Source organism: Hemicordylus capensis, chromosome 10, assembly GCF_027244095.1.
Source record: "Hemicordylus capensis ecotype Gifberg chromosome 10, rHemCap1.1.pri, whole genome shotgun sequence".
In the NCBI taxonomy this organism is placed as follows: Eukaryota; Metazoa; Chordata; class Lepidosauria; order Squamata; family Cordylidae; genus Hemicordylus; species Hemicordylus capensis.
This window is the reverse complement of record NC_069666.1, coordinates 3,395,866-3,682,910: the sequence shown is the minus strand read 5'-3', so window position 1 is coordinate 3,682,910 and position 287,045 is coordinate 3,395,866. Positions and strand designations below refer to the sequence as shown.

The 287,045-nt window shown below is 48.1% G+C and overlaps 2 protein-coding genes and 3 long non-coding RNA genes across 23 annotated transcripts; 2 read left to right on the top strand and 3 right to left on the bottom strand.

Annotated features, from left to right (window-relative positions):
- Window positions 1-132,545: 132,545 nt before the first annotated feature.
- LOC128334740 (uncharacterized) lies at window positions 132,546-136,644 on the bottom strand. Its single transcript, XR_008311384.1, has 3 exons — window positions 136,524-136,644; window positions 134,990-135,066; window positions 132,546-132,969 (listed from the first exon to the last, which is right to left on the bottom strand). It is a non-coding gene; the product is annotated as an uncharacterized LOC128334740 (long non-coding RNA).
- A 4,024-nt stretch (window positions 136,645-140,668) lies between these two features.
- On the top strand, window positions 140,669-173,226 carry RGMA (repulsive guidance molecule BMP co-receptor a). Of its 4 annotated transcripts, none has more exons than XM_053273198.1 (4): window positions 140,919-141,080; window positions 149,173-149,288; window positions 167,786-168,297; window positions 168,943-173,226. In XM_053273198.1, the coding sequence occupies exons 1-4, from the start codon at window positions 141,067-141,069 to the stop codon at window positions 169,654-169,656; spliced, it is 1,356 nt and encodes a 451-aa protein (XP_053129173.1). In that variant the 5' UTR covers window positions 140,919-141,066; the 3' UTR covers window positions 169,657-173,226. The 4 variants fall into 4 exon arrangements, with proteins under 4 accessions (XP_053129175.1, XP_053129173.1, XP_053129172.1 ...); XM_053273197.1 differs by lacking the exon at window positions 140,919-141,080 and adding an exon at window positions 148,906-149,071; XM_053273199.1 differs by lacking the exon at window positions 140,919-141,080 and adding an exon at window positions 148,934-149,067.
- Window positions 173,227-174,508: 1,282 nt separating this feature from the next.
- On the bottom strand, window positions 174,509-243,927 carry CHD2 (chromodomain helicase DNA binding protein 2). Of its 6 annotated transcripts, XM_053273193.1 has the most exons (39): window positions 243,296-243,927; window positions 242,805-242,942; window positions 226,806-227,013; window positions 224,730-224,816; window positions 218,861-218,922; window positions 217,381-217,500; window positions 216,103-216,252; window positions 215,440-215,573; window positions 214,312-214,537; window positions 213,592-213,692; window positions 212,837-212,881; window positions 211,656-211,834; window positions 210,639-210,763; window positions 209,470-209,686; window positions 208,278-208,367; window positions 206,748-206,938; window positions 205,425-205,613; window positions 204,339-204,501; window positions 202,999-203,151; window positions 201,533-201,604; window positions 200,193-200,342; window positions 198,903-199,051; window positions 197,798-197,894; window positions 196,592-196,684; window positions 195,700-195,873; window positions 194,546-194,721; window positions 193,612-193,653; window positions 191,535-191,674; window positions 189,914-190,052; window positions 188,068-188,218; window positions 186,730-186,852; window positions 185,655-185,783; window positions 184,826-184,966; window positions 184,028-184,162; window positions 183,227-183,405; window positions 182,481-182,580; window positions 179,707-179,917; window positions 178,441-178,690; window positions 174,509-177,475 (listed from the first exon to the last, which is right to left on the bottom strand). In XM_053273193.1, the coding sequence occupies exons 2-39, from the start codon at window positions 242,864-242,866 to the stop codon at window positions 177,142-177,144; spliced, it is 5,487 nt and encodes a 1,828-aa protein (XP_053129168.1). In that variant the 5' UTR covers window positions 242,867-242,942; window positions 243,296-243,927; the 3' UTR covers window positions 174,509-177,141. The 6 variants fall into 6 exon arrangements, with proteins under 6 accessions (XP_053129168.1, XP_053129167.1, XP_053129166.1 ...); XM_053273192.1 differs by having other exon boundaries at window positions 242,805-243,927; XM_053273191.1 differs by lacking the exons at window positions 242,805-242,942; window positions 243,296-243,927 and adding an exon at window positions 228,934-229,079.
- On the top strand, window positions 222,910-225,223 carry LOC128335209 (uncharacterized). Its single transcript, XR_008311539.1, has 2 exons — window positions 222,910-223,739; window positions 224,259-225,223. It is a non-coding gene; the product is annotated as an uncharacterized LOC128335209 (long non-coding RNA).
- A 1,946-nt stretch (window positions 243,928-245,873) lies between the features above and the next one.
- On the bottom strand, window positions 245,874-262,009 carry LOC128335006 (uncharacterized). 11 transcript variants are annotated; one of them, XR_008311478.1, is made up of 5 exons: window positions 261,879-262,009; window positions 258,272-258,340; window positions 257,535-257,610; window positions 252,711-252,756; window positions 245,874-246,250 (listed from the first exon to the last, which is right to left on the bottom strand). It is a non-coding gene; the product is annotated as an uncharacterized LOC128335006 (long non-coding RNA). The 11 variants fall into 11 exon arrangements; XR_008311479.1 differs by lacking the exon at window positions 261,879-262,009 and adding an exon at window positions 261,668-261,728; XR_008311472.1 differs by lacking the exon at window positions 261,879-262,009 and adding an exon at window positions 261,208-261,601.
- Window positions 262,010-287,045: the final 25,036 nt, after the last annotated feature.

Sequence of the window (287,045 nt, the reverse complement as noted above, 5' to 3'; positions counted from 1 at the left end):
ATCCCCAGACACAATAAACTGTGGCTAGGAATGATGGGAGTTGTAGTCCAGCAACATCTGGAGGGCCACCAGGTGAGAAGCTCAGGACTAGAGTCTCTGCCACACCTTTTCTTGAATGTGTGGAGAGGAGTGGGGGACCGCTCTGTCTGGCCCCATCCCTGATATCCACGTGCCCCATGCCTTTCCATGCCTTTCCCCAGCCTCCACACATTCAGCCTCCTCAGCACCAGGAGTCCAAGGCAAGTCCATCATTTTTAAAAATTATGTGATATTCACTGGCTGGAAGTTTGAGGACACCGTGAAGGTGGGACACTCTGGCTATCTCAGTCCTGACTCACAAACATGTGTTGATTCTGTTGGAGATGCAGCTCCAGCAGCACCGACTTTTTACACCTTCTGTCCTATTGACCATTGGGAATAGGAGTGTGCACAGAACTACTCCAGGCATTTGAGTTCGAGTTCAAACTGAACTCGAACCGAACTTCGGACCAAACTCGAACCGAACTGCCCGGTCCACGAGCCAACAGGTAGATAATTTAAAAATTTAAAAAAGAGAGTGGAGAGCTGGTCTTGTGGTAGCAAGCATGACTTCTCCCCCTAGCTAAGCAGGGTCCACCTTAGTTGCATTTGAATGGGAGACTTGATGTGTGAGCACTGGAAGAGATTCCCCTTGGGATGGAGCCGCTCTGGGAAGAGCAGAAGGTCCCAAGTTCCCTCCCTGGCAGCATCTCCAAGATCGGGCTGAGAGAGACTCCTGCCCGCAACCTTGGAGAAGCCGCTGCCAGTCTGTGTAGACTATACTGAGCTAGATGGACTAATGGACTGACTCAGTATATGGCAGCTTCCTATGCTCCTATGAATTGCTAAGCAGGGTCTCTTTTGGTTTGCATGTGGATGGGAGATGACCTGTGAGTGCTGTAAGATATTCCCCTTAGGGGATGGGCATGCAGCTCAGTGGTAGGGCATTTGCTTACAGGCAGAAGGTCCCAGGTTCAAATCAAGGAAGCATCTCCAGGTAGGGCTGGAAGAGACTCCTGCCTGGAACCTTGAAGAGTCAGTGTGGACAATACTGAGTTAGATGGACCAAGGGTCTGACTCAGGAGATAGCAGTTTCCTATTGTACTTGGGAATGAGGCCATGACTCAGAAGCAGAACATCTTCTTTGCTTGCAGAGGGTCCCAGCTTCACTGCCTGGCAGCATCTCCAGGTAGGGCTGGGCAAGACGCTGCCTGAAACCTGGGAGAGCTGCTGCTAGTCAGTGTGGGCAACAGTAAGCCAGAGGGATCGATAGTCAGGCTCGGTATACGGCAGTCCCCTCTCTCCCTGTGTTCCTGTGACCACCCTTTCTGTCTTATCCCTGAATTCCACCACTGAGGTGGGAGAGGGATGCCTCCAGGCATGTGTGCTGGGAGGGGGGGGGTTGCCAGATGTGGGCGGAATGGCTTTTGCAGTTGGAAGCGAGTGGCAGGTCGCCAAACGGAAACACCTGCAGATGCCTGGAGGTCCCCAGTGCCCCTGCCGGCTTGACCGGTGCTCCTGGGAGACGGGCTGCTGCGGAGTGGGCGTGCGGGACCGAGGCCGGAATCGGGTCAGGCTGGCTTTCTTAGCAGGGCTTCCTTTCCAGACGGGGACCACGCATTCAAAGCTGCCGAGTCCTGTCTGGAGTCACACCACGATTCCCGGCGGAGTGAAACGGGAGAGTGGAGAACTCAAAGGGAAAGCCTCCGGAGCTTTGCAATACCCCCCTTTCTCCCATCCTGGGGCTTAAAGCGCTTGGTTGAACTCACATGCATCACACGCCTCCTTCTAGACAGACGTGCGATCCAGGTAGGGGTGGTGATGGAGCTCAGGGGGGGGAAGCATCAGTTACGCATTCAGAAGGTTCCAGCGGCAATCCCTGGCGGCAGCATCACCAGACAGGGCTGGCAGAGACTCCTGCCTGAAACCTTGGAGAGCTGCTGCCAGTCAGTGCAGACAATACTGAGCAAGGTGGACCAAAGGACTGACTCTGTATACAGCCGCTTCTTATGTAATTATAATATTTAGGGGATGGGCCCGTGGCTCAGTGGGAAAGCACCTGCTTTGCATGCAGGAGGCCCCAGGTTCAGTCTCTGGCAGCATCTCCAGTTTGGGATGAGAGAGACTCCTGCCTGAAACTCTGGAGAGCTGCTGCCAGTCAGTGTAGACAATGCTGAGCTAGGGGGCCCAAGGGTCTGACTCAGCAGAAGGCAGCTTCCTATGGACCTAAGTAGAAAGTGCCTCACTTTTGGAAAAGTCCCATGGGTTGCATTTTCCCCCCTTCCCCCAAAGCTTTTGATTTGATATTTTCCAGCATAACCCAAAACATATAGAAACAAAGCAGACCACACTTTACGTTGGCAGCTTGCGCATGGCTGCTTCTCTGGCTTGGCCTGGATCGTGCCTGATTGCTTCTGAATCCCTTTCACGTTCATACTAAATAAGCAAGTAATCTGCTATGAAGTCAAGGCAGGGGTGATTTACGGGGCTGTTTCATGGTTCCTCTCATCCATTCCAGGCAGAAGCTGTCACTTCCAGGCCATAAGGAATGCATTACTGCGAGACATAAAATTGTCAGAAAGTCACTGGAAATCGGTTCAGCAGCTGCGAGTGTGAGAAGAGAAGGAGGGGACTGCTGGATGTGAGCAAGAGCCTCCCTAGCCCAGTGTCCTGTTGCCGACGGTGGACAGTCAGATGTGAAACAGGAGAAAACATTATAGCCTGTGCAATATCTGCATCTTGGTTATCATAATTGGCTGGGTCAGAATTGAAGCCTCACAGTAGTGGTGTACATAGAGACACAGGGAGCTGCCACATACCGAGTCAGACCAGGAGGCAAATCTCACGATCAGCCAGAAGGGGGTTTGTGGGGAGCGCGGGCTTAGCCCACTCTCCCCACAGATGATCACCATTTCAGCCGTGGGTGGCCAGATCAGCTGCCCACATGGCTGCCAGCTCCGTCACGGTGCCGGCAGGAGCTGCGGGGATCGGGGGGCCGTGCAGCCCCCAGAAGTTCCAGGATGCCCTGCGCAAGTGTGCGGGGCATGCTGGAGAGACCCCTGAGCCCAGGAGGCTGCTTGCAGTCTCCCAGCCGGGGGTCTCCTCGTGTGTTGCTGAGATGCGAAGCCGCGCCGCGGCAATACATGATCAAAAAATGGGGTTAGTGGAGCACTCGCTCTGCTAACCCCATTTAAGGGGATGGGCATTTAAGCGGGTTACCCACTTTGGGGTGGTTCCCATGATCTGTGGAAAGTGGGCTAAGGGAGCTTAGCATGCTTTCCACGGATCGCGAGAATACCCTCCATAGGTCCATCCTGCTCAGTATTGTCTTCACAGACTGGCAGCGGCTTCCTCAAGATTGCAGGCAGGAATCTCTCTCAGCCCTATCCTGGAGATGCTGCCAGGGAGGGAACTTGGGACCTTCTGCTCTTCCCAGAGCGGCTCCATCCCCTACTAAGGGAAATATCTTGCAGTGCTCACACTTCTAGTTTCCCTTTCATATGCAACCAGGGCAGACCCTGCTTAGCAAAGGGGACAAGTCATGCTTGCTACCACAAGACCAGCTCTCGAATCGATGCGTAGGAACAGCGGCCACTGCCAGCTGTTCTGAGGAATCAACTTGAATCAATTTGAGTGATTCTGGTGATTTGGCCATAGGGGACAATGGGGAACTTGAATCACCCCATTGTTCCCCATGGGTGGGTCCTAGGGACACCAAAGTGGGCTGGGTGGTAGGGCCATGATGGGTGCTTCCTACTACCCAACTCACAAAAGAAATGGGCAACCGGGCAATTTTTAAAACTGTTTTAACTTTCCCCCTGAATCCCCATAGGACCTAGAACTATCCTAGATTCACATCCCTCGCACCCTTGCAGCCTCTCTCACAGATATCGCCTTCACATGTGCTGTATAAATTTTCCATCGGCTCATGCTGGAGATCTAATGCTAGCAGAAATAAACTCTAGCGCAAAAGAAAGTCATACAGATGCCATCTGTGCCCTGCTCCATTTCTAGATGGGAGACATATTTGCATCTGGTCCCATTCTGGGGAGGGAGGAGGGATCAGCCGCGTTCCATTCGTTCTTTCCATATCTTCATGGTCAGATCTGAAACATCCCTTTTCCCACTCAGCACTGGCATTCGGAGGACGTGTGAAGCCACAAATGACTGAGCTTGCGATACAAACTGTCAACGGAAATGTGCCGGCATTACTTATGTGGATGGCTTGATCAGAGAATCAACAGAACCACATTCTGTTCCCAAAAAATGGTCTATGAGAGGAGAGCTGATCTTGTGGCAGCAAGCATGAATTGTACCCTTTGCTAAGCAGGGTCCACCCTGGTTTGCATTTGAATGAGAGACTACATGCGTGAGCACTGTAATATATTTTCGTTAGGGGGTGGCATGCAAGTTGCGTATTGCATGCAAGTTGCGTATTGCCATTTTATGATGTCTCTTCTTTTCTTTTTCTGTTCTGGTCGTTGATCAAAATAAAAGCAGACTACAGGGGGTGGCATCATCGCCCAGTGGAAGAGCATCTGCAAGCTTGTAGAAGGTTCCAAGTTCCCTCCCTGGCAGCATCTCCAAGGTCAGGCTGAGAGACTCCTGCCTGCAACCTTGGAGAAGCCACTTCCAGTTTGTGTTGACAATACTGAGCTAGGGGGACCAATGGTTTGACTCTGTATATGGCAGCTTCCTATCTCCCTGTGCTCCTATGTAAAGCCAAGAACAGGGAGCCAGCAAAAAGAGAAGCACCTTTTGCATCTGCACAGAATCTGATGAGCCTTGGCATTTGCACAGATGTAGAGGTGGCTCTTCCATAAGGCCAGGTGAGGCAGTGGCCTCAGGTGGCAAGTTATTGGGGCAGCAGCAGCAAGGTGCTCAGGAGGGCAGAGGAAGTCCTCACCTGACTTCCTCTGCTGTCCCTCACAATCCAAGTAGCTCTTCACCACCACTATCATTACCTCCTCCTCCTCCACCACCACCACCACCTCCTCCTCCTCCTCATTGCTGTTGCTTCCTCCATTGTTTGCTCTCTCTCTTTCTCTTCACGTGCCTTCTCTGATGGGGAGGTTGGTGGTTTGCTGCTGGCCTGATAGTGAGAAGGGGAAGAAAGCAGAAGAGGGTATTAGAATACTGGAGATATTCTGTTGAGGAAGGCGGTGTCCTTGCTGCAAGGTAGCAGGGCACACACACCACATCAAGTTGCGTCTACACAACAAAGATGCAAGGGGCTTTCCTACATTACAGAGGAAACGCCAAGAAAGGCTGCAAGAATCATTTGCGGTGTTTTTCCTCTTCCTTCGTCATCATCTGCAAAACCCATCAAAACATCTCATCTTCTCCTAAACACATTTAAATCCTCATTGATTGCCAAGAGCCAATGAAGTACACATCTGCATTGATTGGAGAGCTTGCGAGGTGTCCATTAATATATTTCTGAAACCTACCAACATTGCTTTCTAAATGCAATAGTAATTTGGAAGCCTTCATATAAAACAGCCTCCCTGCTGTTATTCCAATGTCACTTGAAGCTGAGGAACCATCAATACTAAATTTCAACAATCAGACTGTAAATTAAATTCACAAAGCAAAAAGGAAGACATCTCAGGCCAACGAGCATGAGAATAGCTTTAATCAAGATCATTTTTAAAGAACAGAGAGAATATCATTTTTATTAACCAGATCTTGAGGGATAGAGCCCTTTCGAGGCCCCTACTCATATGTGTAGAAATGCCTGAGACCATGTTGGAGAATGCTGAAGAATTCCTAGCTGTTCCTCTGCTCCCATGCCCTTCACAAATGGTTATTCAGTGTCCCGGCAGTTACCCTCTGGCAAGAATACAGTGAGAACATGTACACATTAGATCTGTAGAATTCCGTACATGAATCAGATGGGGGAGTCAGTACCATCTTGGGGGGACGGATGCTCATTGTGGTTACTGACATGGTCTGTGCCCCTAGAGATGGAAAACAGGCAGGATGCCTCTGAGTACCAGTTGCAGGGGAGTAACAGCAGGAGAGAGGGCATGCCCTCAACTCCTGCCTGTGGGCTTCCAGCGGCATCTGGTGGGCCACTGTGTGAAGCAAGAAGCTGGACTAGATGGGCTTCCTTGGGCCTGATCCAGCAGGGCTGTTCTTAAGTTCTTATGTTCTTAGAGGCGATTGCATTGCAAGACATTCAACTTTCAGTGTGTCCTCATACTTTTATTGAGCGGGCCTACTGTGGTCAAATTTGCAACGGTGTTTTAAACTACTGTCCCATTTCATCGATATTGTCAGAGGAATGGAAATGAAAGTGGGCAGAAATGTTCTCCAAAGATTCCTCTGTGGAGAGAGTACAGCAATTTGTTCATTGTTACCTTACCTTGACCCTAACCTGACCCGACCCTTTCCTCTGTCCAAAAATGACTGCTGTTTTACTGTAATTGTTTGGGGGTTGGGATAACAAAGGGGTGAGAACACAGAGAAAGCTGTAAGTCTTGTGGTAGTTGGTCTTGTGGTAGCCCTTTGCTAATCCCCCTTTGCTAAGCAGGGTCCACTCTGGTTGCATATGAATGGGAGCCTACATGTGTGGGCACTGTAAGATATTCCCCTCAGGGGATGGAGCTGCTTTGGGAAGAGCATCTGAGGTTCCAGGTTCCCTCCCTGGCAGCATCTCCAAGATAGAGCCGAGAGAGACTCCTGCCCGCAACCTTGGAGAAGCCGCTGCCAGTCTGGGTAGACAATACTGAGCTAGATGGACCCATGGTCTGACTCAGTATATGGCAGCTTCCTATGTTCCTAAGTGCAACAATGCTATCTAGAGAGTAGACACGCCGAAAAGCACTCTGAGCATGATACCATCTCCTGAGATGGTATTGATGCAGCAAATTTGTGGGTTTGGCTCATGGAGTAATTTGAGTTGCTATATGAGGGAAGGGGGTAGTAAGCCTCGGATCTCCTTTGGCCTGAACCAGGGGAAATGGACATGCGCACACCCTGTTTTGCTTTGTGGCTGCTGAATCTCTCTCTGAACTTCTCCCATCTTGGCCTCTCCCTTTGGACACAGCTTTTCCACCATGCTCCCTTCCTGGTAACTACATGTGAGGTGCCAGTAGATGTGTGCAGCTTAAGGAGAGACTGGCTGAGCTGCGCCCTGCTGCACCACAGCGCCACCCTGATAGTGGCAGGTTAGGAAACTGCAGCCAGAGGTCACTCAGGTGACCTGGGGAGCCAATCAGATCTCTGCTGGCCCTATATACAAGTTTTCCTGGGTTTGACTCCCTCATCTGAGCTGCCTGTGAGTAAAACAGACCTTGGCCTGTCCACAATGCACCATTTTGAAAACTGACCACCAGCCTATCCTCAACCAAATCAGATGCATCTGGCCCTGAGATTCCTGCTTGCTCTGGAACCTGCTCTAGAACATGACCTCAGCCTGTTTCACCACGCCATTCTCCTTCCATCCCACTGCGCCCTGACGCTATAGGATCAGTCCAAATCAGCATATAGTACAATCCTATGCAGGTTTACACAGTTGTGTCACTAAGGTCAATGGGACTTCCTCCCTAGTACATGGGCTTTGGCTTGTTCTCAGTCCAGGATAAATGGTAACATGACAAGCGTCAAATGGATTTTTATTATCCCAAAATGCAATATTATAGAACTCTTTCCTCCTGGGTTTCCCGCCCCCAAAGTTGTCTTTGGATCATGCAAATGGAAGAGAGGAGTGTGAAAGACAAATCCGACAACCAGCTTGGCCACTAGTTACTCTCACGCCCCCACAAAGAGACACAAATAGAAGCAAAATTTATGAGGATGTAAAACTCTTTGCCCTCCAAATGTCAGCAGAGAGGCTGTTCTTGCTTCTGCTGGAGCAGAGTCAGCAGCATGAAATTTGTGGCAACTTTGAAGACTTAAATCTGGACAGAAGTTGGGAAGTGTCTGTGTGGTGGAATGATAAGGCATGGACTCTTATCAGCAAAAGCTAGCCCAGGTGAAATTTTATTGGCCCCTTGTGACACCCAATACCTGTTGAACTGGTACTTGCAATACCACCTTCTGGCCATCTGCAGTGGTGGAGCTGTAGTGCAGCAGAGAGCAAATGAACAGCTCCCTCTTCTGGTGTGGGGCCCAGTCCGAGCTTTGAGGCACATGCCGTCTGAAGCCAATTGCAGATGTTATCACCTGCTCATGTTCAAGGAGTGCTTAGTGGGGTGGCATCTTAGCATCATGCTGGTAGGCTCTGTTCTTCATGAATAGTTGAACAGAGTCCCCTCGTATAGAGCTGAGATTGGGCCATGGCTTAATGGTAGAGCATCTGCTTTGCATGCAGAAGAACATCCCAAGTTGAATTCTTGGCAGCATTTCCAGGTAGGACTGGGAAAGACTCCTGCCTGAAAACATGGAGAGCAGCTGCCAGTCAGTGTAGACAGTACTGAGCTAGATGGACCAATGATCTGACCCAGTATATGACAGCTTCCTGCTGTATGTACCTATGCCCACATAACTGGGAATGCCGCAAAGAAAGATCACATTCATGAAGGCACAGACAAGGCTCTCCATATGCCCCACTGTATGCCTGGAGGCCCTCTTTAGACTTCCAGTGAGCCCATGAAGACTGGGACTTCCACACGTGTTCATTGGATGCAGGATTGTAACATCTGCTGCAAAGGACTGACTTTCAAAAGTAAAGTACGAATTGGATGCAGCCCAAAATTTCCCATGACATTGCAATGTATTGAATGGTCGTACAAACATATTCCAACTGGAAATTGCTTCGATAATACAGCATTAGCCTACTTTTTCTGGAAATTTTTTTATTAAATTCCATTATCTCTAATTACAGGCATAAAATCCAAGTAGTAAGTGAGTTATGCATCCAGCTAAGGAGATGAGGTGCCTAATTACACACACATGTGCAGCCGAGATACCAGAGAATCCTGAGCGGCCGCAAAGATGATGATTGTCAACCTTTGTACTGTAATTATGTCTAAAATGGAAACCTGAGTCGTTTTCCAAATGAGCAAACAAGTAAGCCAACCTTGATTGGCTCTGTCAAAGCAGTGAATGAAACAGATTTACAGGATGGGTTAATTAACAGTTTTATGAACACTATTAGACCCCTCTCCCAAAACCCACAATGTCAGCAAATACGAAAGCTAATTGGCCATGCACTGTCATGATTTAGTGTGATCGGATAATCCAGGAAAGCCTATTAGGGATCCTGTAACATCATTTCAAGTTTTCACCTACTGGAAGTTTAAATTCTGTTCTTTCAAGAGGAACCACCGAGTTTCATCTACAGTAAAATGTAAGACAACTGCAGAGCATTCTGCTCAGGGGAAAAAAAAACCTGATGAAAATTGACAGAAGCCAACTATTGTCATGAGGGCCCCACAAGTGAGGGATGTGGCTGAGAATCTGGTAGAGGAGTCAGATTGGAATGCACAGCCAACCCAGGAACCTACTGACCCCATGCCATTAGGAACCCTTGTGCCAGGTGAACTGGGATGGCCCAGTCATTACCTCTACCCAAATGTAAGAACATAGGCCTGCTGCCATTCTTTGATTTGGAGGGATCTTCTGAGAATCCCCCAGCCATGATGGAGGGCTCCACCACAGTGCTGTTAGAAGAAAGCCTGCAAAATTGGACAAGGTCCCTTTAAAGACTCCTCTTGGAAGGGGCGGAGCCAAAGCTCCTTGACTAACTAACAGGCTGTGAAACCCGGCAGTTCATTGAGAAACACTGCTGGAGCAACTCCCCCTTTTGTTGTTATACCCAGCTCTGAATTCTCCTAATCAGCACTGACCGTGGTCCTGATCTCTTCTTGGGAGCTGTCCAAGGTTTAGGGGCATTCCTGGTCCCTACCACAGAGAGACTGTTGGAGTGTCTGGAGTTCTGCAATGGTAAGGGTTATAAACTGTTTTCTTTACAGGCTTGGGAGATTCTAGGCCGGAGTACCAGCCTGTATGAGCATGGTCAACTGACTCCCAAGGCCAATCTTGTTCATCAAAGTCTATGAAGTCTCTGAGCTAGCTCTTTATTGTGTCATGACACTGCCTCCATTCCTACTCCCTTTCCCTGACTGATGCCTTACATCCTGACTTCTTCCTAGTTTTGACTGTGCTTGTGCTTCAGGCCCACCTAACCCTTGCTTGCTGCTAAGAAATTCAGTCTCTGCCTGTTTTGAATCATACATTTTCTTAGGAATATAGAACATAGGAAGCTGCCATACCGAGTCAGATCATTGGTCCATCTAGCTTAGTATTATCTATACTGACTGGCAGCAACTTCTCCAAGGTTGCAGGCAGGAGTCTTTCCCAGTCCTACCTGGAGATGCTGCCAGTGATTGAACCTGGGACCTTCTGCATGCAAAGCAGATGGTCTTCTATTGAGCAATGGATGCCAGCCATCTCCTCGCCCCCGCACCATCCCAAGGATATGAAAACTCACTTCCCAGCACCTGATTCTTGCCAAGGCCTGACATCAATGGTATTTCAATAAGACAAGCAATATTTCTCAGGAGAACTGCAAATATCCCTTGCTGAACACCTTAAGAGGAATTGGGGTGGGGTGTGTGCAGCTTGCTTTTTGGGCTACTCAGCCCAGGAGCATCAACAGAAGATAAAATAATTTTGAACAAACTAGGAAAATTCTTCAGGAAAGTTTTTGCATCTCACCTCTAAGATTTAGTGTTCACTGGAAAGGCCACTGGGAGCGTAGCACTCAGCACTCCTCTGCAACGTACAGCTGCCTGTGACTTCGATTTGCAATTTCTGCATAACTGTTCCCTTTTAACAAGCTTTCAGTTCAGAGAGACCATTCATGTGAAAGGCCTTTGAGGTATACCCTTGAGCAAGACATCTGATGAGCACTGACCATCCATGAAAGTCAAGTGGATCTCCTTCACTGCAAATGCATAGCAAACATACCTTCGTCATGTGGTTCCTTGGAAGCCTATCAGGAGTTTTTCAGTGAGTTCATGAATTTCCCACACTAACTGAGCAAAGGGGCACCTTTTCAAAATGATGATTCTCTTTATTGAGCAGAGGGAGAGCAACTGGCCCTATCCATCCCCAGCACAGCATGGCTGTTGCTGGGGTCTATCATGTTTCTTTTTTAGATTATGAACCCTTTGGGTAGAGGGAGCCTTATCTATCACCTTTCTTTCTTTCTTTCTTTCTTTCTTTCTTTCTTTCTTTCTTTCTTTCTTTCTTTCTTTCTTTCTCTATCTATCTATCTATCTATCTATCTATCTATCTATCTATCTATCCTGCTTTGGGAACTCTTGTTGGAAAGTGGTCTATAAATATTTGTTGTTTTCGTATTCATGGACAAGCTTCTCTGAAATAGTTTGCCAGGTGCCGCTACTAATTTCCCCCTGTAAAGTGCAGCTCCAGGAAAATGTTGGGTATGTCCGATGGTGCCCTCTCACTTGATGCAGGCCTGACCTTGTATGCATAGAATGTACGCCTTAGAATATATTCCCCCAATCCCCTGCAACATGGGTTCCATGCTGGTATGGAGGGATTCCTCAAGGAAGAAACTTTGTGGAAACTGTTTACATCTCAGTTGACTGGGCAAAGGAAAGGATGCTGGATAGTGCTGGCCAATGCCTTTGAGGCGAAGAAGTCATCTCCTTTCCCCTCGAAATGAATGCATCTGGTTCTGCGTAGCTTCTCAGTTTGCAGTATACTGAGCTCCCGCCTGGAACAGATTCAACCTTGTTTTATGGAAGCTGCAGTTAGCAGCTTCCCGCAATTAGTGGCGTCCCACAAATAGCAACTCACGGCTGCACCACAGTGTCATTTGTGGGCTCATTTCAGGTAATGGGATTTCACTGTCTGGCAGGTATTCTTGCCCCAAGAATCATGGTTGAGCATTTTGGGTGACTCCCCACTCTATACACAGACACACAGAGAGAGAAACAGACACACACACATGCTCACACAAATGCACATGCACACATGCACGCACACACGCACACACATACAGAGAGTGCACAGATGCAATGCAGACCCAAGCACTGGGACTGTTTATCCTGTACTGATGTCTCAGCTTAGCTTCATGATGGGATGAAGCTAGACAAGGTGGATTTTTTATCCATGTTAAAAATATATATCAGACTTGAAGCACTTGGATAGGAGAGAAGACCAGAGACAAAGGTACCAAATGCAATCCATGCTTCTCTGTAGCCCTGTTGACATAGTGAGGCTGTTCTCACACGCAGACTAGCCCAGGATAGGGATGTCCAGCCTGGGTTAGGCTGCACGTTAGAACCTCTGGGATTGGGCCAGATCCCAATGAGCCAGTGCCGCCTAGCCCAACTGTTCCCTGAGGTAAGGGAGCAAGCACTTCCTTAACCCAGGCTACCAGATTGTGTGCCTGCTGGGGCTACAGATGCTATCAAGAGGACAGCTGGTCTGGTGGTAGCAAGCATGACTTGTCCCCTTAGCTAAGCAGGATCTACCCTGTTTGCATTTGAATGGGAGACTAGAAGTGTGAGCACTGGAAGAGATTCCCCCTCAGGGGGATGGAGCCGCTTTGGGAAAAGCAAAAGATTCCAAGTTCCCTCCCTGGCAGCATCTCCAAGATAGGGCTGAGAGAGACTCCTGCCTGCAACCTTGGAGAAGCCGCTGCCAGTCTGTGTAGACAACACTGAGCTAGATGGACCGATGGTCTGACTCAGTATATGGCAGCTTCCTATGTTCCTATGTTCACATGTTATGTTCAACACATGTCCAGTGGTCCTGGATCTTCATGACCAACAGTTTTTGACCTTTTCAGGGAAAGGGGTTGCCTATTGATTCCGTTCAGCTGGTCCCGTTAAGCAACTGCAAATTCAGACACAGTCGAGTGATCAGACACGTACGTGTCGTCCTGACACTCCAGATGTGGGCCAGCTGTCAAACGGCTTTTGATCTGGAAACTGACAGCAGGCACGGCACGCACAGCTCCTCCTGAAGCGGCCGCCTCTTTGGGTTCTCAGAGGCTGCTCCTCCCCGTCTCCGGGCTCCTTTCAGCCACAATTCATCTCCAAGCGCAACTGGCAGCCCTTAGACTCAGAAGCCAAGCTGTATTTCACACCCAGTCTCAGAGATGTATGAAATTTTAAATGCTCCATAAAGCTGGCCCTGAAGTGAGAGAGGGCCAAGGTGGATGGGACATCATTAACCACCTCGTTAGATCGTGTGTTGGCTTTCATTTATGCAAACAGGAGGCCTGATCCAAACTTGCACTGTGGTGGGAGCGACTGAACCCTTTCCCCCACGGTGGTCCCTTTGACCCCTTGCAGTGCTGCGGTCTTGATCTGTGCCCCACTGCAGTCCCTTTGACTCCTTTTCCCCACTGAAATCCCTTTGACCCTTTTGTCCACTGTGGTCCAGAAGACTGCAGTCCCATTCATTCATTCATTCATTGTTTTTACATTGATATCCCGCTTTTCCACCAAGAAGCCCAAAGCAATGCACATGGGTATGTTTATCTTCACAACCACCCTGTGAGGTAGCTTAGGCTGAGAGAGAAGTGACTGCCCAAGGGTCACCCAGTGAGTTTCATGGCTGAACCGCAATTCGAACTCGGTTCTCCCCAGTCCTAGACCAGCGCTCTAACCATTACACCACGCTGGCTCTCCTGATCACCACCCCTGATCTTTGCCCTGCTATGGTCCCTTTGCCCCGTGGTGGTCCCAATCCACCCCTTCAAAACTCTACCATATCACTCTGCAGCCTTTGTTCATCTGGCCTAAATTCTGTTTGAAGCATCAGAGATCTTTGCTGTCTCCAAGTTAACTATTAACAACAAGCCGGGTGTCGCACTCCGCAGCGGAAAATGAATGCATGTTGTAACATGGTTAAAAAGGGATAGAAGAAGAAATAAATTGATTTAAAAGGTTAACACTCTGGCAGAATCTCAGTCCGCAGCGCAAAATGTCTTACATTCTTGTGACAACCTGGGAGATTTGGGGCGTTGTGCTGCTGAGGGGGGAGCATGTTTCTCTGCACGTGTCATAATGAAACTTTCTCGACACTTTAATAGGCAACCTCCTGGTGCCTGCCTGATGCTCTTTGCATACCAAGTGAGGTATTCTTCACTCTAATTGCCTGTACTTTCTGTCTTTTAAAATGGTTGAACACTCATTTCTCCCTTCGCACAAGCCCAAAATAATTCACTGGAACAAAATCCAGTATTCTTCTCAAGCTTGATGGCACACATAATCAGACAGATTTATCCTTTGTTGCAAAGTCTTCTGGGTAAAAGCAAAGGTGGGTTTTGAAAGGGGTGGGTGGGTCAGGGGCAACAGCAAGACTAAATCTGCTCCCTCCTCAACGTGCCATCAGGATAGTTGGTCAGAGGAAGAAACAGCAAGTGCATCCAGACAAGAAATCTTAGGAGGAGTCAGACTGCACTTTGTGGATTCCACAAAGACCCCGGCACTGAGTGTCTGACATTGGGAAGACGCTGAAGTTGTACACCAGGCAAGATGGTCTGGAAGGAAAAGGACTTGGCTAGGGAGTTGAAAGATGGGGGAACTGGGACCACAACCCCACTTTTGTTAATTAAATTCCAGCAAAACCCCACCCCCAAAGCATAAAGGAGGAGAGCTAGACTTGTGGTAACAAGCATGACTTGCCCACTTTGCTAAGCGGGGTCCACCCTGGTTTGCTTTTGAATGGGAGACTGCATGTGTGAGAACTATGAGATATTACCTAAGGGACAGGGCTTTCTGGGAAGACCATATGCATGCTCTTCCCCAGAAGGCTCCAAGCTTCTTCCCTGGCACCTCCACATAGGGCTGAGAGAGATTCCTGCCTGCAACCTTGGAGAAGCCGCTGCCAGTCTGTGAAGACAATACTGAGCGAGATGGACCAATGGTCTGACTCGGTATATGGCAGCTTCCTATGTTGCTAATTACATTTTTTTTAAAGTCTCTAATATTATAATACAGCACCTATGAGGGTGGAAGCAGCTGAGAACTGGGTGAGGTTGGGAGCTCTCTCACCTGCTCAGTGCTCCAATGCTGCCTTCCTTTCTGGAAAAGGAGGGTGGTGGTTGCTGGAATTCAGGGCTGCAAGCCACTCATTGGGGGCTCGTGCCCCATGGGCCATGCCCTAATAAGAACACAAGAACAGCCCAGCTGGATCAGGCACAAGGAGGCCCATCTAGTCCAGCAGCCTGTTTCACACAGTGGCCCACCAGATGCCTCCCACAAGCAAGAGGTATGTGCATGCCTTCTCTTCTGCTGTTGCTCCCCTGCAAGTGGGATTGAGAGGCATCTTGCCTCTGAGGCTGGAGGTGGCCCATAGCCATCAGACCAGTAGCCCTTGATAGACCTGTCCTCCACGAATCTGTCTAAGCCCCTTTTAAAGCCATCACCACATCCTGTGGCAGAGAATTCCACCGATTAATCATGGGCTGTGTGAAAAAAGTACTTCCTCTTGTTGGTCCTAAATTTCCCGGCCTTCAGTTTCATGGCATGACCCCTGGTTCTAGTGTTGAGAGAGAAGGAGAAAACATTCTCTGTCCACCCTCTCCACTCCTTACATAATTTTATACACCTCAGCCATGTCTCCCCTTAGTCACCTCTTTTCCAGGGTAAAGTGCCCCAAATACTGTAGCCTAGCCTCATAAGGAAGCTGCTCCAGGCCCCTGATCATCTTGGTTGCCCTCTTATGCACCTTTCCCAGTTCCACAATATCCTTCTTAAGATATGGCAACCAAAGCTGTACAGGATACTCCAGATGTGGCTGCACCATAGATTTGTATAAGGGAATTATAATATTAGCATTTTTATTTTCAGTCCCCTTCCTAATGATTCCTAGCATGGAATTAGCCTTTTTCACAGCTGCTGCGCATTGAGGCAACACTTTCAATGATGCCCCAGGACGTTCTTCACATGGGGCTTTTCAAGCATCGCCTCCAGAATGGAGCAATGTGTTTACATATTGGCCAGATTTTCCCAGAAGTCCCTGCGAGTTATCGGGGAGCACTTCACACACAATTTGGGTTTTTCACCGTGTGTTAGAGTCTAGCCCGATTTATATCTGGGATTTAAAAAAATCCACTATTTGCATAGGTTTTGTGGGGGACAACTTCAAGTTCGCAGTAAAGGCTCCCTGTAAACCCTGCGGTAAAGCCTGGTGTGTGTAAATGTCCTAGGAAAGCTTTTATGCTCCTTGTTTGCACCACATAATTGTCACCACCAAAGTAAGCCTCAGTGGGATTCTCCCACCTGCAAAATGGGCATTACAACGACAGAATTGTTGCAAAGGTTAGCAGGTGCTTGTGATGCATTCCGCAAAGACTGGTGTGCTACCTAAATTAACAAAGACGGAGAGAGATGTGCAGCTGTCACTTAGTTAGTGCAGTCTCCTCTACCTTGAATGAAATTTACCAGAGGAAATGCTTGTACAGAAATCCTATCTGGGAGGGAAAAGACAAAGTGCATTATGGGATTTTCTTCCTCGGAAGAACATCTGGCAATGAATGGTATTCTTAAAAAAAAAAAAAGCAAAAGAGAAAGATCATCTGTGCACCATTTTCTTCTCCTCTGCAGGAAATAGAAAGTCCATAATTGGCTGAGAATACCTTTCCCTTGCTGCCCCGTCCCATCCCCCCGCCACACACAGAGCAAAAGGAAACACTCCAGGGAAAGCATATAGATTAGGCATGGAAAAGGTCAAGGGATTCCCAAGGCATCTTCCATAAAGCTGAAATGTAATAATGCAGACAGGAGTTCCCAGCATGCCTTCCTTGCCTAATGAAGGATGTGTTTGGGGCCTTTCTGCTCCCTCCCGGTCAGGACGGTCTGCCGAGAGGAACATGAATCTTTTATATGCTGCTTCTCAAGGCCACAGAACTTCAGAACCTTGACCGCAGCAGCTCTGTGTGTCTCTCTGCAGAAGTGCTACAACTGTGTGGCCTCAAATGGGATCAAGGCTGGAGTCACCACAAGGAAGGAACTCCTGCCTGTGGGCTTCCAGCGGCATCTGGTGGGCCACAGTGCGAAACAGGATGCTGGACTAGATGGGCCTTCTTGGGCCTGATCCAGCAGGGCTGTTCTGATGTTCGGAAGGAAGGAAGGAAGGAAGGACTAACAAACTTACTTAATTGGAAAGGAGAGATGGGGAGAGAGATTGGCCTCCATGACAGTCTCCCCTAAGCCTACAAGGTCTTTTTCAGACTGACTGGAATAACAGAAGATATTGGAACACACCTAGGAAGCTGAAGGAGGAATGAATGGGCCGCTTCCACAATGAAGATTAACAAGCCCTGGATTCTCCCAAGGAACAATATTGGGAGTGGTGCTATTTATTCATACATGATGCAGTGTTGGGGGTGAGCAGTGAAGTGGCCAGGTTTGCAGATGACGCCAAATTATTCAGGATGGCGAAAACCCAAGTGGGCTGGAAAGATCTCCAAAACGATCCCGGCAAACTGGATGAGTGGGCAGCAAAATGGCAAAGGAGGTTCAGTGTTGTAAGTGTGAAATGATGCACTTTGGGGCAAATATAGATATATATATTGCAATTTCACATAGGCATGGATGGATGGGGTCTGAACTGGTTGGAATGTGTGACTTAGCGCGATCCTCAGGGGCATATTCAGTGGGCTTCAGAGGGAAGAGGAGAGCATCAAAAACCACCCTTCCACCTTGCATGATGACCCAGCATCACACATCGGCACAGCATTGCTTCATCAGCACAGTACTCAGGCTGCATGTCAGCCACTGGGCTGGTTCTCACAGTCATTTGAATCTCGGTTTAATGTGAGCTACCAACATTGACATGATTGTGTGAACCCATGCCAAAGTGCTTTATATAGCCTGAGATTCCCGCCATGGCCTGGGTTCACACAATCACATAATCACAATCACACAATCACAAATGGGTTCACACAATCGCACAAATGTTGGTAACCCACATTAAACGTAGATCCAAACAACTGTGTGGACCAGATCACCGTGCACTATGCTGGTTGGCCCACCTCAAAAAGGTAGAGATCTGGGGAAGGGCAATCAAAATGGTAAAGGAGTTGAGGTTTTTAGTTTCATAAAATGAGCCTACAGGGAAGGCTCATGAGGGTGGGAAGGGATCAGGGTGTGATGGGATTCAGCTTAACTCTGATCAGCTCAGAATAAGCCTCATTAGACGAAAGGTGTTCTTCCATCCCTTCAACTGTGTTGATTAATCACTTGACGTGACAGCCTAGTTTTTAGGCCAAGAGGAGAGGGTTCTCCCCAGCAGGCTGTGTCATGTCACTCTGGACTCTCTCTCTCTCTCTTTCTCTCTAGGCTGCCTTCTGTCAAAGGAAGCACATGCGTTTGCCTGCAGCAGTGGGATGATCAGAAAGGAATTAATTAGTGGCCGGGTGATTTTTCAAGCTTCTCTCCTCTGTTGAAGAGAAGCTTCAACCGAGCACAATATGCATTTCCCCCAAGTGAACAGAGCAACGCCCTATTTGGGGAAGAGTGCATCCCCTTCCCCGCCCAGGCTGTGCATCTCCGTGCATGGAAGTAAGGCCAAAGGCATCACATTTTCCTTTATGTTGTGCTTCTGCCTCCACGCCAGTGGAAAGTTAAATGCAGGAAGGGGATACTCGGCAAGGCGTGAGCCCTAGCTGCTGGGCCCCAGAGGTGTGGGTAGATGCTGTTGCCTCTTTCCAAGTCAGGACCTGGGCTTCCACACACCAACCTGGAGGGCTTTTGGAGTCCCCCAAAGTCCTCATGCCCGGATCTCCACACCCTTCAGCCCACGCAAGGCTTTCCTAGCTCCACACCTGCTGTTTTTCTTCGTGGCGTCATGGGAAGGGGGGGGGCATCCGTCACTCCAGCTGGTGAGTGAGAGTGCAATTTCTCTCTCTTTCTCTCCAGACGAAGGGAATCTGGAATCTAACCTGGCCAGACTTTCTGGAGTGTGCAGCGGGCTTCCAAGGTTCAACGTATGACGGCGGGTCTGGCAAGGTTTCGTGCTGACAAGACATATTTTTAAGTTCCGTCCCTGCACGGACTAAGAGGGTGGCAGGATGGGGGAGGAGGAGGAGGAGAGTAACTTCTAAGGGCTCTGCTTTTTTGAGAACACTGTTCTTTCTTTCTTTTTTTAAAAAAAGAAAGAAATTATGGTTCCCACAACCATTTTGAGGTGGGTAAAAGACAGCTCATCCTGGAGAGAATATATCTATGTGATCACTAAGAGTCGACACTGACTTGATTGACATCAATCAATCAGGAGGCCCCTGTATGCAACATGTGGGCATCACCTCAGCTTGGCTCTGAAAACTCACGAGAAAGCCTGCAGAGGGCTCCATTGCTGACCTCAGCAGCTGCAAACCCCTCCACTCCACAGAAAGTCCTCCAAGGGTCTGTATGCCTTCAGAGAAGCAATCCCTCAATCATTTTTCACACAGTCCATGATTAATCTATGGGATTCTCTGACATGGGATGCTGTGATGGCCACAAGGGATGTGTGGTCAACCATGATGACCACCAGCAACGGACCTGCTCTCCCTACTTTTAAAGGTGCCCGGGCTGAGATTCAAAGCAGTACACGGATCTCGATTTGTGCACATTCCTAATAGCCACCAGTTTGGATGGCTTTAAAAGGGGCTTAGACAAATTCATGGGGGCCAGGTCTATCAAAGGCTACTAGTCTTGATGGCTATGGGCTACCTCCAGGCTCAGAGGTGGGATGCCTCTGAATACCAGGCAAGCCTTCACCTCTTGCCTGTGGGCTTCCCAGAGGCATCTGGTGGGCCACTATGGGAAACAGGATGCTGGACTAGATGGGCCTTGGACCTGATCCAGCAGAGCTGTTCTTATGCTCCTATGTATCCTATTCATCTGTCCTTCTGGCTTTTGAGATCTCCAGCTGTTGCCCACATGGAAGCATACGGTCATGTTCATTAGAAGTTTGGGTTTTTTAAAAAATGAAATATGAGAAAGAAGCTAAATTCTGTGCCCAATACTGCATGAAGTGCTTTATCTGCCCCCCTGAAGAATTGCAGTCTACACACAGCCCGCAAATATGAGTGCCCTACTGACCTCCACAGAGCCAACCCCTTGACATTACAGTCCACTCTGGGCATAGCAATATCCTTTGCGCTGCCTTTAAGAGCCTGCACTGAGTTGTTTAGTATCCCTCTAAGCCCTTTTCCCTATGCTAAACATACCTTTGGTATTGCAGTCCTGAATTAAAGTGCAAATATTGACTCTCCGGTGTGACCGCCTCTAATCCTTCTCGCCTGCTCCGAAAAGCTGCAGGTACCCAAAGACATCATAATGCACCAGAGTGATATGGGTTTTTTTTTCCACCCAGCTCTGGATGGGATGCTCTCCATTTGTATTCTGAACGGCTGTTCCTGCGAGTCGGCAGAGATACCGCAGAGAGCGAGCTATTATGCCTCTTCAATCAAACTGATTGCGGAAAGAGGCAGGGAGCCTATTCTAAGTTGTGCTTTTGCATGGCCAGAATTCGAAATGATGATGCTGAGAGGTCTCTTAAAATAGCCTCCGTTTGAGAGTCCTCGTAATTGGTAGCAACGAAGGCAGACTTCATTACACCCCCTCGGAGGCAAGAGAGTCCTTCAATGGGGGTTCATCTACAGACCCTTCCATCTTCAGGATGAGCATTGCCCATGTAGGCCAGAAGCTGGGAGACCAAAATAAGTATGAGGTGGGAGGAATCAGTGACTGGAAGCTTTGGGTGTGGAGAAAAGAATATGGATCAGGGCTAACTCGATTTTTTTTTTAATGGACCTGTTGTTATTGGTTCTACTGTGTTTTCTCAAAGAGCACCTGCATGCTTGCATGCAGAAGGTTCCAAGTTCCCTCCCTAGCAGTATCTCCAAGAGAGGGCTGAGAGAGACTCCTGCCTGCGACCTTGGAGAAGCCGCTGCCAGTCTGTGTAGGACAGGGATTTTCATCCCCAGATACTTCTCCCATAATCCCCAACCAAGGGCCACTGGGGCTGGGGATTATGGGAGTTGGTCCAATAACATCTGGGGACCCAACACTGAGAATCCATAGTTTAGACAATACTGAGCTAGATAGATCAATGGTCTGACTCAGTAGAAGGCAGCTTCCTATGTTCCTATGAATAGAAGGTGACTCTGAATTTAAGATGATGCCTTAAATGATAGAGCTTAAATACAGGTTATACCTGTGTTTACCCCAAAGAAAGAGGACACTGAATTCAAGACAACTCCCCTATATTTAACGGGGGACGGGGGGGTGAGGTGCAACCTCATTTTGGATTATGGTACTTAATTACTTATTCGATTTTATTTTATTTTTCATTTATATTCCATTTTTTCCTCCAAGGAACCCAGAAACATGTACATTGTTTTGTTATCCTCACAACAACCTTGTGAGGTAGGCTAGGCTAAGAGATGTGCCTGGCCCAGAACCACCCAGTAAGTTTCATGGCTAAATGAGGATTTGAACTCAGGTCTCCCTGATCCTAGCCCAGCACTCCTAGCCACGTGCTTGGTCCAGTTCCGAGTCTGACCAAACCAGGTCCAGTCCAGTTTGACCATCAAACTAGGCCAATGTGGGTCTGGCTATATACTTAGCTATAAGTGCTTCCTACTAAGTCAGGAGTTCTTAAATATGGGCTCCTAGATGTCACTGGACTACAAATCCCATCAGCCCTTAGTCACTGGCCCTGATAGCTGGGGATGAAGGGAATTGTAGTCCAACAACATCTGGGGGCCCACATTTGAAAACCCCTGTGCTAAGCTCTTCCACCTCCCAGCCTCTGCTTCCTCCTGCCATCTGCTCCCCTCTGCTCCAGCGGAACATTCTCTTTTTCTGGACTGCCCTACGAACTTCCACTTCTCTCCACAGCCTGTCACAATGCATCGCCGCGGCCACATCTCCCAGCTCTTGCTTGGCACAGAAGTCGTGCGTGCACACAGGCGGAGCAAATTGAATCGATCGCCAAGGCAGTCAGCTGGTCTGCCGTTCGCGGCTGGAATTTAATTTTGCAAATTGATTTGCACAGCTGGAGATGCGGCCGTGTGGAGGTGGAAAAGATGGCCATGGTTCCACACCGGGTTTGGCGGAGACCCATCCTTATCAGCGAAAGAGAAGATGAATTTGCAGGGGCTGTGTTTGGCTGGCACCACATTCATGGGATGATTGGCCTCCGGTTATGTTTTAAGGGCCTGGAATCGACCCACTTTAAGGCACTGTGTTTTTTAACCGGCTCTCACGGCTGAGGAACACTGCCTTTCCAAAACGAAAGGAGAAAGTGCACGCTATTCTGGCACCCAGTCTGATCTGGATGTTCCTCTGGACTGGAAAGATGCAAGCTCAGATCAGTGACTCATCCAGAGAGACAACAAACAGGCTTCTCTGAGTGCGGGCCATTCTGCTGTGTCTCCTTATTGGGAGTGACACAACCATTCAATCACACATGGGAGACAGAGGAAGGAGGTTACTTGCCCATCCAATGGAGACTGTTTGGAAGGACCATTCCAGCATATCATGGAGAGATGCAGCAGGCAGCCTCCCCCGTGGATGGGTGTTTCAGGCTTACAGAATCTTATCAGAATCTTCTTTCCTGCTTACGAGTCTTCCCTGGCATGACTGATTTCAAGGTTGGTTGAATATGCAGCAGAAGGCTGAGCCGAAAGTTCTCTAAGAGGCACTTTTAAAAAGTGGTGGTTTTCTTTATTTAGCAGGGGGAGAGCAACTGGCCCTATCTGTCCCCAGCACAGCATCCCTCCAGTGGCTGTTGCTGGCACCTGCCTCATACCTTATGTTTCTTTTTCAGATTGTGAGCCCTTTGGAGACAGGGAACCATTTTCTATCTCTGTATGTATTTATATCTATCTATGTTAAAGGTGTGCATCGAGTTGGTTGGGCTGGTTCGGTTTGAATCCAAACAGGATTTGAACTGACCTAGCCCAGTCCAGTTCTAGGTCTGGCCAAACTGGATATATGCATAAAAGAAATCTTGCAAATTTGCATGATGTATGTGGGTTGTAGAATACACCTAGGTGAGGGTGAGGGTGCAGAATTTGGATAGTCTGATGCTTTCAAGTATGGAGAATTCCAAAGCCTGATGACCGGCTAACAGTGCCACAATTTCTAGGTAATTCCTGGCAATCTCCACTAAATTAAATGTCAGGGGAGATGCTGGGTTTTGCCTTTTCTGAGCATCTTTCATCTGAACAAAGTTTTAAAAAGGAAAATCCCATGTGGAAGCTGCTAAACCTTAAATAATTCATCTTGTCAGTGTTGATTTCTAGATGCGTAGCACCATTAGCTGTTCCGTTCGTCTTCTTCAGTTAGCCCGTGGAGCTCTGGGAAGTGATTGAAATGCAATAATCCATCTCATTGCATCTTATTCCAGTTCCTGCACTTCTGCCAATTCCTCCCTTACACCTCAGATGAGACCCCATATTCAGGGCTCTGCATGTGGCACTTTATGTGGGAGCATTCAGTTCTCTATTTAGAAGTGCCACGTGTAAAAGGAGATACAGAATTCAGTTCCTGGCGCTTTCATCTTTAAAAGCTGGTCCACATTCTCTATGTGTGTGTGAAAAAGTAAGTCTCCAGTCCTTGTAAAATCAAAGAGAGGAGGGGAAATGTCCAGGCAGTGTTCTGGCCAATCATTTCCTGATAAGATAGGATTGCTCCTGCCACCCTCCTCTAGTCCTAGCCAATGAGAGGAGTCACAGAGACAATTGACATGTAATGGAATGCAACATGATTCTTCTTTGGCATCCTTCTGAGGGATGTTCTGGGAGGGGAGAGGAAGGCAAATGGAAGAGGTTAGTACAGCTGTGAAAAGGCAAAATAAGGCAAATCAGTGTGCTATCCCATTCCAAACCAAATCCGATGAAGTCCAACAGGCAATGCAGTCAGGACCCTGGAGAGCTCCTAGGAAGAGCAACTAACACGAGGCAGAGCTGGAACGAAGCTTTAGATACTTCCGGGCCCAAACTCTAGATCTTGCAGTAATAAGCATGAATTGTCCCCTTGGCTAAGTAGGATCCATCCTAGTTGACATTTGGATGGGTGACCACATGGGCGAAAGCCTGGAACATAATGGGAATGGAGGACAGATTAGCACTACTGTTGAAGCATCATTTCAACAAAACGACTCTCCCCGCCCAGGGCATAGGGAGAGGAGCTGAGATCCTTATCTACAGCCTGCCATCAAATTGGAAATATATCATTTTGTAATTAATTTTAAGGGCCAGAAAGAAAATACAAAGTATTGATTCCACTTAACTCTGGGGTGTCATTAATTGTTCTCTTTCCTTAAGATTGCTTCAGATAACAGCCAGCGGCAGAGAGAAAAAGCTGTCCTGCGCAGCCTTGGAAAAGAGCTAAGCCCACAATAAATGGCAGAAGATGTTATTAGGCTGATTGTTTTGCTACAAGTACTGGATACAAGCCCTAGGCTCACACTTGACTCCACAAATGTATCCATCGTGAGGAGGGGTGCCATCTTGTGCTAGCTAGCCCTGTCTCTGGACCTCTGAGTGCCAGGTTGCCCCCCTTCTCAATTCTGTGGGGACCAGAACGATACCCTACCCAGAGGATTTGAAGAATCCCAAACAGGACTGCTCATCCTCACGACCCGAAACAGGACAGGAGGAATGCCCAGCCAAGGGAGGGAGGCCAGGCACGGTCCCGGTCCGTGGTTGGGTGTCTGCAAAGATCAAAGTAGGAGGAGGAAGAGTAAGCATGGGGGAGCTGGGAGTTGGGTAGGATGGGTGGGGCGAATGCACATGATCTCCCCAGCATTTTACTGAGGGTGAATGCAAGCCTTGGAGTGTGCACGCAGGGCTGGCCCAAGGATTGGGGCACACCAGGCAAAGCCTGGGTTTGGAACACAGGGAGCTGTCTTCTACTGAGTCAGACCCTTGGTCCAACTAGCTCAGTACTGTCTACACAGACTGGCAGCGACTTCTCTAAGGTTGCAGGCCGGAGTCTCTCTCAGCCCTATCTTGGAGATGCTTCCAGGGAGGGAACTTGGGACCTTCTGCATGCAAGCAGGCAGGTGCTCTTCCCAGAGCGGCTCCAGCCCCTAAGGGGAAGATCTTAGAGTGCTTACATGTAGTCTCCCATTCAAATGCAAACCAGAGCAGACCCTGCTTAGCAAAAGGGACACTTCACGCTTCCTACCACAACACCCTCTCTCTTCCATATGATATTTAGACAAAACACTTCCCTTTCCTTCCCCATTGCCCTTTTGGCCTCTACAAACTTCTCTAGTACTGTACACAATGGCTAGCACACTTCAAACTTGGCTATCTTGTCCCTTTACATCTGCCCTGTCTCTTGAATCCCATCTCTGTCTTCTGAAGATTTATAGAACCATGACACATAATCCCAGGCCAGAGTTTCTAGGCAAGTTACATCACCCCAGGAGGCAGCGACGGGACCTATTCAAATGAAATATAAATTTGACTGATTGAGCTAAAAGGGGAGAGAAAGTCATTGATGTGTGAAGTCTGTCTTTTAAATGAACCACTAAACTGGCTATGCTGTTGCTTGTAAAGAAACATGGTTTGTTTAATCAAACTCCAAGCGAAATTCCATCACTGAATGGGCAACTGAAGAGAAAGACAAGCAATAAAATTGGAGCGCCTACTTCTTGTCGCCAAAATGTCTCAGGAATTCCATTGCTCCAAAACACCCAGTATCACAGGCCCTGGATCAGAGATGACCAGTTGCTTGAACCATATCTGTCCACCAAAGCAGATGGTTTCCCTTCTATACTATTTTAATTGTTGTATGTTAGGGGACTGTCCTTAGATTGAAAGATAGTCCACTCTTCCAAGCTATAAAAAAGAAAGACCTCTCTCTCTCTCTCTCTCTTTCTCATACGTCATTTCCTGTCCATGCATGATATAAGTGTATATTCCATAACAGTCAAGCCCTGATTGCTAGTGGGCACCAAGTTTGGACGCAATTGACTAGTACCTGAAATGTCGCCAACACAATTCTGTCCCTTCTCTCCCAAGCCAAAAGGATGAGAAGTAAACTCCCAAACTTTATTAAGAATTGGTGGGTCACCTCAATGTTAGCTCTGGCAAACTATTTTTATAATCTGACATGTCCAACCCCTCGGAGAACCTTCACCTTAGCTCATTATAATGTTTTTTACATCAGCTTGGTTGGAGGGGAAATATAAAAAGATACCCTATCATCTGCACAAGTGTTCTAGAGGATCAGATGAAGCTGAAAATTTGGCTCATGTTCTACTTCATTGTAAACTTTATAGCACTCCACGTAGCAAATTGATTTTACCCCTTTTAGAGAACTTACAGGGAAGACCAACGGAGTTTTATGTAACCCATCTTCTTGCAGATAAGACTATATTTTTTACCTCTTGTGTTGCTAAATTTTGTGCCATTGCACACAAGATTCATCAAGTGATGGTGAATCCCTCTATCAGCTAAGGATGTGTTCCTGATTTGGATGAACTACTTCTAGCTAAATGTAACTGTGATATCTGACAGACTGTACCAACTGCGTTGAATGTTAATGTTGTACTATAATGCTGAAATCTGATCAAGTACCATAATAAAGATATTCATTCCTTCATTCATTCTCAATAGCTGCCAATCAGTTTTGTAACTTTTTTCATTGAAAAAGATGGAATACTAAAATGGTTTTGTCATTTTATAACACACCAAAAATCACCTTTAAACACATGTAGATTCATTTTTCTTTTGGGGTGGGGGTGGGGGGAGAAATCAAGGCTTGTCAGTATCAAGGAAAAGGGTGGATTTGTTCTCTTCCTCCTTTTACATGGACAAGATTTGTTATTTTTTACATTCTCGCACTCTCCTATAATGTTCCTATCCATTTTTAATAAGGAGAAAGGCGGAGGTATAAATATGCCACTTAAAAAAATAATAATATGGATGAGCTGTTTGAAGCAGGATGGGAAGGAAATGCTTGACATTGAGACCAGCATTCAATGCCGATTTCTCTGCCTGTAACGCAAATTGGAAGCCAGCCTCAGGGAAAATAACAGTTCTTTCAATACTACAGGGTTGCTCACCTTGTTTGTAGGCCGTGTGTATTATATTAATGATGATAACAAAACTTACCAAACGTGGGCCTTGATATGAGCTTGGGGGGCTTGTAATCCTTACCTCAAAGACGAGATGAGCATTACGATGGCACTGAATTCTTCTCCACCTTAAACTCTGAGCTGGTGAAGAACCCTCTGCTTACACATGCCTTATTTATTGATTATATTATGTTGCCGTTCTTTGTTAATCACCTTGGGACCAGTTCCATTGTTTTTCCTTAAATCAAAAAGCCCAATGCAAATCTGAATAGAGAGCAAAATAAAATAATAACCATTATTAAGATATGTCTGGAAATGTCTGCTGCATGTGAAGGCCACAGTGGGGGACCCAGGGGGAGAACCTGTGCCCCCCCCCTTTCCCCCAACCCTGGATTTTTCTGAGGGAAGGGGGGGGAGATTTTCCCACTGGGTCACCCCCCCGCCCCAGGTTTTCACATCTCTACGGTTGAAGCCACCTAACAGCACAGTGGGGAAATGCTTGACTAACAAGCAGAAGGCTGCCAGTTTGAATCCCAGCTGCTACTATATCAGGCAGGAGCAATATAGGAAGATGCTGAAAGGCATCATCTCATACTGTGTGGGAGGAGGCAATGGTAATCCCCTCCTGTATTCTACCAAAGAAAACCACAGGGTTCTGTGGGCGCCAGGAGTCGACACCGACCCAACGGCACACTTTACTTTACTGTTGCAGGCAACATTTTGCAAGCATGCACAAAGCAGTTTCCATATATATACCTGCAAGGAATGTACAGTGCAGATCACCCTTGGTTTATTGCCTTTGTGAGCAGAGATCTTTGTGAGGGTGCTGGGAAGAGGAATAGAAGTGGGGTTGGCTGTTTGACTCACCTAAGAACAGGTACCTCTACGCAACTGAAGAGTACCCAAACCGGCTGGCAACTCAGCGCGCATATGCTGCTCTTTGATTGCTTGGATGTACATCTTCAGATCTCAGTACAGTTCAGACAAGCGGAGAGACTCGCCTTTGGGGAGACTGGCAAATGCGTTGGTTTGTTTTTGAAAACCGACTTCCTTTTGCTCGTGATTCTGCCTCCCACCACATAGAGCCTCTCTCTACCCTGAAGCTGTCTGGAAATATTTGTCGCAAAAGATAAACAGGGTATGTATTTATTTATTTTTCAAAAAGAAAAGCAATCTAAAGGTCCCAATGTCCAGCCTCATTCATCAAAAAGGCAGTCCACGCTCACCCTGACAACAATTGTGTTAATCCAATTGCCTTGGCTCTAGCCCAGAGGTGACCTAATGGCCTGAAACAAGGGCTTGTTTCAAGAGGCAACTTAACACATGAAGGAAGGGTGGAGACATGACTGGATATTTGGAAGTTCTCTGCTCTGGAAAATTGGAATACAACAGCCAGTCTTTAAGGATACACGTTCACAATTGCATCAGGTCTTTTAATAACTTGGTGTGCCAAAGATCCCAGTCCTGTGCATCTGCTTTGCATGCAGAAGGTCCCAGGTTCAATCTCTGGCAGCCTCTCCAGGGAGGGCTGGGAAAGGACCCTGTGTGAAACACTGAAGCGCTGCTGCTGCCAATCAGTGTACACCAGGGGTAAGAGGCTGAAGTGTGACGTCAAGTCAATTTCGACTCCTGGCACCCACAGAGCCCTGTGGTCTTTCTTTGGTAGAATACAGGAGGGGTTGACCATGGCCTCCTCCCGCGCAGTATGAGATGATGATGCCTTTCAGCGTCTTCCTGTATCACTGCTGCCCAATATAGTAGCAGCCGGGATTTGAACTGGCAACCTTCTGCTTAATCAGGTGTGCACAAGTCAAATACTTTGCTGGGCCAGAACCAACCATGTCTTGGTATGTAGGGGCCAAGCTAAATTTCCAGCACATTAATGATTACATTAAAATTAATTATGGGGAAAAAAATAATGAAAGCAATTATTAGTTCCCCACAGCATGAGAAGGTAAGAGGAGGCTCCTAGCAACCTTTCCCCTTCCCTATCCCCCATGCACTTTCAATGCTTGCAAAGGAGAAGAGCTGGTCTTGTGGTAGCAAGCATGACTTGTCCCCATAGCTAAGCAGGGTCTGCCTTGGTTGCATCTGAATGGGAGACTTGATGTGTGAGCACTGGAAGATATTTCCCGCAGGGGATGGAGCCGCTCTGGGAAGAGCAGAAGGTTTCAAGTTCCCTCCCTGGCAGCATCTCCAACGAGATAGGGCTGGGAGAGAGACTCCTGCCTGCAACCTTGGAGAAGCCGCTGCCAGCCTGTGAAGACAATACTGAGCTAGATAGACCAATGGTCTGACTCAGTATATGGCAGTTTCCTATGTTCAAAGGTCAATTTTGAAAGGGGGCTGAACCCCCCCCCAGGTGGCATTTTGCACCGCACCTCAGGCACCACAATACTTTGGGTCACCTCTGGGGCCAGAAGAAAAGTCGCTGCAGGCCGGATCTGGTCCCTGGACCTTATGTTGAGCAGGCCTGGTAGACAATACTGAGCAAGATAGACGGAGGGCCAGGCTCAGGGGGCTGGTTCACGTGATTGAACACCGGACAGGAGAAGCGTCCTATCCAGCTTGTGCGCAGAGTTTTAGTCATGTGCTAGCAAAGGAGGGGGAAGTGATCATGTGTGAGGTACAAGCCGGATAGGAGGGAGCTGTCCTACCCAGTCCCGAGGTGGGCTTAAGGACAGGCGCGGGGCCCTTCTGAGGGTCCCAGGCCCTTGGTAACTGCCTAATGATGTCAACATCAGATTCCAGCCTCCTCTCCTCACAGAGCTGGTCTTGTGGTAGCTTGTCCCCTTACGCTAAGCAGGGTCCACCCTGGTTGCATCTGAATGGGAGACTAGAAGTGTGAGCACTGCAAGATGTTCCCCTTAGGAGTGCTCTCGGAAGAGCATCTTTGCACGCAGAAGGTCCCAAGTTCCTCCCTGGCAGCATCCCCAAGATCGGGCTGGAAGAGACTCCTGCCTGCAACCTTGGAGAAGCCGCTGCCAGTCTGTGAAGACAATACTGAGCAAGATGGACCTATGGTCTGACTCAGTATATGGCAGCTCCCTATGTCCCTACATTGCAGGAGGGACATAAATATAGTAATCATAAAAACAGACCTTATTTGGGCTTTGCTTCTCTCCAAAAGGGCCAGAGCTCCCCAGGAAGATGGGAAATGGGTGATGTCAACTGTCCTTGTGAGGATACAGTTCTCCAGAGTGGCAGGCCTCAGAACATACAGGTAGCCAATCCAGCCTGTGAAATCTCTCCCCGACGCTTAATGCCCATGCAACAATTTGGATGAAATACAACGTGGTAGTGCAGCCGTCCCATTATGATTGCCCAGAGGGGGAAAAAACATCTCCTTTATAATAATCTTATTACTGACTGGTGGCTACGGAGAAGATATGAGTTCACATCTGTCCTCCTTTGGTGGAGAGCAATTTATTTTTATGGCTAGTGAAAGGAAATACACTTCTTTGCAAAAGCTCCTTGGTGGATTGGGGGGGGGGTGTCCATTCAGCTCGTTGCACATTTATAGATAAGTAAAAGGTCAATTGAATGTTATGTCTTTCACTGCAGTTCGCAGTTCACCGCCTCTTAACGGAGGGAAATAACAAAAACGGTCTCACGCTTGCCTTTTGGAATCTGGTTAAAGGACAGGCATGTGCTTCAGAACTGAAGGGAGCAGTCACGGATCAATCAGCCGTCACCGGGGGTGTTTATCATGCTTATGAGCTTTAATGGGGCACACAAAGGGTTTGGTGCAATAGAAGATGCAAAAGAGCCTGTAGCTTCAACAGCATCACTGGTTGCATTTGGTATGCATTATGGAATTTATCTATTCATCACAGGTTCTTGGAGTAGCTAACAGACCACAGAATAAGTTCAGAACATTAAAGCAGGGTTTCCCAACCTAGGGTGCTCCAGATGTCGCTGAACTGCAACTCCCATTATCCCCAGCCACACCTGGCCATGGGTTGGGAACCTGCTGCTCCCGCAGGGGAGCAACAGCAGGAGAGAGGGCATGCCGTCACCACTTCTCTGTGGGCTCCCCAGAGGCGGCATCTCGTGGGCCACTGTGGGGAACAGGAGGGTGGACGAGAGAGGCTTCCTTGGGCCTGATCCAGCAGGGCTGTCCTGATGTTCTTATGTAAACATCAAAATCACTTAAAACCAACATTAAAAATTAAAAGCCTGGGTGAATAAATGTGTCTTCAGTGCCTTCAAATGGTATTTATGTATGAATACGTTGCATGCTATCAGAAGCAGATCAAGTCAGCAATGCCAGGCCAAGAAAGGCTGTCCGCATAGCTGATCTGCATGACAAATCTCAGCCTGGGGATCCCAACCTAGGAAAGTTCTTATACGGGGCCAGCAGGGTCCCCATTGGCTCCCCAGGTCACATGACTCCTTTTAAAGGTGCCTCTTTTTTTTTTTTTTTTTTTTTGGAATGGTGAGAGGACCATTTTGAATGGGATTCCCAAACCTGGGTTCTCAGATGCTATCAACAACTCCCATCACCCCCTGGCTGCCTTGGGCCATTGTGGTGGAGAAGATGGGAGTTGTAGTCTACACCTCTGCTAATTGTAGTCTACAGCTACTTCCTACTCTGGGAAGAGGCAGAGAACCGACCTGCTTGCATGCAGAAGGTCCCAAGTTCCCTCCCTGGCAGCATCTCCAAGATAGGGCTGAGAGAGAGACTCCTGCCTGCAACCTGGGAGAAGCCGCTGCCAGTCAGTGTAGACAAGACTGAGCTAGATGGACCAAGGGCCTGACTCAGTATATGGCAGGTGCCTATGCTCCTACGTCTTGTCTGAAATCAGCAAAGGACAGGCTGTTGCAGAGTGTATGGCTAGCTACAGCATACAACAGAGATGAGTACCACCTTCAGCAATGCATAGGTTGGGAGAGAGCCTAGGCAGCGATCTTTGGTATGATAACCCGGATGTTCTCATTTGGATAGGGGAACCCTTATTTCCATTTGCAAGACGCTGGAGGGTATGCAACGGTTCTGGAAGATGTTGAAAACACAAGCTGTCGACGCAGCTGTGCTGCTCATTAAGATACGCCACCCAACCATCCGTCACCTTTCCAAAGAGCCGCGTTTCATTGGAATGGGGGTCACCAGTGCGCTGGCATGTTCTTCGCCCTGCATATCTTGCGAGGCTCCACATTTGAACCCAAGGAGGCCCTTTGATACATTATGGATGAGGTCGATCTGGCAGTACAAGGTGTAAATTAGCGCGAGCTGATCAAAGGGTGTTCCAAGCATCTCTTCCTGGAGACGCGGCTTTAATTGAACTGCTGCCGTTGCAAAGGATTACCGGCCCGGTAGCTATCCCTCTCCGTCTTGAAATGCAAACCCTTCATCATCTCCACATCCTCTGCACGTTTGAATTGGGAGAGTTTTGGACGGCTGGAGCCCTGGGAAGCCAGCGGGGAAGAAGTTGCTTCTTGATGCTCGGAGATTGTGTTATCTGCTGATGCCAGCAAACTTTTGCAGCGCTCTCCCAGGAATAGCCAGGGTGTCGGCCTGACATTCATAGCTGGGAAAGAAGAGATGGGGACCCCTTTGGAGTTCTATTAAGAGGACACTTTGCCTTGATTAGAAGCAGCCAAGAAGTCCTTTGGTGCTGCTGGGGCTGGTTTGACAGTGATTGATGGGGCAGTCATCTCTCTAAAGGAACAGGTGCGGAGGAAATACTCCTGGTCCAAGCATTATTTTTAGCCTACATTTTTTAAGGAAAGTAAGCTTATGAGATCACCCAGCAGTGTCCATCTCTGTGTGTGTGTCTCATTGTGTGTGTGTGTGTGTGTGTGTGTGTGTGTGTCCCTGTCTGTCGGTCCATGTGTGGGGGGGGAGGTCCATGTGTCCCCATGTGTCCCTTTGTGTGTCCTCGTGTGTGTCCCTGCTACCCCTGCTAACTGGGCAAAGAGGCAACTTTTTAATGTGGTGATTCTCTTTATTTAGCAGGGGGAGAGCAACTGGCCCTATCCACCCCCAGCACAGGACCTCCAGTGACGGTTGCTGCTGGGGTCTATCTTATGCTACTTTTTAGATTGTGAGCCCTTTGGGGACAGGGAGCCATCTTATTTATTTATTATTTATCTAGGTAAACTGCTTTGGAAACCTTTGTTGAAAAGCGGTATGTTGTTGTTGTTGTTGTTTGTTGTTGTTGTTGTTGTTGTTGTTTTCCCCTATCAACTTTGCAATGCCTGGACCAATTTGGACCAAATTTGGTACAGTTTGAAGGACACATAGGGACACCTCAATGGCATATTATTTTGTGATGTAGTCAGGCCTGGTTGGTCACAGAAGGAAGCTCCTTGCAGCACCGTCAGAAGCTGCCTCTCAGGTTTAATTTCACACAACGCATAATTGACACCTGGGATTCTCTGCCACAAGATGCCTCTGAATCCCAGTTGCAGGAGGACAACTGCAGGAGGGAGGGCATGTGCTCACCTCTTGTCTAGGGGCTCCCCAGAAGCATCTGGTGGGCCACGGTGGGAAACCGGATGCTGGACGAGATGGGCCTTGGGCCCGATCCAGCAGGGCTGTCCTCATGTTCTTGGGGTTTGGTTGGCCCTGAGGATCGCAGCGATCCTGCACTTCTGAGCACTCCTTGCCCCTCTCCCACTGTATCCCCAAACCAGCTAGTGGGCTAGTTGTTCACTGGTCATCTGTGTGGGCTAGCCATTCAACGCGGCAGACGAGCAGACAGTGGGGCTCAAGTCAAAGCTGATCCACCAAAGATCCTAGGGCTGAGCCTGCATCTACAAAACCCCACGTATCAGCCCGTCTTGGCTGGATCTATGCGCTTCCATTCCGCCAATGCACAAGATGTCCCTGGCACCTGCTCTGATCCCATTGCATCTGTCTCTCCTCATTACCCAGCAGTGAAACGTTCAATAACACAATTATGGCCAGCTTAATTTCATGAGAATTATTCTGCAGAGGTAGGAAGTCATAAGGGATGCCATGCAAGGGTTGCGGAAACATAATCTATCAACAATATTAACTTACTCTGCGTTTTTTTAAAAAAGGGACGATCAAGACCAAGAGCCACAGAAATTAAAGGGTAGGAAGGACTCTGGAATTTCAAGCACAGTGTGATTTAAAAGTCATTCTCAGTGGCTGATGCCCTGATCCTTTATCACATTCATTGGGAGAATAAATCGAGAATTGGTAAATCTGGAAACAGAAAGCAAACATCGATTGCCTCCTTTATGAAGAATTCCATTGGAGAGGAGAGCTGGTCTGGTGGTAGCAAGCATGACTTGTCCCCTTAGCTAAGCAGAGTCTGCCCTGGTTGCATATGAATGGGAGACGAGAAGTGTGAGCACTGGAAGAGATTCCCCCACTCAGGGGATGGAGCCGCTGCTCTGGGAAGAGCATCGAGGTCCCAAGTTCCCTCCCTGGCTTCTCCAAGATCAGGCCGAGAGAGATTCCTGCCTGCAACCTTGGAGGAGCCGCTGCCAGTCTGTGAAGACAATACTGAGCTAGATGGACCAATGGTCTGACTCAGTATATGGCAGCTTCCTATGTTCCATCACTCTGGGCCAAACCAGATGCTACAGAGCAGCCTGGCGTGCTTAGGAACAAAGGAGAGTGGAGTTTCTCAGCCTTGGCTCCCCAGATGTTGTTGGACTACAATTCCCATCATCCCCAGCCACAATGGCCTTTGGAAAGGATTAGGCCACCAGGAGCTGGCACTAATGAGGACCTTCCTCCCTCATCCAACAACATCTGGGGTACCAAGGTCCTAATGAAGGCCAGCCCCAGGTCAGCTCCCTCAGAAACTGCCTTCTAGTGCTGTCCCTCCCAGGTGGATGAGCCCCCTAAGCTTTATGGGGGATTACTTTGCTGGCAGAAGTGACTGCAGGTGATCCTCTCACCCTTTCTCTCATTTTTGCCATCACCTGAAGCATCAATGGCTCTTAATGCTCAGAAGTAGGTGACCTCCATTTCCCCCCATAAAGCTCCAAATAAAGCATAGTTCTGGGATACTGCGAGGGGAGATTGAGAGTCCATTGGGATCAACCATTTCTCCCCCCACTGTATGCTCATTCACATGACCCTCATTTGGGAAGGAGGAGTGTAGAGGGGTGCGCGGATCAGATCCTGCATGCAGTTCTATTTGAGCTTGAATCACAGAATCCGATTCACGCACACCTCTACCTTGAGACAGCCAGCCAAGCTGGCTCTTTTCAATGAATCGATTCAATGATTCATCAAACTGATTCATTGAAAACATCCTGCTTGGTTGGCCATCTTAGCGAATCACCCGCAATTTGACCCAAATCGATCTGGGTAATTTGAGTGCCATTTTGAGGCCCATTTTCCCAGGGAGAGCTAGAAAAATAGGCCTCAAAATGGCACCTTTTCCGAGGGAGAGCTGGTCTACCAATTGTAGTTGGCAGGTAGACCAGTCCTCCGCTCCAGACTTCTGCATCTGGTCTTCCGGGTCTCTTACAGTCCGTGAGGGCTTCTTCTCCTTGGGCCCATGTTCTCATTCTGTACCTCTTTGTTCTCTGGAAACAGTTAAGCAAAATGCCTCACTGATCCACCAAGGCCCAGCGATTTCCTTTCCAAAATCTAAAGATACTCCACTGAACCTGATGAATAGCACCTGCCATTGTTATAACGGAAACATGAGTGAAAGCTTTTTGGTATAATCACAGAAAATTGGGATAATGATGGCAGAAGATTCCTAAAACATAAAAGAGCCATTAATATTCATAAGACTTGGCATTTGCAAAGAAATTATTCACTAAGATAATAGAATACAATCAAAGCTAACCCCAGGGCATTATGCTTCTTCTTAAACACAAGGATGAGTTTATTGCTTTTTAAACCTTTATCAAGTGCTCATCTGCCTTTTGCATGTAGGATGTCATCTCCATGAAATGCAAGGTGCTCTGTCCTCCAAATGACCCACCTAGAAATCATGATGCACCGAGAGCTAGATCTGAAAAGCACAAGGAGATGATAGTCAAAGGCATCGAAAGAGGTTCTTATGATTATTCTCCTTCATATTTTTTTTAAAGGCATTTCAGTCTCTTCCCAATGACACCAGAGCTCTTTCTGAAATGGCAAGAAATAGAGATTGTTGTTTCACATCTTTCCTCTGCCATGAACTTTCTGTGTGCTCTTAGTCAAGTTACTCAGCTAAGAAAAAGCACTCTCTCTGCCCAAGACCTTAAGTAGCCGGGAACATAGGAAGCTGTCTTATACTGAGTCAGACCACTGGTCATCTAGCTCAGGGTTGTCTACACTGACTGGCAGTGTCTCTCCAAGGTTTCAGGCAGGAAACTTTCCCATTCCTACCTGGAGATGCCGGGGAGTAAACTTGGGACTTTCTGCACGCAAGCATGCAGATGCTCTGTGGCTCCATTCCCTGAGGAAAATATCTTGCAGCAGTCACCTGTAGTCACCCATACAAATGCAAACCAAGGCCCTGCTTAGAAAAGGGGGAACCCCATGCTCACTAATACAAGTCAAAAAAAGTACTGACGCTTTTGAACTTTGGTGCTGGAGAAGACCTTTGAGATGCCATGGGCAGCCAGGAAAACAAACCAATGGATCCTAGAACCAATAAATCCAGAATTTTCACTCGAGGCACAAATGAGGAGACTAAATCTATCCTACTTCGGACACATTATGCGAAAACCCAGATCCCTTGAGTAGTCCATAATGACGGGGAAAGTTGAAGGAAAGAGAAGAGGATGACCAGCAGCAAGGCTGATGGATTCAATCACAACAGCAATAAACGCACCACTGAGAGACCTTAAAGGCCAAGTTGAAGACAGGTCATGCTGGAGAGAATCTATCTATGTGGCCGCTAAGAGTTGACACCAATTTGACAGCACTTAACCAATCAATCAATCAATCAATGCAAGACCAGTTCTCCTCCACAGACCAGGTCTCCTCTATTGTCTGCTACTTGTCAGAGCAGACAACACTGAGCTACATGGACCAATAGTCTGACTCAGTATTCAGCAGCTTCGTATGTTTCAGTCCCCACCGTTGCATTTCTGCAGTCAAAAAGCCCTGTTAGCAAAAGCTCAGCAGACCCTTGCAAGGAGGGTGCAAGGAGAAGAAACCTCACTGACCCAGCAACTCCATTTCCAAAAGCCACTTCCCCCCTTGCTAAAATGCAAAGCAGAGGTGTCCAAAGGAGCAGATTTCTTCCGTGGACAATGTCTTGACACATGGTGTTTCCAGGGAGAGTGAAACCCAAGCATGCGCTGCTCCCCCAAGGAGGTAGCAGATATCATGGAAAGGCATACAGCTGGGGGGCTGGGAAATGGGGATAAAATGTCAGCAGACACTGAATTCCAACACCCCACCCCTAGTGGTTTTATATACAGACAAGGACAGCCAGGGAGGCTGGTAGGGGGAGAGGGGTGGGAGAATCTCACTAGAATGGATGTGTCAGCGTCGTTTTCAACAGAACGGGGGGTGGGGGGTGGGAGCGGAGACAGTTTCTTTAGATGGGAAGTTGTGTTGTCTTGGAAGAGGTGAGGGAAGTTGAATGTTACTTTCCTCCTGCTTACTCTGGGAACTGGGGAAATCGGCTGTTTGAGAACTCGGGAATCATGTCGATTCCAGCCATCTGGATGGAATGCACCCCCTTTCTAACTGCAAGGGCTAGTAAAGTATTGCCTGACCCCAAGCAGCCCTGTATTAGGACATGAGGTCTAAGATTCTTTGCCATGGGATGCAAATCTTTGCCATGGGATGTGCTGATGGCCACCAGCTTGGATGGCTTTAAGAGGGGCTTAGACAGATTCATGGTGGACAGGGCTATCAATGGCTACTAGTCTGGTGGCTGTGGGCCACCTCCAGCCTCAGAAGCAGGATGCCTCTCAATACCATTTGCAGGGGAGCAACGGCAGGAGAGAGGGCATGCACAGACCTCTTGCCTGTGGGCTTCTCGGAGGCATCTGGTGGGCCACTGTGTGAAACAGGATGCTGGACTAGATGGGCCTTCTTGGGCCTGATCCAGCAGGGCTGTTCTTATGCTCTTATGTTCTTAGCTGCCATGGCTCCCCTTTCTGAATTTCATAGAGTCCACGAAATCCTCTTCTCCAAGACAAGAAAACTCTTTTCATTCTGTAAACATCTCCGGGCATTGTAGGAGACGCCTGTACCTGGCCTGCCAAGGTCTCCATTTTGAGTTGCACTGTGATTTGTTTTCCCCCCTTGTTGTGCTTGGAACGTAGGAAGATGCCTTGTACAGAGTCAAGCCATTGGTCCATCTAGCCCAGTCTTGTCTGCACTGACTGGCAGCATCTCTCCAAGGTTCCAGGCAGGAGGGTCTCCCAGCCTTACCTGGAGATGCTGCCAGGGATCGAACCTGGGACTTTCCACATGCAAAGCATCTGCTCTTCCACTAAACTATGGCTTATGGCCCAAACCCTTTAACACAGAAAGCTGCCTTATACTGAGTCAGACCATTGGTCCATCTAGCTCAGTATTGTCTACCCTGACTGGCAGCAGCTTCTCCAGGGTTTCAGGCAGGGGTCTTTCCCAGCTCTATCTGGAGATGCTGCCAGGGACTGAAGCTGGGACCCTCTGCACGCAAGGCACAAGTTCTGCCTCCTGATTTCTACTTTCCTTCATTCTATTGCCCCACCTGGCTTTGTAAAGATAACCACTTCTTTCATTGTTTGTGTTGCATAGAGATTGAAAACCTTTGAAATTTTTTTCAGAACAATCCTGCACACATGGCAACATCCACAGGTCTGTTGTCATGGCAAACCTGTTTCGCTTCCATTTCAGAGTTAAGCAACCTGAACTAGAAGGGTGATTGGCTCAAAAACAAAACCCAGATCCAATGCAAAATACCCAAAGAATCCAGTAGCAGAAGCTTCACACCCCATGGAATTCAACTCCATGTTGATTAGCAACCAAGTTCTCCCTGTGCCCTGATGCAAAAGCCCTAGATGTTCTTGGAAGTGACTCCCTTGGTTCTTGTGTGTGCATTCCAAGAAGCCAGAGCCATCTATCAGGAAATGTGGCTCTCAGAGCTTCTGCTTGAAGTCTGTCCACATTTTTGATCCCGGGCCTTGTGAGCCAAAAGCATCTTAAGTGTTGAGTAGCACAGATGAGGCATGTGGCTGCCACATGCTAAATCAGCCCACTTGCCAAGTCAAGGAGCTGACGCGAACGTTTTGCTTTAGAGGTCTTGCCTTCAGAAGGCCTGGTTTTGCAAAGGAGGGTGGGTAGAGGTTTTGCCTTGTCTTCCCTGTGAACCTGGAGCCGTTGGATGTTCCAGATCAGCCGTTTAGGAAGTCAGTTTCATTGTGGGGAGAAAGAACTGGAAATGTGGAGCACCTGGGGGTCATCCCATTACTTCCAATGAGACTTAGTGAGAGCCGGTCTTGTGGTAGCAAGCATGACCTGTCCCCTTAGCTAAGCAGGGTCTGCCCTGGTTGCACCTGAAAGGGAGACTAGAAGTGTAAGCACTGTAAGATATTCCCCTTAGGGGATGGAGACACTCTGGGAAGAGCAGAAGGTCCCAAGTTCCCTCCCTGGCAGCATCTCCAAGAGAGGGCTGAGAGAGATTCCTGCCTGCAACCTTGGAGAAGCCTTTGCCAGTCTGTGAAGACAAAACTGAGCTAGATAGACCAATGGTCTGACTCAGTATATGGCAGCTTCCTATGTTCCTATGTTCCTAGTGACCTCATTCACACAGTCATTCAAATCTACGTTTAATGTGGGTTGCCGACATTAGCAAGTTTGTGTGAATCCACACCAAGGTGGGACATTCAGATTCATCATGGGCCATAGCCTTTGGTCTGGTTACATGGTTACAATGGTCCTTGAAAGATACTCAGATACACCTTTGGATGATGCACCAGGGGAAGGAATTGAGCGACATTCACCGGACATTCATCAAGAAAACCTCTGACAAACTCTGAGGCGATACCAGCTGGGTAGGAGAGTTTTTCCTCCTACCAAAGCTGGGGACAGAATCTGGGTAGGCTGTGCTTGTGTGACCCAGCTTGGGCTTGACAGACAAGGAAGATCTCTACCTCCAACCTTACTTTTAACTAACACACGATCTGATTTTGGGAATGTGGGCGGCAGCTGCTGAAGATGGACAAGAGACGCTTCCTACCCCAATAAGAATTCTGGGAACAGCCATAATGGAAGGTGGCCTGGATTGTTTTCTAAATGCCCAACAAAATTGGGGTGGAGAAGACTGCATCCTAAAACATCACCATCCTCCACTGCAAGTGGAAACGTGATAGATTTGCCAAGAAGCAATAGATTTCTGTGCTGGAGGACGCGGGCTGTTTGAGACACCATTAGCAAGACTAATTTACTCACCAGAGTGCCCTTTCAGGAAGCAGTAGGACTAAATAAACCCCGTCTATCACTCCAAAGCAGGAATAATTCTCAGTGTTTTAGTTTCCGTTAAGATATATTTCCTCCCCTGGCAAATTTGTCACGACCGAGTCAAGTTGGAAATTGTGTTCCAGAAGCCCTCTGCATTTGGCTTTTATCTCGCCCCAAAGCTTGGAATGCGTTGCTGACTTGAGACGTTTTGATTGTTCTCAGAAGATAGTTAGGATTAGATGCTGGACATCACACTCAATGGGAAAGAACAAGCTGTATTTCTACATTGAGCTCCAATCCCTATGACTCTTAACCAAGAACACACTACATGCACATAGCAGTGATGTCCCCCTTGCATTCAGTTGAGAGATTTAGTCAAAATGGAGAAAAAATCAGCATTTTCTGTGCTTGCTTCTCCTGTGAGACAAGCATTATTGACCACTCAGAGCTCATGTCTGGGAACAAATAAAAGAACATAGGAAGCTGCCTTCTACTGAGTCTGACCCTTGGGCCATCTAGCTCAGGATTGTCTGAACAGACTGGCAGTGGCTTCTCCAAAGTTGTAGACAGGAGTCTCTCTCGGCCCTGTCTTGGAGATGCTACCAGGGAGGGAACTTGGAACCTTCTGCATGCAAGCAGGCAGATGCTCTTCCCAGAACAGCGCTAAGGGAAGTATGCTCGCATGTAGTCCCCCATTCAAATACAAACCAGGTCAGACCCTGCTTAGCAGAGGGGACCATTCATGCTCGCTACCACAAGGCCAGCTTTTCTGCCCTGTCTTAACCTGTGCTTCAAATCAAGATTGCAACGAGATAAGTGAAAGGCCTGCCTTGCCATCCCTTTCATTCTACGCCTTCTCTAGATTCCCAGCAAATTGATTTTATTTCTGAATTTGTCAGGAGGAACAAGAAATGTTATCGGTGAGGTTTGATACCGCGGAAACGCTCATGCTGCTGTGATGGCTGCACTTTCAAGAACTCTGCAGGGAAATATCTCAAAGATAAATAACCTCCACTAAAGGTAGGGAGTGTGAAATACCCTAAGCGGACCGTGGAAAGCAAATGGATTTGGCCAACGCATCACATTTTCCACAGTCCCAAAGTTGTACATGCTGACAAGATTGTTACAAAGCAGTCTTGTCAGTTCTTTTTACACACCATCTTCAGATACACACACACACACACACACTTACACTTCACTCTTCTTCCAAAAGCCCTGAATCAGGAGTTCTCAAACATGGATCCGAGATGTTGTCGGAATACAACTCCCATAAATGGAGAAAAGCATGGTACCTTGCTCTCCAGGTCTCCAGCGATGACCCCCAAACATCCCAAATTGGCCAAATGTTGGGAGAATTTTCACACACACACACAAAAATTAGGAGTCACAAAATGGCCCCATGCTATAAAACTATGGCCAGAAGCGACACCAGAAGGCATTTTTGGGTCCTCTCCAGCCACTGAGGAACCCATCATCCCTGCCTACTGGCCACTGTGGTGGGGGGTGATATGGGAGTTGTAGTCCAACAGCATCTGGAGATTGAAGTTGTGTAGCCCTCTTCTAGGGTCATTCCCGACATCGTGGTGTAGTGGCTAGAGTGCTGGACTAGGACCATGAAGACCCAAGTTCAAATCCCCATTCAGCCATGATACTAGCTGGGTGACTCTGGGCCAGTCACTTCTCTTTCAGCCTAGCCTACTTCCCAGGGCTGTTGTGAAAGAGAAACTTAAGTATGTAGTATACCGCTCTGGGCTCCTTGGAGGAAGGGCGGGATATAAAATGTAATCATAATTATTATTTAAAAAAACATGAATTCATACAAAGCAAAACCCTACAGCACCCCAATTTTGCTTCTAATTTCTGCTCCCCACACTAAGGCAAACCACCCCGGAGAGCCATCTGTTATACATGCCTGTCTACTCCTCTCCCTTGGATGCACATTCATGAGTTCTAACTCATTGCCCAGGTTGTGGCAGATACACTGATTCAATAATGCAGCCTCGACAACGCTGACTTAATAAAACTCCCCGGTTACTCTTGCGCTGGGATTGATTTTCCTGACTTAAGGGGCCACTTTCGTTTGCAAATCAAAATGGCCTTGTGCCGACGCTGCCTGACAAATTCTGCCCCGGCCCAGGTTTCTTTCAGAAATGGAGATTGATGGGGAGAGGTTGGTGTTGGGTCAGCATCTAATGGCTCACTCCTGGTGGCCTGAATTATTCATAGGAGCCCAAAACGGCTCCTGTTTTGTGATGAGCATGAGCAAGAGAAGGAGAGCCAGAGTTGCGATGCAGAGTTGTTTTCCTGAAGGGAAAACATGGGAGGAGAGAGATCTGGTCTTGTGGTAGCAAGCATGATTTGTCCCCTTAGCTAAGCAGGGTCCATCCTGGATGCATATGAATGGGAGACTAGATGTGTGAACACAGTAAGATATTACCCTCAGGGGATGGAGCTGCATCAAGGTTCCAAGTTCCCTCCCTGGCAGCATCTCCAAGATAGGGCTGAAAGAAATTCTTGCCTGCAACCTCGGAGAAGCCTCTGCCTGTCTGTGTCGACAACACTGAGCTAGATGGACCTATGGTCTGACTCAGTATATGAGTATTGTTTTTGTTTACCTGTAACTAAAAGCTGAAAAAGCCTCAGATGGAAGCAGTCTGTGGTATTTTAAATATTCTTTTCCTCCTTTGTACTCTTTGCAATTTTAAAAAGCCTCTCTGAGTGGATTTTTGACTCAGGAAAGTGGGGCTGGAAGGGGGTTTTCTCTGGTGCAAGACACCTCAGATGTCCAGCAATCTATCAGTTTTCTCACCATGTGTAGGTTTGCACAGGGAGGATTTTTCTATACTTTTTCAGTAGAAAAAAGGAGAGTTTCCCTGGGATTCCACCCAAGCCCAGGGGGTGGGCGTCAAACTCTGTTGATAAATGGGTGGTAGTGGCAGCCTAGATCCTACCAAGATTACAAGAAAGTTTGGGAAGAAGCCTTGCGGGGGGAGTGATTCAGCATTTTTCTTCCCCTCACGTGGGCTTGTAATCCACTACACTCTGTTCCTCAAAGGCCTTGCTCGATTTTTCAGGCAGCAGCTCCAGCAATACTTTTATTCATTCCCAGAGATGAAGAGATGCTGCTGTTGATTCGGAAAACCAGCCAGAGACCCTTTCTTTTTGGAAATAAATGCTGAGTAGATGGGCTAACCCTGGGAATGGCAAGTGGCGTGAACTAGCACCCTAAGTTTCGAACCCAAAATCTCACATCTTGCCAACTTCGCAAACCATCATCAAGTCTATTTCCACCCCACTTTGACAAATCATCCCACTGAGAGCCGGTATGCTTGCCGACACGAGTTTCCCTATCGGTGCTTCCTTATCCCACGCACGAATGGTGTTGCCTACCAGAGGCTGCTTCTGTGATCTCCCTTAACAAGACATTTGAAGGTGATATCAGAGAGCTGCTGCTGGTTTTACAAAGAATACAGTAAGCCCTCGATAGCAGATGCTAATGGGTTTTATGATGGGGAATGTTGTGTCGAGATAAAAACTGGCAGCCCGCTAGAATGAGCAGGGGGGGCGCTGAATTAATTTCACACATGTATAGCTGCTGACGTGTGCAGAGAGAGATTAGGCAGTCTCCTTGTCAAGAAACTTATGCAAACTTTTGCCAAATAGAATAAGAACATCAGAAAAGGCTGCTGGATCAGATGAAAGGTCTGTTTCTTCCGTAGTTCGGGGGTTCTTCTGGTTCATCCAGTGTGGGGGTTCCTAACAGCATGGTGCCACCAGATGCCTAAGTCAGTGGTGCCTCTCAATCTGTCCTTCACCTGGACTTTCTGCCCCATCCCACACACACACATCCCATATGGTGGGCTCCAGGGCTTGGGGTCAGCATGCACAAGGGATGGGCCATGGTTCAGTGGAAGAGCATTTGCTTTGCATGAAGAAGATCCTGGGTTCAATCCCCGGCAGCATCTCCATTGGCATTTAGATACATAGGAAGCTGCTTTATACTGAGTCAGACCATTGGTCCATCTAGCTCAGTATGGTCAACACTGACTGGCAGCACCTTCTCCAAGGTTGCAGACAGGAGTCTTTCCCAGCCTTATCTTGGAGTGAGCACTGTAAGATATTCCCCTTAAGTAGGGCTGCTCAACTTCAGCCCACCTGCAGATGTTGGCCTACAACTCCCATAATCCCTGGCTATTGGCCACTGTGGCTGGGGATTATGGGAGTTGTAGTCCAAAAGCAGCTGGGGGGCCTAGAGCAGGCCTGGATGGGGCCACTCTGGGAAGAGCCCCTGCCTGCTTGCATGCAGAAGGTTCCAAGTTCCCTCCCTGGCAGCATCTCCAAGATAGGGCTGAGAGAGACTCCTGCCTGCAACCTGGGAGAAGCCACCTGACTCAGTATAAGACACCTCCCCATGTTCCCAGCATCATAATGCACTCTGTCCAGCTGCATCCAAGATGCCTCTCTCCGCTGCTCAGATTTTGCTCCTCTAATAACTACCTCTGACACAAAACTCTAGCTTAGCAGGAACTGTATTTCCAGATTGCAGTCCGGGCCCCACTGACCAGATTCCTTTGCACGATAAGGGTGTGCTCGGTCGCCGTGAAGGAGGCAAGATTCGGAGCTCTGAACTGCTCAGTGTATTAAGGATGTCACACTGGGCGAGAAAGATGACAAACTAGACAGGGAAAATGACTCTGCTAGATTAATCTCACCCATACATGCCGCCGTGCGCGACAAATCTCAAATCACAGCAGTTTGAAAAGGGCCATTGTTTCTCGCCAAGATCAAATGCTCCCTGGGCACGCTCAGAAAGGGGGAGGGAAACAGAAGCCCTCACCAATGCTGCAGGCTCAATTGCTGCGATAAGACAGGAGGGCAGGGCGGTCTCACTCTGTCCCGGAACATACATGAGGGAAGGGAGGTCGTGTGGGCCCCCCTATCACATATGGTTTGCCTAGGATGAACGAGGTGGTGTGGGTGGTAATGGTTTCACCACTGTTGTTCTTATTTTGGCCCTGCGAACTGAGCAAAGAGGCACATTTTAAGAGTTGGTTCTCTTATATATTTAGCAAGGGGAGAGCAACTGGCCCTATCTGTCCCCCACAGCATCCTTCCTGGTGGCTATTGCTGGTGTCTACTTTATGGCTGCGGTGATACATATAATGGGTTCCATCCCCCCCTGCCCTCTCTCCCGTCCACGTTTGGACGTACTGAAGTCAGTGAGATTGTAGAGAGGCAGGGGAGCTGGTTGTGTGGGCATCCTTCGCCACAGAATGGCAGGCCACACAGCCAATCAGGCTCGAGTGAAGGCAGAGGCCAATTGCCCAGAGTGATTGGCAGAGGCCAATGTGCACAGAGAGCCCCTAAATTCAGCTTCGAGAGAGGCAGTGCAGCTCATGAGACTAGCTGTTGGAGGCTGAGGTGCAGGGACTAAAGAAGACTATGCATTTTGTAGCGCAGGCCCTCTGGGGACAGGGGACAGAGTTGCATCTTACATTCTTACACCATTGTGCCATACTTGGCCATTACGGCTGAATCCCCATTCAGCTGTAACACTCCTTCGATGACCTTGGACCGGTCCCCTCCCTCTCTCCTAACAGGCTTATTGCAAGGGTTAAAAGTGGAATGACTCCTCTATGCACCACCCTAAACTCCTTGGAGTAAAGGTGGGATACAAGTGCGATCAATAATTATTTGCTGCTGTTGTCATTGAAGCGAGGACGTTGGGAAGAAAACGTCCACCTTATTTATATAGATATATGCCAGCTGCCAACATGGTGTCATGCTCAAAACAGAACAAGGGCTGTAATAAGGAAAAGGCACTGCTCTGTTGAGCTGCTAAAGGCACCTAGAATTTATTTCAGGCCTGACCAATCCAGAGGCATCATACGGCCTGCCAGCCACAGATGCCATCGATGCAAAATCTCATCCGCTTTTGTTAATATTACAATGTAGGGTCAGCAATAATACGACTACTGAAAAGTAGGTCTGAGACTTTTCTTTTCTTTTCTTTCTTTTTTGAGAGAGAGAGTGCACCATCCAAGCTAGTTACTCATGACTAAGCATCACTGAAATCCATGAGACAAGTTAGTCATGTCTTTCTCATTGATTTCACTGGTTACTAGTCTGGATGGCGATAGGCTATAGAGGCTTCCATGCAGAAGGTCCAAGATCCCCCTACCTGACATCTCCAAGCTAGGGTTGAGAGACACTCCTGCCTGCAACCTTGGAAAAGCCACGGCACAATTGCCTATTGGGTAGACAATAGAGGTGTGCACCAATCAGATTCTGAGATTCGATTCGAGCTCGAATCGAATCGCAGGATCATCGAAGGGATTCGTCCCAAACAGCTGGCTTGGGCTGCGTTGACCCTCCTGGGTGCTGGCCATGACCCTGTGTGTGACATCACGTGCGGTGGGCGTGAGTGGCACACACGAGAGGCCACTGGGGAGAGGGGCAGACATGAGCCCATTCTCCCCTAGCTGCCCCCCTGACTGAGAGCCTTCCATGAGATGGGCAAGCTCACCCAAACACATTCCCCACCACCTCCTGGTCTTTCCCTCAACTGCCGCTGCTCTGTTACTCAATCCCGTTTCGGACCCCGATGCCACGGCCCCCAATCTGCACCCATCTCAGGTTCCTGTCTACTAGACGGCTACAAATACTTCTGCCCTTTAACACTCGCCGAGGTTATTAATTAGCTGTCATTCCGCGAGCAGCCCTCCGCAGTTAAGCAACCGGCCGCACGTCCCATCCCACATATGGTTTAACCATTGCAGAGCCTCAAAGGAGCCTCCGCTTGCCTCAAGCATCCCTTTGAAGTCACATATTTTATATTAATTATAGTCTCACGCTCTCTGCACTTGCACGACGACCCCCAGCCTAATTAGAAATGAAAAAAAAAAGCTCGTTATAAACCCTTCCAACCTACAGTATACCTTTAATTGTAGCTTAAGTGCTGTAGGACTATAACTGAGTAAATCCATATGATATGAAGATATTGTTTGCAAGCCACAGACAGGGCCTATGAAAATGGGTCCCTAGTGTGCCCTAATCTACTTTTTAGTGATGGAGACTTATAATGCTCAGAATTCTGGGGGAGCGTATGCAAATGACCAATATAAAATGCCATTTAAGAGGCCGCAAGAATGAGCTAATGAGGGTGATATAGGAACTCGGTGGAAATGTTTTGCTTTTTTTATTAGCTAATTAGAACAAAACCTCATTATTCCAATGAGGGAGGGAGACCACACTGCCCCTTTGGATAATTTGTGCATAATTTAAGTCAAGCAACTTCCAAAAAGGAGAGGTCGAAATTAGCAGAAAGCGTGGAACGCTGGTAAACTAGGGGTTCTCAACCTGCTTGGGTCCCCAGATGTTGGGCGGCTGCAAGGTTAGAAGCAAATTACAAGTCACTCTTTTAACCATATTTTTGACCAAGCCCTGAAAGTGTCCTTGAAAAGATTTTTCAGAAACATGCCAGGCCTGTAAAGCATCTGAGGGTTCCTTCTCATTTTGGTGCATCCAAAATGGTGGTGCATCCACCTTTCTTTTTTCCTCTCGACCAACAGATCATTGCCCTAAGTGTTGCTCATTCAGCTAAAGTGGCATGTCCTTAGCTCTGTGGTAGAACCCCTGTTTTGCATGCAGAAGGTCCCAGGTTCAATCCCTGGCAGCATCTCCAGGCAGGCCTGGGAAAAACGCCCTGCCTGAAACCTTGGAGAGCTGCTGCCAGTCAGTGATGACAATACTGAGCTAGATGGGCCAAAGAGAGGAGAGCTGGTCTTGTGGTAGCAAGCATGACTTGTCGTCTTAGCTAAGCAGGGTCCACCCTGGCTGCATATAAATGGGAGCCTTGATGTGTGAGCACTGTAAGATATTCCCCTCGGGGATGGAGCCGCTCTGGGAAGAGCAGAAGGTTCTAAGTTCCCTCCCTGGCAGCATCTCCAAGATAGGACTGAGAGAGATTCCTGCCTGCAACCTTGGAGAAGCCGCTGCCAGTCTGTGAAGACAATCCTGAGCTAGATGGACCAAGGGTCTGACTCGGTAGAAGGCAGCTTCCTCTGTTCCTAATCTTACAAGATATGGACACTCCATATACCAGCAGGAAACTATGTCTGCAGAAACGTCTGCATGCCCAACAATTTAGCTTCAGCTTCTCATTTTTCCTTATGACCCTCCTTGTGGAGAAGAATTCCTTTCTCCCATGTTTGGGGCCTGAAGGAGACAACCCACCATATTCCTGTTTAGCCTTACCCTTTCGCCAACAACAGAGCCAGATTGAAAAGTGATCGACTCTGCCATGTGTTCCAAAATAAAGACAGTTTGGATATTAATTTGACTAGTTGATTGACCTTATCAGCCTGGTAACTGAGCGGGCCCCAGCCAGTGAGAAACGCGAAATTGTTTCTGTCCTCCTAAAAATAACAAAAGGGCTGATTCAAAGGAGAATTAAATTGATTTGTGAGGAGTGTTTATGCTTTTTCTTGTCACACGGCAGACAACCAATTCATGGCATTAAAGATTAATTAACATGGAAAGCAGCTCCGCTCCTACTGAGGAGATGATTTAAGGTTACGCTGCTTAGTGCTTTCTGTTCTGTTCTTGGGCAGCGAGTTGAGGGAAGGCATAAAGCGATGAGAAGTGGTTTTGCTAAAATGTGTGTTTGAGCCCAACATGGGGAGGAGAGCTGGTCTTGTGACTGATTGACTGATTAAGTACCACCAAGTCGGTGTCAATCCTTAGCAACCACATCGATAGGTTCTCTCCAGGATGATCTGTCTCCAACTTGGCCTTGAAGGTCTCTCAGTGGTGCATTCATTGCTGTCGTCATCGAGTCCATCCACCTTGCTGCTGGCCGTCCTCTTCTCCTCTTTCCTTCAAATTTCCCCAGCATTACGGACTTCTCAAGGGAGCTGGATCTTCGCATAAGGTGTCCAAAGTATGATAGTTGGTCTTGTAATAGCAAGCATGAATTGTCCACTTTGCTAAGCAAGGTCTACTCTGGTTTGCATTTGAATGGGTGACTACATGTGAGCACTGTAAGAACTTCCCCTTAGGGGATGGAGCTGCTCTGGGAAGAGCATCTAGGTTCCAAGTTCCTCCCTGGCAGCATCTCCAAGATAGGGCTGAGAGAGATTCCTGCCTGCAACCTGGGAGCAGGTTGCTGTTAGAACCAGAGAAGAGGACAGTTCATGCAATAGGCAGTTGGGTAGGAGAAGCCTCATACCCTAATTCAGGCATACTCCCAAATGTTAGATGAAAACAAGGTCAAAGATGGGGATCCTGATCTTCAGTTGAGACCCAGCTGGGTAGGATGAGCAGGCCCTACCCAGATTCTGCCCCTAATTTCAGGAGGCAGGAAAAACATCCTACCTATCTGGGGCTTGACTGCTGATATGGTCTCCCATTCAAATGCAAACCAGGGCAGACCCTGCTTAGCAAAGAGGACCATTCATGCTTGCTACTACAAGACCAGCTCTCCTCCCCTGGTACTGGTGGCCAAATTTTGGTACTGGTGGCCAAAATTGGTGGCCCTGGCTTGTGGGCAAATTGAGTGAAGAGCGCCATCCAATGTGTATTAAAGCATGACACTTTTAAAGGCACAGAAGCAGGCCGGGCTGGTACCCAGAGAGTTGGCAACCCTTCGCAGCCAAGAAGCCAGCCTGTGCACATCCAAAGAGTTTGCCATCTTCTCCTGAATGTGCCGCTCCGGCCCTTTTAGTATCTCGAATGCATAATGACATCAAGCGCCCACAAATTAGACAGCAAACTGACGGCCGCAATGCAATTGAATGGGCTAAAAATATATCCACCCAATCCCCAATTTGCATCCCATTATTTGTCATCGTTGAGGTTTTGGCAGAACAATGCAAGCAGCTCGGGGATTTGAGCTCGGCTTACATTTTGCTGGGGTGGTGTGATATTCTATCTGCGCTGTACGCAAACCCAGGTTGCCTCAGATCAAATCCCACTTTCATTCTGTCGCTGAGAACCCCCATTGTTCTCGTCCGCTCTTTCCTTGTGGGGATGTAATCAAGCCCAGAGCCCTTCAAGTTTGCCTCACGGACCCGTCGCTGCTTTGTAGACATCTCAAATTGAGCCTTTGTTGCCCGGCGCTGGCGGTTAATAGGGAGATAATGAAAATGCGGAAATTAAATAAGCTCCACGCCACAGCTGGAAGAATAGGCTTTCTGCGTGGCGAGATGGCTGGCCTGCAAATATGTCAGAGGAGTTAGTCTTGTGAGCGTGGGAAGGATGACAGGAGGAAGGCTGGTCTTGTGGCAGCGCGCATGAGTTGCCAACTTTGCTATGCAGAGTCTGCCTTGGTTTGCATGTGGATGGCAGACTGGGGGTGTGCACAAACCAAAAACCGCGGTTTGACTCAAATTTGAATCGGAGTCGAGCCGAATCGGATTCGAGCATGCTGCTGAACCGGTTCGGTTGAACCGACCAGCCGGCCCGGTCCAGTTGACCAAACCTGTTTGGCAGTTCAGTGGCTAGTATTTGTAAAGGGGAATCTGGTGAGGTTTTCCCTTTTCAAGTAGAGGGGTGGGGTTCTTGGCTCCTGGAAAAAGCAAGGGGCGGTGAGATAGGTAGTGAAAGGGTCTTTTTACCTGCCAAGCATGCTGCTGGCGCTGCCGTTCTCTCCCCAGTGCAGCCCATAGCAAAAGCACATGTGATCCTCCCTCCTTTACCAAGCCACCCGCACAGGCGGCAGCAGTTACGGCCTCCATGCATGCGCGAAGGCCATTTGCAAGCAGTCCGCGCATGCATGGACACCATGTGCAGGGCCACTCTGCATGATGGGAAACAGAAGCATAGGAGCTGCCTTATACCGAGCCGGTCCTAGCTCAGTCTTGTCTACACAGTACACTGACTGGCAGCGGCTTCGCCAAGGTTTCAGGCAGGAGTCTTTCCCAGCCCTACCTGGAGATGCTGCCAGGGATGGAACCTAGGACACCTTCTGCAGGCAAGCAGATGCTCTACCACTGAGCTATGCCCCCATCCCCACCTACGGGGAATATCTTACAGCTGACAGTGCTCGCATGTAGTGCTCTCCCCTCTGAATGCAAACCAAGGTGAACCCTGCTTAGTGAAGGGGGACAATTCATGCTCGCTTCCACAAGACCCATGGGAATTGTAGTCCAGCAGTATTTAGGACCCGAGCTTGAGGACTCTTGCTTTAACTGGTTGATTGAACCTTTGTGGTATTTTTGGCAAGGATATGGAAATGGCAGCTGTGCTTAAGGGAAGATGTTTCTCAACAATATATTGGGTCAACTTTGAGGGTTCTTTCTTGATGTGAGAAAGGGTCTTTTGTCGACAGCTTCCAGAACAACAGCCACTGTATTTCAAACTAGAATTCCCATTCTCAAGCTAGTCAAGCCCCTCTGACCTGAGCAGATAACTTCACAAACGGATGCCTAAGAAAGCACAGATAAACACAGATGGCATACCTCATTTAAAAAAAATTAGTATGTCATATGTAAGCCCGTGCCTTTGATTTGCAGGTTAATAAAAGCTCCGCCAGTAGCCGCAGAGAGGGTAATTAATTGCCAGCCTATAAAATTAGCATTGTGTGTGGTGCAGAAGATAAGGTATCCCTTTATGGAAAATACTCGAGGCCACTCAGCTCAAAGCAAAGGGAGCGTGTTCTTGCAACAGGAAACCGTGTTCTGAGCCTGCCCTGAGATGCTATCTTCTTAAATAATTGCTTTCTACACCCTCCCTGGCTGCATTAAAAGATACTGTAAGGGTGATGCAGTGGAGAAGTACAAAGTTACCAGGGAAGAACGTGCATCGTGAAACCTGTTGCTAACAGAGACATTTCCCTCTCTCCACATGAAGTATACCCTCCAAGATTTCACTGATGGAAAGAGGGACATGCTTGTGAATGGGCAGGGGGTGTGGCCAAGCAATGTGGGAGGCGTGGTGAATAATGTGGAGGGGTGTGGCCAAACAAACTGAGAGGTGTGGCGTATTATTATTTTTTCTTGTTTACACAGTCAGGCAGCTGTTATTGACTGGTTTATTTTATCCAGACATCGAGGCCTTCCCAAGGACCTGGGATGGCTGAGTTTTATTATCAATATTGTTCTTGTTGTTATTATAGATATCGTCACGGAATATAGGCTGTTCCCAGTAAAGTTGTTGTTGTTGTTAATTTATTTATTCGATTTCTATCCCGCCCTTCCAAAAATGGCTCAGGGAGGTTTACACAGAGAAGTAATAAATAAATGAGATGGCTCCCTGTCCCCAAAAGGGCTCACAATCTAAAAAGAAACACAAGACAGACACCAGCAACAGTCACTGGAGGGGTGCTGTGCTGGGGGTGGAGAGGGCCAGTTACTCTCCCCCTGGTCAATAAAGAGAATCATCATGTTAAAAGGTGCCTCTTTGCCAAGTTAGCCGGGGTATGAACACAAGCATGCCACAAATGGAAGGCGGGTCATAAAAGTGCGTACAGAACACATGATCCCAAATGACCAAAGCAGAAGAGCCAAGCTCAGATCCTCCAACATCATGCAGAGAAAACTAGTGTCACAGCCAATTCTAGTTGCCCCAAGCCGTTTGGCACCGGAGGGGCAGGGTAGATATTTTAAATAAGTAAGTAGCCCCTCCTCATCCCAAGGATGACAGGCCAAGCCCTCCACCCACTGTTCGTAATACCTGCGGTAGAGGAAGAGAGAGCATTGTGGGAGTTTCCACCACAAGGCTGAAATGAACATCCTCACTGGGCTCACCTCTTGCAGGATATCGCACTTGGCGGTGTGGGGGTGAGTCCTAAAGGCTCTCCACCACCCCCATCCTTCAGGGAGTCTCAGCTTCTTCTTGGTTCCAAAACTGTCAACCAGTTCATCTCCCTGACTGGAGATACTTGATACTTCCCCCCTCTTCAGGTGCTTTTCCTGAAGTGTTGCTTTGAAAGGTTGCCTGTTTTCCTACCTCGTGGCAAACCCCTCCACCGTCTGCTGGGCCAATTCTGTCAAGGACATTTTAACCAATCTCTTAGAATAAGTGCTAGGAGCTACCGAGACAGTTGCAATTTATTTCTAATACCTGCCTGTCTTCATTTACCCTCAATTCCTTGTTCCTGTTGCTTAGTATCTCTGTATTCACCAATTTGTTTTTGTGTGAAATAAAATCACACTTCCCAATGACCTAAAGTGCTGTCAAGTCGATTTCGACTTGTGGCAACCACAGAGCCCTGTGGCTTTCTTTGGTAGAATACAGGAGGGGTTTCCAGCCTGTTTCCTTGCATAAAGCAGAATTTTTGCATAAAGCAGAATAGGACTTATCTGGAACCATCACTGTGATCCTTAAATGTTTTCATGGCAGAACACACACACACACAGAGAGTGAGAGTCCCGTATCGAACACTTGTTAAGGGAGACAAGAAAAAATGTGCCCATTACATTGTGTGTTCTGGATCCATTAGGATTTTCGATAGAGGATCCTTGAAACCAGGGAATGCTGTTTACTTTGGCCCATCTTAGCATGGCATCCCTAATGAATACAGATAGCTACCTCCAGCCTCAAGCAGCAAAGCGCGTTGCTCTCCGAGAAAGATGAATGGCCAGCACTGAAGACGTGAAACATTTAATTTGTCACAACGAAGCCGGCGATATTAGTCAGGGAGCTTCTTGATCATGCCTGGTTGTCATGAGAAATGGAGTTCTTGCAACATCTGGAAACTCCCATTGGGTAGTGCAATTAGGACTGAAATGCTGGAGCAAGGGGCTGTGGTCCAATATTCCACCCTGACAATCGGATGTTTGGTTTTGCCACTGAGCATTCCGTTCCAGAGACCAAAAGGATGCTGTATATCAGGGCTCCTTAACATCAGGTCTCCAGCTGTGTTTAGACTACAACTCCCATAATTCCCAGCCACAGTGGCCAATAGCCAGGGCTGATGGGAGTTGCATGCCAACCAGTTTGGAACAATTTGGGGGATCTTGTAAGAGGAGGAGAGCTGGTCTTGTGGTAGCATGCATGAGTCCACCCTAAGCAGGGTCTGCCCTGGTTTGCATTTGAATGGGAGACTACATGTGTGAGCACGGTAAGATCATCCCCTCAGGGGATGGAACCACTCTGGGAAGAGCATCTGAGGTTCCAAGTTCCCTCCCTGGCAGCATCTCCAAGACCAGGCTGAGAGAGACTCCTGCCTGCAACCCTGGAGAAGCTGCTTCCAGTCTGTGTAGACAATACTGGACTAGATGGACCAATGGTCTGACTCGGTATATGGTGGCAGCCTATGTTCCTATCTCCAGGAGAGCCAAAATTGTATTTGGCAGAGATGTTCCCTGTAACAGGGATTCCCAGGCACCATTGACTACAATGCCCATCATCCCCAGCTGCCATGGCCAAAGGACTGGTCTTGGCCTAATGAGTGTGAATTGTCCCCTTTGCTAAGCAGGTTCTGCTTGGTTTGCATTTGGATGGGAGACTACCTGTGTGCACTGTAAGACATTCTCCTTATGGGATGGAGCCACTGCTCAGAGAAAGAACATCCCAGGTTCAACCCCTGTCAGCAACTCCAGATAGGGCTGGAAGAGACTCATGCTTGAAACCTTGGAGAGCTGCTGCCAGTCAGTGTAGGCAAAGCTGAGCTAGATGGACCAAGGGTCTGACTCAGTAGAAGGCAGTGTCCTATGTTTCTAGGACCATTGCTGTGACCCAGCAAACCAATTCTCATGTGCCTTTTTCTCTCATTTAGGAAGGTTTCCTTTCCACCAGCTTGCCAAATCCAGAGGCTGTTCTCGAAAGGCACCCCCAGAAGCAGGCGCCTTTATGCTGACAGAAGGAAAGATGCCACGTTGGCGAGGTGCTGTGCCTTAGATGCGTCGGCCATAAAACCCTACCATTCTCACATTAAGAGCCTTAAAAACTCCCATCAGTATAAATATTAGAGCGGGGCCGGAATGCCTTCCTTGTTTGAAAGAAACCATTTGGTTGCAATCCACTTAACCATTTTTATTATGCAGTGTCTCCAAAAGAGATGCATTAAAGGAACAGAAAGCTGAATTTATGTTTCTAGCCTTCCCAGGCAGAAAATACCGCGATGATTGGTCTCAAAAACATACAGTGCAGAAGCAACAAAGAAAGGCAGGAAAGTCGCATTAAAGAAGATTTTATGGCCCTGTTCCTATTAGAATGCAAGCTCTTTCATGGAGGATGTCTGTTTCTGCAGTGCAGAGTAAAATTCTTCAAGCAAGGAGGGGGTCAGCGTACCACTCCCAGGAGCTTGCTTCAGACGCAGCTGGACTCTTTGAAACCTGCAGTGAAAAAAGTATGACTTTCCACTGAAAGAACATTAGGCTGTTAGCAGAGCTTCACAACAGAATGATAACCTTGTTCCCAACCTGCTGTTCTTTTGCTTTCATCCCTTCACTGTGTGGCACCCTCTTACATTGAAATGTGCAGGTCTGTTGCTTGGTTTTTAGAAACTATAGCCTCCCCAACAAACACCCATTTTCTCATAGGAATACAGGAAGCTGCCTTCTACCGAGTCAGACCCTTGGTCCATCTAGCTCAGTATTATCTGCTCTGACTGGCAGTAGCTTCTCCAAGGTTTCAGGCAGGACTCTCTCTCTGCCATACCTGGAGATGCTGCCAGGGACTGAAGCTGGGACTTTCTGCAGGCATGCAGAGGCACTTTCACGGAACTACTACAGCCTGGGGAATATCTTACACATAGTCACCCTTCCAAATGCAAACCAGCATGGACACTGCTTAGCAAATGGGACAATTCATGCTTGGAGTCGACCAGCTCTCCTTTCCAGCTCTCTGACTAAAGCAACTCCTGGATATTCCCCCCCAGACCATATTTCCCCCACCACCACCACCACCACCAATATTTGTCATAATATCAGGATTGCTTTCAAGCCTTTACCACGAGTTGACTGAGAGGCTTTACTGCGAGTTCGAAGTTGCCCCAAAAACCAGATGCAAAAAGCGGCTTTTAAAACTCTTGATATAAATAGAGCTGCACTTAAATGTGCAATAAAAAAACCCAAATTGTGTGTAAATTTCCCTCCATTAGCTTGTAGGAACTTTGGGGTAAATTTAACCAATATGTGAACTCACCTCCTCCATTCCAGAGGAGATGTGAATTAAAAGCCTGGTGTGGAAAAATTCCGGATCAGTCCTGGAAGTTTAGCAGCCCTACTCCACTTTCTTTTCCCTTTCAGAAGTTAGGTCAGCCACCAGAAGAGGCAGCAGGTCCTTATCCGTGGAGGCACCGCAGTTCCATTCCTTCTTTTAGGAGGCTCCACCAACAAGAAGACATTCTTCCATACAACCACAATTGGGAGCAGCACGGGAGGGAAATGTTTAACGGTTACTATTGCCGTTGTCTATCTTATGTTTCTTTTTAGATTGTCAGCCCTTTGGGGACAAGGAGCCATCTTATTTATTATTTCTCTATGTAAACTGCTTTGGAAACTTTCGTTGAAAAGCAGTGTATAAATATTTGTTGTTGTTGTGATGGTATTCTTGTGTGTTTGTTTTAATGCATCTGCAACCTGCTGTAGCTCTGTGCAGAATCACAAAAGGGGGAGCCAGCCATGAAACAAATGAACCCATTAAAAAAAAAAGAACCATGACTTTATATTTCTCCTGGAGGGAACAGAGATTTCTCCAGGAGAGCCATTGATCTGCTTTGCCACTTTTATTCCATTTCCAGAGAGTGCAAACTTCCAGCAGAAAACATGGTGAGCCAATAAACACTGAATGCCCTCATGGGATGGGCAGAGGAAGAGGGGGGTGTGGTGATTTCTCCACTGGCCACACCTGGTGAGCATCCCTCATCTCAGCAGGGGGCTGTTTCCTTTACATAGGAACCTGGACCGCCAGCCTCACTGGGGTGGGAGCAGCGGGGAGGCCATTGTCTGAAGGACTTCCAGAGACAATAGGAACATAGGAAGCTGCCATATACTGAGTCAGGCCATTGGTCTACCTACCTCAGTGTTGTCTTCACAGACTGGCAATGGCTTCTCCAAGGTTGTCGGCAGGAATCTCTCTCGGCCCTCTCTTGGAGATGCTGCCAGGGAGGGACCTTGGAAGCTAGATGCATGCTCTTCCCAGAGCGGCTCCATCCCCTGAGGGGAATCTCTTCCAGTGCTCACCCTTCTAGTCTCCCATTCATATGCAACCAGGGCAGACCCTACTTAGCTAAGGGGACAGGTCATGCTTCCCACTGTGGGAAACAGGATGCTGGACGAGATGGGCCTGATCCAGCAGGGCTAAGCTTACATTTTTATGATCCCAGGAGGTGGTATTCAGTCTCTTCTGGCATTCTGGATGCAACGAGGAGACAGACTCTCGGAGTCGCACCTGTGCAAGATGTCTCGTCTGTGCCTTCGATTGGCCGGATGCTCCGCAGCAGGTAAGCTGTGAACACAACGAAATGCCTTTGCCTCGCTTTTGGTTCTCAGCCAAGCATTCAGGAAACCATCGTAAAGCTGACAGTCGGCCTGCCGCACCAGAACTTGAGTCTCCTGTCCAAGTTCTCAGGCCTCCTCCGTGCAGCAGGAGAGCGTCCAGGGAGCCAGGTGTGAGGCTGCAGCGCTGAATTCCGATACCTGGGGGAGGAAGTCAGTCCCAGCTGCGCTCGGTCCGTTAGAGTGTCATGGCTGGGCTCATGTTCTTCAGTGAGGGCAACGCAACTCAGGGAGGAAGGAGGGGACTGTCCTCCGGGACCCACAAGCAGGAAGAAAGGGTGTTGCAGGCATGAGAAACAGGCCCCCGAGGCACTTCCGTGCCACACAGACAATCTTCTCTAAAACCCCAAGCAGCTGGTAACCAGCTGGAACGAAAAAAGGCCGGCAGGCACTCTCTCCTGCCCTATACAGCCCAGCCAGAGTTTAAGACAATTACACACTTATTTTATGTTGGAACCGCCAGTCGAGTGGGAGAGACGAATGGACTTCTTTCTCACCCAGCTCCGTAACAGATTACCCAGAGCTTCGGCTCATCTGTCTTTGCACCATTTTACTCTCATTATCGGCTGGAAATGGGGAGTCATTTTTTACCGCCGGGGCTGACAGTTAGCAAGTTGGAAACGAGAGCCTGAGTGTCGGTGCATTCCACCAAATGGGGCATTCGTTATCCGCGGGGCTGCTCTGGCCTTGGCTGCTGGCTATTGATCATCCAGGGAAGCATTATCCAATATCCCATGATGCCCCTGGACTTCTGGTCTGGTGGTGGCGGTGGCAAGCACGAATTCTCCCCTTTGCTAAGCATGGTCTGCCTTGGTTTGCATTTTGATAGGAGACGCCATGTGAGTGCAGCCCATCTTGCAAGAGATGGGGAGTAGAGCTGGTCTTGGGATAGCAAGCATGAATTGCCCACTTTGCTAAGCAGGGTCCACCCTGGTTTGCATTTGGGTGAGTGACTACCTGTGAGCATTGTCTGCTCTAAGACATTCCCCTAAGGGGATGGGGCCATAGCTCTGTGGTAGAGCATCTGCTTTGCATGCAGAAGGTCCCTGGTTCAATCCCTGGCAGCATCTCCAGGTGGAGCAGAGAAAGACTCCTTCCTGAAACCTTGGAGAGCTGCTGCCAGACAGTGTAGACAATACTGAGCCAGCTGGACCAAGGGTCTGACTCAGTATAAGGCAGCATTTTATGTCCCTGCCTTCCTAAAACCAGGACAATAAAACACCATTTCTTCCTCCAGTTTCTTACTGGTGTATGGACTGGTTGGGAAATGCAGGGCACGCCTCCTTGTCTCCCTTGGGGAGGAGAGCTTTTCTTAGAGTAGTGAGCATGAGTTCTCCCTTTTGCTAAGCAGGAGCCATCTGAATGTGAGCACTGCCTGCCTGCTGTAAGATATTCCCTTAGGGCTGTAGCTCAGTGGTGGAGCGTCTGCTGGCCTGCAGAAGGTCCCAGTTTCATTTCCTGGCAGCATCTCCAGGCAGGGGTGGGAGAGACTCCTGCCTGGGACCTCGGAGAACCGCTGCCCGCACTCGTTCGTCTGGGGATGATGGGAGTTCAGCCACATCTGGAGGACCACCGTTTGAGAAAGCCTGGTGTAGATGATCCTGAGCTAGATGGACCAGTGGTCTTACTCCGTCTAAGGCAGCTTCCTATGTTCCAGGGATGGGTAACAAAAATAAATAAGTAAATTCTTTAAAAAGGAAAATTGTGCTCGCTAAATCGGGCCGCTTGAAGCATCTGCTCTTCCAGGCCTTCTCGGTGAGCCTTAACTAGCCCTTCTTAAAACCAAGTGATGGGGATTTCTGCAGAAAGCCGCTGCAGGCTCCGAAAGCATGAAAGCAGACATAACGAGGCGATATTCTCTCTTCTTCCTCTCCCAGCAGATCAGGTGTCAGTCTGAGCATTCCTGGTGTGACAGCCCCATAAAGCGAAGTCACACAGGCCTGCTAATTAGTGAAACTGAGAACAGGGATGGCGGGCGGATTGCCAGCCCACCTTACGAATCCCTCTGCGCTTTGTAGGGGGAAGCTGTCAAAGGGTCCTCCTGTCAGAGCCAAAGAGCCAACCTGGATTCTTTTTTTCTATCTGTGCCTCAACATCCTGTAATCATTACCTGCTGTTCCCGTTGTGGACCCTCACCATCTTTTAACTCTCAAAAGGAGCCATCCTTGGCCCCTGGAATTCACACACACACACACACACACACACACACACACACACACACACACACACCTAAATTTGGGTTGATTATTGCTCCGTTGCTCCCAACACTGTCCCATAATTGATATGAAAGTTCCGGATTGTCGCTCCTGAGCTAAAAAGGCTGAGCCCAGCTTTCTGCCCTTGGCTGGTCGACGAGAACCTGCCACCTTAACTGGGCTAGCCAAGAGATGCTGCAGTAATCATATCTGAGTCCTGGTAATGATGCCAGCCTGGGCCCTCTTGAGACATATGCAGTTGGTTTAGCTGGAAATCCCAGGGCAATTAAGATTTCTGACTCCAGCCAGAAAGAGCATTTGGTTCATGGGGAGTCTACGCCGAACGAGGCTCCTAATAAGGGAGCGACTTTCTGGTTCATTTGTTGAACTTCTTCTCCCGCTCCTGCCATCTCTCACAGTGCAGCCATGGGCAGCCATTTACCAGTGGAGAACGCATTCGTTGTAGGCTGCGCGCCTGAACTCGTCCAGTCCTGTCAGCTCTTGTACCACATGGTCGACACCTGAAGAATTGTCAGGAGAAGCCGTAATACTGTTTTTACCTGAATCCTAGGCTAGGTTTTTTTCAACTATTTTGATATTAGAAATCAGGGGGTCATCTTAAATTCAGAGCTATCTTCTTTTCAAATAAATGCTGGTATAACCTGTAAAAGTAAAGTGTGCCATCAAGTTGGTGTCGATTCCTGGCTCCCACGGAGCCCTGTGGTTTTTCTTGGGTAGAATACAGGAGGGGTTGACCATGGCCATCTCCCACACAGTATGAGATAATGATGCCTTTCGGTATCTTCCGATATCGCTGCTGCCCGATATAGGTGCTTCCCATAGTCTGGGAAACATAGTCTGGGAAACATACCAGCGGGGATTCAAACTGGCAACTTCATGCTTGTTAGGCAAGTCATCTGTATTTAACTCTTCTTTATTATTATTATTAATAATAATAATAATAATAATAATAATAATAATAATAACCACCTCGGCCTGCTTCAGCTTTGGCTGATACGCCAGCTGCGTCCGTTTCTTGAGATAAATGACCTCAGAAGAGTAGTACATCTGCTGGTCACCTCCAGGCTTGACTACTGCAATGCTCTCTATGTGGGGCTGCCTTTGTACATAGTCCAGAAACTGCAGTTAGTCCAGAATGCAGCAGCCAGGTTGGTCTCTGGGTCATCTGGGAGAGACCATATTACTCCTATCTTAAAAGATCCACACTGGCTGCCAGTAAGTTTCCGGGCAAAGTACAAGGTTTTGGTTATAAGCTATAAAGCCCTAAACAGCTTGGGCCCTGGGTATTTAAGAGAATGTCTTCTTTGCTATGAACTACACCGCCCATTGAGATCATCTGGAGAGGTTCGTCTGCAATTGCCACTGGCTGTTCTGGTGGCTACTCAGGGACGGGCCTTCTCCATTGCTGCCCCGAGGCTTTGGAACACACTTCCTGCTGAAATAAGAGCCTCCCCATCTCTGGCAACTTTTAAAAAGGCAGTCAAGACGCATTTGTTCACCCAAGCTTTTAATTAGACATTGTTTTAATTGTGTTTTAATTATGGTTTAATAGTTTTAACATTTTAAATTTTAATTGTTGAAATGTGTTAATCCTTTTATTGGTTGTGTTTATTGTCTTGTAAACCTGCCCAGAGAACTTGCGTTTTGGGCAGTATAAAAATGTGTTAAATAAATAAATAAATAAATACATAAATAAATGTGAAGCTCGTCCTCCAAGGCTCCTGTCTCCGTTTCTGACCTGAACCCACCTCCAGATTCAGCCCCGGACTTCTTTCAGCCCAGCTCCCCCAAATAATCCAAAAGCAGTGAAGCAAGATACCAATCCGAGAGAGAACAGGCAGGCAGATTTGGGACTCCAGAGCAAACACATGGTGGGAGAGAACAACTTTCAAACGATGTCAGCAAATCAGTGAACTGATGATGCCAACCAGGGGCGTAGCTAGGGGAGACCGGGGGGGGGGTCCCTCGGAGTGAGGGAGATCATGAAGAAAATAGGGAGGGGTGGAACTGGGGGGGGTGTCCCTCAGGAGCTGGGGGGGCAGGTTCTTTGAACCCGTCTGCTCAATGATAGCTGCACCCCTGATGCCAACTGAATTTCCCAGGGCGCGGCATTCCATCCAAACCCTGGTTGCTACAAGAGAGAAGGCCTCATCCTGCAGCCCCACCCACCAAGCTTCCACCATTGTTGGGGGCACAAAGCAGCCCCCCCCCAAGGATCTGAGTGGGTTCCAGCTGTTCTTCAGCGATCCCAATTTACACACTTACACAAGCATACCCATTGCAAATCAGGTAAACTGCTAACATTTCCTCGCCATGGGGAATGCAGCTGTGCTGTGAATGGCAGAGGGGAAGAGGAGAAAGAGGAGAGGGAGCGGCATTTTTAAGAGGTGTGAGGTGATTTTTATTGTATTATTTATCCACCTTATCCCCCCCACCCCCTTTTCATAACTTCCCAAGCAACAGCTTGACACGAAGGGAAGATCAACCCTAGCAATGGGAAGGAAATAATCTAACTGAGAACACATGTACACAAACCATTTCCTTGCAGGGAATTCCCTCAGCTCCCCTTGCTAATATTGGAGCGATGCTCTTTTCTTCCAGTTTGGCTCCTTCCAGCTGGGATGGACTAATCATCCAGTTAACTGGATGCAGATGGGGCTTAGGGGGGCATTGGGTGGGGGGCATCACTTTAACATACGTTGACTGCCGTCCTACTTAACTACAAAACAAGGTTGCAGCACCCACCAGGAAAAGAGGGAAGGGGGGAATTGGAGGGTAATATCCTGGCTTGCTAGAAACCTGAGATAACAAACTAATAGCAATATTACTGTTATTGATGGAGCAGTCCTCCAATCGACTCTGGAACTCATCACTCAAGATTTGTTCTAGATAAATATGTAGGGCTATAAATAAACCTTGGCTGTTGCTGATCACCAACATTCCAGGCCATTGACTGAACTGCCGGGGAGTGTCAAGGAATGATCATGAACACTCTAACTTCTGAAGGGGGAGGTATTTCTCTTAGAATGTTAAAAATCAGTGCAGGCTGCGGGTCAGATTAGACATGATATCAGAGCCAGCGTGGTGTAGTGGTTAGAGAGTCAGCCTAGACTAAGTAGGTTCGCACAACCTACTGGGGAGCAGGTGGGAGGGCAGGGGAAAGGCTTTGCAAACCTTGCCATCCCTTTTAAAGCCATCCAGGCTGGTAGCTATCACCGCATCCAGTGGCAGAGAATTCCACAGATCAGTGATGCTGAGTAATGAATAGTGGTACTGAATGATGCTTTTGATACTGAATCAAGAGTACACAGTGCTGTCAGATGCCACCACTAGGATCAAAAGAGCCACATAGCAGGCTTTAGTCATCATGTGAGGTGATAGACTCGCAAGGGATGTCTGTCTGTCCTTCCATGACGTGGAGAAAAATCTGGGGAAATTAGAAGGGGAAGGAAAGGCTAATGAGAAATAATTGACTCCCCGCGCCATTTAGTTAGAATCTAATCATCCCCATGCTCCATGAACCTAGGAAGTATGATAAGGTGGGTGTGATTGGTGATCAGTATCCTGGCAGCTGCAGCTTAGTCTGTCGGGAGAGCTAGATGCATTGTCAGGGGGCGAATCGCAGCTTGCTGACTGCACCGGTTTCTTTTCGCTGTCTCCCTCCGAGTCTATCAGGCTGGCAAATGGGCAGCTGAGAGGGTGATGAGCCTTCCGGCTAATGGATCCCGAGAAGCTGGAGTAGTTGGCCAAACTCGTTGTGACGGCATCCTGAGCCTGCTGCACAAAGGGAGAGATTAATGGAGGAGGAGGAGAGCTGGCCTTGTGATAGCAAGCATGCATTGCCCCCTTTGCTAAGCAGGGTCTGCCCTGGTTTTCATTTGAATGGGCGACTACATGTGAGCACTGTGAAATATTCCCCTTAGGGGAAGGGGTGCTCTGGGAAGAGCCTCTGCATGCAGAAGGTTCCAAGTTCCCTCCCTGGCCTCTCCAGATAGGGCTGAGAGAGACTCCTTCCTGCAACCTTGGAGAAGCCACTGCCAGTCTGTGTAGACCAGGGATTCTCAACGTTTGGTCCCCAGATGTCATTGGACTTCAACTCCAATAATTCCTCACCAAAGGCCACTGGGGCTTGGGATTAGGGGTCCCAAGGACTGAACCTGGAATCTTCTGCATCAAGCAGATGCTTTACCATTGAGCTATGACCCCCATCCCCTAAGGATAATATCTTACGGCAGACAGGGATCACAAATAGTCACCCATCCAAATGCAAACCAGGGCAGCAGCATTTTTAAAAGGCATTCAGCCCCAGGCATCTGCTGGAGCAACATACATCTGTGCTGTTGTGTTCAGCTCTCTTGCTTTCCTGGCTGGAGCTCTCCAAGGTTCTGAACAGTGTTCCCTGTAACAGGGGATCCCAGACGTTGTTGACTTCAACTCCCAGCATCCCCAGCTGCAATGGCCTTTGGCTGGGGTTGCTGAGAGTTGTAGTCAACAACTTCTGGGATCTCCTGTTACAGACCACACTGGTCCTGACCCCGTTTCCCTTGCAGTTATCTGAGGTCTGTTCCCCTCCTAGATCCCTATCTTGCTGGAGGCCAGCTCACTCTGGAAGAGGCTAGCAGTGTGGAAATATTTAGAGGCACAGTGTTCTCCGTAGATCTTCAAAGGGATGAGGAAAATGTTCTTCTCTGTTTCTTTTCTTCTTCTTCTTTCCTTTTTACAGACTTGAATTCTGCAAACTTCGGCTGAGGAAAATTGAAGGGATGGCAGATAGTTCTTCATTTACTCAAGCCCCACTGCAAAACTTGCATGAGCATGAAGCAAGACCGACACAAAGGCCGACACTGAAAGAAGTGCCACACACTCGAGTGTGCAGTGCGCAGCTTGGAAAGGCACAATGCCCGCCTCTTTCTGACCTTGCACCTGCTGAATAGACAGGCGCGAGCCAGGAATCCAAGCGCTGACTTGGGTATGAAAAAGGGCCTAACTTTCCTTGGCTCCTCTTGAGCTGGCAAACAGTTCCCACACATTATTGTATTTAATGAAGGCCACCTGAACCCATAAGGGCAGCAGCAGAGCCCCAAACACTCCACTCCGTTGATGCCGGGCTAACAACAACAACTGGGGAGAAAAAGAAAAAGAAAACAAGACTCGGAGTGCTTCGCACTTCCAGATGAACTTGGCTCTCGGCAGGGCTGAGGAAATGAAAGGAGGGAGGGAGGGGAGAGGGAGAGATGGGGAGAGGGAAAGAGAGGGAAATGGAGGGAGGGGGAGGGAGGGGGATAGGGAGGGGAGAAAGGGGAGGGAGGGAGGGAGGGAGGGGAGAGAGAGGGAGGAGGGGAGGGAGGGAGGGGGAGAGGGAGGGGTGGGGGAGAGGGAAGGAGAGAAAGAGAGAGAGAAGGAGGGGGAGAGAGAGGGAGGCTGGGAGGGGGTGAGATTTCTTTTTCTTTTCTTTCCAGGTGGAACACTCCTGGCACAACTGGTCGTAGCTCTTGCGGTACATGGAATTTTAAATTAAATGTCAAATATAATTTGGCACAAAAGGTGTGGGGCTGCCCTGAGAGAAAATGGGATGTGAATGGTTTCCTGTCACTATCTAGTGCTGCACAACTCTCCGTGCCCAACGCCAGCAAGGCGGCCGCTCCATTAAGGAGTTATTGCCACCCAAGGGAGCCCTCCTTCTCGGGAGTTTTGTCCCTGGCATGCTGCCGTCTTTCCTCCTGGGGTTGGGTGAGGGGGGGGGAAGGAAAGGGTTCTAGGCATAGGTCACGATCCCTGCTGGGGCCAACAGAAGGAGAGGTGAGGTGATACGCTCTGGTGGGTCTGATGGATCTAGAGGGCTTTCATAAGGATGTGCCCCATCTCCTCCTTCAAAGGCAGAGGTCTCAAACAATGGTCCCCCTGCAGATGCTGGCCTACAGGGCTAGTTTTGAGGTAGCGAGTGCATTGTCTCCTTTGCTAAGCAGGGTCTGCCTTGGTTTTCATTTGGATGGGAGGCAACCCGTGAGCCCTGTTAAGATGGCAGGGGCCCGGAGTTCCTGCTTGCTACTGACCAACTGGAAACGAAGAGCTTCTTGGGTCTTCAGTCCTCTCCCTCAAACTTTCCCTGACTCCTGAGTTGCCTCCTGTGCCATTAGGTGGCTTAGCCTCGTGGTATCAGTGGGAATTTCAAGGTCCACAGCATTTGGGGGAAACCCGCGTCTTCAAACCCCTGCATACACGAGGAAAAGGTTGCGATATGAATCCCCACACTGGCTCCAGGGAGGCTTTAAGTGGAGACGCTTAATCCCTTTTCATAAGCTGACCTTTGGGGGGTTGTTCTTTGCTGTTTTAAGGAGCCTGCCTGTGAGGCCTGATGGGCTTATTTGTATACGGCTCTTGGGCTGAAATTTGACAGTAATTAAGTTGTTAGCGAACAAACGCTTGCCTTCAGGTCAGCCTGTCTTCTGGAATGAATGCAACATTTTTCTGCATCCTTCCTGGTCCTCTCCTCCCCCTCCCCACAGCACTTCTAATTTTAATAAGCTGATGACTTGACCAGTCTTTTGGAAACGGAACAAAGGAAGCTGCCATATACTGAGTCAGACCCTTGGTCCATCTCGCTCAGTATTGTCTACCCAGATTGGCAGCAGCTTCTCCAAGCTTGCAGGCAGGAATCGCTCTCAGCACTTTCTGGGAGAGGCTGCCAGGGAGGGAACTTGGAACCTTCTGCATGCAGATGTTCTTCCCAGAGCGGCCCCGTCCCCTAAGGAGCATATCTCATTCAAATGCAAACCAAGGCATACTCTGCTTAGCAAAGGGGACAATTCATGCTTGCTACCAAGAATGTGGGCTTCTCTGTGTGCCTGTGTGTGTGTGAAGGGAAGGATTGTGGGTGTGTGACTCCTGAAGCCGCTTTAGCAGATACTTGGAAGTATCTGGCCAAAGACCAACTCTACCCCAAGTATCTAAAGAAGCCAGAGTTAGTGGGGTCATGGCTGCTTTGCCAGAAAGGTGGGCTGTTAGGCAGGAAAGACTTTCTTCTCCTGAACTGAAAATGGTGACTGCAATGGTGTGAGACGTCATGAAGAATTCCTCCACTAGCAAGTAGGCTCCGTGTCCTGTGTGAATCCACCCTCTGGCACATTTTCAGGTGTTGCAAATGTGGAGACCAGTTCTGGAGACTGTCAGACAACTGGCCTCAACTGTCACTTAATGGAGCAGAATGGAGGGAAGGAAAAATGCCAACGAAATAAGGAATTCTTCCCCGACGGAATAGGCCGTGCAGTTCCCTGGCATTGTCAATGAAATCTCTCCAAGCCATGCTTTCTCCACTGATCACGTTTTGTCGAACCTTATCAAGTAATTCTCTCTGCCTCTCTCTCTCTCTCTCTCTCTTTCTCCCCCTTTCTTGTGTTCATCCCATTAAGTGGCATTTCAAAACCGAGCTCATAGATGCCTATCAAAATGTTCTCTCTTTCCCCCTTTCCGTCCCTCCTGACACCACCTTGGGAAAGGAACTTTGATACCAGAGACTGAGAGAAAGTCGATCAGCCGAGGGCGAGGAAATTATCTCTGTCATTGATTGTCACTTCAGGCTTCAGGTTCAACACACATCAAAGGGACGAGGTTAGGCAAAGGAGAAGATGGGGGGAAATTAACCATTGATGCACAGAAAGATAGTTTCTTAGAATCTGGAGAGAGAGAGAGAGAGAGAGAGAGAGAGAGAGAGAGAGAGAGAGAGAGAGAGAGAGATCTTTTATTGTAGCCCTCTCCATCCATTCGGCTTGAGGCAGGTGCCTTTTCAGGACTGTATTTGCTTCGTCAAAAATTCGTTCTAAAATTTAGAAGCCAAATTAGCTCAAATTCTACCCTCAGGGTTGGTTCACACGAGTACAGCAATATCAGCTAAGCTTATCGCATGGCATGTGTTGTGTGAACTCAGGATTTTTTGGCTGATCCCAGATCTCTGCTGCGACTGATTGACATTTAACTAGGATCGTTAATCTTAGATCTGAGCTCTCAGCTTGCAGGTTGGGGTTACGTGGGCCAGCTCTGGGATTGACAAAAATGCCTGGGTTCCCACAACGTATTCCTTGGGAGCAAGTGGAGCTCACAGATCTCAGATTCACTGCTCAACTAAAACTGTTCGACCACTGAGCTATGATCCACATCCACAAAGTCCCCATCCCCAAGGGGACATCTCACAGCAGACAGCACTCACATGTAGTCACCCACCCAAATGCAAACTAGGACAGATGCTGCTTAGCAAAGGGGACCATTTATACTTGCTGCCACAAGACCAGCTCTCCTCCCCATTGCGGCTCTGATTCAGGCAGCAAAATGCCGTGGGCCGGGATGTGTACTCCAGGTCCCTGGTCCCATCTAAGTGCCTTTGCGTCGTTTAGTGCATCGCCATATCGATTCCAGGTACTGTTACAGGCAAAGAGCTCGAAGGCCTGGCTTGTGATTTTCTGGCATGTCAGACATGCAGTGCTGTCTCTCCCGTGGAGACATCTGGAGGAGAGGAACCTCTAAAAGCAAGCGTGTGGCAATCTGACCAAAGGTTGTTTCCAGGCATCCCCCAATCAATTAAGGGCCCAGTCAACATTTTCAACATTTAAAGAAAAGTGTAAATAAGTTACGGCGTCAGGCAGGCACAGTCACGATGGCGAGGGTGGGGAGGAAAAAGAGATGGAACTATCAGATTTTCATTGATTGCCATGTTAGCGGTGAAAGGCGTTCAGACCATTCGGACCTGGGCTGCTTAGAAGCATTTTAACACGTGCTGGTGGTGTCTACACCTCCCGTTTCGAGCAAGTGGTGTTAGAAGAATCGAAGAAAAAGAGGCAGGGTTGGTCGCTCTCTTGAGAGCGAAAGATGCTAAGAAATGACAACATGATGTGAGTGTTGGAGATCCAGCTGCAGATGGCCTCGACCTTTTGCACCAGTAACCCTAATGACCACTAGGGGCATTGGGAGTAGAGATAGACAGGAAGGCTATTCTCACGACCGCTCAAAAGCGGGTGGAGCCCAGCCTGCTTTCGAGCGGTTGTAAGAATCACCAGCGGCTAGGCTGCCTAAGTACCCCTCCCCTAAAACAAGGTTAGCTGAGTGAGCCCTCTGCTCACCCCATTTCCATGACTGTGAGTTGCTGTGGTGTGGCACCGCAACATGGCGACTCATGAAGAGACACACACACACACCCAATTGGGAGGCTAAAACAAGCCTCCCCGGCATCAGGGGTCTCCCCAGAATGACCCACATACTTGTGCATGGCATCCTGGGACTTCCGAGGGCCTGGTGACCCCCAATCCCCTCCACCCCTACCGGCTCCGTGATGGTGCCGGTAACTGTGTAGGCAGCCGGCTCTACACATCGATCGTGTGTCGAGCCTCAGGGTCACCTTCTCTTTTCCTAGTTAGCTCTGCCTCTATGACCCCCGATTGACCTGTATCAGGCAGCAGCGACAGAGGGAGATGCTGAAATGCATCATCTCATACTGTGCGGGAGGAGGCCATGGTAAACCGCTCCTGTATTCTACCAAAGAAAACCACAGGGCTCTGTGGTCACCAGGAGTCGACACCAACTCAATGGCACACTTTACCTTTAATGTGTCCTTTTTACGTTCCATGAGATTACACTGAGTAATTTCTTCATCATGTCAGCCACAACTTGTGGTGTGGCTAAAGATATTCCTTCCTCCAAGTCCTGGCACACAATCCATCAGGAAGGAGCAGTGGTTAAATACAGAGACAGAGCTCCTTCCATTCAGTGTAGTAGCCAGAAAGAATGACTTTCCTTCTTTGGGCGGATAGTATGAGCGAGGCGTTGCTATTCCTTCACGCCACCACTAGGGGCTGAATGGTAATTCTTGGAGTTCAGCCTTGTGGTGAGCAAGGCGTGCTTTCCCTTCTATAAACCAAGAGAATATTCCATCAGCTGGTCATAAAATGCCCACAGAACAATACACTTTGGGGATTTGTGAGCATATGTTCCCCCACCCTTTCTGTGCTGATCAGACACATTATATCAGTGGACACGGAATGATTCAACTGGGATTAAGATTGCAGGAATCGCCTTGGTGAATCAAACTGAAGGGCTAGCTAATCTAATGTCTTGTTTCCAAGGCATGAGCGATCAGCCACCAACAGATACTGGCTTTTCCCGGAAGCTGATGTTTTGAGATAGACTGCCCCTGCATCTGGAGGTGCCACTGCTGCAACAGCAAATAGCTGTTGACAGAACTATTCATTTGCCTTATGCCACTGCAGAACTGTTCATACGGGGAGCCACACAAGTGCACGCCAATTGAAAACTTGGCCCCTGTCGTTCTCACAGACCTCAACGGGTTTCCGAGGGGCAGAGAGTCAGACCTGGTGTTCAAAGTACTTCCTTTGTGGGGTTTTCCCAGCATATATTAATGTGCCTGCTTCGTGGTTTTTGTTTTTTTTTTACAACCCTGTGGTCATTAATTTTATAAAGGTCAGGTTTTACATGTTTATTTCACTTGGTGTATTGCCTGATCCAAGAAAAAAAAAAGCAGATATATTAATAGTTCAGAAATGAATTTGACATTCAGTTCATTCGAGGGAACTGTAGCAAAGCTTGCTGCGTTCCCCTTGAAAACGATGCTTGGAAGGGGCTGGAGTGAGCGTCCCAGCATGAAACATCTGGTTGGCGGACACAACGGAACTTCACACCTGGGAACATGTTGAATGTTGATTTTGTAACTATTTGTCCATTCTCCGCTTGCAAAGAATATATATGTTTTAGGCTGTTAAAATGTGCTTCTGGCACTCGGCTGTGATAACGCAAGACTGTTTGTCTTGGAGAGGCCCTCTTCCAAAATGTATTGGCAACTCGGCCTGGATGCTCTTTGGGGAGAAGGGGGCTGCGATTTCCCACAAATCATAGCAGCTTTTCAGCCACAAAGTGAGCCAGGCTTCCTCTCAGTGTTGCCACCTGCATGGCAGGCATCAGGCCGAAGACTTCTCAGCCATCCATCTTGCCCCTCTCCATGTATCTCGGTATTCAAAAAGAATCAGCAGTGTTCTTGCCAAGGAGAAGCCCGGGAGAATTTTCTCAGAGTGTTTGCAACATCCCAGTGTCCACTCTTGAGAACTCTTAGCAAAAGCGCAACTTTCAAAGGGGTGATTCTGGCCACTGGCCCTATCCAAGCTAACACAACATCTCTGAATGGCTGTTGCTGTTGGTGTCTACCTTGTACTTCTTTTTAGACTGTGAGCCCTTTGGGAAGAGGGGAACATCTTCTTCTTACTGTACTTATCTGAATAGAAGATGACTTTGAATTCCATCATCATCATCATTATCATCATCATCATCATCATCATCATCATCTTTCCATTCCTCCTCCTCCTCCTCCTCCTCCTCCTTCTTCTTCTTTTTCTTCTTCTTCTTCTTCTTCTTCTTGATTTTATTTCAGTATTTGACCAGCATAAAGTTAATTGGTTGGTTGGTTGGTTGGTTGGTTGGTTGGTTGGTTGGTTGGTTGATTAAGTGCCATCAAGTCAGTGTCAACTCTTAGTGACCACATCGATAGGTTCTCTCCAGGATGATCTGTCTTCAACTTGGCCTTGAAGGTCTCTCAGTGGTGCATTCATTGCTGTCATCATCGAGTCCATTCACCTTGCTGCTGGTCGTCCTCTTCTTCTCTTTCCTTCAACTTTTCCCGGCATTATAGACTTCTCAAGGGAGCTGGGTCTTCGCATAATGTGTTCAAAGTATGATAGTTTGAGCCTGGTCATAAATTACAACATATTTAAACACAGATTCTGAATTTAAGGTGACCCTCTTAAAAAAAAATAGAGGATAAATACAAGAAATGCCTGTATTTACTCGAAAGGAAGAGGACTTTGGATTTAAGATGATCCTCCAATTTCTAATATCAAAGAGTGTGGCGGGGGATTAGTCTTGGATTCAGGTACATATATTATCCTCTTCCTCTGTAAACTGCTTTTAGAACCCTTTCATTGAAAAGCAGTATATAAGTAGTAGTATTTATTTGCCATCTGTAAACATATCTCCAATGTTGTGCTCTTTCTCCACTAAGCTCAGGGTTGTGTGAAGCTTATCTCCTTGCGAGGCTGTGAATAAATAAAATAACCTCTGTGTGTGTGTGTGTGTGTGTGTGTGTAGTGTGATCTACAGCAGGGATTCTCAATGTCAGGTCCCCAGACGTTATTGGACTTCAGCTCCCATAATCACCAGCCCCAGTGGCCCTTGGTTGTGGATTATGGGAATTGAAATCCAATAACATCTGGGGACCCAACGTTGAGTATCCCTGATCTACAGTATTTACTGGAGAAAATCTCAGCTCAGCTGCATCATCTGGCTGCCAGAATGTGTCCGTTTCCTTGCCCAACTTTCCAGCTGGGTTGTCTTGTTAAGATGCAAAGAGGTCAACAGACTTGACCAGGGCCACACAGGAAGTGAGAGACTCCGCTAGAGAAAACCATCGCAAGCCCATCTTTTCTTCTAATTTTGGTTTAATAGCAAAAGATAACTGGGGAAAGGACACAGAGTGACTGGTATGGACTCAAAGGCAACTGTTCTGTTGTCAGTCAAAAAACCCTGGGGAGTCCAGTCTGATGAAAAACTAAACTTTCTCCCTTGGGGAAATCTCTGCCTAGAGGCCTTTACGCACACCCCATGGAAATCCAGTGCATTTCAGATGGCTCTGGGGAGAGTTCCAGGGTTTGTACAAAACTTATTGGGAGCTCTTGGTTGGAGCATCTGGACCTTGCTGTTCTGCCATTTGGGCCTAAAACACATGGGGAGGGACGCAGCTCACTGGAACAGTAGCTGCTTTGTATGCAGAAGGTCCTAGGTTCCGTCCTTGGTAGCATCTCCAGGGAAAGATTTAGGGGAGGAGAGCTGGTTTTGTGATGGCATGCACGAATTGTCACCCTTGCTAAGCAAGGTCCACCTTGGTTTGCATTTGGATGGGAGGCCACATGTGAGCACTGTAAGATATTCTCCTTAGGGGACTGAGCCATGGCTAGGAGCTCCTTGCATGCAAAAGGCCCCAGGTTCAATTCTTGGCAGCATCTCCAGGTAGGGCTGGGAGAGACTCCTGCCTGAAATCTTGGAGAGCTGCTGCCAGTCGGTGTAGACAATCCTGAACTATATGGACCAATGGTCTGACTCAGTATAAGGCAGCTTCCTGTGTTCCTAAGATTCCTTCTCAAGACCCCAAAGAGTTGTTACCACGCAGGGCAGACGATATACCAAGCTCAATAGACTACCAGTCTAACTTAGTACAAGGCTGCTTCTGTGTTTTTGGGATAACCCATAGCTCAGTAGTAGAGCCCCTGCTTGCTTGCCTATGGTCCCAAGTTCAATCCCTGGTAGCTACTCGTAGCATCTCCAAGTAAGGCTTGGGAAAGGACCATCATTCTGAAACCCTGCAGAACTGGATGGACCAATGGTCTGGCTCAACATAACCCTTGTGAAACCAGTGAGTGATTGGAGGAGGATGAGTCATCCCAGGTCATGCCTACTTTCGCCACATGTCCTTGGCCTCATAGACCTTCTTCCAGTGGTAGTTTGTGCCCTGCTTGCCTTAGACTAAGCCTCGGGCAGACATGAGGAGTGAAGTGTCCCTGCTTCTGATCCAAACCTATATCAACCCTAGATCTCCAGGGGAGGAACAATCTGAGGTGCCCAAAAACTGGCAGTCAACCACACTGGTGGGTTTTGCATTAAGGAACTCTCTCAGCATAGCTGGCCAGACACTGTAGAGCCTTGTTTCATCACTAGGTATGTGGTTTGTTTGGTCAAAGGTCCTCTTTACCTGACCGGGTTTTTTCCCTGCAGATTCAGGCATTAAGCTCGCGATGTATGATTTCCACTTGTGATTTTATATTTTCCAGCTCCCAGCTGGGGTGAACCCAGCCAACAGCTCAAATGTAAACTCACAGGGATGCCTTACGTCTGTTATTTTCCAGTGAAGTGTGGAATAGAATAAACTGTTCTGGTGGAGCCCAATGGAAGAAGAGAAAGCTTTCATATCACAGGGCTTCAACGAGCCCACCAGACCAAGCAAGGAATGATTAACAAAGTCCAGAACCCAGGAGGCGAGGTGGAGCAGGGGGATGCCACCCGGCCTTCAGATCTTCCCTTTGAAACATTCTGACCACGGGCAGACTGTTTATTTCCACGGCCATCGCGGGCTCCACAGACTTGAGCAAACATCTTCTCTTCAGACATTGGCATTCCGGCTTGGGAGGGGAGCCTCCTTCCGGCCTGATTCAGAAATGGCTTGGACAAACCAAACTATTTGCCCAGACAAGTGTGGTCCTTCTGATGTCAGAAATGGTATTTTGGACATTGCATATGCTACCACCAGTACTCAAACCACTGCCTGCCAGTGGGGGGACACACACAAATGGGGGGGGGTTGGATACAGAAGGGGCAAAGTTCATTGGGAGGTGAGTTTTCATCTAACATGGAGGACGTGACAAGATTTGGGGCTCTGAGCTTTTCACCGGGGGTATGTGCCCTGTGGGACACTCCCTAATGACCGGAAATGACAGGTGGTCCAGAATGTGGCAGCCAGGTTGGTCTCTGGGTCATCCAGGAGATACCATGTTACTCCTGTGTTGAAGGAACTACACTGGCTGCCAATAAGTTTCTGGGCGAAATACAAGGTGCTGGTTATTACCTATAAAGCCCTAAACAGCTTAGGCCCTGGGAATTTAAGAGACCGTCTTCTTCTCCATGAGCCCCACTGCCTGTTAAGATCATCTGGAGAGGTTCGTCTGCAGTTGCCGCCAACTCATTTGGCGACTACTCGGGAACGGGCCTTCTCCGTTGCTGACCCTGGACTTTGGAATGCGCTTCCTGTTGAAATAAGAGCCTCCCCATCTCTGGCAACTTTAAAAAAGGCTCTGAAGACACATTTATTCACCCAGGCTTTTAATTAGATTTATAGTTTTAAATGTTTAATGTTGGTTTTTAAATGATTTTAATGTTAATGATCCTAATGTTTAAATGATTTTGTTTAATTCAGTTTTGATTTTAATTGTTAATTAATTTTAATTGTTTTTGTTTTGATGTAAACCGCCCTGAGCCATTTTTGGAAGGGCGGTATATAAATCAAATAAATCAATAATAAATAATCATCATCATCATAACGATGCCCCGAGCTCCTGGCATTGTACATCAGATTTGAAATTTTGCTTGTTTTGCAGATTCCTGAATCCACCCATCTGCCGACACCCTCCTCCTCCTCCACTTTCTGCCAACAGAATCATCTGGCCTGCTCCCTCCTGAAAAAGAACAATTGCTAATCATCTGTGTATCAGCTGGCTGGAAACGAAGGCAAGGGAAAGGAAAAAGAAAACCCAGGCGCAGATGGGCTTTGTTGGAAAATGGCAAAAGCTTTGAGAAGTTGGAAGGTGCGACGTGGTACGTTGGATACACATTGAAGGCATCTGTTGCTTTGGCTGTGTTTGCAAAGCCCGGGAGTGCGGAGGGCAGGCCCAGCCTGAAGGAGAGCCAAGTACCAAAGGAAATATTGCGGAGGGAGTGGATGGTGCTGTGGGCCCAGGCCTGATTCAGTGTATTCTTGCACCCAGATCGGAGGGCCAAACAGAGGGATGTCCCCACCCAGAGGTGCACCCAGGTAATTTTGAAGCCTGGACCTAAAGGCCTTTGGAGGGCCCCCTACCACCACCACCACCACTGCAAGTTAAGCATCATTTCCCAACAAGCAGGTTCTTGAGGGCACAAACCACACCACCCAGGACAAACTAAAGAGGATTGGGGTGGGCCCATGGGGTGCAGAGGCCCTGGACATTGGCCCTGAAGTCCAGGGGTAACAGCACCTCTGTTCCCACCCATGTGGCAGAGAAAAAAGGCTTTCACTTCATCTGGGGATGGTTTGGAGGAGGTGGTTGTTTGGAGGTTTGGAGGACGGAAGAGTTCCTACCTCATTCCTGGCAGACAAACAGAGCCTCTGTTTGGCTCTGCTTACACCCCAGGCACACAAACATGGCAGCCATGGGCTCCATTCTTGCCTCAGGGAGCTGAGTCCTCCAAGGATCGAGGGAGGTATCCCACAATGCATTGTGCTCCCACTGGAGAGACAGCTCTCCTCTGACTGGCCCCTCTAGCGGCAGAACTCTCTGACAAACATGGCCATCAGCTGCCGTGGACTGTTTAAAATTGAGATTTCAACACACAATTGGTAGTTTGAGGTAGGACAGCTGCAATTTTCATCCTACATCAGTAAAAATCCAGGTAAACAAGTTGGATAGGTGGGTGTCCCATGGGTTCTCATGAGCAGAAAAGGCTGGGTTTAGTGCCCCCTATCGTCTGGTTTCTGGTCATGTGAAAGATCTTAAAATAACTGAACTGTAGGTAATGAAATCAAAATATCTTGAAATGGGAAAGTATGGCATATGTTGCAATTGTAAAGGAACAGCTGCAGGTTGGGCTGGTTTGGACCATGTCTGAACCTTTGTCCCCACAGCTCTTCCTAACCTGGAATTAACCAAAGAGGGGGAAATTTGCATGCACCATTTGGGCCCATACGTTTTCTCCTCTGCATCTAACAGCCACTTCGGAGGGCGGGGGTGGTTGTATTGGGACTGAGGCACGGAAGGACAGGGTGGGACTGCTTCCACCCCCCAGCTGCAGGCTTGATCCAAAGCAGTGATCCCAAAGCTTGATCCCGCCCTGCTGCTCCGTGGTTCTTTTTCCAACAAGAAAATGACATCAGGAGTTTCCGCCGCAGAGCTCCAACATAACACATCATTTGCCCTCTTGCCTTTTGCTGTTTCAAGATATTTTGGGTTTACGGCCCATGGCTGAGTTGGGACATTCTCTGTGCCATGTGGGGCTGTGGGGAGCTTCTCGGCTTGCCTGGAGTTCAGAGGAGACGGTGGGTGGAGAATCCAAGAGAAAGAGTTGTGGTCTGCAAGGACAAGGCAGTGGAGTGGACCCAGGAATATTCATGCTTGAATGAAATGGGTATTGTGTACACAGAGGTCAGTACATTTCCCTGCTCTTGCTGCTGGCTGTTTGTGAGCCCCGCCCCTATTCCAGGACTGGAATACAGGCTACCAAACCCCCATTCAAAAGTTGGCCTGGATCAAGGAATGGATCAAAAACACCACAGTGGGGATCTGACCCTTTGAGATTCTAAACTGTTTGCAAGGCAGAAGAAACTTTGGGGTTAGTAGTACCATGAGAGGAGAGCTGGTCTTATGGTAGCAAGCATGACTTGTCCCCTTAGCTAATCAGGGTCCACCCTGGTTGCATATGAATGGGAGACTTGATGTCTGAGCAGCACTGTAAGATCTTCCCCTTAGGGGATGGAGCCACTCTGGGAAGAGCATCTAGTTCCCAAGTTCCCTCCCTGGCAGCGTCTCCAAGGTAGTGCTGAGGGAGATCCCTGCCTGCAAGCTTGGAGAAGCCGCTGCCAGCCTGTGACGGCAAAACTGAGCTAGATAGACCAATGGTCTGACTCAGTATATGGCAGCTTCCTATGTTCCTATGTTCTATCCTGCCTTCTTTGCGGGGTGGGGAGGAACATAAGAACATACCTGAATAGAAGATGGCCTTGAATTGAAGATGTTGCCCTTTAAAAATATGATTTAAATATAAGTTATATTATTTACCCAAAAGGAAGAGGACAGTGAATTTAAGATGACCTCCTACTTTCTAACATCAAAGAACTTACGGTGGGTGGGGGGCGGACCTAGTCTTGAATTCAGGTAAATATAGTAAGAAGAACCCTGCTGGATCAGGCCGAGAGTCATCCAGACCAGCAGGTGCACTCCAGAAGCCAGAAAGGGGGAGAAAGGGGGCACCCATCTCCTCGGTGCTCCTAGGATCTGGAGTCCAATCTGATCGTGGGATGCTTCAAATGAAGCATCCTGTTTGGAAGTCTGTTTGTTTGGAAGTCGATGCCTTTGCCTGCCTGGCATGATAGTCCCTCTGGAGGAAACTGGCCGCTGAGCCTCCCCCAGCAGCACCCTCCTCTCTGGATCAGCCCTTCTGAGCGATGGAGAGGAATCCCTTCCCGCCGCCCTGCTCAGATTTCCAGACAAGCAACTCCCTTCCACATGGTGCAGTCAGCAGAGCCATAACCAGAGGTGGGGGAACAGCTGAATGTCCAAATTAGGCAACTTCTTATTCCAGCCACAGCGCACAGCCTTCTCGTCCAATTTTCTTAATGTGAAAATTGAGGTTACTTCCTTGCATTTGGCAGAGCGGAGCACAGCCTCGGTCTCCAAACGTGTCCCTTCGGAGATTGAAACGATTGGTCTGCAGCTGCCAAGAAACCGGCCTTCCAATAGCAGCCGTGACTTTCAAAAACCCCTTTCAGGCTTTGAATCACAGCCTCCATTTTGCAGTGGGGAGGAGGAGAGCTGGTCTTGCAGTAGCGAGCATGAATTGCCCCCTTCGCTAAGCAGGGTGTGCCTCGGTTTGCATTGCGATGGGTGACGACATGCGACCACTGTTAAGAGATTCCCCTGAGGGTATGGGGCCATAGCTCCGTAGAAGAGCATCAGAAGGTCCCAGATTTAGTCCTCCGCCTCCAGGTAGGACTGGGAGAGATCCCTGCCTGAAACATTGGAGAGCTGCTGCCAGTCAGTGTTGACAATACTGAGCTAGATGGACCAAGGGTCTGACTCGCTATAAGACAGTTTTTCCTATGTTCCTATATTCCTATGAGACAACAAAATTGGCCATTGTCTTCTTGACTTCAGGATGCAGGGATTTTTAAATATATATTTATTATTCTGCTTGGATTTTCCACTGACTTCTTAATGCAGGTGTTCTCGAACCAGCTGTTTTGCACGACAACTCCCAGAGCCCTTTGGCCATTACAGCTGGGAATGGTGGGAACTGGAGTCCAACAGCAGCTGGGGGCCCAAGTTTGAGAACTCCGGTCTTAAAGCAATCTTTCAGGAAGAAGAGCTGGTCTTGCAACAGTGAGCATGCACGGTCCCTTTTGCTAAGCAGGGCCTGCCCTGGTTTGAATTTGAATGGGTGACGATGTGTGAGCGTTGCCTGCTGCCAGATATTCCCCTTAGGGTAACTAAGTCACTCACAGATATCATAGGGATTTTCCCCTGCGGCTCCCTAGATAAGCAGAAGATGAAAAGGAAATAAGATTCCAAAGTTTAAAAAGGAAATAAGAGCCCAAAATAGTCGTTTGAGGACCAAGAATGTTCATTCAAGAGCCTTGAAATGTTGGAGACAATAAAGCATCAGTTGAAGGTGGGTGGAGGGAAGAAAACAGAATTGGGGATTCGGTCTCTGTTGAGTCTCTAACAGCTTATGGTCTGCTGAAGGGAGGGATTAGGGGCAGGGGAGATGCACTATTTAGATATGCACCCCCAACCCTAATCCCCCCAGAAGCTACAATGGGGGTTACCAACTCTGGCTGAAACTATTCCTTTATCCCCCTCCAATATTTTTCACAATAACAAGCCACTAACTTCTCCAAACTTGCATTCAGTAGGTGAACCCCAAAGAGCTATCCTCCCTATTCAGCTTTCAAGAGCTCGAACCACTTCACAACTAAAAAAAAGACTCCAGGAAAGATTGATTCGGACCCGGAGGAGGACCTCTTCTTCCTCTGATTCTAATTAATCGCCTCTCTAAGGACTCTTAAAAGCCGTGAAGGGGTCTGCTTCCCAGCTCACCGTGCAACATTGTGGGGAGAATTTCCCATTCACGCAAACCTCTTCTGCAATTCCTCATCATGCCGCCTCAATTTGTAATATATCTATTAATATGCAAAATATGCAAAGCTCTACAAACCTATTTGATTAATTAAATAACTTCCAGCCATCTAAATGGGTTCTTTTCACAGTCCCTCAAACTTTTCCAAACAGCTTCAAATATGCTAGCAGATAGTTAGCTTCCCTCAATAAACTGAATAGAATATGCTAATTTTAAAAGGCCAATTATCAGCCAACATTCACTGATCCACTAATGGATCCAAGGTAGACTTTTTGATTTTCATTCTTGTGCTAATTCCTTTCTTGCTGCTATTAATACATTGAAAATAAACTAAGCTTGCCGGCCTAATCTCACTTACTAGAGAATAAGTCCCATGGAGCTCAGAGAAAATTACTTTTGAGTAAACATTATTTATTTTACATTTTTATCCTGCTCTTCCCCGAAGGAGCCCAGAGCAATGTAAATGGTTATGTTTATCCTCACAACAACCCTGTAAGGTAGGTTAGGCTGAGTGATAAGTGACTGGTCCAGAGTCACCCAGTGAGTTTCATGGCTGGATGGAGATTTGAACTCGGGTCTCCCAGGTCCTATTTTTGGATTCCATTGTACTCATCTCAATGTCTATTTCCATTTCTTTTGCACATTCTTCCTATAACCAGCGGAGCTACAGAGGGAAATAGGAAGTTGCTTTCTACCGAGTGAGCTCAGTATTGTCTACACAGACTGGCAGCAGCTTCTCCAAGGTTGCGGGTTGGAGTGTCTCCCACCCCCACCTGGAGATTCCAGGGAGGGAACCTGGGACTTTCTGCATGTGAACATGCAGGTCCTTTTCCTCCCTGAGTGGCTCCATCCCCTAACGGAATACCTTTCATTGCTCACACATGTATTCTCCCATTCAAATGCAAACCAGGGTGCATCCTGCTTAGGACCATTCATGCTTGCTACCACAAGATCAGCTCTCCTTATTCCTCTCATTTGCTGCAAAATTATAACTGTTGTCTACATCTAGAATATTTTCAGAACTCTGCCATGTGGATATATCTACAGGTTTTTAAGCCACCAGCAGACTTGGCTGTTGCTAGGCAGAGGCCACAGCAAGAAGATGTCTCCAGATAATTTGTTTTATTGCAGTATCGCTCGAAGGGTGAAAGGAATAATTAAAATGAAGTTTCGTGTCAATCTTAATAAGTTGCCATGGCCTCTGCCATTGCTGCTCTCTTAACTACGGCCCTTCAAGATCTATCCAGCGCTAATGTTTTGCCAGGAGCTGTACAAAAAATTAATTTAGAAGTTATGTAATCCCTATGTAGAGGACTTGAAAGCCCACTTGGCAAGAGGGAGAGAAGCAACCGGGGGTCGGCCAGCCCATCCTGAGGATCGGAAGGGGAGCATCTGATGGCAACAGAGAGAAAAGAGGCTTGCATGGCTTAAGAACATAAGAATGAGCTTCTTGGATTGGGTCCATCTAGGGCAGGCCTGCTCAGCTTAGGCCCCCCAGATGTTCTGGGGGACCACAGCTCCCATAATCCCCAGCCACAGTGGCCAATAGCCAGGGATTATGGGAATTGTAGGCCAACATCTGCAGGAGGGCCAGAGTGGAGCAGCCCTTATCTAGGGGGCCGGGTTCATCTAAATGTTCTCTTTCCAGCAGTGGGTCAACTAGAGGCTTATGGAAGCCCCCAAGCACATCACAAAAATGATGGCAGCCCCCCACCATCCCACCATCTGGCATACGGAGCAATACTGGAGCAATACACCTTCTCCACCTGGAGTTTCTATTTGACTGATAGGTTATCGATAGGTTCTATATATGCATTTGTTTAATCCAGAATTGTTGGTTGTGAGTCTGCATATGTTGTTGGACTACAACTCCCATCAGCCACAATGGCCAAAGGGATGGTCGGATTTGTAGTCCAACAAATCTGGGGACCCAGGGTCAAGAATGCTCAGTGTAACCCTTTTCAAATGCCAGCTAAGCTACTGGCTATCGCTACATCATGAAACTGTGAGTTCCATACGTTTTAACAACACATGGTATGAAGTCAACCCTTTTGTCAGCTCTAAATCAGCTTCATTGGGCAAACCCAAATTCTGGTAAGATGAGGGGGGCGGAATCCCTTTCCCAGCAAGTTACTTAGGTTCAGAATATGATGGACCCCTAGGAGAAGAGAGATCCCCAATGGTAGCTCAGAATGAGAGAGGACAAGAGACATGGGAGCTTTATATTTATTTATTGCAAATGTTTATACCTTGCCCATTTTCACATGAACTCATGACAGCTTATAATAATCAACTAAAATTGCCATGAAAAATAACAAAACAGCAAGTTTGCAGCAAAAAACCAACCAAAAAATAAGCCATCAAAGCCAATTACTAAAAAACAGGTGCATGGAATTGTCTCCCTGCAGTCACCTGATTCCCAAGACCAGAAGGGTTCTGGGCTGTGATGCTGGTGGGAGTTTTGCACACACACACACACACACACACACACACTAGTTGTGGGAAAATATGTGCCTATTACAAAATCTCAATATGTTTCAAGCTAGGCGCTCTTCATCAGGGGGAAACAATCAAGAAATTCCCTCTTTATTAATCCGGGTTCCATTCTCACCTGAAATCACCAGTAAGGAAACTGTGAATAAAGAAGCCCTATAGTATCCAGGGGTTAGGTTCCTTAAGCTAAAGAAAAGACCCCAAAAGCTGAAATAAGAGGAATAAAGCACAATACCTTGATCTCCAGCTCTCCAGCAAGGCCCACCCCAAATCCACCGAATTTTTGCGAATTTTCATGAAAATTCGTGGAAAACTCTTTTTTTTCTTCTTCAAAAAAAGAGACATAGAATGGCTTCACACTGCAAAACAGAAGCCAGAAATGACACCAGAAGTCATTTCTGGCCACTCAGGAACTGCAGATAGGTGAAGTTCACTTATTTTTCTACCTGCCTGTAAAGAAACCAGGTCTCTAAGTCCGAACTGTAGATACGCAAAACTGCGATCTGCAAGTCTGCGGATAACGAGGGCCTCCTGTGTGGTGTTCCAAAATATACGTCTTGTTTTAGCAACCATCTTGGACTGCCAGACCTTCCTACCAGTGACCAGCATCCCTAATGGTGCAGGAAGCAAGGAATGAGGGCCCGCAATCACTGTGTTGGCCCACTTCCAGACAAGGGGACAAGCAGAATTTATCACCACATTTGCAGGCTGCAATCATGTGGCCATTCTCAAAAAGGTGTTCTTAAGTACCAGTCCCTTTCCATTCTGTGCAATGGCCCAGAGCTGTCTAATCAGGAATTGATAGCTTCTGCAAGTGCTTATGGCGTAGATTTAGAAGGCCGGAGAGCTACAGCAGAGAAGTAATTGCATTAACAGAGCAGAGTGATAAATATCGCTTTCCACAGCTTCATGATGAGTCACCCAGGGCTTCTAATTCCTGAGGCTTGCGGGGTGGTGCCTCCCCTTCTGAATGTGGCAGGTATTTATGGCCATCCCATTGGTCCAGGTTAATCTTCCTTGAGGAGTCTTCTCCGTCCCCTTGTAATTCAAGCCATGCAAAATAAAGGCGGGGGGGGGTTGGCAAAAGGTCTCCCAGAAACAAATAAATTGAAAATGCTCAAAGGCATCAACAGGTATGTCTTTTCCAAAGAGGACTGCACTAAATCAAAGGTTTTCACATTCTGGGGATCTCTCAAGGCCAAACTCGGCGTGATGTGGGGTTCCATTTCTGGAACACCACAACATCATTTTTTTCTTCTTCAAAAAGAAATGGCAGGATATGGCAATCTGAATCAGGACCATGGCATGGGGAGGGCACGAACCCTTCCTCCCACAACACAGGGGATGGAGTGGGAGCTCAGTGGGAGAGCATCTGCTTTGCATGTTGAAGGTCCCAGGTTCAATGCCTGGCAGCATCTCCAGAAGGGCCTGGGAAAGATTCCTACCAGAAGCCTTGGAGAGCTGCTGCCAGTCAGTGTAGACCATACTGAGCTAGATACACCAGTGGTCTGACTCAGTATATGGCAGCTTCCCATGTTCCTAAGCACCACGACTGGGTTCTAAATCACACACTCAGCCTGAAACTGCTCTTAGGTACAGGTATATCTTCAGATATTCCCTTTGCCACCACAAGGCGCAGGACTCACAAACGGTTAATTGTGTGCGGCCGGGCTTGGCTTTCCTGCCCGGTCCCTGCAGATCACGCTGGAAGGAAGGCATGAAATTGATAGAGCTAGCATTACGGCGAGCAAACCTCGGAAGAAAGCGAAGATGGGCGGAGAGAGAGATTTGACCCCCCAAGGAAACAGGTGTCAAGGGCAGCTGATGGTTTATCTTTCACCGAGGGAGAGGCACATCATGAATTCTAAATGAAGAGGAAGCCAGGAGGAGGCTGTGCCAAAGAGGCCTCTCCTTTGCTGTCGGAGGCAGGCTGTTTCCCCAGCGCCAGGAAGCACCGTGAGCTCATTCCCATGCAAGCAGAATCACATGCTCCTCACCTGGCTGCGGACAGATTCTGCTGGAGTGGGAGATCCCTGTAAGAAAAGGATCTCCCCGCCACACCCATCCCATTGACTCTCATAGTAACGGGCACTTGGTCGTCAGGAACTGGTATCAGCGTATCAGTAACAATTCTTACTACTTAGCAGGCTTTGTTCGCACGATCCCCGTCTGGATCAGAGGAGCATCCAGCCAGAGGGCTGGGGGCGGAGCCTTCTATGCACCTGATTGATGGCCATGTGTTTGCAAAGATCAAAGGGGGAAGCAAGGGGACAGGGGTCGTGTGGGAACCGGGAGCTGGGTCGGTCGGGTGGTTCTTCGACGTCCACCCTCAGGACAATGCTGGGGAGAGAAGTGTGAGTTGGCCACGCCCATCCTCAGCAGCTCCCGCCTCCCACACGATCGTTCACACCTGCTGCTACCTTGGTCTTGGGAGTTCTCTCGTGACCGCCGATCAGGAAGGTCTGCTACTCTGGATGGACATTCCACCTACCCTGAAGGGGATCGTGTGAATGAAACTAGGGAGAGTTTATGGGAGGAGAGCTGGCCTTGTGGCGGCGAGCATGAATTGTCCCCTTTGCTAAGCAGGGACTGCTCTGGTTTGCATTTGAATGGGAGACTACATGTGTGGGCACTGCAAGATAGTCCCCTCAGGGGATAGGGCCGCTATGGGAAGAGCAGCTGCCTGTTCCAAGTTCCCTCCCTGGCAGCATCTCCAGATAGGGCTGAAAGAGATTCCTGCCTGTAGCCTTGGAGAAGCTGCTGCCAGTCTGTGTAGGCAATGCTGAGCTAGATGGACCAAGGGTCTGACTCAGTATGTGGCAGCTTCCTATATTCTTACCGAGTTCATTTCCTGCTCAAGAGTCAAAAAGACTGGTCATCTCTTGTACCCCTTACTCTGCACTAATATGCTGGTTTTAGTTTTAGTGTTGCGTCACAGTGCTTGACATAAAATTAAAGACAGATCCTTCCCTGCCCTAACACTTTGGCCATTGTGGCTGGGGATGATAGGAGTTGTAGACCAACAACTTAAGAGTGGCTTCTCTGTTTGCAGTCTAAAGTATCTCTCTCAGCCCTATCTTGGAGATGCCAGGGAGGGAACTTGGAACCTCAGATGCACTTCCCAGAGCAGCCCCATCCCCTAAGGGGAATCTCTTTCCATGCTCACACATGTCCTCTCCCATTCAAATACAAACCAGGGCAGACCCTGCTTAGCAAAGGGGACAATCCATGCCTGGTACCACAAGACCAGCTCTCCCCTGGAGACCCAAGGTTGGGAACCCTGGTCTTAGATAATTTACTTATTTCATTTTTATTTTACACATTTAAATAAAATAGAATAACAATGGAACATCTTTTGCCAGTTCTGCCTTATGTTCTGCTTTACGGCATATACCCCAAAGAGGTCTCTGCCTTCAAGGAGCTTACATACAGTGCTAATGAGGGATGAATTGTGAGCAAATGCAGTTATATGTACGTCGACTTCACTGGGGTCAGGATTAGGGCTGTTGCAGCTGGGGGTGATGGGAGTTGTAGTCCAACAATATCTGGGGACCCAAAGCTGGGAAGTCCAGAATTAAAATAAATTAATGCTGCACTCCTATATAGGCATACTTTGGAATAAACACCGTTGAATGCAGTGAGGCTTACTTCTGAATCAACATGCATAGGATTGGGCTGTAAAGCTTTAAAAAAAAAAACCTTAATGGACTGACAGCTGGAATGCCATGTGTGCTCAAAAGGGGAATGATAACCCAGATCAAACACAATCCCACCACGCAGAGCCTCTGAAATCACCTGATGGCTTTAGGATCTGCAGAGAAGTTACCCGGCACGCAATCGCCTCCCCTCTATCCACTCAAGAAATATTATGCAGCTCGCATAGCCAAGGCTAGCATTCCGATTAGCAACAGATGAACAGTGCAGTGGCCAAATCTGCTGTTTGCGGCCCGCACGTTTGCCCCATAAGTGCCTCTTCCCCTTAATTCCTGGCTGACGCGAGCTAATTGGCAATAAATTAGCAGCAAGCCACGAGACCGATATTGACAAAAGTGAAATGGTGGATGCTGAGGCCAGCAGGAGGCTTCAGTCAGCTTTAAACGGCTGGACTAGAAGGGAGAGGGCTTCTGCACACCAGAGGGTTATAGCCCAGGCAGAGAGGGACGAATTGGGGGCGTGCTGGCTAGCCATGTCCCTGTGCTGATTGCCCTACAGCAGGGGTGGGCAAACTTGGCCCTCCAGCTCTTGCTGAACGACAACTCCCTTGCCACTGTTGGAATCAGTACACTGGGTTATTAATCCCTGCTAACTGAGCAGAGAGGCCTCTTTTTAAAGTGGTAGGTCTCTTCTATGTAGTGGGGCGGGGTGGGGGTCAGGGAGCATCCCTCTCACTACTGACTGTTGCTGGTATCTACCTTGTGTTTCTTTTAGACTGTGAGCCCTTTAGGGAGAGGGGAGCATCTTATTTGTGATTTGTTTTTCTACATAAACCGCTTTGAGAACTTTTGCTGGTAAGTGGTACCGTATTTTTCTGAATCCGAATTAGGTTTTTTCCAAGTTCTTTGATGTTAGAAAGGGAGGGGGGTTGTCTTCAATTCAGAGTGTTGTTTCTTTTAACTTCTGTTTTTAACAGGTTTGCCTGTTCAGGTAAATATGGCATACAAATATTTGTAGCGGTCCTAACAGTCGCTATTGGGAATCACTTTGGTCTGATCCAGCAGGATTTTACGTTCTTGTGTGATTGTGTTTCGTTCGGTGGGTGGTGGGGGGGCAGCTTCTAGCCCCTCCAAGGCTGATCGGAGCTAGACTCATAAAAACGAAAAAGCCCTTTATCAGACATCAGACATCAAAATGCTGTCAGCGGGTGGCACGTATTTGGCCATTTCCTCTAGCTCGGCTTTTAACCGTTTCACAGGCTTGCTGTTGGTCCGTGTGCTGGAAGTTGGAGACAGCCATGATTTCCTCTGGTTTGGACTGTTGAAAAGCTCTCCAGCTAATCATTTAGGCTAGGTGGCCAAGAGGGAATTCAAAGGCTCTGGGGCCCCTTTGGGAGTCCTACAAAGAGAAAGGGCTCCTAGTGTGTGTGTGTGTGTGTGTGTGTGTGCACCAGACACTAAATTAATTGCCAGATAAATTTCCAGGCTCTCATATGAGCCCTTAGAAGCTGTTTTTAGTATCAAAGCTCAGACACAGACCATGTGGCATGGAATATTAATGCCTGTGCACCGGCATCTCTGCTTAACAAACAGGGAGCTGAAGCCAGGGACGAGATAAAAGTCCTCACAATGTATCTTCTTTATTGCCGATTGTTCAGCATCTCTTGCAAAAATGTACTCAAAATTGCCCTCACTTTCCCTTATTTTTAACTGCCCTCACTCACCCTCATTTGCCATCACTTGCCCTCGGAGATGTTGTCATGTAATCAAACCTGATGACTTACATGACTTCTTTGTAAATGACGTGCAGTGACATTGTTACCTCAAATAATAGCTATAATGAATGGGATGGTGTTACAATTCCATATCTGATGTAAGGTAGTTATTGGGCATCCATTTTTTAAAGAAATCTAATTGCAAAAAAAAAAAAATTTGCAAAAGATTCCACTGTAGGAGGAAAGCCTGCAGCATCACACACTCTTCACAGATATGGATCTCTTTCATCCTGGACTGTTCATCATGCTGCAGCAGAAGCAATGACAACCTACCCGAGGAAATGCATAGCTAGAAGACTGTATTGGCAGGAGAGAGAAATCTATCTAGCTAAAGAAATAACGGGGCTGGAAAATGGGAAATATTTCTTTTAATGGGGCCCAGTGACTGAAGAAACACAGAGATCAAATTACTTTCCTAACCTTGGGGACTTCTCCTCCAGAGAGCAGATTGGTTGGAAGTCTATCGGCAGAACAGTAATGGAACGAGAAGAGCCCTCGACATTTTCTTTAAGGGTTTTTATCTCATGATTACTCCGCAAGTTTTCTGCAGGGTTGTACACTCACAACCCATTCATGCTGCCCGTTTTTCCAGTTGAAGTCAAACACATGCCAGTTTCACCCTGTGTGTCTGTGTGCCCGACATACTATGTTCCTATGTGCATCGGACCCACACTGAGAACCAAAATCCACAAATTCCTCAGTGCCAAAATCCTTTCGTAACCCACTTATTGATTGTTTTTAATGTTGTTTTAGAATATTGTTTTAAAATGTTTAAATTGTCATATTTTAAATTTCTTGTATTTAAAATATAAACGGTATAAAAATACGTAAAATAAAATAAATATTCTACAGTCGTCATTCCCAAAATGCAACACAGAGTCAGTGCATTTGCTAGCCTTACCTTGCCTATCCCTCCCCGCCATGTGTGGTCTCCTCATTATTAAATGTTGAACTGTAAGCTCTTTGGACCTGAGACCTTTTTTAAAAACCTGTTTTGTAAAAAGCCAGGTGCAAGGAGTAATAAAGAAAACACAAAAGCCCTCCTGGAACATATTAGACATCGGTATACCCAACACCCTGTTTCAAACTGTAGACAGCCAGATCTCTCTATAAGTTTCCCAAAGACAACAAGCTGCCCTCTGTGGTCTGCTGTCCTGGTCTACCTATATATGGAAGACTGCCTCTGAGCATGGAGGCTCCATAGCCATCTTAACTAGTCACATTATGCCAGTCATCTTAACATAGTCACCTTGTTAGGTAGGCCTAACATAAGAAGGTGTCATGACCCCAAAGCCTGTAGCCCCTTCAGTAGGTGATAGGGTGGAGAGTCGAGCCAAGGATTCAGATTGGCAGGCACCACAGACCCAGGCCCCTGCTGGCCCCCTGCCATTGGGTATCCCCACACTGGATTAATTTTTAAAAAACAAAAACAAAAAAAACACCCTCAACCAGTACTACACCCATACCCAAGGACAGTCCTGCAAGTGTCCTCCAATTTGGAGAAATCTTCTGAGGACCTCCTGGCCTCGTGGAGGGAGGAGAGCTGGTCTTGTAGTAAGCATGAATTGTCCGCTTTGCAAGTCAGCCCTGGCTTGCATTTGAATGGGAGACTCATGTGAGCACTTGGAGGTATTCCCCGGAGGGGATGGGGCTGCTCTGGGAGGAGCACCTGCCTGCTTGCATATAGAAGTTCCAAGTTCCCAAGTTCCCTCCCTGGCAGAATCTCCAGATAGGGCTGTGAGAGACATTCCTGCCTGCAACCTTGGAGAAGCTGCTGCCAGTCTGGGTTGGCAATCCTGGGCTCTATGGACCAAGGGTCTGACTCAGTATAAGGCATTCCTATGTTCCTATGGCTATTATGTCAGCCCACCCACCCCCATCCCTGCCCAGTATCGTCACAACTGGTAAGTGCAAAATCAGGATGGAAGGGTGTTCCTGGAAGGGGCGGGACAAACCTCTGCTTCAGCCATTAACTGAGAGACACTGCTGGAGCAACGTCCCCTTTTGTTGCAATACCCAGCTCTGAATTCTCCTGATCGGCGCTGGCCATGGTCCTGATCTGTTGCCCTGGGAGCTGTCCAAGGTCTGGGTTATACTTTTCCAAGCTGCAGAAGAGATTGTGGCAGTGAGTGGAGCCAGGCAAAAAAATGGGACAAAACTATTTATGTCACACACACACATACACACACACACACACACACACAACCAGATCTATGTTCGTTTTACTGCACCTAGCATTCTTAGGAACATAGGGAGCTACCATATACTGAGCCAGACCATTGGTCCATCTAGTTCAGTATTGCCTACACAGACTGGCAGCGGCTTCTCCAAGGTTTCAGGCACGATCCCTATCTGGAGATGCCAGGGAGGCAACTTGGAACCTTCTTCATATAAGCATGTAGTTGCTCTTCCCAGAGCGGCTCCATCCCCCAAGGGGAGTATTTTGCAGTGCTCATACATGTGGTCTCCCATTCATATGCAACCTGGGTGGACCCTGCTTAGCAAAGGGACAAGTCAGTGTGGTGTAGTGGTTAGAGTGTTGGACTAGGACCGTGGAGACCTGAGTTCAAATCCCCACTCAGCCATGAAAGTCACTGGGTGACTCTGGGACAGTCATGCATATCTCAGCCTAACCTACCTCACAGGGTTGTTGTGAGGATAAACACAACCATGTGCTGCTCTGGGCTCCTTGGAGGAAGAGCAGGAAATAAATGTAACAATTAATTAATTAAGTCATGCTTGCTTCCAGAGGACCAACTCTTCCTGACTTGAGTTGCATTATCTGCCTTTGGCCCCTCAGATCCCCGCCCACATGGCCCTCACTGCTTGTCTGAGCCCTGCAGAGGCCTAACAATACCTGACCACAATATTTTACAAAGCGACCCCTTTAAAAAAAAAAAAAAATCCCAGTAGCTGTGTCTGAAAATGATCTCTGCCTACTGATCATTTTTTTGCACCGCTTTTGTTTCCTTCTGCCACTAGAGGGCACCACCTTGGGGCTTCCCATTCCCAACGGTTCTAGACGCCTGGCCACCTGCTTCCTCCGCATCCTCCCTTGTGCAAGTTCCCTCACGCTACTCGTGACAGGCAAATCAGCTTGACTTATCTGCAACATCAAGACGTCTCAGGGAGTGTGCCGGGACCTTTCCTTTGGCCGCTCTGCAGCCCTAGGAGAGGAGCAGCGATCATCCCGCTGCCTTTGGGGCTCTCTGCAAAGAGCTGGGCCAGGAAACAGCTTGGAAGCGCCCAGTGGTCGATGCCGCAGTCCCCGTTGGCTCTTGATCATTCACGGTCCAGGTGGTCCCTCCATTTCGGAGCCCAGGCCTAGCCTAAGTCCCATTCCAGCACTGCCTCGGCCCGCCGTCCCATATCTTTACCCCACTAGGCATCTGCGGAGCTCATGAAGTTGAACGCAGAGCTCCCTGACAGGCCAGACTGTGGATTATGGACATTGTGAAAGTAAAGCCTTCCGCAAAGTGTGATGTTGAGGGCCGGGGGGTCGGGGGGCGGGTTGGTCAGCCATTCTTCAGCTTTGACTGTCCTGGCCAGGCTTTCCTGAGGGTCAGACAGCATGTTACTTTGGCTTCTGTAAAGGATAATTCAGTATTAAATAGCAGCTGCATCATAGGAATGTAGGCGGCTGCCTCCTGCCCACTGGCCCGTCTAGTTCAGCACTGTCAACTCTGACTGGCAGCAGCTCTCCACGGTTGCACGCAGGAGTCTTTCTCAGACCTACCTGGAGATGCTTCCAGGGATGGAATCTAGGACCTTCTGCATTCCAAGCAGTCTGCATTCATATCCTCGCAGATGAAGCTGCCTTACACTGAGTCAGACCCTTGGGCCATCTAGTTCAGCATTGTCTTCACAGACTGGCAGCAGCTTCTCCAAGGTTGCAGGCAGGAGTCTCTCTCAGTCCTGTCTTGGAGATGCAGCCAGGAATTGAACTTGGGACCTTTTGTATGAAGGTCCACTGAGCTAAGTTCCCATTCCCCAATGGGTTTCATCACACACACACACCCCACAAGGCCTGCTCAGCTTTGCCCCCCAGCTGGTTTCATACTTCAACTCCCATCATCCCCAGCCACAGTGGCCCATAGCAAGGTGTTATGGGAGTTGTAGGCCAACATCTGCAGGAGGGCCAAAGTTGAGCAGCCCCGCTCTATACGCCTGGAGGCTATGAAGCATGTTCACTTCCAAGCGAGTAAGTTAGCAACTCTGACAAAAGCCTCCAAATCTGGTGCCTGAATCAGCCTGCTTCACCTTGCATTATAGCAGGGAAACCATTGCAGAAAAGCTCAGGAAGAGAAAAAGTGCAATTGGGTTAAAATATTATTTTTCTTGGGTCAGAAGATATCTACAACACAAATGCTTTAATGCCTCGCTTGGGTTGTTTGGGGACTGTGGATTTGTGCTCAGCCTTGGCTGGAATGAACCCCTGGCAAGGAAGCGACACCATCAAAACAAAGTGAGAAGTTATTCTGCACATCAGTACATCTTGGAGCAATTTTTGGGTGGGTGGTTTGCTTTGGGTGGGGTTGTTTTGTTGTTTTGGGGGGTGTTGGGTTTTTTGGGGTGTTGTTTTTTTGTTTTTTGCATTCCAGCATTTGCCGTTGTAAAAGTGCCCAACCCACGGCTGACCCTAACACCTTCCCCCTGACACTGCTGTCTGCGCGCCTGGAAGCGTGTGGTGCAGAGAGTGCTGGAACACGACAACTGCCAGGAGCCCTTACACAATCGCCCTTGTGATAAATCAGAGGCAGAACCTGCTGCTTCTCTGCCAGGCAGCCTTTTCTTTTGGACACAGGGCTGAGCGTTGTTTTAAAGCCTCTCCCAAATGCACTTTTAAAATTAATCAGTTAATCCAAAATCAATACCGCTCCCTGCTTCTAAACACTCAAGGCAGGATTGCAAGGCCAGTTTGACCAGCCAATGCACACACCTAAGACCAGGACTCAATTTGTGAAGCTGGAGTACTTCTTGGGTTCAAGCTTGCCTGGATGGGACCCTTCAGTACCTACGGATGGAAGCATCCCTGGACCTGAGATTCAAAATAAAAAAGCCTGGTGGTGCTGCCATGAAGTAGAGAGTGATGATGTCAGTCTGGTCTTGTGGCAAAGTAAAGTGAAGTGTGCCATCAAGTGGATTTTGACTCCTGACACCCACAGAGCCCTGTGGTTTTCTTTGGGAGAATCCAGGAGGGGTTGACCATGGCCTCCTCCCGCGCAGTGTGAGATGATGCCTTTCAGCATCTTCCTAGATTGCTTCTGCCCGATATCGTGTCAGTGAGGATTTGAACCAGCAACCTTCTGCTTGTTAGTCAAGTATTTCCCCACTGGGTCACAATAGCATGAATTGTCCCCTTCACTAACAGGTCAGCCCTGATTTGCATTTGGATGACCAGGGGTCATCTCATGAAATTGATTGCCAGGATATCTCGGACCAACAAACGGAAAGTACTTTTTCACACAACACATAATCAACTTGTGGAATTCTCTGCCGCAAGATGTGGTGACAGCCAACAACCTGGATGGCTTTAAGAAGGGTTTGGATAACTTCTTGGAGGAGAGGTCTATCAACGGTAACAGTTGCAGGGGAGTAACAGCAGCAGGAGAGAGGGCATCCTCTCAACTACTGCCTGTGGCTTCCAGTAGCATCTGGTGGGCCACTGTGTGAAACAGGATGCTGGACTAGATGGGCCTTGGGCCTGATCCAGCAGGGCTGTTCTTATGTTCTTATGAAGGGAGACTACATGTGAGTAGTGTAAGATATGGGGCTTCTCTGGGAAGAGCACCTGCCTGCTTGCATGCAGAAGGTTCCACATTCCCTCCCTGGTATCTCCAAGACAGAGCTGAGGTAGATCCCTATGGTTTCAGACAGGGGTCTTTCTCTGCCCCACCTCCAGAGATACCAGAGATTGAACCTGGGGCCTTCGGTATGCAACACAGATGTTCTGTTAGTGAGTTATGGCCCTTCCCCAACTCTAGGGTGACTGGTGTGTCCAAATCTCATGTTTTGACCTGAGATTCATGCTTCAGGGAGCTTCTTTCTTCATCCCTCTGGGCAAGCGGCCAACCCTCCGGGTGTATGCCGCCTCTGCTCCTTCTCCTCTTCCCTCCTCCCCTTGAAACTGAGCGCATGCACATCGGGGCATGCAACGTTCTGCCTGGAAGGGAAGGAGGAGAATGATATTTCGTTCTGGTCCATCAATAGTTGGCAAGCAAACAACATCACCAGGCCCCACCTTTTAAAATCCTCCGAGCCCTACCTGGCGATGCCAAGACCCCTGCCTGCTGCCTTGCAGAAGCTGCTGCCAGTCTGTGCGGACAATACTGTGCAAGGGGGACCAGAGGTCTGACTCAATAGGTGGCAGGTTCCTCTGTCCCTACTGAAACCTTCATATCACCTTATCCTCATATCACCTGGCATTTCGCACTCAGAACAGGGTCTCTGCAGGCAATAAGCTAAAGAAGTGGAGTTCCTGGAGTGATTTCCCTCCTCTCCCCACAGAGATGTGTGCATGATCAGCGTACTATGTCCCAACTTCCATCCCTGACATCTCCAGGTAGGGCTGGGAAAGACGTCTGCCTGGAACCCTGGAGAAGCCATGATCACCACCACCACGATGAATATGTATATGCCACTCTTCAACCAAAGCTCTCAAAGTGGTTTGCATAACCAAATAAATACAAAAATAAGATGGTCCCCTGTCCCCAACGGGCTCACAATAGGAACAAAGGAAGCTGCCACATACTGAGTCAGACCACCGGCTCATCCAACCCAGCACCATCCACACAGACCGGCAGCAGCCTCTCCAATGCCACAGGCGGGAGTCTCTCCCAACCCCACCTTGGAGATACTGGTGGAGGGGACCCTGAACCCCCACACCCAAGCACCCAGATGCTCTCCTAAAGCAGCTCCATTCCGGGGGGGGGGCGGGGACATCCCTCAAAGGTAGCTTCCCAAGTTCCTATTCAGAGAACATCAACGAAGGGCAAAGGGTTCATCCAGAGCCATTTGTGGGCTTCTCAGGGGGCAATCTTGGCCAAAGCTGGGGGCAGAACTGAGGTGCTTTGCAGGAAACGTATCCATCATCCTGGGATTCATGGAAAGAAAATCTAACATCTCACTCAGCAAAGAGTAAACTCTCCTGTGATTTAGCAGGTGGTGTTTACATCTGCGAGGGGCTGTAAATTACACCAATTAGGATCTCTTGGTGTTTTGTTTTGTTTTGTTTTGCTTTGTTTTGTTTTGCTTTGCTTTGTTTTGTTTTGTTTTAAAATCCACTCCGTCTTATCAAACATCATCCCTTCCTAGGCTTTCTTGGAACAGGAGGGCATCCACCAGAGCATTCTTAGAGCATGTTTTAGCTCAAATCTCTCTCTCTCTCTCTTTCTCTCTCACACACACACACACACACACACAACCGCTTGGCAATAAATGGGCAGGAACCAGCCGCATGTGAAGGGAGTAGGAGAAAAGGCAGCCGAGTAAATTAGCAGCCCATCAAAACTGTCCAACCAGAAACGGAGCCATTACTTACTGTCAAAGATTAAAGTGTCAGAGCATCACTTTTGCTGGGAGCTGGGAAAGGGGGCAATTTATGGGACGGTGGGTCACCCATGCCATTATCTCGTGTGGGTAATGAGCAGGCGGGTGGAGGGGACACGTTGGGTGTGCACTGAGGGTTCTGGGAGATTTTAAAAAAGGTTCGCATTTATGCTCAGAGCCACACACCCAAAAGCTACCTGTCACTCTGTATTTATTAATTCAGTTCTGCTGGTCCATGACCAAAATCTATCTATCTATCTATCTATCTATCTATCTATCTATCTATCTATCTATCTATCACTGAAGCAGCCTGCCTCACAGGAGTGTGAAATGGCATCATGATCCAATGCATGTCTGCTTAGGAAGGAAGTCCCGCTGAGTTCAATGGGATTTGTCCGGACTACGTACAAAGGCAGCCCCACACAGAGCGCATTGCAGTAATCCAGCCTAGAGGTGTCCAGCAGATGGACCACCATTTTGAGGTCATTCATCTCAAGAAACGGACGCAGCTGGCATCTCAGCCAAAGCTGATAAAAGGCACCTCTGGCTGCTGCCTCAACCTGGGACACCAGGGACGTGCACCATGGACTTGACTGCAACACGTGTGGGGCCATGCATGTGCGCGAATGGTGCGCCCTCCGTCTAACACCACAGACTGAAGCTTCAGGTCTCTTCTTCGCATCACCACAAACACAATCAGTCAGTACACTTGTCTGTAGAGAGTGGCCCAGATTGGGGGCGAGAGGCAGCAAGGCAGGACAGCCTGGGGGGTGTGGGGCGAGTGGGACGTCCAGATCAGAGTCCCGGGGAAAGCGCTTCAGGACAGCCCAGACTGCCTCCGGTTGCAACACTTGAGGAATGTGGCCTCATCATCCCGAAGGTAAATACGATGCATGAGAGCAACCCTCGATTTTGCAAGGAAATTTAATGAGAGGATGTGAGACGGGAGAAGGCAGGGACTGGGAGAGAGCGTTCCTGACAGATGGGGCGGCCACCGGCTCTGTGGTGCGTGCAGCCAGCTGCCCTGGGTAGCCGTGGGGCCGGGGGCCAGGAGGAGGCACATGAGTAGGCGAAAGAGCAGGTGGGTCTGCGGTCTTGGCAGCCAGCCCCCTGTTTCCGCAGCGAAGGCTGGAAAGCCGGACGGTAACAATATCAGGCTGTGAAAAAAGTCCACATTCTTTCCCCACCGTCAGCTTGACAGAAGGGTGTTTCCTACCCGGTGGAGGAGGCCAAGGCGATGTAAATTCCACCCCGTTCAGGGGGAGGACAGGCAGGCCCACTGCTGAGCACATGTGGAAACTTTATGATTGCTCCCAGGTGGGGGCTTAGCCGTCCGGCCCCTTCCTCTTGCTGGCTGCTGCCTGGCGTTCCAGCTTTCTGGAAAGGCCTGCTCTTTCGGACGCCTCGCGCCAACCTTCACGCTGAGCCTCGGTGGCTGCTTTATTTGTTTCCGACTCCTCGGGGATGGGGGGGGGCTTCATGGGAAAAGCACCGTTTACAGAACTGCTCCTCTGTCGACAGTGTGCAAAGATCTGTCTGAGGGGAGGGAAGGAAGGAAATGGAGGGGCTCTCGTTCTCGTTCCAGAATAAAAAGGGATGAGACCAATCCTTGGAGGACAGGTCTAGCACTTGCGATTCATCACAATGGGCTGTGTGGAGCTTCCAACTACAGGGGTAGTCTACCTCCCAGTACTGGCTGCTGGGAAGCATCAGTGGCAGATTGCCCTCATGTCCTGCTTGTGGGCCCAGGCTCATCCAATTGGACACTGTAGGAAACAGAATTCTGGACTTGATGAACTTTCAGACTGGTCCAGCAGTTGGGCCTCCATGTCTAGGGGCAGTCTACCACTGAATTCCAGTTGCTGGGATTGGAAGCAATGATGGGAGAGAGCTACGGCCTGCTTGTGGGCTTCCCAGAGGCCTCTGGTTGGCTTTTGTGGGGAAACAGGACGCGGGATGCTGATGGGTCTTTCATCTCTCCCAACAAACAAACTGTTCTTAAAATACAGCACTATTGCTGTCTTATAAATAATTAGGGCAATGAGAATGAGGGCTGAAATGTGAAGGCTGTGAAGACCTGTCTAGAATAACAGACAGAAGGGGATATAAATGTTTCAGCGAAATAGTAACATAGAGAAATGATGGACCCGCTCCCAGCCAGAAATCTCCCAAAGGCTGGCAAGAACGAGAAGCTGCCATTCAAAGATCCCCATCCTGCCCAAAAGGCCAGCTCCAACAGCTGACCTACGACATGCGTTCAGTAAGCTACACATTGGAAGAGGCCCCTTGTTTTCAGAATGGCTGTGAACGCCGGAGCCTTATCAAAGAAGGCAGCCTCAGCGTAGATCCTGCCGTCTGCGGGAGCTAATGAGCCTGCAACTCTCGCTCTTCAGTGCACGGCCCATTCTCATCGCTCTAAATATTTATAACACGCCTCTGTGTGCTGTGCCTTAAGAACAGAGGGAGAACTTGTAGGATCTGACCAAGGATACATCCAGTGTGGTGTATAAATATTCATCATATTGGTAGTAATGCTTCCATCAGCAGAGAAAAGAGAGATTTTTAGACAGCAGGGGCAATGGTGTGTCAACAGAATGCTGCTCCTGCATCTGTATCCCGATTGTGGGCGCACAGATATATATTATGCAGGTAGCTTTCCAGGTGTACCATCTGGACACACAAGCATTTCCAAACAGCCCCTAAGAGAGGCACAAGTACATTCAGTACCATTCTTGAAAGGAGACACAGACCCAGGCAAGAGATGCTGGTGTGAAATCCAAGTACCATCTTAGGGTACACTTGTATAAGACAGACAATAGCTCTGTTCACATAATGAGGCCATTCACACAATCAAAAACCGGGTTTGGGTGCTGTGCATGCTCCCGGTTTTCGGTGGCGTGGATGCAAGGTAAGAGGAAAACCTGGGTGGAAGTGATTTTGTGGAAGCCAAGGTAGGAGGAAAAGCTACCCAGGTTTTCCTCCCACCTTGCTTCCACACAACTGAAAATTGGGAGCACACACAGCTCCCAAACCCGGGTAGAACACAGTTTTTGATTGTGCAGATGACTTCACAATGTCATATTATGAGCCATGAAGCCATGCACAACACACTTAAGAGGGAAAGCTTTCTCCCTCTCTCACAACATTAGAACCAGGGGTCATTCCATGAAACTGAAGGTCAGGAAATTTAGGACCGACAAGAGGAAGTCCTTTTTCACACAGTGCATCATTAATCTATGGGATTCTTTGCCATGGGATGTGGTGATGGCTACTAGCTGGGATGGCTTTAAAAGGGGCTGAGACAAATCCGTGGAGGGCAGGTCTATCAAAAGGCTACTAGTCTGGTGGCTATAGGCCACCTCCAGTCCATGAGGCAAGATGCCTCTCAATATCAGTTGCAGGGAAGCAACAGCAGGAGAGGGGGCATGCCCTCAACTCCTGCCTTTTGGCTTCCAGCGGCATCTGGTGGGCCACTGTGTGGACTAGATAAGCCTTGGGCCTGATCCGGCAGAATTCTTTTTATGTTCTTGTGTAGGTTTTGCAACTGGTATTGAGAGGCACCGTGCCTCTGAGGCTGGAGGTGGCCTATAGCCACCAGACTAGGAGACCCCCAAGGCTCTTGACGAAATGGAATCACGGACATTGATGGTTGAAGAGGCTGTTCTTGCCTACCTGCGTCCCACACCGCCTTTTGGCAGGGCTGCCATATTCAAGCTCCCCAAATCTGGGTGGCCTAATTTGCATATTATGCAAATTATGTGGCAACGAATTTGCATATTTATTTATTTATTTATTTGACCGGTTTCTATACTTCCCCCTGCTTCTCTGCACTCCCATGTGATTGGATCCAGAGTAAAATCTGGGCAATCTGGGCAACGCATTGGAAATCTGTGTATGTCCAGTTGGAATTAAGCAGCCAGGTGGAAGAGCCAAAATCCAGGAGCTCCCCTAAATTCCGGGGGACATGGCAACCCTGCCCCTCTACTAAATTAAAAATTGCTCCCTTGGAAAACAGGATAACATGCCAGGTTGCTGCTTTATAGATTAATTGTATAATGCTAGTTATTTTTATTTATTTATTTTACTATTTATTATTCAGTGAAGGATCAGGAGCCTGGGGCCAGCATAAGAGGAGAAAGGGATTTAGCGAAACCCACTGTAAATGAATTCCACTTATCCCCCTGATCGCTCTGCCCTAATCAGAAAGAGAAAGGAAATCAGAAAGCCAGCGGAGGTGCAGCCTGCCTCGCTCTGGCCTGAGAATTCCCTGCTGTCTTCCAGTGGTGAAAACAAACAGTTATCGCCTGCAGAAGGAATAGCAATTGCTTTCCTGCACATTTGCTGGAGGTGGAGCAGGAGGGTGCTTTGATTGCTTGCTTGCGGGGGGGGTGTTCTTGCCCTCCCACCCGTAAATCTCACTGCCCCTTTCTCTAAGGGAGCGGCCGTAGCAAAGCTGACCCTTGCTGACCCCTAAGAGGAGAGGAGGGCCAGCAGAAAGGGCAGTGGGGCTCACACAGCAGCAAGGCACAAAAGGCGAGAGGTGGGCCGCGCTCTGCATTTTCTGGAAGCCTTGTTAAAAGGAGCAGGTGTTGGCCCTGAATTAATTTGTCCAGGCGCAGACCTGTGCAAATTCCCCGGCCTTCTCAGTGCGAAAGGAAACTTTTGTCTCTCTGGCCGCAGAGCTGGCCTCTTGTCACCATCTTTCTTTCTTTCTTTCTTTCTTTCTTTCTTTCTTTCTTTCTTTCTTTCTTTCTTTCTTTCTTTCTTCTCTCTTCACAGCTCTTCCCCTTCTCCTCATGGCCCACCTAACATCCTCTGACGAGCGGGACTCGGGGGCCATGAGCAGAAGGGGCCAACTCCTTGTCTTCAGCTCTCTTTCGCCAAAGCTGGACCTCGCCACCGCACGCGAGGGTGCCTCCCTCTCCACAAAAATCGACATCGCCGTGCCGTGGGCATGATGCACTTGTAAACCGTGCACTGAAATGGGGACAGGGTGCAACTGGCGAAAACACAGCCGGGCTCATTTGTCCAAATAATAAGGAAGTTGCTAGCCCTTAGGAGACTAGAAAGGGGGAGGGAGGGGGTTCTACCCCGCTGGGTTTGTGCCATTCACTGACGGAGAGGCTGTTCTCACAAGCAGCCAAGACCGGCAGCAAACCCGGCTAAGAAGCCCGGCTCTTAAACAAGGTTAAGGGACCTGTTAACCTGACTGTGTGTTAGTGCTGGCTGCCGGCACGGGAACACTGATGGGTGCCTGCCCATCACTGTGGAGATCCCCACAATGTGTTATGCACTCGTGCGGTGCATTATGGGTAGGGTTGCCACGTGCCCCAGAATTTAGGGGAGCCCCCCAGATTTTGGCTCCTCCACCCGGCTGCTAAGTTCCACCCGGATTTACACGGATTTCCAATGTGCTGCCCGGATTGCCCGGATTTTACTCTGGATCCGATCACATGGGAGGGCAGAGAAGGAGGGGGAAGTAGACACATCTGTCAAATAAATAAATAAATAAATAAATAAATAATGCAAATTAGCTGCTGCATAATTTGCATAATATGCAAGTTAGGCCACCCGGATTGGGGGATTTTGACCATTTGGAACCCTAATTAATAATCCGGGGCCCAGGATGATGCATCCCGACTCCCACACCTCCATGCTGCCCATGGCAGCCGCAGACCATCTGGGCACCCAGACCCCCCCTCCCAGGTCGTCTGCGGGGAAGGCAAGCTTCTGCTGCCTTCCCTGGAGCCCGCCCTCAAGCCCCCGAACGTGAGAAAGGGCTCCAGAAGTGGCATCGGTCCATGTGGTCATCATAACCTGATTTCCTCCACCTCGTGGCATCTGCAGGGATGTTCGGTGTGGAAGATTTCAAGTGATCAGGGACAAAACCACTTTTCCTCTGGCCACTTTTAAAAAGTCTCTAAAGACACATTTATTCACCCACGCTTTTAACCCGACTTGTGGTTTTAAATTGCTTTAAGGTTTTGATTCCTGTTTTGATTTGTTTTATGACGATGTAAGCCGACCTGAGATGATGATGATGATGATGATGATGATGATGATGATGACGACATTTATATCCCGCTCTTCCTCCAAGGAGCCCGGAGTGGTGTACTACATACTTGAGTTTCTCTTTCACAACGACCCTGTGAAGTAGGCTAGGCTGAGAGAGAAGTGACTGGCCCAGAGATGAAAATCTGGGATGATGCACAAATAAGATAGATAGATAGATAGATAGATAGATAGATAGATAGATAGATAGATAATGGGGGTCCGGGCTAGGAGGAGAGAAAGCTGTCTTATAATGAGTCAGAGACCTGGTCTGCAGCTTCCGATGTTCCTGAGCACTTGGTAACTGGTATGCAGGGGTGTTGCTACAACTGAATTGGCGGGGCAGGGAGGGGACGACACAAATGCCCCTCGGTCCTTGAGAAGGGGGTCCTCCAGTTCCACGGGAGCCAGCTTTTTACTCTTCACAGTTGAAGTTGCGTGAATATATGAGGTGATTGTAGTAGCTATATATGTTAAGAAAATGTTTTGGAGCCAGGGGGATGCGTCTGAGCAAGTCTGTATTTGTGAAAGGGTCTGCATGCATGGGGCGTTTGTGTGATATTCTTTGCCGAGGAGCAAGAAGGAGGGCGTGCCGAGAATGTTTTTTTCTTCGCCGTGTCCTTACAGTTCTTTGGCCTCAAAGACATGGATGGCGGAGGAGAAAGTAGGGGCCTAGAGCCCCTTCTTTGCTTCTTGTCCCAAGGCCCACTCCATAGGAACATAGGAAGCTGCTTTATACTGAGTCAGACCATTGGTCCATCTAGCTCAGTATTGTCTACACTGACTGGCAGCAGCTTCTCCAAGGTTGCAGGCAGGAGTCTCTCTCAGCCCTGTCTTGGAGATGCTACCAGGGAGGGAACCTGGAACCTTCTGCTCTTCCCAGAGCGGCTTCATCCCCTGAGGGGAAGATCTTGCAGTGCTCACACACCAAGTCTCCCATTCAAATGCAAACCAGGGCAGACCCTGTTTAGCAAAGGGGACAATTCATGCTTGCTACCACCAGCTCCCCTCCCTATGGACTCCAGCCTTGCTATGCCCCTGCTGGTATAGGAAATAAGAAGCAGATCGTTTGAAATTGCCCGCTGAAAAGAAGCGTAGTTGTTTGCTTGTAAAATGTGGCTCCCCAGAGATCCAAGAGGCACATCTGAGCTGATCAGCTACGCAGCACTCGCTTTGAATACTGGGGTACAGGGAGGCCTCCATGGACCATGGTGGTGGCGGGGCGGGAGAAATCTGCACCTGCCACCACTCGGTTATTTATGTGCCTTAAAAGTGTCACCTTCAACTAGGCCACGGGCAAACATCAATTAGAATTTTTATGTGATGAGCAACAAGCCAAGACGGGTGACAAGCCTGGAGGCCATTTCTCTCGATATTTTCTTATTTATTTACAAAGCATATGTAGGCCTCCTGACAGGTACCAGTGGGGCTTTCTGGGAAATGGAATATATTATTTCAACTTCACAGGCTCTGTCAGCCATTCTGCAAATGCTTTGACCTTAGTATGCATCTTACCTGAAATGTTTGGGGAACCGAGGGCCCTGGGGCATCTTGCCTCATCTGGGAGGGGGTTCCTAAACAATCCAAGCCCCCTCCTCGGGAAATCTGTTCCCCACAAAAGAGCCACATCCACAGCCCAAAGAACATAGGAACATAGGCAGCAGCCATATACTGAGTCAGACCCTTGGTCTATCTAGCTCAGTATTGTCTACCCAGACTGGCAGCGGCTTCTCCAAGGTGGCCAGCAGGAATCTCTCTCAGCCCTATCTTGGAGATGCTGCCAGGGAGGGAACTTGGGACCTGATCCTCTTCCCAGAATGGCCCCATCCCCTAAGGGGAACTGAGAGCCAAACGACATGCTACTTTGGAATGGCGCAACTGGAACTCTCAAATTCATTTCCTTATTTATTTGTTGCATGTATATTCCGCTGTTCCTCCAAGTAGCCCAGAGTGGAATACATGGTTGTATTTATCCCCACAATAAGCCTGTGGGGTAGATTAGGCTGAGAGAGCAGTGCCTGGCCCAGAGTCACCCAGTGAGTTTCATGGCTGAAGGGAGATTTGAACTCAGGTCTCCCTGGACCTAGTCCAGCACTCTAACCACTACACCATGGGTGGTCACAATATATGGCTATGATAGCCCTCTACACATATCTGAAGGACTAGAGGGAGGAGTGGACTTGTTTTCTGTTGCTCCTGAGGACTAGAACCAAGGGGTTGACATTACGAGGACGCAGATTCAGGCTAGGTTAGGAGGAGTCTCCTAACCGTAATTGCTGTTTGACCATCACTGTTCTCTCTGTGTGTTAGCTGGGGGTAGTTGCCAATTCCTGGAGTCTCCAGACCAATCCTGGAAGGTTACCAGCTCTGTCTAAATCTATTCATGGAGTTTTCTTCCTCAACATGTTTCCCAAGATCAAGCCATCAAAATCTGCAGGGTTGCTCTCAATTGTTACCTGGAGGTGGAGACCATCAGGCCATTTCTGGAAGGCTGGCAACCTTCAGGAGAACAGAGCAGAAGTCTGGAAGTGAGGAATGGTCACCTGGAGCATCCCAAGCTTGCATGCCCGGAAGTTGTCGGCTACAGCTCCCATTGTTGTTGTAGTCCCATTGTTGGACTACAACTCCCAATCAGGTTGTGGTTGATGGACCGCGACTTCCAGTCAGGCTGTGGCTGGTGGACTACGATTCCCAATCAGGCTGTGGCTGATGGACTACGACTCCCAGTCAAGATGTGGCTGATGGACTATGACTCCCAATCCGGCTGTGGCTGATGGACTAGGACTCCCGATCAAGTGACTGATGGACTACAACTCCCAATCACAATGGCCTTTGGGATGGCCATTGTGGTCCAGCAATGTCTAGGGACCCAAGGTTGAGAACCCTTGACCTGGAGCATTCATTAAGAGGTCCTCCCTTCCCAGTACCTTCCACTACTACTGTTGTTTGCCATTTAAAAGAAATGGTAAGACATTTCAAAACCAGCAAGAATTCACAGTCCTCGCAGTTGTCTTTCCACCCATCTCTCTGGAATCTCTCGGCAGCTATCGTCCCGTCTCCCTCCCCTGCTGCCACAACAGCCCCTTGAGCCAGTCAGCAGGATATGAAGTGCTAGAAATAAATAACTAGCATCGATCTGCAGTGAGGTCAAAAAGGGCTACTCTTTTTTTCACTGTGCAGGGAACATTTCTGGGGTGACCTGCAGTGCAGGGCGGGACACTTACTGCTGTTCGAAAAACAAAACTTGACAGTCCTCTTGGAACTGGACATTTCTTTGGACCCTGGCCATTAGATACAGAAAGAAGAACTGTATGCCATTGTGAACTGGGTGGATATTTCCCCCTTTTCTCTCCCCGGTTCAGTATGGTTTGCATTGCCTTCTGCTGGCAAATGCCACAAATGGCTTCAGTTCAATTAATCAAGAAAAACAGGCCCAAATGATGGACAGCTTGTGCAGGTGGGATCCTGACAGTCACATTAATGCCGCCCCTTAGTTTGGATCAAGGCTGCAGTGTGGGCAGAGGGACTGAGTAAGAGGAGAGCTGGTCTTGTGGGAGCAAGCATGAATGGTCCACTTTGCTAAGCAGGGTCTGCCCTGGTTTGCATTTGAACAGGAGACTACATGTGTGGGCACTGTAAGAGATGCCCCTTAGTGGATGGAGCCACTCTGGGAAGAGCATGTAGGTTCCAAGTTCCTTCCCTGGCAGCATCTCCAAGATAGGGCAGAGAGAGACTCCTGCCTGCAATCTTTGATAAGCTGCTGCCAATCTGTGTAGACAATATTGGGCTAGATGGAACAAGGGTCTGACTCCGTAGAAAGCAGCTTCCTATATTCCTTTGTTCCCATGGACAGCCCAATTTTATTTCTCCCCGTGCCAATTCCCTGACTCACAGCCCAGCTGCAGCTTATGGTAGCCACAAAGTGGGGAACAGATAGGTATCCACACATTTCCCTCTCTGTGGCTTAAGAATAATTCTAAGGGCACAATCTGAATTGGGGTGGAGTTCAGGGAGAAAGAGTTAGATCCCCCTACCCCTGCAGTATATCCCCAGCCTGGCCTACTTCAGCCTAACTAAATTGTAAAAATTAAAAGAAAATAAATTCCCCTTAGTCTTCTCCGGATGAAATATTAGGACCTGGTTTCCAGACCCCTCAATATCTTGATTGCTGTCCTCTGAATTTGCTTTTGGGAGTACAATGAGAGGTAATCTTAGATTTTCCTCTGTGCAATGTGTCAAACAGTACAGTAAGCATTCCCTCTCCTCACAAAACCAATAACTCAACAAGTTTGGGTCAAACCCCATCTCTTCAAACATCAAAACCCTGAAAATCAAACCCAAGAGACATTTTCCATTGATTTATGTGAAATTTCCCACAATGCCATTTGCATGGGCAATTGCAGATGGATGGGAGAGGGGGTATGTGTGTGTGATTTTTACAGCTGTAACATAAGCACCGGTGACTGGCATTTCCCAGAGTTATCTGCTTAAACTGAATCCAGCTGTTATGAAATAATAGATTCTTTACACCCGCCAACAAAATTCAGAAGATTTCATTAAGAATGTATTAGATCAAGTCCCTCAGCTATCAGGGCCTTCGTGATAATTAAATACCCACAAATGCACCGCGGTGAATTTGCTCCCGGTAATTTGCACGGCAGGAAAAATATAATTATTCTGACAAATAATTAGCTCTGGTGCCATGTGCTCCTTTTCAGACCGGGCGAGCAAATTCCTTCCTGGGATTCCGCATCACACATTAAGCACTTAATTAATTGAGACACCCTGCCTATTAATAATACAACATGCTGGATTCAGGCGGATGTGGCCTGTGAGAATTGCGGGGGGGGGTGCTTCATTTGCATGCATTCGTAAGACCCCCTTCGTGTTGCATATTAGTGTTGAATATCGTGTCCCAATGAGTGTTAAATATCATGTCACAATGAGTTGATACAAGCATTTTGGTGGAGATGTGGTAGTCCTCCAATTTTACTCATTCTACAATGGTTTTTAGGATTGACCATCAACAGGATCCAGCAGTCAAGAAATACGCTGCATACAAGCACTTGGTAGGGTTGCAATGAAGGCCTTGGAAAGAAGGATACTGAGATGCCGTGACGTGTCTGCACCTACAAAGATTAGAATCGTTTGGACAATGGTTTTCCCCATTGACACTCTGTGGATGCGAAAGCTGGACTTTGAAGAAGCAAGATAGAAAAAGCATTGACGCTTGTGAACTTTGGTGCTGGAGAAGACTTTTGAGGAGACCATGGACAGCCAGGAAAACAAACCAATGGATCATAGAACAAATCCATCCAGAATTTTCACTCCAGGCACAAATGACCAGGTTCAAACTATCATACTTTGGACACATGATGTGAAGACCCAGCTCCCATGAGAAGTCCATAATGCTGGGGAAAGTTGAAGGTAAAAAAAGAAGAGGACGACCAGCAGCAAGGTGGATGGACTCGATGATGACAGCAATGAATGCACCACTGAGAGGCCTTAAGGCCAAGTTGAAGACAGAGCATCCTGGAGAGAATCTATGTGGTTGCTAAGAGTCGACACCAACTTGACGGCACTTAATCAGTCAATCAATAATGGTTTACGTGTTGCATTGATTTGGCTATTGCTTCTGGTTTGTCGTGGATGGTTTTTGGTGTTCTAGGGGAAAATATTATTAGCCAACACCAGGCTCCACATTACAAGAAAAGTAGCCAGCTTGTTCATTTCTGCCATCAAAGTACGTGGCAAGCTGATATAATCTGTCTAATGGTTCTGAATTATTCAGAGTCAATGGGGCCTTTCTCACGATCAAGTGTGAGGGAGGCCAGGCAGGCGAGGAGGGAGCTTTGGGAAGCTTAGATTACTTCCCACGCAGACGGATCATCCTGTTGGTGCAACAGCAGGAGAGAGGGCCTGCCCTCCCCTCTTGCCTGTGGGCTCCCCAGAGGCATCTGGTGGGCCACTGTGTGAAACAGGATGCTGGACTAGATGGGCTTTCTTGGGCCTGACCCAGCAGGGCTGCTCCTATGTCTTTGGCAGGGATGCTTGTTTTGAAAATGGGAGGGAGAGCTTAGTGAGTTAAAACATGGCAACTGTTACCAGGTACTTTAGATTGTCAGGAGGCGTTCTGTAGAGTCCGTTGGAACTGTCAAGGAGGACAAAGAGACTGAAGGATAGTAAACTGTAACTGATCGGGCTTTGAACTGTGCATGTCTTGGAAAGGACTGTCTTTGGTTTGGTTTGCTTTTGTTTTTCTTTGCGAAAGAATAAGTCCTCTTTATTTAAAAAAATATTTGGACTTTCTCTACTGGAGCAACACCCCGTGCCTACAGCATTTCCCTGCTATCAAGGGCAGTAGATATTATAGGAGAGGACTATTGAAGATAAGTGATGGCAACAGATACAGGAACCTTCACGGGGGTATGGTCAGAAAAGAGCGACACAAAAATGTCATCTGTACAATTAGAGGGCTAGAAACATTCCAGATATCATTTGGGTTGTTATTGTTTGCTTATTGAAACCACTTTTTAGACATTTGGCGGCAGGAGAGAGAGCGAGAGAGAGAGAGAGAGAAGCTAGAGGGAAAGGAGAGAGGGAGGAACCTTTATAAATGTGAATGCTGCTTTTTCACGCACACAAATTTAGCATCTTTCATTCCACCCTAGTCAATAAAAGTGTGGGAGAATCCCCCAGCTAGAAGGGGGCCTGGAAGCAAACACAACCAAACCCCTTTGACATCAGGGCCTTCCTGAGTCTTTTCTTCTCCGGCACACATTTGTCTTTGAAAAAACCAGGGTGTGAAAGAGTGTGTGACAGCACCGATCCTTCAGACAGGCTTGGAGAGCAGCTCAGAAGCAGCCGAGTCTGCCAAGTTGCTCAGAATGAATGCAAAAAGACAGGAGGACAGTGAAGAATGCCCACTTGTACTCAGCGTCCAATATCTTATGGGAAGGCATCCATTTCTCAGCATCTTTGCTCCAGAGTTTGGGACAAGAATACTGATGAATCTGTGGGAAAAGCAAACGCCACACCCCAGGGTGCTGGGCAAAGACCTCAGGAGGCTGAGAATGCAGCAGCATGGCAACCAGCCTTTCTTTTTGCCCCAGCAGCCTTTGGCAGAGATGTCTGCAGGCAGGTCCGGCCTGCCCACTAGGCAGACGTAGGTGGTTGTCTGGGGCGCCAGTTCTTGGGGGGGGGGGGCGCATAAACAGTGCCAGAAAAGAACACTGCCAATGAGCCTTTCTCGCCTTCTTGCATTGCACCCCTGAACTACTGCACGGTGGTGTAAATCCTGCACCCTGCTCCCCAAAGGGACACACATTCTGCACCCCAAAATACAGTCTTCTTTGCTCATTACAACTCAGCCCATAAAAAAAAACCCAGCCAGTCTCATAGGCTGCACTTGAATGTGAATTGCCGGTCTCAGCATTCATTTCCAAAAAGAAATGGTCTCAGGCTGGATTTCCAGATTAACAGAAGCATCTTTTCATCCCCACAACAGAGTTGTGCCCCCATAACAGACTGGGAACTCTCTGCCACTGGATCCTCAAAGCAGCACGGGCTGGAATTCAGCCTCATGAATGAACAGCCTGAGTGGCTCATGTTAAAGCCGGGGCTTTGCACTTATTGTTGTTTATTGGCGGGGGGGGATTCAAATTCTGTTGCAAAAAGGGTTCTCATCCTGTAGACTGGGCCATCCCATTTTTGGCGCCTTTTTTGGCAAAAATCAAATTTCACCAAGGAACTAGGAAAGCCTAGGGATGGCCCAGTCTACGGGATGAGAACCCTTTTTTGCAACTGGCTATCATGTTTGGTTTATCTAGGGACAGAAAATGGGTATGAAGATTATCAGGGGAATAAAGCATTTTTCTTAAAAAGACAAAGAGTGTTCGTTCTGTGGGGATCTGTGGAACCTTTAATGCAGGGGTTCTCAAACGTGGGTCCTCAGATGTTGGACTAGAACTCCCATCATCCTCAGTCTCTGCAGCAGGGGGTGATGGGAGCTGTAGTCCGACAACCTCTCTGGGGACCCACATTTGAGAAATCCTGCTGCAACTCTTAAAATGGGTGAGTGGCGTTTTCTCTGCTCAGAAATTGTCCATGTCTGTAGCTGGAAGGCAAAAGGTGCTTTGAGTTGGAAGGAGATGCCATTTTAAGACGTCTGTTCTCCACGGTATATCCTATATGAAAAGAACATTCAGAAAAGAGACAAAAATACCTCCTAACTAGCATCACTTGTGAAATGCCTGGAGAGGACCTGTGGAATGTCACAGCTGAAAACTGTATTTCCCATGCAAATGTGACATTTCGTGATGCCCAGTAGAAATAAGCTTCACCAGGGTGAAACATTCCACAAGAAACACACATTCTCCCTCCACCCCCCAAGTAAATGTCTGCCGCTTCACAGAACATGGGTGGGGGGGAGAGATTTTCTGGGAGATCATTGTTGGACATGCAAGGAAAACATGGCCGGATCTTCCCGTTTGAGCGATGGTATTGCAAGAGAAAAGGTGGAAGCAAGCCAAGCAATGGTCGAATACAGACATCTGCTGATATCGTACCAAGGATATCTTAGAGAAGGGGAAAGGGGTAAGAAAGAGGGGTTGGAGCACCTTCCCTAAGAGAAAAAGCTAAACCATTTGAAGCTGCTGAGTTTAGAAACACTATGAAAGCAAAGGACACGTTAGAGGTTGATAAAATGAAGCATGGCAGGTAGAGAGGGCAGTTTTACTCTCTCTCTCTCTCATTATACCAGGAGGGCTCACACAGGGAAATTGATGGGCAAGACCTTCAAGGCAGAGGACGTGCCTCTTCACACAATGAGCAATTTATTTCGGGGATTTATCGCCACAGGATGTGGGGACTGCCACTCATTTAGACGGCTTGCTTAAAATGGCCAGGCAAATTCTCGGAGGGGAGGCCTACCCATGACTACTAGTTCGATGAGAGCAAACTGGAACCTCCATATTCAAAGGCAGTCTATCTGAGGATGCCTCCAGCAGGAAAGAGGGCATGCCCTCAGCTCTTGCCTATGGGCTCCCCAGAGGGATCTGGTGGGCCAGTGTGTGAAACAGGATGCTGGGCTAGATGGGTCTCCTTTGGCTTGATCCAGCAGGGCTGTTCTTATGTTCTTATGGCTGTCTCCCATCCAAATGCAAACTGGACAGGCCCTGTTTAGCAAAGGGGACAATTCATGCCTGCTACACCAAGACCAGCTCTCCTCCCAAACCCCAAGTTACCAGATGCAGCGCCATGGGTCCATCTAGCTCAGTACTGTCTACACTGACTGGCAGCAACTCTCCAAGATTCCAGATAAGAGTCTCTCCCAGCCCTACCTGGAGATGCTGCCAGGGAGGGAACCTGGGACCTTCTGCCTGCCAAGGAGATGCTCTGCCACTGAGCCAGTGTTCCCTCCAACAGGGATTCCCAGATGTTGTTGACTATAACTCCCAGGATCCCCAAGCAAAGGCCATTGCAGCTGGGGATTCTGGGAGTTGTAGTCCACCCTATCTGGGAATCCCTGTTAGAGGGAACACTGCCCTGAGCTATTTCCCATTCTATAGACAGCACCCAAAGTTGGGGGAATTCTTTGTGCAACAGGAGCAGGACCCAAAGGGGGTCGACAAATACATCTCTGTGCACAGAGGCACTCTTCCCCCGGGACTTCCAGGCAGAAGAAGTCCGGGACCTCCACACCCCCTGGGTTTCCCCCCCCACTCCCAAATCCTGTTTGGTCTGTCCCCGGTGGTGGGGTCGCCCCCAGGCCACACTGCTGGCCCATACCGTGCCGGGCAGACGGGCGTGACTGTGACCTGCACTGGACAGCCGAGTGGGACCTCTGCTTAAGAGACAGAGCAGAGAGTTGGGTTAGGGTCAAAGCCAAAGGCTTTTAGGTCCATGCTCCAAAATTACCTAGGTGCACCTTTGTCTGTGCACCAAGGTTTCCTTTGGTGGGACCATAACAGAGCCCTTCCAGCCACAAGCCCATCACTCACCCAGCCAGGTGCAAAGCAACTCACTCCTTACTGCTTGGGCCCTGGCCGACAGAAAATCTGCTCCCGGTGTGGGACAGCAGAGCGCTCCAAGAGAGGAAGAGCGGCCTCTATTGATGATGCCTCTGGGTTAGGAGGGCATTTGCTTCCCACCAGGGAGTCCCTTTCCCGCCCCAGACAACTGCTGCATCTGACATTTCCATGGGAAGGGAAAGCCAAGGGGGAGGGGAGGCTGGGAGGGGGGGCGAGCAAGGAGCTGGGACTGCGACATAAAGAGAGAGACATGAGTGAGAAAAGGCGGAATTGACGCCCGCCGGGGCACCAAAGTCCCCATCACTCGTGTTCTTTGGCATTCCCCCTCAACGTGCCATCCAAGAGAGGCAGCACAATTGGGACATTCATGAAAGACGAATCGGGGCTTGGAGGGGACCATAAGCAGCATCTATGGAGGGGTCTCCTTCTTTGCCAAGCTCTGAAGGGGAGGGGCCCTCACCCTGAATGTAAGGAGCGGTAAAAGGCAATGGAAGCAGAGGCCACATACCGAATGCTCGGATCTGTGTTTGTACTGGCTCTCTCCAAGAAGCTGCCCTTGCCTCAATCCAGCTTCCTGAAGTGGTGTGGGAAAGTCAAGGTGTGAATGAATGAATGAATGAATGAATGCTTCATTATGGCCACTGACTCAACGTCACCGCAACAAACCAAACAATAAAGATAGTGCAAGTAGTGCAAAACACCGATACAACTCAGATCAGATCAGGCCTGAACTTACTTGCGGCCGCACAAAATTCGGCCACACACGGTGTTGTAGATACACAGCGATCAGCTGATTAAAAAGTTGTATAGCCATCCTCCGTTCTAACAGGAATGTTTGATAAAAGGGGGGAGAGAAGAGAAATACGGCTATCTCTGTAAAAATTAGCAGTATGGAAAAATATGTCACAGTTTCGTTGCCCTGCCCACAAGGAGAGATTTGACTGTTAATAGGGATTTTATGGTACCTAATAGCGCAGCAGGGAAATGCGATGACTAGCAAGCATGAGGTTGCCGGTTCGAATCCCCGCTGGTATGTTTCCCAGACTCTGGGAAATGCCTATATCAGACAGCAGCGATATAGGAAGAGGCTGGATCTCATGGCAATGGTCAACCTGCCCTGAGCCATTTTTGGAAGGGTGGTATAGAAATCAAATGAATGCATGAATGAATGAATGCATGAATGAATGAACCCCTCCTGTATTCTACCAAGGACAACCACAGGGCTCTGTGGTCGCCAGGAGTCGACAATGACTCAACGGCACACTTTACCTTACCCTCCAGAACAGCAGATGGGAGCACGTTAAATTGTGCAAGGGAGAAGGCCCTTCTCTGGGACAACAAGGTAGTTAAATTCATTAAATAGTGGGCTGGTTTAGGGTAATTCGTGAAACTACCAAGAAAGTTTCTTGCAGAGATTCGTGCCGGGTTGCTCTGCTTTTCAATGTCTGCTGCTATACATTGTTTTATAAGCCCTTTAGCAGCATCAAGGCCCAGAGGCATTAAAAATGGAGGGGGGAGTTCAAGGTAGCTTCTACAAGGTCTGTCTCTCCTTGTTAGCCCCTGCTAACTGGGCAAAGAGGCACCTTTTTAACGCGGTGATTCTCTTTATTTAGCAAGAGGAGAGCAACTGGCCCTATCCACCCCCAGCACAGGACCTCCAGTGACTGTTGCTGGTATCTGTCTTATGTTTCTTTTTAGAATGTGAGCCCTTTGGGGACAGGGAGCCATCTTTATTGATTAATTAATTTAATTAATTAATTATCTGTGTAAACCGCTTTGGAAACTTTTGAGGAAAAGTGGTATATAAATATTTGTTGTTGTTGTTGTTGTTGAGAAAAAATGGTTTTGGTTGTTTTGTTTTGTTTTTTGCATTGAGGAGACCTGGGTTCAAACCTGCTACAGATTTGCTGTTGGGAGAGACACTGATTTTAAGTTTTAATTCACACCTCAACTGCCTGGGGAGGGGGGGCGGGCGACATGATACCATTTTGACTACTTGACTCTGGCAGGGGATGAGAAAACAGCTTGAGTTTTGCCGACAGCTCAGTTTGGAGGCATTTTCTGGATGGAACTGATGCTATTTCAAGAATCATACAGACAGTTTAGGCCTGCCTGTGCCCCATAAGAACATAGGGAGCTGCCATATACTTACTGAGTCAGACCCTTGGTCCATCTAGCTCAGTATTGTCTACACAGACTGGCAGCAGCTCTCCAAGGTTTCGGGCAGGAGTCTCTCCCAGCCCTACCTGGAGATGCTGCCAAGGACTGAACCTGGGTGCTTCTGCATGCAAGCAGGCAGGTGCTTTTCCACTGAGCGACAGCCCCAACCCTTCAGGGGAATATGTCACAGCAGACAGCATTCCCATTTAGCCGCCCAACCAAATGCAAGCAAAGGTGAACCCTGCTTAGCATCGGGGACAATTCATGCCCGCTACCGCAAGACTGCTCAGCGTGTGTGTGTATTATGTAAACCAACCATTGATGACCACGAAGACTGTACGCTTCCAGGATTCCTTTTCCATAGTGACACTGGCCCATACGCTCTGCAATGTCCTGTCTCTCAGGGACGTGGGGACCGGAAAAACAATAGAACAGGCTTTGGGAAATGGGTGCTGCTTTCTGGCTTTCTCCTCGTTTGCGGAGAGGATTAAGGCTGTTGCCACAGCACTCGACATCCACTCTGCAAGTATCTCGTGCTGTTTGCCTGGCTTGATGGAATCACAAGCAAGTAAACAGAGGGGTGGGCGGGAGGAGGGGTGATTCCCAGGGGTTCAGTGCAGGAGGACACGGGAAAGGGGGAACAAAGAGCCGAGGATTAGGACAGGCAAAAGAAGCTGCCAACATTTGCATTTTGCTTGGCCCGGGATGGACTCGCACCCTTGGCAGCGCCGCAGAAATGTGTGTTGTCCTGGAACGGCTCAAAAAGCCGACCTGTGTTAAAGCACTGAGATTCAGCAGCTCAGAAGCAGGTGGCGAACCAGGGCAATTTCCAGGTTATGTGCTACTACCCAGACTCTGGGAAACACCTCTATCGGGCAGCAGCGATCTAGGAAGATGCTGAAAGGCATCATCTCATACTCCACGGGAGGAGGCAATGGTCAACCCCTCCTGTATTCTACCAAAGACAACCACAGGGCTCTGTGGGCACCGGGAGTCGACACCGACTCAATGGCACACTGTACTTACAGGGGTAAAATGCAGGCTCTGATTCCAAGCAACCCCTGTCTTCCCTGGGCATTAAGCTGGGATTTCTTGTTTCATGCATCATTTGGCAGGATAGTATTGAGAACGATGCCCAGAATCTCAAATTCCTGCAATGGGAAAACACAGCTACTTTTTTGCGACGCACATGCAACGTCGTAGCACTATGACGCAAAGATAAAATCCGAAAGATGCAGCATCGGAAATGTGAACGGCACCTTGGTGGAAGCGCAAGGAATGCGGTGTCACAACACAGGAAGTAAGGAAGCACACTTAGCAGATCCGTAGGGACACTGTTGTAGGGTTTTGATCTGGAAAGTGCCCAGCCTTTTCTGCCCCTTCTAAATCATGCATGTGCATGGGGGGGGGCAGGAGCATGACCGTTGATCCCATCTCCTGGCCTCCAAGCCTTCAGCAGGATGGGTGGAAGGGGCCCCCATGTGACTCGGAACCCTGAGAATCAGAGGCTGCTGACTGTGTGAAAAGCCCTCTGTAACCCCTGGCCCCTTTCAGCCCCTTGACCCAATAGGCAGAGGTTGGGGCGTCCCACTGAGTGTGCTTGAAGGTACGGAAAGTCCCATTCATACATCAGGCTCATTCTCATAACCACATGGGGATGGGCTGGAGAGAAGGCACACTCCTACCTTCTGCCTCCCAGATGACCAGAGCCTCCTTGGAGCTCTGCAACTCACACACCCACACAAAGGCAGCAGAATTGTCCCCCTTGCTTTGCATTTGGGTGGGTGGCTGCCTGTGAGCACTGCAAGGTATTCCCTTGACGGTAGCTTAGTGGCAGAGCATTGGCATGTTGCAAACAGGAGGTCCCAGGTTCCCTCCCTGGAAGCATCTCCCAGTAGGGCTGGGAGAGACTCCAGCCTGTAACCTCGCAGAAGCCGCTGCCAGTCTGGGTAGGCAATACTGAGCCAGATGGATCAACAGTTGGACCCAGTAGAAGGCAGCTTCCTGTGTCCTGATGAGTGTGCCTGGTCACCCTTAGCTCCACCAAAGCTTCCCGAGGTGTCTGTGGAAGGGAACCAGCCCTGTCAATGCTGAGTAAACACAGGTGTGTGAACACACCTTTTGCAGCGGAGGCAGCTGAACTTGTTCCGTGTGGTTCTTTGTTTGCTTCCTTGGGTGGCGCAGGGCAGCAATTACGGGCTTCCGTGTCCTTCCTTTATTGCCTGTGAGGAGGTCGTCCCCCTCCATTCCTCCTCCGGCTTTCTCCTATGGAAACCTCCCTGTTGCCAAAGAGCTCAGGGTGCCGCTGCTCACCAGACTTCAGTGCCAAATCAAACACTCGGGGTGGGGCCAAATTCTTTCAGCTGCTGTACCAGCCTGTCAACGTGGCTTTTCATGGCTTTGCTCTCTCTCTCTCTCACCTGGGCTGGAAGACACAGAATGAGTCACCCAGCCTGGAGGCTAACAAGAAGGTTGGGGGTGGAGAGAGACTCTCCTTCCAAGAAAGGCTGCTCAGTTCACCTGACAGGGCCCGAAGCTTCAGTAATAAATGGCTTTTACGAGCAGGAAAAGGTGGAAAGTCTCATGCTCTTCACGGTCATGATAATCTCCCCAGTTCCTGCTTGGGCGGCACCCAGACAATCTCACCTGGCAGCATCTCCAAGATAAGGCTGGGCGAGACAAAAGCAAGGATTAGAACATAGGAAGCTGACATCTACCGAGTCAGACCTTTGGTCTATCTAGCTCAGTGTTGTCTACACCAGGGATTCTCAGTGTTGGGTCCCCAGATGTTATTGGACTTCAACTCCCATAATCCCCAACCAAAGGCCACCAGGGCTGGGGGATTATGGGAGCTGAAGTCCAATAACACCTGGGGACCCAAGATCGAGAATCCCTGGTCTACACAGACTGGCAGTGGCTTCTCCAAGGTTGCAGGCAGGAGTCGCTCTCAGCCCTATCTTGGAGATGCTGCCAGGGAGGGAACTGGGAAACTTCTGCATGCAAGCAGGCAGGTGCTCTTCCCAGAACCACCCCATCCCCTAAGGGGAATATCTGACAGTGCTCACACATATAGTCTCCCATTCAAATGCAAACCAGGGTGGACCCTGCTTAACATGGGGAACCAAAGACCAACTTTCCTCCCACATTATTATGAGTAAAGCTAGTATTGCAAATTGGTAGCATCCTCTGGAGTCCAGCTACTGCCTGATCCATCTGGAGGACCTCGAGAGAGAGAGAGAGAGAGAGAGAGAGAGAGAGAGAGAGAGAGAGAGAGAGAGAGAGAGAGAGTGTGTGTGTGTGTGTGTGTGTGTGTGTGTGTGTGTGTGTGTGTGTGTGTGTGATGGAGGCGGAGTTCAGGGTCCTTCCCACCTTTCAGCGGAGCGGCCAGAATGGACTGCATAGCAGGAGAACGGCAGCACTCCATTTGCTAATCTCCCAGAGTTTGCACTATAAATTTTCCTCGAGCCTCTTAATAAACTATAACGGCAATATTCTGAGAATAATGGTCCATTATGTAAAGTCTTGGGATGACAGGGCAATCAGCAGGAGGATGAATTATGGATCGGGGAGCAACAAGCGAGATTACAAGGTGGAGAGGCCGCATCACAACGAGGCTGAGCTGAGGAAACCCAGCCAGCCACCAGAAGCCCAGCTGCAGGAGCAGTTGGGGAAACAGCATTTTTTTAAGTGATGTGCTTAAAAATGGTTCTACTACCCCTGGATATGTTCCCCTCCCTCCCAGTTCTCAGGCCAGACTGGCTTCATCTTACCCTTCCCCCTGTGCTGCAGACCCAAACCAAATCACCACCCCCAGCCCCAAAAGCTGCTTGTAGCCACAGAGGAATAAATAGGCAGGCACAATATGTGGGAGGGGGAGCAGTTTAAGCTGGGGAATGTCATGACCTTGGATCAAGCAGTCCCCCAACTGGAGGAGAGGGCATATAGTTCAGGGGATGAGACAGAATGTCAAGCCCCTACCACCCAGACCCCAAGTGACTTTACACCACCAGAAGCTCCTATTCCAGGGAGACGGGAGAAGCAGAGCCAACATCCCCAGCACCACTTGAAGATACAGACCTGCCTCCATTCTCTGACTGGGAGGAGTCACTCGAGGGCATACCTGTCCAAGCTGAGATCCCCCAGGACTGCCAGAACCAGCACTTCAAAAGATGATTCAAGGCCCCTTTAAACAACAGAGCTTTCCAAGGGAAAGAGGGAGGCCTGTTAACTCTCTCTGGGCAGCAGATATATGAACCAGCAGTCAGCAGTTCCAAGCATCTGCTGGAGCAACCTTCACCTTATCTTAAGCTTGCCTGCTTGGAGCTGTCCAGGGTCCTGACCCCTTTCCCTGCTGTGTTTCCCCTGGAGCTGTCCAAGGTCTGCGTTCCTCCAGATCAGTGGAAGCCCCAGCTCGGCCATTCTCCACCATCTGGAACAGGATAGGGAATTGGCTTGAGAACAGAGAGTTAAACGCCTCCCCCATGGCCTTGGTCTCAGTAACTCCCATTTCTCATGGCTTGTTTTTGAAAAAGACCTTGGGAGCTCCAGTTGTGGAACACACCACGTCTAGTGAACCCTTGCTAAATGAGCAAAGAGGCCTCTTTTTAAAGTGACGAGTCTCTTATCTTTAACTGGGGGAGAGTAACTGGCCCAGTTCACCCCCAGCACAGCAGCCCACCAGCGGCTGCTGCTGGTTTCTACCTGGTGTTTCATTGGTACTGTGTGCCCTTTGCGGACAGGGAAACATCTTATTTATTAGGCTCCTTCTCACAATCCTTAAGAGGGTAGGAGAAACATCCTACCCACGTTCAGGAGCTGTGGGTGCTCCTGTTTTGTGATCGTGTGTGAGGGGGAAAGCAAGGTAGGGGGCAGGGGAAGTGATAGGCTGCAAAGCTCCCACTGGGGCAGAGGGCTTTCCCTCCTGCGTCATTCAAGAGCTGGGTACTGCTGCTGGGTGTGACAGAGCTCTCCTACCCAGCAGGAGTGTCACATACAATGACTTCCTTTCCCTCCTACCTTGCTTTCCCCCTCACACACTATCACAAAAGAGGAGCATGCACAGCTCCCTCACAGGGACATAGGGACATAGAAAGCTGCCATATACTGAGTCAGACCATTGGTCTATCTAGTTCAGTATTGTCTTCACAGACTGGCAGCAGCTTCTCCAAGGTTGCAGACAGGAGTCTCTCTCTCTCTCAGCCCGATCTTGGAGATGCTGCTAGGGAGGGAACTTGGAACCTAGATGCTCTTCCCAGAGCAGCTCCATCCCCTGAGGGGGAATATCTTACAGTGCTCGACACTTCCCATTCATATGCAACCAGGGTGGACCCTGCTTAGCTAAGGGGTCAAGTCATGCTTGCTACCACGAGACCAGCTCTCCTCTCCTCCTCCTACCCCTGCTAACTGAGCAAAGAGCACCTTTTTAAAGTGGCAATTCTCTTCTATTTAGCACAGCATTCCTCCAGTGGCTGTTGCTGGTGTCTATCTTGTGTTTCTTTTTTAGATTGTGAGCTTCTTTGCGGCAGGGAACCCTCCTTAGTTATTACTGTTTTCCTATGTGAACCGCGTTGAGAACTTTTGTCGAAAAGTGATATAGAAATATTTGTTGTAGTAGTCGCTCCCAAACTTGAGTAGGGTGCATCTCCTACTCCAGGGGTTCCCAACCCGTGGTCTCCCGGATGTTGCTGATTAAACTGTAGCTGAGGATGATGGGAATCGTAGTTCAGCAATATCTGGAGTACCACAGGTTGGGAACCCTTGTCCGACTCTATTGAGGGCCATGAGAATGAGCCTCTTATTTATTTCTTTTTCTGTGTAAACTGCTTTGAAAGCTTTTGTCGATAAGTGGAGCATAAATGTTTGTAGAAGCAGTAGTTTAGTCCTAAGACCAAGAAGCTAGGAGAGGAGAGCTGGTCTTGTGGTAGCAAGCAAGACTTGTTCCCTTAGCTAAGCAGGATCTCCCCTGGTTGCATTTCAATGGGAGACTTGATCTGTGAGCACTGGTAGAGATTCCCCTCAGGGGATGGAGCTGCTCTGGGAAGAGCAGAAGGTTTCAAGTTCCCTCCCTGGCAGCATCTCCAAGATAGGGCTGAGAGAGATTCCTGCCTGCAACCTCGGAGAAGCCGCTGCCAGTCTGTGAAGACAATAATGAGCTGGATGTACCAAGGGTCTGACTCAGTATATGGCAGCTGCCTATGTTCCTATGTAAGCTCTTGGCGTAACTGAGGAGTTCCTGACACCTTGTTTCTCTCCACAGAACAATGTACAGATCGACACTTTGTGCACTGTAGCAAAAAAGGGGGGAAAAGGTGTTTGCATAATCTTATCAGCCTCAGTTCATCAGTATTCTCAGAGATTCCCAAGCGGGTGGAGATACCAGAGGGCGCAAGGTCATCATTAGCAAAGCAAGCTCTTGCCACTTATCACAAACAGGCAAATCAAGGCTTCCATGAGTCTTACCAGCCCATAATTTATTCCACAACCTGGTGCAGTTTCATTTAATCAAGAGTTATCATCTCTGCCCTTTTGGCTGACAGTAATTTTTGCAGCCGAAGTTTTAATGAAATTTAAAAAAAAGGCTGTGAGTCATCCTAATGGAGGATTCGGGCGGATCTGGAAATATATAGTCCTCCGTCTGATTGCATTACTTGTTTGTGGATTGATTGGGAGCATTATTTTATTTCCAAAATAAAATAAGCAGCATTATTTTATTTTGGAAATAAAATAATTCTCCCAGAATTCAGATCATGTGATGACAATGGCATTGGAGCAGGTGCTGCTGACGATTTGCTGAATGTCTTTTAAGAATCCGAAATGCAGCCGAGGAAATTAAGCAAGGACGTTTTTCATGCTTACATTGCATGCGAATAAAATATGGCACATAGGAAGCTGCCATATACTGAGTCAGACCATTAGTCTAGCTAGCTCAGTATTGTCTTCACAGACTGGCAGCGGCTTCTCCAGGGTTGCAGGAAGGAATCTCTCTCAGCCCTTTCTTGGAGATGCTGCCAGGGAGAGAACTTGGAACCTTCTGTTCTTCCTAGAGCGGCTCCATCCCTTAAGGGGAATCTCTTCCAGTGCTCACACTTCTAGTCTCCCATTCATGTACAACCAGAGTGGACCCTGCTTAGCTAAGGGGACAAGTCATGCTTGCTACCACAAGGACAGCTCTCCTCTCCTAACAACATTAGGAGACATCTGGTAAAAACAACATTATTATATCAAAATATTTCTACTTCACTTTCTGGTAACATGCTCACACTAGCTTATACCATAAAAGATTAGAATACCATCTAGATAAGAATGAGTAAAATCTGCAATGAACTCCTGATGACCAGGAGGGCTAGTCTTGGAGTAGTGAGTATGAATGAATTGTCCCCTTTGCTAAGCAGGGTCCACCCTGGTTTGCATTTGGATGGGAGACCACACTTGAATGCCGTCAAATATTTCAAAGAATTATGCAGCTGGAACCCAGGACAAAACTGGCAGCAATGCAGGTGGTGCTTCTTCACGGCCTGGTCCTTGCCCAGGAGGCACAGTCGTGATGAAATTGCAAGAGAGAGAAAGGTTCTCACTCTCGGGAAACGTCCTGTCCTGTCAGCAGACCTCCTTCCTGTTGGAGCGATTTGGCTGGCTGTTCCCAGGAAGCAGCTGATACTTCACCCCCCTGATGCCTTCGGAGATATGCATAGTATAGTAACCCAGCTGGTTGTGTAAAATCTATTGCGTGATGCTGTCTGTTCTGGGTGATGCTCCCTTCTGCTCATTCATTCCCCAGGTCATATCTTGTCGGCCCTGATTAAGTCTCCACGAGGCTAAGAATAGAACTTGGTGCCGTCCCAAGTCTATTCCAGAATGTGTCATCAGTGAGCCCCAAACTCATTCACCTGATGGAGAGAGGCGTCAGGTTAGATTATCTTTCCCTGCCCCGGGAAAGGCAATTAACTGCAATTTGGGCTCGTTTGCCTCGGATGACTATGCCAAAGTCACTCAGATCCCAGAGTAGGAAAGGAAATTAGCCTATTTGCAACATCAGAGAGTGACTCACGGAGCCAGAATGTGGGGTTCAGGTTTGCTGCTGACCTTAGGCTGGCCGGATCCAGGAAGGAGCAGCAGGGGAGGCAGAAGGAATTGCCACCAGCACTCAGGAGGAGCAGATGGAGAACCGCCCAAGGGTTAGGAGCAAGCATGGATTGTCCCCTTTGCTAAGCAGGGTCCTCCCTGGTTTGCATTTGAATGGGAGAGCACATGTGAGCACTGTAAGATATTCCTCCCCTAGGAGATGGGGCCACCTTGGGAAGAGCACCTGCCTGCTTGCATGCAGAAGGTTCCAAAGTCCCTCCCTGGCATCCTCTCCAAGATAGGGCTGAGAGGGACTCCTTCCTGCATCCTTGGAGCAGCCACTGCCAGTCTGGGTAGACAATGCTGAGCTAGATGGACCAAGGGTCTGATTCGGTATAAGGTAGCTTCCTATGTTCCATAAGGGCAACTAGTTTCAGGCTGTTAAAGGGCTTTAATGGTCAATAGCAGCACAGAATCAATCTATTTCAGTCCAGTAAGTAATTAATGTGATTACTTAATCGGTGTGATGTGTTCTATCCCCAGGCACTAACCAACATTCAGGAGGCTACATTTTGGGCCAATTGCCATTTCTGAACTGTTTTTAAAGCTGTGCAATAGTCAATAGTCAACTGCTATTGCACTGTGCAATAGCAGTGCAACAGGTCTGGTGTGAGTTGATAACTGTGGCACAGAGAAACTGAGGCCAGGTCTGCTTTCTCCTGGTAAGGCGGCGGCTGTTGCAGCACGCAAAGCTGGCAAAAGTCACCGGCATCACCTGGATAGGAAGGCCCTTTTTAATAAATAGAATCGGGAATGAATAAGAAATGTGCCTCTTACCGCTAGAGAAGGGCTACAATTTAAATGAAAATCAAATGATATTTCAATTGAAAGCTGGATCAGTACAACATGCAATACGTAGCCATTAGAAAATATAGGGAAGGGAAAGAGAAAAAGAAGCAATTTTCAAGAAAAAAAAAATCCCTTTTTAGATGTCTGGAATAATAGGTACGGCTTGAATGTATCTTCCAATTTATCGCTCTATTGAACATTCTGTAATAACTTAATGGCAGATACCAGCTTATTGTACTTTGGGGGCTTGAAAAATGAAGAAGAAGAAATCTTAATGGGAGAAGCAGCAAGAATCATACTAACAGCAGTGACTACGAATCGTAGTAATAACAGCTTTAGTGGTACGAGCAGCAATAGCAGAAATAGTAGTGGCAGCATTGAGAGTCTTAGTAGCAACATTGATAGTAACAATAGCAGCAATAGGAGTAATAGTAGTAGCAGCATTGATAGTCATAGTAGCAGCAAGTAACAATAGCAGCAATAGCAGAAATAGTAGTAACAGCATTGGTACTAATAGCAGCATCGATAGTAGCAATAGCAGCAATACTAGAAATAGTAGTAGCAGCACTGATAGTGATAGTAGCAGCATTGAGAATAACAATAGGAGTAACAGTAGTATCAGCATTGATAGTGATAGTAGCAGCATTGATAGCAGCAATAGCAACAATGGTAGAAATAGTAGTAGCAGTAATGATAGTAACAATAGCAACAGGAGTAATAGTAGTAGCAGCAGCAGTAATAGTAGTAGCAACAGTAGTGATAGTAATACAGTAGTAGTAGCAACAGTAGTGATAGTAATAGTAATAGCAGAAATGGTAGTAACAGAAGTAGTAATTGTAGTGGTAGTAGCTGCAGTGATGGTGGTAGCAACAGAAATAATAGTAGCAATAGCAGCAATAGTAAAAGAAGTAGCAGCATTGGTAGTAGCAGAGTATCAGCAGCAAGATTTAATTTCTGTTCTGCTTTCCTACAAAGGCAGGCGGCTTATAACAAAAAGCAAAATGCAAAAGACTAGAGGTGGTGGTTAGATTTGGACTTGGATTCAAATCCTGGCTCGGCCTGAAACTGACTGAGCCAGTCACACTCTCTTAGCCGAACCTACCTGGCAGGGTTGCTGTGTGAGGCTAAAGGGGTTGAAGGTGGGTGATGTTTGCACTCCAAGCTGATGTTTACCTCTCCAAGCTGATAGCCCGGCTTGTTTTACAACTATGGTTTGAATTAACCACAGTTTCCGGGGGTGGGGGGAACAGGAAACGATGGTTTGTTCCAAACAGCAAACAGAAGCTGCCGGTTGTATGCAGAGGAGGAAAGGAGAAGGGAGGGTCCTGGCCAAAGTCTTTTGCCTGTTTCTATTCAGAATATCTGAACCAGGCCTAAAGGGCATCATCTCAAGCACAAAAATACAATACGGCCCAATCCCAAACGTATTTTCTTGGGAATCAAGTCTTTCAGAGTACAGTGGGTCTTACTTCCTGGACAATACATTGACGGATGGTGGCCTTTCCAACTCTCCCTGGTGCAAATGGAGAGGGCCATTCTGGAACAGAATCCAGCAACCGAAAAGGCATCTATTGTGAATCAAGGATTTTTCCAGGAAGGGAAAAGGGTCTCAATCCAACCAAAAGGCACTGTTAATTAGTTCTTTCCTCCTCCTCCTCCTCCTCCTCCTCCTCCTCCTCCTCCTCCTATCTATCTATCTGCAGGGATATTGGAAGCTGACAGGCAGAGAAAGCAGAATACAGACTCTCCCCAGCCAGGGAGGGGCCCCCATTCCCCATGAAGCAAACACGATCACCTCTGGCCAACCTCTCGGCGCAGATGGCTGGGCCCGTGTCCACCTTTCCCCCTCCCAACCCCTCTGCCCATCCATTCACGAAACAGCCTTGTTTTCAAAAGAAAAGAAGCCATGTCATTCCTCGGGAGCCTTCCCTCCAGTTCTTAAGGGGAGGCTTTCCCCCCTTCTTTCCTTCCTTCCTTCCATCCACCCTCCTGCTTCCTAAAAACAAGCTCTTCTCTTCCAACTGCTTCCAGTAACTCAGCAATAAGGTGCTACAATTGCAGAGGAGTTTGCCGTAAAACCCGAGGATTCCAAAGCAGCCCGTGTACTACACTCTTGCTGGGAAACGGGGCAGATGTGGCTGTGACAACGGGACAACCAGTGTGCTTGCTGCTGCACCCCCACAATACCTTGTCAACTTTTGTAAATACACACCACAGAGGCATGGTTGGGGCCTCAGTGGCAGAGCATCTGCTTTGCAGGCAGAAGGTCCCTGGTTCAGTTGCTGGCAGCATCTTCAGGTCGGGCTGGGAAAGACTCTTGCCTGAAACCTTGGAGAGCTGCTGCCAGTCAGTGTATAGACAATACTGCACCAGATGGACAAATGGTCTGACTTCGTATAAGGCAGCTTCTGATGCTGCATGCTCTCCTACAAACAAAATAAAAAATGGGAAACCCCTGAACGTCTACCACTCATAGGAAGCTGCCCCATACTGAGTCAGACCCTTGGTCCGTCTAGGTCAGTATTGTCTACTCTGACTGGTAGCATCTCTCCAGGGTTTTTCAGATGGGTATGTCCTAGCCCTGCCTTGAGACACTTCCAAGGACTGAAAAGCAGGGGCACTATCACTGAACTACAGACATATTCCTTCATAGAGATGGAGGTTATGAAACTATTAGATATGAGCTTTGCATTTATTCATCTTTACCCCCACTTTTGGAAAGTATGAAAGATGGGAAGTCTGAGACAAGTGGCCTGAGGCAGTAACACCCAGAAGGGTTTGGTGGTGGCTGTTTTTTTTCATCCCCTGCAATGTTGTGGGAGCGGGAGCAGTCTATCTGAGCCACGCGGAGCTAAAATGTCAGCAACATTGCAGGCGACCACTCCTTAAGAGGTTACCTCCAGTGCCAGTTTCCAGATAGCAAGAGTGTGGTTGAATTCGGAAGCTGCCGGGCTGTAGGAATTCCTGGTTTCCACACTGGGCTCCTGCAAACAGGGAGGAGAGCTGGTCTTGTGGTAGTACGCATGACTTGTCCCCTTAGCTAAGCAGGGTCTACCCTGGTTGCATTTGAATGGGAGACCACATGTGTGGGCACTGGAAGATATTCCCCCTCTGGGGATGGAGCTGTTCTGGGAAGAGCAGAAGGTTCCAAGTTTCCCTCCCTGGCAGCATCTCCAAGATAGGGCTGAGAGAAATTCCTGCCTGCAACCTTGGAGAAGCCGCTGCCAGTCTGTGAAGACAATACTGAGCTAAATAGACCAATGGTGTGACTCAGTATATGGCAGCTTCCTATCTTCCTCTGTTCCTAAGCATTCCAATCATCACCCCTGCCTTTTGGACACCTCCCAAGTTATTCAGGAGCCTGAACTTGTATTCCCGCAACTTGTATTAAGCCAAGGCGGGGATTTAACTAGAGACATTCCCTGTCCTGCCTGAGGAGAGAGGCAAACATGCTGACAGCAGAACAGAAAACAAGAAGTCCTGCAAGGAAATCCAAGTGAGGGGTGTTGGGATAATTCCAAAGCGGACGATTCCTCCTTCTCCATCTCCACCCCAAATCATTTCAAGATGTCGGCTGGATCCATATCCTTTCTGTGTGGATCCTCAGCAGGTGCAGGAATTGTCTGTGTCAGAGGCTCCTCGATGTTCTCGGACTACAACCCCCATCACCCCCCCAGCCACAACGCCTGGGGGGTGATGGGAGTTGTAGTCCGAGAACCTCTGGAGATCCAAGTTTGAGAAACCCCTGGCCTGTGTGTTCACACTGCAAATAATCTTCCACAGATGTCCACAGCAGTCAATTCCCATCACCAAGGGACGGACAGTCAGCACATTTCTGAGAGCGCTCGAACATGTATTCCAAAGAGCATTCAGAGGGCTAGGGAAGGGAAAATTAATCTTTTGCTTCCAAGCTTTTTCTTCTCCACTCACCCACCCACCCCCAGCCCCGTATGCCTTTTGCTATGCTTTCTCAATCCGTTTCAAGAAATGTTTGTGATGTGGGCACAGGTGCTCATCTCAAACAATGCAAGAAGGTTTGATCTAATTTTAGCCCCTTTTTCCGGTACATATTTCCATATCCAGCGAGATACTGAGAGAAGGATGATAGGAATGTGGCCAATCAGGTGGCGGCAGAAGGAACTGCTCCCCTCCCTACCCCCCACCCCCACCCGGCCCCTCTGCTGTTTTATTTAAAACACACACACATACACTGCCAGAGAATACTTTCTTTCGATGTTGTGCAATAAATGCTAGAAAACTTTTTCCATTCTGGCGCCAAGGCATTTTCCATGGAGAAAAGTCATGCTATGGTGCATAATCCCCAGACACAATGGTGGCTGAGGATTGTGGGATTTGTAGTCCAACAACATCTAGGGGCCCAAGTTTGAGAACCCCGCTGCTGTAGCGAACAATTTGAGGGCTGCCTCTCAAGGAAATTGACTGGTTGACTGGAAATTGACTGGAAATTGACCAAGGAAATTGACTGGTTGAAAGGCGGGAGGTGATTAGTCAATGAAAAAGTGAATGAGGCCATATGAAGCGTCCTTGGATCGGGGCCACCCCCATTGGCCCCTCTGGGAGCTGTTCGTGGAAGGTGTTTGGGATTGAATCTGGAACCTTCTGCATACCAAGCACGTAAAAAGGGCCACTTTGTATTTTAGCCCATTGGAATTCTCATCATTCAGTTTTCTGGTTTCAGCCCGTCGGCCTATTAAACAACCAGTTAAATTTAAACAAATGTCCATATGGGCAATATCTCAACACAGGCACCCTTCTAAGGCCCTGAAAGAAATGTGAGATCACTGACAACTGGATAAAAACAAGAACTGGTGGTTAGAAGGAAAGGCCACTGTTCACTTTCCCCCCTCTTTCATGCCATTCCAGGAGATCAAGCTGGTCTCGCAGTAGCAAACATGGGTTGCCCCCTTTGCTAATCAGGGTCCTCCCTGGTTTGCATTTGGATGGGTGACTACATGCAAGCACAGTCTGCTGTAAGATATTCCCCTTAGGGGATGGGGCTGTAGCAGAATGATAGAGCATCTGCTTCCTTGCATGGTCCACACCCTGGTCTGGCAACATCTCCAAGTAGGCCTGGGAGCGACTCCTTCCTGAAACCTTGGGGAGCTGCTGCCAGTCAGTGTGGACAATACTGAGCTAGATGGACCAAGGGTCTGACTCAATATAAGGCAGCTTCTTATCAGCATTAAAATAGCTTTTTAAAAAATAAGCATGGTATTCGCCTGGCTGAACACTCTTCCTGTCCTTGGTGGTGAGAACCAGCCCTTCTCCCCATCAGTCTTTCTTGTTGCCATCATCAGCACGATAAAACATGCCCACGAGCTGTCTTCCGATTCCAAGGCAGTCAGCGTCCCTGCTATCCTTGGAATGACAAGGTCAAGACCCAGCTCCTCCCTTAAATCATGAATATTCATCACTGTGCTCTGCCACCTCTCTGGGAGGCTGATAATTAGGCAATAATGATCTTGGGTCTCCAGGGCCTTCCCAGCCTCAAATTAGCTGCCATGATCTGGCTCTTCCGCCATTTGTATTCCAAGCCATCCCTGGCCTCCCCAGAAAGCTAGACCCAGACAGGAGGCAACACGGAGGGGGACCTTTAGAAAGCAAAGGAGTAGCTCTGAAAGCCAGGGAATCCAAAGAGGAGGAGGAGGAGGAGGACCAGGATGAGGAGAGAACTGGGAAAGAGCTTCCAATCTGCTGGTCAGGACAGGAGCTCGTTTTTGCCAGAGGGTGGTGGTGGTGGCAGTCCAAGGCTTCATAAGGCAAGGGTTCTCAAACTTGGGTCCCCAGATATTGTTGGACTACAACTCCCAGCATGCAACTGGGGATGACGGGAGTTGTAGTCCGACAACATCTGGGGGCCTAGGTTTGAGAACCGCTGTCATAAGGCCTTGCTGCCAGATCTCACTGCCACGGATGCTGTCCGTCCACGGACCTCTCTGACTTCTGCAGTTGGCAGCTGGGGGGTGTGGGGCTTTGGCCAGTGGGCTGCCAGTTGCTGACTTCAGGGATGTGCCTCCTCCGTCACATGATGGAGCCCCTGCACGACTCAAACCAAATCACAAGTAGAGACGAACTGGATCCATGAGCTGGTCATGTGGGACCGCCATTTAAATTCCGCGTCCAGCTGATCACGGAAAAGCAACCACTTAGTGATGCTCACGACTCCATCATCACAGCCCTGGTACGTAAGAGTAGAAACAAAGTCCTGGTGGGTTGAGGCTGAGGCCCAGCATCCCGCCCTGTGTAGTGGCCAAGAAGGTGCACCCAGGAAGCCCACAGGCAGGGGGATAACTACCCCCTCCAGTTTGCTAGCACCTGGTGTTCAGGGCATGCCTCCTCTCATCCTATGGAAATACACAGCGATCAAGTCTTGTAGCCATTGATAGCCATAGGTCTAATTCCTTATTAAAACCATCTACATTGGTTACCATCACCACGTCCAGTGGCAGTGAATTCCACAGTAAATACACATTCTGTAAAGAAGGAATATAGAAAACTGCCTTATCCTGAGTCAGACCACTGTTCCATCTAGCTCAGCATTGTCAACCCAAATTGGCAGCAACTTCTCCAAGGTTGCAGGCAGGAATCTCTCTCAGCCCTATCCTGGAGATGCTGCCAGGGAGGGAACTTGGAACCTTCTGCAGACAAGCAGGCAGGTGCTCTTCCCAGAGCAGCCCCATCCCTCAAGGGAGAATATCTTACATTGCTCAGACATGTAGTCTCCCATTCAAATGCAAACCAGGGCAGACCCTGCTTGGCAAGGGGGGAATTCATGCTTGCTACCATAAGACCAGCTCGTCTCCTTTGTTCTGTCCTGAATCACACAACATTCAGCTTAATAGACGACCCGTTGGTTCTGATCCTGACCACACTCACATGCTGGATCCATGCAGAAGCTATGGAGACACTAAATCACATTCTGTGATTAACTCCTGGTAGCATACCTAGGAATTCTACCGTCTTTACCTGAATAGAAGGCAACTATGAATTTAAGACAATACCATAAAGCTAGAGGTTAAATATGCGTTATACCTGTATTTACCCAAAAGAAAGTAGACTCTGAATTCAAGACGATGCCCCTATATCTAACAGGAAAGAACTGGAAGCCAGGCGGTGGCCGGGGTGGGGGTGGGACTTGTCTTGGATTTGGGTAAATACAAATCATTCATTCCATTAGTTGCTGCTGCTTTGTGCTTTTCACTTTGGGGGATTTCCTTTCTTTTGGGGACACTTCCTTGGGTTGGTCTTCTCCGATGGCAGGAGTCCTCCAATGCTTCTAGTAGATACCTGGGTTCAAAACGATAAAACACTTCTTTAAAAATCTGCCGTCCAGGCCAGCCAATTGGGGCCACCCCGTAACTGGATCAAATCTTATTTTTAAGCAGTCGCTGCTCTAACGGTTCAGTTTAGCAAATGCTGCGCTCGAAACCAAACCTGAAAGCTCAAAGGGAGGGTCTTATCCTGTGCATCTCCAGCAGCGTCGCTTGCTCTTTAAAGGGAAGCGTGTCATTATTCCCAAACGACTTATGGGGCTTTATCCCTCATTCCCTCACAGACAAGAGCTTCTGGATGCCACAACCTCCAGGGTCCCCATTCCTCCCCAGAGCGCCAAAGTCACTCAGAACGTCATCTCTGCCAAAGCCTTGCGGGATCTGTGGAGCTTTGGGCAAGGCAAGCCCCCTTTCTGCACTTAATACTGCTACACCCACAGCCTCAGAGCCTCTCGGAAAGACCTTTTTGAGGAGGCGAGATTGGCTTGTGGGTGAAATTGACGGAGAGAAGAAAAGAAGAAGCCAAAGAAGGAAGGGGGGGGACGGGGCCGCTGGCATGAAATTCCAAGTCTTAATTGAGCTTCGGGGCTCCTTGACGATTGTCCTGGTCCCTTGTTTCGGATTTTGCTCACAGTATGTTGGCTGCAGATTACGCAGCGGCTGTGATTCCAAGCACCCCCCCCCCACACACACACACACACACTCCCTGGGCATTAGGCTGGGATTTCTCATTTCATGCATCATTTACAGCCTTCAGCCACTGGCTCGGAAAAGTTGGTGGGAGCTCTTAACAAAGCACACGGCGGGGGCTGCCTGACACACACAAAAAGAAGGGAAGTGGATGGCGGCGAGGCCTCCTCTGCACCCCTTCCAAGCGACTAGTCCTGCTGTTGGGTGTGCAGGTGATGGCAAGGTGGGGCATTTGTAAGGGGCCCCAGGGTTGCTAATGGGCCCGTGGGAACATTGGGAGCTGCCCCATCCTGAGTCAGACTCTTGGTCCATCTAGCTCAGTATTGTCTACACTGACTGGCAGAGGCTCGCCAGGGTTTTAGACAGGGGTCTTTCCCAGCCCGACCTGGAGATGCTGCCAGGGATTGAACTCGGGGCCCGCTACATGCAAAACAGATGCTCTTCCAATGAGCGATGGCTCCCTTCCAATATAGGAAGCTGCTGCCTACTGAGTCAGGCCCTCAGTCCTTCTAGCTCAGCATTGTCCTCACTGGCTGGCAGCAGCTCTCCAAGGTTTCAGGCAGGAGTCCCTCCTAGCACTACCCTGGAGAGATTGAACTGGGGATCTTCTACATGCAGATGCTCCACCACTGAGCTATGGCCCCATCACCTAAGGAGAATATCTCAAGAGTCCTCACGAGTAGTCACCCATCCAAAAGCAAACCAAGGTGAACCCTGCTTAGCAAAGGGGACAATTCACGATCACGGCTACAAGACCAGCTCTCCCCCCAGGTGTCTCCACACCAGGGACGAGCTGCTCAGACGGAAGAGCAAGTTCTGAAACGAGAGCTTTATAGGGGCTGGTGGGCAGGGATTGGGTCCTCGAGGTCAGCTGTCTGAGTGCTCAGACCGGCTGGAATTGCAGCCTAGAGGAAGCAGGCACTCTCAATGCACAGTCTGCCCAGCTTGGAGAAGGAACAGAGCCCCAGTGGCACAGAGGAAAGGAAGCAGAGCACAGCTGCTGCAACTCCCACTCTGAGACACAACATGCACACTAAGTGTGTACTGCCTAAAGCCCTACATGGCTTGGGGCCCAGGTATCCGTCAGACCGCATCCGCCCATAGGAACCTGCCAGGGCCCTCTGCTCATCATCTCAGGCCCTGCTCAGAGCCCCACCGCTAATGGAGATCTGGTGGGCGGGGACTAGAGACAGGGCCTTTTTGGTAGTGGCCCCTCGACTTTGGAATGCCCCCGGGAGAGTTCCACCATGTTCCCTCCCTTGTGGGTTTTTCAGGAACTGCAGAAGACCCATCTTTTTAGAGTAGCATTTTAATATTTTATTTGCACCTCTGGTGGGTTTTAACATTTTAACTGTTTAGCCTGTGGTTTTTAAATATGGTTTTAACTGGGGCTTGTCTTTAGTTAATTTTTAATTACACCTCTTCTAAAAAAAAACCTTTGAGGGTGGCCTGATGAATTGTATCTTTGTCTCTTCATAGGACTCTGATATTTCGTTCAGTGTGGCTAAATTCTGCATAGTTGCTAGCAGAATATGGCAACAGATAACCGTTGATAAAAGTTGATTTGTGCTTGATAGTGCAGGAATAAGGTTTACATATCACTTAGATTAGAGATCAATTATACAATTAAGTTGCTCTTTGTCGGCTTGGTCTTATTAACTTTGTTGGTCAGTGACCGAAATGAAATACGTTTGTTTGTTCATTCAGTTGCTTTTTATGAATTTTATATTGTTCTGTTGTGTCTGTTTTACTGACTGTGTTCACTGCCCTGGGCAGTAGTTTCCTGGAGGGGTGGGGTATAAATATTGCAAATAAATAAATAATAGACTACACCGAACAGCAATGGAACATGACCCCGAGTAAGATCTCAACTGGTTCAAGCCAGGCTATCTCTGTGCCCTGTTTTACGACCTGAGGGCCTTCTCTCTTCTTCTCCCTTTCCTTCTGCAACATAGATGAGCCAGTTTGAAATTTAGCATCTTCTCGTCATTTTATCTCCCTCCTTGTGGTCTTTTTTTTTCCCCTGGGGTGCATGATTGAGTGTGTAGCCCATGGAAATGATGACCCAACAATGGTTCAACATTTCTGGAAGTTTCATTAATTTCTAGCGTGGGGGGGGGTTTCTCCCCATAGTTTCAGAGGACTTAAAGATCGATGTCTTTAATTACACCAGAGCAAAGGAAAAGAAGACTCACAGGAGGAAATGAGTTGTCTTAAATCTCACACACGCACACACCAGAAAGGGTTTCGGATAGATAATGCCCATGTTGATGTACAACTCGTCGCTTTGTATAGCTACGAAGGCAATTGTGGTGTTTCTTCTGCATTCAAACATATCCAAAGGCCGGTTTGTATTCCACAGAAAGCCCAGCAGCACGATGCAGCTGCAAAAAAGGCGAATGCAGCCTTCAGTTGCATTCCCAGAAGCAGAGTGTCCAGCTCACAAGATGGAATCAATCCACTCTACTCTGCGCTGGTCAGACCTCACTTGGGATGCCATGTCCAGTTCTGGGCCTTGCATTTTAAGAAGGATGCTGATGAACTGGGATGGGTTCCGAAGAGGGCAGCCAAGATGGTGAGGGGTCTGGAAACCAGGTCTCACGAGGAAAGGGCTGGGCATGTTTAACCTGGCGAAGAAAAGACGAAGGGCAGATATGATGGGAGTCTTCCAGGACTGTCACCTAAAAGAGTGAATGGACTTGTTTTCGTGCCTCCTAAAAGCAAGACTATAACTTGCCAAGCATTATTGATCGATTGATTTGATTTGATTTGATTTCTATACCACCCTTCCAAAAATGGCTCAGGGCAGTTTACATTAAAACTACGCTAAAATCAATTAACTGTTAAAATCGAAAACTGTAAAAAAAAACCCAAAACCAACATAAAACCATTGTTAAAACAATTAAAACAGCGGTTAAAACCCTGAGAAACCAAGCCAAACCTTTACGGTTTAAAAACCGTTCAAACACCCTAGAAGGCCAGGCCAACCCGATAGGTCTTAAGGTCTTAAGAATGGGTTGAAAGCACAAGAAGTGGATTTGGGCTAGATATTAAGACGGATTTGATTTATTTTTTTTACCCTACTCTTCCTCCAAGGAGCCCAGAGAAGTTTACTACATACTTAGGTTTCTCCTCACAACAACCCTGTGAAGTAGGCTAGGCTGAGAGATAAGTGACTGGCCCTAGTCCTCCTCACTCCTTCCTGGGCAAGGTTCGCACAAGGAGACCAGCACTTGTCAACTCAGAGGGTGAGAAGTGGAAGCAACCGATAGCTCAAGCCGTTGAAGTCAGGGGGGGTTGTGGAAATATATCATTGGACATATGGATGAGCCTTATAAAGAGCGAAATCAATTTAAGTTACAAAGAGAAACAGACTTCTTCTAAGAACCACCCCATAGCTCATCCTGTTCCCATTTCCTAAGGACCTTTGGGGTCAGAAGAATGTCGTCTTGGTGCATAGCAAGCGAGAGTTCTATCATGGCGACACAATTTCCATTAATTGGAGGAAAGTGTCGAGGGCTGGGGGTTAATGAGGGCCTTTTAAATGCTCCCTTGTCCTTCCTTGTCCATAAGTCACCAGATTCCGATCTCTCTGGGGAGAAACTGCACAGGGCGCCTGTCTCCCTCTGACTGAGTCAATGAACAAATGCGTCATTTCACAACTGAATTTATCTCTTTAGATTAAAACAATCTCCCGCCGAGTCATACAAAGATTGTGGCACGAGCCCTTGAGGCTGGAGAGAGACAACTGGGCTAATTTTTTCCAGAACTGACAGCAGCACTCTTGCCCATGATGTCAGCACTCGTCCCACTCTGGCTAAACAGGTCTGGCAGGGTTTCCTGGTGCTTCAGAAACCTGTTTGACCTGTTCAGCCAAATCGACAACGGCGGGGGGGAATCAAGGTGTGTCTCCACCACAGGAAATGATCTCTCTATCATGCCTCTCGGGGGCAGGTGGGGGGGGGGACAATGGTATTTCTCCAACCTGAGAAACGTTGTCTTCCCTCTTTTACTGGGTGTAGGAGCTAATCGTGCCAAGGAGAACCTGGCCCACAATGGGACAATCTAACGAAGTAGAATCTAAAGAAACAGGCTCCTTCCCATAACCATCAAGTTTGGGAGTTATGCATGTTCCCATTTTGTGATCGTATGTAACAGAAGGTCGGAGGCAGGGAACTAGATCGTGTGCTATGCCCCAAGCACACCCGCCCCAGACTCCGTCGCTAGCATTGGGGAAAGGTAGGACGAAGAATTGTCCTACCCAGCTGGGGCTTGTAGAATCCAAGGGAACGAGTTGTGGTCTGCAAGGACAAGGCAGTGGAGTGGAATCAGGAATATTAACAGCTTGATGAATTAGATATTGCGGGCAGAGAGGCAAGTGCAGGCTGCTTTTCTGTGCTCTTGCTGCTGGCTGTTTTGGTTAGCCCCGCCCCTACTCCAGGACTGGAATTCAAGGAACTAAAGCCCCATTCAAAAGTTGGCCTGGATCAAGGAATGGACTGACCCAAGAACACCACAGGGCTTAGCTCACGATCAGGTTGCCCGCCTCTGACCTTGTTTAACACATAGAAAATCAGAAAACGGGAGGGCATGCCATGATGATGATGATGATGATGATGATGATGATGATGATGATTGATGATTAACCTCATGGCTTTTTCTGGTAATGTATACTGGAGGAGGCCCTCTTTGTCCACGGCTTCAACAATTGCAGCTTCACGTATCTGTGGTATTAAAAAATAGACAGAATTCACCTATCTGTGGTTCCTGAGTGGCCGTAAATGAACTGGCTGCCATTTTACAGGGCACAGATATTTTGCGGCTCTTAAAAAACAAATTGGCAAATATTCGTCAAAAATTCAGCCAATTTGGGGGCTGGGGACATTGCTGGAGACCTGGAGAGCAAGATATTGTGCTTTTCTCCTCTTATTTCTGCCCCCCACAATAATTCTGGGCCCCTCCTCTTTTTTTGGTGTGAGGAACCTAACCCCTGGTTCCCCATAGGAGTAAGGTTTCTTTATTCGCGGATTCCGTATCCGTGCCTATAGGTGAGATTGAACCCCCGATGAATAAAGAGGGCTCCTGTCATTCACAAGTTATGCGTCATGAGGCCCCCATGCTAGCTGTCTCCGCCCTGAAGCCTCACAAGCACCCGGGTGAACTGACAGATCTGTGCCTCGTTGGGGATGTGGCTTTCTTCAGCCCACCCCCCCGCCCCCTGCCCTCCAACTGGAGAAATTATGTCGCGGATTCCAATAACGATGCTAATAACGCGGCTTTGTGAAGGGCAAATGACTCCTTTTGTCAGGCAGTGACAACTGGTGGCTGGTTCAGAAGCCTCTGAAAAGGTGCCGTGCCGGTGGCTGAGTTCGGATAATACGCTACCGATGGGTGTTCTTCCTCTCCCATATGCTTCAGTGGCTCCTAATTTGTGTTTTAATGGTGAGAAAATGTAGCAGCAAAACAGCCAGAAACAGCACCAGTGGGGCTGGAGTGTCCTTCCTGGAGGATGGCAGAGGCCTTGCTGCCTGCTACCTTAGCTCAACATGAATTCTGTACAATTAGGAAGCTGCCGTCTACCGAGTCACACCCTTGGTCCATCTAGCTCAGGGTTGTCCACACTGACCAGCAGCAGGTTTCAGGCAGGAGTCTTTCCCAGCCCCACCTGGAGATGCTGCCAGGGAGTGAACCTGGGACCTTCTGCATGCACAGCAGACGCTCTAATACTGCTGCATTGTCAATGTCGTAGTTACAAGCTTGCCAAGATGGACCTAAATGTTTGCATCTAAACATTTGGACAATACAACTGGATTTCCAAGAAAAGTGCCCAAGTTTGGTTAGCCTGGATTTCTCTGTGGGGGCTGACAGCAGCAGTGGCTCTTGCATTTCATGTTGGCTGGGCCATCTTTGTGGAGACCCAAACGTGGGGTATTTTTTTTTAACCCTTTACTGAATCGAGACCTTTAATTGCATTTAGATGAGAATTGATTGATTGATTGATTGATTGTTAAATTTATATACTGCCTTTCATTAAAACAATCCCAAGGCGGTTTACAGCAAAATTTAAAAACAAGATTGTAAAAAAGACACAATTAAAATATTACACTAAAAATATAAAACACATCTGATTAAAAATTTAAAACAAACGCATAAAGGCGATACAGGGTACAAAGAGCAGCACCTTGAATTGGACCCGGAAACAAACTGGTAGCCAGTGCAGCTCTTTCAAAATGGGTGTGATGTGCTTCCACCGGGAAGAACTGCTTCTTTTGACACTCCAGGGGATTTCACCATCTCCCGGCCATTCCACTCCTGGTGAATCGTATAAGCTCAGAGCTGGAGAGAGATGAGATAGAGACGCTGCGGAGATTACGTTTGACCTTCCTCAGGTCTGTCCAGACTGCTGAAGGTCACTGGGTTTATGATGGCAACAGAAAGGAACAGGAGGAACCGATGTGTTCCACAGGTTGTTGTGTGGTGGGGGGGGAGACCATTCTGGAGGACCCCAAGCAAGGTCTAGGAACTGAGGGCAAAGACAGACGGGCATTTTAAAGGGCGGTGAAAGGCAGTCCAGCACACTAAACACACATTTGCAGCCTGGAGCTTGGTTTCAGAGCAAAGACTAGCCCGATTTGGAAAACGAATACAAAATATGGCAAATATTTATATACCTCTTGGTGTGGACTCAAGGTGGATGGACTCAATGGTAAGAGCAATGAATGCACCACGGAGAGACCTTCAAGGCCAAGTGGAAGACGGATCATCCTGGAGAGAATCCCTCTATGTGGCCACTAAGAGTCGACACCAACTTGATGGCACTTAATCCATCAATCAATTAATAAAGCATATAAGGCATGGATTCGGGTTTGGGCTTTGATTCTTCTGCAGATTGCTAGGGCAGAAGGCATTTCCAGCTGTTCCTCGGCACAGTTAATCAGCGGCAAATTAGGAATGGGACTTCTTAAGAACTGACTTCTTTGCCTTTTTCTGGCCAAGGATATTTCACTGCCCAGAGTGGCCACAGCTGCGCTCTGAAATGATCTGTGAAGTTGGAGAGCCTGGTGGGACATTCTCAGTGGAGAAAGAGCTGGTCTTGTGGTAGTGAGCATGATCTGTCCCTTTTGCTAAGCAGGGTCTGCCCTGGTTAGCAGTTGAGTGGGAGACCAGAACATAGGAACATAGGAAGCTGCCATATACTGAGTCCGACCATGGGTCCATCTAGCTCAGTATTGTCTACACAGACTGGCAGTGGCTTCTCCAAGGTTGCAGGCAGGAGTCTTTCCCAGCCCTACCTGGAGATGCTGCCGGGGGATGACCCACAGAAGAGCCCCACAGCACCAGTGTGATGGTTAAAGGGCACCATTTAGGAGGGTACCATTAAAGAGGGTACCATTAAGAGGGTACCACTGCAGCATTAATTTCTCAATTACTTTAGCAACACTGAACAGCTTCTTGTGCCTCCAAGGGGATGGGTGCCATGTCCAATCTGCGTTAACTTGATTTAATTTAATACCTACAACGTTTGCTCACTTGAGTTATGGCAGGATTGACAGAATCCACTCAGAGGATATTACGACCTGTCTTTCTTATTGTTTTCCGCTTCCAACGCTGAACGCATTTCTCTCTTTTGACTTAATTACCTCTTGTCTGGGAAGACGTGCCAGCCCTGATCTTGTGGCAGCAAGCATGAATCGCCCCCTTTGCTAAGCAGGGTCTGCCCTGGTCTGCATTTGGATGGGAGATTACGTGTGTGAGCACTGGAAGATATTCCCCACAGGGGAGGGGGCCACTCTGGGAATCCCTTTGGCAGAGGCGTAACTATAATGGGGCAAGGGGAGACTGTTGTCTCAGGGCCCCCTGCCTCAAGGGGGGGCAGAGACATGTCTCCCCCACCCAAGCCTCCTTGAATAATTTTTTAGAGGAAGGCAGTGACGTTGGGGAGGCATTTTAAAATTTTGTCTCTGGGCCCACTCCAACCGTGTTATGCCCCTGCGCTTTGGGGGTCATTCATGGAATGAAAAACTGTGTCCTACCAGAGCTCTGTGTGCTCTCAATTTCCAGTTGTGTGGAAGCAAGGTAGGAGGAAAACCTGGGAAGAAGTGATTGTGCAGAAGGTAGGAGGAAAAGCTACCCAAAAGCTACCCAAGCACAAACAGCCCCCAAACCGGGGCAGAACAGAGTTTTTGATTGTGTGAATGACCTCTCTGCATGCTTGCATGCAGAAGGTTCCAAGTTCCCTCCCTGGCAGCATTTCCAAAATAGGGCTGAGAGAGACTCCAGCCTGCAACCTTGGAGAAGCCGCTGCTGCCAGTCTGGGTAGACAATACTGAGCTGAATAGATCAAGGGCCTGACTAGGGAGAAGGCAGTTTCCTGTCAGGCCGTTGGCCCATCTAGCTCAGTATTTGTCTACAAAGGCTGGCAGCAGCTTCCCCAAGGTTGCAGGCAGGAATCTCTTCAAGCCCTATCTGGAAATGCTGCCAGGGAGGGAGCTCGGAACCTTCTGCAGGTAAGCAGGCAGGTGCTCTACCTAAGGGGAATAAGGGGAATACCTTACACTGTTTACATGTAGTCTCCCTTTCAAATGCAAGCCAGGGCAGACCCTGCTTAGCAAAGGGGACGATTCATGCTTCCTACCACTTGACCTGCTCTCCTTCCTTCTTTCCCTCTTTTTAAAGATTTGATTGCCTTGGAAAAGTTGGTGAAAAGTCGGTTCCAAGACACCTACCTTGAAAAAGTAGATGTTCTCTCTCTTCACCACCGCCAACACACACACACACACACACACACACACACACACACGAATTTCTCATATTGCTGGCTAATTCCAAAGGAAAAGGGGGAAGGCAGAAAACCAACTTGCCTAAGCATGTCAGAGTGAATCTATGTACTTTTTGATCCAGTGCATTGTTTGTGGTGTGTGCATATCTAATCACAACAAGGGCGTACTGAGATTGTTCACGTACACAGTGCATAGGCTTGCACAATATATATTGAGTGCCCATAGATAAAGGATAAGGCCTTTGTGTGCGTTTGCATAGACACACACAGAGAAAAAGAATATCAATGTGGATTTAAATAAACTGCAACATCTAGGCAGAAAAGAAAACTTTTTTCCAGTTCATTCCTCTCCCTCTGTTCCCATACAGTCTGTTATTTCTGCCCTTTTCTACAATGCAGATGAAAATCTCTTCCAGGGCCAGATGAATCTCCCCTGCCTCCCGCAGTCTAGCAAAAGAAAAATCTGCCTAGGCCATCATTAATATGGAAAGAAAGAAAGAAAGAAAGAAAGAAAGAAAGAAAGAAAGAAAGAAAGAAAGAAAGATTAGGCCCATTCACATGTTATGTCCAATACTTGTACAATGAGTGTACCGTGTTTGATCTGCACACAGCTACAGTCAATCACATGTTATGTTGAACGCAGGTACAGAAATACACTACCTATCAGCACCCTGCATTTGAAGGGCCTGTAATATGTACCCAGGTTCACTTTTTAAATGAACACAGGTATTTAAATGAACACAGGTACAGTCATTCACACAGACACATGCACGAGTGTACAAACATCTGGATACTCATACAGCATAATATCTGAATCTGGCTATTGTACAGCTGGAAAAGGTGTAAAGAAGGGCCACTGAAATGACTGGGGGCTGGAACACTTTCCCTAGGACACTAAACCTGGGCAGATCTGCTTAAGTGGTTATGCTTTTTTAACTCTTTATTTGTTTGAGTTGATTGATTGATTGATTGCTATACGAGAAAGAGGTGCTCTTACCCCTGGACTTCAGGGCCAAAGCCCAGGGCCTCCACAGCCCCTGGGGCTGCCCCCCATCCTCTTTAGTCTGTCCCGGGTGGTGTGGTCACCCGGGGGAGCATGGTGATGCTTAATTTGCCGGGGAGGCGGGGAGGAGCACCTTCCAAGGGCTTTTAGGTCCAGGCTCCAAAATTACCTAGGTGCACCTCTGGCTCTGGGCCCCTTGGAGGAAAAGTGGGAGATAGATAGATAGATAGATAGATAGATAGATAGATAGATAGATAGACAGAGTCCAGTTTGTGAGCTCATCTGTCCAGCCACTGCACAGGGAAAGCCCAGCAGGGCTGTTCTGATGGCCCTAAGTTTCTAGTCCACACGAAGATCCCTTTTAGACGGACGGCGTGGGTGGGCGTGGCTTTCAAAGGACCGTTGTGAGCCGCCTCGAGCTTGCTGGCATGCAACCACCTCTTAAGGGGAAACCACCATCCATTCAGCTCCCTCATCCCTGTCATCCTCGCCGGCGCCCTCCCTCCCCGCCCCAGCCTGGGCTGCTAGCTAGCCTCCTCACACGAGCGCCCCGCAGAAGCCGGAGCCGCTGCCCTCCTCCTCCTCCTCCTCCGCCCAGTCTCCAGTCTCTGCTGCCTTCCAGAGCCATCGCGGCGGCTGCTGCTGCTGCGTCGGGGATTCGCCTTGCCAGCCCTTTCCCCACCTGCCTGCCTCCTCTGGCGGAGATGCCGCTGCGGAAGCCGATGCCGGCGGCCCGTTCTCACTGAAGGAGGCGAGCCGGGAGCAGAGAGAGCCGGCGCCCGATTTGGGGAGGGAGGCGACTGCAAGCTGGGGACTCTGCAGGGAGGAGGGGGCGCCCGGTGGCGGCCAAGCCTGCTCGCCCCCCCTCCGCCCCAGCCACGCGGAGTCCGCGGCCGCCGCAGCCCACCCGCCGCTCCTGCCCACCACCAGGTGCAAACGCCCATGCAGCCGCGCAGGTGAGTCTGGGGAGGGGGGCCTGGGAGGACGGTCCGGCTTGCTGAGGAGTGATGGAGGGGGTGGGGCGGGGGGTTTAAAAAAAAAGGAGGGCAACTCAATTCCTCTCTGCGCCTTTGAGCATCGCGTCTCCTCCCACACCCAATTGCTTCCTCTTTGCATGCTGGATATCTGGCAGCAGAGTCCCATTCTGGACCGGTCCCCTTTTTTGACATTTGATCTCCTCGATGCTGGCGGCGGTCCTCCTTCTCCTCAGCATCCTAATCCCGCTCACACCGAGAACCTGTTGAGGAATTCCGGCGGGCGCTCTCTCTCTCTCTGCGTTTCACTGACATCCAGTTTAATTCAGTCTAAGTTTAACCCGGCCGAAATCCCGTTTTAATTCTCTCTCTCTCTCTCTCTCTCTGCATTGCATTCCACAGAAATCCAATTTAACTTTTCCTTTTTCGTCCCTGTTTTTTTGCTCCATTGGAAAGGTGCACATCCCTTTCCTGGAGCGTAAAGAGCCTGACTTTGCCCCCTCCTCAAAGCACGAGCCTGTGCATGCATGTTTACTTGGGAGTAAGCCCCATTGTGCTCTGTGGGCTTACTCCCAAGGGGGGTTTTGCAGATTCTGCACCCGAGGAGAGCGCCTGCTTGCTTCTCTGTGAGGCAGAAAGCCTGTCTGCGCACCGCTTCCTTGGGAGTAAATTCCATGGAATTCAGACTGGGCTGTAGTTCCAGGGAGAGACGCTGAGACCCGGCTGTGAGTCTGTGGTGCTCTTAAACACATTTGAGTCGGGAATAATCCCTGCTGAACTCAGTGGGGTTTCCTACTCCTGAGAAAATCAGGCTGTTCGGATTTGCAGTTCTATGCATGCTCACTTTCTCAGGAAGTCCAAGCGTTATGTGTGGGATTGCAACCTTTAGCATACTTATGTTGCTTTTAAAAAAATGTCTTCCCCCCCCCCCTTCTCTTTTCCTCCACCCTTTCCAAATTTTGCTTTCTGGAGCATGCATGCAAAAATTAAGGCGTACAATATTCTCACATGGGGAATTTTCTCCTTGCAGACCTATCTTCTTTGGTCTGCTGTCTGATCCCTCCAGTGAGTTTCTGAATGGGTAGTGTTCCCCCTCGCATAAATCTGGGAACCTTTGGTTAGGGTACAAGTCTACAGTTCCCAGACACTGTTGGACTACAAGTCCCATCATCTCAGCTACAACAGCCTCCAAGGCCAGGGTGGTTGAACTACAACCCCCATCACCCCTAGCCATAATGGACTTTTTAATTATTATTTATTTGATTTCTTGTGCTGGGGATGATGGAAGTTGTAGTCCAACAGCATCTGGTGACCCAAGGCTGTGAACCCCTGCCCTAAAACATATTTTCAAACTTCTCTAACAAGTATCACGTGTTTTTAGAGGGGGCGAGGTGAGTAGATTTTCTTAGTAATGTCTCTCTTATACACATTCTACTTCCCATTAGTGGCTCTTTTCATGGCCATGATAACAGCATGGAGCAACATTTCTCATTTCTTTCCTCTCAATTCTTGATACACCTCCATGGTCAAAGTGAGCATAGATACTGGAGTGCCAGCATAATTTATTTTTATTTATTTATTTAACGTATTTGTATACCACCCTAAACCAAAGTGTCAGGGTGGTTCACAACAGAACACTAAACAAAACATTAAAATCAATTAAATGCTAAAAACAAAAACCAGTTTAAAACAAATCAATAAACCATTTAAAAGTTAAAAAGCCTGGGTAGAAAGATGAGTCTTAAGGTTTAGGAACATAGGAAGCTGCCTTCTACTGAGTCTGACCCTTGGTCCATCTAGCTCAGTATTGTCTACCCAGACTGGCAGCAGCTTCTCCAAGGTTCCAGGCAAGAAGTGAAGTTTCCCCTTTGTAGAGAATCACATAATGACCTTTGTAGCAGCCGCATCACATTTTCAGAAAGAAAAGCTACTGAGCACTCTCTCTCTCCACATTTTGCCAGGTGTTTAAGAGCACTACTGCAATACATTATAAACAGTTCAGGTTTTTATTTATTTATTGCTGTGTTCTTAAAATACTCCTAGGACAGGTGTGAGCAGACCTTATTTCCTATTTTTTTTTAAAAAATCCAAGAGGAGTAGGGATTAAGGCCTATGTGGGAGCCCAGCAATATTTCCTGTGAGTAAGTCCCATTTGCAGTTCCTGGTTGGAGAGAAAGGCCTTCTGCACATGTTCAGAGACACCTTTGCTTATTATATTATCTGAGCCTGGGTTTGTTTTTTTTAAGGAAGGGGTGTGGTCAACTGGGAAAGGTGGTCCTGAGTGGGTGTGGCTAGTCAGAAGGGTCAGAGCTGGGAAGCGAGTGGCACTATAAGACCACTGTAAAATGACTATTCTTTTGGTTTATATCACTGGTGCGGATAAGCACCCCAGAGTATGTGAAGATTCGCAATCCAGAAAGCTAAAAGTGTTTTTTTTTTAAAGGCACATGTGTTTGATGCATTTGAGGAGTTAACACAAAGTTAAAATAGTGCAATAGGCAGCTAACCAATCGCTCAGAGCCTGGAAGAATGGAAACCAGATGACAAATTTCCAGACCTTTTTTCGTCAATAAAGGCATGCTAGTTACCCATTCATGGCAGGCAGTCCAGATGTCATTCCTTGCATTGGGTTGCCAGCTGACCAGCAAAAACCAGATTCTCTGCCTTTGACATCCGCTTAATTTTCAGAAATGGGAAGCTAATGCTTATCTCCAGGCTGTGAAGAGCTTCATCACCTGTTATCTGCAGATCCAGTAGGTGTTCAGGATCCAGGGAGGAGAGAAAAAGCCATTTTTTTAAACCCCGAAAAAACAAAAGACTCAACTTCCTACACCAGGGCGGGTTCTCAATGTTGGGTCCCAGATGGTGCTGAACTACAACTCCCATTATCCCCAGCCAAGATGGTTCAGCGCCATCTGGAAACCCGAGTTTGAGAATCCTAAAACCAAATTTCCATCTGCTCTCGCATTCTGTTCCAACAGCAACTGGCTGGATGCTTCATAGAAAGCTCACACACAGGGCCTGGCCTTCCTTTTGTTATTTGCCCTCTGTATCTTGTTCTTCAAGATACACTGCTCTAATACATGGGAGTTCCACTTGGCTGCCATCACTGTTGACAGAATCATCCTGTCTTATCAAACATTTGGGAATTCAGTAAGAATTTCTAGGGGCTGTAAACGTAAACACACACACACACTTTTATTTATAGGTTATAGTATTTTTTAAAAAAAATCATATAGTTTTTGTTTGCAAGGTGCTGCTGTTTGCTGTTCTCCAACAGAAGCAGATGAAAGTTTGGTGTTGTTTGGATGTGATTCTTGATTGCTGCCTGTTGAAGTAATTGCATTGCAATTGCTCCGAGGTGGAATCAATTTCCCCAAATTGAGATTTTAATGGGAAGCTTGTGAAGGCTGTTATGTCATGTGGTTTAAGGAGGCTTAAGACTGCATTTATTCTGTATGCTGGTCTTTCTCTCCCCCCCCCACCCTTCTGCCATGCAACCAGGAAACACTGCCATCTACTGGGAATCCGTGAACCCTGAGATGTGTTTAATCTTAGAAAAACAGCCAAAAGAAAATATGCCACTATTTATTTTTTTAAAATTCTCCTAGGCAGTAACAGGGCATCATTTGCACAGAAGCCATGGAAACTAACCAAATAAACGGAATTCGGCTCTTTTAAAAATAAATAAATCAGAAAACAGATTCACCAGTGTTTTTAAAATGTAGACTGTAGCTAATACCTGTCCTTTGCAACTATTCATTTGTTTTTTACACTTATATCCCACTGTTCTTCCAAAGGGCCCAGGTAAATATACATGGTTATATTTATCCCTACGACAACCCTGTGAGGTAGGTTAGGCTGAGAGAGAAGTGGCTGGCCCAGAGGCACTCAGTGGGTTTCATGGCTGGATGGGGATTCAAACTCTGGTCTCCTTCGTCCTAGTCCACCACTCTAACCACTACACTATACTGTCGGTTTTGCAAATGTGACCAACATTTTTACAAGCCCTTGTTCCTATGCACATAAGAACAGCTTGTTTTGCGGAAATTAGCAGGTGATAATGTTTGGTGGGTCCATGCCATGGAAAGGTTCATCTGTCGATTCCTGCAAATCAAAGCTGCTATGGGAAACACAGGGAGCAGCCCAGTCTGTTCTGAGTTTCTGATCAGATGGCCACTGTAATCTTGGCTGACCTTTCATGCTCCTAGTCCTCAATGCCTTCTCACCTGAATCCTAAACGCACAGGCCTAGCATTTTCCTCACTTTGCATAACTAGGTGTGTGTGTGTGTGTCCATTTTGCAAAAAGATAGCATTTTGGCTCCCATGAAGGTGAGAATTTTTATGGAAGACCTGTTTCCTTGTCGAGGAGAGAAATTTGTGAGTGATCTTTTGCAGCTTTCTGGGTGAAAAATCACCGCCTAGAGGCTTTGGATGGGACGGTATATAATTGTGATACATAAATAAAATAAATTTTAAACAGCAGATGAACCCAAAGAATCTTTCAATTTGCCCGCACAGACAAATGAAGAACACCAAAAACATCTGCACGCAAATAATCTATCTATTTGCAGGGTTTCCTCAGATATGATTAATGCTCCAAGAAAGGTTATGCCAGGAGTTCTCAGCCTTGGGTCTCCAGGTCGGAGACAGGCGGATTATAGCTCAGACGTAGAGCATCTGCTGTGCATGCAGAAGGTCCCAGGTTCAACCCCTGGCAGCACCTCCAGGTAGGGCTGAGAAAGACCCCTGCCTGCAACCTCGGAGAGCCGCTGCCAGTCAGTGTAGGCAATGCTGAGCTGGATGGACCAAGGGTCTGACTCGGTATACGGCAGCTTCCTATGTCTCTGTGTGGTTTCATCATCCCCACAGCCACGTAGCCAAAGACCATGGGGGAGTTCTAGTCCAGAAGCGTCCGGGTCCCTCGAGTTTGAGAACCGCTCTATTATGCTGATGCCCTCTAACATGGGAGTGAGGAGCATTCTTGGAAGCCTAGAAACGCCCCAGACTCCACAAGCTCCGATACGCTTCTTCCCAGTCTTAACATTCCTTGCTCTTTGGATGGCTCCAGCCGCCTACGATGCCCCCCTGTTGTTTATCGGAGGGTAACTCAGATGGGGAAATTTGAGGGATTCTTGTTTGGGGCTGGCTGTGAGGAGAAGATTGGGGCTTAGGGACGGACACGGGCTCCCTGCCGGGAACCAAAATATACCAAGGGGGCATCCAAAGGATGGTTTAGAAGATGGCCATGAAGGGTGACGCTTCCACCGCGTTTTGTGGTGCATCTCCTGCAGCCGAGGGGGGGGCGCCATCTGCAAAACGGTCTCCACAAGGAGGGCTTTGTTCTGTCCTCGACATCTCCAGACCGCCTCCTCTGGAACAGCCACTCGGTGGCCACTCAAGGAAGGCCTTAGGAATGTTGGAAGCGGCCATATGCCGAGTCAGAGCCGTGGTCCATCTCGCTCCGTATGGTCTACACAGACTGGCAGCGGCTTCTCCAAGAAACGGAAGGTCGGGGGATTTCGGGCCGGCAAGAGGAAGTCCTTTTTCACGCCGCGCACCATTAATCGATGGAATCCTTTGCCACGGGGATGCGGTGAGGGCCACCAGATGGGGTGGCTTTAAAAGGGGCTTAGGCCAATTCATGGAGGGCAGGGCTATCAGTGGCTACTAGTCTGGTGGCTGTGGGCCACCTACAGCCTCAGAGGCAGGATGCCTCTCAATCCCAGTTGCAGGGGAGCAACAGCAGGAGAGAGGGCATGCCCTCAACTCCTGCCTTTTGGCTTCTAGCGGCATCTGGTGGGTCACTGTGTGAAACAGGATGCTGGACTTGATGGGCTTCCTTGGGCCTGATCCAGCAGGGCTGTTCTTATGTTCTTAAGGTTGCAGGCAGGAGCCCCTCCCAACCCTATCTGGAATTGCCAGAGAGGGAACGTGGAACCTTCTGCATGCATGCATGCATGCAAGCATGCAGGTGCTCTTCCCAGAGCGGCCCCATTCTCTAAGGCTTGTGGCTGGGGTCGATGGGAGTTGTAGTTCAACAACAGCTGGAGGGCCAAGTTTGCTCACCCCTGCCTTAAGGGGAATGTCTTCCAGTGCTCATATATGTAGTCTCCCATTCAAATGCAAACCAGGGTGGACCCTGCTTAGCAAAGGGGGACAATTCGTGCTTGCAAGACCAGCGCTCCTCCTTGACCTCTGTTGGCCAGCTTTGCGGTCTTGGTCCAACGGGTACCTTCTAGGCCAGGGTTTCTTAACCTTGGGCCCCCAGATCTTGTTGGACTACAACTCTCATCCTCCTCAGCCACAAAGGCCATGTCTAGGGGGTGATGGGAGTTGTAGTCCCACACCATCTGGGGGCCCACGGTTAAGAAACGCTGTTCTAGGCTGCCGTTGATGGGAATTCCAAAAGCTTCTAGCCAAAATGGGATTGGTGAGAACGCAGCGCCCACACACTCCTTTCTGACTGGCATGCCCCTTCTTAATGATGGCATGTTGTGGAGGAGAGGGCCTCGCTGCCAGTGGTGTTGGGATAAGCAGCTGAGGCTTGGGTGGCCTGGGAGAGACCAGCATGCTGGTCCCTTGGACAGCAGGATTGGGGCCCCTCTCTCCCCTGAGCATCATGCTGACTAGTTGACCATGTCCTGCTGAGGGTCCTCCAGAGCTTGGAGCCAGCCAGGGGCTAGTGGTAGCCACTTTGCTGATGCAAACAGACTTGATGCAAGGCGAAGGCTATGCTGAAGCCATGCGCACTTTCTCCACTTTTATGGGCCTCCATCCTAAGAGAGCCGGAGTGCACAAACCTCCTGAAGGGCTTTTGGTTTTAAAGACAGGCTAAAATGAAATCTGTTCCAGTGATGTCTGCACTGAAGAACAGAGAGATCAGAATGAAACCTTGCTGATCAGGTTTCCCAGCATAGTGATACCTTTTGAGTTTGGATACCAATTCACATTCCATGCACATTTTCATGGGTACCAGAAAAGATGTTGAAGTCCCCCCTCCGAGATGCTATGGAAAGAAGTCTCTTGAGACTTGGCTGATAATGTTTGTTAACGCCGCCTTGACCCGCTGCATCCGTTTTCAATACATCCACTGAAAGCGAAGCCTCTCAAAACATTTGGTGGTACTAGTTCTAGACATGAGACAAGGTCGGCAATGGAACCCCCACGAACTGTGGCAGTATACCTCTGAATGCCAGATTCTGAAGGCAAGCCAGAGGAGATAACTCCATGCTCTGCCTGTGAGCTTCCAGAGACACTTAGCTGTCCACGGCTGGAAATGGAACACTGGGTTTGATCACTGACCCGCCTCCTCAGTCTGATCTGGCGGGGTGGAGAAATTCCTCTTTCTGCGGAATTCGAAGAAAATGCCAGAGTTTGAGAGGAATTAAGTGGAGATTCTAGCAAGTCGATTCGGACATGCACATATTACGATGCTGCTCTGCGACGCGTCGTATCAGAGGGGCTGCTTTTAGTTAGAAGTGCAGAGTGGTGGGCCAGACCCCCACGACCCCCACCACACACACACACACACACACACACACACACAGACTGCCAGCTCTCGCTTCTGCTTTGGCAACCCAGTGGGCCAAATGAAAGGGCCAGATTTGGTCTGGGGGCTCTCCGGTTGCCGACCCCTGCGTCTATCCGAAATGGCAACCCTGGCAGCCCCAGTGCCTCGAATCCCGCTGGAGCAAGCCAGCCCCTCCTTCGGCCCGGCCCCTTCTCCTCCTTGGCTGTAACCAGAGCCCTGCCTTGCGGAGGCAGGCGGAGCCTGGCTTTTGAGTGGCCCAGCCGGGAGAGCGAGAAGCAGGGCTGTGTACATTGGAAGGCAGCAGGGGATGATTGATGGTCCGAGCTGTTTTCTGGAGAGAGGAGGCGGGGGACTCCTCTGTGCTCGCTCAGTCCTGGGCTGCTGGAGTTCCCCGCACAGCCAGCCTCCTGTCCTCCTCTGTGTGCTTCTGTGGAGTTGGTATTTGCTCTTTTCTCCTCCTTCCTTGCAGTTGGTGTCCCTTTTTTCCCCTTCCTCTTACCCTTTCTCTCTCTCTCTCTCGAAAACAACTCTTCTTCTAGGGAGAGGATAGTGGTTAGAGCTGCATCTGGATGGATGGGTATGGGGAAAGGGGCAAGAGCGGAGGCCCTGGCACTGATCCCAACCCTCTTTGTCTCTCTCTGCATCTTCCCGACAGGTAAGGAGCTCAGCTCCCCTTCTCTATATATGCATATATATATATTTGCTTGCTTGGAAACATGTTACCAATGTTGCAGCCTTTTTGGTTTCTTTCCCCCCCTGTCCGTGGGCCTCCCGTTCGCTCTCATTCCACAGCGCTTGGGCCACACGTTGGCAAACGGAGTGGTGGTGCTCAGACTGACCAGCCTCTCGGAGTCCGGGCAGGGCCTTGGCACATTCCCCTCCCCACCCATTGGCCGCCCCTCGGCTGCGCACCCAGGTGGCTTGACCCCTCGCAGGATGAATCAAGATTGCTATGGAGCCCGCCAGCTTGCTCAGGTCCACTCCAGAGGAGGCGAAACCTGGCCCTGTCCTGGCATCAGAAATATTGTGCCCCGGTGTAGAGAGAACTGCCTTTCGGGAGGCCAGGTTAGATTTCGCTTTTGGGTCTCTTGTCTTCAGGCCGGGCAGGGGACTCTTGGTATCTGCTGCAAATGTGTGTGGCTGATTTTTGAGAAGCGGGGCGGAGAGATGGAGGGAATTTCAAGATGCATCCATCCTCTGGTTTTGTGAAAACTTCTTGCACCAGATCTGTGTATGTGTGTCAGTCGGTCCACCTGTGTCTCAATAGGTTTCTCAGCATCTGCACCACGATAAGCCAGATTCAGGTGGTGCTGGTGGTGTTTTAATTATCAGCATATTGGGCAGGAAACGAACCTTTTGACACTCTGCCTCTGAAAAGATTTGGAGGAGCGTGTTGGCAGATGCATTTCTCCTGCTGTGACTTGCCTGTGCTGCTGGCTCTCAGTTGGAAGTCTTAGCCAAATGCAGATTGCCAGATGTTTCTCTGGTCCCACGTTTCCAAGCGAGGAGGAGGAGAGAGGAGGTGCCTCCTGAAGAAACTTTTTAGTCTGGGGGAAAGGTGGTGGAGAGGGGGACAGGAGAGAGGTTTATGAAATGTGTTGTGGTGGAGGTTTTTCTCCTGACAGTAGAATCCTGGGGGGGTCATCCAGTGGAACTGTCTGGCACATGACTCAAGGCAGACAAAAGAAACACCTTCTTCACATTGTGCAGAATTTAACTGGTGGAATTTGCTGCCCCAAGATCTTGTATTGGGCACTAGCTGACATGGTTTAAAGAGAGGATTAGCCCTTCGTCACAGGCTTTGTGGAGCCTCCATCTTCAGAGGCAGTGAGCCTAGTGGGAGTGCAGAACAGAGTGCAATTTGTGCTCCGCTTGGGCTCAATCCGTGATATCTCCAAGCCGGGCTGGGCAAGACCTTTGCCTCAGTCCCTAGAGATCTCACTGAGGGTAGACCAGGGCTGCACAACTTCGGCCCTACAGCTGCTGCTGGATTACAACTCCTATCACCCCATGTTGGCTGCTGTGGCTGAGAATGATGGGGGTTGTAGTTCGACAACAGCTGGAGGGCTGGAGTTGTGCAGCCCTGGCGTAGACAATACTGAGGTAGGGGCATCGAAGATTTGGCGTGGAAGAAGGCAGTTTTATACCTCCGCGTGGTGAGTGCTGCACCCTGAGCAGAGAGGCCCCCTTTAAAGTGGCGATTCTCTAATATTTAGCAGCGTGGGAGCAACTGTCCCTGTCCACCCCCAGCACAGCATCCCTCCAGTGGCTGTTGCTGGTGTTTACCTTTGTGTATCTTTTTGATTGTGGGCCTGTTTGAGACAGGACACCCCCTTGTATATTTATGATGTCTTTTTCTGTGCAGCTGCTTTGAGAACTCTTGTTGATGAGCAGTATTCAAATATCCATCCTAGCAGTAGAAGACAGTTGCCTTCAGATCCTCTTGTGGGTTCTCTCAGAGGCGTTGCCACCATGGGACATGCCGTGGACCTCTCAGTACATTGTGGCTTGGGGTGATGGGAGTTGTAGTCCAACCTCAGCTGACATGCCAAAGGTTGCCCACCCCCATGTCCTGAACCGACAGAGGCAAATGCTCATCTCCTCTTCCTTCCCTCCCTACCAACGGAAAGCTCAACCCTCTCCTGTTGGCCTTGCGCCTCCAAGTTGCAGCTAAAGCAGCTAGGTGTCAGAAAAGCAGTGGATTTTTCAGAAATCTCGCAGCTGAAAACGCCATCTGTTTCCAATGAATCCCCCCCATTGCTTTTCACAATGTTTCTGGCGGATTTATTTTTTGCTTGCAAATTCCTTCAAGCTCTAGGGCTTGTTTTCGTTGGGGGAGGAGAAGCTCACTTCACACAGGGAGGGTTGTTCCTCCTTCCAAAACCTCTCCAGTTTCTCCTACCTCTGGTTTTTGCTTCCCCCACTTAATTTGAGGCGGTGGGGCGAGAAGCAGAAAGACTCGTGCATGCTCGAAGAGTTCCCTCTCCTGATCGAGGGCTCACCTTTCCCAGTTTTTGCCGGACTTCTGTTCCAAAAAAAAGACTTGCCCGGCGCAAATGGCATGAATCAAGGAGAGTCCTTGATGGATTTATTTGTTTATTTTTGGAGCGGCTTGTTTCGTGTTTGTCTTGGTCACGCATGCAGCAACAACAACAGCCACAATGACAAAGGCACCCCCGCCTTTCCGAGCCTTCACACACTGAAACGATTCTGCGGAAATGTTTTGGAAAAACTTGGGCCCGATTCTGCAGTCCTGGGCTGCGCTTGGGGGCACGCAGAGAGCCGAGCGATCGCCCGGATGCAGAGTTTCTGGGAAGGTGCTATCGGATCCAATATGTTGCTGAATTCTTTTTATCCTGAACATGCCGCAGCTCACCTTTCAAGAAGAGACTTGATATTGGATCTGGGGTGTGGTGTTTGTGTATGCGTGTGTGAGAGATTCCTTATTCTGAGGCCTTACAGTGCATTCGGCTTCTGCCTTGTAGGCATGCAGGGAAGGAGGTTATAGGGCAGAGCTTCTCAACTTCGCCCCCACCCAGCTGCTGTTGGACTACAACTCCCATCATCCCCAGCCACAGTGGCCAATAGCCAGGGGTGATGGGGGTTGTAGTCCAGTAACAGCTGGCGGGCCAGTGTTGAGCAGCAACGTTGTAGGGCAAACTGAGTGTAGAAGTCCCTTTAATGCCTTTCTCCTAGTGATTCCTCTTGTCCTTCAACCTCTTACCGCCCCTGTGCCGTCCTGAGATTAAACCCTTCAAACTGCTTTTCATCTCAGTCCTGAGTGAGTTTTCGTCTTCTTTTTAAAAGCATTGGATTCGAAATATAAGAGCCTTTCTAGATCGGACCTAAGAGCCCAGGAAATCCAGTGTTCTGTTTCCACTTAGCAGCTGGATGCATCTCTCTCAAAATGCAAAAACAGGTAGACTGCCTCTGGCGCAGGATGTTCTGTTTAGCTATCCTCACTTGCAGCCTCTCTGTTTAATTTGTTTATTTAAAAGAACATCTTCTTCATTATGATCATCCGGAGAGTTCATCTGGTGGCTACTCCGGACAACCGCCCTAAGACTCTGGAATGCGCTCCCTGCTGAAATAAGAGCCTCCCCATCTCTGACAGCTTTTTTAAAGACTCTTTAGTTGTGCTGTCAAGTCAGTGTCAACTCCTGGCAACCCCAGAGCCATGTGGCTCTCTTTGGTAAATACAGGCGGGGTTGACCATTGCCATCTCCCGTGCAATATGAGATGATGCCTTCTAGCATCTTCCTATATTGCTGCTGCCCGATAGAGGTGTTTCCCATATTCTGGGAAATCTACCAGCAGGGATTCGAACCAGCAACCTCTTGCTTGCTAGGCAAGTCATTCCCCTACTGCACCAAAAGACTCTTAAGACACATTTATTCACCTGAGCTTTTTAACTAGAATTGTGGTTTTAAACTATTTTAATTTCTGTTTTAATTTGTATTATGTTCGTTGTAAGTTTGGGGCAGTGTACAAATATACTGAATGAATGAATGAATGAATGAATGAATAATCCCCTTTTCAAGCTGTCTAATCCAGTAGCCTCTACCGATGAATTTCATAAATTAATGACACATTGTGTGGAGAGGTTTTCCCCCTTTTCTGCCTGGCCCGAAACTTGATAAAACTCTATGGTTCCAGCCGCCGCCGCCTGACCCCTTCCTGGTCCTCTTTTTCCTAACATTAAAAAGTCTTAATTGCTTAGCCTTTCCTTGGGGGAACTCTGTGGGAGTTACTCCCAAATAAATATCACCGCCCTGTGGCCTTTTGAGCTGGTGGGCCTTATTCCCGAAGACGTCGGTCTTGAGATGTCGGCCTACAAAGGGCATCGGCTTGCTGAAGTCGGGAGTGAAGTTCTTGACCTCCGTCTCACCCAGTGGGTCTCTTCTTCAGTCTTTAGACTTTCTGCCCTCCCTTTCCAAAGAAGCTCTCCTTCCCTTTCTTGCACGAGTGGATTGTAGCCTCTTGACACATTCTGCTCTTTGGAACTTCTATTTCACTAAGACGGGAATTACCCAGAGATAATTACTGGAGTAATTACTGGTGCGCTCTGACACACACCATGAATCATCATTGCCTGTGGTGTCCAATGTATAGGGTAGCCAACCCTCCAGAAATGGCCTGGATCCTGCTGGTATCGGTGTATCGATACCTATTGATACACCATATTGGCAGGTATGCAGGTGGCTCTTGGAAGCAAGCCTGAATGTTTCAGTGACTTGATGTGGTGGGAAATACTGGGAAATGTTGGGAAGGAAGGTCTCTAGGAATAGCCTCAATCCGAACTGGCAATGTTCCCACCACTCCTCCAGTCAGCTTAAGGAAGCACACATGGCTCTCCCCTTTATTTTACTCTCACAACAATCCTGCGAGGTAGGTAAGGTTCCCAACCCTCCAGGATGGGCCTGAAGTCTCCAGGGATCCACATCAATCTCCAGGTGATGACTGAAAGCAAACTTGGCAATTTCCTTGGCTTGATCTTGGGCGCAAAATATTAGAGGAGGAGAGCTGGTCTTTGACGGTACCGAGCTAGATGGACCAAAGGTCTGACTCAACTTTGGTCATTGTTGGCATCCGATGTCCACACTTAAGAGCAGCGTGGTGGGTTCAGAGTGGATTGTTCTGGTGGAGAGAAGACAGAGAGATCTTGCTTGGTTTTCACCAAGGAGAACTCCCGCCGACAGCCAGGGAAAGAGTTTGCTTCAGGAATTACGTTCCTCACCTTGAGGGCTGGTGAAATGCAGTCGACAGAAGGTTCAGTATGTCAGTGGATCTGGATTCAAATTCTGCTCAGCCATGAAGCTTGCTAGGAGTCTGGGTCATCACTAGGGTGTGGTGGGCTGTGCTCCTGGCTGGAGGCGATCCCACAGCTGTCAAGAGGGAAGGAGGAAGTTTTACGTGGTGGGGCTGTTGGTGGACAATAACGTTCTGCTACCTCGGTTTTGTTTCCTCTCGCCCTCTGGAGAAGCCAGAAGTGGGGAAGGTGTTGTGAGCCTAATCCCAGGGGCAGCCCTTTCCGGAGGGAAGGAGAGCTGGTCTTGCAGTGGCAAGCATGAGTTGTCCTCTTTGCTAAGCAAGATCTGCCTTGGTTTGCATGTGGATGAGAGGCTACGTATAAGATTTGGGGCCATAGCTCAGTGGAGGAGCATCGGCATGCAGAAGGTCCCAGGTTCACTCCCTGGTAACCCCAGCAAGAGAAGAAGCAATGGTCGAGGGTCAGTTTATGTTATTTTATTTTATTTATTATTATTATTTATTTTTTAGATTTATATCCAGCTCTTCCTCTGAGGAGCCCAGAGGAGTCCATGGTTATTTTTATCCTCACAACAACTTTGTGAGGTAGGTTAGGCTGGGAGATACACGACTGGCCCAGAGTCACCCAGTGAGTTCCATGGTTGAAAAGGGATTCGAACCCGGGTCTTCCTGATTCTAGTTCCAACACTCTGACCACTACACTATGTTGAAGTTGGGGACGAGAAGTCGGGGGCAGTGCAGGATGGGGGTGATCGTGATTTGTCTTTATGGCTGGTGTTTTGAAATGGCAGCAGCAAGATATGTGGCACTTGAGGATGATGCAAGCTCTGAAAGGCTTCAAGTCCCCTGCCCCGAGGACCCTGCTTAGGAAAGGAGACAATCCATGCGGTTCACCTCCCCTTTCCTCCCCTCCCCCCCCCCCGCTTTATACATTTCACTCTTTACATATCTAAAATCTCGACTAGGCCAGATCTGTACCACATTCATTTACTCTGCAATATTTGGGGAAGGTTGCCTGTCTTGCAGTAGGAAGCATGAATCGTCCCCCTTTGCCGGGCTGGGTTTCTATTTGGATCAGGGGCTACGTGGGAGCAATGTAAGATGTTCCCCTTAGGAGAGCGAGCTCAGTAACAGAACATCTGCTTTGCATGCAGAAGGTCCCCGTTTCAATCCCTGGCAGCATCAAAGCAGAGCTAGGGAAAACCCGTCAGAGTTATTTGAGTATCTAAAAACAAGAGGAGCAATATACCGAGAATGCACATGGCCAACTGCCTCAACCTCCCCGTTCCCACAAGGACACGTGTCTCTCCGGGTAGGGGGCTCTCTTAAACTTACCCTCCAATACCGCAGAGGGCAGCACATCCAGCCGAGCTAACGAACCACGGCAGCTCAATAGAACCTCCATATTCGGGAGCAGTCTGTACTCTTCTGTACTCTTCAGTTTGGAACTGAGACACTGAGCCACAAGGCAGGTCTTTGGTTGTTGGTTTTTTTTGGGGGGGGGGGATACAGCTCTCCTCATCTCATCAAGGTGTGACGTGGGGTGGAGAAGATGATCCTCAAATGTGATTCTCAAACGTTTAAGGGATCCTGTGTGTTGGTGCATGTGGGAAGGACGCGGCTTGGAATTTCTGGGTAGGACTGCCGGGTTTGGGAGAAGCACCAGCAGGAGTCGGGACAAGAAAAGCCAGGAGAGCCAGAAGCCACCGCCGAGCTTGGGGAGGAGAGAAGCAGGAATCGGGTATGATAAAGGGGTGTTGCTGCCAGCCAGGGATGAGTTACATGGAGGCAACCAGGTCGCCAAGAGGGCCACTCCCCAGCGATTGGACCTGACCGCTGGGGTTGGGGGCAGGCAGCCTGCTGAGAGCCAAGTTGGACGTCCTCTGCCTCTCCGCGCCGTGGGCGCCTGGCCTCCCTTTGCCTTCGCGAGGGCTGGACCGAGTCGTAAAAGCGTTTTAAAGGCCTTGCAACCTGCAGTTGTCAAATATTGTAATTAAGGCTGGAAATCCCATAACACAGCCCTGCTGTTTTTGTTGTTAACGCAGCCTGTAATCATCGTAATGGGTATTTGATTGGAGCCTTAACAATTCCTTGTACCGGAGTCAGGGAAGGTGCATGCACCCTCTTTTCTCTGCAAGCAAGCAACCCACCCACTTTCCAAAATGTCTATTGCTATGTCAGCAAAGGTTTCTGCTGTGTGTGCGTGTGTGTGTAGTGGAGAGCAGGGTGTCCTCTAAGGCAGGGGTCCTCAGTGTTGGGCCCCCAGATGTTATTGGACTTCAACTCCCATAATCCCCAATCAAAGGCCACTGGGGCTGGGGATTATGGGAGTTGAAGTCTGCTAACATCTGGGGGCCCAACGTTGAGGATCCCTGCTCTAAGGCATGCACACCTGTGCGTGCTCAAAAGGTGTGTTTTTTAAATGTCTGCTCAGTTAATGGTCAACCCGTCCTGTATTCTCCCAAGAAAACCACATGGCTCTGTGGTCGCCAGGAGTTGATGCTGACTCGACAGCCCAATCTTTTCCTTTCCTTTCTGGTTAATTTTAGATCCCACTCAGGTTGAATCAGGAAAGCCCCACTCCGAATGCACCAGGGAGGAGAGCTGGTCTTGTGGCAGCAAGCCTGACTTGTCCCCTTTGCTAAGCAGGGTCTGCCCTGGTTGCATATGAATGGGAGACCACATGAGTGAGCACTGTGAGAGACTCGCATTAGGGGATGGAGCCACTCTGGGAAGAGCAGAAGGTTCCACGTTCCCTCCCTGGCAGCATCTCCAGATAGGGCTGAAAGAGATTCCTGCCTGCAGCCTTGGAGGAGCCGCTGCTAGTCTGGGTAGACACTACTGAGCTAGATAGACCAAGGGTCTGACTCAGTATTTGGCAGCTTCCTATGTTCCACATGTTCACACACTGCCTTGATACTGCCATCTAGAACAAAACCTGTTCCTCACAGAGATGGAAAGAATTAGAGGAACCACTGGTGGAGAGTGCTGAATAATGCCGTTTATCTAGTATATTTTATCCCACCCTTTCTTCAGGCCTTCAGACGACAGGGTTCATCCTCACCCCTATAGCATCCTCACGACATCCCCATAGCATAGGCTATTCTGAGAGCAAGTGACCCAGTAAACTTGGTGGCTGAGCAGGAATCTGACCTAATTTGACACTCTAACCACTACACCACATCAGCTCCCAAACCAGTTTCAAGCCGGAAACCTTTCCTTCATTAATGCCACAGGAAGCAGAATAATTACTCTGAGGGTGGAGAGCTGGTCTTGTGGCAGCAAGCATCAATTGTCCCCTTTGCTAAGTAGGGCCCACCCTGGTTTACATTTGGATGGGAGACCACATGTGAGCACTGTAAGATATTCCCCTCAGGGGACGGGGCCATAGCTCATTGGAAGCGCACCTGCCTGCTTGGATGCAGAAGGTGCCAAGTTCCCTCCCTGGCAGCATCTCCAAGATAGGACTGAGAGAGACTCCTGCCTGCAACCTGGGAGAAGTAGCCGCTGCCAGTCTGTGTAGACAATACTGAGCTAGATGGACCAATGGCCTGACTCAGTAGAAGGCAGCTGCTTATGTTCCTTTGGCGATAGATCTGTCTGCTTTTTCTCCCCGTTTCTCTTTCAGGTCTCCCCTTTTCTCCTCTCTATAACTCAGCATTTTCTTTCCCAACACATCTTTCTGCATAATTGGCTGACATTGGAGAGAGAGAGAGAGAGAGATGAGAATAAGGAAATGAGGACAGGAGGAACATTGTACAGCCACTCTCCAGGGTTTCAGGCTCGGGGAGCTTTCCCAGCCCTACATAAAGATGCCACAGAGGGAGTGAACCTAAGACCTTCTGCATGTAAGCAGATGCTCTGCCACTGAAGCCCCATCCCCTCAGGGGATTATCTGACAGCTGTGGTTGAAGTGGGTTGAGCATCAAACTGTGATCTGAGAGAGCCGGATTCAAATCCTGCTCATCCATGGTGCAGTTCGCTTGCCCGGCGTGCACACCGTGTTCGAGGCATGTGCAATCTGTTTACCGTGTATGCTGCCCAGCGACCTTCGGCCAGTCTTCACAGCTCATCTCTGTCTCACAGGGTTACCCCAAAGATAAGGCAGGGAAAGGATGGACCATCTTCACCATCCTAAGATCCTGAGATGAAAGAGGGAGTAGACGTAGAATGAATAAATCAGTGTTATCCTGGGGGGGAGGGGTGCAGTACCGGAGAGGAAGGTTTTTAGCTCAGTGGAAGAGCATCTGCTTTGCATGCAGAAGGTCCCAGGTTCCCTCCCTGGCAGCATCTCCAGGTAGGGCTGGGAAAGACTCCTGCCTGAAACCCAGGATAGCTGCTGCCGGTCAGAGTGGACCATATAGTACTTTTTATGTTTTATTCATTTTGTTGTTTTATCTTGCTGTTATGTTTTATTGAATAATTTTGTTTTATCTTGTAACCACCCTGGGGTCTGAGGACAGTATATAAATAAAAAACTGAGCTAGATGGACCAATGCTCTGACTCGGGATTGATTGACTGATTGATTGATTAAGTGCCATCAAGTCAGTGACGACTCTTAGCAACCACGTTGATAGGTTCTCTCCAAGGTGATCTGTCTTCAACTTGGCCTTGAAGGTCTCTCAGTGGTGCCTCCACTGCTGTCATCATCAAGTCCATCCACCTTGCTGCTGGTCGTCCTCTTCTTCTCTTTCCTTAAACTTTCCCCAGCATGATGGACTTCTCAAGGGAGCTGGGTCTTCGCATAATGTGTCCAAAGTACGATAGTTTGAGCCTGGTCATTGGTGCCTGGAGTGAGAATTCTGGATAGATTTGTTCTATGATCCATTGGTTTCTTTTCCTGACTGTCCACGGTATCCTCAAAAGTCTTCACCAGCACCAAAGTTCAAAAGCATCAAGGCTTTTTCTATCCTGCTTCTTCCAAGTCCAGTTTTCGCATCCATAGAGTGTCACGGGGGAAACCGTTGTCCAAATAATTCTAATCTTTGTAGGTATAGACGTGTCACGGCATCTAAATATCCTTCTTTCCAAGGCCTTCATTTCAATCCTTCCAAGTGCTAGTCTGCAGTGTATTTCTTGACTGCAGGATCCTTTACTGCTGATGGTTGATCCTAAAAGGCAGAAGCTATCCACCACTTTGAGTATCCAAAGCCTGGATGCTCTGCCCAGCTATAGCATCCCTGAGATTACACAGAGTTGCTCTATGGCAGGCCTGCTTGACTTAGGGCCACCAGCTGTTTTTGGACTACAACTCCCATAATTCCCAGTCACAGTGGCCAATAGCCGGGGGGTTATGGGAGTTGCTGGCCATCATCTGCAGGAGGGCCACAGTTGAGCAGCCCTTATCTATGGAATGCATCGGCAAGCCTGCTTGAGGAGACAAACACGGTTGCATAGGAAGCTGCCATATACTGAGTCAGACCCTTGGTCTATCTAGCCCAGTCTTGTCTGCACAGACTGGCAGCGGCTTCTCCAAAGTTGCAGGCAGCAATCTCTCTCAGCCCGACCTTGGAGATGCTGCTAGGGAGAGAACTTGGAACCTTCTGCTCTTCCCAGAGTGGCTCCAACCCCTGAGGGGGATACCTTACAGTTCTCACACATCAAGTCTCCCATTCAGATGCCACCAGGGCGGACCCTGCCTAGCTAAGGGGACATGTCATGCTTGCTACCACCAGACCAGCTCTCCTCTCCTCAGGTTCTTGGGCACAGATCCTCCCTGTGACTCTGGGTGCATCCACACTTTGGACCTTAATTGAATAGGGTGTGTATGTTCAGATATTCAGACAATTGACTTAGTGTGACGCACGTGAAAGAACTCCTTTTTTTAACCGCTCAGCAAGGATTAGAAAGGGGAGTCATTTGCCCAGGAAGGGGCAGATCTTGGGGTTTCCCCCGAGCATCAGATTTCATCTGCTTTGCCAGCCTCGGTGGTTCTGTTTTAACTCTTAAGAGCTTTGGGGCGAGCCATGAAGTGGAAGCAGCAAAAGAGTGGAACTCTCTTCCATTTCGGTTTTTTAAAAAAAAAAAACCTCACACCTCAGCGGTGGTGGTGATGGGGCCAGCGGGGATCTCCCGATGTAAAAAGGATTGTCTTTCAAGGCGGGTGTGGGTTTATGATTTCACTTCTTAGCAGCACTTCTGTTCCTGCGGCTTTGAAGTCCACCTTCTGCAAACTTTGCTCCTAATTCTCCAAGCAGACTTTCATTCCAGAGGAGCAGTTCATTCCAGAGGTGGGGAGGCGGGAGGGGGGGTCTGCCTTGGGATCTCCATGGCTTTGATGGATGGCTCTCTGGCTGTGACCTCTGGGGGGGGCTGGGAGTGGCAGTGGAGGGCACATGCAGTGCGGGGCAATGGAGATCTTGGCTTCCTTCTTCCCTGCGCAGACTTTGAGGGCCAGCTCCGTTCTGGGGGGGCTTGATTGGTTGGGGAGCTGGTTTGATTGAAGGCAATCCCATCCTGCTGAGCTGAGGGGCACCTTTTCAAGTGGCAGCTGAAAGAGCCACTGGCCCTATCCAAACCTTTCCCTTTCGTGTTTCTTCTTAGATTGGGAGCCCGTTTGGGACAGGGAACCACCTTCGGGTCCTCCTTTAGCACACAGTTTGGGAATCACCCTTGCAAACTGAGCCAAGAGGCGCCTTTTGGTGGGTCCTTTTTAAGGAGAGGAACAGAAGACCCGAAGAAGCTGCCTTCTACTGAGTCAGACCCTTGGTCCATCTAACCCAGTATTGTCAACACTGACTGGCAGCAGCTCTCCGAGGTTTCAGGCAGGAGTCTCTCCCAGCCCGAGCTGAAGGTGCTGCCTTGATTTGAACCTGGAACCTTCTGCATGCAAAGCAGCTGTCCCTGTTCAGCCCAGCTATGCATCTCTCTGCTGTCTGATTCCTTTTTGGATGGTGAACCCATTGGGGACGGGGACCTCCTCCTCCGTCATCGTCTTCTTTCTCTTGATATAAGCTGTACTGAGAACTTGTTTGTTGAAAAGCAGGATACAAATAATTCTTAGAATTGATTTTGTGGTTCATCCTGCCCTTCTGTCAAGCTGCTGAGGGGGCATTGCGCCCCTGCACATTTTCTCTGCTGAGAGATGTGATTCCCAAGGTCCCCCCACCAGTGAGCTGAACCCAAACTTCTAGCCAAATGTACTGTATTTACCTGAATTGAAGATGACGCTGAAGGGAGGTCTTCAGAGCTGGTCTTGTGTCAGCAAGCATGAATTGTCCCCTTTGCTAAACAGGTTCCGCCTTGGTTTACATTTGAATGAGAGACTACATGTGTGAGCATGGTAAGATATTCCCCTTAGGGGATGGGTCCGCAGCTCAGTGGAAGAGCACCTACCTGCCTGCTTGCATGCAGAAGGCTCCAAGTTTTCCCCGCCCCACCGGCAGAAGCTCCAGATAGGGCTGAGAGAGAGACTCCTGCCTGCAACCTGGGAGAAGCCACTGCCAATCTGGGTAGACAGTACTGAGCTAGATGGACCAAGGGTCTGACTCAGTAGAAGGCAGCTTCCGATGTTCCTATGTAATTTAAGACAAACCCCTAAGGTAGACAATCCTCTGCCTTAAAAGATAGAGGATAAATACAGGTTATAGCTGCGTTTACACGAAAGGGATGGGAGATGGGACTCTGAATTTAAGACGACCTCCTGGTTGCCAATATCAAAAAACTAGGGAGGGAACTTAGTCTTGGATTCGGATAAATAGAGTAGCACACTAACCACTACGCTGCCCTGCCTCTGGAAGGGTTATGGAGGGGAGGAGGTCAAAGGCACCATGGACAATAATAATACTTAATAATATTATAATTAATTAAACCGTTGCCTGGTTTGCCATTGGAAGCCCTGCTGCATCTTTGCACCAACTGAGCAACCTGACATCCCGTCTGGGGATCATTTTGAGTGCCTCCCCCACCTATTACCAAGGTTTCTCCCTTTCCCCTCCCCAAGAGAAATCATTTTAAGAGTGCTCAGCCCCGCCTTTCACCCCTCCTCCTTGCCGCTGAAATCTGACCTGATTCCTTGTTTTGAGCAAGGGGTCCATCCATTTCTTGGTCTATTGGAGTCTTCCTCCCTTTCTCCACCCTGGATGGCAGATTCCATTGTCTCTCCTCCTCCTGCTCCCTCCAGCTCATTTCTCAGGGCCTGGCGCCCCCACCTGCCTCCTTCCCAAGCCGGCAGCTCCGTTTTATGGGGCCCTCCTTTGCCTTTTGTCATGCAAACCAAGCCGTGTGATCCTCGGGCTCTCCTTTGGCCAAGATTGGCGCTCGATTAGCAGTTCAAAGGCAGGCGCTTAATGGCCCGTCAAGGATGCAGCTAGAGGCTTTCACTCTGGCCATTGCAGGCCTGGCCTCCCTTCAGATGGGCTCCTCTCCGCCCTCCGAGAGCTGTGCTCAGAGTCCCCCTGAAAGGGAGCATCAATCATTCCCCTCTGGGGCTCTTGGGGGCAGGGGAGGAGGGCAGCTGGGGCTGGCTTCTGCCATTGTGAAGCTCCCAAGAAGGGAGGGCCCAGGGTTCAGAGTGCATGCATTGCACAATCAAGACCCAGCCCCCTTGTAGAAACACAGAATGCCAGGGTGGGGAGGGCCCTTGGAAGTCTTCTAGGGGAAAGAGGCCCCTTTTTAACCTGCTGTTTCTTTTTATTGAGTGTGGGGGGTGGAGAGCAACTGGCCCTATCCATCCCCCTGGGGTCTCTCTTCTGTTTCTTTTTTCTTTTTTTAGATTGTGAGCTCTTTGGGGATCCGTCTTATTCATTTAATTATTATTTCTCGGTGCCAACTGCTTTGGAAACTTTTGTTGAAAAGCAGTATATAAACATTATATAGAGGAGAGCTGGTCTGGTGGTAGCAAGCATGACTTGTCCCCTTAGCTAGGCAGGGTCCACCCTGGTTGCATATGAAAGGGAGACTAGAAGTGTGAGCACTGGAAGAGATTCCCCTCAGGGGATGGAGCCGCTCTGGGAAAGAGCAGAAGGCTCCCAGTTCCTTCCCTCGTAGCATCTCCAAGATCAGGCTGAGAGAGATTCCTGGCTGCAACCTTGGAGAAGCCGCTGCCAGTCTGGGTAGACAATACTGAGCTAGATAGACCAAGGGTCTGACTCAGTATAGGGCAGCTCCCTACGCTCCTTCTTTTTGGAAGGTCCGTCTGGCACTGGGCATTTCCCTTGCACGCTCCTCTCTGTTCCGTGGCCAGCCCCCCCACCCTTCTCCGAGCAGTAGGCGCAGCGAGGTTCGTTTCTGCACTAAGCCATCCGTGGCTGAAAGGCAGATGCCTTGTGAGTCGATGGAAAACGGATTATGTGGAATTGAACAAACAGAGTTTTCTTGGCTGCCGTTCAGCAACGTTTTCCAGCGCCGTGCAGAAGCAGGGCTTGCCGTAGGGGCAGGCAGACTCTCTTTCCCAACACGCCGCCACCATCAAAATCCTGTTGGGTCTCCCCAGATTCCACACCAGGCTGAGGGAGAAGGAGTACCAGGAAATAAAGAAAAGCAGCATTTTCTCAATCTGAGGGTCCCTACCTCCTTGGCTCAGGCAGTGGGGAGCGTGTAGTGATGGATCTGATCCAGATGGCCTCCCTCTGAAGTAGGCTTACTCAGTGCCTGACTTCCCCATACAGCTGTTCATGGCAGCCCTCTTTTACTGCCTGCCTGGGATGGCAAAATTTGCAATTGCAATTCAGGGGTGATAACTATGCTGGGAGAGCTTGCATGTTGTGTGCAAGCCTAGCCTAAAGTGTTCCTTTTTCTCAGCGGCCAGAGGGTTATCCCTTTGCACCATACCCTCAATCCATTGCATATCCCCCTGGTCACTTTTTTTGGGAAAGGAAAGGGGTTGAGAATCAGTGGTCCTTGTAATTTTTTTCATCTCTGTGTGGAATGAGTTTTTTTCCTGTGTGGCAGTACCCAGGCAGTGTGTGCACACATGCATTCAGAATGGGGCCTTCCTGATTCAACCTGAGCAGGCTCTAAAATTAACTGAGCGGACATCCAAGAACTTGTGAGCACATGCATGTGTGCACGCCTTAGAGGGAGTCGTGTTGGGAATTCCGAACACCCCATGGCAGCCAAAGTGATTGAGGCTGGAATTCCTTCCTTACGAGACAAGGCTACAATATGTGGGTCTTTCTAGTTTAGGGGGGAAAGCGACATAGGGGAGACATGATAGAGGTCTACAAAGTTATGCATGGCGTGGAGAGGATGGATAGAGAGACACGTTTCTCCCTCTCTCACGACACCAGAGCCAGGGGTCATCCCGTGAAACTGAGGGCCAGGAAACGTAGAACGGCCCAAAGAAAGTACTTTCCCCACAAAGTGTATCATCAATCCATGGAATTATCTGCCACGGGATGTGGTGATGGCCACCGGGTTAGAGGGCTGTAAAAGAGGCTTGGACCACTTCATGGCGGACCGGTCTATCAATGGCTCCTGGTCTGACGGCTGTGGGCCACCTCCAGCCTCAGAGGCACGAAGCCTCTCAATCCCAGTGGCAGGGGAGCAACAGCAGGAGAGAGGGCCTGCACACACCTCTTGCCTGTGGTGGCATCTGGTGGGCCACTGTGTAACAGGAGGGTTGGTCTTGTGTTCTCAGCCTGCTTAGGCCCCTTGGATCACACTAATTGGGGTTCTGTTCTTTCTCTCCCTCCCTCCCTCCCTTTCTCTCTAAGATGCTTACATTTATAAGATGCTTCTAAGATGCTTCTAAGATGCATCTTACATTATAAGATGCTTCTAAGATGCTTACATTTATAAGATGCTTACATTCTCTAAGATGCTTACATTTATTATTTACATTTTCTCTCTCTTACATTTATAAACTTTAATCAATCAAAGCTTCAGTTTTCTTAATCGGAGAGCAGGGATTTTAATGGGTAGATTGAAGAGGGCTGTCTGTTTTGCTTCTTGGGTCTGCTTTCCGGGGGAGAGAGAGAGAGAGAGAAGGTGATGTCATGGCCCTGATCCTGGTCCTTGCTACCCCCATCCCACAGCCGTGATTTAACTTTAAAAAACAAACATGCCAGCCAAACTTTGCGTTAATTGGCCTCCTTGGGGTGGAGAGCTGGGCATGCAGTAGCAAGCATGCATTGTCCCCTTTGCTCAGCAGGGTCCACCCTGGTTTGCTTTTGGATGGGAGACTACATGTGTGAGCACTGTAAGATATTCCCCTTAGGGGGTGGGGAAATAGCTCCATGGAAGAGTATCCGCACGCTTGCCTGCAGATGCTCCCAGGTTCACTCATACTGGCTGCGTCTCCAGGTAGGGCTGGGAGAGACTCCTGCCTGCAACCTGGGAGAAGCCGCTGCCAGTCTGGGTAGACAATACTGAGCTAGATGGACCAAGGGTCTGACTCAGTATATGGCAGCTTCCTATGCCCCTGATAGGCTATCGCAGTTCAAAATGCATCCGAGCCCTTGTCGTGTTGCCAACGGCAGGTTGTACAGCCTAGTGCTCATGTGCTTACATTTGCCTGCATGCACGCTAGAGATAAGATGCCTCCATCCTGTAGCCAGAAGTGTAACTCCTAGAAACTCCGAGGGAGAGAGCAAGATTTTGAGGAATGACACTGCTAGCGACTTGGGCTGACCAAGATCTTGTTAACGCCCCCAGAAAACAAAGACAGGGGAGTGTTTTACCGGGAACAGGACTAGAAAACCAGGAACGCCGTCAGTCCATATAGGGACAGCTGGTGCATACGGACTTTTCATCAGATCCTGAAGGGCTCTTATGGCCTGGCCTTGCCACAATGGAGAAGTCAGAGCAAAAGTCTGTTTTTTTGCTTTTGTCTCTTTTCATCTCTCTCTCTCTTTCACACACACACACACACACACACACACACACACACACACACGCACACACACACACACACTGAGCTTGTCAAAGCTTATGCATGACACCTGGCTCTGGAAATTTGGCCTTATATGGAGCCGTGTGTTAAACGGCAAATGTAGATGTTTTTCCACAGCTGGAGGGTTGAAAATCTTCAGGGAAATGTCCCCACCCCCACCCCGCAGGCCTTTTAAGACTAGAACAGATGCTTTCCCTCCATCTTGTAGAGCAGGGCTGCCCAGCCACAATGGCAAATGGTCGGGGATGATGGGATTTGTAGTCTTTGGAGCACCCAAGTTCTGCTGCTCGGTCATGGGACAAATTGGCTGCAGACGCCCTACTGTTGTTTTCCTCCTAGTGTTCCCTCCCCCCCCCCTTCAACCTCTTAACTTCCCTGGGCATTTCTGGGATTAAATCCTTAAAACTATTTTTCTTCTCAGTCCGAAGCGATTTTGCATCAACTCTTTTGCCTCAACTTTTTTAAACAGTGGGGTTAAACAGATAAACTAGAGCCTCACTTCTGCTTCTGCTTTGTCTGCTCTGCATGGGGCAGGCAAGGGGGAGGTTGTAGGGCAGGGACCCACAACTTTGGCCCTCCAGGGGCTTTTATGCACGACAGGTTTTACCACGAGTTTATGGGGAGGCTTTACTATGAACTTGAAGTTGTCCCCCCAAAACTGACACAAATAGTGAATTTTTTTACCCCGGATATAAACCAGGCTACACTCTAATGCACAGTGAAAACCCCGAATTGTGTGTGAACTGCTCCCCGATAACTCGCCAGGACTTCGGGGTCAATCTAGCCAATATGTGAACGCACCCCATCCATTCTGGAGGAGATGCGGGTTTAAGGGCTTCAGATGCCCCATGTGAAAAGCTTCCAGCTGTTCTTGAACTACAGTTCCCATGATCCCCAGCCACAGTGGCCAGTGGTCAGGGACGATGGGAATTGTAATCCAGCAACAGCGGGAAGGCTGCAGTTGTGCAGCCCTGTTAGAGAGCCTAGAATGGTTCCTTTTATTTTCCTAGAATCATTTTTGCTCTATTTGATTTCTTCTTTTCTTAGAGTTCTTATTTTCCTAGAACCACATGCCTGGGGGCCAGAGAACCTTGGACAGAAGACCAATGTTGTGGGAGGACCCTGCTTTGCTTTCAGATTATTTTCCTTTTAACAAGAAGTGATTCTGCAAGTTCTTACTTGGACAGTGACCGTATTTACTCAGATAGAAGATGAGATGGAATTTAAGACAACCGGCCCCCTTAAAAAAATAGCGTTAAATTTAGGCTATACCTGTATTTTACCCAAAAGGAAGAGGATTCTGAATTTAAGATTACCCCCTGGTTTCTAACATCAAAGAACTTGGAAAAAGCCAAGTTGGATTCAGGTAAAGATGGTACACCAACATGAGTTTAAACATATCCGCGTAAGGTTTCTGGAGACCCTTTTAAGCATGGGGTCCGGTTCCTGTTAGGATTCGCTCATGAAATTGTGCCGAGGGCGAATGTATGTGGATAACTCGCTTTGACAAGAGCTTCTTTCCCGTCTTCTTCTCTGCCCTCTCCTGTAGTGACGTCTCAGTGCAAAATCATGAAATGCAACTCTGAATTCCTGGCCGCCACCTCGGGGCCTCACCACCTGGGCCTCGAGGAAGCCCCCGAGTTCTGCACGGCCCTGCGTGCCTACGCCCACTGCACCCACCGGACAGCTCGGACCTGCCGGGGGGACCTGGCCTACCACTCCGCCGTCCACGGCATCGACGACCTGATGGCCCAGCACAACTGCTCCAAGGAGGGGCCGACCTCGCCGCCACGCCTCCGCCCGCCGCCCCGAGGAGACAGTCAGGAGCGCTCCGACAGCCCGGAGATCTGCCATTATGAGCGGAGCTTCCACAAACACTCCCCCCCACCCAACTACACCCACTGTGGGCTGTTCGGGGACCCACATCTGAGGACTTTTTCCGACAGTTTCCAGACGTGCAAAGTCCAAGGGGCGTGGCCGCTTATAGACAATAACTACCTGAATGTGCAGGTCACCAACACACCTGTCTTGCCTGGCTCCACTGCAACCGCCACCAGCAAGGTAAGAACATGGTACCCGTAAGGTCTCTCCCGTGGTGGCCGTTCCTTTAGGAGGTTGCCCCCTTGTGGGTGTTTCGTTCGCAGCTCCACATCTCCATGTGTGTGGATTTAGACCAGGGGTGGGCCAGCTTGGACCTCCCGCTGTTGTTGAACTACAGCTCCCAGCATTCCCGGCCACATGTGGCTAGGAAGTGGCTACTAGTCTGGTGGCTGTAGGCTACCTCCAAGCTCAGAAGCACTCAGCCCATCCGGAACCCAAATGCTAGCCAACGTGCCAATTCTGTCTCTGAATCTCAGTTGCAGGGGAGCAACAGCAGGAGAGGGAGCATGCCTTCATCTCTAGCTTGTGGGCTTCCCAGAGGCATCTTTGGGGAAACAAGATGCTGGACTAGGTAGGCCTTGGGTCTGATCCAGCAAGACTCTTCTTATGTTCTTATACATTGTGTAGCATGTTGGCCAGCATTTCAGTTCTGGATGGGCTGAATGCATCTCCAGAGGTCCCACCACAAGAGAGAGACAGAGCTCTACACTTTCCTGGTGGCCCCTGTAGAGATCTGTTTGGAGAGAAAGTGGTAGAGCACCCCAGATGCCAGGTTGGTCTCAACATTTGTAACCTTTCCCTTTCATGTTCTCTTCTCCCTTGCAGCTCACCATCATCTTCAAGAGCTTTCAAGAGTGTGTGGACCAGAAAGTGTACCAGGCCGAGATGGACGAGCTCCCGGCTGCCTTTGCCGACGGCTCCAAGAATGGCGGAGATAAGCATGGTGCCAACAGCCTAAAGATCACCGAGAAGGTGTCTGGCCAGCACATTGAGATTCAAGCCAAGTACATTGGCACCACCATTGTAGTGAGGCAAGTGGGCCGCTACCTCACCTTTGCCGTGCGGATGCCCGAGGAGGTGGTCAATGCCGTGGAAGACAGAGACAATCAGGGCCTGTATCTCTGCCTTCGGGGCTGCCCACTCAACCAGCAGATAAACTTCCAGGCGTTCCACTCCCCCACACAGACAACAGAAAGCCGGGCTCGCCGAAAAGGCCCGAGCCTCTCAGCTTCACCGGAGGCTTTCACCTATGAAGCAGCCACAGCCAAGTGCCGTGAGAAGCTTCCGGTGGAGGACCTGTACTTCCAGTCCTGTGTCTTTGACCTCTTGACCACGGGTGATGTCAACTTCACTCTTGCAGCTTACTACGCCTTTGAGGACGTCAAGATGCTCCACTCCAACAAAGACAAGTTGCACTTGTATGAAAGGACCCGAGACCTGGAGCCAGGCAATATGGCAGGCATGGAGCTCCCTACACCTCTTCTCTTTCCATTGGTGGTGTTGGCGTGCTTGAGCCAGTGTTCCGCCATCTTCCTATAGACCTTCCATTGTGGTAGACCTTGTGGGCTGTGGAAGGTGGTGGGAATGAGGAAGAAAATGATTGCTTTGGATAAAGTAAGAGCCAACCAGGAGTTATGGGGTTGGGCTTTTTTACCTTTCTCCCACTGCAAGAAGCAACACGTTGAGCAAATGCCAGAGCTTCCTGCAACAAGATGGCCTTTCCCCAGTTTCGACTAGGCTGTAACTCCCGTTAGCTCCCTCCTGTGTCCCCTTTCCCCTTTCTCTTTCTCCCGTCTTGAAGGACAATGGAGACTTGCTGGTCTCTACCCTCTCTAGTTGTCTCATAAATGGTTCCGGTGATTGTGACGTGGGCATTGGTGTACAGTCAAGTTGTTTGCAGAAAGATGGTGGCTGTTGTCGGGGGAAAGCGACATTATCGTGTCCACGTAGGATGTCGTGAAAAGACTCGTTGAAGGGCCTTTGTTTGAGCAGGCCTTAGTTGGACAAAGAGAAGTCCAGCTAACTTTGTGACTGGCCTTCGGTTGGATGTTCCTGTTTCCGCCAGGGGGCGTTGACGGCTGTTGGCAAACTGGCTTGCACATGTGGGACTTGTCGTGGCAGATGACTGCTGGTACACACCCAACCTCCGTGGTCTTGGCTTGCTTGTGCAGCTGCTGGCAGGTGCCCTTGCAAAGTTGGGGGTTGCCAGTCTTTGGAACTTGCCTTCCCACCCTTTAGCCCTGGAGAGACTGCGTGCAAAGAAGCTGGTTCGCAAGAATCCATGCATAGCATTCTTCTTCTCCTAGCATCCAAGGTCCCTGAAAGGACCAGTCCCTTTTTAACGGAAAGGGTGTTATTTCAATAGGAAAATGTGGTTTTTTAAAAAGAAATCGCTGGGGTTTTTTACATGGACCCAAGGACAGCTTGACTCCAGAGCGTTCCTTTCCGGCAGCTCTGATATTTGTCTTGGGTAAAGTATTGGTGATATTAGGGCTGTTATTGTTAGGGATGGGGACACATCTTACCAAATTTTGGGAGCCGTGGGCGCTCCCATTTTTTCTGATCACCTGTGAGTAAAAAGCACAGTAGGAGGGGGAAGAAGTGATGGTCTGCTAAGCAGCAGCTGAGTCAGAGGGCTTTTGGTCCTCTCTCCTTAAAGAGCTCTGCTGGGAAGGACCCAACACACACACACACACACACACACACACACACACTCAGCTGCTTCTTAGCAGACTCTCACTTCCTCCCCATCCTACCTTGATTTTCACTCACAGATGATCGCCACTCCCAAACTTGAGTAAGAAGTGTCTCCTACCCTAATTAGAATGGGGAGAACCAGCCTGTTAGGTCTCTCCTCCTCTTTCCACGAATCTCTCCCATCCCCTGCTCACACTCCAGCACTCTCAGGAGGATAAACTAGGCCAGTATTCAGGTGGCATCTGCCACTGCCTTCCTGCATCAGCCATGAAACCTTCAACCCATGGTTGCAACCTTGCACATTAAATAGGTGCTGAAGCTTTTCTTCCTCTCCAGTCCCTGTGCTTGCATCCAGAAATGGGTAGCACTCCCCTGACACCCCCCTCCCCCTTGTGACAAAGACACAAGTCTCTCAACCTCTTCAGTCTTGGATTTATCATCTGTTTACAGTTGTTGCCTATCTAATCAATGCCCCAGCTCTCCAGAGATTTTGCAGGGGGTTCCCTTGGAAAGACCCAAGGACTAATCTTTCAAGCAAAGTCCTCTTTTAAAAATAAATAAATAACAAAAACACCCAGACACCATGGGAAGGTCCCAATCCATAAGTCAAAATAATTGGTTCTTCCAGCCACCCAACTTTCACTCTTAGCTTGGTGTCTCTGCAACCCTGTTCAGAAAGCATCAGAGAAACACAGTTCCGTAGCCCTTGGATGTAAACTATTGTGTCTATAACATGTCGAGTGCCCTCATGTTGGTCTTGTGTGACTCACTGTACAGATGAAGAGATGTAACTCCCCCCCCCCTTTTCAAATGTTTAAAGAAAGAAAAATGTGTTTACTACTACACCCCATGGTTTGCTCGCCAGTGGCTGATATATCATTCTCCGTCTTCTCAATTTGTGTGTTTTGAGGGAGATTTTGAATTGGGATCTCTCGGCCTGAGCTGTTGGTTTGCAGATGTTGGGGTTACTGGGGAAAGCCAGTTATGGGGATGCCAAGTCTGCAAATGGAGAATTGAGCATCTCTTGACATAGGTAGGCTCAACTCCGGCCGGTCTTCTTTGGTGGGATGATATCTCTTTAATATCCACGTTTCCGTAAAAACAAAAATATCAACTGATCCAGTACCCCGGCCTAATGTTCAGAATATCAGGCCTGCTCAACTTTGGCCCTCTTGCAGATATTTGCCTACAACTCCCATAATCCCTGGCTATTGGCCACTGTTGCTGGGGAATGTGGGAGTTGTAGTCCAAAAACAGCTGGTGGGGGACCAAAGTTGAGCAGGCCTGATTCAGATTGACATTTCTGAATGTCAAGGCTTAGGAAAGATTGGCAGCCCAAATACAGAAACATGGGCCAAATTCAAAGAACAGAGGCACGCTCAAAGCACTAACTAGCAGCTGCCATTTTGCTTCACAGTATCCACCCCCCGCCCAAAAGTGAAGGCCGGAAGCACTGCCCTCACTCTGATTGGCTCCATAATGGCGCTATGTGATGACATCATCGCTGGTCACTCCAAAGCATTGCCACATTGGTCATCACCACCTCCCTTATTGGGCTGACTTCTCATTGCAATCAGTTCCATATCCAGTTTCCAGCTGTTGGGGTATCCCTGTTTCAATGCTCAAAGAATCAAGAAAGCACTTTATTTTGGTTGTGTTTGGCCAAGTTCTGGCTTTTATAGGTGAAACAGAGCCAACAAAGACCCAATGGGTAGGAAAATTAAGCAAAAAAGGAAAGGAAAAAAAGAGGGTGGGGTGGCCGGACACATACCAGCCTCAAGAGCCCCCTCCCGACCCAGTTTGTTTTGTTTGTGTGCAACGTGTGCAGTGTTGATGTACATACTGTAAATTATTTATTGATGAAAATACAAGTAAAAAAAATTCTTCCCACGATTGTGGTCCTGATTGTCGTTCTGTTAATGCAGTCTTTTAGGGTGGGGAAACATCAAACTGTATAGAGCAGGGATTCTCAGTTGGGTCCTCAGATGTTATTGGACTTCAACTCCCATCATCTCCAACCAAAGGCCCCTGGGGCTGGGGATTACGGGAGCAGAAGTCCAATAATATCTGGGGACCCAACATTGAGAATCTCTGGTATTGAATGAATGAGTGTGTGTGTGTGAGAGAGGTCACACTTACTAACCCTTGCTAAACCCCTGCTAACTGGGCAAAGAGGCACCTTTTGACGTGGTGATTCTCTTTAATTAGCAGGGGGAGAGTAAGTGGCCCTATCTACCCCAGTACAGTACCTCCAGTGACGGTTGCTAGTGTCTATCTTATGTTTCTTTTTAGATTGTGAGATTGTGAGCCCTTTGGGGACCAGGGAGCCATCTTATTTATTTATTATTTCTCCATGTAAACCGCTTTGGAAACTTCTGTTGAAAAGTTTTATATAAAAATATTTGTAGTTGTTATTGTTACCCCTACTTAGCAAAGAGACACCTTTTAAAGTGATGATTCTCTTATATTAAATGGGGGGAGCAACTGGCCCTATCCACCCCCTCTAACATGTTCTGGTTAGATGCCACGAAACCCGTATAAACTGACCCAGGTCAGACATCACACAAATGAGCCGTGGCCAGCCTCGAACACACATGAGAGGGGAGGAGATGGAAAGCCTCCACTTTCGCTTTTGAATAAGCCACAGTTTCTCATTACACAGGAACTCAGGAAAGTGTGGTTGGTTCTGGCTGTGGTTGGTTCACACAAAGCAATTCAAGCCCCATCAACTGTCCGTGTGTGTGTTCCTGGTGGGCAATTCTCACCCCTCTTGCAAACCAAAAGTCAAGTATGCTGCCTGTTTCAATTTAGAATAACAGGCCTTTCACCCATTAGGGGTCATGCACCCATTAGAGCACTATCTGCTCTATGATATTCCCCTTGGGGGATGGGAGCCATAACTCATTTGCTTGGAAAGCTGGTCTTGTGGTAGTAAGCATGAACTGTCCCCTTTGCTAAGCAGGGTCTGCCCTGGTTTGCATTTGGATGGGAGACTAGAAGTGTGAGCACTGTGAGATATTCCCCTAAGGGGATGGAGCCACTCTGGGAAGAGCAGAAGGTGCCAAGTTCCCTTTCTCGCTTCCCCATGATAGGGCAAAAAGAAAGATTCCTGCCTGCAACCTTGGAGAAGCCGCTGCCAGTCTGTGTAGACAATGCTGAGCAAGATGTACCAATGGCCTGACTCGGTAGAAGGCAGCTTCCTATGTTCCATGGAGAAGGTCCCAGGTTCAGTCCTTGGCAGCATCTCCAAGTAGGGCTGAGAAAACCTTGGAGAACAGTCCAAAATCTTGGAGAACTTCTGCTAATCGGTGCAGGCAATACTGAGCTAGGTTGATCAATGGTCTTGGTAGAGCATCTGCTTGCCTGCATGCAGAAGATCCCAGAGTTATTCCCTGACATCACCAGGTAGGGCTGGGAGAGACTTCTGACTGAACTGAGCTAGATGGACCAAGGGTCTGACTCAGTATATGGCAGCTTCCTTTATTCCTAACCCCTGATTTAACTAACTTAACATCTTGACTGCACAGAATCCCCACGGGATTCCTGCATCTGTATTTCTAATATATTGCAGCCAGTGTCTGAAAGGAAAACCCCTTTCTGTCCAACCAGCAGCCCACCTGAAATCCCCAAGCTGATAAGCACAGGCAGGATGCCTCTTTCTGCCCCGGCAGACAAGAAGGAGAAGTTGGCCAAGTTTGTGAAAATGTCCGCGTCACATTTTAATATACAAGAATCGACAGCTGTTGTACAATGTAGGAAAATTTAATACATACTCTATAAACAACATATTTACATCAGAAATCACTAGGACAGTGGCAAAGTTTTGTCACAAATATAAATTAATATTAATTACTGTCTTTAGTCAACAGGGTTTGTCGTCTTCCCAGAAGTCCATGATTTGATGAGCAAACACCCTTCCACACCCTGGTTATGGAGGGGAATGTGATGGGTACATTGAAATACACCACAGCAAGGTTTGTTTTTTCCACAAGCCCCGAATCCATGAATAATCCACCCGGCACACTTCAGTGCTACCTTCCTTACACCCTACAGAGAGTAAGAGTTCCGTTTCCTTCAGATTAAGTGTTCAATATTGTTTCAGAAAACGTCAGAAATAAAGATCAATGTAAGGTTTATTTTTTTCTGCCTGCAAAAGAGACTCCAACAACAGCAGGGTTGGGGGGAATGCTTCAGGAACAGCCATACAAGGTAGCGATACAACCCCTGTCTTAAAAACAGGACTGATCCACTCCACACACCAAATCACGATCCCACGGTTGGGTTTTTCCCGGGGTGGATACAGTGACAAAAAAAAAAGGGGGGGGGGTTATTTAATCTGATCCCCCTCAATCTGTTTGTAAAAAATACAAGATTTAATAAATATCCCATGCCCCAACCCCCATGGTAGAACCTCTGAAAAAAGTCACAATTTGAGTGTTTTATCTTTTTCTCTTTTGCCTCATTTTCCTTTCTGGAAAGTGTATCCCCTGGGCATGAAGAGCTCTTCTTCCGTCTTGAAACATGTTACTCAGAGACAAGTCTGATGGATCTTAGCTGAGCTTCCACCCCCCATAATACTTGTAGGGTCAGGCCAACTGAAAACAAAAAAACCCCCAATGTTCACACTTTGTTTTTCCGCAAGTCCCCTGATTAGCTACAACTTTATGGCACGGAAAGAGGCTTTATTGTTAACAGACACATTTCATGACTTGGCGTGAAACGATAACCATTCTAGTCAGTCCTCGTCACAATCTTAAAGGTCTTTCTCCGCCTTCCCATTTCCAGGAGATGCACTCAGAATTCACATTATAAACCAACCACCCTTTGTGAAAATAAAAGGACCCCCCCCCCTGCACTTAAGAAATTCCATAGTGTATTTTCTACCATCAGTTTAGTGAAGTCAGAGGAAACACATTCTCTCTTTTTTACACACACACGCATGCACGCACACGCCTGAACCCTTCCAAAAACTAGGTCTAACACTCAGGGCTGTATTTTTCTTTCTCTGTCAGATTAAAGTAACACTGTGGGAATTCACCTGGCAGTAACAGCTTCATCAAGCTTTCCGACGTCTGCCCGCTCAGCAAGCCAAGAGGCTTTTTCTTTTCTTTTCTTCAGTGGGGAGTGGGTTTATTTACTTCCCAGCTGTTTCGTGGAAAACTTTCCAGAACGGATGCTTTTGAAGTTTTCCATCACTGCTCAAAGGAACTGCTGATCAGCAGGACCTTTAACGAGAAGTCTGCTGCTTTTGTGTAAAGGTGCCTCTGCTCATCCACTCTCCACTCAGGTGGCCCCCTCATTTTACCTTGTTCTGCTGCCTCCCGTTCCTTTAGATAATGCTTGCGGCGTTTCTAACGCTTTGCTCTCACGGGAAGCGCTCGGGTACCATTTTGAGATGCTCATGAGCACCTGAGAGCCCACCAGGCCTGGCTTGAGTCTGGCTCTTTCACGGGTGTCCACAAGTCTGCTGCGACAATCACCTGAATTGGCCTCACAACTGTGGTTAAAGAGGAGCTGAGGAAAAACCAGGGGACAGGCCCCTCTCTCAGGAAATGCCGACACTTTCCCTCACAGGAACGTTAATAAAGCCCTCTATTTCCCCTCCTAATTTGGACCCCTTCCTGCTCAAACCTCTACAATCATACTTCCTTCTGCAGCCGATAAAGTGAAATGAAGAAGGCATGAGAAACAAGAATCTCTGTAAGGAAAACATGCGTCTGTGGGGTGTTCACATCATGTTATCCATAGATCTCCAAGGCCTACAGTGAGATTCGTAGATTTGAATTCACTCCCCTACCCTGCCCGAGACACACACACACACACGTCAAATCTCCCTCCATTTTAACAGGCCGATCTGCTCAAGCGGTTCCCTCCTCTCCACCCCACACCTCAGCAGCACCTTAACACCAATGCCATGCAGAATTTTTATCTTTTCCTCTCCACCATCCTAAGCAACGGTCAATCCAAGTTCCAGGACTTTCCAATGGTTATGGGAGTGGGTCCAATGCAACCTTCAAATGCACAAATGGAAACTGGAATTGCGGGGGACGACCCCTTCAGGCCCAACCTTTCCCCGACAGGTCGCTAGGATGCAGGGAAGTCAACTCCCAACGTCTGGCCAGTGAGGTGATGGGAGGAGAGACCAGGACAGAAATCCAAACGCCCCCACTATGTCCAGCTCCTATGACCCCCATTCAGACACAGAGCCCAACGGCAGCATGTTCGGAGTCTCCGGTTCTGGGCGTGACGAACCAGCCGCGGCTGTTCACCTCAGCTCAAGTTACCCCAGGGTGCGGTTCTCCCTCCTCTCCTCTCCTCACCCAAGTTCTATGTTTTCCGGGCACTCCAGTTATAATCTGGATTGTTCTTTTGTTCTAAAGACCGGTCGAGGGGCGACCGGTGAACAAGGGGAGACTTGGCTTCATGGGGGGACTTCTGCGCAGGTGGGGAGCGAGGGTCCGAGACTTGGGAGTGGGGAGGGGGCAGCGGCTGCTTGTAGTCTGCCGACTTGTCGAGATGGAAAGGCCGGTAATGGTCCGAAGGCCCCTGGCCGTGGTAGCCCATGGGGGGCCTGTGGTCGGACATCCTCCGAAAGTCCTGCGGGTGGTAATTCTGGGGCCTGAATTCGTCTGACCGCCGCCGCTTGGAATCGTGGTGGTGTCTGTGAAGAAACAGAAAGGCGTCAGAAGAGAAACTGGGAGGTTCCGTCTCGGTCTCCAGAGGCGGGGAAGAGGCTGACACAGAACCTCCCATTCCCTGGGGTGGCTCATAAACAGCCACTTGTCTGGTTATTATCACCACCATTAAATACTGCTTTTCGAGGAGAAGAAGAAGAAAGTTCACAGAGTTCCTTTTACATTGCAAGAGGGGAAAGAGAAGATGGTTCTTGTCCCAAAAGGTTGCTGAAAGAAAGCTCGCTCGGGGCGGGGATCAGGAGTGGGGGGTTATGGGCAAGGACTGGGAGCTCAGTTCCGGGACGGAACGCAAAATCCCGAAGCTGAGCATGTACTCAGAGGTACCCCGTAAGAGTGAAAGAGCTCAAAGGGGTAGGAGAAGCTCTAAGTCCATTTATTGTGGCTGGAGGTGATGGCGGTTGTATTTCAACAACAGAGGGCCAGGTTTGCCCACCTCTGCTCTAACTGTGGCTCTGGCCGCAAGCCGCTATTTTGCATCTGCCCCTGTTGGTTTCTAGTTTAAAACAAAACAATAATTTTAAAAAAAACAAAGTAAAAAACAAGAGTTTCTGGGAGAAGGGGAAGAAGAGGGGCGGAGAAACCCCACAAGCCAGAAGATTCCCCCCTCCTGCCATAACAGATCTTCTGCCTTTCTAGGGTTGTGTAAAAGACCCACTACAAATATTTATAGACTATGAATACTACGACTAGCAGTAGTAGTTCTAACAATCTGTCCGTTGCCTTGGGAAGAACAGTACAACATTTTAGGACCCTGCATAGAATGACGGAGGGCCAAGGGCTGGTGAGAAGAGAGGCACAAATCCCGTGATGTCGGGAGGCCAGCACTCGACACAGCAAGCCCTCTGGCTCCTCCTAGTGGTCAGCCTGAGGCAAAAAGATGCCCACGCTGGAAAGCCCCTTGCCCGAGACTCTGGCAAGGGGAGCCACTCGCCTGTCGTAATAGTCCCTGTGCCCCCGGTGGTCGCGGTCACTGTTGTACTGCTCATACGGCCGCTTGCGGGAGAGGTTGTTGAGGCGGTAGTTGCCCGAGCTGCGGTGGGGTTCGCCGCGCAGCCGCCGGTCTGCATAGTGGTGCTCCTTGTACCAATGCTGCTCGTACTGGTGGTGCCGGTCGGCGCCCCACACTTGGTTGGCATTGCCGCCGTAGTTAAACTTGCGGTCCCTCTGCCAGTCGCCACGGTCTGCACGTAGGAAACACATCGGGACATAGGGAGCTGCCATATATCGCATCAGACCCTTGGACTATCTAGCTCAGCACTGGCTACCCTGACTGGCAGTGATTTCTCCCAGGTTGCAGGCAGGAGTCTCTCCCAGCCCTACCTGGAGATGCTGCCAGGGACGGAACCTGGGACCTTCTGCATGCAAGCCTGCAGATGCTCTACCCCTGATGCTCTGCCCAACCCACTCAGGGGAATATCTTACAATGCCCACATATAGTCACCCATCCAAATGATTGACTGATAGACAGCCACCTTTGGGCCAAAGCAGTCCAGGTGGTTCACCATTTAAAATAATGATTTACTTTCTAAGAGGCACAGCACAAAAGGAAAATTGAATGAGGGCAGAAGAGAAAGAGCACCTTGCCCCATACGTCCGTACCCAGAGCTTAAGATCTGCGAAGGCCCAGCTCTGAGTGCCCCTACCAAATCCAGTGAGACAGGTGGTGACCAGGGAGAGGGCCTTTTCGGTGGTGGCACCCTGTTCCTGGAATAGCCTCCCCAGTGAGGCTCACCTGGCACCATGACTTTGTTTTTTTAGATGCCAGATGAAGACCTTCTTGTTCACCCAGGCTTTAAAAAGAAAACCGCTTTTGCATTTTATTGTAGCTTTTTGTTTTTAATGTGCTTTCATCTGCATGTTTCCTTCCATTGTGTGTTTTATTTGCAAGGTGCCCAGAGAACAATTGTCCTGGGCCGGTCAATAAATAAAGGTAGGACTCTTTGTTATTATTAACAAGGAAATTCAGGTGCCGGTGCTTTCGTAACAGGATGACCAAGTGGAATGTTCCAGGGGGTGGGGAGAAGTCAGACAGCAGCTGACCGCAGCCAGGCCAATGGAAAGGACCTCGCTGCCTCGCCTCTGAGGCCGTCAGGTGGAATTCTAACCTTTTGAGTCAGTACTTGGGAGGGAAAAAGTCCCCAAAGGTGTAAGCATGGGGCGGGGGGATCTCTTTGTTGGCTTCCTTTGAGCCTCTCACCTGCGTTACTGAAATGCCTCTTGTTTGGGTGGATGTAGTTGTCCCGTGGGTGACCGTGCATCTGGGAAGGGTGTGGCAGAGGCGGGTGGAGCTTCTGCGAATGAGGGCCGTGAGGGATCTGAGACATGTCGTAATCCCGGCTGGAACTCGAAGGCTCTGGCCGGAAGGGCTTCTTGCCTCCCGAGGCCTCCTCTTTTTTCCTCTGCTCTTGCTGAAGATAACAAGCCGGGTTGGGAGGAAGAGGGTGAGGGGGTGGGGAGTTAAACACGCATTCAAGGTAGAAAAGGCTTCTGGGAACTGGCTCTGACTGAGCCTCACCTTACAAGACCAGCTCTCTGGGCCCTTCCACACAACTTTGTCGCTGGGCCAAGGTACATGCCCTTTTCTTAGTTGACTGATGAGTTTAGAGCAGAGCTGCACAGCTTCAGAACTCCTGACTACAGCTCCCATCATCCCTGACTTTGGGCCGCTATGGCCGGGGATGATAGGTGTTGTAGTCCAACAACACCTGGAGGACCAATGTTGTGCAGCACTGGTTTAGAGGATAATAAACAGGATAATAAACTGCACGCTCCTAACACCAATTAGAATAGGCACCTTATGACAAATCTGGACAGACTTCAAGTCTATAGGACCCACTTTGCTTTTCACTAGAACCCCGAGTTCTACCAATGGAAGACAGGGCAAAATAGAGGCTCCAGGCAAGATCAAGGGGACAAACACCGAGAATTAAGGTGCAGGGTACCTCTGAGCACATGCTCAGGCCAGGGATTTCCTTTGGGTACCAGCTCACAGTAGGGATGTGCACAAAACACTTTGTGAGCATCCGGGGCGGAGGGCAGCGGGTGCTTTAAACAGAGGCAGGTCTTACCTACCCCTACGCCATGCCGCAGCCACAGCGCAGCGTTATCTATCCCAAACATCCCCACCACTCCATTCTTAGCAACGATGGTGTGCGGGGGCTTCCTGTCTGGGAACAGGAAGTTCCCAGCATCCAGCCAGGGCCTTCGTCAACATTGCTGAGCACTCAAAATGGTGTCCGCGCACACACGGACACCATTTACACGAAGACAGTGGGAAGCTGGGAACAGGGAACTTCCTGTCCCGAAACAGGAAGCCACCACATGGTGCCGCTGCTAGGAACAGAGCAGTGGGGATGTTTGGGATGGATCGTGCAAGGCTGTGGTGGTGCAACAGAGAGACAGGTAAAGTCCTGCCTCCCTCCATTTAAAGGGTCCACCACCACCCCGCACCACTTCCACTTTGGCTCTCGAATCGTTTCGATGCCTCGAATTGGAGATGCTGAAACAAGTTGTGCACATCTCTAGCTCACAGTCCCTTCCACAAAAATCCACTCTGGGTCTTCCCCCCACAAGCTTTATTCATTTCAGCAGACTTTTTATTTTTATTTTTTAAATTGATTGGGCTTTTTGTGGGAGGCCTTTTCTGGTTACTTTTATTAAAGAGTCGACAACCAATTGACTGTAAACCACCCAGGCTCTCAACAGAATCCTATGTTCCTTCTGCCCACTCCTACCTTAGGATAACTGGAATTCTGATTACATTTTAGGGCAATGAAGGAAGATGCTTGAGAAGGAAATTCCAGAACTGGGGAAGGTCCCTGGATAGCAGAGGATACAAACAGCCTGGGGTCAAGAAAGCATCTAACCGCAGAGGAGCAGCTGACCTAAAAGGTCCACCAAAGGTCTCTGGACTGTTGCGTCATCATTTGGGAAACGGGAGATAAACCTATTTTAGGTCTGGCAGCAGCCGGGATTGTGAGATCATCTCCTAGTGGGAGTATCATAAAAACACCACTTTCTATAAGCAAAGTAGAGTTGTCTTGGGGCCCAGCTGCTTTTCTCATTCTTTCGTCCATCTGGCCCTCCAAATTAACTGGCCCTTAATTGAGAAGAAGTTGCTGGAGGCCCTTGATGGGAATTTAGTAGGGGGAATTAGGACAATGTCCAAGCATACTAAACACCACACTTCACATCCCTATCCTTATCGAAACCTGTCAACGCTGCAACCTTTCTAAGGCGGGCTTTATTTCCATCACATGCAAGAAAACTCTCTAGGGCATCCTGGTGTGTTTTCTCTCTCTCAAATATTTCTAGTCTTCGGCTCTTGGACAACCAAGATACGTACTTCCTTTATAAATTATCTTGTATTCACCTTAATTTGAGTTGCCCCAATGAAGGACAATTGGGGTTTTTTCCAGAATCAGAAAGTATTCCAGAACCTTCTCTGGTGCCCCCTAAATCAGCTGAAATCCGATTCAGAACGTTCAGCATATTTAGAAAACTAAACTAAAAAAGCACACCGTGTTCATTTTACATGCTGTCTAAACATTTTACTAATAGCCAAAAGGATCTGAACTTAAATATTTAAACAAGGAAGGATCAGCCACAGCTGCTAGTAGCCATTTCAAAAGATACAAGCAGAAGCTGGGAACAAAGAGAAAGAGGATCTGGACCAAACTAAGACGCTCAGCTTTGACTACTGAAAGCTTTACTCAAGCGCATTCTAATTTCTAAGACTGTGTCAGGATCCGTGTTCCTTGTAACAGGGATTCCCAGATGTTCTTGACTACAACTCCCATGATCCCTAGCTGCAACAGTCTTTGTCTGGGGATGATAGACGTCATAGTCAACGACGTCTGGGAATCCATTACAGAAAACCTTGATCAGAATATTTACACACACTTACACACACACACACACACACACACACACACACACACACACACACAGAGTTTGCATTTCCAACCTCACCTCCTCGTCCTGGGATCGCTTCTTGTGTGCCATTTTATACAGCTTGTGCAATTTCCTCGCATCAAATTCTGTGAACTTGGACACAAATATCCACAGGTTCCTGGGAGGAGGCAAACAGATTATTTCCCCCTCTAAACGTGCAAACAGCTGAAGAGAGACTGCTGATTCCCATCTTCCTCCATCAGCCTAGCCTAGACGTCCCATCCCCCTGGGGCTGGTCAGTGGTGACAGAGAGGCCCCCTCTGCATGTGCCCAGGGACACTCTGTAAGTCATCATCTAAGTCAGAGCCCCATCACCACCTCCTGCGGCAGTAAATCCAGTGTAGGTTTTGCCCTGTGCAAAGAAGCACCTTCTTTTGTCTGACTGGAATCTCCTGCAAATCGGTTTCACGGGATAACCCCAAATTCTAGTAATGTGAGAGGGATAAACGCGTCTCCCTATCCACGCTCTCCGTGTTCACCTGTCCTCGTAGGGAAGATGCTCAGGGCTTCTGACCCTCGTGGGTGCCTTTCCTTGCCCCTTTCCCAGCTCCAAGGGATCCTTTCTGAGCTGGGACGCCCGGAACAGCACATGGCCCTCTCGACCTGTGCTCCATGTCACAGGCCAGCTGCTTTGCTGCACAGAGGTCAACGGGAGCCCTAGAGAGCCACGCTCACCCCTTTGCGTGCTCTCACCCCCATGCAGGCTCTTGGTCACACCAAAGCGTGACGCAAGGCTTAGCAGCCAGATGGAGCGACGGGGTTACCTTCTCCAGAGCTTGATGTGCTCCTGGTCGGAATAAGCTTTCAGGCACTCTGCGATGCGGTCGCCGATCTTCAGGAGGCAGCTCCGTGTGTGCTCCAACTGCTCCTGGGTCGACAGCCCTTTGTCCGGCTTGTCCAGCTGCTTCAGAGCTTTCTTGACCGGCCTCATCCTCTCCTTGCACTGGGCGGAGAATAGAAGGAAGAGATCAGCCATGGCACTTGGGGGGAAATGTGCCCAGCTTCTTCTTTTCTACTGCTTATCTTCTAATCTGACACGCATTCTGGGAGGCAACTCAAAGATGGTTTCCGAGAGAAGCTAAACCAAGGATTTGGAAGTTCTGGGCTCTTCCGTCCAAGAACCGACTACTCTGAAGCGTTCAGAAACAAGATGTCTGCTAGCTGAACCCATCGGGGCTGGAAACCTTTACTCCAGCAGTGGCCAACCCAAAGCTCTCCAGCTTCTGTAGGACTACAACTCCCATCATCCCCAGCCACAACTGCTGAAGGCTCTGCTTTCCATTTCCCCTCTGTATTAAAAAAAACCACCCACTTTTATGAAATTGTCGATTTGGGAAATAACAACTCAGGAGTTAGCTGGGGCGGGGTGGGGTTTCTTTTCACTCTTTTTCTTTCTTAATGATTGGTTAACATCTTTATCTTATATTTTGAATTAAGCTGTTGGTGATGCTTATGCATTTTTTTAAAAAAAATTAAGTTCCTTGCTAAAACTATAATGAATGGATGTGGGGCGGTGAGTCATACTTCCCTGGATGCTCAACACACCTTTCTGAGCAAACACTTACTATGCTGAAGGTTTCCTGGTCCAAGTCATCGTCTTCCTCGTCTCCAATAGGGATGGGTTCACTTCCAGCTGTAATGTGGACAGGGCCCTGAGATCTCTTCCCCTTGCTTCCAGATTTGCCCTCGCTGCCTTTAGACTGCAGAAGAACAACAACAAAAGTTCTAGGGGTGTGCCATAATTCTACGGGAGCACTGAATATTGCGTCAGGTGCAGAATGCAGCATCTTGGCAGCGTGCTTAGCTTTCACATCGGGTGAAAGATTCCACTTTTCCATTGAGGTGTTCAGTAGTTCCGTCTACATGTTTAGCTGACGGCTGTTGTGTGTACACTGATCAAGTAGGGTGTGTGCAAGTGTGAATGGGGTTATACACGAGAGCTGCAGGTGCAGGGGAGCAATAGCAGGAGAGAAGGCATGCCCTCAACAGCTGCCTGTGGGCTCCCCAGAGGCATCTGGTGGGCCACTGTGTGAAACAGGATGCTGGACTAGATGGGCTTCCTTGGGCCTGATCCAGCAGGGCTGTTCTTATGTTCTTAAATTTAAAATCCTGCGCATAGAGAGGCAGTTCATAGGCCATTCACATATGCCAGTTGCCAAATTATGAACATTCAGATGCAAACCAGTTTTAAATTATATTGTGAACTGCCGAGGGACTTTTTTGTATGGGGCGGTATATAAATTTACTTACTTACTTAAATAAATACTAAACAAATAAACAAGGGAAGCCAAAGCGGCCTATTCTAGGGAAAGCAGCCAGAGCTATGCAGAATGCACCAGTTCTGTACAAAAGATACGCAATACCTTTTCCTTTTTCTCTTTTGTTTTCCTTTTCTCTTTCTCGCCTTCCTTTTCTTTCCTGCTTGTGGTCTGTTTTTCTTTGTTCTCTTTGTTCTCCTTTTTCTTCTGCTTCTTTTTCACAGGGCTTTTTTCCAAGCCATCCTCCTAGGAAGAAGGGAGAAACCTGACATCCAACACAGGCTCTAGCATTAGTGTTTCATCCTATCTTGTCTCATACCCAGATATCTGCTGGTACTAGAGCCCACAGGAGTAAGCAATATACCAGTAGGTGTTCTGACCTGTGCTGTAATGGCTGTGTTCTGCCACAAGGTGTCACTACAATGCACTATAATGCATTCGAATTCACCAAGAGATAGCACAACAGTGACATTCAGTGACGGAACACGGCATTAGGATGTGAAGGCGCTCTCTGAGTCTGGAAAACTCATGCAACATGAAGGTGATTCTTGCATTATCTATGGCGGGACAGGTTTTTTAAAAAGTGTCCAGTTCTGTGGGACCAAGCTGTTCAATAACTGGAGACAGAGCTGAAAGGGTCTAAACCTGCTCCCTGTCCCTGACTTTTGAAGACACTGATAAAGGAGCACGACTATCAAGCATAAACCTGCTCATTTGAAGAGCCCTATCCTGAGTCCTTGCTTGGAGTGAGGAAGAGAAAGACAGGGAGGGAGGGAGGGAGGTTCTGACTCACTAGTCCATTTCCTCACACTCAGAATCTATGAAAATAATCCCTCCAAAATCCCATTATACAAACTGGCTCCTGATAGTATTTTTATTGAACTGTGCCATGAGAAAATGAACACACACAGCAGACTGGCCAAGGTCAACTTACCTTGACCTCTCCTTCTTCTGAAGGGTTGTCCGAATGCCGAGGAGAAGAGAGCTCATTTCCCTGCTCATCTCTGCCTTTGGGAGATTTGTTCTCTTTCTTGACTCGTGGCTTCCTCTTTTTCACCTTGTTCTAAAGGCAAGAGAGAAGCTGGTTAAGGCTGACAGCAAGACCAACTTGCCAACTTCTGAGAGAAGCACCCCTTCTGGGTGTTTAGACTCCAATTCAGAGCCTTCTGCATAAAGCACACCAGGTCGCCTACCCTTTGACCACTGAGAATCCTGCTTGGCTTTATCCCCAGTTCCGAGATTTCCCACAAGACCAGTTCAGATGATACGGCCACAAGGAGCCCCAGCCTCCTCTCCTCCCCCTCCCCTCTCCCGAGGAGAACGTTTCCCACAAAATAAACCGCATTTTCCTGTTTTGTTCAGTCTCGGAAACCTGTTTTGTCCAGATAAACCAGGATCAAACCATAGTTTCAGATCCTGATTCACCTGACAACATATACTAAACCACAGTTTCCTGGACATAACTGGAGACGGATGTGTCTTCCAAACTGTGAAAGGAAACCGTCAATCTGCTCCCCTTGAAAAAGGAAGAGGAGGGGAGAACACACCAGCTCAGGGCTTTCCATGACTCGTTCACAATGATCTAAAGTTAGTTTGTTTTCTTATTCTGGGGTTGTATTATCCTGTGTACTGTAAAAGCTGCCCTGAGCGTGATTTTAGTTGCAGAAAGGTGGCATATATATAGATATAGATATAGATATAGATATAGATATAGATATAGATATAGATATAGATATAGATATAGATATATAGTAGAAGCAAACAAATAAATTATGGCTCTGTTGGTTGCCTGCACCAAGGCACTAAACACGCTCTCTTGTTTTTAAGTCTCTGTCTCTCCCTACAGAATCTAGGAACCTGAATGTTGCCTGCTCATAGTATAATCTCACGGAAGTGTGCAAAAGTTATTTGATTGTTTTTTTAATTGAAAATTTTCCCTGTTTCCCTCTGTTCAAGAGTTCAAGGCACTTAACCGAAGAAATACACATGGCCCCATCTGGTGCACTGACCTCTTCTGGCTCTTTCACGCCGTCCTTTTTCTCCATTTCTTTCTTGAGTAGCTTCAGCAGGTAGTCAACTCGAGCCTGGAGCTGCTTCCCTTGCGGCTTTTTGTCTGTCTCGACAGGCAGGATCTATAACCAAGACATTAAAAAAAAATCAACATCAGACATTAATGCAAGCAGTCATCCGACAGAGACAATCCAGTACACACTCCCTGTCACATACAACCATCCAAACACGGGATACGGAAAGCCATGCTGTGCAGGAAAGACCCCGTCCCACTTTGTTTTATGCTTTGCAATTGGGTGTGTACTTGCCTGGTTCTGTGTCCACTCCAAGCTCTGTAAGGGTTTAAAAATGTTGCTGCCTCTGACAAGCAGCTCTGAGGCAAAGGTTGTCAGCTGCAGAGTTTTGGGGGAAAGTTGTAAACTGTTACTATTCGTGGTCTCCCTTCCGTGAAAGAAGGTTCTACCTGCCTTGGGTAACAAACTCTCTCATTGGCCAAGGTATCCCTTTAGGACTGAATAAAAGGGAGACGGTACTACAGGCCAGGAAGAGAGGGAGAGGAGAGATGAGGAAGAGAAGACATTTTGCTGCGGGGTGTTGTGTGAGCCAGAAGGCAGAACGCGAGCTGTATAAGATCGGGCTGAAACTGCTAGGGAAGTTAGCAGTGAGGGAGGTGGTCTTACTGAATCCTGCTAGGCCTTGTGAGAGAAGGCTAGCAAGATTGCTGGCTGTATTCGTAATTTCTGTACTCTTGACAACCTAGCCTTTCATCTCCCTGTACTTTTTTTCTTTCTTTCTTTTCTCTTTTTGCATTTCTGAAACCTTTGTATCTCAAGTAAACCTGTTCTTGTTTCTAATATATTTTCTGGAGCCTCTGTCAGTTATTTAAATCCCACCTCACGCCCGCCCTCTTTACCACACGATTAAGTTTTGGTCTTGTTTTTCAATGACAGAGGGTTTAGTGACTGTAAGCCTAAGCAGTCACACTGGTTTAATAGACTTTTTGGTGGCAGCAGATGGTTAGACTGGCCCAGCTGCAGCCAAACCTCGCACGTGGCCAAAACGATGACGCCAACAAGCTTGATAAAAACTCAAGGAGGGAGAGTTGGGAGACCTGGTGTGTATATTTGGTGACCAGGAATAGGTTTATTGAGCTTCTAACATTTTAAGAAGCGGGACAGAAATAAATTAGGTTGAGGAGGGAATCTCAGATTCATCTCAAGCCATAAACCACCTTGGTGTGGGTTCACACAAGCACTTTAATCTTGGTAACCCGCATTAAACCTAGATTCGAACTATTGTGTGAACCAGGTTGCACACACCCATGACATTTCTTTTACCTTATCAGTCAGTTTGAGCTCTGGGTCTGACTTGATGAGCTCCCAGTTCCCGTAGCCGTGCTCGTAAATGCCCAGCAACAACCGTGAGTCGTCCTCTACACCCCAGTCCACGTCAAAGTGGGCGGCTTTGGCACGGCAGGCCAGGCAGAACCTGCAACAGCGATTGGAGAGTAGATGCATGAAAGGGCAACCCTTTTCTGTACGTTTCATCTCTACTCCTGCCTATAGAGGCCTGCGTGAAAGGCAGAGCAAGAGGACGGATTCCTGAGGTGACCAAGCAGCCATAATACTCAAGCTGTAGTGGAGTATGAGATTTTTGAATGCTGTTTTACTTATTTTTTTAAAACTCCCCGCAGACATAGGAAAACACAGGAAGCTGCCATATACTGAGTCAGACCATTGGTCCATCTAGCTCAGTATTGCCTTCACAGACTGGCAGCGGCTTCTCCAAGGTTGCAGGCAGGAATCTCTCTCGGCCCTATCTTGGAGATGCTGCCAGGGAGGGAACCTGGAACCTTCTGCTCTTCCCAGAGTGGCTCCATCCCCTGAGAGGAATATCTTCCAGTTCTGCTCACACTTCTCGTCTCCCATCCATATGCAACCAGGGTGGACCCTGCTTAGCTAAGGGGACAAGTCATGCTTGCTCAAGTCAGCCACTCCTCACAACAATGCCTTTGGGAGAGCCCTCAAAACCTATCTGTTTGGCTGGGCCTTCCAGGGCTTTTAATTGTTGTGAATGTTTTTAATCTGCTGTAACCTGGTTTTTCCAGGGTTTTTAAACTGTGCTGAATGTTTTAATTGTTGTTTTATGGTCGTTTATAGTCCCTGTTTTTAACTGTTGATTGATTTTAATTGTTTTATTTTAATGTAAACCGCCTTGAGCCAGTTTTGAAAGGGTGGTATAGAAATCGAATGAATACATACATACATACATACATACGTACATGCATGCATAACAATGAGGAAAAATCCCTAGCCCTTCAGAATCCTGCTTGGAGGAGGAAGTGACTGGGGCCATCACTCAGAGGTACAGCCCAGCTTTGAATTCAGAAGGTCCCAGGAGGGCTGCGAAAGACGCCTGGCCTGAAACCCTGGAGAAGCCGCTGCCAGTCAGTGTAGACAACCCTGAGCTGGCCTGGCCAATGCGTGACTCGGTCCAAGGCAGCGTCCCATGTCCCTATGCTGGTCTGATTAGGAGTTCTCGGGGAGGAGAGCTGGTCTTGTGGTAGCAAACATGAATTGTTCCCTTTGCGAAGCAGGGTCAATGCATTTCTGAAGGCAACGCATTTCTGCAGACGCCGGGCAGCACCCCAATAATACAAAGGGCCGTCCATCGACCAGCCGGAATGATGGATATTTTGCTCGTCAAAGCAAGCCAGAGGCCGCTGGGTACATTTTTGGCTGGCTTTAGACATCTCAGAAGCTGGCAGCCACCCTCAATGCCCGGAAATGACATTAACATCGGAGGCACCGTAGGAAAAAAAAATGGCAGCCGCCAGCCAGTGAGGAAAGCAAGGGGTCCCAGCCCTCCCCAGAGAGCCAAGAGCAGGCATCAGCGGTGGGCCTCAACGTTCCATGGCCAATCATCAACCAGGCTGAGCCTCTCCCTTTTCTGTGCTGTATTTACCTGAATCCAAGACTAGGTTCCCCCCCACACAAGTTCTTTGATATTAGAAATCAAGAGCTCGTCTTAAATTCAGGGTCCTGTTCCTTTTGAGTAAATGCAGGTATGACCTGTCTTTAAGCTCTACTTTTTAAGCAGGTCGTCTTAAATTCAGGGTCATCTTCGATTCAGGTAAAGACGGTTCTTGTGTCCTTCCCCGCCACCCTAACCCCGCCAACTCACTTTGTCCTCTCTTCCGGATCAGTGGGGATCGTCTGGTACAGCATCGCAAACTCCTCCTCGTGCTGGATGATGGCTTTCACGTTCACCTGGACGCCAGAAATCTTAATGGTGGGGCCTCTCCGCTTTCCTGGTCCTTTGTCTGGAAAGGTGGGAAAAAGCCACCTGCACTGTCAGCTCAGTATCACTGGGGCAGGGACAAGAGCTGTGAGAGCTGGTTGATGGGGGCAGTCTAAAAGGGCAATGTATACATAACAAAAACATGCCTGCAAGGATCAAGAGGGTTTCAACACTCTGGCTCTGTGGTCATCAGTGCCAGCACATGGTTCCCCCAAAAAGTGGGGGGGGGGGGGCACTCCAAAAATGTGGACACTGTTTTGGCCCAATCTGCCTGGGCATTTCTTAGCAGGAATTCTAGCTTAGCGTCACACATATTTTTAATTTTTTAAGCATCGTTTTCACACAGCTCCGTTGCAGACTCTTTTAATTTATTTGTTTCTGAACATTTTTCCAAAATACAAGAAAAAATAAACACAACACAAATCCAGCAAAAACCATCTATTCGATCCATATTACCCTCATACAGTAAAATTAAGGCGGCGGGGGGAGGCTTATCTATCCTGATATTAAGTCACCCTAAGTGGTGCAGCAGGGAAATGCTTGACTAACAAGCAGAAGGCTGCTGGTTCAAATCCCTGCTGGTACTATATCGGGCAGCAGCGATATAGGAAGGTGCTGAAAGGCATCATCTCATACTGCATGGGAGGAGGCAATGGTCAAGCCCTCCTGGATTCTAGCAAAGAAAACCACAGGGCTCTGTGGGCACCAGGAATCGAAACTGATCTGACGGCACGCTTTCCCTGAAGCACTTCCTGCAATCCCGAGGTAGGTCCTGGAAGGCTATGAAACCCTCAGGGCCGACTTCCAGGTTGAACAGAGTGCTTCCAGGGGCAGAGGAGATCAGCAAAATCACCCTTCCCAGGCGTGTGCCAGAACTCAGCAGAGAGCTGCTGCCAGTCTGTGCAGACAATGCTGAGCTAGATGGACCAGGGGTCTGACTCAGTAGAAGGCAGCTTCCACAGTTTTCGGGGGGTGCTGGAGCTGGAGCTCAGTGGTAGAACATCTGCTTTGCATGCATGCAGAAGGCCCCAGGTTTAATCCCTGGCAGCATCTCCAAGTAGGGCTGGGAAAGACTCCTGCCTGGAACCTTGGAGAGCCGCTGCCAGTCTGTGTGGACAGTACTGAGCTATATGGGCCGAGGGTCTGACTCGGTAACAAGACAGCTTCCTATGTTCCTAGAATAAAGCAGCAGTTCTGGTGCTTCCTTAGTTGGGATGTCTGCCTTCATTTTAAATCTTTCTGGTCTATTGTATTCCTTATTTGTGATGTCAGTAAAGTTTAAGAACAGCAACAATCTATCTATAAAGCTGTGCTTGCATTTTGGGTTGCCATATCCGTTCGCCGAGTGCGTGCATTCTGGATGTTGTGATGTCTAGCCAACCACTCAGCTGGCCTCTGGAATGCTGCCAATTCAGCACCCAGAAGCACACGGGATTCTTGCAAGTCCCCAAACACGTCCAACCAGCAAGCCGAAGGAACCCACGGAGGAAGCCGTTCCACTCACTTTCCGCCAGGTTCTCCTTCAGCTGCTCTTCGTATTCCTGCATCGCTGAGACGCAGCTGTTGTGAAGGAGTTCCCCCAAACGCTTCAGGTCAGCCACCGACTTGTCTACCAACTCCGCATCCCGGGCGATACACTCCAGCCTGGACAGAAATATAGTTGCAAGGACAGAGATACAGAAGCTTGACACCCAAGAAACAGGCCTTGTGGTTGATTAGGCTGTTGACATCTAGCCCCTCTTAGGGTGAACATCTGCATTTTTGTGTACACACATTCGCCACCAAGAAAACCCACCCAGAAATTCCCAACCTAACCTCTTGATGGGAATTCTCTCCAGACTTCATGCACATAAAATGTCAACCCTCAGGACAAAATTTGCACCAGATATTTCCTGTGTGCTCTACTGGCAGAGCACCATAGCAGTAAACCATAAGCAGAAGGCGACGGAAAAGCAGATTCGGAATAATACGGCGGAATCCGGGTGCTGATCACGCTGCCTGAGTCAATCCTATTTTCTGTCTTATTTTCCCCTGCTTTAATTCAAGGAAATCAGGGTGGTGTTTAAAAACATCACACCAAAAACTAAACAATATTTCCTACTTCCTTCCCCATCTCCACTTTCATCCATATACGCTTTAAAAGTTTGCATCTTTTGGTGTAGGTTTTTTTTTTAATCGAAGGAAAAGTTTTGTTTTGTACATGTTGTGGAGTCTATTAACTCGTTTTTTCATAGTTCCGAAATGTAAATATTATTGCAGTGAGAGATTCACTAGGTGTGTTGGACTGCTGTTACAAATTGTATATTAAATTGAATTCGAATAAGACAATATAATGGCAATGATATACGCATACTTCCTTTCTTCACACAAAACCTCTTCAATGTATAAAATAGGATAAAATAAACAACAGATCTTCCGAAATTAAGTAAATGTGTTTCAATGTCCAAACACCATTATCAATGCTCTAACATTACCAATCATTAATGTTCAGAAGGAAATGAGAGAGGCAATGAAATCTATTGGCCAGCAAAGGGCGAATAAACAGTTAACATTGGAGAGCTGCTCATTTCCCACTCCTCCCTTTTCTCCTGCTCTTGGATTGGTTACTTCAGCTGCAGTTACTGTATTTAATTTTAAGTGTTTCAGCAGCTTGAAATAGAGGATAATGGTGTTTGGACATTGAAACACGTTTGCTCGATTTTGGAAGATCTGTTTATTTTATTCTATTTTACGCATTAAAGAGGTCTAAAAAATGTTTAAATGGAATTGTTACTGAATATATTTATTAATTTTATTTATTTATTTAACATATTTATTTACCACCCAAAACCTGCATCTCTGGGCAGTGTACAACAAAAACAATACAAATTAAATAAAATTAAAAATGATTACAACATTAAAATCATTTAAAACCCAACTTTAAAAACTACTAAAACTATAAATCTACTTAAAAGCCTGGGTGAACAAATGTGTCTTCAGTGCCTTTTTAAAAGTTGTAAATATATGAATTTAGCAGATTTATTGCCCTGCTTAATCTGAGCTTCATTTCTGCTACATGGCTCTGTTTTGTTATACAGTTTACTGATCTTTTGCATTTTATGAGATTAATATTGTATTGCCTTGCTTTATCTGAGCTTCATTTCTGCTACAAGGCTCTGCTTTGTTATATTGTTCATGGTTCTTTTGCGTTTTGGATGCTCTTTTGCATTTTATGAATTTAATTATTTATTGTACTGGTGTATCTGAGTTTCATTGGCTGCATGGCTCTGTTTTGTAATATTGTTTCACTGTTTTGATATTGTGCATTGTTTTGACTTTCACTGTATGCATCTGCTGCAACATTAAAAAAAAAAAAACCACAACAGAGAATCTTTTGAAACTTTAAAGACAAACACATTGATTATAATAGAACTACACTTGGCTTCTCGGGAAGGAAAAACAGGATGTAAGTAATAAACGAAAGGAAATGAACGAAACGGAAAAAAGAAAGCACACCCAGCTGCTTGCAATGTGGGCTTCGGAAAGCCAACTGACTTAGTTAGCACGTCAGTTTTCACGAGACCAAATCTATAGGCACTCACCGCTCCAAAGGAACGCCAAATTTCTTGTAGGCCTTGATAAACCTGAAAGGATTTAAACAAGCAACAGCCATCAGAGACGTCCACAATATGCATCTTCCGTCTGATAGGGTTGCATCAGTTCAGACAATGCTTTATCCCTGGCATATCCAGGCCGGACTGAGGGGAAGTCCTAACGGAAGCCCCGGAGAGCTTCCTACATTCTTGCGGATGGGGCCGCAGCTCAGTGGTAGAGAACCCGTTGGCATGCAGGTCACAAGTTCAATCCCTGGAAGCATCTCCAGGTAGGGCTAAGAAAGTCTTCTGCCTGAAACCCTGGAGAGCCTCTGCCAGTCAGTCTAGCTCAGGCCTGCTCAACTTAGGCCGCCCAGCTGTTTTTGGACTACAGCTCCCATAATCCCCAGCCACAGTGGCCAATAGCCGGGAATAATGGGAGTTGTAGGCCAACATCTGCAGGAGGGCCAAAGTTGAGCAGGCCTGGTTTAGATGATACTGAGCTAGATGGATCAAGGGCATGACTCCGTATGAAGCAGCTTCCTACTTTCCTGCCATGGGGCTGCAGCTCAGTGGAATGCAGAAGGTCCCAGGTTCAAGCCCTGGTGTCTCCAGGCAGGGCTGAGAAAGACTCCTTCCTGGAACTCTGGAGAGCCACTGCCAGCCAGTGCAGACAGTACTGAGCTAGACGGCCCAATGGTCAAACTCAGTAGAAGGCATCTTACAATGTCCCTGTGATTTTGGCTAATCCTGTGCACTTTCCTGGGAGTCAGTCCCATTGAACCTAGTGGGACTCACTTCCAAACAGACCTGAGGAGGACGGCCTCCTAAGCCGTCCATGCCCTCACCCGAGAGCTTCCCATGTTCATATCAGGCTGAGCCATAAATACACACAAAAGCCAACAACTGCCCTCTGTCATGCCTGCTCGGGCTCAGCACTGACCTCCTGATTTCTGTGTCCGTGAAGCCTTCTACCATGTCCTTCCGGACACTCCGGGGCCGCCCTCTGCGCTTGGGTCTCTTATCGTCGTCCGAATCGTCCGTCTCGCTCTCAGAGCCGGACGATCTCTGCAGCTTCCGCTTCATCTCGACATCCGAATCGCTGTCGTTGGCCTGAGCCTGCAGGAGCCAAAAGGACAAAGGCGACTGGAGGGTCAAGCAAGACCCCCCAAGCAGGCCATGCTCTCCAGAGAGCCCGCAAGACCTCAGCACTTCATGACACCACACAATATTCAAGCAGAAGTGTTGGCTACTATCTTAAACCATCATGGTTTACATTAAGGTGCGGATTGGTTTATGCCGCCTAATGGCGCATCGGGGAAATGATTTGACTAATAAGCCAGAGGTATCCGGCTCAAATCCCCGCCGGTATGTTTCCCAGACTATGGGAAACACCTATATCGGGCAGAAGTAATATAGGAAGATGCTGAAAGGCATCATCTCATACTACGCAGGAGGAGGCAATGGTCAACCCCTCCTGTATTATACCCAAAAGAAAACCACAAGGCTCTGTGGGCGCCAGGGGTCAAAATTAACTCAATGGTACACTTTACCTTTACATAGTAATAAAGACATTGTTTTGGCTGAAAATCTCTGACAATAAAGACTAGGCTTTCTTTTTCGTTTTAATAACGTGCAGATTTTGTTGCTTTCTTCTGTCTTATTCATTCTTATTTACTGATTGCTTAGATTTATAGACCACCTGTTATTAAACATCTCCAGGTGGTTTACATAAAATTTAAACCAAAACAAAACCACCCAGCAATTAAAAACAAGTTAAAGCAATTAAAACAAGGATAGTTTTTTTAAAACTAAAAGCCTGAAAGAACTGGAGTGGTCTCAAGAGCTTCCTTGAAGGCAGCCAGAAGTGGGGAAACACTCATTCTGGGGAGCGTGGGAAATATATGTTAAACATATTAATAAAGACATCGTTGGGGTTTGGCCAGCTATAGGAAGTAGAAACTTCTTTTTCATTTTATTAGGTGTGGACAATCATGGGAAACCGAATTCTGTGCTCACAAGCATATTCTGCGATTTCCCCCCTGCGCTCCTGCAAAATTGGCGCACACACACACACACACACTGCCCCAGCTGTACCTTTTTAGCTGAGCTGCGGATTCTGGGAAGCATGTATATCTCCTCCAGCTCCTTCTGCCTCTCCTCCTCCTCCACCTTCTTCCTCTGGCCCTCAGGAATGATATCATCCCAGTCTCTCTGAGATTTCTCCTCCAGTTCGGCTTCGTCCTCCTCCATCGTTGTGAAGTTGGCCACCTGGGAGGAAAGTGCACAACTGACCTTAAGCACCGTTTTCACAACACACGGCAGCCTGGTTGCCGAACTGGGATGCACAGCACACCTGTGTAAAGAGGTCTAACCATTCAAAGGGCTAGTTTTGACCTTCAGAGCCCTAAATCAGATAGTCTGCCTGTATAAAGCACCTTCTTCCAGGACAGGCCATAGCGCAGTGTGGAAGAGCATCTGCTTTGCATGCAGAAGGCCCCAGGTTCAATCCCTGGCAGCATCTCCAGGTCAGGCTGGGAGAGACTGCTGCCAGAAACCTTTAAGAAACTGCTGCCAGTCAGTGCAGACAATACAGAGCTAGATGGACAGAGGGCCTGACTCAGCAGAAGGCCGCTTATTATTGATTGCATTGCTGTTCACCTCAGTGCTTGTGCACTTCTGGGGCTGGAAGCGCTTTCGGAAAGCACTTCACACCATAACAGTGGACTTGCTGTCTCTGTCCAAAAAGCACCCTGAATCCGGCATTCTGCCTGCAGCAACGGCCTGGGAAATTCAAGAGCATGTTGTCCCAAGCATGGCAGGAACGAGAAGCAGACATGCTTAGCACACACAAATGTCTCCGAGTCTTTCTGAAAAGCCATCTGTGCTGGCAGCAAGCCTAAGACCCAAAGGACTTGGGCAGCTGAGTCCTTCTTTGCTGCTGTGCTTCTAATGAGGCCCTTTCTTTTAATTGCCTTTTAATGCGTACCTTAAACTGAGAGAGAAGCTCATCCGTGGCACTGGTGGAGACTTCATTCTCTCGCGTCTCGGCCAGGCGCAAGATCTCCTCAATGTCCATTTCCTGAAAATGAGGGAAAGGGGGAGATCAGAGAAAAGAAAAACCAAAAAGGAATAGAGAGGGGAGATCTGCAGCGGCTAAACTCCAAATAAGAACGGACATTGCAAAGGTAGTGGACCAGTCGACTTGGGATGGACCCTATCAGCGTTTCCCAAACTTCAAAAAACTTGAGCAACTTTTCCCCCAAAGTGAATTAAAATTAGAAGCATGCACCCAACCCAAAATGGACTTTTAGAGTATGTGAGGGAAATAATCAGCCGCTCTCAGTAGAGCCCATTTCCTGCACGCCTGGGCAAGTCACCATTTTGAACGTGCCTCCTGACTGGAATGAAGCAAACCCAGAGCAGAGTCTCATACCCCTGCTAAGTGGGCAAAGAGGCACCTTTTACTGTGGTGATTCTCTTGATTGAGCAGGGGGAGAGTAACTGGCCCTCTCCACCCCCAGCACAGGACCTCCTGTGACTGTTGATGGTGCCTATCTTGTGTTTCTTTTTAGATTGTGAGCCCTTTGGGGACAGGGAGCCATTTTGTTTATCTTATTTATTTGTTATTTCTCTGTGTGAACTGCCCTGAGCCATTTTTGGAAGGGCAGTATAGAAATTGAATGAATGAATGAATGGATAAATAAATAAATACGGAGCTGCAACAGACAGCCTCCTCAGGTGATCCCACTGTGTCTCCGCATCGGGGTGACTAAATGATGCAGTCAGTGCAGGGGCGTGGTGGAACTGCCTGCCACAGTGGAGATGGCCAGAAGATGGCATGGCCAGAGTGAGGACTCGTGCAGAGATGCCATAGGCAGCTCTTCTGTCGGCAGGGCAGGAAATGTATTTTTTCCTTGCAGCACACCAGTCTGGGGGTTACTCGGTTTGGGGTCAGAGTCTGTGTTCCCTCTAACAAGGATTCCCAGATGTTGTTGACTACAACTCCCAGAATCCCCAGCTGCAATGGCCGTTGGCTGGGGATTCTGGGAGTTGTAGTCAAGAATAGCTGTGAATCTCTCTTACAGGGAACACTTGTCTCTTACTGTTTTCAGATCAACAGGGGCGGGGAGGGGAAGGCCTGGCCCTTCCCCACACGCCTCACGCAGTATTGAGCCCAGACCGGCCAGCCCACCTGAGGCTCCGATTCTTCCCCTTCCAGCTCCTTGAAGAGATCCTCGGCTCCAAACTTCAAGATGGCCGTCAGCTCCTCTTTGTTGAAAGGGTTCGAGCTGCAAAGATGCAAAAGCAAGGGATGCTCTCAGAGGACAACAAAGGCACGTGAGGCTGTATGTCGGGGTAGGCAACCTTGGCTCTCCCAACATGGTGGGGGATGATGGGAGTTGTAGTCCAGCAAGAGCAGGAGAGCCAAGGTTGCCTACCCCGGCTTCACGGCTTATGCTGGGAAACCCTGCGCAGGGAAGCACAAATCTACACCTCCGTTGGCACTGATCAGAGACGTGAACACGGAACTCGACAACTGGGCAGCAAAACCACACAAAGACCTGGTCAAAGGCAACCCAGCCCTAGTCCGATTTCATGGGAGTGGAACCTGGAGGGTGACAGACAAGCGTGCAGCACAAGGGGACCTTTCAAGTGGTGGGAAAGGTAAAGTGTGCTGCCGAGTCGGTGCCGACTCCTGGCGCCCACAGAGCCCTGTGGGCGTCTTTGGTAGGATACAGGAGGGCTTGACCATTGCCATCTCCCACACAGTATGAGATGGTGCCTTTCAGCATCTTCCTATATCGCTGCTGCCCGATATAAGAGTTTCCCATATTCTGGGTTTTGAACTAACAGTCTCCTGCTCTCTAGTCAGGTTGATTCCCTGATGCACCATTATGTGGCTCTTTCAAGTGGTGACTCTCTTTGTATTAAGCAGGGGGATAGCAACTGGCCCTATCCAGCCCCAGCACAGCATCCCTCCAGCGGTGGCTGCCGCGGTCTCTTTTGTGTTTCTTTTTAGACTGTGAGCTCTTTGGGAATCGGGAACCACCTTCTCCTCCTCCTCCTCCTCTTTCTATGTAAACTGCTTTGTGAACATTGTTTGTTGAAAAGCGGTATCTTAGTAGCAGTAGCAGTAGTAGTAGTAGAACTTTTTTCAAAGTGCAGTTTTACTCGCAATTAAACGAGGGGAGCCCGAAACTTTGCTGACTGACTGCAAAGGACTCAGAGACCCAACGGCAGTTCCCACCTATATTCCGTCCGTCCCAGTCCCTTCGTGTCCCACTTCAGCTGCTTACTTGGATCTACCAGAGCTGTTGTCCAGGACAGTCCGGCCCGTGGTGTCCATCCGCTGGATCACCAGATGGTCCAACACCATCTTCTTCTTGGCTCTTTCGATAATCTCCTCTTCCACCGTGCCCTTGGTCACCAAGCGGTAGATGTTCACCTGCAGGGGCAAGGAGGATCACCGAGTTGCCTTGGACCTGGAGAGTCGGATCACGGGTCCCTCCTGACTGCCGTTCCAAGGCCTCCAGCCAAGGTCATAGGAACATAGGAAAGAACACAGGGAGCTGCCATACACTGAGTCAGACCACTGGTCTATCTAGCTCAGTATTGTCTTCACAGACTGGCAGCGGCTTCTCCAAAGTTTCAGGCAGGAATCTCATCCCTATCTTGGAGAAGCCAGGGAGGGAACTTGGAGCCTAGATGCTCTTCCCAGAGCAGCTCCATCCCCTAAAGGGAATCTCTTGCAGTGCTCACACTTCTAGTCTCCCATTCATATGCAACCAGGGCAGACCCCGCTCAGCTAAGGGGACCAGTCATGCTTGCGAACACAAGACCAGCTCTCTTCTACTTCTCTTCTTCCTCCCCAGCTCCGCTACCTTTTAAACCAGAAATGCCGGGGATGGGAGGACTTTTTGCACCAAAAGTGCTTGGAGATGCAGCTCCCTTTCCCTGAGTCCCAGTTCATCCAAACCAGTATGGGGCACGCTGGAATTCTCTGCCACAGGATGTGGTGATGGCCACCAGCTTGGACGGCTTTGAAAGGAGCGTAGAGAAATTCACGGAGGGGAGGGCTATCAGTGGCTACTAGCCTGGATGGCTATAAGCCACCTACAAAGGCAGGATGCCTCCGAATACCATCATGCCCTCACCTCTTGCCTGTGGGCTTCTCAAGAGGCATCTGCTGGGCCACTATGGATGCTGGACTAGATAGGCCTGATCCAGCAGGGCTGTTTTTATGGCTGGTAACTACTTTTCTAAGGTCTTGGGCCCTATTATTATTTTTCAGCCATACTATTATTATTATTACAGCTAGAGAAGCCAGAGATGGAACCTTCACACATTCTCTCCGGACAGAAGAGCTGCTTCCCGCAGAGTCAGGCCCTTGGTCCATCTAGCTGAGCTCTGACAGGCAGCAGCTCTCCAGGGTCTCAGACAGGAGTCTCTCCCACCACCTGCTATCTGAGCCTTCAACGGGAGGCTGAACCTGGGGCATTCTGCATACACAGCTCTGCCCCCTGAGCTACGGAACCCATTTCTCTGCTCCTTCTGGAAGCTAGCCCGATTCGGGAGGCTCTCCTGACCTGCTTCTTCTGCCCAATCCGGTGGGCGCGTGCCTGGGCCTGCAGGTCATTCTGAGGGTTCCAGTCCGAGTCGAAGATGACCACCGTGTCAGCGGAGGCCAAGTTGATCCCCAGGCCACCGGCCCGCGTGGACAGCAGGAAACAGAAGTCCTGGATGCATGATCAAAGGGGGCCACACATCAGAACACAGGCTGTAGGGATGTGCACGAACCGGTTCGGCACTCCCTTCCTGGAGTGCCGAACCGGTTCGAGCAGCCTGCATTCGAACCGGTTCGAAGGGCGGAGGGAGGGTTGCTTTAAGGGGCAGGGAAGGCGCCGCCTACCAGACAGCCCCCGCCCCACTGCTTTCCCCCCGCTGGCAAGCATTCCTGCTTGCACCCTGCTCAGCATCACTCCGCTCATGGCTGACGCACATGCGCACGCAGACACTGATCAGGGCACAAGCCAGAATGCTGCAGCCCAGCTCACCCGTTGTTTTGGAGAGTGCCAGGGGTGGGGGGGAGGGCGGGGCAGGGAAGGGGCTGACAGGTAGGCAAACACTTCCCTGTCCCTTAAAGCAACACCCCCCCACACACACCGCCCTCCCAGGAGTGCATGAACGGTTTGTGCACATCCCGAATACGCAGCCCCCTCGCTCCAGCCAGGCAGCCAGCGACGGAAGGAGCAAGCCCTAAATGAGCCCTCCCAGATGCCACACCAGAGGCATGCACCGTAGGACTCTCGTCGCTCAGAGCAGTGGAAGAAAAGGTTCAATTCATAGGATGGGGGTACTGACTGGAGACCCAGCCTTCCCCACCCATACGCTGGCGATCCTCAGACGGGGAACAAATAATGCTGCTGCTGAGTAGGAAGGCGGGAGTGCTCTGAATACCCCCGGAGCCGTTCTGGTACCCCCCCCCTTGGGTACCCCTGTGCTAAGAGGTTCTTAGCCCTAACACAGCCCCGCACCAACAACTTTTAGCCCCTGCACACGAGTAGGGAGAGAGGGGCTTAGAATCCCCCCTGGCGTGCCTCTGGGGTTGTCTTTGCTTTGGGTCCCTTCCTCGCCTTGGCCGGGGCCAGAAAGGGACAGCAGCCGGGCTGCCGGCTTGAGGGATGGAATCCCCCAACAGGATCAAGTGACTCACACTTGGTCATGCGGAGAGCCGGGGCCCAGGCGTAGAGGGGAGGGGGGGTTCTCGCTTCTGGCCCTCCGCGGTGGGCCATCCAGCTCTGCAGGACACCCCACGCTTGCAGAGAGGCCCCCTTAGCCTGCCGGCCTGGGACGGCCTGCTTGGAAGGGACTCGCCCCCCTCCCCCCCGCGGGCTCGCTTTGCACAGCCGGATTTCGGCCCCTTTACCTCCGAGCCTTCGGCGTTGAAGTGATCCAGCGCCTGCTTCCGGATCTCGCCTTTGATGGAGCCGTCCAGACGCTGCAAAGGTCAAACAGGGACACGGCGGCTGTAGGGCCCGAACCCACATGGAGCCACTGCCCCCCACAAAACCACCGCTACTACTGCTGCTGCTGCCCGGGTGGCTTCCTCCAGCCCAGGAGCAAGCCGACGCTTTAAAATAACAGCCGATTAAAAATAACCTTGTTGCAGCAGGCCACGGTGCCTTGGCAGCGTCAGCCTGCACCAGGTGACAACGCAGCTCCCGTTACAGGCTGCCGGCCAGAAGCTGCCCACAGGACAGGGAGCTTTTTTTTTTTTAAGGTTCAACAGAGGTCACACAGAAGGGCTGGGGCTCAGCAGAAGAGCATCTGCTTTGCATGCAAAGGTCCCAGGTTCGAGCCCTGGCACCTGCAGGTCGGGTCACGAAAGGCTCCTGTCTGAAAAACCCTGGAGAGATGCTGCCAGCCAGAGCACGTAACGGTGGAGCAATGGCAGCTTCACGGACGTGTGAGGGGCCAGAGCTCCGTGGAAGAGCCATCTAGTTTGCATGCAGAATCTCCAGGTAAATGGACCAGGTTGCAAGCGACGGGAAGAGAGCTGGCCTTGTGGGAGCCAGCAGGAACTGACCCCTTTGCTAAGCAATCAATCCCCGGCATCTCTGGAGAGACTAATAGTCTGAATCAGTATAAAGCAGCCTTCTCGATCCCATTGGAGATGCCAGGTTTCGAACCCAGAACTGTCTGCATGCAAACCTGCAGGCAAATTGCCCCTGCTAACTGGGCAAAGAGGCACCTTTTTAATGTGGTGATTCTCTTTATTGAGCGGGGGAGAGTAACTGGCCCTCTCCACCCCCAGCACAGGACCTCCAGTGCCTATTGCTGGGGTCTATCTTATGTTTCTTTTTAGATTGTGAGCCCTTTGGGGACCGGGAGCCATCTTATTTATTTATTACTTCTCTGTGTAAACCGCCCTGAGCCATTTTTGGAAGGGCGGTATAGAAATCAGATGAATGGATAAATGAATAAATAAATAACTCATAGGCTCCACGCACTAAGAGAGCCTGCCAGTCAACTTTCCCCACCAGGGATTCTCCCCTGGCTGCACTGACGTTTATCCCCTTTCTCTCTCCATTACTAGCCTGCTCCAAGGAGCTCGGTGGCTCCCTGGTCCTCCAGACAAGTCTCTGGCCTGGCATATGAAGATGCTGTCCACTGAGCTCAGCCCTTGTCCACCTAGCACAGCACTGTCTACACAGACTGGCAGCAACTCCCCAAGGTCTCAGGCAGTGGGGAAAGTGTCCCTGAGTTATGATGCCCTCCCGATTAGAGCCGGACCACCATCGCCACCACCCCACCAAACCATATTTGAGAGCATTGTCTGGGACACTTTTCTAGCCGAGGCGGTGTGAGGCTACCCGTTTCGGCCATCCTCACCTGGAAAGGGTAGTGCTTGATGGTCAGATACTCCGCCAAGATGTCCAGCATCCTCACCATCTGGGAGAAAATCAGGACTCGGTTTCCCCGCTCGCGCAGCCTGGTCAGCAACTTGTCCAAGAGGATGAGTTTCCCGCTGCTCTTGATGAGAGACTGGAGGAGACGCAACAGTCATTCCCGGTCACGCCTCGGCTTCCAGCCTTCCCATTTCACACTAGTCATCCTCAACTGCCCCCCTCCTGTTGTGAGCTACAGAGCATTTATGACTACGCTCCGTCCCTGCATCTCTCGATCACATCCATTTTCATTTGTTTTTTCATTTCAAAGATGTGCATGTCGCCTTTATTCATATACAAATTGATGGTGACTTACAGCAATTTTTTTTTAAAATGCAGTAAAACACAATAACCTCTAAAATGAAAGGAATGCAGGATAAAAGGCAATCATTAAAACAGGGCAGTCCAAAAGAAGTATATATAGAGTTAGGGGAAGGCCTCTGGAATTTTTTTTTTTAAAGAAGACTTTTTAAAAACTTCCATTTAAATGGGGAAGGGGAGCCTAAGATCAAGGGGCAGGGAGTTCCAGAGGTCTGAAGCCACTCCTGAGAGACCTGGCCCACATGTCACCAACACTTCAGAAGGTGGTGTGGTGTACATAATCTCACAGGATCGGCACAACTACATGGGAGTAGGTGGTCTTTCAGGTAACTTGACCCTAAGCTTTGAAGGTCAAAACCAGCCCTTTGAATCACCCTTGGGAAAATAGCCCCATGTAGAGCACATTATAGTAGTCTAACCACAAGGTGGCAAGAGCACAGATCTCCGGGGCAAGGTTAATCATTTGCCTCTTAACCATTGGCTTGCAGCCTTGATAAACCCGAGGAATTAAAGCCAAAAAAAGCAGCAGCCGGCAGCAGTGGTGAGTCCACAAAGTGCATCTAAATTTGAGCCGGCAGGAGCCGTTCATAATTTGGAACAGCCCCACTATATCACAGCTGATAGCCACTGATAGCCTCCTCCATGAATTCATCAACCCTCCGTTTCTTTAAAACCCTCTGAACCAGTGGCCATTGCCAAGCCTTGTGGCAATGAGTTCCACAAGTTAATCTCGCACCTCCTGAAAAAGTCCTCCTTTTTATCAGTCCCTGAACCTCCTGCCAATTGGCTTCTTTCTCCCCCTTACTGCCCCCCAATGCAATCAGAGCCCATCACCAGAGGGAATTCCAGATGTTGTTGACGGCAACTCCCATAATTTCCAACCAAAGGCCATCACAGCTCAGTATGCTGGGAGTTGTAGTCAACATATGGAATTCCCTGTTCCTGCTCCCCGCCCCTACACACCAGCAGCAGCTCCTGGTTGTTCTCCCGTTCATTTTCCTCGGGCAGCTTGATCAAGTAGCAGTGGTTGCAACATTTCTTCAGCTCCATCACGATGTTCAGGAAGCCGGACGTGCTGCCTCTGGTCCCCTTGGAGAGCGCTTTGTAGTTCCGTGTCAAAATCCACCTGCAGGCCAAGGGAAAGAGGAGGAAAGAGCAGTTAAAACCACTCTTTTTTGGTTACATCAAGAAGGCAGGCCAACAGGTTGCATGGGGCAGTGCTGGGTCGATCAATCAATCAATCAATCAATCTTTATTTCATAGGAACAGCGGAAGCTGCCATATACTGAGTCAGACTATTGGTCCATCTAGCTCAAGATTGTCTACACAGACCGGCAACAGCTACTCCCAGGTTGCAGGCAGGAGTCTCTCTCAGCCCTATCTTGGAGATGCCAGGGAATGTGCAAGCACGCAGGTGAGCTACGGTGCCATCCCCTGAGGGGAAGATCTTGCAGTGCTCACACATTAAGTCTCCCATCCAAATGCACACCAGGGCAAACCCTGCATAGCAAAGGGGACAATTCATGCTTGCTACCACAAGACCGGCTCTCCTCCCTTTGGGTCAATGACCAGCAAAACACAGAACCATAACGCAATAGTAAAACAAATGATACAAGCCATCCAAAAACGTATACATCGACCTCTAGATAGGATTCATATGTTAATATTCTACTACCTAAAACTGAACACACGACCTCCGGTCGGTGATCGTAATAGGAGGAGGAAGAAAGAAGAGGAGGGGGGAGCAGGAGGGGGAGAAGGAGAAGGAGGAGGAGGAGAAGGAGGAAAAGCAGAAGGAGAAGAATGAGGAGGAGGAGAATGAGGAGGAGGAGGAGAAGAAGGAGAAACTACAATTTAGCACTGGTGATATAATCATAAGCTGCAGCCAGTTCACAGACACTGGACACAGGGGAAGGACGAAAGACCATTCAGCTGCACTGGTTTCCAACTCACTTCCAGGCTCATTTTAAAAGGCTTGCTTTGACCTTGGGAGCCCGAAGCGGCCACAACGCACAGAAATCCCTGCTAACTGGTCTCGGGAGGACTCACTTATAATACTGCTTCTGTAAGGCAGACATCTCCACACGGAGGATCTGCTCCACTTTGGCGGGGAGGGACTTTTCCACGTCTTTCTTCACCCGGCGCAGGAGGAACGGCTCCAGGACTTTGTGCAGGCTCTGGTAGCCATTCTCTCGCCCTTTCCCGTGGTCGTCTTCAAAGTCCTCCCAGAGCTCGAACCTGACGGCGGGGAGAAGAGGACAGAGAGGCAGTGAGGCTGATGAGCCGGTGTCTCGGTCCTCGGCTCTCCTTTCCCTTCCACCCTCCAAAAAAAAGACTCTCCAAAGGGTACCCGATTCTGCTCTGATTTGTAGATTCAGAAAGGAGTTCGGCATCAGGGTGTGCCCTTGATTGTCGCTGGGAAGGAAGAGGGAAGGCTGCAGGTTTAGGGTTAGTGGGGCTCCAGGAGAGGCCGGGAAACGATTCCAGGACTTGGCTGGGAGCCATCAGGAGAAAGAGCCACAAACAAGAATTGAACAGTGTATGCAACACACACACACACACACACACACACACACACACACCCTACACCAAGGTGTCCTATTATAGATTTGAATCTGCCTAGCATTCTGTAGGAACTTTCTCTATCAGTAGCCACTCATAGGAACATACTGTAGGAAGCAACCTGGCTTCTACTGAGTCAGACCCTTGGTCCATCTCATTCAGTATTGTCTACCCAAACTGGCAGCGGCTTCTCCAAGGTTGCAGGTAGGAGTCTCTCCCAGCCCTATCTGGGGATGACAGGGAAGGAACTGGGAACCTTCTGCATGCAAGCAGAGAGGTGCTCCTCCTCTTCTTCTTATTATTATTATTATTATTATTATTATTAATTTGATTTCTATTTATTTTATTTATTTATTCTATTTCTATTTATTCGATTTCTCTTCCCAGATCACCTAAGGGGAATATCTTACAGTGCTCACATGAGGTCTCCCAATCAAATGCAAACCAGGGCAGACCCTGCTTAGCAAAGGGGACACTTCATGCTCGCTACCACAAAACCAGCATTCTTCCCATTCCCCATCTCCACCTGGCTGCAGCACAGGAAGATGGGGGCACAGCAGAACCATCCGGTGCAAGATCTGGCAAGCCTATCTTGGACCTTAAGGACTAGAACCCTTTTTTTTAATGAAGCTGATATGCTGTACTGAATCGCCGTTTCTGCACTTGGGTGGTATCACGCAACCCAGGTCGCAGTGCTTCTTCCAAACTGTCCATGCATCTACGGGCTGTATGCCCCTTGGTGTGCATTCCTCCCAATCTAGGAGGCAGTACTGGTGATTTTCCCAAGCAAGATGCAGGAAGGAGGCTTACTTCTCCGGCATGATAAAATGCAGCAGGGACCAGAGTTCTTTAAGGGAGTTCTGAAGAGGCGTCCCGGTGATGAGTAGCCGGTGGTTGGATTTGAAGTCGATCAACGTCTTGTACAGCAAGGAGTCGTCGTTCTTCAAGCGATGAGCTTCGTCCACGCCTAGGAAGGCCCAGTTAATGCTTCCCAGAACAGCCTAAAGCAAAAAATATATGGCACACAATGAGAACACTGGAAGCTGCCTTCTACGGAGTCAGAACCCTGGTCCATACGGCTCAGGATCGTCTGCACTGGCTGGCAGCAGATCTCCAAGATATCAGAGAGGCCTCTTTCTCAGCCCTACCTGGAGATACCGGGGGTTGAACCTGGGACTTTCTGCATGCAAAGCAGAAGGCAATGCCACACTACAGGGTTCTCAAATCGCCTGACTTCCAGTAATCTTTCCCATGTCCCAAAACCAGAATTCTCTGTACGCCTCTAACTACTCTAAGATATTCCCCTTAGAGGGATGGAGCTGCTCTGGGAAGAGCAGAAGGTTTCAAGTTCCCTCCCTGGAAGCATCTCCAAGATAGGGCTGAGAGAGATTCCTGCCTGCAACCTTGGAGAAGCCACTGCCAGTCTGTGAAGACAATACTGAGCTAGATAGACCAATGGTCTGACTCAGTATATGGCAGCTTCCTGTGTCCCTGTGTACTTCTGCCTGTTGCAAAGGATTCTGGGAAGTGCCATACAATCAGTTTCTCTAGGGCTGGGGTTCCCAACCTATGGTACTCCAGATGTTGCTGAACTACAACTCCCATCATCCCCAGCTACAATTCATTGTGACTGGGGATGATGGGAGTTGTCGTTCAGCAGCATTTGGAGTACCACAAGTTGGGAACCCCTGATCTAGGCTGCTGCTTAGGTCTTGTGGGACTCATTGCTACTTTGCATGAGCTGAAGGCATACTTAGAGCAGGTATGGACAGACTGTAGATCAGAATCTACTGGTAGGTTCCTGGAAGATCTGTGGTAGATCAGCAAGGGTTTCTGGCTCCCTATTTTTTTAACCATCACAACTATAAAAAGCCTCTCACCTCCCACCGGGCGAACCCCTTTCTAAATTTGGCTGCTGAAACGAAGAAAGCTTGGTATGAAAACCAGGACTGTATTTTCGTTTGAGAGGATTGGGAGCTCAGTTCTGGTCCGGAAAACAACTTCCTAGGCTGCCTCAGGGCTCCTTCCGGTAGCTGTCAACTGCCATCTTTATCTCCCAGCATGCCCTGCGACATCATCACACAGTATTCTTCTGAGGGGGATTCTGGGAGGGAAAAATGGTGACCCTCTCTGGCAACAGGAGTACAGACTGCAACAGGGGTTAGCAAAAATGGCCCAAACAACCGCAAAGGCCAAAATTACGTCCCCAAAATCTGAGCCAAAAGTTCTCCATTCAGGCGTTTGGGTTCACCGGTCAAACAGAGCAACAGGTCCTTGTTCTCAATGGGACGAAGAAGCACCATTACCGAAGACAAATGCCTGCCCTTATCCATCACACACCTTGTCTTTCAGGAGAATCTCGTATGTCGTGATGAGCACGTTGAACTTCAGCCGCTTGGTCTGGGCGTGGATCCATTCGTATTCGCGGATCTGGAGAAAAGATAGCGGGCTTATTCACATGACCAACAGGGGTGGGGGGCATACTGGAGGGAAGGCAGGATCCTACCTTCCTGCTCCTAGACAGCGAGAGTCTGTTCATGGCTCTGCCATAATTGAAAGGGTAGCAAAATACGTTTCTGCTGCTATCGGCATTCACCCCAAGACTCCCGAACTGTGTTTAATCTGTGCCATGTTTTGTTTTTGTTTTGTTTTTATGTTTGCTTAGGTTTCTTATGATGTTTTGAGCGGGCTTTTTGTACCCTGAGCCATGTGATTATTTTCTTAATGCTTATCTATGTTCTTAATGAGCTTTTCAAAGTTTTTCTTGTATTTATTGTGTTGGTTTATTGGTCTCTTGTGGAAGGCATCTTGTATTTTGCTGGGCTATAGACCACAATCAAAAAGTCTATCCTATCCTATCCTATCCGGCTTGGGACCAGGTTACCCGAGAGAGTGCCTTGCCCTATATGTCCCTACTTCTTCAGAGGCCCTGCTTTGAGTACCTTTGCTAAATGAAGTGAATCAGGTGGCTACTAGGTAGAGGGCCTCTTTGGTGGTGGCACCCCATCTCTGGAATAGCCTCCCCAGTGAGGCTATTAATATTTATATACCGCTCGCCTGGTGTCACTTTGTTCTCTTAGAGGCCAGGTGTCGACCTTTCTGTTCACTCAGGCTTTTTAAAATTGAGGTTTTTTAAAAAAAAGTTTATGTTTTGAATTGTATTTTGTATTTTCCATTGTTGTTTGTTCATTCTGTGTTATGTGTTTTGATTGGATGTTTTTACTGCTGTGTTGTTGTAAGCCGCCCCAAGAACAATTTTTAATGGGATGGCTCACAAATAAAGTTTATTATTAATATTTTTATTTATTTATTTATTTATTTACATAGTCAGACAGGTGTTATTGACGGGTTTGTTTTATCCAGACATCGAGTCCTTCCCAAGGACCTGGGATGCCAGAATTTTATTGTTGTTGTTGTTGTTGTTGTTATTCTGTTCTCCAGGGTGGGGTCATCTTGAACCATGAATCCAAAGGCGCAGGCATGAAACCCACCAAGAGCCTGCCATTTTGCATGGTTCTGCTGGTTCACTCACCGTGTTCCTGCTAATCTGGTCTCCTATGTACACCACGACGTTGATTTCGGGCGCCCAGATCTCAAACTCTCTTTGCCAGGAGGTCAGGGTCGACAAGGGCACCACAATCACGAAGGGGCCGTAGAGCTGGTGTTGATGGAAGAGGCAGGAGAGGAAGGAGATGGTCTGGATGGTCTTCCCCAAGCCCATCTCATCAGCTAGGATCACGCTGTTATTCCTGGAAAAAAACAATTAAGCATTCATTGAGGTCATTCACACCATCAAAAACTGTGCTCTACCAGGGTTTGGGAGCCGTGTGTGCTCCCAATTTTCAGTTGTGTGGAAGCAAGGCGGGAGGAAAAGCTGGGTAGAAGCAACTGTGTGGAAGCAAGGGAGGAGGGAAAGCGACAGCTCCGAGGGTCATCGTCCCACCTCCCAAACTCCCATAATGCACTGTGTGAGTGTGCGGTGCATTATGTGGATCCCTTTCCCTTCCTTGAATCCAGCTGGGAGGCCCACAATCTGCCAGCCCCTGGCGGACCATCCGAAGCCCTCTTACCCATAGACTTGGGGGCCAAAGCCCAGGGCCTCCACAGCACCTCTTTAGTCTGTCCCAGGTGGTGTGGTCACCCAAGCTCAGCAGGATGATGCTTAACCTCCAAAATTCCCTAAGTGCATCTCTGCAGATGCTCACTTTCCTCACCCCGTTTAAGAGGCTGCTCCGGAGGTGGGTTTGCCATTGAAGTGCCACCGGGATCGAGCACAATCTCAGCGGTACACACACCGCAAGCAAAACTGGGCTGGACTTCCTTAGCCTAGTTTTGCCTGCGTGTGTGAACAGCTTCAACATCTGGTCTGGCGAACCCTGCTAAGCCACACCCAATCGGACAAGTGCCGCCGCTCAGAGGCAGAGCACATCTTCTGCATGCAAAAGGTTACGTGTCCCACCCCTGCAGTGTCCAAGTAGGGCTGGGAAGGACTCCCTGCTGGGAACCCCCCCGAGAGCAGCTGCCAGTCAGTGGAGACAATAGTGAGCGAGTCGGGCCAAGGGTCTGACTCAGTATGAAGCAGCTGGTTGATAGAAATGGCTCTTCCACTGGACTGGGCCTAGAAAGAGCCGTGTTTTGTACACCGGTTCGAACAAGATCACACCCCAGCCCAACCACAAGACGGGCAGTTCTTCCACCTACTTGCACCATGAGTGGGCTAGCCAATTAAGGCCTTCCAGCTGGTAATCCCGGAGCTCCAGGTTTTCCCCACCGATATAGGAAGGCTGTTTCTTCAAGGCAAGAAACCGAGGCCTCTGTTTCAGCACCTGAAACAAGAAGATCCTTCACGCTGACTCCACTGAATCAAGCTGCAGGGCTAAAGCATTCCTGAGAGCAGGGAGACACCACTTTGGCCCTCCAGCTGATTTTGGACTACAACTCCCATCATCCCTAGCCATCATGGCCAAAAGTCAGGTATGATGGGCATTGTAGCCCAACATCGGCAGGAGGGCCTTGAGACGTGGAGTCGACCAAGGAACGCAAAAGGTTTTCTACGCAAGCTGAAAATGGTTCCTGCTTTTCAAAAGACACCCAAAGATAGCCGACATTTAGATGTCACATTTATATTCAAATCATGCAATCGAGATGCAAAGAGAGCAGGTTTTTTAAAGAGATGTTTATGCAAACTGCAAAAGCAAGAAGGAGCTTCAAACTCAACCCAGTGCCAGTTACGAAGGAAAACAAGAATAAATATGATAAATAAAAGATATAATATTTATAATACATTAGATTAGTATAACAAACAAAATGTAATTAACAAGTATAATAAAAACAATAAATAATAATATACACAAAGGTAAAGGTAAAGTGTGCCGTCAAGTTGGTGTCGACTCCTGGTGACCACAGAGCCCTGTGGTTGTATATATTTATATACATATGTCTTTATATGCATAATAAATATATACATAAATAATAATAAACAAAAAATTAAAAATAAATAAATAAGGATCTTTTCAGCTGCTTGATTATTCTTAATTTAATAACCAAGTGTGGTTTCTGGCTTTGTATTTCTATGACATTCAACACCTTGAGTACAGTTTTTTGAAGGTTTTTTTTAACTTTTTCCTTTTCAGAAGGCAAGATAGAAATTCCGCAAATCAGTAAAATTCGGAGCCAAGTCAAGAGAGGAAGAGGAAGCAAAGAAGGAAATGGGCGGACCTTGCAATCCCGAGTGGGCATGAATTTGGAGTTGTTTCTGCTGTTGAAGCTGTCGATGCAGTGCTGGAACTTCTTGCTGATCAGGGCCTCGTCCTCCCAGCTGCAATCCGCGTATGGCAAGCCCATCCATTTGCAAAGGTATTCGGGTTCATTGGAGGAGGATTTGCGGCTGTGGGCTACTAGCGATGCGAAAGAGAACAGACACCCACAGTAAGGGCCTGACCGTGCCTTTCAGGTACTCAGAAGAGGTGCTCAAAGAACATCTACCAAGCAGTCCTGGCTTAGAGGACCTGAAGATTCTGCCCTTGGCATCTACAGTTAAAAGGTGTAGGGCTGGGAGAGGCCTCTGACAAAAGTCTAAGAGAGCTACCACCAGTGACTACAACTTCCATCATCAGAGGAACATAGGAAGCTGCCATATACTGAGTCAGACCCTTGGTCCATCTAGCTCAGTATTGTCTACACAGACTGGCAGCAGCAACTTCTCCAAGGTTGCGGGCAGGAGTCTCTCTCAGCCCTATCTTGGAGATGCTGCCAGGGAGGGAATTTGGAACCTTCTGCTCTTCCCAGAGTGGCTCCATCCCCTGAGGGGAATATCTCACAATGCTCACACTTCTAGTCTCCCATTCATAGGCAACCAGGGCAGACCCTGCTTAGCTAAAGGGACAAGTCATGCCTGCTTAGCTAAAGGGACAAGTCATGCTTGCTACCACAAGACCAGCTCTCCTCTCCCCTATGAGCCACTGTGGCTGGAAATGATGGAAGCTGTAGTCCAACAACAGCTAGACAACTACACAATTTTGGCTACACCATTTTAGGGCTACACAACTTTGGCCCTCCTGCAGATGTTGGACTACAACATTGTCAGAATATTTGGACATTGTTTTTGATTCTGTTACCAATATATTTGCATATTTCAGACACTATAATATTTAAGGTTTTCGTACAAATAAGGCCTTCTAGTAGATGTTCTCTTGCCAGTGAGTGTGTGTGTATGTATGTGTATATGTGTGTATATATGTATATGTATCAGCTTAAAAATTTACTTATGGCTACAGTCATTGAAAAAATGGTAACATGCCTGATTCCGTTACCCTTGGAATTGCCCAGTAGTAGTCACAGCCATTACACAACACCAGCTTTCTCTTAATTATGAACATCATTGTTACAAGCCATATTACCTGGAAGTTCAGAACCAGCTGCTCCTGATTTACTCGTTTTCACAGCTATTTGAAAAGAGAAAACAATTTTAAAAGTTATTTAGAGCTTTGAGGACCTTCAGGAAAAGCATCCAATGGATTCCTTTCACTGTCACCACGTTTAAGCTGTAATGCACACTATTACTTTGGTTTTAAAGGCACCATCACTACAGTCAAAGGGTCATATGAAAGGGGCGCTCAACCTTGGGCCCCAGATGTTGTTGGACTACAACTCCCATCATCCGCAGCCACAAGGGCTGAAGGCTGGGGATGATGGGAGTTGTACTCCAACATCTGGAGACCCAAGCTTGAGAACTCCAGATATGAGGTACCAACCCCATCTGTTCCTGCTGCAACAGAACCTCCTTCCAAATGGCTGTCAACAAAGGCTGTCAATGGATCATGTATTTTAAATCACTTAAACTGATTAGTTAAATCACTTGTGTTTATTGTTATACCACAAAGTCCATAAAGGGACCCCAATGTTTCTACAAGCGTCAGTAATATTCAGGCAAGAATGCTAGAAGTCAGAACGTTCATTGTTAAGAAGGATGGCTAGATGTAATATATATTTTAATTCTCCATTCCCTTAGACAATGCAACCCTTGACCTGCCGACCCACGGTTTGAAATTTACCCTTATTGATGAGGACTGACTTCTATCAATTAATCAACTAAAGCATAGTTGATTGATCTACGGATGCAAGCCAACAGTTTTGTGTAGACCGCTGGACTTACCAATCACTCGTTCCACTATCTGGTACTGCTTGTTCAACTCTGCCGCCAGTTCTTGCTGACAGTTATAGTATTCTACATCTTCTGGAGATACTTTTGCCAACCTGTGCAGGAAAGAGACAGTTCATCCTTTACGGAGCAAGCACTGAACAAAGCCAGGACATTCCGATGCTAAACTGCTTGTGCGATTTCATGAAGAACACAAATCCACTTGGATATCTGTGAAGATAAAGGGCAATTCCAAGGATAACCAATTCAGGCATGGTACTGCTTTTTCAATATTTGTAGCCATGAACAAATTTTCAGGTTGATATATATATACCCACTATATATATACCCACATTTCAGACACTATCTATAATATTTGAGGGTTTTATAAAAATATGGCCTTATAGTAGATGTTCTCTTGCCAACCGGCATATATAATATCAATCTGAAAATTCGATTATGGCTACAGTCATTGAAAAATTGGTAATGTGCCTGATTCCACTACTCTTGGAATTACCCTAAAGCAGGGGTGTGGGACGGGTGTGGAACTCACCCTGGGTTCCTTGGAAGAAGACTGGAATGAAAATGTAACAAACAAGAAGAACTAAGCTTGTATGATCTTCAGAAGAAACCCTAAAGGCCCATTTGTAGGATGTAGGAGTGGCGTGGGGTTCTTTCTGGTTGGGTCCCACGTCACTTCACTACAGGGCAAAAGAACACCACGGGTCTACGTACCACTGATTGATCTCTTCCTCTTTCTTTTTGAAGTTCTCCAGCTTCTTCAGACCTTTCACCTTCTGCTGCTGGAGGGAGTCCTCACTCTCCCACGTGCTGTGGATATAGGACCAACCTTTCCACTTAATCAGGTACTGGACCTCCCCTTCCTCATTCTTGGGGTCAAAGTCAGCACAAGGATCGCCGTTGGCTTCCGTCGCATAGACTGTGGTGGAAGCACCGGTGACTGTCGAGAGAGTGAAGGTGAAATGGAACAGTCAAGCAGATGTCGGCCCCAAATAAGAGATACAGAAGGCAGGGAGGATGAAATACAGAGGGGAGCAAGAACTGTGCACAACCAGCTGTTGCATTCCTTGGCTCCACAGAATTTTATTTTAATATTATTAATTATTTAACACAGTTTTACACCGCCCATAGCCAGGCCTCAAGGTGATTCACAGCTAATTAAAACATCTATAAGTTTTAAAATCAACAGTAAACAATGAAAATTAGTTTTCATAAGTTTTATGAAGACCCATAAGTTGTATGAAAAATTAGTTTTCATAAGTTTTAAAATCAACAGATAAACAATGAAAATGAACCATTTTTAAAAGACCCTTAAGACTCAGCTGTTTTCTTGTGCTATTAATTAATCATTTAATCTATGCTGAATGGCTTGCTTTATATCCTAAAATTGTTTTAATCATTTAATTCTGTTGTATATTTGTAGTATTTGAACTGTATCTTAGTAGCACTGTATTTTAACATATTTACATCACCTAGGGGTATACATATCAGGAGGTATCTAAATATTATTGATAAATAAATAAATAAATACAATTTAAAACCAGGTTTTACATAACCAACAGAAAGCCTAACCGGCGTGTCTTTGGTGCTCTTTTTAAAGCCATCCGAGATGGTGCAACTCTTTCTTTAACACGGCTTTCTACGGGAGGAGGCATAGCTCAGAGGAAGAAAGCGGGCCCTAGGGTCATACCCTGGCACCTCCAGTTTAAGGATCTCAGGTACCAGGCCTCTGCTGACCAAAAACCTTGGAGAGCTGCTGCCAGTCAGAGTAGACACTCCTGCAGGCTAGATGGACCAAAGGCCTGGCCCCGCAGGCGGCATCATACGCTCATCTCCACTCACCTCCTTTCTTCCCCAATCTTGCCTCCATCACTTTCTCGATGGTCTCACTGTTTTCCTGCTGCTCTTCGGCCCCTTCTCCAGTCATCTCGATCAGGTCATCCGAGTCGGTCTCAAAGTCGTCGTCTTCCTTGTAACTGCGTGCAGGACCCAGAAAAGATGGCACAAAGCTCTGGTTTCGATCGCACAAAAATGGCACCAACCCAAAGAAGAGACGATTCGTGCAACAAACCCAAAGCGGGGGCAGCTCCCATCCACTTAGCAAGGAATCCTGGGAAACTCTCCCCCTTGTCAGGCATGATGATTGATAACTTATCATTCCTGATGTTTAGAGACTACTTTTCAAGGGAGAAGGGGCTGTGTGGGTTTGCCCCAGGCTGAATCTCGGGATCTCCAACAGCCTTTGGTCATTGTGGCATGATGAGAGTTATAGTCCAGCAACAGCTGGAGAACCAAGTTGGGAACCATTGTTTCCTGCCACAGGAATTCCCAGATGCTGTTGGGAATTCAATTCCCACAGCCCAAGGCCACTGCAGCAGGGGATGATGGGGGTTGTAGTCAACAACATCCAGGAGTCCCTCTTACAGGGAAGGCTGTTGGGAACCCATGCTCCAATTTATACAGAAGGCCTCCCCTCCCTAGCACAAGGACCGCGCCCGTCAATACCTGACGTTCTTGGCCGCTCTACGTCGGGTCTGTCTTTTGGGCGCCTCGTCGTCTTCGTCGTCATCCTCATCCTCAGACGACTCTGTTTTCCTCCGCCTCTTCCCACGCTGGGGCTTGTGGGCTTTTTTCATGACGACTTTGGCTACTGCTCTAAAATGAGCATTCACAGGAAGATACCATACAGCCCAGGGAGGTACATAAAACAGGCTTCCTCTAGCCACATCGCCGCTTTTCAGTTTTAAGAGCCGAATTGTCCAGTGGTGCCCAGCCGGCAGGCTCAATGTCCCAGGCAGCCAACCCAAGTTCAAAATTAACTCTCCCCCCACTGGAAGAAGGGACCATTCTGTATACAGAGCTACCAAAACTGACAGCTGCCACGTTTTCCAAATGACTCTGCTCCTGTCTCTTAATGGCAGCCCAGCATGTAGATATTAAGCAGGCTGAAGTTCTTCTCACCCCCTTTTCTCCATGCTGGAAACAAATGCAGAAGAGAGCATGAATGGCCCCCTTTGCTAAGCAGGGCCCTGCTCAGTTTGCATTTGGACAGGTGACGTACATGAGAATTTATGAGAATGCTGTAAGATCTTCCCCTTAGGGTAGGGCTGTACAATTCCGGTCCTCTTGCAGACGTTGGACTACAACTCCCATCATCTCTTGCTATTGGCACTGTGGCCGGGGATGATGGGAATTGCCATCCAGCCATAGCCGGAGGACCCAAGTTGCTCGCTCTGCTTTAGGGGATGGGGCCATTCGCTCCCTGGCAGCATTTCCAGGTAGGGCTGCTAGGAAAGACTCCTGCCTGAAACCTTGGAGAGCCACTGCCAGTCAGTGCAGGCAATACTGAGCTACATGGACCAATGGTCTGACTCAGTAGGCAGTGATTTCTTAAAGGGTGAGGTTGTAGCTCCACCCCTTAAGTGGTAGAGCATCTGCTCTGCATACAGAGGGGTTGAGGTTCAATCTCTGGCAGCATCTCCGGGCAGGGCTGAGAAAGACCTCGGAGGAGCCGCTGCCAGTCATTGAAGACAATACTGAGCTAGATAGACCAATGGTCTGACTCAGTCTATGGCAGCTTCCCATGATCCTATGGAGAGCCGCAGCCAGTCTGTGTAGACAATGCTGAGCTAGATGGACCAAGGGTCTGACATGGCAGAAGGCAGCTTTTTATGTCCCTGTGTCACTTCTGTCAAGCTGCTGCTAAAGCACAGGAGCTGAGCCACAGGAGGAGGACTAAAGTTGGCAATCCTGCAGAAGAGAACACCTCCAGCCCCTTCTCACCTCCTCAGGATGGGCCTTCTGGCTCGCACTTTCTTCTGTTCTGGCTCGCTCTCGGCACTGGTGCCTTGTTCCTGCCCATCTTCGTCATCATCTCCGGAGTCTTCTCTCTTCCATTTATCTCTAGATTTGGAAGCCAAATGCAAGAAGGGAGACTTAACAGATTGATTTAAAATATTTATACCCTGCCTTTTTGTGGGATGATTCTGAGGGCGAATTACACAATCAGTCAATCAACCAATCAATCAATCAATCGTCAACAAGATAGAATCAAAACCTGGAACAATCCCAATAGGAAAATATTCATAACCACAACAATGGCCGACATCGAGAGTAATTTCTCTGAAGTAGTCCTACTGAAATTAAGTACTGTACAGGAGGCCATCTTCCTTCGCAGAGTTTCCGTTCCCGCCAATTAGCATGAATATGGAAACCGCGAATAAAGAAAGCTTACCCCATGGGAATCAAAAAATTAAACAAAAAATTAAACAAAGAAGCCACAAAATGGCTCTGTGCTTCAAAATGACTTCTGATGTCATTTCCAGCCAATCAGGAACAATGGATAGATGAGAAAGAAATATTTGTCGCGGATAAAGAAGCTGGGTCTCTAAGAACCATCCACAGATACATGAAACCACGATCTGCGAATAACTCCAGAATCCAAGACTAGATTTTTCCCCCCAAGTTCTTTGATGTCAGAAATTGTGGTTTTGTTGTTGTTGTTCCTTTTGGGTATACAGTATACAGATATAACCTCTATTTTTAAGGGAGTCATCATTCAGGGTCATCTTCTATTCGGGTAAATATGGTAGTCCTTTAGATTAACTCCTTAGTAGTACTATTGGATCTGAGTTTGGATTTCAGCCACTACATAGTAATAATATTTTTTTAGGAAAGTCTTTGGGAACTCTGAACGTGGCCCCTGATAGTGGTAGTTAATAAGAGACATTTAGTAACCATAATAATTAATACAAATGAGTAATAATTGCAATGCAATCTGTGTAAGTCTGCTTTTAGAGACAACTTGGAATTATAACAACAAACAACTTTATTTGTTAGCCACCCCATAAAGTGTTCTCTGGGCAGCTCACAGCACAACATTTAAAAACATCCGATAAAAACACAGAAAACCCAAGAAACAAATCACAACGCGAAATAATAAAATACAGAATTCAAAACATTTTTTAAAACATTTTTAAAAATCAATTTTAAAAACTACAATTGAAACGACAGTAGATTTTTGGCTGGAGCCAGATGCTCAGCCCATGATTTGCAAGAGCTGTCCCGGTTTCCAATTTGCTTCCGAGCTCAATGGAACGTGCTGGATTTGACCCCGAAGCCCCTGGGGCCAGGTTATCTTAAGGACCGCCTGCTCCCATACAAACCTATCAGAATAGACCATACTGGGCTGAATGGACCAATAGTTTGACTTGGTAGAAGGCAGTCTTTGAAATGGAAACCCAGAACAGACTTCGAAACTTACGTTTTTTTCATCTGCTTCTGGCCTCTTCTCTTGGGGCTCTCACTCTCAGACTCGCTGATCCCCTTAAAGAGAAGAGAGAAGGGAAGAATAAGGGAGGCTGGCAGGAGACGGGAGACCTCCCCGATGAACCCTCTCGGGCCGCAAGAAGGCAGCGGGACACCTGTTCATTCCAAGCCAAAGTGTGAATGCAGCACCAAGGGGCACAGGCGGATACTGGGAAGACATGCCTCTCCCTATGCCGTATTTTACCACCTGGGCCGCATATGACCTGCCTCCGAGAATGAATGCAGGAGGTCATGTGTGAGACATAAAGGCAATTTTAGAGAAAAGTTGCAAAGCAAAGGCCCAGGAAAATCCAGAATACTCTGGATTCTCAAGCTTATTTGCAATGGACCTTCTGGTGTCAAGAAAATAGTGATCCAGATTGCCGTGGCAAGAGATCTCAGAGACAGAAAGTTGTGAAGGAAGAGGAAAGCAAAAGCTCCATCACGCCAGATCAAAATGCGGGGCTGCAGAGGGTGACGATGGAGGAAAATCAGTGGTTGCCTTGCTGATCTTCAGCAAATGCTATCAGTTCCAGGACCAGACTGCAATCTTAGGCAGACTGACTGGGGAGCAAGCCCCCTAAACTCAGAGACCCTTACTTCTGAAGAAACCAGCTTCATGTTGTACTGCATGACTCACACTTACACTAGTCCAGCAGAGTTCACCATGTGGCACAGGGCTAGGAGGAGATGGAACAAACCACAATTTCCCTTTTTGACGGAATGCGGTAAACTGTGGTTTGTTCAAACCACCGTTAGAGAATAAGTCAGGATTCTCAAGTCAGGACCAGATCTGTAGTTTAGCACTACCATGATTTAGCAATGCATCTGGATGGGGTCCCTGGCCAGACCAACCTTGGAGAAGCCACTGCCAGTCTGTGTAGGCAATACTGAGAGAAATGGACCAATGGTCCGACTCACTAGAAGGCAGCTTCCTAGGTTCCTAAAGGGCAGGTGGAAAACTGAAGCTATCTAGAAGTGATTGAATGGACAGAGTCAAGAGTAGCAAGGAGGTGGCAGAAGAACAGGGACCCAGCTTGGAAGCAACAGAGTCAGAAAAAAGAGCAGCTAAGCTGGACGCAAGAATACGGGCACGCTACAGGCGGCAAAGTAGGACAGGAGTTGCTTTGCAGAATTCGAAGGGGAACCTAGACCCACCCACCCAGCCCCCAGTGGCCTTCATCCTTGCTTCCTCCTTTTCTTCTTCAAAGACTGTGCTTCCCAACCTTGAAAAAGATGCCACACTCACAGCATACAGCTCTGCTTGGCAAAACTCACCTAGAAACGAGCTGCTGGCTCCCCACGCCTGTGAGCACAAACATGCTTATACACATACACACACACACAGACACACACACACTTGAGACTGCATAGTTTGCCAGGTCAACACTGCTCCATCTGCCAACAACTTGCCACGAAACCTCAGCATCCCTGTAACAGAGATGCCCAGGCGTTACTGATTCAGGGGCCGTTGACAAGTTGACGGGTGTTGTAGTCAGCAACATCTGGGAATCCCAGGAGCCACTGCTCAGACTATGGGGGTGTCTGAATGGGAGTCACACCCTCCATACATCAGACTCTGCTGCAGAGAAGAGCACCCACCCCAGGGCCAGGCGAAGGCTCCTGGGTCTAACTTGAGCACAGCAGCAAGCAGAGGCTAAAGGAACCTTGCTCCACTTCCCGAAATGGATGCTCCCACTGCCCTCCCGACATCTCTTGCCCGAAATGCAGGAAACTGGACTGCAGATGGGGCAGAAGATGGAAGAAAATGGCTGCCTTGGTGATATCCACTAGATAAGCCCATGGGACTTATGATGATTTTGAAAGAACCGCACTGGTTGCCGATATGTTTCCTGGGAAAATAGGAAGTGCTGACTATATTACCTATAAAGCCCTTAACAGCTTGGGACCGGGAGAGAGCGCCTCCTTTGTCATGAACCCAGCCGCCTATTGTCCGGGAAAGTCCGATTACTGATGCTACCAGCGCGTGTGGTGGTGACTCAGGGCCTTCTCTGCGGCTGCCCCAGGGCTCTGGAATGCACTCATCAAAACGGGAGCTTCTCCATCTCTGGCTGTTTTTTAAAAAGACCCTTAAGACGCACCTGTTTTCTCAGGAATTTAGTCAATTCTGGACTCTGAAACATGCTTCCTAATGAAATAAGAGTTTCCCCTTCTCTGGATGTTTTTAAGGACATGAAAACATGCCTGTTTAGCCAGGCTTTTAGTTCATCGTTTTAAAGCTTCGGGTTTTAAGAGTTTTTATTTGTATTTTTAAATTGTTTTAATTGTGTCAATGTTTTAATGGTTTTTAGACTGTGAACTGCCCAGGGACTGTTTTGTAAGGGGCAGTACAGAAATATAATTATCTATCTATCTGTCTATTTATTTTTCCCCAGTCATTTTATCCTGCTTCATACTTTTATACTTTATAATCTTACTTTATCAGCCACCTAATGGCACAGCAGGGAAATGGCTTGACTAACAAGCAGAAGGTTGCCGGTTCGAATCCCCACTGGTATGTATCCCAGACTATGGGAAACCCCTATACCGGGCAGCAGCAATATAGCAAGATGCTGAAAGGCATCGGCACAGTTTATTATTACACCATGTCGCCAAGTCGATAGAAACATGAGCAGGGAAGGGAGAAAGATGTACCCGTCGTTTGCAAAACCACGTAATGTAAAACAAAAAAAGGGAGAACTTACTTGGGCCCTGAGAGGACGCTCTCATCTGCAGCAGAGATTTTGGGGCTGGCGTGACATCGCCAGCCCAGTGCATGCTGGGAATATCATTACGGAGAGAAAGAATGTTGTGGGGCAGCAATCCCAGATTTAGCAGAATTTGGGGAAAGGGAAATAGAAAGCTGATGTCAGGCAACAGTGCTCAAGGCCCTTTCCACCCGCTCCTGCTTGCAGTCAGGAGAAATGGCTTGGTGACCCTGGAGCAGGGAAGGGAGAGCCCACCATCTGGGGATCGGGTCTCCCTGTGGAGAGCCTGGGTGGCTTCAAGGAAGTAAACGACACACAGAGAGTTGAAAGGAGTTCCTAGTTTGGCAGCTCCAGTTCAAGGCACCGGATGGCGACCGAGAAGAGCAGGCGGGAAAGGAGGCCATGAAAAGACCACAATCCAAGAGGGAGGGCTGCAAAGGATCATGGGAAAGGGTGGGGGGAAAGGGGGGGAAAGGCCAGCAGTCATCTGGCCACAGGTCACTGGGGGAAAGGGCTGCCAGTGTGGGCATGAGTAGCGCGGGAAGCGGATGCATCCTTCAGTCAACTTCTGCAGCCTCCTTCCTGGTCAGCTTTCCATTTTAACTACACCGGAGTGTTGCTGCTGCTGCTGCTGCTGCTGCTGGTAGTTTAAATGGAACGCACCTTAAAACACTGTTTTCTGATTCAAGCAATTTTCAAAAAAAGACCAACCCGCACTTACGGAAGAGGAAGCACCTTCGACCTGGTGTGTTTCAGGGTTCGGATTATATGAGAGCTACAGAAGGCTTCCTTGATCAAGCGATGCTGCCATCGTGGAGGGCGGTGAACGTTTCCCCCCCAAAGAGGGCAGGTCTTCTGCTTCAAGGAGTGGGGTTTCCGAAGGGCTGGGGGGCAGGTCCAGCACTCCCCGCTCTGGGGTTACAGGTGGCCAGTGGGGCACAGCTAGGAAACCTGTCTTGGTTATATGCTACTGACACTGTGCTGGATTCTTCCAAAGACTCCTGGGGGTTATCGTTTGGAGAGGGCGCTAAGAATTCTCTGCAAATGGCTCCCTGCTTACAGAGCCACAATCCACTCGGGAGAGAAAAACAGGCTCCGTTGCACCTGCTTTGTATGATCGTCGGAACCCGCGCAAAACTCTCCAGCCCAGGTTGCTCCCAGCTGTGAATCGAAAGTGGAGGTCCCCTACCCCGGTTCTCTGGCCGCGAGAACTTGGGCGTCTCTTCTCCCCAGTCAAACCACACTCTGGCTGCCCTCCCCGCACGGCAACCATAGAGACTTGTGGCGACAGCAGCTGCCATCGACGGATGCACTAGGCTGCAAAGCACACTCTATGATCCTGGAGCTGGGGCGGCGTTGGCAGGGCTGCGTCTGCATCCTGCCCCTTCGTGGCCAATCACCGGCGGGCAGCCGGTGACGTCATGAAGCTTTTCCCATCTGCTGGCACCACAAAGCACACTGGGAAGCAGGAGCGGAGGGAGGCTGGCGGCGGCCCGTGGTTGGCCCCTGCCGCAGCCCCCTGGCCCCGCCCCCACCTCTGATGTCATACACTAGGCACACCCCCACATCTGACGTCAGGAGCGGGGGGCGTTATTTCACTCCGAAACGGGGCTGTTTCGGAGTGAAATAACGCCCCCCGCATCTGATGTCAGACACAGGGGGGGTGTCTGGCGCTGCGAGGCGCGGCCCGGGGGGGCGGGCGGCCCAGGTTCTTTGAACCCATTCGCCCAATGGTGGCTCCACCCCTGCTGGGAAGGAAGAGGCACCCCTGGAGGCTTCCCATGGGGGCGGGGGTTGCAGCCACGGAGTTTGGCAACGGACCCAGAGGCTGCCTTGACCCGTCTGTTTCCTGGGCTTGCAGACCCAGCCTGAGATGCTGCCTGCGGGCAACCAACGGAGTAGGAGCTTGCCTGCCCTCCAGCCCACCCCCAAGAGGCCGTGTGAACAAGCCTAATAATTATTGAGCCAGTTTCTGTGGTGTAAATATGGCCCTGGAGGAACAGCATCAAGGAGAGGTCAAGATACTGCGGAAAGGATGGAGGAGAGCAAAGATCGAGGACTGAGTTGCTGAGCTGGGAGTGTAGGATACGTGCGTGCCTCTATGTCGCTCTGCGGAAGCTCGGCCAGGTGAGAACTTTGGCCAATGAACGGTGGATCCAGAATCCCAGGGAATGAGATCGTATCCAAGAGGGAGGCCAGCGCCAAGACGGCGCCAGTGGGCAGTTCTCATGAGCAGGAGGCAAAATGTTCAAATCTGGGTGCCTGACGCTAGGCACCTAAATCCATATATAGGCACCCAAGCATAAATGGACCCATTTCCAGAGGACTCCCCAATGGGAGGAGCGGGTGCCGCTTATATTTTCAGGTGCTTGAATATACATTTAGGTGCCTACCTTTAGACTTCCAACTTTGACATTTTCAGTCTGAACTTTCCTGAGCCTCGTTTTCTCCATCTGTAAAAAAAACAAAAACCAGAAGGGGAAACACTGCTTACCCTTCCTTCCTGGGAGAGCAAGAGGATTGTGTAAGGCGGGGGGTGGGGGGTGGAGGGGAGAATAGCCATTAAAGACAACAGCAATGGAAAAAGTGGCAAGTTCTGTTACCACATTTTGGTTTTTTTTCCTTTTAATATGATTCGATGGAAAGGAGCGAGAGAAACGTCTCGGCCAACAGATGAAAAGCCCAAACTGAATTCATCTCATGCACTTTGTTCAAAAGATGACTATCTACAAATGCAAAAGAAGGGAAAAAAAGATGGTTGGACGAACGCCGCGCAAACACACATACTTTAGACATGCAGACCAACGTATCTCCCAACGGCCCTTCTGGTATTCCGAGCAAGGTGCTTCCTGCAGCCAGCAAATCTGTTCTCCTGCATTTTTATCGTAACAAAATTCAGTTGTTGGTGCAATGGCACATTTGGACCAAAGAGAGCTGAGTTGCTTCTACGGGTGCCCCAACCTTGCGTCAGGGTGCAAGAAGGGCACTGCAACACAGGCAACATGCACCGGTTGTGGCATCAGTGACGCCTCTAAGAAAACACTGAACAGAATGGCTGGGCTCTTCCCGTTCCTTCCAGGCATCTCTTTGGGCTTCCGCTGTTTCCTCCTTCCTTACCTCTTCTTTGATGTTGAAGCGCGACGGCTCCTGTCTGCTCCGGTTCGACCTCCTGACCCCGTAAACATCTGGATATTCTTCCCACATCTGCAAAACAAATTGGAGTCGCGTCTGGATCCTGCCTTTGGTTAAAGGAACCCAAGGCATTTTGCAAAGGTTTTTCCCATCCTAACCTAGCCATTAGTTGTGTTATTAATAGATTAAAGGGTCTGGCATTTTGTTCGTTTGTTGGAAGAGGGAGTGCTCTGCCTCGGAAGAAGCGGAGGAAATTTTGGGTGTGGTTGCCAGGTGTAAAACTCCTCCAATAACAGAGGATCTGAAGAGCGCACAATTTCAAAGGTATTTTGAAGGAGACAGGTATTAGTTCAGGGCTGTTAATATATGGTGTTATATTTTTCTGAACTTACCTGTATCTTGATTTGTATTTATATTTCCTGGCGTACTTATTCTTGTAATCATTCTCATGATATTTTGAATGAAGTTTCTTTTCCGTAGCATGGTTTTATAAACAAACAAAACTGCCTAACAACCAACCTGTAAGGTTAGGTTAGGAGAGAGCGACTGGCCCAAGATTGCACAGGAAGCTGCCTTATACCGAGTCAGACCTTTGCTTCCTCTAGCTCAGTTTTTTCAACACTGACTGGCAGCAGCTCTTCAAGGTTTCAGACGGTGGTCCCTCCCAACCCTCCCTGGAGATGCTGCCAGGGGCTGAACCGGGGACCTTCTGCATGCAAAGCAGATGCTCTTCCACTGAGCTACAGCCCCAACCCCTAAGGGGAATATCTTACAGCACTCACATGTAGTCACCCATCCAAATGCAAACCAGGGTGGACCCTGCTTAGCAAAGGGCACAATTCAGGCTCGCTTCCGTAAAACTAGCCCTCTTCCCCAAAGTTGCCCTGTGTGTGTCACACCTGAGCAGGGATTTGAACCCAGGTCTCTCTGCTTCAAATCCAACGCTCAGTCTCGCCACCACACTCAAAAGTCACGGGAAGCGTCCATCCAAGAAAAGGTTTTCCCCTTTCATTTGAATGAGAGAAGCAGATCCAAGCACAGATTTTCCGTTCACATAGATTTGCTGCCTCCCCTGAGATTAAAGGTAAAAGTAAAGTGTGCTGTCAAATCAATTCCGACTCCTGGCACCTACAGAGCCCTGTGGTTGTCTTCAGTAGAATACAGGAGAAGTTGACCATTGCCTCCTCCCGCGCAGTATGAGAGGATGCCTTTCAGCATCTTCCTATATCGCTGCTGCCCGATATAGTCCCAGCGGGGATTCGAACCGGCAATCTTCTGCTTATTAGTCAAGCATTTCCCCGCTGCGCCACTTAAGGTGACGAGGAAGCTTTTTAATATAAGAGAAAGACGCTAAGAGGGAAGTGTGAATTCTGTACAATTAGGAATAGCAAGGATAATACGCCATTTATCTCCCCTCTGGTTTGGTGGGCTGATTTTATTTTAGGAGATTAAGGGACCTTACAATAAAATCAGCCCACCAGGCCAGAAGGGAGATACAGTAAATGGCTTATCATCTATCCTATTCCCAATTGTACAGACTTCACACTTCCCTCTTAGCATCTTTCTGCGACACGAAAAAGCTCCACCTTGAAGAGAACACACTCCAACCCCTTTGGGCTGTTCTGGTCCGCATCCCCTGCAACTAATTCAATACCTTTGGGGACACGGAGGGATCACAACTGAGATTCCAGAAGGGTCCCTCCAGAACAGAGTCGTAGGGCAGTGCTTAACCAGAATCCTGAACGAGGAAGGACAGCTCTTTCCAGGGATGCTGGGAGGTTTGGCAAAACACTGGAAGCTCCCGTCTGCTGAGTCAGACGACTGGTCCGCCTGAGTCAGGACTGCCCGCACTGACTGGCAGCAGCTCTCCTGGCCTTCAGGCAGAAGTCTTTCTGGAGATGCCAAGGACTGAACCCAAGATCTCCAGCGTGCAAAGCCGATGCTTAAGCACTCCGTTATGGCCCGGAAGGCATGGGTCCTGACTGCTCCTTTCCATCTCCCTCCAAGAATACGGGGCAAGTTTCCGTTAACACACACAGAGTTCCCCAGGGAACCCCCTACCTTTTTGACGTCTGCGAGCCGCTCCTTCCGGGAAGCCGGCTTCTCTTTGGTCTCGGGAGGCGTCTGCTGGGATTTGGAGCCCGTCGATTCGCACTCCGACTCGGACAGGCTCTCGGAGGTCTCTGAGCTGCTGTTGGACTCGCTGCCATGTTCGCTGTCGGACTGGCTGGCCGACTCGGACGCGGAGGCCTCTTCGGACGCGGAGTGACTGGGGATAAAAAGGAGAGCCTTTCATTCTCTTCAAAGAGCTCCACACACTTACCTGGGAGCAATCCCTATTGAATGCCATGGGACTTCCTTCCGAGCAGGCATACATAGGGCTGCACCGCTAGTCTCGTGGGCACTATAAAGTACATCAGAAGAGGCCTGCAGAACCGGACCAAGATGCACCCAGCATTCTGCTTCCCACCACGGACAGCCAGATGCCCCTGGGAAACCCCTAGTAGGGCTTAAAGGCAGTAGCCGCCGTCTGTAGTTGCCCCTCCAAGCAACGGGCGTTCAAAGATAGACTGCTTGTGAACATGGAAGTTCCATTTAGCCACCAACTGATTTATTCTCCAAGATGTTGCCCATTCCCTTGTGAAGCCATCTAAATCAGGAGCCATCACATCTTGTGGCAATGCATTCCATGGGGAAATTATGCACCGTGTGCGGAAGTATTTTCTTTGGCCTCTGCCGAATCTATAGAAAATCACTTCCACTGGGTGGCCCCAAATTCTGGGAGAGGCTTCTTCCCACAGAGGCCTCTGGGAAGCCCCCCAAAGAGCATGAAGACATCGGAAAAGAGGAAGCTGCCTTCTGCCGAGTCAGACCCTTGGACCCTTGGAGGGGGGGCAAAGTTGAGCAGGCATGTGCTATGCCAACCACTTTGAGAACTTTGTTGTGGGAAAGCGGTACATAAATGTTTTTCATAAGCATAATACAGACAGAGAGGCAGGTGGCATATAAATGTGGCCAGTAATGATGACCATGTAAGCATAGCAACTTAGGAAACTGCCACATACTGAGTCAGACCATTGGTCCATCTAGCTCAGTATTATCTTCACAAACTGGCAGCGGCTTCTCCAAGGTTGCAGGCAGGAATCTCTCTCAGCCCGATCTTGGAGATGCTGCCAGGGAGGGAACTTTGAACCTAGTTGCTCTTCCCAGAGCAGCTTCATCCCTCTAAGGGGAATATCTTACAGTGCTCACACATGTGGTCTCCCTTTCATATGGAACCAGGGTGGAACCTGCTTAGCTAAGGGGACGAGTCATGTTTGCAACCACAAGACCAGTTCTCCTCTGCAACAGTGTTCCCTGCAACGGGGATTCCCAGCTGTTGTTGACTACAGCTCCCATAATCCTCAGCTGCAATGGCCTTTGGCTGGGGATGCTGGGAGTTGTAGTCAACATCTGTAGCCCCGTTACAAGGGACACACATTGGGTTTTAGTGTCCATGTCAGCCCTTTGAATTGGGCCTGGAAACAAACTGGGCCATCGCGGCTTGTGGATGATAGGTATTGTAGTCCAATCACATCTGGGGACCCAAGTTTGAGAACCACTGAATTGAATTATTAGGGCGGGGGTGTGTGTGTTTAGAAATTAAGACAGACCTCCAACTTCAATAAGCATATAAGTGTGCTGTTAGGCTGAACAGACGATGCAAACGCCCTAGAACTTTGCATTCTAAATGTGTTTAAGATCTGGTGCAAATGTCAGAATGCACTTCTGCTAAATCTTGAGATACGGAACGTGGGACGGAACGGAACGGTGCGAGACGGAGGAAGGAACCAGAGAGCGAAAACCAAAGGCACTCCCTTCAGTCGCTGCCAGGGGGCAGCAGCCAGACGCTCCCTTGGAAAAGGAAGGACTCCAGCGGCAGCCGCCGGCTGGATTTCCAGGAGCCATTTTAAAAGCTCCTCCATGCAACTTTCCACCATCTTATGCTGTGCCTGCCTGCATTGCCTTTGTCTTCCCATCACCCAAAGGGAGGCTCTTGATCACGGAGAACAGGGTCTGTTCTGGAAACAAAAGCCGCCCTGAACTTGATCAAGGGGTTTTTGAAAAGCATTATGGAGAAAGGGCTGGATATTAATGCACCGGTTTCGTTAAAGCAAAGCAAACGCGATTCCCTCCTCCGAGTCCTCACCTCTCCCCGGAATGGAACACATCCCTTCCATTTCCCGGTTCCTTCATCGGCTGGTGAGCCAGCATTCCAGACGGACAAGGGCCAAGAACCCAACCTTTGCCCGTTAGCTTTGGACAGATTAAACTGGAATGCATCTGCGTAGCACCCAATCCTCTGTGCATATATAGGATTGCCAGAATTTTGCAGGAGTTTGACATGCAGGGCTGAGACCTCCAGGGGGGTGGTGGGAAAACTCAGGATCCGGAGAAACTAGAGGGCAGGCCCTTTTATTTATTTGTAAAACAGATGGAGCTGCTCTTCAGCTGAGCTTCCCCACAGTGGAATTCCCCAATTGTAATTGTAATTCCCCAATTACAAAAGGAGCAATATATCAAAAGGGAGCAGAACCACCCAAAACCAAATTCTTTAGCAGTAGCAAAAAAAAAAAAAAAGTCTGTTATTTGGGGTGTTCCAAATCAAGCCGCACAGAAGGCCCACCCAAACCAGGTGGTCTAACACCAAGGGTTCACCACAGGTGGTACTCCAGATGTTGCTGAACTACAACACCCATCACCCCCCGCAACAATTTACTGTGGCTGGGGATGGTGGGAGTTGTAGTTCAGCAACATCTGGAGTGCCACCCGTTTGGAACCCCTAGCCTACTCTACACCAATCTACAGTATAATGTGTCGAGAAGGGAAAGAGCAAAGCAGGCCTTGCAAAAGAGGGAATTCCAAAGTCCGGGAGCCACGACTGAGCAGGCCCCGTCCTGCGTACGCACGGCCCTGCAGACCACGAGAACTGAGCAAGATCACACAGAGCGTGCAATCCTCCAAATACCTGAACCCAAATCCCTATCACTCTGAAGGCAATACCCATGCTATGGACCGGGCTGGGAAGTAAAATCAACTGGATTTTCAAATTCGCAGCTTGATTGCTTTTGCTATTAGGTCTGCCCCACCCACCCCCACAACCTTCGGACTCCATCCTAAGCACTTGCTGAAGGCGGAAGAAGGGTTCTGTTGGAAGAGCACTGGTCCTGTAGTAGCAAGCAGGAATGGTCCCCTTTGCTAAGCAGGGTCCACCTCGGTTTGCATTTGGATGGGAGACTAAGATATATCCCTTAGGGGATGGGGCCATAGCTCAGTGGGAACATAGGAAGCTGCCATATACTGAGTCAGACCTTTGGTCTATCTAGCTCAGCACTGTCAACCCAAATTGGCAGCAACTTCTCCAAGGTTGCAGGCAGGAATCTCTCTCAGTCCTATCTTGGAGATGCTGCCAGGGAGGGAACTTGGAGCCTAGATGCTCTTCCCATAGCAGCTCCATCCCACAAGGGGAATATCTTCCAGTGCTCACACTTCTAGTCTCCCATTCATATGCAACCAGGGTGGACCCTGCTTAGCTAAGGGGACAAGTCATAATTGCTACCACAAGACCAGCTCTCCTCTCTTGCATGCAGAAGGTCCCAGGTTCAAATCAAGCAGGCATCTCCAGGTAGGGCTGAGAGAGACTCCTGCCTGGAAACTTGGAGAAGCCGCTGCCAGTGTGTGTAGACAGTACTGAGCTAGATAGACCAATGGTCTGACTCAGTAGAAGGCAGCTTCCGAGGTTCCTATGATCCCTTATTGATTTCTGCAAATTAAGGGTGGCAGTCAGAAGCATAGGAAAAAACATGGCTACTTCTTTCCTTGTCTGAATTAATCCCACCTCCGCAGTCACAAGGGCCACAGCAAGCTTAGCCGGGAGGAGGAAAAGGTGGGTCTAAGAGAAGACACATGAACCAACGGAGCAAAATGAGTCATGTCAACGATTCCGGGAAGCACCTTTGAGCTAGAAAGCAGGGTTCCCCCTTGAAACCACACCAGGCGGGCGTGAACAGAAGGCTCCCGACTAGCAAAGGGGGTGAGATGAAAGGGGAGGAAACCACTTTTCTTTTTTAACACGCCCATATCTGATCTTCAGGTGCATTTCAGAAACATGCTTCAGGGTGGCCGGCTGATCCAGCAATTTAGCCCACGTAACACTAACCTGCTGCATGTACCCAATTACCAAGTGGAAGCTGCCATATACTGAGTCAGACCCTTGGTCCATCTAGCTCAATATTGTCTACACTGACTGGCAGCAGATTCTGCAAGGTTGCAGGCAGGAGTCCCTCCCAGCCCTAACTGGAGATGCTGCCAGGGGGTGAACCTGGGACCTTCTGCATGCTGGGCTGCACTAACAATCAGCTACACCTGTGGAAGTCCAACCTCAAGTGCCTTCCCATTCTTCCTGGGAGGGCCATCTTGTTCCTCAAGTCATCCGTTTCAAGGGGACTAGCAGCCCGGAAGGTTTGACCCACCTTCTCCCCAGCATGCCTCTGCCCAACTTAATTTCAACCCAAGCAGAAGGTCCCAAGTTCCCTCCCTGGCAGCATCTCCAAGATAGGGCTGAGAGAGACTCCTGCCCGCAAAACCTTGGAGAAGCTGCTGCCAGTCTGGGCAGACACTACTGAGCTAGATGGACCAAGGGTCGGACTCAGTATATGGCAGCTTCCTACGTTCCTCTCTGATGAGCCACTTCCTGTTAGCCATTGCCTCCAGTATATGGGTCAGTTGCAAGCAATAATAAATACTCATCCACAGAGGATGCAGGCTCTGCTGTGATTCATCACTTCGGCTCCTTGCAAACTGCCACAGGGGCAGGCTGTTCCATTACAGGAGGTGTTTGACAACCCCTGCCCTACAAGATGTCATGGACTACATCTCCTATCATTCCCAACTGCAATAGCCTTTGACCTGGGGGTGATGGAAGTTGTAGTTAATGATGTCTCAGAACCCATTAGAGGGGACACTGCTCAGGTGCCTTTTAAGCATTTCATGCCAGGTAGAAATTCAGCAGGAAAGGCTTTTGTGGGGCACATGAGCCCTCCTAGGACTGGGGAGGTGTAACCTTAACCACAGACACAATTTGTGCAAACTCATTAAAAAAAAAATTAAAAAAAACAAAACCCAGACTGATTCATGTTGGGCAGTGCAGAAGTCTTTTATTAGGCCTTGAACTGAGTATCTTTTGTATGGAGAAAAAGCACATCACATTCCTGCACAGTAGGGCAGGGATTGTGGGTCCCCCAGAGGTTATTGGACTACAACTCCCATCATCGTTTGTTTCAAAGATTCTGATCTCTCACTGGAGCGCTCCGCTAACCCGAGACCCTGTACAGGCATAGGAACATAGACAGCTGCCATATACTGAGTCAGACCCTTGGTCTATCTAGCTTAGTATTGTCTTCACAGACTGGCAGCAGCTTCTCCAAGGCTGCAGGCAGGAGTCTCTCTCAGCCCTCGCTTCGAGATGCTGCCAGGGAGGGAACTTGGAAGCTAGATGCAATTCCCAGAGAGGCTCCATCCCATGAGTGGGAGAATCTCTTACAGTTCTCACACATCAAGTCTCCCATTCATATGCAACCAGGGCGGACCCTGCTTAGCTAAGAGGACAAGTCAGGCTTGCTACCCCAAGACCAGCTCTGCTCTCCGTCTGCATGAGGCAGCTCATATGCTTCACCACTGTGGCCCCCGGTTCTCCTCTGCAGCTGCCACATCCTGAGTCAAACCTGGCCTGGCACTGCCTACTCAGGCCGGCAGCAGCATCCCGAGGTCTTTCCCCACTTTCCTCCCTGAGCCCTTGACCTGGAAATCCCCAGGGCTGAGCCAGAAGTCTTCTGCGTGCAAAGCATATGCTCAGCCTCTCTGCTGTGGGCTCTTGTTGGCTGCGTACTCTTCTCCGCAGTGGCCCAACACAGATCTTTTGCAGCTGTCTACGGACACCAGCCTTGCGCTCAGCAGACGCCGCCGGAAGGGCCTTCGCTAGGTCCGAATTTCCACAACCACCCCTTCGCTGCAAGACCGGAAGATTCTGCTCTTCTGCCACATCTGGGAGTTTCTTTCAGACACCCCAAAGGGGAAGTTATTCTGCCCACATCTAAGGTTGTGAACGTGGCCTCTGTCGGAGGGGAGAGGTTGCCGGGGACACAGGGCGCTTAACCGGTGAACCAGAAGAAGAGGCCTGAAAGGGGTCATCAAGCGGAGACCCCCGCCCATCTCCGAATGACTGAAGTGCATCCCTGGGACGTCCCATAAGCAGCTTTTCCCAGTTCACCCCAACTAGAAAGAAAAGCAGTTGGGGGAAAGGGCAGTTTAGCCTCCAAAGAACATAATTCTCCACCGCTCTCAGGAATGCGGGGGGGGGGAGGAGAAGAGTTGTGTAGGACAATAAAGAGGGCCCCCCCCCGACGCCTCCCCGCAACAGATGCTCACAAGGCTGGAAGCAAAGTTGCAGGCGGCCCAGGGCCTTTCTTCGGACTGATGTGTTCAAAGCAAAACCAGAACACGAAACTAGACGCAGCAATGTTAATCTGATAACATGCCCTCTCTTCAAAGCCCACGGAGAGCTGTAGCTCAGCGGGAAAGCCCTGCTAACTGGGCAAAGAGGCACTTTTTTAAAGTGCTGATTTTTGTTTATTTAGCAGGGGGAGAGCAACTGGCCCTGTCCGTCCCCAGCACAGCATCCCTCCAGTGGCTGTTGCTGGGGTCTATCTTCTGTTTCTTTTTAGATTACGAGCCCTTTGGGACAGGGATCCATCTTATTTATTTATTTAGTTATTTCTCTATGTAAACCGCTTTGGAAACGTTTGTTGAAAAACAAGCATATAAATATTTGTTGTTGTTGTTGTAGCAAAACGCCAGCTTTGCATGCAGAAGGTCCCAGGTTCAAGTAGGGCTGGGAAAGACTCCTGCCTGAAACCTTGGAGCAGCAGCCGCTGCCCGTCTGTGAAGATAACACTGAACTAGATGAATCAATGGTCTCATTCAGCACAAGGCAGCTTCCTATGTTTCTGTATGTGCAACTGAACTTTGCTTTTCCATCTTTGCTTTCAACAAACCACCACACTTTGAGTGTAACTCTCAAGAAACCCCCAAACCCTCAGAGCCAGCATCTTGGCCATTAGTTGGTCTACGTCTCCTGGGCTGTCCAGGTTTTGGGTCTGTGGGATCAATGGGGCTATTAAAGCTCTGAACCAACAAAAATGAAAAACCTGTGGTTGAGTGTTCCTCTTCCGATTTTGGCCCAGCAACGAGAACACGGAAGAGGTTATATTGAGCAACAAGGGGAAACCACCTTCAGTTTTGCTTTCAAAGTCAAGCATGACCTCTCCCACGTTGGCCAGAATTAAATCTCAAGCCTCCCGACTGAATCTCTGTGTACATTCTGCAAGTGCCTAGCAATCAGGCAGGTTAGATGGAAAAGGCACTCGAGGACCATGTTCCAGGTACATGCAATTCCCTTACCCCCCTAAAAGCACTGTGTGCAGTGCACCACAGCCGAGGGAACAGTGCAAATCCATTAAAACTGATTAAAAAGCAAAGTCAATGATTTGTAATGTATTTTCTATTTTCTGTTGTATATTACAACTCATTTGTTTTGTGTTATGTGTTCTAATTGGATGCTTTAATTGTGTTGTTGCGAGCCACCCAGAGAACAATTTGTAATGGGGCGGCTAACAAAGAAAGATCATTTTTTAAAATTATTATTTCTTCTCCATCCTGTTTGACAGAAAAGGAAGAGAGCTGGTCTTGTGGTAGCAAGCATGACTTGTCCCCTTTGCTAAGCAGGGTCTGCCCTGGTTGCAAATGAATGGGAGACTACACATGAGCAATTTAAGAAATTCCCCTTAGGGGATGGGGCCTCTCTGAGAAGAGTATCTATGTTCCAAGTTCGTTCCCTGCCAGCATCTCCAAGATAGGTGTGTGTGGGTGGGTGTGTGTGTGTATAAAATATTATATATAAATATAATGTATGTGTGTGTATACACAAACACACACTGCTTTGCTAATCAGGGTCCACCCTGGTTTGCATTTGAGTGGGAGATGACACATGTGAGCACTCTTAAGATATTCCCTTAAGAATATCTTAAGGAATTCCCTTAAGAGCACCTGCCAGTCTGCATGCAGAAGGTTCCATATTCCCTCCCTGGCAGCATCTCCAAGATAGGGCCGAGAGAGACTCCTGCCCGCAACCTTGGAGAAGCCGCTGCCAGTCTGGGTAGACAATCCTGAGCTAGGTGGACCAAGGGTCTGACTCAGGAACATAGGAAGCTGCCTAATACTAAGTTTTACAGTTAGGGAGACAGGCTGGTCCAGTCCCTGGCTCACATCCATGCCAAGTTAATGCGAGAGCTTTACCTGTCCTGTGAACTGGAATGGGGGTCCTCAGTGCTAATTTTCTAAAGCCTGTCAGTCAAACTGAGGGGAGGAGTATGCTGAGCTTCAGCACCGAGCCGGCCAATCAGGAGCAGAGGAGGTGGGTCTTCACCCTCCTTCCTACCTTCTGCAGCAGACACAATGGCTTCAAGTTGGCAATCCTCACCTGGGGGAACAGGTACTTTAAGGTCCCCTTGGGGGTACTTGTGTCCCCTGCTGGGAACCCCTGGCCTAAGCCATTGCTTGTAAGGTAGGCTTCTGGGGAGGGCTGGTTTTGATTTGGCTGGATTTCCTGCCGTTATGACAGACCCAACCAGTGTTCCCTCTAACAGGGATTCCCAGATACTGTTGCCTACAGCTCCCAGAGTCCCCAGCTGCAGTGGCTTTTGCTTGGGGATTATGGGCACTGTAGTCAACACCATCTGGGAATCCTTGTTGGAGAGTACACTGGACCCAACATGTTTTAGCAGCTGAACTGCTGTTTCGGTTTATTTGCTTTTTGCTGCTGTTGATGTTTGCTCTTGTAGTATATGTATGGTTTGCTGCTCTCTCATTCTCGCAATGGTTTCCTTTTGCTGTGTTTGGGGGGCTCAGTGGAAGAGCCCCTGCTTTGCGGGCAGAAGGTCCCAGGTTCGAACCCTGGCAGCATCTCCAGGTAGGGCTGGGAAAGACTCCTGCCTGAAACCTTGGAGAAGCCGCTGCCAGACAGTGTAGCTCTAGTACTGAGATAGATGGACCAAGGGTCTGACATGGTGTAAGGCAGGTCCCTATGGTCCTAGACTCTTACTCCTGCTTGAGAAGCAGGAAATAAGTTAGTAGCTGGCGAGGCTTAAAAACCCAGTTCCATAAGCCAAGTAATTTTCACAGGGTGGGAAATCTAACACAGATACGAGATAAATAGATGGCTACGAAAGTTATGGAGGCAGAGTGGGGTAGCTGTAAAATGATTTGAAGGGGAAAATATTTAGATATCCAAAGCATGTTCCAGATGTGGTGTAAATTTGGCTGTGCTCTTATTTACGTCCACAGAAAATGCAGCCTGCGGTTGCTCATATAAGTGAGTGTCAAAAGTTTAAACGTTACCTAAGAAGGCTGGTTTTTTGCTCTTCATGAAACCAGATTTGGGATTAGGGCTCCCTCCTTCCCCCACAGTTAATTTGTGGCCAAAGTCGGCTTCCAGGAAGCATGAGCATACAACGTGAATGATAGGGAATCATATCTGTGGATTCAGAAAGAACGATGATGGGCTGGGTGGGGTGTCAGATAGGGAAGAGAGATAAATCCAGCCTCACGGCATTCCAGATCCTTCAGCATCTTCACTGGACAAAACAACTCTCTCGATGGGTGCTCGCTCCTAACCTATATCCATAAATGTTTGGCAAAGGGGCACGGGATAAACTATGGCATTAAAGAACCGGCTTCTGCAAGGGTTCAAAAGGTGCAGCCAAGCACAGCCACAGAATTCGAGACAAGGGCAGTCTGAATAATAGGGCGTCTGGGATTAGTAACCAGAGATCAGTCAGACAGATAACTTTAATCCTTGCATCTGGAGACACCAGACGGAATGGAAACACCTGGGACCTCATCCTGTCACTGGGACTGAGCCCCCAAACCTATTTGCAGTTGCAACAAAAATTAAGAATGCCTCTCAACAAAGGCAGGGTGCATTTCTCTCAGCACCAGGGCTTGCCCTGAACACAGCCAAAGAACCCCGAGGCAGGCTTGACTTCACACCTCAAATTCTAAAAAAAACATCCAAGTAAAATGTTTTTCAGGTGCTTAGTCTGAATTACTGTGGTGGTAGTCTGGCTTATCAGAGAGAAAGCCAAGGGCCCAAGATTACAGGCTGTAACATCTACCCTTCCGAGCCAGTAAATTCAAGCCTGTAATCCTGTTAGCACCCTTGCAATTCAAACTGACTGGAATAGGAACACAGGAAGCTGCCGTATACTGAGTCAGACCATTGGTCTATCTAGCTCAGTATTGTCTACACAGACTGGCAGCAGCTTCCTCAAGGTTGCAGGCAGGAATCTCTCTCACCCCTATCTTAGAGATGCTGCCAGGGAGGGAACTTTGAACCTAGATGCTCTTCCCAGAGTGGCTCTATCCTTTAAGCAGAATATCTGACAGTGCTCACACTTCTAGTCTCCCTTTCATATGCAACCAGGGCAAACCCTGCTTAGATAAGGGGATAAGTCATGCTTGCTACCACCAGACCAGCTCTCTTCCTTAGAGAAGAGCTACAGATACTCCTAACCTCCTGCATAAATATTTGGATTCTCCCTCTTTGAATTACAACTTGAGGAGATATAGTTGAACACTGGGAAAGGTTCAGCACCCCTATATGTTCTCTCTTTCTCACACACACACGAAGCTAGTTTCTACTAAACATATACCAAAGTGAAGTGAGTTAAGACGCAGCTATCTAAACAAAAAGACACTTTTCCAAGTGGTGATTGTATTTAAGCCGGGGGAGAGAAACTGGCCCTCTCCAGCCCAAGCACAACATCTCTCCAGTGTGTGTTGCTTTTGGACTGTGAGTCTTTTGGGGACAGGGAACCATCTTATTTACTATTTTCCTATATAAACCGCTTTGAGAACTTTGATTGAAAAGCAGTGTCTTTGTATAATGTACATATATAAATATTTGCTGTAGTAGTAGTAATTTCTCCACGAAAAAGACATCCCTCTAAAGCAGGGTCACACAACTCAGACGTCCCGGCGGGCTGAAACCAACTGTAACCTGGTGTGCAGGGCCTGAGGTCAATGTTAGGGCATTGCTTATTGAATTAAATTTTTTAAAAAAAATTGAATGATTGAAGCGAGATCCTAAAGGCTTAACAAAGCCATAGGAATTCTCCTAGAATCTGGATCAAGCCAGCTCTAGTCCAAGAAAGCTTGTGCTGCAATCAATCTACCAGCCTTTCGGGGGCAACAAGATAAAACTCTTCTCCGGGAAATGCTCTCTGTAGACACGAGGTATGGAGAGCAAAGATTTCGGAAGCGTTGCACATAAGATGATCGAACGCAAAAGCTCCTCTCCAAAGCTGTTGGCAGAGAGGCGCAGATGCCTCTCCAGGCTTGCAAAAGCACCCGCCGAAGTCTCTGCACTGCTCTTTTTCACGCCTCTTTGCATTTGCGATCACTTCTCCAAATGAAGGGGGGGGGGGGAACAGCAACCGGGCTGCTCTGCCACAATACTGCTTTCCAGTAGCACGGAAGTGAAGGCGCTGGACACGCAAGCGCTCCGCCTAAGCCTGCCTGGTTGGCCGAGCAAAGCAGAAGCTGGTCTCCGTCAGGGGAAGAGTCTCTGCCGTGAGAGAGGCGAGAGCAAGCCAGTTCAGGCTGACGTCACCCGGAAGGCAGGGCCTCGGGCTGCCATCGGCTCCCCACGGCTGACCCTCCTGTTACTAAGCAAGCCGGCAGCCAACCCGCTTCCACGTCCAGCCCAAGATGGCCTTTGAACTCACCACCAGCAACTTCCTGCTGTGGGTGGTTTTTTTCCTTCCCCCTCCCCTCCTCGTTTCAGAGAACACACAGTGCAATGCAGTATATGTCTGTCAGCTATGCGGCACAAAGGAACAGCCATTTTGTGACAACCAGACCTGCAGCACAATGCCCAGCCTTTGCTTCTTTCTCCCCTCACCACTGCCTTTTTTTGCTTTCCCAAAGACACACTGTGTGTCTGGGACATCCAGGTGCAAGAGATGCTAAGGGGGTCTCCTCCCCGGTACCCTCCTTCCCTCCATTCCACCCCCAGCTCATTGTCTCCAGACAAAATCCTCCTTTCTAGGAGTGGTGCTTCATAAAATGGCTGCCACTGACTGCACGTTTCCTATGAAACAGACATCGGCATCGTGCACTCACTCTATGCTGTGCACAGAAAAAGTTCCCCGCCTGCAGGGAGAGTGTGTGAGGAAGCATGATCTAAAAAAAATGCAGTTTTTAGATTATGGATAACCCCAAACTGCAGGGCACATCAGATAGCTAACTTTAAATGGGACACTCCGGCTTGTGATGTATTCAGGCAAATAGAACAATTGCCCTACCATGGATGTGTGTTGTGTGCTGTTCAGAACAGCACAGAATTGCCCGTTCTTCTCTTGCGGATTGGCTTATGAGTTCCCACGTTACGAGGACCCTTTTCGTCAACACCCCAAGCCTGTACACAGTGTGACACTGGTCGAAATGGAGCTTACTTTCAAGTAACGACTCAGTCCCTGGCAGGTATACCTGGAAGCAAGTCCTGCTTAATTCGGCTGGACTTACTTCAGAGTAGACCTCCTGGTAGATAAAGTTTCCACACCAACATTTTACAGGTAGCAGGAGGCTCCTTGCAAGCGCAAAATAAGGCAGGTGACCAACATATCTAGGCCTTCTTGGTGGTGACACCTGTTAGGAAACTCCCAGCCCATAGACAGTCATTCGGCACCATTCCTACTGCTTTTCTGAACAGTCTTTATTTCAATGAATTTTTCAGGTCGACGCCGACAGAACCACCATAAGCATACTTGCTCAGATAGGACCCCCACTAATTTCAGTGGGACTTCCTGTCACCATGGCGCATATGGAATTGTGGCTTAAACTGGACCTTGTGATGCATTCGAATCCACACACACATACACCCCTTTTAGTGATGATCATCGTGTTTTTGATTGTGTATTCCATTTCACTTTTAAACTTTACTGTCTTTTATATCCGTATTGGCCCTAAAGTGGAATAGAGGTTTAATAAATTAATGTTTCACATGTACCTGCAAAGCTCCCCTTGTCAACTAACAAAGAGGCACCTTTTAAAGTGCTGATTTTCATTTATTGAGAAGTGGGGAGAGCAACCGGCCCTCTCCAGCCCCAGCACAGCATTCCTCCAGTGGCTGTTGCTGGGGTCTATCTTGCGTTTCTTTTTAGATTATGAGCCCTTTGGGGACAGGGAGCCATCTTCTTTATTTTTATTTCTCTATGTAAACTGCTTTGGGAACATTTGTTGAAAAGCAGTATATAAATATTCGTCGTAGTAGTAGTTATAATGAAGGGCCCGATTCAAAGCTACTTGCATGAGTTTGTGCCTTGATCAGGCTTTTTAAGAAAAAATTAATGGGAGGACCTCACACCATAAAGTATGTTCCATCTTCACCTAAGCCATGGATGAGCTCTGGTGCACCATAAGCCAACCCAACTTTCCCCCCCAACATTCCTAGTGGCTCTAAGATGGTAACAATCATCACTGGTTACAACACCCACTTGTTAGATTTGTGGTTAAGAGACTTGAATCTTTATGGTCGTAAGATTAGGGCAACCTGTAACTTCTGTAGCATTTGAGCATTGCATAATGCCTGGTTGCATCTGAATGTGGGCCTGAAAGACACCCGAGCAGGTTTTAATCCAATCCAGTATATCTGAACTTGAAACATGGACCAACAATCAATTCCTGGGACCAGCAGCCTGGTACAAAGCTCTCTTCGAAAGCTGTATGAAGGGTTAGTTCCAGATCCCCCCTCAGCATAAGATTTGTTTTCAAATAAGGGTTTCATAAGGATTTTTAAATCTTAAGCTAATTTTATTTATATGCCATTTTTCAACAACAAACAAGTCCTTGCGGGGGGGGGGAGGAAGAATCTCAGGTTTTTTGTTGGGGGGGTGGAAATAAAGGGTTTCTTCTCTCTCCTAAGATCATACAAGGTATGTGGCACCAGTCCCATCAATCTGTTATTTACAATTTCCCCCAACATCACACACACAATCTCCCAATCAAGAGACGACTTGATGTCAGATGGATTATGTGCTCCCCCCACCCAAGACTGATGCAGGAAAAAAGTATGTTATGCGCACACACAGCTTTCAGGCTGCCTTCCTAAAAACACATTTCCCCATAGACACACCTCCAAGATCTCACCACAGGGAATAAAAGTATGTTTTATGACATTTGGCCAACTTGTAGCTCAGAAAACAAACTTCAAAAAGGAATGGTTTCCCACAGTATATGTGATTGTGTATATAGGAAATATATTGGGATGGAAGAGTGGCAAGGAGTGGGATTTGGTATATTTGTTTTAATATAGAAGGTGTTAACACAAATGCTTGATGTTGAACACATGATCTATTACCCAGAAAGCAAAAGTTCATGTGTGAAGGTTATGCAAATAATATACCCAAGGGAAACAAAGGAAAAGTGTCAAAGGGGTGGGTAATCTACCTTACTTCTGATTAAACTTCATTTAACAAGCAACTTTTGCCTTTAAATGTTTGAACAAAAGGCTCTAGGAGGAGTGCCAGTTAGTTTCACCTTGTTTAGATTTTTAAAAATGCACTTATCAGTAACATGGATTAGCTGGTGAATTTCAAAAGCAACTTTTTGACCAAGTCAGCATTTGACTTTTATAACTGCATTTCTCGAGTTGAGTCCTATAAAGTTCAAAATTATGCACTAAAGGGGAAAGATCCAATCCTTCTTGTATGCTTTGTGTGGGGACCAGGTGGTTCCCCCCCACCACCACCAGAAACTGCAGCAAAATCAGCTTAGATTTTCAAAAATATAAAGCATTGCACTGAAACTAGATATATTTGAACCCTGAAGCTCATTCCCCCCCCCCCACCAAAAAAACACCAAAAAACCCACACAACATCCTGCCACAAGACACCCTTGTATTCTACAAGGGGACATTATTTCAAACCCTATTAAATTTAATGGGTTAAAATCTGAACATCAAAAGATATTCATACAGTAACAAAGCACAGATTGGTACACAAGTTTGTTTCAAGATTACAAATACTCAAAAGCTGAAAAGAAACTAAGGAAAGAGGAAAGATCAGTAAACATTGCAGAAAAAAAGGTATTTCAGATTAATTTTGATAAATTGTGACAGTTTATTTTGTGATAAATTCTTCCCCCACAAACAAAGTAAATACAAATAAATCCCAACACATCAAAGAAAACCCAGAGTTTAAAAAGATAAGATTGCAAGAGATCCCAGTAGCCACTATAGGCTATTTCTGTTTCGCTGGCAGCAACTCCTATCAATGGGGAAAAGTCTGGTTAAAGTGTATCAGAACATTCTAAAATACCTAACAGTATCCAAGTTCTATAAGCCCAAATTGAATAATCAAGCAAGGAGTGCCAACTACACACTCCTTTTTTTATTTTAAAATGAGCCTTTTTTTTTCCATTCATCGTGTTTTCTGTAGTTTCTTATTTACTATAGTGTTTTACTATCAGGCTTCTGGCCTTCTGTAGAAGTTTAGACTTCAGAAATTCTTCAAAGAAAAAAAAGCCTCTTGTATGTAAAATGGTGCAATGCAGCAACGGCTAACCAGGCAAGGTCATTTTTCACTGAACAAAACCCTTCGAAAAGACAAAATTCAGAAGCTGAAAGGTGTCTAATATACAGGAAAGGGTTCCATCTGCAGAAAGGTGCATTACCTTTTAACTATGACATGGGGCCTTTAAGTCACACCACAACTTTCAGAAATTGCAACCCCCCAAAAAAAATTTAGGGTGTGGCATATTAGCAATCTCAAGGTCATCCCGCAAGAAAAGGATCAAAAGCATCTAAATATATTTTTTGTATCTGCATTGATGGTAACCCAAGGCTGTCAGAAGGTAAACAGTGTCATCAGGTTAACCAAAAAATAAAATAAAGTGGATAGATCATACCTCGATGCATTGCTGTGGATTGAACCCTCCTCTCCTTGGTTTTTGTCCGTATTTCTCATCATCTTTTAATTCGTTAATATTAAGGGGAAAGTAGAGAGGTGGCTTTGTTTGCTTTGAAGTCCTGTGCCCAGGTATTTACTGTCAAAAGTTGAAAGAAAGGTAAGGTCCCAGTTCGAGTCTTTGGCTTTCAGTCGCAAGAACAAAAAGTCCTGACGCTGCAATGGGTATTTGTTACAATAATGCAGAAGACTCATCAGCACGAAGGAAAAAAGAGATTACACATTTTTAAAAAATAAAACACGAGGGTACACAGCCCTGGGGAGCATCCTGCAAACTTTCCTGAAGTAACCCTGGAAGCAAATATTCTCGGTATTTTATTGCGTCATTCCGAGGTCGTTCAAACCGATCGAAGGAGGAAAAAATCCCAAAAGTGATTTTTTTTTAAAAAGGCAAAACACGCTCAAAAGGATGGTTAATAATCGCCCACCTACCTGATCCCGGCACCAGGTCCAACCCGAGATTAGTTTCGGGTCGTGGGAAAACATGAGCTCCGAAAGATTTCAAAGGGAACCCGGACGGAAAAATAAACGCGAATTTCTTGGGGAAAATAAAAGAATTCAGATTTTAATCCCAAACTATCTGCATTCGTTTAATCGCCAGAGGCGATAATTGAAGCCAAAGAGGGGAGGGAAAGATCCGGAGGAAAAGCTCATTAGGAGAGCGCACAAAAATGGAGGTGCGCCATGGCTTCCAAGCTGGGAAAAACAACGGCCGGCGCTGCCTCCACGGCGGCTTCTTTCCAACAAGGCGAGGGAGAAGAGCCCCCCAAAGCTGCTGATCTGCCCGAAAAACGCTCGGCCCCCGCCACGCCGGTCCCCGCGAGAGGCAAGGGGCCGCAGGAGCCCCTCGAGGCTGCCCAAAAGTTGGGCAAAGTTGCGTAAAAGTGGTGGAGGAGGGGAGCGAAAAAGGCAGGGAGGCTCAGCGCGCTCTCCAAGGCACAGCCGCCATCTAGAGCTTTCTTCCCAGCTCTGAGCTCTGCCTTTGATTGACACTCTCTACATTTACCCCACAACTCAGGTGATGTACCATAGACCCACCCCTTAATTTCCACCCAAAAAAGAGAGAGGGAGCCTCCACCTAAAGGGAGCCTACCCACCCTGCCACCCCAGCACGGGCATCTTCAGGCAGCCCCCCATCTGTGGAGGGGGCCACTTAACCCCCTCTGGCTCAGGCACCCTTTCTCAGCCAAGAGAGGCTATTGGTTGCTTTTGTTGGAGAGGATGGGCTTAGAGCTCTGTCCTTGGGCTAAAATTACTTCCTCCCTGGACAGGAAGTGGGGGTGCTGCAAGCCATTTTGAAGGAATGGGAGTGGGGCTGGTGGCCAGTGGGTTAGTCCCAGCAGTCCACATGGAGAGGCAAACTCACCCCCTCAAGGGGTAGTTTTGAAAAAAGGATCCAAGTCTCTGTTTCTAATAGGCACTGCAAGGCAAATGGCCATAATCCATGGACCTTGGATTCCAAGGCTCTTTCCAGTGGAAGGAAAATGGTTGCTAGCCCTTCCAACTCTATAGCGCCTCCCTAGTGGTTCCGCTTAGAAAGAACAAAATGGTAGCCAACATACTCCAATGTGTTACACAAGTGGCTGTAAAATAGTTCTAGACCTCTTGTATTGCCATCTCACTTCTGAACGTGGAAAATCTTAGATGTTCAATAGCAGGGGACACTACATAGTAACTCTGTATTTTAGGCACTCTCAAGTGTCAAAAGCCTTCTGAACAAGGATAATGGGTTCACCAAACCCTTTGCAATTCCTTTGGTGATGAGGACACACAGGAGTACCTTATCAATGACCATACCCAACTCCACACTCTGGCAAGGTGTTCATCATGGTCCCCAACATTCAGAATGCCTTTGTGTCACCATGTTGCTTATACCTGGGTTGGGCACTAGTCTGAACAAGTCATATGGCAGTAAGTCCTCATAAGTGGAATGTTCTACCAGTAGAACCCATCAATCACGTCCACATCTTTTAAGCCCAAACTACACAAGTCCACACTAGCTATTTTCAAGTGACCAGTTTGGAAGTTGTTTAGTCAGGGAAGCTCATAATGGCAGCAAGCTATGGTACCTTCTTCAAGAAAGGTGCTAGGTAACAATGTTAGTGGCACTACAGATGCTAGTATCTGCAGAAGAATGAAGCAGCCAAGGGAGACTAGCCTGGTCTCAAATACCAAACCACCACCTCAAGCAAGTTGCATGGGGCATTCATTAAATATAGGGATGGGCTCCTACCATCATGACATCAGTATCAGAAACAGGAGCATTATCCCAATCAGAGTCAACATCATTCAACAGCTGCCTGCCATTTTGAATCTTGTTTCCTTTCGGTAACTCTCCAGTCAGTATGTCAGTAGCAAAGTGGGCCTCCTGAAGAAAAACATGCCCATTCTCCTACTCAGCTGCCAGATGTAGGTTATTTGGCATGCAGACATGAAATTGCAAAAGGTATTTAGGAACTCAGAATACAGAATATGAACTTTAATGGTATTTATAGACTGAGGCAAACAAGCAACCTTCTTTATCCAGCTATAGTGTTGGTTAAGATGGAAAACAAAACCCTTGGACCATGAACCTTATGGAAACTGGTACAAACAGTACACTCTTATGTAGGCCCAAGATAACCAGACTGTTTATTGCAAGATATTCAAAGTGAACCCAAAGGCAAGTAAGGAAATCAACCTATAAAAGTGTTTTAGGTATACAAATATCTATCTAATCCTAGTTAAAATCACAACATTTGGTATTTCCATTGAGCAGATCACCAAACTGGTACCATTGTAAGAGTTGCACCAATACACACAACTTTAGTTTTGCTGACATCCTCCATTGTTTACCTTAGATCAACATAACCCAAACAATGCAAAGCACAAATGTTTGCTATTAACCAAAACACACACAAAAATAAGATCTTTCACCAATTCCCCCAGTAATTAAACCATTCTAATCAAGATGACCAATGACAAGTTAAAAGATTAAGAACCTTTCAGTCTGAAAAATGACAAACAAGAATAAAAATGTAAAAATACTTTTATTTAAGCAATTTAAGAAAGCATTGTACTTCTGTCAAGTAAACAAGGGATAAACAGGTATACATACAATCCTGAAAACTGTGAGTCCAATTCCATACCCCAAAATGAGTTCTATCAATACAAGAGTCTGAAATAATTTAATTTTTTAAAAAAAAAAAATCCATTTGTCAGATGGTCATAAGGCCAAATCTTCTCTGGTTTAGTTAACACCGTAGTCCATGCTAAAGTGTCCCTGTCTTGGATGGATACACTCAGCAATCATGCATTAGTTCATTTCCTCAACCTCTCAATCAGTGGAACTGCCATCTTGATTTGGAACTCGCGGTCTCCCTTTGAGATTCTTCCTTTGTCTGGACTCTTTATAAAAAATTAAGAGAAAAATGCTGTTGGAATACAGTTATTTTTTTCCTTAAAACTAAACAGCCATTATTGAGTAGTGATTTCTAAACATATTTTCAACATGTTTTAAGGACCAGTAATGTCAATAATATATCACACAAGCTGTATGAGCAGTATTTGAACAATTCATTAAGCATCTTTCAAGATCATCATAGGGAAGGAGGAAGTATGCCTTAATACAAAGATTCTACTCTGAACTACTAAAAATGTTATAATAAAAGGAAGATATTGGTTCTAGCCATAATACCAATATAGAAATATTCTGAAGATGAATTCTTAATAACATTTCAAATTCCAAACATTTTTCTGTGTGGTTACAAAAAGCTAGCAAGTTATTATTTATCCATGAAGTGCTTGGCTGGATAACACAGGCTATATACAAGATCAGTTTAGGGGGAACCCTGATGTTGACGATCATTACTTTATGGTTATATATTCAGTAACAACAGATTTCAAAGAGGGACAACATGCATACAGCACCTTCAATAAGCAATACAGTATAACTAGGGGAACAGGCAAATACTCCTGCCCCAACAGATTCAACAGGGATTCAAACAGAAGTTGGGACTTGCTAGCCAGATGCCTTTACTACAAGATGGGGTCCATATACTACATTCATTTCAGCTTGATTTCTGGTTACACAACTTCCCGAGATCCAAACAAAAATGTATTCCTTGAACTATTTTGATCCCCATGAATATACATCAAAGAGACAGAACAGCAGAAACTCCCAAGCCTACTACTATTAAGCCTAATGCCCAGGAAGAAGCTACGGATTCACACAGTCATCCTGCCCCCTTCCCATTTATTCTCCTCAGATAGTAGCATACTTCAAAGCTACTTGTATTCAGATTCAGCTCTATGTGGACAGTCAACCCTAAGCAATTGGGTACTCTGGTCAATCTGGCTTCCATATTTATTGCCTCCTTCCTGCCCAGTTCTCAACTGCATACACCCATTCCACTGGGATGTGACCTCTACATTTAGCTTCAAGGGGCAGCATCCAGTAGATGGAACAGCACCAAGTATGGTTTTCTGATGCACTGGAATGATTTGAGAGACTTTCAGCAGATTTGCTAACATGACAATTTTTAAGCAGCAATCGGGCACTCATGCTCCACACTTGCTTGGAATTGCAAATTCAAGAGTGCCTTAAATCTAAGCTAATTTATGAGATCATGTTTGCACAAGAGCTTCTTCCTCTCTCAAGATTATCAAGCATATTTATCAACCCACAAATAGTGAGGGACAACTAGTTAGTGGCAAGACTAGGATCAATTCGGGAACTCCTTTTTCAGGTTGCAACATGCAAATCCAACTGCAGCCAACAAGGAAATATTCAAGGTGCAACAAGCAAAGAGCCTGATAATATAAGTGGATGAAGCAAGGCGGCAGGTTAAGTGCCAGGGGACTGGTCACCCAGGGACAAACATATTTTGGAGCCTAACATTTTAACCATTTTTCAGCCCTGGACTGCTCATGAAGATTTTAGATCTGCCCATGATATCATGCTATTGGGTGCCACAACATGGCATATGGCTGGCTACAGCTCATTATGGTGGAGCCACAAGAATGAACTCCCAGTGGATTATTTGACAGGGTGGAGCTTACCTAGGACCAGCTGACTGGTGATAAAGCAACCCTACCTTTTACAGACAATACTTTTATCTGGTTTCTTCATTTCATTGACTGTTAAATAAGTCAAATGTAAAGCCAGCCAGTCACCAAGCATGCAGGAATTCCAATGACTGGAGATTCAGCAAAATTAAATTCAGTCTTCACTGGTAGTAACCATAGCTAGTGAAGGAGAAAGGCCTATGTTGACTTGAAAAGCCACCAAATGTTTTTTGAAGTTGAGAACACTATGAAAGCCTGATCCTATTCCAAGGACTTGATAACATATTCAGAGTGGTCTACTAACACACACTCAAACCTATACTTGGACTTGAGGGCCATAGCTCAGTGTTAAAACACCTACTTTGCAAGCAGAAGATATCGAGATCATTCCTTGGCAACTACTTTTTATACAGAGTAGCATAGCTTTGAAGTATGCTACTACCTGCAGAGAATAAATTGGAAGGGGACAGGACTATATGAATCCTTGGCTTCCTCCTCCTGCGCATTAGGCTTAATAGTAGTAGGTTGGGAGTTTCTGCTATTCTGCCACTTTAATGTATGTTCATAGGAATCAAAATAGTTCAAGGAATAAAATTTTGTTTGGATCTCTGCTGCTAGACAGAAGCTGCTGCTAGACAAAGCAGACAGCACTGAGCTAGAAGGACCAGTGGTGGTACAAAGCAGTTTCATCAACACGCTTGCTCTACTTAAGCTGCTATTCAACTAGGAAGTTGTTCTGATCTCATGAAGGGTCCCTTTCATGGTCCTCTAAAGCAACACTGCACTCTCAGGGAAAAAATAGTTGTACTTCATCTTACCACTGATTATGAAGTATATCAGATCACTACTGGGTCTAAGACAGTATTAAAAGCCACATTTAAGATTAGTCTTGTCAAGTTTAAGACTCATGCATAAATACAATAAAGCTTTAAATGTATGCCTTTTTAAAAAATGTGAAAAATAAAGGTGAATCTAATAATTGTTTTTGCCTCAAGATTCAATGCTAGTTGTCCAACACAGAATTTACCAGATGATTCTCTATGGAAAATAGATGTATCTTTGAAACAGAGATACTCTTTCTTTTAGAGACCTCACTATAGTCCAGTCAATCCCATTACAAGTATCAGAAGAGAAAGGACTTCTCTTGAATAGACATCATGGTTCATTTCTGTTCATCTCTATGTGTTTTAATCAAGCAAAGTCAAGAACTCAATTTAAACACAAATAAGCTCCCAGAGAAAGGAATAACTATCATTTTGGTTTCAGAACTTTTTAGATGCTCAAATATTACAGTAAGGAGCATGTTCCACATTTTACGATTTAGCACTTTCGAGTCAGATGGAGTGAGCAAGTCAGATTGTGTCAGGAATTGAAGGTTCCCTAACAATGAACCGCATTGGGAACCAAAGACAGAAAACCAAATTTTCACTCAAAATGCTGCTCAGTGACCAACTATTTTAGGAAACTATGTCAGATATTCAGTTTTCCCTTTAAGGAACCCTATCTCCTAAAACCTAGCTCTTCCTTTTTAGAAGGTTGATAGTTCAAAGTTGTAAGCAGAGGTTGAGAGTGCAAATATATACCATAACATTTGCAATTCTTTCCTTGAGGGAAACTTAAGGTTAAAGTTCAACTTCCGCCACTGGTGTTAATATCTCTGCAAAATATCAAGACACAAAAGTGTACTAGAGCAGGGCTGCACAATTTCGACCTGCCTACAGATGTTGGACTACAACTCGCATCATCCGCAGCCACAGTGGCCAATAGTTAGGGATGATGAGAGTTGTAGTCCAACATATTCAGGAGGGCCAAAGTTGTGCAGCCAAACACTAGAGTATTACCAACTGCTGATGGAAAGTCATGGATTCTGTGGAATAAGTTTCATATAGACTTCAATCAAGAACAAAAAATCAGGAGGTAGCCAAGGAAACAGGTAGCAAATATAAAGCATACCAAAAAGAGACCCTTTTAAACTTATTGTTAGAAACGGGAAAACTCATGGGGCCACAAAGTAAAGAACAGGAGAAAGACCACAAGCAGCAAAGGAATATGGTATGGCTGAGGGCAGTGGCCATCAAACTGTTTTCCAGGGAGCCTAGGTTTACTTGGAAGCTGGGTTCCTTATGATCAGTAGCAATAGCTACTGTGGCCAAGAGCCTGAGCTGTGAATCAAGACTCCACCAGTTCAAATTTCACCTCTGCTATTGACTTACTAAGGGGCCTTAGGCAAGCCACTCCCTCTCAGCATCAGCTCCCCAACGCGAATATAGGTTGGATAATAGATAGATAATAGTTATCTTACAGGGTTATTGTAAGGATTACATCAAGATAATACATATAAAGTGCTTTGCACAGTCAAAAAGCTCTATATAAATGCTAAGTATTATTATTAACCAACAACAGTGGATAAATTTAATTGAAAGGCATTGTCCAGGGCTGGCCCTTCTATTAGGCAGAACAAGGAAACAAATTTGGGGTATAATTAAAGGCAGCAGAGCATTGCCAATTTAGTTTGTTTTCCCCCGCCATTTGTGAAGCATTATTTGGATTTTCTGACTCTGACACCAAGATATCTTGGGCTGCCTTAGCTTGTACACCAATCCTCCTCTACAATGCACAGCCCCGGGGAAGTGCTAAGCATGTTCTAGGGCAGATGGGCCATACAAGCAACTGACGATTTGACCAGTGATCCAGGAGAGAGGAGAGCTGGTCTTGTGGTAGCAAGCATGACTTGTCCCCTCAGCTAAGCAGGGTCTGCCCTGGTTGCATATAAATGGGAGACTAGAAGTGTGAGCACTGTAAGATAGTCCCCTTAGGCTTAGGGGGTGGAGCCGCTCTGGGAGGAGCAGAAGGTTCCAAGTTCCCTCTCTGGCATCTCCCAAGATAGGGCTGAGAGAGATTCTTGCCTGCAACCTTGGAGAAGCTGCTGCCAGTCTATGAAGACAATACTGAGCTAGATGGACCAATGGTCTGACTCAGTATATGGCAGTTTCCTATGTTTTGCTGGCTGGCTGCCCTAAAACACACCTCAGAATCTTCCTACATAACATGAGTTACTCTGCAAGATACCCTGAAGGTAAAGTTTGAAAACCACAGGCCTGGATGGAAGACTACTGCAGTATGGAACTCTTATTTCACAGCAACCAAGTCTGAATAGAGGTCATGTTTCTGCAGACCTGACTTGACAGCATAAACAAAAACGTATGATAGAATTTCACCGCATTTAGATGAGAGGAAGCATTTAACATCAAGAAATGCAGTTCAAAGACTATGAACTCAGACCTACTGCTGAGCAGGTTTACTGTGCTGAAGCCAATAAGACACTCCAACCAACAGGTTTAACGCTGCTGTGATACAGACAGACATTATACTTATGGGGGAAAGGAAGTTAACACAGCAGTCAGGGCCATTATTCAGTCCTGAGGTAGAGGAGAGAACCAACAAAACACTTTGTCATACAAAGCTCCTAGAAAGTGCCAAAAGTGGCATGAGGTTCTTAAGCAAATGAAGCTCACTAACAGCAGCCACATATCAATGGTTCCTCTAATAGTTACTTAAAATTGCAACACAAGGTTTGTCTGGAGCAACCAGACACAGAGTTTCCACTAGGTTGCCACACACTGATCGGTCTCCCCTGGCAATGTTGGACTACAATTCCCATCATCCCTGACTATTGGTCATTGTGGCTGGGGATTATGGAAGCTGTAGTCCAAAAGCAGCTGGAGGGACAAAGTTGTGCAGCCCTGCACTAATGGATAACTCAAGAAAAATGGCTAACCCAGGAAGGCAGACTTCAGGACGTGCTATTTAAAGTAGCTATCTTTCAGAAGCACAGCGAGTGTTCAATGAGCATAAACACGAACATTTCTAGAAACAAAATCAAATTTGCTCTCAGAAGAATATGAGTGATTCACCATCACCATAAGAGCACAATGCCTTCAAAGCAGTTTTAAAAGTTGCACAGTAGAAGATTTGTATCTTTTGAGCTCACCAGCCTCTAGATTGTTATACAGAAGGTGAAACCTAAATTCTAGCATTTAAGAGTGAATATCATATTCTTCTTTTTTAATTTATCATAGCACAAGGACTACTGAATATGGGCCAGAGTTGTTATTTTTTTTTATCTGCAGTGCTACAGAAGTAACAAGATATTCTAGAATTTTACAGGATCACAACCAGGATACCAGACTTTGAAAATTAACAACTTGGGACTCTTTCAAGAATCAGTGTGCATTAAGAGCCAGATGAGAATACGTAGACTGGCTAGAATGCCAACTGATTTGGCCACACAATCTAGAGTAGCCTGGACCAGTGCTATCAACATCCAGCAACTTCAGTACTCATGGGTGGGCAGTGGATTCTATCAAAGTAAAGCATCGCTTAACTGCTGCAAATCTGAAGGCTGGTTTAGACAGCAGAAAGGTTTCTTTGACTGAAGCAGCACATTAGGCACACAGTGATGGTTCTGTTATCTTCCATACAAAAGCATCTCTGCACATATATAACTACACTGTCAAGGAGAAGCCTAGTTCAAAACCTTCTCACTGATGTGCTAGTTGCATTAACAGGACAGGAAATATTCAAACATGAGATTCTTCTACCTGCAGCCTAATGTGCTTTTTCAGTCCAAGAAATAGCATTACAACCATTTTACTGAAGCTATCCTAGATGAACAAATCAGTACAAGTGTGTTACTGAAGTCCAGATAATGTCCTAATTAAAGACATTTTCAGCAAAACAGGAATTAAACCAAGTTATAGAACACTAAGTCACATGCAAATATACTGCAAAAGGAACTTACCGTTTCAGCCTGCATCAGATTTTTCAAGTTCAGTCCTTCAACAACTCTGTAAGAAGAAGTTTTAACATACTAAGTTCTTTGACTCAGTTCAAAATATACCAACAGCACAATACTATCTGTGGTTACTTGGAGGTTCAGTTATTGGTTTCAATGGGTCTTGCTTTCATTTAAATATGTTCAAGGCTACAACCTAAACATAACTATCTTATATTGTCAGCTTGAGGTGTGCACAAACCGGGCCACATCGCACTGAACTAGTTCGACCACGACCTGAACTGGCCTCCATGAGAGGCAGTTCTGTCTGTTATCAAACCAGACCAAGCCCAGTCCATTGTGGCCCAGTTTGACGGTCCGAAGGGCTATGCTTGCAAAGGGGAATCCTGCCTTTAAAAAAGGCTTCTAAGGGCAGGGGGACTAGAGGGCACCTTTAAAAGTAGGTGCTTACCGACCTAGTAGCAGCTCCTGGAAATCCCAGCACATACCCCAATAGGCAGCCCACGTGGCAGCGGTGCAGTTTTATTGTTGTTATTAGCCCACACAGATGCCATTTCCATGACACACATGTGGAAGTCATTTGCGTGACCACGCAAATGGCCTCCACACATCTGTGGTGGCCAAAACCACACCACCATACAGGCGGGCTGCTGAAGGGAGCAACGGGGTTTCCTGGAGCCGCCGTCATATCAGAAAGCACCTACTTTTAGAGGTGCCCTTTAGCTGCCCCACCCCCACCTGCCCTTAGAAGCCTTTTGAAGGCAAGATTCCACTTTACAAGCATAGCCCTTCGGACCAGTTCAATTGAATGGAACCAGCCAGTGGACAGGTGGTTTGGCCTCGATTCGAACCAAACCACAAAAATCTGTCCATGTACACCCCTATTGTTAGCCATTTCCAAAACCTTTTGCTTGAATAGGGACTAACTAAAACATACAGCATGAATAATACAAAATTCTCATGTGCCATGAGTGGTTTCTCCTCTCAAGGCTTACAAATAACTGGATAGCACCACAATTTAGAGCTCTCATTATTGCAAATTTTACTTTTCACCAGCACAAGAGAGCATTATAAAACAAAATCACAGCCAAATATCTCTGGAAATCAAATAGTAGCATTTGCACCATACTACTGATAAGCATATCATTGCCTCAGATATGGTGGTCTTGTTCTTAGAATGACCTCTGTTGCTACTCAGCTTTTAAAAAGCAATTGTACTTTGTGCTGCAACAAGGTGCAATTACAGGTGAATCATTGCTATAATCAGTGTGGAGCCACTGGAGTAATTATCAGTGTATCTGATTTTTAAAACACATGTAAAATTATTACAGAAAACTGTATTATGCTGTACTAGAACTGAAGCCCCATCCAAATAAAATATTTAATGGCTTCTGTATCAGATATATTAGACAGGGGTACACCCCTGAACAGATGCCGCAACAAGGTCCTTCTCAGAAATCCTACACTAGGGGATTTCTATGGACTGAGTTTTCTGTAGTTCTTCTATGGATCAAGTCTATTAACTTATAAATTTATGCAGCTTCAAGTGCTTTTAGTAATCACTCCTTCATGGCAGATATTAAGGAGCGTTTCCAACATACTGCCAACTCAATTTTAGCTGCAACCAGGGCATTAATAGGCCCTATGAACATCATCTTCTAAAGTATGGCTTTAACACCTATAGTAGCTACACTTGATCAGGGTATCAGAAAGCTAAGGCTCCCTCCACTCCTCCCAAACTCAGGAATGAAAGCTAGACCTGTAATTATTTAAACTAATTTCTGAACAGTGCATCAGAGTGAGTCACTGTCAACACCCCAACTCAATAAATCTTCCTTCAAACAGGTAAATCATTCTAATAACCTTGAAGTCTAATCTATAACATATTGTAGGATTAAAAAGCCTACAAGAGATCACCAAGAACTTTATGAATATTTCTGTGTTAGCATTTGACCCATATTTTTTGCTTCATGTGATCTCTCTCAACAATATATTCTAATAGCATAGCTTTACATGGATATCCTGTACGCATTCAGCCAACACTTGGATCAGATGAACAGTTTCCAACATTATATTGGGGAAAGCTCTGCCTCTTTTCCCATGTGCAAGTCTCAAACATGTATGCAAATTAGCACATTTATTACTTCCAGATTCTTTAAATTGCAGCTAAACACAATACTGTATAACAGAATCCATTTGTCTAGTGGTATGCCAGAGCCATTGGGCTTAACAGATGTGATTCTGTTACAAACCAGTCTCAAGTACTGTGTTCCACAGAATCTTTTTCTTGAAGGCCCACCATGGGACTTACTTTCAGGCAACTGCACTTAGCACTACAGTTTTGCTACATAAATCTAATACAGTTGGTGAAATGCATTCTCTCTATTTCACTGTTCAACAGGTTCTAGATTTGAGGACTAAAGCAATAAGAGACTGAGAAATACATTTTATTATTATGACCTTTTGACACTTTCAAAGTAAATGACTTCACTAAAAGACCCAAGGAAATCTTAATTCCAGCAGGCAGCATACATACCAAAATAGCACATTTAAAATGTGAAATCACAGGCAGCAACTGAAGTGGGAATTTTAGCCATTACCATTCTAACTAGTAACAACAGCATTATTGGCAACATTGAGTAGTCAAAGCAAATGAGCATCTTTTCAACATTTCATGAATACCGAAATAAAACCATCTTTTGCATACTTTATTCTAAATAAATTAGTAAAGGAGAAACCTCATGGGAATGGCACTTAAGGTTTGGTTTTTATGGACTAATATTCTCCTTTTCTGTTTAGAAATTTTTAATAATCTGCACTAACAGATTTTCCAATGAGCAAAAGTTAGTACCCTGAAGACCTTTCCCTGAATCCAAAATTGAAGGTGGTTTGTTTTTGCATCAGTATTCCATAAGCTTAAAAATATCTCAACCCAACCATTAGAGAACATCGATCACTAATTTTCATATTCTGACACATCTTCCATTTGCGCCATGTCCATGCCCTAAAGAGAACAGGTGTTTTTAAAGAGCTTGTTACATGCCAAGGGAATTAACCTGAAATGCTACAGTGATTTGAGATTTATGTACACTCTCAGGTTTTTGCTATTTCTTTAGAATCCTAGGAGTCAGCATGGACACATTCCATCAAGCTTTGTGCAATATTCCTCTCTTAACCTTCAACAGGTGGTTTATCTGTTGAAGTCAATCTACTCTGTCTATCCAGTCTATCTTCTCTCATATCAGTCGCAATAAAATGGGATAGGTGATGCAGTAAATATTTTAATTTACAAGCAGATTTTGCTTGAAGTCTGCATAAAAAAGAAGTGAGATTCCCAGTGTTGGACTTCAGACTGGGGAGACCAGGGTTCAAACACCACTCAGCCGCAAGGCTGAGTAACCCTGGATCAGTCAGCATCTCAGCCTATCTTAGGCTGAGATGCTGACTTGTTTTGAGGATATGGGGTAAGAGGCTTGTTTTGAGGATATGGGGTAAGAGGCACGTGTACACCACCCTAAGCTTAAAAGGATGGGATAAGAATACATAAATCTGCATGCGTAACAGTCAACTGAACTATCACCCTATACTATGTGTAATTCTGAACAGCCATACTAGAAGACTCGCTGACTGTTCAGAGGCTTATTTCTAAAGAAATATTTACAATCCAGCCACAAAGCTTTACTGAGAAGCAATATAAGTAGATCTCTTCCAGAAGAATTTACTTAGATTTCTGCTAAAGGGCCCCAATTCTGAGGTCTGATTTTAGTGAATTGTAGCTGCAGCCCTATACATATGAACTTGGGGCAAGTGCAGCTAAACTCAGTGAGACTTATGAGCAAACATGCATACCTTTATACTGAGTATCTTTTGCTAGCCCCCTTTGTTTAATTGTAGTACTGTCAAACCAGCTGGCAAGTTAGATGGATACCATGTAAATATGTGCTCTACACTGACAAGAGCAAATTAACTTTAGTCATATTTGGGGGTTAAAGTGTACTAAAAGCAAGTATTTGTATGTTCTATGTAACTATTAATTATTTCTGAGCATTATTAATTATTTCTGAGTTTTATTCTACACTTGAGTCAAATGCTGATGGCGTAAAATAAACCCCCTCCACCAAATAAGTTCATTTTTTAGTATCAAACATCCAACAATTAAGACATGGAGCCCAAATTCTGCATCACATTAAGCACACACAACTCCTGCATTATGTATGACAGAAGGAATTCCAAAACGGCACATTCAAAAATTTTTCAATGACAGACTTGAATTAGACAAGGCGGAATATAGCGGAGATTCCACAGGCAATATTTTATGCTCATTAGCAAAGGTACAGGAAGTACTTCACTGTGATGGTCTTCACCTCTGTATATGTAAACTGATGCAAGGCATACAGTAAAAGGTTTCTGAAGTATGTTTAAACTAGAAACAGAACAGATTAAAATCTCAGTTCAACCATCCGAAATGAAGGTAACCTTAGACAAGCCATTACCTCAGCCCCCCGTCTGATTTAATTTTCTGCCTTGTTGTATAGATTACTGAGATTATGTATGCAAGTCACTTTGAACACATAAGCACTATAAAAATAGTGTAATTTTCAATTTTTGTTCAGCTATTTGGTTCTGAGTGCCTTAATTGTTAAAAAAAAAATGTATAAGACCGATAACTAGTCTAGAGGAACACAAGGAAATACTATCCATGATCTCTGCAATTATAACTGCTAGAAACATGTTTTTAAGCCAGCAGATTTCTGTTAAAAGCTTGATGGTTACAGACTACAAAAAGATACTTTACCTGCATTATTCAAATGAGCTAAAAGTAACACATACCTGAAGCACTCAAAAACTCTGCATGTTTTCTTCTAGCTGCATCGAAACCTTCCCAGTTAGCAGAACCCGATGCAATCTTTCAAGAGAAGACAAATTTGTCTCAACAAGAGCATTTTATCTCAGACGTATCTCAACTTCAAAACTGAGCTAAAACTAAGGTTTTTTTCAGTTACACATCTGAACCTCATATGCCTATATCGAAGGAGTCAGCTTTTGTTTTTGATGAAAGCAAGCTATGGACAGGTTTTATTTGAGAGAACAGGCCCTTCAAAACATTGTATTGGGGGTACTGCATGATTCATACTTAAATGTATTGCAGTAAAGGACTTTCTCAGGTTACATTGGGAATCATTTGGCTACACTTGTTTCCCAGTGCAAGCTTTTTTTTTTAAATCCCCCAACCCACAAGCCCCACTTACAAATTGTTTCTTTAAATTCAGGATTGCTGCCTTAGATTGACACACAAACCAATTGTTGGACATATGTTCTATTTATTTCAATAGGATTTCTTCCAAGGAAGCACGTTTAACTACATACAGGGCACTGCTTTATTAAACAGCAATCTAAAATTTATGGTGTGGTTGCTGAATTAAAAATATGATAAGTTAAATTATACTGCATTCAGTTTTAATTTTGTTTTATTCTTACTGAGAAAGTTACTACAAATCAGATTGCAAGTGTGCTCAAAACCAGAGAATGACATTAAAACTGGCTCCCAATTTCAAATCCATTCTTACCTAGCAAAAATAAGTCTGCAAAGTTCTTCTGATCATCAGTTATGGAAATGGAAAACACTCATGGGATACCTAAACAAAGAACAATGTGTTTAGATTCATCTTAAACATTTGTTTAACATTTGCAAATGTTATAATTTAAATATATGCGGAACTGTTATGTTTATACTAGCTGTACCTCTAAACAATCATTTTAAAAATTGTTTCCAACATCAGATAACAAAAAGACATACAATAGGGTTTCTGAACAATACAGCTTATTTTCATCATCTCATATGGGAAAGCATGCTGTAGGCACTGCTGTGGACATCTATCCCAAAACTGATGTCAGAGCCAATTACAATTATCAGAAAGTGAAAAGTGAAAGACAAATGTGCTTAGTTCTTAGTGGGACATGCTCTTTAGTCCCAACATTCTGGGAAGTTACATTCAACAGCAACACACATTTAAAGGCTTCTACAATTTATCTGAAGTAATGAATTACAGCAGCTTAACCAAAATTTCACCTAGTCTATTTTTTAAGCCAGTTTTGAGGCTTTGGAGCTTTTCATCTCTACCAGTTTCCGAGCATTTTTCTAATTCAACAACTTATCCATTTACAGGGTCTTCCATGTTACTTTCTTATACTGAAATAAAAGTCTTGTATCTGCCTTGGTCACATTGTTAAGCTTACACAAACAGCCACAACCTAGTCACCAATTTAAGAAATCACAGTTTCAAGTCCATAGTCAAAATCAAAGGGTCTACCAACTGCTAATAAAGGTAGCAGTGATCCTTTAAAATACCGCCATCTAAAAGGTAGAGTGGAATTTGCTGCAGGACAGCTATTCGTTTTGTAATCAGTTGAAACCTGTAAGCCTCCAAAGCCTTTTAAAAATAAATTTACTAACATGCTAAAAATATAGCAGGCATTCACTCCATGCTAGAACTTTCTTCTGCAATAAACTCTCCCTGTCACTCAAGGTCCAAGACACTATAAATGTTTACCTAAAAACAAAAGTGAACATTTTACAAGGCAAATTAGGCAAGTCATCAGCAACAAATATCACTACAGATCTTTCAAGTGACAAACACAACTTCCAAATGTGTTTTAAATATTTTTCACTCAGAATTTTAAATTGCAGACAAGAAACCAAGAAAAGTACATGCCAAATATATCATGTAATTGCTTTTCTAGCAATTCAGGAAAGAAATCTTATGACCTGAACTTTAAATACACATTTCCTCCAATTTAAAAAGACCAGAAAATACAAGCACATGAAAAACACCTTCTCCGACTCTTACTCATTTATTTATTTTTCACCTCAATGTCTCTCTCTTGCATCTTCCTCTCATTGTAGGTGCAAGTTGCAATTTAGAAGTTTACTCAAACGTACAACTAGCACAAACAGGATGTTTGTGCATTTAAACCAGCTCACGTAACATGTTTATATTATCACAAGCCCAAACAATAAGAACACACTCATGGCTAAAATGCAATCACGATCTGTCTTTTTTGGAAGGAAAAACTAACACCACACAAAATCAACAAAATAAGTGAATTGTCTTTTCTACAGCCTTTCTCTCCATCACTGGTTTAGAAAGAGTTAAAAGCCAACACCCCACATACAGAAAAACAAGTTTTATACTTGAGAGAAAGACAGACAGACATGGCGTCTTTTGTTCTTACATGAATGTACAAGAGCTGATTCCCTTTTTCACCAGCAACCAAGAACCGCCCTTTAAAGTATATCGGAGTTTTTGTAGAAGAGTCATTTAGGCACCTTCATTTCCCTCCCCCAAATCTTTCTAAGGGGGAGGGTGCTCTCTCCATCTGCTGCAGACCCCCCACCCTGTCTTGCCCCGAGTAAATGCTGCACTGGGGCAAGAAACTGCCCCCAAGATACCTGTCCTCCATAATCCGAAGAAGGAAGCCGTGTGTAGGACCCCACCAAACCTGCATTGGTGCGCTGTATTGGAGGGAAAAGTTCACCGGCTCTTATTGCGGGGGAGCTGCACAGCCCCCACCCCGGATTTCTGCTGCATAAGAGGATGGGGGGGGGAGGGAAGAAGGGAAAACTCCGCAGCTCCAAATGGCGGCGGGGGTTTGACACCAACCTCCTCCTCCTCCTAGCCCAGGAGAGTCCTTCCTTGGCACACCCGCCCCAGCCTGAATTGTGGGGGGTGGTTGGGGGGGGTCCGATTTCTCCAAAACTCCAAGAGTTTCAATGCCCCCTGGAACAAGAACACCCCCCCATAGGGGGGGAAACACAAGGAGAAAGGCGTGAGCAGCAGCCTTGGCTTCCCCCCTGACCTTGAAAACCAGGCTCCTCTGCGGCACCCCCAGATCTGAGTAGGGAAGCCTGACGAATACAACTGAGGGAGGGGTTGGCCAAAAAATAAAAATAAAGAGGGGCGCCCGCCACCCTAGGAGAGACGCACACCCAGATCAAGGGGAAGCCAGCGAGGGGGGAGAACAGGGGGGCCCCCCTCCGCCCCCTTCCAACCCAGCCCTGCGCTTACCTGGCACCCCGCCCCCCCCGCTGGAAAGGGGGACACCCCGCCGTAGGAAAGGGGGCACCCCGCCCTGGTCAGGGGGGGATCTCTCTTCTCCCTGCTTCCTTCCCCGCACCCCACAGGGGCACTATCTGGGCGGCGGAGGGGGGCTTGGTCTGCTGGAGAGGCTCTCGGCACCCCCGATTCCGGAGGGGGACCCCCCCAAGGAGACACGCAGGCAGGCGGGGAGACCCCGAGGAGGAAGGAGCCCGGCGGGGGGGCGGCAGCAGCGGCCAGGCGAGGAGGCGCTGCGTCGTCTTTCTCCCCCCCCCCCTTCAAGGGCATCTTGTTTTTCCCTCTCAAGGACAAAGGGACCATGGCGGCGGCGGCGGCTGCAGAGGGTGTTGGGGGGCGGAGGGGTGGGGGGAGTCGGCGGATTGGGAAGCGGGGACGGCGGGACTCACCTTCTGAGGAGCGGGAGACGGGCTCGGGGCCGCCCCGGGAAGGGCGAAGCCCGGCCAGCCGGGGCGCCCCAGCCCCACCGCCGCGTTTCGGGGCGCAGGGCGGCGCAGGCACCCCCCCTTCCCTGGCTGACCGGGGAGCTGGGCCCGGCCGGAGGACCCCACCTCGAGCCGGTGGGCCGCTCGGAGCGGGCAGGGGGAGTTGGCGGCGGCGGCGGCTGCCCGCTCGGCCATGTTGCGTCGAGCGCCTGCGAGGGAAGGGAGGCTTCTGCTGCCCGACTCGCCCGTCTCCCAGCGAAGAAGCAGCAGCAATAGCCAGCCTCGCCTCCTTCCCCCCTCCCCCACCCGCGCCCCTACCCAGCAGCACAAAATGGCCGCCCGCGCTTCCCTCAGCCGCTACTGCGGCAGGGAGGGAGGGGGGCGGGGACAGCGCCGGGTTGTTTTCCCCCCTCCCCCTCCTCACTTTCCCATCTCCGCATGCGCCTGCGCCTCTTCTCCATTGGACGCCCCGTCCTCCCTCAAGCTCCGCCCCATTGGCCACGCTCGGCTTTTTTCTCCTCTCGCGGCAGTTGCGGGCTCCTATTGGCCCCTTCTCTCCCTCTCCCTTCCCCCTTCCTGTTGGCATCGGCCCTCTCCAACGGCCGCTGTTGGATCTTTAACACACACACACTCACTCTCTCGCGAAATAAAACGGCCTATCAGGAAGGGCTGGCTGGCGCGAGCCGCCCCTTCTTATTGGCGGCGGCAAGGTGGGTTCTCGCCCGCCCCGCCTCTCCGATGAGGGGATGTCCCGCTCGCTGGCTGGACTGGAGGCCGCCTCGTTCTCTTCACTCCATGGCTGAGAGGAATTGGGGGCGGGGGGGGGGAAGGAGAGGAATGGGAATGGTCTGCTCTGATTGGTCAGAAGAGTTTGGGGCGCTTGTGGCGCACAGGTTGATAAATGTGGCCCCTTAGTTCCCCCACGTGTATGCACACATAGATATATAGCTCTCTGGCCTAGAAACATCCCGTGTGATATAATTTGGGCTGTGTGGAATGATAACATTATAAATCGTGGGTGGGTGTTGGCAATAAAGAAGTTTTTTTCACACAAATCACCACACAGGCAATGCTTCTCAACCACCTCAGCATTGTCAGGGTAATCTCATCACCACCATATAAATTTGACTGCATAAAGAAATGTATCAGTAAAATACATGAAACGCAAGTTGTTGGTCACAACTTTGAGGTCTCAAGAGCTGGTTTTCACAGAAGGCACCACATGGCCAATGGTTCCGTGACACTTCCCCAGAGCCAATGTGTGGCCATTTTGTTCTGCCACACGGGCTTCTTTCGCTTCAGACATTACCATAAACATGTCGCGCCAGGCCCGGCAGCGTGGCCCTTGCTAGCTAGTTCAGGAAAAGTACTACAGGAAATCCTGTCAGGAAAAGTACTACAGAAATCCTGTCTTCTAACAGGATCCAACAGCAACCTTCTACCGTCCTTGGCCCAAACTGCCTCACACAGCAGACTAGCCAGAATTCACCACTCGTAGGCCACTTGGTGCCACAGTACTTCAGAGTCACCTTTATATCAGTTAAACCTACATGGTTCACCCGATAAGCCATTTTTGCTGTTGATGCTGTGAGATGAGCTATGATGCATGATACATGAGCTGCGCATCATGCCAGATGAAGACAGGGTTGCCAGATCAGAAAACATCGTTTAAGTTGTACAATTTAAGTTGGTAGCAAGTCCCTGCTATCAAGCAAAACGAGCTACACATGCAATCCAGCCCCCCAGATCATGACACAGTGAAGAAGGAGAAGGAGCCCTCCGTGTATGGACTACTCTTGTCTTGTGCCATCGTGAGAGAGCAATAAATAACCCCTACGCAGAGCAAGTAACTCAAAAGAGTGAGAGAAATCATAAGCCTATGAATTATATTATCAACGAACTATCAAGCATCTTGAAAATAGTTGCCCCTGTGAAAGAGGCTGGCCTATTCTAGAAACCTCCTATCTGTACCCTGCATTTGAAGGAGTCTGTTCTCAGTTTCACTTGTGAAATGAATGCATGTACAGTCATTCACACACACACACACACACACACACAATGCACATGTGTACACATACAAGTATAGCATAATGTCTTATTAAGGCTATGCTCAGCACTATCATGGGCCAAGGAAGAACTCATGCACTCAGAAAGAAACTGCTTGGGTCAATTTCTAAACAAAGGTTGTCAAAGGTACATTGCCAGAGGGAAAGAGAAAGCCAGTGTTCCAGGTGTTTTTGTTCAGATGAGCAACCACTTGACTAAAAACTCTCCCTGCAAAATGCAGATATGGAAGATACAAGCTAGGAAATCAAAATCTAATCAACTGTGCCATCAAATTGATTCTCTTGCAGCTTTTTGCAAAATTATCAGGGGCTACTTATAGTCCAAAGCTGACATTAAGAAGCATGGAAAACCAGCTTCCCTGGCCATAGACATTAGTTGCAGCTGACCTTTGACTAAAGTCAACTTACTGTATTGGACTAAGAACATCTCAGAGCCAGAGTGTATTATTTGCCAGTGCCACTTAGAAGCTCTGTGAATTTGGACTTTGATAATGCTGAACATTGACCTTTTAAACTGATTAGGAGTTCTGTTAAACTTTAAGAGGCAGCACTGAGAAGAGACTTGCCTCATATCATTTCGTTTACACTGCTAGAGTATCATTTATCATATTTTTGCAAGTTTGGGCACATGGGAGCAAAGCCTCAGGGAAATTATATTTCATGGTAATCTTCTCAACAAAAGCAGCCAAGGCAATAACTATGTCAGAATTACTTTCCAGACAACCAAATGGTCAGATAATCAGCCCTTCAGAAAAGGGTGATTGTAGTTTCTACTTCATATTCATCATAGTGTGTTGGCAGAAAGATCTCTAGGGTGTTTATGCATTCAGTTTCCCTTGGAGTATTTAACATCCTCTTCTATTCCCCTAATCATTTCAAGTTTAACTGCTTTGTTTCTGTTTTATATGCAAGTTGCAATTGCATATAAAACAGAACAGTGGTACATATGCTGGTAACCTCCAGACTTAACTGCTGCAATGCATTCTATGTGGGGCTGCCTTTGTACATAGTCCAGAAACTGCAGTTGATAAAGAACGTGGCAGCCAGGTTGGTCTCCGGGTCATCTCGAAGAGTCCATCTCACTCCTATACTAAAAGAACTATACTGGCTGCTGATCTGTTTCCGGGGGAAATACAAAGTGCTGGTTATAACCTATAAAGCCCTAAACGGCTTCGTCCCAGGGTATTTAAGAGAACGCCTTCTTTGCCACGAGCCCCATCGCCCATTGAGATCATCCGGAGAGGCTAATCTGCAGTTGCCACCGGCTCATGTGGTGGCCATACAGGGATGGGCCTTCTCTGTTGCTGCCCTGAGGCTCTGGAATACGCTCCTTGCTGAAATAAGAGCCTCTCTGCTTACTTTAAAAAATTACTTAAAGACTTATCTCTTCACCCAAGTTTTTTTAGTTTGACTGTGGTTTTAAATTGTGTTAAGGTTTTTATTTTCTGTATTTTAACTTGTTTTATATTGTGAATGGCGCAGCGGGGAAATGACTTTATTAGCAAGCCAAGAGGTTGCCAGTTCGAATCCCTGGTGGTTCCGATATTGGGCAGCAGTGATATAGGAAGATGCTGAAAGGCATCATCTCTTACTGCGTGAGAGATGGCCATGGTCAACCCCATTTTGTATTCTACGAAAGGAAACCACAAGGCCACAAGGAAACCACAAGGTCACCAGGAGTCGACACACACCGACTCTACAGCACACTTTACTTTTAAACCACCCTTTTAGATACAAGTTTTGGGCAGTGAACAAATTTGATAAATAAATAAGATAAATTGTCCTAGTATAATTATTCCTAATTTGCACTGATTCCCACCTTGGCATTGTCAGTTGGCACTGACAGCAACACCAATAATGACCTTGAGCCATGATCACCTGCCCAGTTGGGCTCACAGCCCCAGGGCCAGATGTCGAGCCCCAAGGGGAACTGCCCAGAGATCTCTCTAAGGAGACAGTGGAGAAAGCCAGGCTATCAGACTCCAGACTTGGGCATAGCAAGGTAACTCAGGCTACAGTTCTCAACCCACCTAATAATGAGTAAGCACCAGTGAACTCAGTGGAAGGTTCTTCTGAGTCATTAGTATTGCACTGTCAGACCTTTTAAAGGAATTGCCCATGCATCCATGCTCACCCACACTGTCCTAAAAGGACTGTGTGAGGATACAATAAAGGAAACATTCTTGTTGCAACCTCCTTTTTTAATGGGTGAAAACAGATTTCTCCAGAGTTCCTGTTGCAGAGAAATGGTGTTCTCCCTGCTCTGCTTCCCTGTCATCTTTATTTTCTCTGCACGCTAAAATCCTAACAGAAAGTCCAAGCTGATTGCAAATCTATGTTCTGACTCTCCATTTTGCCAGCTGCCTAGCCTTTTCCACATCACTCGAACGGATGTCAGCTGTCAAATTCCAGAGATCCACACCCAGTCAGGTTTAAAATCATTTGGAATGTGGTCAAGCAGCATAGACAGCACTGTTGTATAAACCCCGGTGAGGCTGACAAAATGATCTTGTCCCCAGTTCCCAGATATAAAAGTCCTCTTATGTGAGTTAAATATTGTGAGTTAAATATGCTGTGCTACTGACGTGTTTTGACTGCACTGCGCCATGTGGTATTTAGTTTCTCGACAGAGGATGTGTATTTGCAAGAGCAGAGGGGGATGGGAAAGGAAGCTGCTCTTGTGTCAATAATCTGTCACAGAGGACTGGAGCTCTGTAGGGATGAGTTAGTCTTGAATTTAACCATTCCGCTGCTGTAAAGCTAGAATTGCGACACAGCATCCAAGGGAACATGGGCAGAAAAAAGCAGACCAGTATAAGTACACTGGTCCAGCCAACTATCCTGGAAAGATTGCTCCCCAGTCTAATGTTTCCAAATGTGTCTATGATTCACGGCGTAATAGATTTATGGAATTCACTGCCACAATATGTGGCATTGGTTGTATTATAGAATGTGGATTTTGAGCCACAAAAATTGGACTGATTTTGATGCAATCATAAAACATTTTATAGTACTAGAAAGGAAAACAGGAAGACATTCAAGGTATTCCTGAAAACTTAAAATAGAACCGTGCAAAAGTGACTATTTTGTCAGTTCATCCCATAACATTACTATGGGGTTTAAAAGTCCACAAACACCCTGATGGATCAACCATATACATCCTTTACGGAAAATTGCTGCCCATTTACAATCAGGACTACAATTTTATCTAAAGACCCTATGAAGGGCCTCACCTATGTTGTCTTTCGATGGTACAGTGGCAGTGCTATGGGATGAACCCATGGGAAAGCAGCTCCCATAATGCTACAGTAGCATTTGAAGGACACAAGGCAGAAAAAGGCAAAAAGCACAGTGATACTTTGAAGGCTTAGGCAGAACATTACCCTGCCTTCCTGACTCAGTTGACACACCCTCCTAAGTTCAGCTGAGACATTCTTGCACCATTTTCAGCTACGTGCTTTTTGGAGCCGCTTCTCAGATATCAGCCAGTTTCACAACATAACATCACACCCTTTGCTAGCTGCAAACAAACCAGTAGAACTGGGAGCTCACATGACATCTAATTTGGCCTGGGAGATTCCAAAAGCAAGCTGCAACTCTTTCTTTCTTTCCGTAACACTTCACTCAGCAACTTGGCTGAACTACTCCACAGAGCCTGCTCAGGGAGGTTTCAGGGAGGCTTAGGTAAACTACACTCCATCAACTCTCTCGGATCCTACCAGGGTGAGGCCTGAGAGAATCACTCCGATGCCGTCCACAGAGACTCTCTGGACACAGAGGTGGTCTCAGGAATGAGCAGTAGGCCCAGCCCATCAACACTTTGGGTTCTCAGCAGCTGCCCAAAAATGCCAGCTCTGCCCACTGGATTTGCTTCACTAACAAGACAGGGAAGGTTGCAGGAAGGATAAGAAAGGAGAAGAGCTGGTCTTGCGGGGGCATGAAATGTCCCCTTTGCTAAGCAGGATCTGCCTTGGTTTGCATTTGGATGGTGACTACATGTGAGCACTCTCTGCTCTAAGATAGCCCCTTTAGGGGATAGGGCCGTGGCTCAGGATAGGGACTTCTGCTTGCCTGCAGAATGTTTTTATTTTTGCAAATCTTTTATTTTCCAGGATCTCCTTTTACCAGGAGCTTTCCCAGACAGAAGGCTTTACCGTGGGTTTACTGGGAAGCTTTACTGTGAGTTCGAAGTGCCCCCCCCGACACAAAAAGTTGATTTTTTTTTTAACCCTGGATATACATTGGGCTACACCCCAACTCACAATTTAAAACAAACCCGAATTGTGTGTGAAGTGCTCCCTGAAAGCTTGCAGGGACTTTGGGGCAAATGTGGCTGAAAGCCGGGTGTGAAAAACTTCCAGGATTTTAAAATATCCAGTGGACTTCTAAATTGCCTCTTGAGAATAAGTGGGCACGGTCAGGGCAGAATACACACTACTCCTATGGAGTCAAAACCGTGGTGCACCTCACTCAGGATTATCTGCACACGGACTGGTAGCAATTCCCCCGGGGTTTCAAAGAACGGTCATTTTTGAGAAAGGCAAATGATTGGAACCTTGCACCACCGTGGAGAGTGAAAGGAGGTGCCCTAACACGGAGCTACAGTCCCTCCCCAGAACACCTCCCCCTGCAGACCCTGAGAAAAGAGGCTAAAACCGAATAGTTGGCAACTGTACCCATGCATGAGCTGCTGATAGCCCTGACTCATGTCTCCTTTGAATGTTGCACATGCTTCTCAATAAACCATGTGCTGAAGCTCAACATGCAGAATAGATAGCCCCATCCAGCCCTGACCATCCTGGAGATTTCAGCACAATTAATTTGGATCAGCTATCAGCTGATCTGTCTGTTTTTGTCCTCAGAATCCACTTACATACAAGCCACTTATGTCCCCCTTGAAAATGTGCATGTGTACGTATGTGATGGAGGGGTGCACATACCTTTATCACTCCATAACAACCCAAATTGCAGGTACAAAGGGGTGTTTTAAATTACATTTGGGGCAAACAGAGCTAATTTGGTCTGTTACTTCCGTGGCTGGCACTGCAGTGCACGTATGAGCTTTTGGAAGCCGGAAGACCTTCCGCTGTGAATTGGCATTACAACACCCCACAAAAATGCAGGAGGGCAGACATTCTCCCAGATCTGGGGAGAAGCAAACAGCTCGTGTTTGGGAGCAACAGAGAAAGCTCTAGAATTCCAGGCGCTTGTTTCCCCCACTGCAGCTGCGTGTGCTAAATATAGAGAGTGTGTAGCAATGAGTTTCGGTACCTTTTCCCCCAGCCAATAAAGTCTTTGCACACGGTGGCGTCCTCCCCTACCCCACCCCCTCCAAAGACAGGCAGCAACCATGCCCTAGTTACAGGCCTCGATGCAGACACAGGAGGAAGCAAACATCCTTTCCTCAAACGCAGGCTTAAGGGGGGGGGATCAAGGAAATACGCAGCTGAATCACTGTCTTAAAGCTGCCACTTATTTCAGATGGGGCGTTCACGGTGCCGCCTTTTACCACCAACATCTTTTTCTCTCTCCTTTCTTTTTTGTTTGTTTGGGTTTTCTTTTCTTCCTGGTTTTAACAACAACAACAACAACAAATATTTATATACCGCTTTTTAACAGAAGTGTCCAAAGCGGTTTACATAGAGAAATAAATAAGATGGCTCCCTGTCCCCAAAGGGCTCACAATCGAAAAAGAAACGTTAGAGAGACACTAGCAAGAGTCACTGGAGTGGTACTGAGAAAGCGTTCTGTGAGACTCAAAAGCCCGCTTGCTATTTTGTGACTTCTGGTTCCCAAGACTGTGCAGTGAATAGGGCTCTCCCCACAATTCTCATTGGGGAAGGAGAAGCCTTCCACCCGAGTTTGGAAGCTGCACAAGCTCCAGATATTTAATTGTATGTTAGATACAAGCAAGGCGAAGGCAAGGAGGTTGTTGCTTATCTATCAAGCCCCAGCTGGGCAGGATGAGCACGCCCTACCCAGATTCCATCTCCAACTTGGGATCAAAGTAGGAGGGGAAAGCCTCCTACCCGCCAGATGAGCAAGTTCCACGCCTCTGACTTTACTAACACACGGTGAAATATCAGGAGCGTGGGCAGCTCCCAAACAGGCCTCTCCTGCTGCCCTAATAATAATCTTGATAGCAACCCTAATATCTAGCTGAGCTGAAACTTGAACGCCGAAGTCCCAGGGGTGCATGGCCAGTGTTTTTGTGCAGCAACCGCAGACCAACACTGGTCCAAGCTCCATTCTGCATTGGTAGTTTTGTCCCCAGGAGAGCTGTATATCATGCCTCTTCTCCCAATGCTGTTTCTGCCATCCAACCAGAATGAGAACCAGGCTGGGTTCTCACGGCCCATGATCCACCTGCTTCCAGACCAGTAAATCCTTCCGACATTCCACAGCAGCTATGACTATGGGGCTAATTAAAGAGTGGTGATGTTTCCTAGGCATAGATATCCAGTTTCTTCTTCACCAGGAGGAAGGACGGACCTCGATCCAGGAGAGGCTCAGGATATTTGCAAGCCTACGTGGCACAAATGTACAGCAGTTGAAATGCCAGCCTAACTGGTGCAGGGGTGGCAGAATCTCAAGGCGTGCAGAAGCCTTTGGGAGCAGGGGGTCCTTCGGATGTCAGATTTCCAAAAAGAAACCCACAGGAGATCCAGTGAGAGCTCGATGCAGGTTTGATGCACCAACAGGAGCTAGGTCAGAAATACAACCATGAATAAAGAAACTTGGACAACAAGAAATGCATGTTGGCTCTGTAGTTAGGCCATAGCAAGGAGAATGTCCAGGCTTTCAGGATCTATTCCATGTCTGCAGAGTTGACCACAAAATCCCATCTCCAGAAATGTCTCTAGGGGGGTTAAGAAACCTACTATCTTTTTGGTTTGTGTGGAAGCAAAGGGGGAGGAAAACCTGGGTAGAAGTGATTGTGTGGAAGCAAGGTAGGAGGGGAAGCTACCCAGGAGGTTTTACAGACAGGGCTTTCCCCCGAATCCACTCCTGATTGGAGTGTGCCAGTCCACATCTTTGCTGGGTTTAACCTGACCTCCCTGCGGGTGCGGGCTATCAGGGACCAGGACAGACAGGGCTTTGTTTCTCTCCGAAGGGAGGCTGTGGATTTTGGCTTAGCCTGAGTTATGTCCGGGGTAAGGAAATCCTCTATTTCCGGCAGATCTGCTGCGAAGCAGATTCACTCTTCAGATACCCCGAGGCATAGAGCCATGTGTGGGAAAACCTCCAGGTTTTCCTCCTACCTGGCTTCCACACAACCGAAAACTGGGAGCACACACAGCTCCCAAACCCGGGTAGGATACAGTTTTTGATTGTGTGAATGACCTCATGATGGAGGGAACCAAGCGGTGTCAGGAACGATGCCCAGCTGGTAGCCTTTATTCCGTTCAGAGTTCCCCAACTGGTGCAGGCCTTGAAAAGGAGGGTAGACACATTCCTAGAGGATGGCTCTAGCCACGGCTGTTAGTCCTGATGGCTGTACGGAGCCCCCAGATGCAGAGGCAGAATACCTTGAAATACCAGTTGCTGGGAAGCAACAGGGGAGGAGAGTGGTTACCAGCATGCCCTGCTTTTGGGCTTCCCAAAGGCTGGCAGGCCTGGCCCATCCCTATAGGCGACCTCGGCGGTAGCCTAGAACACCACGTTTTAAGGGGCGCTGCTGCCGCCACCTTCACTGAGGAGGCAGCAATGAAAGAGAAGGAGGCAGAGGGGACCGGGGAGGAGGCAGTTGCAGCAATGTGGGCACTGTCTCCTCTCCGGTGCTCAGGCTCAAGTGAGTTGCACATCTGGCAGAGACTCACGCCGGCCTCCTGGTATGGAAAGGACAAGGTGTGGGGCAGCTTAGGGCTTAAGAGGTCTCAATGGAGGGGAGGGGAGCTGGTCCTGTGGTGGCAGGCATGAATTATCTCCTTAGCTAAGCAGGGTCTGTCCTGGTTGCACTATGAATGGGAGACTCCATGTGTAAGCACTGTAAGATATTCCCCTGAGGGGATGGAGCTGCCGTTTTTGGGACGAGCATCAGAAGGTCCCAAGTTCCCTCCCTGGCAGCATCTCCAAGACCGGGCTGAGAGAGATTCCTGCCTGCAACCTTGGAGAAGCCTCTGCCAGTCTATGAAGACAATACTGAGCTAGATGGACCGATTGTCTGACTTGGTATATGGCAGCTTCCCACAGGAGGAGGAGCTCGTCCCTGTGCATGTGCACCACTCCCGGTCACTGGGCATGCTCAAGGCTCCTCACGTCTTGGCCAGGGAGGGGATCCAAGGGCATTTTTTGCCCTCGGGTGCCAAAAGCCTTCGGGCTGGCCCCAGAGGTTGACCACCCTGGGCCACGCTGGACTAGATGGGCCGTGGGTCTGGCCCAGCTCAGCTGCCCTCCCGGGAGGCATTTTGATGACAAGATCAGACTTGGTTTAAAAGCATTTCCGAAACGCACAGCGGGCCAGAGACGAGGGATTCGAGGAGTGTCCACTGCTTTTGAAAGCTCGCTCTTTGCAGGCAGAAAACGCAGCAGAGCAAAGCCTGCCTCCTTGCTATGGACCTGGCTTGGCTTTGCCTGTGCACGGAATCCAGGTCTGAGCTGCACAACAAGCGGCTCTCCCAGGAAGGCGCCTGGCACGCCGCCTGCATACCAAGAGCCGTTGTCAGGCCAACCCCGCAAAGAGATCTGGGCTGGGGCCTCTCTCCCAGCATGCACTGCAGCACCATGCCTCACAAACAATGCCTGCCACGTAGGCAGGAGAGTGGAAATTTACTGCAGTGCCTCTCCTTAAAGGGCCAGTGGCTCCTTTTCTTGCAATTCGAACGCCCTCCTCCTCGCCCGCCACCATAAAACTTTCAGGCAGTGCTGCTTTTTTTGCAAGGAAGGCTGCAGCCATTTCTCCCCAGGACTGCATTGTTTATAACTGCGGGACGCTCTGCATAGAGACTTCTTAGGAGGTTTCCATACCTTTGGAGGGTCTTTTTATACAGCAACAGTGCTTAAGAAAACACACGTCTCAGAGCTTTCTTGCAAATTATGGATGTTGTTACAACACCCAAAATTGCTCAAGGTGCCAGCTAGCTGGGAAAAGGAACTATGGGGAAATATTTTTTTGTATCCGAAACCAAATATGTTTGCATACAATCCTTAATGCTGCCTTATTGAACCTCTAGAATTGCCAATTCTAACTGAAGCTATTCCAGGAGATTCTCCCCCCCTCCCCCCCAACCACCACCTTTATTTCCCCCCCAGTGTCACACCACTGATTGCTTTCAAGAGTCACCTGGGCGTTTTTCACGCAGCAGGCGTTGCTGTGAGGCTTTTCTGAGAGTCCGAAGGTGCCCCCAAAAAACCAACTCAAAAAGTGTTGCTGGTTTTTTTTTTAACCCTGGATTTAAATTGGGCTGCACTCTACCCAGGGGGGTGACTAGAACAGGGCAAGGGGAGACAGTTGTCTGGGGGCCCACGGCCTTGGAGGCCCCCCAGAGGCAAGTCACATGACTGACTCCCCCAGCCACGCCCCCGCCCCGGGCTTCCTTCAGTTGTATTTATCCTCCCAAATTGACCTGAGTGTGAAGACTTGGAGCTACCAGAACAGCCATGCCGGAGGAGCAGGGGGGCATAGCTAGGGGAAAGGGCCCGTGTTCGCCTCTCTAAAGAAAATACGGAGGGGTGGGCTTGGGGGGCTCTCAGAAGCTGGGAGGCCCAGGTTCTTTGAACCCATCCGCTCAATTATAGATACACCCCTGCGGAGGAGATGTGAGCTAAAAGCCCCGTGTGAAAAACGCCCTGGAGACTGATGCTAATTCCTGGAGGCTCGTGGAGGGTTGGGTCAGCCCTATTCTTCTCTGCATGTGTGGATTTATTTAATTAATTAATTAATTAATTAATTATGACATATCTACACTGCCCCGTCCAATGGCTCTGGGCAACAAGAGACATTTCAAGGTGCAACCAGAGAGATCTGAACGGAAGGTGTGTCATAAGTAACATGCCTGCTACATTTGCATTGCAACCAGGAGTCAAGCAAGATAACTTGTGTGTGTGGGGTGGGGGGGACAGAAAAGTCATTTAAAAAGTAGGAAGCCGTCTCCGACTGAGTCAGATCCTTGGATCCATGTAGCACTGTGCTAGTTGGAGGAGAGCTGGTCGGGGCGTAACTACTATTAGGCAAGGGGAAGCGGCTGCCTGGGGGCCCCCATCCCTCGAGGAACCATCCAGAGTGCTGGCGTTTACCCTTAAAAAACAGACACAACTCAGGAGCTAGATACACGACCGAATCCCTGCTCCCAAAACCTCAACCTGGAGACAGATCCTTCCGTGGAACGCTGGACCCAGGGAGGCTTGCCTGCCGACGAGTCTAACCTCTTTCCCATGTCAAACAAATACCATTTTTTATTCCATTCGCAATGAGCTCTTTTTATGCTACCGTTTGGTCTTGCGCTGTTTGAACATGTTGGTTGTGGCTGCATATTTGTTATTCCTGTTGTCCTGATCTGATTGCTTGTTTTTCTACGCTGCCCTGGGAGTTTTGAAGCTGAAGGACAGGATATCCACCGATCATATAAATACCTAGACGATCATATAAATGCCTCAGCTGTTCAGGAGAGAGCCCGAATCCACACACTTGCTTTGTAAATTCAGAACAGGCTTTGGAAATTCTAGGTTTTGGTGTTGTTGTTTTTTAAAGCATGCATCTTCAGAGACTGAAGTCAACATTCCACCCCTGGTCTACAGGGAAAAAGAAAGAGAGCCGCAGAGTTCGTTGTGATAACGAATTTATTTTTAATAACACATTAATAAAAATAACGCTGTGCAGAAAATGTATGTTACAAGAGGCTCTTTTTTCCTGAGGAGGCGCAGCCAGAATTTAAAAGGGATGAGTCAAATGCCTCCATCTTTCTGCTCTCTTCCCCAATAGACATCTGCTATTCTTGGCAGGTTCGGTCAGCAATCCCCTTCTATGGTTCTGCACTTGGAAGCGTATAGCAAGGAACTAGATTAATGAAGCATTAACACAGTGGCTTAGGCCCACATTCTCTAGCTGAAATAGTAACCTATCTGTCACTTCTCTACTGCTATACCAAAACATGGTGTCAAAATCAAACCTGCCTTCCAAACGTTTGCCTCTGAATTGCTCTACATGTTGCTGCTCAGGGAACAGAGTTTGCTACTTGTTCCTTCCATCACCAGAGGTCTTCTCCTGTGCCTTTAGCAGCTGCAGTTAAATGTTCAGGCCCACTGCCTTCCCCATGCTAGGAAAAGGCAGGCTAGCTGATCTGTCCCTGTCCCTTTTCTCTTAAGAGCACAGCAGCCATGCCAGACATAAAGCAGGCAACCCTATCCGCAAAGCTGCTTCATTCTCCCAAACCTTTGACCCTACAACAAACGAGAGAAGCTCTCCAAATAGATCGGGCTATCACCCAATTAAAGGCATCTTCCTTGATCCAGCCAACGAATTTTCATCCATTCATTCATAGGTTAAATCTGGAACATAGGAAACTGCCTTATTCGGGTCCATCTAGCTCAGTATTGTGGTCAGACCACTGGTCCATCTAGCTGAGTTTTCTCTGTCGATATTGGTGCATCTAGTTCAGTACTATCCTCTGCAGCTTCTGCAAGGTTTCAGGCAGGAGTCTTTCCCAGCCCTACCTGGAGATGTTGCCAGGGATTAAACCTGGGGCCTTCTTCATGCAAAGCAGATGCTTTTCCACTGAGTTACGCTACAGCCTCACCCCTGAAATCTGCATACATTTGTATAGACTGAATACAGTAGCTTTAAAGAAACATGACTTTTTATTTTTCAGATGGTGCATAGATCTGTCATGGAAGTTTCTGTCTGAAAAGGCATTCCCTCTACAAGAGACTGAAGAGGGAATGCCTCACCCTCCTGTGAGAGGATGAAGAGGGAATGCATCTTCTCTGATGGCCCCGACCATCAGCTGTTCTATAAGTACTTATATTAAGAAAACAATTAACATTTTTGTTAGATGTGTTGCCTGACTAATCAGATATGCCTTTTTAAATCAACTAAAAAGGTATTTAGTGGGTTAAGCAATTAAATACCTTTTTAGTTGATTTTAAAAGGTTTTGGTTGAGACTTTGGATCTATTGAAAGTTGCAGCCCTACAAAGTAAGGGGCAAAGACCCTTGAAATGCAGGACACAAGGACATTTGGACACCATTTCTGATTCTGTTACCAATGTCTCTTGAATGTTTCAGACACTCTGGAATATTTAAGGGTTTTGCAGAAATATGGCTTTATAGTAGGAGACGTCATGTTGACAGTGGACATATATGACATTAGCTTGAAATTTTGCTTATGGCTACAGGAATGGAAAAAGTGGTAAACCATGCCTGATTCCATTACCCTTGGAATTGTCCTGATGTCAAGGCCTTTTGTTTATATTTAGGCTGGAAGTCAGTTTTGGTTGAGACTTTGGATCAAGCCAGCCCATCATAATCTGACAATAAACACTGCCAAGATCTCCTCTGCAGAAGATCTCCTAGGTCCAGAATGAGTAAAGCAGAGTAGCTAACCAAATATGATGTGTGGTAGGGGGAGAGGTCTCAGAAAGGGATACCTCGGCACCAGTTGCTGATAAGAGAAAGCCAGTTTTCTTTCCCCAGTCTGGTTTTCTCCTTGGGTCAATGTGGATGATAATCTGAACCCATTGTCTTAAACATATGGGGAAGAGCACAAACATGCCGTCTCCCACACTCCTAGGGCACTGGCACATGACTGTACAAGGTGGTAATTTATTAAAACCTCCCCACTAGTATTTCAAATACTAGCCTTTGAACTGTTCATCCTGGAAAGTGTAGGCAAACTAAACTAAACGCTAGCGTGCCAAGAGGGTAGGTATTTGCAGCGGCAGTTTGGATCATCCCAGTGATGCTGTTGCTCGGTGTTGGGAAGTTGCAAGCTACGAAAAGCTCTACATCTTAGATGCACAGGAAGATTTCTGTTGCCCCAACCTTGCTAAAGTTCAGCACTTTTACAGCCCCTTATAATTTCACGAGGGGAGTTAAGCACGTGATGTGCAGCACAATCCTATGCACACATGCTCAGAAGTAAAACCCTTTGAGTTCAATAGAGCCCTACTCATAAGTCAGTGTGTTTAGAACAGCAGCCTCAATCCTTCCTGCCGATCTCAGTGAGAATTTGAAAAGTGCTTCGTTCTGGATGGATCGTACCCACAGATGTTGTTTGCTAAGCACACACAAAGCAATCCATGAGATACAAACAGGACATCCAAAATGCAATAAAAGCACATGAAACAGAGTCTGTGCGCATGGTTTTATATACACATTTAAACGACCGGAAACATTACGTGCAAAAGGGAAAATACTTAATAAAAACGAAGCCCAGTCCGGTCCGGCTGATGCCACAGTGGCTAGAAAACTTTCCCGCTTTTCATTTTTCCTCTTTTGTTGAACAAAAGCCTCCTTTCTGCTCTGCTCTTCCCTGCCTTGCACATGATGTAACCCCCAGGCCTGTTGCCATGGGTACCACTGCACTGCCGCATTTCTTGCCGGACCGCAAGAGGGGAACTGCTGCCACCTAGTGCCAAGCAGAGGAGCGACTCTTCATCTCCCCGCTATGGCTGGCTCACCTCTCTTTGCTCTGGAGAGAAGCCATTTTAAAAAGCATCACACAGAGAGAGAGAGAGAGGCCTTGAGGAATCAATCTTTAAAATGTGTTAAATATTTTTTTTCCAAATCAAGTGCCTAGGATTACACTGCAAATGAGCCGTCACTGAGGAATTCGAGACCCAAGACTGATAGTTAAGCCTTGCTCAGTTGTGCTTGTACTCTGAACCAAGAGGAGAGCTGGTCTTGTGAGATGTTAAAGGAACTGTTCCCGGGGAATTGGCGAGAACCCCGAGCTATGTTTGGGGCTCGTGTGGGGGGAATTAGCTGGCTTGAAATGGAACAGCCCCACCTGCCGAATCAATTTGTGCAGAGCTTTGGTCACGGAAAGGGCTGAATGGAGAGGTTAAAGTTCAAAATAAAATGAGTTTTCTTGAAGGGCTTTGGGGTACAGGGAGAGCTAATGGCTAGCGCAGCAATATCCAACTAGCAGGACTAACAAGACTCACAAACTACAAAAGACCACCTTACAGCTCACCCGGGGGCAGTTTGGCTTAGAGTTTCCGAATGAAGCTCACCCAAGGCTGGCAAGAGAGAAATGGAGAGTTTTGGATTATAAGGAGAACTGAGGAAAGTAGAATTTCAAGAATAGGAGTTATATACTACCGGGGCACACTAGGTAATTTTGGAGGCCGGACCTGAAGGGCTTCGGAGCCCCCCACCCCACCCCGCTGCTTTTGAGGGCTGGGTGTGTGTGTGGGGGGGGCTTCCTTCTCTGAAAGAGCTCTTTCTCTGAGTCCACCTGCCTTAGGGGCGCTCTGCACATGCATACACATGTGCAGAGGCCCGAAATGGACCGAAAATGGCCCTAGCTGTCATCTGGGAGGCAGACAGGCTCAGAAAAGGAGCTCTTTCCACTGCCTCCCTTCCCCGAGTGTCTGCACACCTGCTGGCAGCATCCCTCCCCACCATGCAGTGGCGCTTTTTAAAAAGTTTTTTTAAAAAAAGATTTGACTTGCCTGGTGGGCGTGGGGCAATGGTGGGGCTCTGAGGAGCCCCCCCAGAACATTTGGAGCCCCCCCCAGAAGACAGGAGGCCATGGACCAAATCCCCATGGTCCATGGCAAAGTGTGCCTCATACTGCCTTCCCAGAGGAACGCCGTGGACTCTTGCAGCTTGGTCATGGCCGAGAGGCTTCTCTCCACCAAGGCAGGCAGGAAGGCAGGAACAGGGACCCGAGGACCAGGAAGAGGTCCTTTAGCCTGGATAAATTAAAAAATGAACCAAAATCCTGCAGCCAGGAGTATTGCACAGACCGGGGTACCAGTCTGGAGGTGAAAAGTAAAGCAGGAGCAAGAGTCAAGGCAGGGCAAACTGGAGGCGCCTGTGCCAAGTCACAGGAAAAAGATGGTGGGTCTAAGGAAAGCTCACCTGGTGAATCTGAGGTATGGCCATGAGAGATATACAGAACCCAAGAGGCACTAGTGACCCAAAAGACACATGGATTGATGGTATCTTGGCCAATTACAGGGAAATCCTTGCCCGAGGGCATGATCCTAATTGCACCTTTAAAAGATGGACAATAAGGACAAAGGACAGGATGCAACATTATCCCTTCCAAAAGTGAACACCAAGTCTCTTCTTGGACAAAAACTAGGGAAGGTCTGAAAAAGATCAGTGTAAGGACAGGCAAATGAATGCATCAGGGTTTATCTCTCATGCCTGTGAGTAACTAAAATGTAAACAAGCAAACGTCCAGAGCCTTGAGCTAGCCATTAACATGATTGTTTGCAAAAGGAGATGAACTATTATTTCTTCTCACTCCTTCCTGAGGAGGTGCTCTCATGACTTGATTCACTGTGTCAACATAGGGAGGATACGTGGCTTATTCTTTAAAGAATAGCTCCTGATTATATCACGTCTACTCCAGCTTCCCCCCTGTGAGTAATCGGGGTTATGGACATTAGGCCAGTTCTATTATCAATTACCAAGGTGCTTTCCAGATTACACCCTGTTCAGCCGTAACATGCTTTGGCTTGGCAGGATCGTTTTCAAAACATAAATAGCTTGCTCAAGCTATTTACTTACTTCCATTTTTATGAGACGCACATGCACCATTGTAGGACTAAAACGCAAGGATGAAATCCGAAAAGAAGGCATCGGCTTGGCTCACCTCCCAACCCCCCAGCCACACACATGGCAGTGGCGAAAATGACAAGGAGCAGCATGGCAGGGCAGCGGCAGGAGCAGGAAGCAGCAGGAGGCCCCCCAGGTCATTTTCCCCCCCAGCCTCAGGAGGCCATGGACTGGGGCCCCAAGGTCCAGGGGGAAGAATGCCTCTGTCCACTTTTCTCCTTGTCCACCCCAGGAGAACCTGCTTTTCCCTAGGAACAATGGAGGTCTTATTTCTGCAATTAGCTCCTCACTATACAGACTTTCACTCCAGGCACAAATGACCCGGCTCAAACTATCCTACTCTGGACACATTCTGCGAAGACCACCCAGCTCCCTTGAGAAGTCCATAATGCTGGGAAAAGTGGAAGGAAAGAGAAGAAGAGGACGACCAGCAGCAAGGTGGATGGATTCCATGATGCTTGCAGTGAATGCACCACGGAGAGACCTTCAAGGCCAAGTTGAAGACAGACCACCCAGGAGAGAATCGATCTAGGTGGTCGCTAAGAGTCGACACCGGCTTGACGGCACTTAATCAGTCAATCAATACAGACCCCAGACTTTACTCCAGCACAGCAGCAGGCTATATTGCTTCACTGCCTGGGCCCTGAAGACCACAGAATAGATCTTAATTTGCCCTTTCCTTTCAACTTGGAAGGGGAAGCTGCTCTTCAAGCTTGAGATGATCATTTCAACCCTGCATTGACGGTGATTGCCGAATGTTACAAGTTCTATTCTAGATCCCAACTGCCTGGGGAAGCGATCGATCAGTAAGTCACAGCATTGCGTGCCTTGAGAGTAACCTATGAGTTTGCCAACGTTACAAAGTGGTTCCATGACTCAGGAAACAGGAGAGAGCCCACCGGGAGCATTCGTAACAAGTTGTTGACATGGGCTGAGAGATTTTGTCCAAAAAAGAGTGTCGTTTTTGGTTGGTTGTGGTGGGCACGGGGGGCGGGGGCTGGGCTAGCTCTGCATTCATGCTAAATGAATAGAAAGAATGCATTTCAGAACACACTGTGCCGGCTTATGCTGCTGAATACGCATTTGCTATTGACATCTACTTTTCTCTGTAATCCGTCCCTTTTCTACCAAGCAAAACCACATTTTCAGCATACCAATATCCTCTCTAATAAAACGCTTGGTGTCCGTCCGTGGACGGACACCAAGCGTGCGTTCGTGCCTGGCCTGTTCTGGGCATGCCCAGAACAGGGCAAGGGAGGCACGAATGGCAGGACCCGGCGGCCATGTTGGGGCCGGGAGAAGGAGAAGTGGCCGCCGCCTACGCCAGGAGGAGAGTGCGGGAGAGGCGGCGGCGCAGCCGTGGCCACGGCCAGAGGTGGCGGTGGCCGCGATGGGGCAACTGGCGGCGGGAGTGCGGGTGAGGCGGCGGCGGTGCCAGAAGCGGCCACCGCAAATAAAGGAGAGAGGCGCTGGGGGAAGAGGCGGCGGGGAAGCTGGCCGAGGTGGTGGCGGAGCCGCCGCCGAGGCCTGGTGCCGCCAGTAAAGCCGGGCGGGGGGGAAACCTTGGGGCCCGATCCCACCATTCCCGTCCCCCCGCCAAATTACTAAGGGCCAAATTGGCCCTGAAAAATGCCGCTGCCGAACCGCCCTCCCAGCTGCCCGATCCCACCATTTGTACAGGAAAGAGGAGCTCGCCAGCAGAGCTCCTCTTTCTGCAAAGGCTCTTCTCAAACTGGCGCTTTGAGCGGAAAGGGCGTCCTTTCCGCTCAAAGCGCCAGTTTGAGAAGAGCCTTTGCAGAAAGAGGAGCTCTGCTGGCGAGCTCCTCTTTCCTGTACAAATGGTGGGATCGGGCAGCTGGGAGGTTCGGCGGCGGGGGCCGAAAGCATTACTAGCGCCCATTTTTCAACGGGCTAAAATTCACTTGTATTGCTATAATATGCACCTTCAATCAGGTTTTCTTCTGCTTTTTCTTTGAATGCTTACAATATTTGTTCATACTTTCAGATGGGGGGGCGGGGTTTCCACACAATTAATATATTGCCAGATGGCGGGGCTTTCTCCGCAGATATTGTTTTTCTTTTTCAGGCAGGAATGGCTTTAGCAATGCCCCGCGTGGAGCTCCACCCACCATCCTTGGTGCCGCCCACTTTGGCTCCACCCTCCACCTGCCCTGCCTGGCACCCACCCAGTCCCACGAGTCTCCAGCAGCCATGGCTGCAAATTTCTACAGATCAATCTGCCCTTAAGGGCCAGGGCCGGACTGGGGGCACTGAGAGGGCGGTGGAATGTATGTGGGGAGGGCACCGGGTTTTGAGCAGAATGGGTGCTTAAGGGTGGGCGTATTCATTGCTGCCAGGTGCGGCAGGGTGCAGGGGCGCCCTGTGGGTGGGGTGCACTGGGAATATGACCTGTTGCCCTGTGGGCCAGTCCTTTAATAAAGGCACAGGAGTATAGTCAGCTGTTTTTCCCAGGTCAGTTGGCAATGCAGTTTCTTCTTCTCCATACATCTTTCTCTAAAGGTAAAGTGTGCTGTCAAGTCGATTTCGACTCCTGGCACCCACAGAGCCCTGTGGTTGTCTTTGGTAGAATACAGGAGGGGTTTACCATTGCCATCTCCAGCGCAGCATGAGATGGTGCCTTTCAGCATCTTCCTGTATCGCTGCTGCCTGACATAGGTGTTTCCCATAGTCTGGGAAATCTACCAGCAGGGATTCGAACCAGGAGCCTCTTGCTCCCTAGGCCAGTTACTTCCCCACTGCACCATTCAGTGGCTACATCTTTCTCTAGCAGCAATTGCCCATTCCCACGGTTACACTTTCTGTAGCGGAACATCTTAGCATGGAAAAAATTTTAAATCTCATGCCAAATTGTTTCTTTCTGACCCTAGTTACAAAAAAATGCAGCCTATTGATCTAAATAGAAGGCAACTCTAAATTTAAGATGATGCTTTATATGAAGGAGGTTAAGTACAGTTTACAGCTGTGATTTTTTAAAAGAAAGAAGACTCAAATTCAAGGCACCCCCCCCCCAAATTTAACAGGAAAGAACTGGGGAAAAGCCTGGTCTTGGATTCGGGTAAATATGGTAGCCACCTTACATCCTTAACAGACTGAGAAATGGCATTTGGAAAACGTTCAGTTGCCAGATCTGGCCTTTGAGGAGACACGCTGCTTCACAACCAGAGGAGGTTGCCTCTCTCTCTCTCTCTCTCTGAAACAACTCAGGCAAACTGGTGAGACAGACTCCAGCCGCAGCTGCAGTTCCATCCAGCAGAGGGCAGTGGTCACTTATCCTAATTTGCACTTGGACTAAGAACTGGGGAGGGGAGGGCCGGGAGCGTCTTCATCCAGCCATGTGTGCCTTGCACTGAAACCTAAAATATATCATTGACTTCCAAAATATTTCTGCATCCCATTTATCCATTTTAGGAGATGTCACAGCTGACACATTCAAGCCAGAACAATCAATGCTGTTTGTTTAAAAGCCAATCAGCAACCAAACAGCAACCAATTAATTAACAGCAGGCAGGAGCAGCAGATCAGATCGTCAAAAGAGGCCGCCAGGAAGGGCAAAAATGCAGGATCCGGTGGAGAACTCTTAGGAGCATAGGAAGCTGCCTTTGACCAAGTCAGGCCCTTGGTCCATCTAGCTCAGTAATGTTTACCCAGACGGTCAGGAACTTCTCCAGGGCTGCAGGCAGGAGTCTCTCTCAGCCCTGTCTGGAGATGCCAGGCAGGGAACTTGGATCCTTCTGCATGCATGCAAGCAGGTGCTCTTTGCCAGGTGCCCCATCCCCTGAGAGGAATATCTTACAGTGCTTAGTGTACACATGTAGTACACATGTAGTCTCCCACTCAAATGCAAACCAGGGCAGGCCTTACTTAGCAAATAAGGCAATTCATGCTTGAGCTTCCACAAGACCAGCTCTTTAAAGGCATCACACCAGTCTGGGGCAAAGTAAGGCTTCAGGACTTTGGAGAGCTCCAAGGGAGGAAGACGTTGATCAGGGTCCCTCCTCTAACTGAGCCTTTTTACGGGAGTGAATTTATGGTGGCTCCGGATGAGGGAAGCTGTAGTTGATGAGGGGATGATTCCGGATGAGGAAATGGTTCCAGATGAGGGAATGAGGGAATCATCGAAATGATTCCGGATGAGGGAAGCTGACTGTCACAACAGTCAGAGTGCCAAGATTGCCTACTCCTGGTCTACATTTACATTGTAAGGTCTTTGAGGCAGGGACCTCCTCCTCCTCCTCCTCTCTCTCTCTCTCTCTCTCATTCTCTCTCTCGCCTTGTGTTGTTTTGCAAAATACAACGGACCATGGGCAGCGCTATATAAATAGCCTACGCTCCAAGCTTCCTGTTGCGAATTGGCCTTTGAAACGAGATGCTATTAAGCCTCTCTTGTGTGGGCTAAACCCTAAGCTTGCAGGCATTCATGGTCAGCCAGGAGAGAGAGAGATAGATATATACATGCCATCCATCCATCCATAGCAGAGTCCTGCAGGACTTTTGCCACCAGGCAATCTATTTTTAAAAAGCGGGGCCGGTTGGGCGGGTGTGTGTGTGTGTGGAGAAAGAAGCCGCCAGCATTTGACAATGAATCTTGCATTGTGAAATGCCAGGTATCACTAGCCTTCCCGCGCGATTGTCACTTTGGTAGAGAAGATTGTGCTCGCCTGCCCTCTTAGAGTGTATTAACTGCTTCCTGAGAGCCCTCTCAGAGAGCTCTGTCGACACAAAAGCACACAAGAAAGGAGAGTTCAGCGCCATCCCTCTCCATGCTCTGCAGACAGGGCGGCATCCTTTAGTTTGGCAGGCAGGGTTGAATGCCATCCAGTTAATACAGCAGGACAAAGATAGAACTGGTGAGTGCCTGGCGTAGGCCTGGAGTGGGGCTGCAACCCAGTTTTACTCTGCTGAGTAGACCTGCATGCTATCAGGGCCAAAGTACATGCAAAGGGGGAACTCTGTGGTCAGGAAAAACAACAGCAGAAGGGTGAAGTTTGGATCAGGGCTAGAGTCGAGGGGGAAGGAAGGTCTGACCCTTTGCTCCGCGCAGATTCCCTGACTCAAATCACCCCATCCAAGCCCCAAAGCTGCTGTTATCATGTTGGGCAAGGGCACACATAAGGACAGCCCTGCTGGATCAGGCCCAAAGGGACCCATCTAGTCCATGCCCCCTCTCCTGCTGTTACTCCACCACAACTGGTATTTAGAGGCATCCTGTCTCTGAGGCTGGAGGTGGCCCATAGCCCTCAGACTAGGAACCAGTGCTAGACCTCTCCTCCATGAATTGATCCAAACCCCTCTCAAAGCCATCCAGGTTGATGACTGTCGCCATGTCTTGTGGCAGAGAATTCCAGAGGTTAATTATGCGTTGTGTGAATAAATAAATAATAAATAAATAAAGTACTTCCTTTTGTCAGTCCTAAACTTCTTAGCAATCGGTTTCATGGGATGATCCCTGGTTCCAGTGTTATATGAGAGTGAGAGAGAGAGAGAGAGAGAGAGAGAGAGAGAGAGAGAGAGAGATTTCTCTCTATCCACTTTCTCCACACCATGCATCATGAGGGATGCAATTTGGATTACAGCCATGGCATGAGAAGTCAGGATGAGGAGAATATCTTACAGTGCCCACATAGTCTCCCATTCAAATGCAAACCAGGGCAGACTCTACCTAGCAAAGGGGACCATTCATGTTTGCTACCACAAGACCAGCTCTCCTTCCAAATAGTTTTGTGGGGGTTTTTTGGGCAAGGTAACCGTTTGGAGTCTTGGTTTTTCATTGTACTTTCGACAAGTAACAATGAAGCTTGATTATTTCTATCTTAATTATCCTTTTCATTAGAACAATAATTTTCTTTTGTAATGCTATGGGGCCTTTTAAGCTTCACATAGCCTAGAGCAGGGCTGCACAAATTAGGCCCACTTGCAGATGTTGGATGGCAACTCCCATCAACCACCGTAGCCAATAGCCAGGGACGATAGGAGTTGTAGTCCAACACATAGTGCCTCACCATGTCATAATCCAGCCCTGAAGCTGCTGAACCTCCTGTTTCAAGCAGGAGGAGCTTAGAGAGATGGCCTCATTCTGCGGGTTACAGTCAGCAGCCCTGTTGAAGGGCAGAGAGGACAGTTCCACTTAAATGGTCTTTATTTTGCATCTGCAAACAAAAGAAGAACCATTGAAGGGCCACGGGGGAGATCGCTTTTGATCACTTAGGGTGGTCATGATTGATGACCTTCACCAACACTCGATTCGATTCGTGCTCAAATACCGAAGCGGATAGAGGCAGGGAAAGCAGGGAGGAATCCATAGTGTCTTCTGAACTGTAGCCTCTCTTTTTATCTTGGAAGCTGGGCCTGCAAGGGAAAAAAATCCGGTTATCAGCGTGTGGCCACAAAACCCTTCTCTGCTGCCCAGATGCGTGTCTGGGTGACAGCAGGTAGTTACGCCAGACAGGCTCTTCAGAGAAAGGCTCGTTTGAAGTGCCGTATCGTCCTTCTCAGAAATCAATGGCTGGATTAAGCTGGACGCTAGAAATTTCTCAACTGGCATCTCCGATGAAAAGGCAAAATGGAAAACAAGGGGACAGGGGAAATTGTAAACAACCTGCAGCTGTCTTAAGCAACAATCATGTGTGCTGGGGGTGGAACCTGGTAGGTTCTATGGAGGTTTGTTTCTTTTTTTTAAGCAAAGGCATAGGCATAGTCTTTATTTTGGTCGTTGGCCAGCATAACAGCAAAATAAACAAAAAAACAGTTAAGAAAATCTACTCCAACAGAGTAATAAGCGATCTCTATAAAATTACCTAGAAATATAGTATGGTGAGTAGAAAAAGCTAAAAGTTAAGACTGTGAACATAAAACTACATGTAAAAATTAATCAACACTGGTATCAGAATGATACTGAGTATAAAGGGGGCAAAGCAGCAAAATTGTGTGCCTAATACAGAACGGTGTTAAATCTCATGCATTGTAAGAGATTCACCTGAGGGGATGGAGCCACTCTGGGAAGAGCAGAAGATTCCAAGTTCCCTCCCTGGCAGCATCTCCAAAATAGGGCTGAGAGAGAGACTCCTGCTTGCAACCTGGGATAAGCCGCTGCCAGTCTGTGCGGACAATACGGAGCTAGATAGACCAATGGTCTGACTCAGTATATGGCAGCTTCCTATGTTCCTGTACTATGTATGGCATCAGCATATCCAACAAGTGGTCACAACATACACACAGGCAGCACTAAAGTCTTTCATTCTCATTAAGCTCTCGGCGAATTTTGCTAGCTATGAGGCAGAACTTGGCCACGTTATAGGCTCGAAAGTCATTCGGATCTGTCAAGAGGAAATTAAGATCAGAAGAATCAGTACAGCCTGGAGCAAGCAAAGGCTGATTGGGTCTGTCCTCAGCTGGTGTGAGAGCATCCAGACTAGCAGCCTGGCCCTAGAGGCCCTTTAAAAGAGCGGCCCTTACATGAGGCAAGGTGAGACGGCCACTTCAGGCAGCAGATTATCGGGCATCAAGATGGCCCCCTCTGCATTATCTCGGACCACTGCTGCTCCTGTGGGGTAAAGCAGGGGCAGACGGATGCCAGGTTCCTGGAATTTAATTTCTTGTCGACTGGAACGCCGAGGTCTCCAGCAGCCAGACCCAGGTGCAAAATGGTGGGTTACAGGGAGGAGTCAGATGCAAAAACAGCATGCTGATGGCACCCACATCTATTTCTCCAGGTCAACTTCATCAGGAAAAGGTGTAGCCTCCCTAAATGCTTGCCTGGAGGCATTGGATGGATGCGGGGTAACAAACTGGGACTGGATCCAGATAAGATGGAGGTGCTACTACTACTACGAATATTCATATATTCATATATAATGACCATTATTAAGACAGCCAAACTCTGCAACACTAAAAAACACCCAGCCAAAATGACCCTAAAGTCTTAGAGATTTTGCAAGACCTTAGAGAGGAGCTATTCACCTGCTCATTCAGCGTGTGCCAAAGACCTGG

What these genes read in the sequence shown, in the direction of transcription:
- RGMA (XM_053273197.1), top strand. Translation starts at nt 148,941, where the DNA reads ATGATTGATGGTCCGAGCTGTTTTCTGGAGAGAGGAGGCGGGGGACTC. An exon ending in TGTGTGCTTCTGTGGAGTTG is followed by an intron (nt 149,072 to 149,172) that starts GTATTTGCTCTT and finishes CTCTTCTTCTAG; the next exon opens with GGAGAGGATAGTGGTTAGAG. An exon ending in TCTCTGCATCTTCCCGACAG is followed by an intron (nt 149,289 to 167,785) that starts GTAAGGAGCTCA and finishes CCTCTCCTGTAG; the next exon opens with TGACGTCTCAGTGCAAAATC.
- CHD2 (XM_053273191.1), bottom strand. Translation starts at nt 229,067, where the DNA reads ATGCATTCCAGTTTAATCTGTCCAAAGCTAACGGGCAAAGGTTGGGTT. An exon ending in GAGGAAGAGATCAATCAGTG is followed by an intron (nt 213,693 to 214,311) that starts GTACGTAGACCC and finishes TTTCCTGCACAG; the next exon opens with GTTGGCAAAAGTATCTCCAG. An exon ending in AACAGCTCTGGTAGATCCAA is followed by an intron (nt 197,895 to 198,902) that starts GTAAGCAGCTGA and finishes GCATCTTTGCAG; the next exon opens with CTCGAACCCTTTCAACAAAG.